The sequence below is a fragment of the Astyanax mexicanus genome, chromosome 22, assembly GCF_023375975.1.
Source record: "Astyanax mexicanus isolate ESR-SI-001 chromosome 22, AstMex3_surface, whole genome shotgun sequence".
Taxonomy (NCBI): Eukaryota; Metazoa; Chordata; class Actinopteri; order Characiformes; family Acestrorhamphidae; genus Astyanax; species Astyanax mexicanus.
Window position 1 is genome coordinate 21,982,283 of NC_064429.1, and position 288,358 is coordinate 22,270,640.

The 288,358-nt window shown below is 38.5% G+C and overlaps 1 protein-coding gene and 1 long non-coding RNA gene across 8 annotated transcripts; both read right to left on the minus strand.

Moving 5' to 3' along the window:
• Window positions 1-5,516: 5,516 nt before the first annotated feature.
• On the minus strand, window positions 5,517-61,762 carry LOC103035257 (uncharacterized). Of its 2 annotated transcripts, none has more exons than XR_001518751.3 (4): window positions 61,464-61,762; window positions 44,548-44,638; window positions 14,601-14,664; window positions 5,517-5,906 (listed from the first exon to the last, which is right to left on the minus strand). It is a non-coding gene; the product is annotated as an uncharacterized LOC103035257 (long non-coding RNA). The 2 variants fall into 2 exon arrangements; XR_455153.4 differs by lacking the exon at window positions 61,464-61,762 and adding an exon at window positions 59,145-59,423.
• A 9,894-nt stretch (window positions 61,763-71,656) lies between these two features.
• On the minus strand, window positions 71,657-171,371 carry mef2cb (myocyte enhancer factor 2cb). 6 transcript variants are annotated; one of them, XM_049470648.1, is made up of 11 exons: window positions 171,155-171,371; window positions 154,723-154,846; window positions 121,788-121,987; window positions 112,145-112,348; window positions 90,337-90,480; window positions 87,141-87,309; window positions 85,850-85,924; window positions 79,709-79,881; window positions 77,336-77,465; window positions 75,948-76,083; window positions 71,657-75,258 (listed from the first exon to the last, which is right to left on the minus strand). In XM_049470648.1, the coding sequence occupies exons 3-11, from the start codon at window positions 121,839-121,841 to the stop codon at window positions 74,892-74,894; spliced, it is 1,452 nt and encodes a 483-aa protein (XP_049326605.1). In that variant the 5' UTR covers window positions 121,842-121,987; window positions 154,723-154,846; window positions 171,155-171,371; the 3' UTR covers window positions 71,657-74,891. The 6 variants fall into 6 exon arrangements, with proteins under 6 accessions (XP_049326605.1, XP_049326604.1, XP_049326607.1 ...); XM_049470647.1 differs by having other exon boundaries at window positions 154,711-154,846; XM_049470650.1 differs by lacking the exons at window positions 154,723-154,846; window positions 171,155-171,371 and adding exons at window positions 90,093-90,230; window positions 151,649-152,250 and having other exon boundaries at window positions 85,877-85,924; window positions 90,421-90,480.
• Window positions 171,372-288,358: the final 116,987 nt, after the last annotated feature.

Genomic DNA, 288,358 nt, shown 5'->3' on the forward strand with positions numbered 1-288,358 from the left:
TTCTGCTACAAGGCTTCCTGGGCTCTTTGTGGTTTCACATGCTCTCGGCCCAATCCAATTGTGCAGGAGCTGACCACCACCAGTTCTGGGAAGATCTGCTCTAATCCTGTGATTCATAACTGAAGATAGAACATCAGTCATTATAGATCCGCAGTAGACATCAGTCAATCACCGGGCCTAACGCGATTAGACTGCTGCCAGTCATGTTAAAGTTGTTCTTTTTTCCATTTACAGGATTGTAGATTGAGGGGAAGACAACATTTATCTGGCTAAAGCAGCTGGCTCATAAGGTAATTATTGTCATTAGTCACGTACAGGACATTTAGTGGTGTGGTGGATGGGCATCATTTGTTACTAGTTAAACCATTAAACCATACAGAAGGAGACACATACACAGGTCAGTGCTAGTACCCTTTGTTCCACCAGAACAAATTTGACCAGTCGAAGCTTAGACTTCACAAGGTTCTCAAGTTCTGATGGCATCCCGAAGTATCTGGCACCAAGATGTTGAAAAGTGGGGTTCCATTAATCAATTTTCTGTCACTGGTTCACCAGTTGTGCTTTCTTGAAGCACTTAGTAAAGGTAAAGGTAAAGCCCCACAAGACATGTCTGATGTTGTGGAAATGTTCTGACCCAGTCATCTGAACATTCAGACCTTTTTTTTGTCCATTTTCTGCTTTTAATACATCACCTTCAAGAACAGACTGTTCAATTGCTGCTTAATATATGCGATAAATACATGTTTGACGTGTATCATGATACAGCATGGTGGGCGGCACGCTGATTTGATGGCTCAGTGGTTAGCACGTTCGCCTTCAGCTCTGGGGTCTTGGGTTCAAATCCCTATCTGGGTGGATTCTCATGTTCTTCCTGTGTCTGTGTGGGTTTCCTATAGAGACACAGTTTCCTCCCAAATTCCAAAAACATGGAGATAATGGATGTCCTTGGTAAAATGCTGTAGTGACCGATGCAGTCCTCCAGGTGGACGGTTGTTTCCGGTTGAGAGTACACTGTGCGCTATTGGCAACCATTTCCCATCATTGTGTGGATGAGTGCTGTGCGTAAAAATGTGATTGTAATGCGTCCTTTGGTTTCTAGAAAGGTGCTTTATGAGTGTAACCTTTTTCATTCATTCATAAAAAAGTCACAATGATTTAAGATAATTTGATCAATTTTCTAACACCCCTAGTGTAAAGTAAGTTGGCCATCATGGCATATTTGTCCTTAATTAAATGAATTTAACTACTTACACCCACTGACCCATTTCTGCCTGGAGAACTTCTTTAAGGTACTGTGTATTTAAACAGTGTTTTTAATAAAGTATCTGTGTACTATCAAAGCTCTCAGGGTCTTGAGGTAAGGACCCTCAGAATTCTACAAATGAAGGTTGTAGCTACTTTGAGCTTGTTTCTTTGAATTGGCAAAGCTATACCTCTATTGCTGGCAATATAAGCCTTTTGGAAGCATCAGCTAAAAGCACTGTATTTTGAAATGCTTGGGGGCATATGGTGGTGGGCTATTATACAAAAGGTTCACCCGGATTTCTCCTTTAAGACGTTTGGAGTCTTCTTTATACATCATACATCTTGCAGTCTGCTCTTAGGCTGGACTTGCTCTTAGGATGACCTGGTCTTGCCATGCTAGCAGTTGCCTTCAACGTTTATTCATTTGTAAATGAATTAGGGGATAGTGGAATTGTTGATTTTAAATGGTTTTGAGATCTTTTTAATTAAAATACCATAACATATGTATTACAGTATGTATCAACAGCCTGCTTTCTAGGACTCGTGAACAAGCTCTTTGTAACTGGCCATAGTGTTTCAACAATCGAGAGCAAATCCAACTTATTATCTGTGGTTTAATTTGCTAAGAGGACAGACTCCTCCAAAGTCCTCTCTTAAAGAGGGTTAATATTCTGCATCTGATGTGCTGCAGCTGAATTTAGACAATTTAGTTACAGTATTAATAAATGTGGGGTGTACCTACATTTTTCCTCACAAGGAAATTATTCTATTATTTCTCATAATGATTACATTTTACAAATAACTTCAGCTTTATTTGTTTAGTTTTATTACCTTCACTCCTTAATATTTTTCAACTTAAAGTTCAAATTAAGTTTAAAAATAGAGTTTTAAAACATCTAAGTGTTTTTTTTTTTCATTAGCTGCTGATTCTGTTCTGTTTGCGTAGATCATAATAATTAAGTGCAGGCTTTGTAGCATATGATTAGGTTGATTGTATAAAAAACTGTATAAACAGAACAAAAAATATTAAAAAAATCACATGGCATTGCAATGGTGCTTATTTAATAATAATAATTAATAGAAATGTGCTATTCTTTTAATATGTACTATTGATAGAACAGTGCCTCTATGTAATGAGATATCTCAATTAAACCAGCTGGTTCTGATATTGCAGCCTGATGTTCTGTAGGTCCACTCACTCTTATATATGCACCTTCTAGTAACTCTGAGTACATTATCATGTCCCTTACATCTCTTTGTCTCTTTTAGTCCTGAGAACGAAGCCCTCCACTGCTCCAGATACAGGCAACACCTGGCCATAGAATGGTCACGTGACTCGGAGGTCAGGCCCACAGCCCCTGCCACACAATGGCTGGCTTTGTCCTCAGGTGTACCACCAGACTCCCATGCGATACACACTGCGATCCACACCGGGATAGGCTATGATTTAGGTGTTCATAAGCAAGACACACCACTTTATGCATCTAGACCCCTTCCTGATGCAATTCTGTGCAAATAGCATTCCCACATTACACTCAAATTGCGGATCTTGACTTTCCCCTCGGCTAAGGGTGAGCTTATTCTCACCGTTATTTGTCAAAAGTGTCAATGGCTTGTGAACGCAAATTAGAGCTTGACAATAACATTCCATCATTGCCTCAACTCCTATTGCCTGCCATGTCATATGTGAAATGCCTGTGTCAATCAAATTGTGGGAGTGCGTTTTGGGTGTCATAGTAAGTGGGCAGTGTTGGCATTCTTTTTTTAATTTATATATTTTTGCAAATTCAGTTTTTTTCTTTTCCCCATTTTTTTTTCGGTGACCTCTTTGACCGTTTTAGAATGAAAAGAGTTAGAGATAGAGGGCCCTATTTTACCAATCTATAGAGAGAACTGATCAATTGCGCATTGCGCAGCTTGATTTAGGCCGTACACAATTAGTATGCACAAAAGGCATGTACTAATTCCATGATTAATTAATCATGGGTGTGTTTTGGGCGTAAGGTGAAATCAGTGTGCCAGTCGTCATTCCCTTTAAGAGGCAGGTGAGCTCTGACTTTGGTGCATTCGTATCTTAACAGTACAGCACTTTTGTGCATCTCAGCAGAGTAAACTGACCTGTGCTTTCACGCTGGGTAGATGCACCAGCAGCTCATTTAATGAAACAGCAATGTTATTTTATTCTTTATTCTGTTCATTGTTGATGTAAAAGCTGGATTTGTGCACTGCGCTCCTGCATCAATAAGATAGGATTGGGGGGCTGACTGTTGACTGTTGTCAGGGTTTTAATCAGTCAGTATCGCACCTGTATTTTTCCCGCCACAAAGATAGAAACACCAGAAATTTTCCTGAACACACCTCACTTCCAGACCACCACACCCGTCAGTGTACATATTTTCATAAACTCTGATGCCGTTTTAACTGTGGCTTGACTGTGGCTTGAAAATAGATTGTCGAAGGGGTGTGAGATAGCAATGAGCATCGTGATGCACCTTGTGCAAGGTGTACCAAAGGGCCTAGTAATGGTTCCAAATCTGTGATGCCATCACCCCCTTACCAGGGATGTTGGGGACAGGTCAAATAATTATGACTTTATTTAATTACATTTATTTTTTATTAAACCGTACATGTTATACACACTCACACATCTCTATTATAAATATGGCTTTATTTAACTGAACTAGAAGTGGTTCTTCTATGGTATTCTTGAAGTGATTTTCATGATCATTCTTTGTTCAATTTCAAGAAACATACCTGTTGTATTTTTAAGAAAATACTTTTTAATCAAAATAAAACACAAATAAAATTAGTGTTTGTTTGTTTTTTTCTTACTGTTTCTGATTTTTTTAAAAGTAAAATGGATTTAAAAATAATAATATTTATTTTATTACTTGGAATTATAATTGTTGGGCAAATGAATTGGTATAACACAAAAAAAAGTTAAATCAACTTCCTTTTTAGTTGTAATAACTTGATGGTTTAAGTTATGCTAACTTAAGTTTGACATTACATTACATTACACTTGGCAGATGCTTTTGCCCAAAGCGACTTACAATAGTGATGTACAAAAGTAATAGAAGTTAAAGGTAAAAACATTCTTTAGACAGGGCCTAAAGGAGGTCAAAGGGAAATAATAGGATAGAGGAGTGAAGGAGGGGAAGAAAGAAATGAGGTTATAAGTAGTATGAAGTTTGTTAGAGGTGTTAAGAGAGTAAGTGCTTTTTGAAGAGCTCTGTCTTCTTAAAGTTTCTTAAAGATAGCGAGGATAGCGATATTGCCCATTACTTAACCCCTTTACAGGCCAGAATTTTTGTCAACTGTCTGCCTGACATTACACCACTAAATCTTGAGGATTTCTATTCAAGCATTGCATGAAAAGCTTTTGTGTGATAAGGAACATCACTGAAAAGCATAATTGTAATTGTAATAGAAAATAGAAAATAACAGTAAGTAAGTAAATCTCATATTTAAAAACTACATTTTAAAAAAATCTATATTTTCCTGAATACAAATGAAACAGTTGATGTCCTCCACACTTTTAGTTTTGTTATGTTTGTCTAGTTTTTACATCTATTTTCAAACATGCAGATTTTGGGTTGAATGCTGTTACTGATCTGAAATTATTAAGTAAAGTAGAGAGAGAACAGGCAGCTTCTCCATGTGTCCTGTATAGGATATTTCAAAGCCCTCAAACTTTTTAGAGTGTAAATAAGTTATTTTACTGCAGAAGAAAAGGGTTTTGTATCACCTACACCTGTAGCCTGTATATGAAACAAAGCATGTTAAGGAGTTATTCAAGTAAATTCAACTTATCCAGCCTTACAGTGTATAAGCAACAAACAGCACTTACAGTGAACCACAGAATCATCCTTAGTCTTAGTTATTAATTTATTATTGCTGTTCTGGTAAACACTTACTACATTTTTGTTAAATAATGATCTGCTATTTTTCTGGCATTACATAATGAATACATTTCATATAGTATAAGGGTTCGTACCCTTATAACAAATTTATCACAGTATGAACAGCGATAACTTTTGACTGCAATCTTGCTTGTCTTTAAACCGTCACGAATCGTCCTCCAGTAATATTAAAGCCACTATGTTACAGGAATATATATGGCAATAATGCCAAGTGCAGCACTCCTTCAGTGAGGTGATGATTGAGCCATGTCACCTATTTCAGTAGACCCAAGACTGATCATTGCAATATCCACAGTATTAGAAATTCCATCAAGCTAAATTCATAAACAAATCACTCAGAAAACGTGCTACTCGAAAAATAAGCAATTTATTGGACAAATAAAAACTCGCACAGTTTAAACATATCGGCGGAATTTTTGATTCAACATTAAACGGTTAATAAATAAAAACACAAACAAGAGAAAGTAAAATCATCCTCGTACACTCCAGTCCTCAATCTTTTGTCAGTCTACTTTCCCCATTGTGCACGTGGATTGTGCTTTGTGCTGCAAGAATGTGAGACGTGGACACATAATCCTGAGGAACTCTGACAAAGGTGATGCTATCAGTCCGTCCAGATAAAGGCGAATAAATGGCTGATGTGTAGTCTGGCTCTCGGCTCTTGATCTCGTGTCCTCAGATACTGGACTCTAACAGTCTGGAACGAGGTTAGAGTGGTCATCTCTGGATGCCCTTCACCTGCGGAAGAGAAGCACACATTAGCTCAAATTGTTGGGTAATTTAAGGAGCCTTCAGACTTGATATTCAAATGGATTTGGCTGAAAATGCTAGCTGCCCTTATTATATCATGGTTCATGGGAACTTCTTGGGAAGTGCTTTTTATTCCAGTTCATATGGTTCAGTTTTGGAGCCTGTGTTATTGAGATCTGCACTGACACGCCAAACGTGGTACCAAGGTCAAATCGGCTTGGGAGCACCTTCAGGTGTTTAAGTAGTGAGGTAGTGAGGTATTAGTAGGGCATTTAACATTTAATCTTGATCCACAGTATCATGTGTGTACTGGGAAAAGAAGGCCATAAAAAGGGCTGGGAAAAAAAGGCATTAAAACCCACAGTGGACAGTGCTGTGGGTTGTAATGATCGCATTTAATGTAAGAGAGCCTGTACACATATCCTGCACATATTCTATCAGACGTGGCATAGCTACTGCCACAGGTGACATATGGAAAGTAATGGATGTGAAAGAATGGATGAAATCTTAGCCAGATAATTCCTTTTAAATTTAGTTTAAATATCGTAATTGTCTCATTTTTTGCATTGTTGTCAGAAAAAAACTATTTTTTTGTGTTTTTAGAAAACTAAAAGTGTGTCGTTACATTTGCAGATATTATCGCTTGTTTTAAGCATTATTTCTTGACAAAAACTGAATGACTTTAGATTGATTAAATCACCTAAATCACATAAAAGGAAGTTTGAAATAAGTTATTTATTCATACAGTATTACTGTAATAAACTTGAGTGAGATATTATATATTTAGACTAGATTTAAGAGGATTTCACTTGCTAAGATATAATTGTTTGCAGTGTGAAGTGCTGACTGAACCATTTCACCATTGTATTCTTTGAAGTTGGGTCATGAAAAATATTGTAGATATTCAATGTTCAACATATATGAACTACAGAAACTCAGCCACCAATTGTCCAAGAATTGCCAAATGAAATGGGCCCAATCCTATTTCTCATTTGTACTCCTACCCTAGGGGAAGTGGTTGAAATCCTCCCCTAGAACCCTTCAAGAACCTGATACCAGAATCTCAGAATGCAAACTGATGCTCCATTTACAGAAGAAAGGGTGGGATAGTGGGGTAGTTACCTACCAAGACCATTACTACTACTAAGAATGATTTATTTTGTGCTTGTTATAATGAGAAAATAAGCCATGATGCAATGAAACTGCTTTAAACGAAAACAATGCAATGAAGATCATATTTTTTTTATTTTAAAGATTTAATTCTAATTTACTGCCATTTTTTGCTCCCCAATTTAGCTAGGCTGATTGTCACACTCATTCAGTTGCTACTTAGCTGTATATCCCCTATCACTAGTGATGCCACAACACAAGAAGGGTGAATCTTAGCACATGCCTCCTCCAACACATGTGAAGTTATCCACCGTCTCTTTTCGAACTTCTGTTGATGCAGCATCACAGCACATTTGGAGGAAAGTGCAGTGACTCGGTTTTGATACATCAGCTCACAGACACCTTGTGCTGATCAACATCACCCTAGGAGTGATGAGCTAAAAGAGCGGCCTCTACCACCTAGAGAAAACAAGTTCACTTGTGCTCTCTCGAGGCTCTGGCAGCTGATGGCGAGCTGCATGGCTGGGATTCGAACCCACAATCTCCCGATCATAGTAAAAGCGTTTAGGCTGCTGGACCACTTGGTACCCCTGAGGTTAATAATTTTAACAAAGGGAATACTATGCTTGTGGGTTTATTTGGTCACTTACACCACCTTCTCGCTTGGTTGATTTCTCATAACCCTCTGTTTAGAATGTTTCTTCACCCTACACCTCTATCCAAACATGAATTCGGACACTCTACCTCTAGGTGCTCTTCTTCAATGTGTGTATTGATGTTACTTTGTAGGAGGTATGATTGTGCTCTAGTGAACTGAGATGTTAATTTCTGTATTTTCAAAACTATTGCTGGTATTAACAAAGATGTTATAAAACCACAGACAAAAAACTTTTGTTTAAAAAAAATCTGGATTTTTGTGGACGGTGCCTTAGAATGGGATTTCATAGAAACTCCTGTAAATGTAATATGTAGGCTTCCCAGTACATTCATGTGCATGAAATGTATGTTCAGATCTATGGATATGTTCTTCAATTCTTTAGTTCAATAGATAGTCTGCCTGATCCCAGTCTGCAGTCCTTTTTTATCATGTCTGTCACACTTTAGAAACTATGCATTTATTCATATCATGGGTCATAGATGTATGAATATGCATATATTGTCTGACAGTACAAAAAGTAGGCTATTCATTAAAACATGAATGGCAAGAATTGATTCTGAATCAACACTTTTCTTCTCATTTATTCCAGCAGTACAGATTATTTACGCTTTTGTTTGCAGACTATTTATCATACAGATTCCAGGATTGTGCAGAGGTTCGCAAGACGTGACGTTCTTATTGTGTGTGTACGCTTTGGGCATGCATAGAAACACGGCCTTGGGTCTATAATTCCGGCAGGTCAAGTGTATGGAGTACATGTGGTTAGCATTCTTCTCTTTCCAAGATCCTTTCCATCCTACTAGAAAAGAGTGCAGAGTTCACATAATACTGTCTCATGTGACTTTGTCTCTTATGCATGCAAAACTTCTTCAAAGCAATGTATACAGTGCGTCCACCTATATAGACAGGAAATATGCAACACTGAAAGAGTAACTGTGAATCCTAGAGTTTATTATATCAGACACTTTCAGAAACTGACTCTACTTCATCGAGGAACAAAAAAAAAAGGATCCCAGTGTTCTTAAGATAGCCGTGTATTCAACAACAACAATGACAACAATAATGGCTGACAGGCGTCCTCCCTATTTCAGGTTGCACCTTTGTTTCGTTGCATCCCGAGTCCTCTCACGTGGATTTTCTTACCTTCCCTATAACTTGATAAGACGTTTCATATTTTTTGCCCATTTCTTTGTTATGCCTCTTAGCCTTTTCTTAATTTCGATCACCGTGTATTCTCATTTGTGTCTAGATAAGAGAATAGCTGATCAGGTTTCACCTGTTCTCTAAACTCTACGAGTTATTGTATTATGTTTCCACATAACTTGAGGATGATGGCAAATTAGGGAGGAAGACAGCTTAACAAGATCCTGGTGGGAGCCAGTAGTACAATCTGTGGACCCTATTTTAGTGTTTAGCTCTATAGCTGAGCCACCAACCACACACTGTTCTCTGGTGCCAAGATAGCAATACGGCAGAAATTTACCTGAACGCACCAAACTTCCAGACCACCACGCCCATCAGCGTAGATGTATTCGTAAGCTCAGTTGGTATCTAAACTAGACTGTTGACGGGGTGTAAGGTGGCAATGAGCATCATGACACACCTTTTCACAGGGCCCTATGCGTCCAAGTTCACATTACCAGGCTGAAGTGACTCAAATCTGTTTTTCTTTTGCTTAATGTGGCTCAGATCAGATTTTTTTTTCATAGCTGTGTAAACGTGCCAAATCCATTTTTTTAAATCAGATTTGAGTCATTTTCAAATGTAGTTCTAAATCAGATACGTATCCGATCCATGGACATGTGACATGAATGTGAACGATCAAATCGGAATCCATGCGTCTATTTGCTTTAAAGCATGCAAAAAAAGCAAAAACTGGCCTTTTATCACCTCCTTGACCTGAGCATGAACTTCAGACCAGCTGTTTACTCTCCACTCCAGCAAAAGATGCTCCACATATGAGTTGCTAACAAACGCATCCATTTGCCCTTATGAAGCTACGATTCAACTCTTAAATATGGCGTTTTTTGTTGTTGGTGACGTTTATACATGTATTAATGTGTGCATGTGAAGCGTTTTAGTGACAGATTTGTTCACATTATGCACAGATACAGGTCACTTACATTTGTGAATGTGAACCATCAAGAGAAAAAGCCAGATCTGATCAGAGCAAAAAATCCAACTTGAGCAATGTTGTTTGTTATGTGAATATAGCCCAAGTGCCAAAACCTTGCTATAGAATGCATATCATGATACAGATGATGCAAGTCGATATATTGAACATTTGGGAAAACTGTATAAACACACCAGTATAACATGAATAACTGCCTGCCACCAGTCTTTGTACGTAAAGAATTTATTTAGACCACTGGACCACTTAGCACCTAGTTTACAGAATCAAAATACTGCAGAAGGTATAAAAGGTGACAGGTCAACTGTACTGGGATCCAGTTTGTTTTTTTCAGTGTGAAAAGATGACTTTTACTAATTGTTTGTTTTGTGTTTTTCAGGCCAATTACCTGAAGGTGAGGCAGGTTATTGTCACTCATTAAACAATAGAAGAAGAAAAAGTATTGGTTTTGACTCTTTAGCATCCTTTTATATGCTTGTATGGGTGCAAACTCTTACGTGTATGACTCCTGTATCTACTGTTACGGTAGATTAACTTTTTAAATCTGTTTATAGACAGAAATTAAATTAATCCATAGTAAATAGTAATCACCTGCCTAGTCTCTGTAGAGATATGCTACAAGACACAGTAGAGCAGATAAATATGAACCAGCACTAAACTCTCCGTTCCTCATTTTGCAATGAGATGAGTTGGGGAGATATATTTGATGGATTTGGGCTGGTGATCATCCAACATCCAATTTATCATGTATCACCAAAACAGCACTAACTACCTGAACAAAGCTTTAAACCAGCTACCAACAGCACTACATGACGTACCATGACACAAATTATACATAAGGATTTTTCCAAATTTCCCTCTATAGTTCACAGTAAAAAAGACATTTGTGACCACAATGCCTAATCTTGCCACCAAAACAGCTCTGATCCACAGAGACATGAACTACACAAGACCTCTGAAGGTGGTCTGTGGTATCTGGCACCAAGATGTTATCAGCAGGAGATCCTTGAAGTTCTGTCCAGATGGGCTAACCTTCCAGCTCCCCACTCACCATTATTAAAACGTTGAAACCCATTAACCTGTTGCCTCTTCAGTGAATGCCCTACTTTGGACTACTTCTGGTAGGTACTGACCATTGCATATCAGACCTATTCAACTAGCCATGTTTTGGCTTAGATTCTTACACTTTAAGAACTGTTCACTGTTCACTTGCTGTGTAGTAGGGACACTTTGGCCCAATCCTATTTATCTTTTGTACTTTTACCTGTTTCTTTTAGGTGTAACCCTTGAAGGGGTAAAATCCTTCCCCTAAGAATTAGGACAACCCTTCAAGCACCGGATACAGATATAGCTATAGTACCAGAGCGTTAAAGTTCAACAACCTAGCTGCATTTTGACTGATTAATTTAAGGGTATTATATTGTATCACAAATATTGTGTCTTAACAAAGGGGGCAGGGGTGCAACAATTAGTTATTATTGTCCATTCCTTATTCCTTCTGTGAAGAGGAGCTGAAATTAGCTTTTGTTTACTTTAATTTATTTTATTTTTCCATTCTGCCTTAAATTCTGCAGCATCTGCTGTCTGTTGCACTCTTTAAGGTGGAACAGGAAAGTTAGCTTGCTAGCTAAGGTCATGTAGCCCTAAAATTTCACCCACCCCCTCCAGCCTAAAAAGAATTGGGATGCCCTACCTTTACATTTACATTTATGTCATTTACCTGATGCTCTTATCCAGAGGGACTTACAAGTTTACAGTATGTGTTAGGAGTCTTGCCCAAGGACTCTTATTGGTGTAGTGCAGAATAGTCACCAAAACTGGAATTGAACCCCAATCTCCCACATGATGTGGTAGCGAAGTGGCAGGTAGTGGTGTTATCCACTGCACCACACCAACCACCCCTAGGTGTGAATGAGCAAAACTGAGAGGTTAGGGCTAAAAGGTTAAACTGAGGGGTAAAATGTTAATTTATTGCTTTTGTTTTTTAAACTAAGGGATTTAAATTGTCTCTACTATCCAGAGAAGACTTTCTGCTAGATTTTGGATCATCTATGTAAGGATTTAAAGAGCATTAGAACAGACAAAGCACCATGATTTCATCATTCCACCACTGCTTCCACAGTTCAACTGCTCCACAGCTCAATTCTGGGGCATATTCTAACCCCTCTAGCCCACAGTTATATGTAGGTATGGTATGTTCATCCATGGTTTGTTCAGGTTGCAGAGTAAGGTGATAAAAAAAATTATGAGCAGCAGCTGGAATATTACAGAAACCTCTCTACAGAGACTTTTATGAGACCTTCCCCTTTTTCATTTCATGTTTCATGATGACAGGGTTGTACGGCTATTTCATCATTTCTTCTTCTGGATCTATTCTCTGACTGTTTCCACGTTTGCTCCTTGAACTGGTTCCAGACCCAACCTCTTTAATGTTTCAGTTGATGCTGCAGAATCAGCTTTGTGAATACAGTTATGCCCAACTTTAGCACTTCACCCACTGGCTAGTTGCATTCTACAAGATGTCGTTCGATGAAGACCCAATAACAAAAAGCACTTCGGTCCGATGGGATGAATTAAAAGCTCCAGCTGCACACTGTTCAACGCCTCGGGAGAGAGAAACGCGTTTGAAGTCTGATCCAAGATCAGCGCAGATGTGCTGTGTTTCAGCATCGTACTCGATGGTGCTGACTCAGCACAATCCGATGCCCTATCTGTGTCAAACTCCCCTCATACTCTCTATTATCTCTCCGAGAAATGGAAGTGGCGCTTGATCCACACTTACCCAAACTGAACCTCCTGACTCGACAGAGTAGCCATGCTGAGATTGCTCGTGCTAGCGTTCTCACTTATCAAGTAGGAGCTTCTACTTGCCGTTGAGTGCTTCCATTAAGCTAAGCAGTTCCCTCCATTTAGCTAACATGGCTGTTTCGTCAAGTAGCCACTAATAAATAGCCAACTAAGCCACACAGTGTATTACTGGCCTTCAACAAACAGATACATTATCCTGTAAAACAATGCAACAGTGTGACCCATAGGATTATAACAATCATAAGGACAATTATCAGATGGCGTTCTGATGTAATCTGTCTGCAATAGCAAGTCATGGGGGCAAGTATGTAAGAGGAGCTCTCCGCAAAAAGCAAACTGCAGTAAAATAGGAAAAAATATTTATGTATATATATATATACTGGCTTGACTGAATTTACTGTATTGTCGTTGGCATATCAAAACTTTCAATTTTATCTGGAGATGCTAGTTACTCATTATGTGGAATGTTAATGAAACACTGTATATATATATATATTGATCAATGCAAATAAAATCGGAATATTATGTATAGAAACAATAAAATAATGTGTATATTTAAAGCTAATGTCCCTAAGTTTTGGAATTCAGGGCCCTCTCTGGTAAGAATGGGTAATTGCACCAAGCATGCGAAAGAGTCATTTTAAACTGGGCAGGTGTGATGCGGTCTTCTTTTAAAGCGAATTAATCTGATTTCAGGTTATGTTCAGTCAGAGAGAGAGAAAGAGAGAAAGAGAGAGAGAGAGAGAGAGAGAGAACACGCTCAGTCAGAAAGTTCACTCCTTCGTTTCTTTGTTTTTACTATGAGTGAATGAGCTACTGAGCTCTGAGTTTCCCCTTCTGAAGTCTCCATTGCTCCACCAGCTGATCGCTTTCAGTAAAACTGAGCCGGATCCTCTTTTAGAGGCTGTACATGTGGTACATAAAGACACGTGACGTGGCCAGAAAAAAAACCCCACGAAAAGCCACACGACACCCCAGTTTTTAGAATAAATATATTAGGCTTAGCAGAAATGCTTTTGCTTTCAGTTGAGAAACAAAATCACTGTCACTTTAAGTCACTTTATGTGACTAGTATCTTTTTGATAAAATTTTAATCACATGCATTCACAGTGATCTAGATATAATATAATATACAGACAGGCATGTCTGAAGTGTTGCCATCAGGACAGGATCGCTTGGGAATGCCTCTACACAATCTGCATATGTTGTGAGGTGTTATCTTCTGAGTGAGGTTTAACACAAGCTTGCATGTTTCAGACAAGGCATTGTGAATTACCAGAGTTTGAGCGAGGCCTGATAGTGGGTGCCATATGGATGGAGCATTAGATTTTGAAGTTGTTTGGGTATTTAATGTTTCTTGGGCTAGTCTCTAGTATTATGTGTGGTCTGGGAGTATGTCAAGGAAGAATAGCATTACCACCCAGATAGCGCTTTTCCACCAAAAGAACCATTTTTAGTGGAACCGTCAAATCGCCACATCATACGTCATCAACAGAGGGCGTTGCACAGCGGCACTGTTCGCGCCCAATAACCTGATTTTCTTCGTTGGTTCCCAGTGCAAACAAACGTTCCTGATTCTGGAACCTACTTTTGTTAGTGGAAATGCCGTGATTGGTTCAAAATTAGGTTCGCAAACCAAAACAGTGCCGGTTTCATATCAGTGGAAAAGGGTTAAAGAGTGGACACCACAGTGGTGGTAATGATGACTGTGTCCAGCAGCATCTGGTTGGAAATGTACTTTTTTGGAATTCCTTCACTTATATTTATGCTAAAATAGGTTATTCTCTGAAAATTAATTTGAATGAATAGATTTTGTAACTAAAATAGCTTGTCACTAAGTGTCTGCTCATGACAACATAAACAATTCAGCACACGAGTGATAGTGATGCCTAACATTCCTATAAGTGTTGTAGACTTTGGTGGTAAAGCACCAAAGGAATGAATAAAGAAATAAGAAAAAATATCTCATACTAACCTTTTCTTCTGACAGTAGGAAGCAATCCTTCACGTCCTTGATGCCATTTCACATCTTTTCTCACCTAGAAGAACAAACAATAACATGTCAGGTGAAGGAACTGCAGATGGCTCCATGTGACTAGTTAAATCAGATATAACCTCCTGACTTTGGTTTATCTTGACCTACTTTTCCCCCCACCTACTCTCTCCTTTTGTTGAGGTAGATAAACCCCTGCTCTCCCCACATATCTGAGGATATATAAGAAAAGTGTGGAGCAGTGTGTATTCCGCATCCCCCCCCCCCCCCCCCACCACCACACAGCCGAAGTACACTGAAACAGTTTCAGCGATTATAAATCATTTACCACACATTCCATTCCCTCTTTTAACCCCTCAGCAGAAACGCATTGGGCTTGGGTTAATAATATGTCCTCTGAGGAGTGTGTGTGTGTGTGTATGTGTGTGTGTGTGTGGTGACAGGAAGCCTTCACTAGTGGTGACCTGTGACCCAGTTGTGTCCTGGATTGAGTAAGTGCTTTTGTATTGATGTGGATATTAATGATTTAATGTGTTCTGCTGACTGACCTGCACAATATACTTATACTCAAAATAATACACTCAGAGAACCAGCCAGCAAGAGATGGAGCTTAGATATAGCTTGCTTGATTAGAAAGTATTGATTTGGTTCACTCCTTTTTAAATAATAAAAAAATAATTCTCTCCCCAATTTAGCTAGGCTGATTATCCCACTTATTCAGCTGATGGTCAGCTGTTTATCCCCATCACTAGTGATGCCATAACACCAGAAAGGTGAAAACTACCACATGCCTCCTCCAACACATGTGAAGTCAGCCACTGCCTATTTTCGAACTGATGCTGATGCAGCATTGCTGAGTAGCATCAAAGCGCGCTCGGAGGAAAGTGCATCGACTCGGTTCCGATACATCAGCTCACAGATGCCTTGTGCTAATCGACATCATCCTAAGGGTGATGAGGAATAAGGGGAAAGAGTGCCATCTACACACCCAGAGAAAGCAAGGCAAATTGTGCTCTCTCAGGACTCTAGCAGCTAACGGCAAGCTGCATGACCAGGATTCGAAACAGCGATCTCTCGATCACAGTGGCTTAATGCTTAGCCAGCTGAACTCAGTGCCCCTCTGTTTGATTCACTCTTAACCCACTTATGCCTTCTTTAGTTGCCTCTGTTGGGCCGTTTGATTTCAAAATCAAGGAATTTTGGCAAGAAAACATTATAATGGATGTTTTTTTTTTAAAAAAGAACCCCACCCCAAAGTTTAGGACATAAGTGAACCATGGATTAATTGCTAAAGTTTAACCATAACACTGGTCCTGTTAATTTTTTACACAAAGCTGCAGTAAAAACTAACAGACTGAGCAGCTTTCCATTAAACATGATATGGTGACATTTAGCCACATTTAGCCACAACAGCCCAATAGCAACATATTGAACAAACAGACAATATCAAAATAAATGTGCCTAAAAAGCATAATCAAACAAACAGATCACTCATACAATTATAAAAAAGTCACTAATACAGACATGCTGTGTCAAAATAAAATAAAGTAAAAATCCCATCAAAAAATATGAATGGGAAAAAAATATATAACCTAAACTATAACCTAAATTTGCTGATTAACGGATTATTAATCATTACAACATACAGCAATTTACGAAATGTATGTTTGACTGGTCATCTGTGGCTGTGCATTGAAAATCACACTGGCATCTTTTATGCCACCATGTGGCACAGCTGTGCTCACTAAAAAATTACAAATTCACAAATTTTACAGACTTGTTCCAGTGATTGTAGTACGAGAGTGAACTAGGACTATAGATACAGAGCACCAGCAACCGGAAATTTAGTACAGTTAACCTAAACTAAACCTCATTCATACCTTGTTACTTGAATTTACTGTAATAGTGCTTCTTTAGTAGCAGTGCTACTCAAATGGCATTGAATTGTCTCTTTTCCACAAAAAGATTTCGGTAAACAAACTCTAAGGTGCTAAGTTACCTCAGCTTTACTCAACTTTATTATCCAAGCTCTGTACATCTCTCAGCTACAGTTTCTCTTTAGATTTAATGGGATTTGCTGGATACCAACAGCCTATAAACCGTGTCCAACTTTAAAACAGTTGCAATAAAACAGAAAAATTTTGGCTGGCGCATTGACTGGTCATGGTAATCTTTGTAAGTTAAAAGCTTGGCAATAGAACTGTATCAGACAATGGAATTACAAGGTGAACACTGGCCTGAGAGCTGTAAAAATGGTCTGTCAGCTTTTATAGTCATTCATGAATATGAAAATTTTATTTTTATGTAATGAAGGTGCAGTATAAATGATTTCTTTGGAGCAAATGTTTGTGAAACAGTGAAAAACAACCTCATTGTCCGTTGTTTTACTGTTTCCTTGTTATGTTCTGCACTTTAACAAGACATCTGAGCTGCTGTAGATATGCACAGAGCCCCCTTCACCCCTCTCTCTCTCTCTATTTCTCGTTCTCTCCTTTTCCTTGGCACCAATGGATTGGTATCGCATTGGCATGCTGGATTGTTGCCATGGAAACCTGAATAAACCTCTGCTCCACCACCCTTCATGATGGGTGAGGCCATGCATTTGGACATGCATTTACACACACACACACACACGAACACACCATGGTCTTTCACCCTGAGAGCGTATATCCTGGGCCTATATGCCAGGGGCTCAATTCTTTGCTAAAGTGTGCAATGAATTCATGGCTGTCCCGAGAAGGTGAAAATTGCCCCCCTCCTATTGGTCACTCACTGGGGAAGGGGTTGCCTATTAAAACCCAGAGCTGTAAAAAAAAAAAAAAAAAAAATAGAAAGAAAAAAAAGTTTAATGGTGACTTGCTGTAAAATCGAATTAAAACTTTAGTAATTGATTAAAAACCAATGTCCCAACTATTTTTGGGGTTTTGGCTTAAAAATAAAGGTGCTTTATATGGCGATTTCTTTAATGATGCCATTGAAGTAGAACCATTTTTGGTTCCATAATGAACCATGATTATAATAGACATACACTACCGATCAAAAGTTTTAGAACACCCCTGTTTTTACTAGTCTAGTAACAATGCTTCATGACACAAGACTTAGTTCATTGCTTAGCTAAGCTAAAGGTGTTGCCATGTGAGTCAGCCAGACCTCTTTCTGTACCAGTTTTGAAGCTTTACTCTGGCTTAGTTCATAATTCCTAATTGAGTCAAATTAAGATTATCTGTGTTTCTGTGTCCTTTTCTAGTTATTATAACATTTTAAAAAATTTGTTCATGTTCATGTTCATGCCCTTCCAGTTTCCTGCTAACGTTTGTATCAATCGAGTTTACTGACATTTTTTTATTTATTTTATAAAGTAATAAATGCAAAATCCTTTAACTGGTAGTGTATGTAGAGTGTTATGTGCCTTTTAAAGTTCTAAAGATACTTCACTTGATCTAAAGGTTCTTTACTGATTAAAACTTCAATATTAATCCTCATAAAAATAATATATATAAGCGAAATAAAGATATTGGCAAGATACAAATATTGGCATATTTTAATAATTAATGCCATTAATCTATTGGTTGTATACATATAGTTGACATTACGCATTTTTCTAAAGGAAAAACTCTACAAAAAAAAAACAACAATAACAAAAAAACGTGTGTGTGTGAGTGTGCGAGCATAGACATGCCTTTCTATCCAGGGACATGTGAAGCTAAAACCACAGTTCATCCAGAAGTGATTCTTTTCATTAGCTCCTATCAATAATTAAATGTTGCGGTTGCTCTGCCAGCTCTTCTCTCTTCTAAAACCAACCAGATGCAACTAAGCACTTAAATATAGGCCATACAGGCAACGACTCTCAGATGTAGGGCGTTATGATTTCCACAGAATTGAGTCATAAAAAAAAAAACAGATTTCAGGAATAAAGAGGGAAATGTGCTAAATTTAAACAAAAAACATTGAACCTCTTTTATTAAGCATCTCAGAGTAAAAGTACTGATCTAAAATAATCTCAACATGTTTAATAAATATGGCCATTTGTGTGTTATCAAAAACTAACTTCTTTTTCTACCTGATCTTATTTCACATGCTGAGAAGCGTTTGTCTTTTTGCATCTACATTATGGTATTGTGGGTGGGAAAATGTTGTAACTAGCTTTGGTTATGTCAACAGAATGCAAAAAAAATGAATGCAAAAACTTTAAATTGCAATCAAATAGTATTAGGGTACCACCCTTTACTGCACCTTTAAAAAAAATTCATAGAGTATTTCATACTTCATTATGTGGCTGAAAACATGCACTTGTTCCTCACAGGTGTATTTCACTGGTGAAAAATGATGCGCATCCTTATCTATGACTGGTACTGTACATACATTAAAACAAAATCATTTTAATGAATATAGTGGCATTTTGGTATGGTTTGCATAATTGTACAGGACACAGATCTCCTTAAGGGAAAAAAACCCTGAAACTGTAGTTTTAAAAAAATCTGAATGTGGAAAAAAAAGAAAAGAAAAGAATAATGCTACATGTCTCAATACTTACAGTGCTAAGCTGAGTTAAAGGTTTTGCCATGTGGATCAGCCAACCTTTTTCTTGTACCAGTTTTGAAGTCTCAATCTGGCTTCATTTTTTATTTCTCTAAAGAAAATAGTTAAACAATAGTTATCTTTTCATAGTCAGCCTTGTTTTTTGTGTATTTTTCTATTTATTATATGAAAATCTGAATGTTCTTTGTATAAGTGTGTAAATGCTGCAGTAAAAAAGTGCATTAAAACTGCTTTACTACAAGATGCAAATCTGCTTAAAGGAAAAACTAAAACTGTAATTTAAAAAATCTGATGGTGAAAATACTTTTTTGTAAATGAAGAGATTTTTAATTATTTTTTTAGCATCTCCTAATAAACTCAAGGAAATATAATTCCTAGCCTAACCATTACCATTGTTTCTTTAATGTGAATAGAAGAGAAATAGGAATGTGCGTGATTAATATAAAAGCTTAAATCATCCTCTCCTCTCTTTACCTCTCTCTTTTCTTTTCTTTTTTATAATTCCAAGATGGCAGCTCTCTCACATGCACTAAAATTAATCCTCTGTGATTGGACGGCTAATTTGAAGTGTCAATTATTCTTATGCAAATGTGCACAGTTTCTCATGTTTCAAAAGAGGAAGAGCACAGATGGCTGCACTAAAATCTCCCCGCCAAGGCAAAGCAAAGCAAAGCAAAGCAGGCTGCCAGACGACAAGAAAAAAAAAAGCTTGCATAATGTGAAGCCGCTATTTGCATGTCTGTCGTCCTCTGCGATAGAACATCAAGCGTACTTAAAGCGTAGCAGCTACGGCTAATGCTAAAAGGGCTTTACAAATGGTCTAAATGGATGTCGAAAGATTCATTAAAAAAAATAGAAAGAGGGAATAGCTAGCTTACATAGTACATAGTGCTAACATAATAGATAACACATAATATACATAATATGTCTGAGTGACCTCACTTTTTTTTCTATGGGTAGTGGACAGAAAAGAAATATTACCACAAAGAAGGGGGATTTTATTATTTCCTTCATAGCATCGCATTGATGTAGTGGTGGTAGTGTATGCACTGTATGCACTGTATGTTACGTGGATCTTGGAAATATGCAGCCGTACTATAATTTCCATCTTTCAAATAACCACTACATTCAATACATGACACATTCTCTTATGCACTGGGTAATGGGCAGACCACTCTGAGCTTATTACAAATCAGAAGCATCCCGTGTTATTAGCAGCGAACCTCCCACACCTGCCAATCAAGGAATTTCATCTCTGCCTGAGTCAAAAAGCAAACACTGGTTTGGCAAAATGATTGCAAAAAAGGAAGAATTTGAAAGGGGAAAAGCCAGACAGACAGAGGGGGAAAAAGACAGCGAGAGACGGAGAGAGAACAAGAAGCTGCTCTTCCAGCGTGACCTGAACAAGCCACTAAAACGTGATTCCTGACAGTTTGCTCACGCTCAGGCTAAGAAACAGCGGCCTCTTTGCTTTCACACTAAAGACCATGATTTTGCCTCAGACAAGTCCGCCACCTGACACACCTGCTGTGAAACCTGGCAGCTCCCAAACAAATATGCGGATAAGCTTCAATAGGCTAACATGGAAATGGTGGACAGCTCAAGCTTTAAGCTTCGAGAAGAAGAAAGGGGATGTTTGCATGTCAAAAAAAATGAGACAGAAAAGCCGACTGTTAAACGGGAAAGAATTGGAACGTTTAAACACCCCACGCAGTATATAAAACCTTTAAGGACAAAATGCAGAAAAGCCAAAAGAAAAGTCCACGTTCCTTGACCTTCTCAGCTGATGCTGTAGCTGGAGAAGAAAAAGGAAAAGAGAGTTTAAAAAAAAAAAAGCTTTTCAGACTCAAAACAGTGGATCAAGCAACCTGCTGTGGCATCCTGTTACATCATGACAATGGAGCCCTTTCAAAGTGGGTCTCAACATGGCAGCCAGGTCCTCAAGTTCTGTTGATTGTCTCACACAGGGTCAAGAGCGAGAGGAAAAAAGGGGAGTGTTGAGTCATCTTAGACGATAATGGCAGTCTCTGAAACTGGATGGACCGGCTGTGTTAATTTTGTTTTGACCTTCTACCTCTTAAGCTAACTTTGTTAGCCAGGAATGTCCAAGTTGTGACAACTGTCTGAACCTTTGTGCATTGGACCCATATGGAGTCAAACAGAGTCATGTTACTAACTTTGGAGGGACTTTGACTGTACTCCTGTTAACAGCATTGGTAGATAGTTGAAGGTCTAACAATCTACCTGAAGATCGTCTTCATGGCCAAAGCTGTTGTTTAATGGGATTAAAGTTCAGTTTATTTGGTTTATTTAGAACCAAATCTTTCAGGTATCTTTATAGAGTGATGTTACCTCAGGGGACAGGTGGCTTCTTGGGAACGCTCACACCTGAAGGCCTACATGTATACGTTGTGAGGTATTGTCTTGTGAGTATGGTTAACCACTGATCAGTTTTTTTGAGTTGAGTCTGAGCGAAGCTTGAGTTTGAGTAAGTGCTAGATTAAATGGACATAAAATTTCCATTGTGAAGTTCTGAAGTGCATCCATTTAGCATTCCTTCATTGTCGGTGTCACTGTGTATGTACTAGGAATATGAGGCATTAGGAGGCATTGCCACTCACAGTGACTGACCATGCGAACAGACAAGCGATTCTGGCAGCCTCACTGGTCAGATCATTACTGCATCCTTTAATTTCTATTGAACATGGCAGAAGCGTTGGAATATGATACTAGTTCCTGATTTTTTTTCAACTAGGTGGGCTTACCTAGATTTATCTAAAAAGCATAAAAAGTATAATAGTCTTGCTTTCTTAAGATGACCAGCCTGTAATATTATGTAATTTGACTGACAGCTTTAACACGGTGACTTGCTTGCTTCCTATTAGCTTAACATGGCTTTTGGATCTCGCCCCAGATGGAGGAGGAATTGATGCACATTTCCAGAGCACTGATAAAAAGTGGCATCTTCTTGGATCGTCCTCCTTTTTTGTGACTCTGGCCATGGTGCTGATATAACTTCTGAAATCTCAGACTTAAAAATTCAAGAAAGTCTCAAGTGTGCCAACTCTCAAGTTTAAAAAATTAGAAAAAAAGCCAACAGTTGTGTTTGAGACCAGTGCTGACCTTTAAGGTCAAAAACTGAATTTTGTTTTGATTACAGGAAGACTGAAGAGTGCGCTGGCTCGTCTACCAGATGGATCCTTAGCCCAGATACTGTCACTGTCATCGTGGACAAGGCTATTCACACAGCTAGGAGTTCCATATGCCTAGTGCCTTTTCTTTTCACCTGCCTTCCCTGCGAAAAAAATGTGTGTCTGTCTATGTATGTGTGTGTGTGTGTGTGTGTGTTTGTGTGTGTCATACACATCAAAAACCGTAAGGTGAATCCTTTTGAGCTGGCGGCACGGTCGGCCACAGAATGAATAAACATCCATGTCAGGAGAAACTGATACACTCCCTTTTCAGCCAGACGGGCCTCTCGTGGGAAAAACAGCTCGCACACAATGGACAGAGACGGCCTTTTGTTGAGACTCTCAGAGCTGTGGGCTAGCTCTTCTCTCCAGCCTGTGCCCTGAACAAACCACTCCCCTCAGGTCCCACACCAACACGGACACAGACATGGACGCAAAGTTCTCTTCCTTCTCCTGTAGCTGAACTTAGTGTACGGTAAATGTAAGGGATTTTTGTTGTGTGAGGGAACAGACAGTTCCCGAAGAAATTTCAGCGATAAGAAAAGAGGAAAAAGAGAGAGAGAGAGATAGAGAGAGAGAAAGCGAGAAAGAGTGGGAGAGAGAGTATCTTAGCCTGTAGTTAAACCACCCCCCAGAGGGGGTTTTAATACAGGCCCTAAATCCTTGGGATAGTGGCTCGCCGTGAAGCTGCTCCAAAACAAACCCACAAGGAAGGCCCCACAGCAGGTCAACCCAGGGGAATTTATGCACTCTTTTGTCCGAGATTCAAAGGTTTCAGCATTAGACAGCCTGGGCTTTGGGGGAGTTTCTTGTAGGTGGGTCTCTCAGTCTTCATACTCAACTTGAACTTGACATTGATGATTCTTTCTTGCTTTCTTTGTCGCGAGAAGCTGTGGTCTTGTCAAGGTTTGTCTCAATAAGACCAGTAAAAGCACATGTATGCCAGACATTTTTACAAATGTCTGAGTTTATTAAATGAAAAAATCTGATAGAATTTTACTGTTGCTGTCACATAAAAATACTTTTGTCTTTTAAAAGGCAACTTTACAGAAGATAAAAAGAAACATTTTATCTGTCAATAGAAGTCAATGTAAAAAGCCGTAATTCTGGAGCATTTCTATTGGTTCAATCATTAAACTTTTTTAACACAATATCCAAAAAAGAAAGACAAGAACAAATGTCAGATGCAAATGATGTCAAAACTTGAAGGAGACGATATACCTTGACGATACGCTGCTATTCACCATTCAGATCCATTCAAGCCAGTCGATATGCCATTGTCAGCACATTACATGCAGTGTTGGTGTCTTAATTGATCTGAACTACTTTTTCAAGGCCCTGAGAAAAGCCGGCACCCTCTTTCTCCAGTGCTGCTTGACCGAGGCTCGTTCTCACGGACGCCTTCCACCGCCTCTCCCTCGCCCCCATTCTTTGCTTTCAGCTCCAATTTGGGCCACAATAAAGTTGTTATGCATGACAGTTTGGGGAGCAGAATGGATGCGGCTCAAGCCTGCTGTGTGGCTACAAAGTGGGCCCATTCTCCAGACCCCAGCTCAGTTACGGGGGCCCGGCCGGAGGGAGCCGCACACCGTTGCTGGGACGTTCTCAGACTGACGGAAACAATTAGACTCAAATGGTTCAGAGCAGCAGACTTGGGACGCTCCCAGACCTGTGTGCATCTTCTGCGAAGAATGAAGAATGGCTTGGGCACCAGTCATGTATACTGAAGCACTGAGAATGAGGGGGACATCACTGTAGACCTCTAAAGACCAGTGAATTCTTGAATTAGGAAAATTTATGTGAACAAATCTTTATAGTTTAATGTTGTTTAAAAGAACGACCACTGGAAGTCTTTAATGGAAGACCCCAGTAACATATAGCCCAAAGGAAAAGATTTGAACCATTGGATTTAAATCCACTTAGCTGATTAGTTGTCAAAGTAAATGCATGGTCAAACAGCAAGTAGGTTGTGGATGCTTAGATGCATGTTTGCATCAGCAGACAGAGTCAGAGAGAGCATTGAAATTACCATGCTGTTTCTGGGTGTGTAGATGGCACTCTCTCTAGTAACCAAGATAATCATTTTGATGAGCAGAGCTGGTGATTCAGCTATTTCCTCTAAATGCATCATTGGCATTAGTCTGAAAAGAGGCTGGTTCTTGTCCTTGTCCTCCTAGTGTTGGGAACATTGCAAGTAATAAGATAAATCTTGGTGAGTGGGTGGGTTAATTGGCTCAGTGAAATTGTAGAGAAAATAAATAATATGAAAAATTGACAAATTTGCACGGTACAATGTACACATTCAACCACTTATCTAGAGAAAATGCTTTGTAACATCAATTAGAATACATGTATTTGTTAATATGTATGACACAGCCCATGTGTGTGTCCTTCCATGTGTCTCCTCCCCCTTTGCTCTTTTGAGCCTTCACAAAAACAAGCACATAAGAAAGTACTTTTCTACAGGGTCCTGAAATCGGGCGACCATATGTGCGAGCGTTCTGTATCATTCTACTATACTGCCCCGCACAAGGGGGACCACCATAACTTAGTTTGTCTTCTATACAAAGTTTCGGCCAAGCTTGGGTGGACTCATTAGACGGCTTTTCTTTGGAGCCAATGAAGCTCAAAAGACCTCCAACAAAGGAGCTAATCATGGCCTCCTTCCTCGGCCCAAGTCGGAGTTTCTCTTTTCACTGGCTGGGTCTTAGATCATTTCTCACAGCTAGCTGGCCAGCTAGCTAGCTAACAGCCTGTGGCCTTCCTGAGGAAGACAGGCGTGAGGTATTTTTCCAACATTTGCTTCTGTTTGTGAAACATGAGGCGGCTATAGGAGGTAGCCACATGCATGTGTCTGTGTGTGTCTTCGCTTGTAAGGTCATGTTCAAGTCAAAGCTGTGTAACAAAGGAGAATTCCCTATCCCACAAACACACACACACACACACACACCAAAATACACACAACACGACTAGATCCTAAGGTGTACCTTAGGCTATGCTGAGGAAGGAGGTGTCAGTTTGTGTATGGTGGCAATGTCTTGAAGAGTGCGGGTAAGCGGATGGCTGGATGGTGAATGTGTGTGTTTGTGTGTGTGTGTTTGTGTGTGTGTGTGTGTGCTCAGTGCTGGGTGCGGGGCTAAAGCAGACAATGCAGCCCCAGGCGCCTCTATTCTGGCATTGACCTTGAACCTCAGCAGCCTTCATTCCCATGGTTTCAGAGGCTGTTTGTGAGGCGCTGCCCTCAGTTCTGCCTACATCTCTGAAGTGTGTGATAAGCCGCTCTCTCTTTCTCCATCACTTTCAAACACAAACTCCTAAAAGAACATCTAACACAACCTATGACGCACCTATGAAGAGCTGGGTAGCTCATGCGGTATGGCTTAGCTTAGCTAGCAATTCTAATATTCTAATATTCAACATTTGATCAGAAAGTTCTGAGAAGTATGATGTGAAAAAGATGGATGTGCCACTGAAAATGTGAAGACGTGACATTAGGGAATGGGGTTGTAGAGGGAGAGGGCAGAAGACCAGTGTTATAACAGAACTAGCTTAGCATGGTGTTAGCATAGAAGAATGAAACACAAATCACAAATGGCATTCAGATGCATTGAAGAAAAAAAAAAAACTGAAAACTACATTGAAACAAGTCTTAGCCTTTGAGAGTATCCCTCTTCTAACCCTTTCATCCCAAATACTAGCACTGCAAATGGCAAGTGCATTAAAAATGGAAAAAGAAAATGGATTTAAAAAAAAAAAACGAAAAAGCATAGAAATGTAGCGCTTTTGCTCAGACTTGTTTTTACCCAGCATTAGAAAAAAACTAAAAACAGCACTGAAACAAAGCACTACTGCTCAGCTATACCCTTAGCCTTTGAGATTCTCCCTCTTTTTCCTCATTCATCCCAAATACTAGCACTGCAAATGCATTAAAAATGAAATAAAAGTGCATTGAAAAGTGCATTGCAAAAAAAAAAAACGGAAAATGCATAGAAGCATAGTGCTTCTGCTCAGTTTTAGTGTTAGCCTTGGTCATTTTCCCTAATCTCATTTTCTGTTCATATCCCAAATACTAGAACTGCAAATGCATTGAAAATGGAAAAAGTGCTTTAAGAAATGAATTGATTTTAGTGTTAGACTTAAAAAAAGTCCCTTAAAAATGGAAAAAACTGCATTAGAAAAACGTTAAACTGCACTGAAACAAAGCGCTACTGCTCAGCTTTACCCTTAGCCTTTGAGATTCTCCCTCTTCTCCCTCACTCATCCCAAATACTAGCACTGCAAATCCGTTAAAAATTGACAAAAGTGCATTAAAAAAAAAACGGAAAATGCACTGAAACATAGTGCTTCCACTTAGTTTTAGTGTTAGCCTTAAAAAAATTCCCTCGTCTTATTTTCTGTCCATATCACACATACTAGAAGTGCAAATGCATAAAAAACGGAAAAACTGCATTTCAAAAACAGAAAACTTGAACTGAAACAAAGCACTACTGCTCAACTATACCCTTAGCCTTTGAGATTATCCTTCTTTTCCCTCATTCATCCCAAATACTAGCACTGCAAATGGGTTAAAAATGGACAAACGTGCATTGAAAAGTGCATTGAAAAAAAATAAAAGGGAAATACTCTAGAAAATACATAGAAACATAGTTTCTTAGCCTTAGCCTTCAAAATTTTCCCTTATATAATTTTCAGTCCATATCTCACAAACTAGAACTGCAAATGCATTTTAAACTATAAAAAACTGCATTAAAAAAACGGAAAACTTGCACTGAAACAAAGCACTACTGCTCAGCTATACCCTTAGCCTTTGAGATTCTCCCTCTTCTCATATGTCAGCAGTGAAGCTCCCTCACACTGCCCTACATTCAGCTGACTGATCCAAGACACACAGGCTTCTGTCACAAATAATCATTACAGCACCCCCCCCCCCTCCCTTCTTCTCCGGGCTCCATGCTCGCTCTACCACTGTATTAAATATTGAAGATTTGCAACTTTCAACTGGGTGAGCGTTAAAGCACCCCGCCATCAAGACGCACATACACACACATACAGTACACACACATACACACACCCCCAACAGCCCACAAGCATGCAAGTGCAAGTGCAAGTGCACACTCTTATACATACATGCCTGTATGTACTGTAGCTTATAATATTGTTTAAGCTACCATAGACAGTAAAACAGAACCCCCCCCCCCCCTCACCACTTTGGATGATGACGATGACTGGCATCGCCTCATGCACCAGAACGCAACTCCTCCCCACCCGTCCACACCTCCACCTCTCTTTTTTACCCGTTCCCTCTCTTTCTCTCTTTCCCCCATCCCTTTGTTCTGCTCTACCCCTCGCATTCCAAGCAAAGCATCAAGGTGCGGCAGTTTCCTTGAGCGTTGGCCCGAGCCGCCAGTTGCTTTCTTGAAAGAGTCGCACATGCCGCTCAAGCCCTGATCACTAGCTGCCAGCTAGGTGCGGCACGGTGTCACCAGGTCGACGTTAATTACTCACTCGTTCACGGGTGCGTCGTCGTCATGGTGACACGCCATTAATGGAGGAGAGACCCGGCGGATGAAAATGAGTGCAAATGAGGCCCGGACACCCAGCGTGGATTTTGGAGATTGGCCAAGCGCCACGGCATACACATTCCTTATTAGAATTTAATAACAGGGCCCTGATAATGTACCTGCGCGTCTCTCCTTTTAAATGCAACAATGGAGTGGAATATGCACGCAGGCGAATGGCGCCGGGAGGGGTGGCGCGGTGTGGAGTGGGGTAGCGGGAGGAGGGCTGAATCCAGTGGCTTGATGGAAGAAAAAAAAAACGTGAAGACGTGAATCTATCTGTTTGATATATGAGGTGAAGGGGGGTTGGTTGAGATTGTTAGGTAAAAGGGTGTTTGCATGTATGTGTGTGTGTGTGTGTGTAAATGGCACATTTAATGTGTGGACATTTATGTTTCTGACGAATGGAACAAGCTCAAAGGAAGCTTCCATAATTAGCATGTTGAGAATGCAGCTCCAGTGCACCAAGAAATGTGAGGTGCAGCATCAGAGCATAATTAGCACTCAGCAATTGTTAGAAGCAATGCCTACAAACGGGATCGTGAAATCGGAACACGAAATATAGGAAATAAAGACATTTTAGTAAGGGGTTTGTGTCTCCATGAGAGGTCCAGTGAGGTCCAGTGATGAAATTAAAACCTTAACCCTGACCTGAACCAATATTGGTACTCAGAAGAGCTGTTACATAAAAAAAGTATTATAAAAGCAATTATGAAAGTACTCTAATTGTTACACACATAATATGATACAAGCACCAATTATAATTGGTGTCCACGTCCAATGTCCATGTTTTACCTTTCATCATACAGTACTCTACTACCAAATACCTTTAGGCCTACTTTCTGATGAAAATCAAACAAGGCCAAACTATTTCACCAGCCAAGCACCGTCCCAGCCGGCATCTTACCCACCTACATGCCAACCTAAAAGTAGCCACATCGCTGGGATGGAGTACAATTAGAAAGCATCCAGACTGAAGTCATCAGGCACACATCAGGGTTTTGTTTTTTTTTTCCAGAGAAATGCCACCCCCCTTCCACTCCGCCATTTTGGGTACAGATTGCAGCCATTATCAGGCCTATTTCCCAGGTACAGAAAAGCATCAGAAGAACAGAGGAGCCGGCGGCTAGCGGCGTGCAAGAATCGCCGACGGGGATAGGGGGTGACAATTTCGTATGCAATTGCCATTGTCACTCACAGACTCTCTGTGTCTGCGACTTTCATTTCGTCAAAGCAAGAGCTATTTCTAGTCGCAACAGTGGTTGGTTGGTTCGTACGTGGGGGGTGTAGCACAGTCTAGAGCCTTGCGTCTAAGTGATTCCAAGGTTCCTGAGAGCATTCCTGTGTGTTAGCCATTAACAAAATGGCATCCTAAAATGCCATATATGATTTAACGTATCTGCGGATGAGAACAGATACTGGGTTTCAGCTGCGGGGCTGCAGATTTGAAAGGAGTTGACAGGCCTCGCAGCGAAAAAAAACGGAGAGAATGCTGTACTGTAGTCTGCTTTCTTTTTTTCGTGTTTTCCTGATTCAGTCTTTCCCTCCCATCGAGCTCTTCAATATTTTCGACCGGACTAAATATTCAGAGCATCGTCATCATAAGCTGCCAGCTTAAGCTCCCATTACAGAATAACAAATTTAATCTAACTAAGGTCCTCCAGCATTTGATACAATTATAGAAATTATGGAAAACTGTAAACTACTGTAAATCGTGCGTTTTTTGAGTCGACACACGTTTTTTTGTCTTTTTTTGTTGCCGTGAAAGTGATTGTCTGTATTAATCAATCACAAGCTACAGATGTGACCAAGATCAGGTCGAACAACTCTGCAAAGATTGGTGGATGGAGATTCTGTTTAATTTGTATAATATGCATGAGCACGTCCATGCAAACCAGTGGGAAAAAAAGGGAGTCCTCATTTGCGGACGGAAATCTAATCAAGCCTTTGTGCTCATCCCAAAATCCAGGGCGGGGAAAGTAAAAGTGGCAGCATGTGAACGCTCGCTTGGTCGCCCGCTAAAAAAGAGAGGAACCTCAGTTAGAATGGCTTGGTGCCAGGCTAGCCACGCTAGCCCGCTAATTGATTGCTTCTTGCTAACAAGGATGTAATGTATTCCATTGTGTTTTCCCTCTTCGCCTATGTTAATGAGGTCCAAAGCAGAACAAGCTCTTTCTCTTTTTTTCTCTCTTTTTTCCCTCCCCCCACTTTTCTTTCTCTCTCTCTCTTTTTCTCCCTCTCTCAGATAGAGGATTTGATGTGAAGATGCTATGACAGGCTCTCTCTCTCTCTGTGCAGCTGGCATGGAGGATGCAGTAGGGGTACGGTAATGGGATCATGGGAGAGTGGCCTATATGCCTCTCTCTCTCTCTTTTTCTTTTTTTCTCTCGCTTTCACCCTCTCTCTTGCACGCCCACGCACGTACACACACACGCACACACACACACACATAAGTCCCGTTTCCCCCCCCATTACCACTACCACCACCCCAACAAGCTGCTCCCCCTAATGAGGGGTGGCGGGACAATGGCACCATTGTTGCCCCCCTTGTTTTGAAACCTTGGGCCCAAGAACAATCGCTGTTTACCAAAGCAGCGGTGGGGGCCCCCCGGGCCCCGGACGTTAATTAATTGGAGGAGTCCTCTGATTGAGTCTGCATCTCGCACCCCTGGCACAAAGCCGGCCATTCAGGGCCCCCGGGCCACCAGAAGAAGAGGCGAGCGCTCTCACGGCAAAATAGCACGCCTCTCCTTCCTTTCTCTTTTTCTCTCTCTCTTTCATTCTTTCTATCTCTCTCTCTCTTTATTTCTTTCTCTCTTCTCCTCCTTCCTTTCATTTTCCTGTCCAGATTTCGGCCTCCTCTCTCTTCTGTGTCCCGTTCTCGCTCTCTCCTCTCTCAGTCTCCTATCCCCTCGTTTTCTCTCTCGCTTCTCTCAGTATACAGCCACCCCCTTCACCTCCCTCTCGGTATCTGCATGCTCATTGCCTATGCGAGAGAGAGAGCCCGCCCCCCTGTCTCATTTGCACACCTGCCAGGCTCCACACACACACACACACACACACTGAATAAAAATCTGACTGACTGTATGGGGAAGAAGGCGTAAACAAGCTAAGCTGTGTTTTTTTTATTATTATGTTTTTTTTTTTTTTGAATTTGTTATTTTAATATGTATTTTAGAAATAATAAGAAAAAATTCACAAAAAAAAAATTAAACTCAAAGTTAAAATTTCCAATATGTCAATATGTAAAATTTAACAGTGGCTGATGTAACAAAGCAATGTAATAAGAATATAAAAAGAACAATACAGTAAAATGTAAGAATAGATCATTTTTGACCATACTTGGATGATTTATAAAATTTAAATTAAAAAAATTAATTGTATAAATTATTAAAGAATGTGACTGTCTTAGTATGAATTAAAATAAACCAATATTTTAATGAAATGTAACAGTGTAATAACAATGCTATTGTAATGCAGCCATGCATTTTAATGTAATTTTTCCAAATGTAACTGTAAATATTACAGTACTTACCAACATGTCAATGCAACAGTGTAACAATGGGCATTGTGATGCAACAGTGACAACAATGACATCTACTAATGTTACACTGTAAAATAGTCTCACAATAGCTATTGTGATGCAACAATGCAATGCAATGCAGCGTAACAATGTAACAGTGTAACGTTCCAATTACTATATCATGTAGTAAAATGATAGAATGAGTCATTGCTTCATGCAGATGATTTATTTTTCCGCACGGCACGGCGATACGGAAGCAATTCTAGAAAAATCCGGAGCTTTGAAATGCGTTTTCACATCAGGTTAAAAAAGCAAAAACGAAAAAAAGGCGCTAAGAAAAGGCGCCATGTCTTTAGTGGTGCGGATTTGCATCTGTAAATTTCCACTCCCACACTCTGTCAGATATCTGCATCTCTCTCCCCCCTCGCCGAACGCCGCCCAGTCGGCCGGCAGCAGTATGCAAAGCGGCTTCATGAATATGCTTAATTAGGTGGGGCCGGTGTAATTTTTTCGGAGCTTATGGGATGTGACATTTGTAGGGCAGAGGCATAGATCAGCGTAAGCAAGAGTGACAAATACATTATCCTTTTCTCCACATTATAACATTTTACGGCTCTTTTCGGAACGCGTCCGCGCATACGCCGACCCACCACCCTCAGTATATGCGCACACCTTTACTATTTACATATTTACTGAATTTGCTACCGAATCTCCCAACACACACACCAAACACACCTGCACACCCCTCAGTGATGGGCATATGGAATTATGTATATGCACACAATACCGGCACTGAACTGAACAAGGGGAGACATCTCACAGAAGGGAGAAAAAAAAAGAAAAGAAAAAAAAAACACTTTTCACAGAGCTTTTTATGTATAATAGGAGGTTGTGCTAGGTAGATTTATTTTTGCTCGGAAATGGCACCTCGAGGTCGTTCGATATGGAAATCAAAATTATGTTTTTGGTATTTTTTTATTTATTTTTATGGTAAGCCGGTCTCAAGGATGATGAGTTATTGAGTTATTGTAGCGAAAAAAAAAAATCAAAACACAATTTGAATCAGCATACCAGTGTATTCACAACCTTGACTCTTAAGTGTGTGTCGTTGTTCATTCAGCTCAACCCATTGGCAGGCTTGTATGATGTCGTGCAGTGTGGGCTATTTTTAACGAATCAGTATTTAGCATAAACAGCCTATTGTGCCTGAAGCTTTTAGCTATATAACTACACTCAAAAACTGACAAAGCTCAATACTTTGAGCGGGAAACCTCCTCATCTTTTATTTATTTACTTTTTTTTATAAATGTATTGCTTTAATTTATACATATTTGGAACATAATAAAACATAATGCTGCCAATCCGTGCTGTAGATTTGATTGTATGCGCACATTGTGCATAGTGACACAACCCCCACAATAATGAGTAAGAATAAAACCTATAATAAATAAATAAATCTGAAATAACAGCAATGTATTTTGAAACGTAACCAATCAAATCAAGCAGTATTTGAGCGCCTACACATACATACATACATACATACATGTATGCCAAGCTATATTAACATAGTGCATGCATTATCATATTCCTCAGCACACACACACACACACACAGACAGACACACATATATACTGAGAGTATAAGCAGTAAGGCTGCTGTTATCAGTGAGTGGGCCTAAGTTAGCAGGAGGAGGTGTGTGAACCCTGTAATGCGTTTCAGCTCTGAATCCCCTCAGAAAATCAGCCCCCTATAATCCCCTACATTGTGTTGCATGCAAAAAAGATCCTGCATATCCGTGTGGCAGAGGCGGCCAACACACACACACACACACACGCAGACACACACACACGAATATTGTAAGCAAGCCCATTGCACATTAAATCATATATTAATGTACATTCCCCCCTACAGACAGACTGATATAATAAGACCAGTTTCCACCTACGCACACATGCATACACGCATACATATGAAAGCATGTCCTTGCATACACACACACACACACACGTATATACCATCACTTAAGCCTTATGAAAAGCTGTATTGTTTATATATACACACACATACATGTACACATAAATTGTATAAATAAATGAATAAATACTCCCCCTATAATGAGACCAATATATACATGTGACAGTATGCACACATTTATACACACACATACATATTAAAAAAAACACCACTATTAAGTCTTATGAATAGCTGTATTGTTTATATATACACACACATATACAATAAACTGTATAAATAAATGAATATACTTCCACCTATAATAAGACCTATATAAACATATAACAGTATGCACACATTTATACATACATACACATATAAGCAAAAAGCTCTTCGCTTAATCCTTATTGTGCATACTATACACATGCATTCTCTCACATCACACACACACACACACATATATACACACCTTTTTATTTTATGTTAATTGTATGTTTATAAGAAGCTACGCACATACTCACGCCCTTGTGTGTTAATGCTTAAGTAGTGCATCCTGTCGCTTAAGTCACAAATAACATGCGAACATATAAAACACACACAAACACACACACACACACACACACACACACACACACACACACACACACACTCACACACATACGCACATACATATTCCGCCGTTCATGCATACACACTGGCCTGCTCTTCTTATTCCTACCTCTATTTTGTTTCCCCTCCCCCACGCTCTGTGTATCGTGCATACACACACAAACACACTCATACTCACACACTCACACTCACATATATGTGCACGCATACACACCGACCTCACACACGCACACATGCACACACACATGATGGCGCATGGCAAGGTGTAGCTCATACCACCCAGGAAATTAACTTGACATTTTATGGAGACCAGAAGAAGAGGGGGCCAAAATATATATTTAAATATATAAATATATGAGGGGGAAAAAAAAAAGGGAGAAAAAAAAGAGCAGCCGCGGTGCAGATAGCATAAAGCTGCTCCTGAGTCGGCCAAGGCTTTCTGCGGATCTGCAATGCAGACGGGCGCCAGGGTGGCCGCGGAAAATGAGCTTTTCCGTTTTTTTGCGCCCACCTTCCTCTGGAGACGATGCCTGTCGCTTTCTTACCCTCTCTCTCTCTCTCTCTCTCTTTCCCTCCCTCTCTCTCTCTCTCACACACTTTCTTTCTCGCGCCATCCCTTGACAAACGCTTCCCTTCTATTTTCATATCCAATTCAGCCCGTCCCGTTGGCGGGGGGTTCCGCTTGATGTGAGGTTAACGAAATGATAGAGACGATGGGAAGGGGACAAAATCTCACCTCAGTCTAAGCTCCCAATTAGAACGATAGGCAGAGCCCGCGCGAGGCGAGGGGGCGAGGGAGGGATTGAAATTGGGGATGGGCCACTGCTGCCTGGCAGGCGCCATTTATTTCATGTATGCATGCGCAGAGGAGTAGAGAGAGAGAGAGAGATGCGTTTTCATATTGTCGGTGTCCTCACACACCAGTGCACACACAGCAAAAAAACGCCAAATGCCCAGTTTTGAGTTTACATTCCTGTGTTCGTTCGTGTTTGGCAACTCATTTTCAGCTGCTAATTCAGCACTGGGAAGTTGGACCGTATGGTTATAATCCATCTATTACATCTACAACTATTAGTCAGATAGTATTTTAAGACTATTTATTCACAAACACATACTTTTGGCTACTTAGTCTTTCAAATTGTGTAGTTATTGTACAGACAATAACCCTGGTATTAACACATGAAATAATCAATACATGTTTATAACAGTTTAACATTTTTAGGAGTCCCACAGGGCTCTATTTTAGGATCAATAATAATTATGGTAGTTGTTAGGTGCTTATTCAGGACTGTGAAGTTGGAATACTTTACCTTTCCAACCGTATGGTTATTATCCATCTATTTATTCTACATCTACTAGTCATATACATGTTTATAACAGTTTAACATTTTTGTGGAGTCTATTTTAGGATCAATAATAATTATGGTAGTTGTTAGGTGCTAATGCAGCACTGTGAAGCTGGACTACTTAGCTTTTTAATCCTTATGGTTACTATCCATCTATTAATTCTACATTGACTAGTTAGATAGTATTTTAGGACTATTTCTTCACAAACACATACTTTTGGCTACTTAGCCTTTCAAATTGTATAGTTATTATACAGTTAATAACCCTGTCATTAATATATGAAACAATCAATACATGTTTATAACAGTTTGACATTTTTGAGAAGTCCCACAGGGCTCTATTTTCGGATCAATAAGATGCTAATTCAGAACTGTGAAGTTGGAATACTTAGCCTATCAAACCGTATGGTTATAATCCATCTATTAGTTCTACACCTACTAGTCAAATAGTATATTAAGTCTATTTGTTCACAAACTACTTTTGGCAATGTTTGGCTACTTAATCATTCAAATTGAATGGTTATTATGCTGTTATTAACACATGAAATACTCAATACATGTTTAAAACAGTTTAACATTTTTGAGGAGTCCCACAGGGCTCTATTTTTGGATCAATAATACTTTTGGTGGGAATGCCTACATTACAGGGCTTAAAGAGTTGCAGAGTACACTACACCTATTTCTATTCAGATCTATTAAGATCTTAAGGCTTATTATAATTATTATTCTACTGTACACTTACAATCTTCACTGAAGTACCTGAGGACTAATTATGAGGTATTAATTCAGAACTATAGGGTGTTTAATACTTATGCTTTTGATCCGAACATTTATTATCTTGTCATAACCATGTTATTAACACAGAAACTAGTATGGATAATAGTTTAGCATTTTCCCACAGGGCTCTAGGTTAGGGTCAAGAAAAAATATTGTTAATGTAGTTAATTGTGGGTAGGCCTACGTAAGTACAGGGTTTAAGGAATAAGGAATGTAAACCTACTTTTCATTATCTTGAGGCTTATTTATTACTATGCACTGTGCCACTATGTATGACTTCAGACTATGGTGCTGAATTAATCCTTACAGTGTTCATTTGTGTCTGGAGAATAATCTGTAGGTGGTAACTGAGTAATGTAGGTGTTGACTACATATGCTATTAAACTCTACGGTGATTATTTTGTTATTTATCATGTTATTATTACAACAAACTAATATGGATTATTTGGGAATAGTAATAGTTATGCACAGGGCTCTAATTTAAAGACTATTAAAATAGTATCTTAAGACTTATTATTCACAAAATACTGGACAACTCTGTGCCACTAAAATCTTCGGCTCTGTCTGAATATGTTTTTTTGCAGGAAACTAAATTGTAGGTCTATATACAGGGTGTGAGCATTCACGAGACTACACTTACTGTACTACTCTGTACCACTTAATACCACAGTGTTGGTTGAATGAACCCTTACAGTTTCTACTTATGACTGGAGCTTTTAAACCCTAGGATCATGATTTTGTTGTTATCCATTGGAAATGATGCAGAAACGGATATGGTATACAAAGACATCAAGTTAACTATGACATTAATGCAGGTTTGAGCTTGAACATTGGAAGTGTAGGCTTATGTACAGGGTTTATTATGTGTTAATTAAGCAATGTAGGGTTTGACCACCTATTGTTGTGTTATATATCCTGTTATTAACACAAAAACTATGTGGATTATTTTGTAAAACATATTTTATAGAGACTGAAAGGGATCTATTTTAAGGCCTGAAATCGAAAGTTATGAGGGTGAAAAGCTGAATGATAGGTCTGCCAAAAAGTTTTAAAGAGTTATGGGCTCTGCACTTAATATGCTGTTAGTATTTTAAGGCTGTACTATTGTACTATTTATTGTACTACTGTACTATTCAGCACTATTTAATACCAATACCAATGAACCCTTACAGTGTTCCATTTGCCTCGTTTAGGTTTATTATTATGTTTTAAATCCTGTTAAGAATGCAGAAACTAGAATGGATTGTTTGGTAGCAGTTTAGCATATTTTGTGGTGTCCCACGGGGTTCTATTTTAAGGTCTATGAAAATGTTTCACTATTATTCACTACTGTATGACTCTGTACTATTAAACCCTAGTGGTTTCTTTGTTTTCAGGCTCGACTTATAGGTTAACAAGTTAACACAGTAGCTGTATACCCATAGAATTCCAATTATTTAATTAATGTCCAGCTAACTACAGTGAATAATTCAGTAAAAGAGAGTGTTAAAGGGAAAGTCTTGCTGTGACCAATGTTCTCATACAGTAGAACAAAGGGGATCGTTGGTCATAAGCAGGTCTTGTATGTGTAACATGTGTATATACTTCTGTGTAACAAACAGAATACAGAAGCTTAACCCAAACATCCCAACTCTAACCCAATCAAATGCAAACCCATATATATATATATCATAGTAAGAATACTGGACAAAAAGATCATTAGTCACAAAACATGCTAACTTTATTAATCTTTCAATTATTCAAAAAGAGAGTATTATTGTCAATTTTAGAATTTTAAATTTTAGAATTTGAGAAGAAACCTTAAAAATCTGTCCATTTTCTTCTCAAAATGTCTAAAAATACACAGAAGCAGACTGTTCTCCTTGCTGCTCGGTGCTCCAAAAGCACCCAAATGCAGTCTGTCATATCTGAGATGGACGTGATGATTTTAGGTCAGTGTTTCTTACTGACCCTATCTTTATGCTTCCATTTGCTCTTTGCACAGCGAAGCCGAACCGAGTGTGTGTGTGTGTCTTGGGCGTTTGCGATTTCGCTCTGAATGACCACATTCAAATGGAGCCACGGCTAAGGAGCATGAATTAATTTATCATCTTAACCCCCTCCCCTTCTCCCCCTCCCTCTCTTTCTGTCTCTCTCTCTCTCTGAAACATACACACACACACACACACACAGTCGTCTGTCTGGAGCATCTCCATGCTCCTGCTCTATTAGACATGCAGGAATGTTAACATCATTATGCATTATTGTAAGTGTCTGTCTATGCTTTCACACCCCAGCCCCCTCTTTTTTTCACACTATATTGTGTCTGAGGAGAGGCCCAGATGAGAGCCTGTGTTTGTGTGTGTGTGTGTGTGTGTGTGTGCGCACGCACACTCACACGCATACACGTGTGCCCCCCACACATCACAAATGTAGCATTGTGCCTTCTGTCTGGGGAAGGGCATTATTTTAACAGGCTTTCATGTGCTGCCGCACACAAATCACTGATCTTTCTGGATATGGAAGAAGTCCCAAACACACACTCACACACACACACACACACACACACACACACACACACACACACACACACACACACACACACATACACCTACCAATGTAACAATGAACTGCACTTTCCCCACAAAAAGCAAAGCAAAGACTAGCAGATCACTACTAGACAACTACGACAACGAGACACATTATTCGCTAATCGCTAAAAATAGCACAAATGAAAATATTTCTCCACTCCAGTGTTAGTCAAACCAGACCTTCCTAAAAAACCCAATCTACTACAATCTACCACAAGTGCCATCACCGGTAGGATTTTCATATTGTTCATCAGTGACGGAGGTCACAAGGTCTAGAGCTGCTTATTCGGTATCATAAAAAGTCATTAGCGTGCATACGCAAAGTCCTACTCCAAATATTTCAAACATCGAGGTATGAATTGGTCTGCAGATTGGACACCAACCCTTAACTGGACTTGTGAATTTAATAATACACAGGGTACATTATTTTAACTTGCTATGTGAACCAGAAACATCTCACCATGGAATTAGCTATAATTTTGTAAGCTGGTCCTCATATAAATGTTTTGAGCTTATTTTACAATAATAGTTCCAAGAGTCTTAAAATAGGAAAACCATCATCACCATCACAATATGCACACATTTTATTTCATTACATTCATGTGCAGTGTCAATTTGTTTTGTTGCTTATACAAAAGGGAAAAATGTTCTCAGATTGAATTCCAGACGTACAAGAGGCTAATTATATTGCTAAGATTTACAAAGAGGTTTACTAATATCATGATATCTTTTTCGATCCTTGATTTTTTCAATTATATTTTTCTTGTAATATCTTGTAGGCCTAGGCTTGGAACACTACATTATATTATTTTGCATCTAATAATATCTGAATAATACACATTGTTCTCATGTGTACCAAAGCTCCTATAGAATTAGCTACAATTTTCAGAACATTGTATCAATATTTTGGTATTATTTCACAATTTCACACTCCTAAATATAGAGTTTCTATATTTGATTCCCCATAGAACCATTAAAATGACTCGACTTAATTCAATTTCACAAAAATAGGTAGCAGCATATCTAGTGCAGTATGTGTTTGCTTTATTAAGCGACCTATCAAAGGATGGCCTTTTTAGAAGCTTTTTAAGCAGTTATTTTTTGTAGGTTTTTTGAGATGTGTGAATGTGAACAGCACATCCAAGGCAAGAACACAAGACCTAATATATATATATATATATATATATATATATATATATATATATATATATATATATATATATATATATATATATATATATATATTAAGGGTGGTTCACTTTTGGTTCCTGAAGCCACATTTCTTTTATATTATTATTTACGTTTCTTCTATATATGTAAAGCATATTTAGTGGAATATACCCAACCCGTAACATGTGCCAGTGTAATTGGTTTCGTAATATTTGAGTAATCCAAAATTGTATATTCTCATGTGAACCAAACATCATACAGGATTAGCTGAAATATATATATTTTTAAATTTATTTCACAGTAATAGTTACCCAACCCTATATCGAGCACACTATACTCGTTTGGTTCCCTAAGGATTCCATCTAAGAAGACTCTATCTTTAGGTAAGCTTTTTCTTAATAATGTAAGAGATCTGTAAATGTGTCCAAGACAAGAAAACAAAGGCAACACCTGATTACGAACCAAGAATATATGTATAATATATGTGTTTTTGTGTAAAATTGCTAAACGAAAATAGAGAAAATAGAGAAGAAGGTGATGTGAGTCATTTGTAAATCATGTAAATCATGAATCTCAGGTGCCACGGCTTTTGCATTGTCTTGGGCAAGGACCATCTCTGCCGGCTAGAGGGAGGACGATTATATTAGCATGCTAGCGGCTCCCTCGTTTCGCTAGTGAGGGGTGGGAGGGGCCTGATGCAAAGCAGGCGAAATTAACATGACCTCTTACAGCTTTAAACTTCATCCCCGGCATTTTTCGGGGTGGGGATATTTAAAAACGGCACGGCGATGGAAATGACCGTTTTCTAAAGGTAAACAGCGAACCCCTTTGCTGTGCGATCCTCCCTTCTTCTCGGCGTCATCCGCCGCTGCCTCGCCTTCCTGTTCCCTCTAGCTGCTGGCGATTTGCATACATTTGCATGCATTTTTGCTATGCGCACAGCCTTTGTTCTCGGCATAAAATGATGATGCGGGTTAAACTGGCGCAGAGCAGGTTGCGTCGTTACACAGCCCGCAGTGCGCGGCGCCGCTTGCGTACTTGGATATTTAATGAACGCAATGAATGAGTGCCGCTCTATCATCTTTAATTATATATTTATATCTTACTAACCGTATTTCTTTATTTTCGAGAAGAAAGACAAAAATGGGGGAAATGAAACATGAATAAGGATCAAAAGCTGATGATCCTCCCCCTCCCCTCACCTCTTTTTTTTTCTTCTTTTTTCTTTTGGAGAGTGCTCAGAATTAGGCAGCAGGGAGGGAAATATGCTGGGGCAGGACTGAATCCAGGCATGAAATGCGAAATTATTCAGCGAATATGAAAAATTGATATTACCAATGAAATTTGAATCATTTATACAAAACACCACAAGACATAGATGGGCAAGCTTTACACACTGTTATATTCACCCCCATCCAAAGCATCCAGCTCTAATTACAGCATGTATTACAACCACTATTCTAGCTTGTTTTTTTTTTTTATTTATTTAAATACATTGAGAAACGTGAACACTCCACCTAAACCAGGAGTGTCTAGAGCTCTGTGCCGGGCAGGGCGTGGGCAGATATGTGGCACACTGGATCTATTGTCCTCGTGGGTGCTTTTTCCTGCACCCATGGCTTACTGTAATCACGCAGTCGCAGACACAGACACAGGCGGGCCTTCATTAGCTCCTCGAGGCTAATGCTAATCACACCCAAGTGAGAAGCGAACAGAGAAGGAGGTGCACGCTATGCATAAACGCAGCCACGGCTGAGGCTGTGCATGGCCGATAGACTGGTGGGGTGATATCGGCGGGCTGGCTGATAGCATGCATGCTAGTAGTGCTAGCGAGATGAATTTGTGAAATGCATGCGAGAGATGTGAGGACTGTTAATAATAGGGTGAGTCAGAATTGATTGGAGACATGCTAACGCCTATAATTTTTTTATATCGTGATATAGCTCTGGAAAAAATAAAAGACTTCTTCAGTTTCTGAAACGGTATCTCTGATTTTGCTATTAATAAGGACATTTCTCCAAATAAATGTCTAAATAAAAATATTGTCATTTAGAGCATTTATTTGCAGAAAATGAAAAATAACAAAAAAGATGCAGAGCTTTCAGGCCTCAAATAATGCAAAGAAAACAAATTCATATTCATAAAGTTTTAAGAGTTCAGAAATCAATTTTTGGTGGAATAACCCTGGTTTTTAATCACAGTTTTCATGCATCTTGGTATGTTCTCCTCCACCAGTCTTACACACTGCTTTTGGATAACTTTATGCCACTCCTGGTGCAAAACTACAATCAGTTCAGCTTGGTTTGATGCCTTGTGATCATCCATCTTCCTCTTGATTATAATCCAGAGGTTTTCAATTTGGTAAAATCAAAGAATCTCATCATTTTTAAGTGGTCTCTAATTTTTTCCAGAGCTATATATTTCAGCTGTATTTTTATTAGATTTTTTAAGAAGCCATTACTTCTAATGGATTTTGTCTGCATATGGGAAAATGAAAATTGTGAAAATTAGTCATTATTAGGTTATTACAATGTTTTTTTACAGTAATAAATTTTCAGTTTAGTATCTTGCATATCTAATATCTATAGCCACATCTATAAATGTCCTGTATATGGGGGGATGTGTAGGCGTGTGTGGGGAATATAGAATAGCAAAAATATCATTCACCATCATCATTGGATCTTTTATAACAAATGTTTTGGAGCAGTGCATCATTATTGTGAACATTTCTGTAAATATCGTGATACAGTATTTTTTTTGTACCATATCGCCCAGTCCTAATTATACAGGTATATCTCCATTTTTTACTTTTTGACAGATGCCGTTTATATCACATTCTATCCAAATTTCACAACGGATGAACTAATAGAAATAAATAAAGTCTGGATTTACAGAACCCAGTTTCAAAAAAGTTGGGATGCTGTGTAAAATGCTGATCTTTGCTAAAATATACTAAAATGCTACTAAAATTTGTCCCCAGTAATGTGAGATGTTTGCTGACAACAATTTTGAATATTCTTTATTAAATGTTAAAATGTTAAAAATGTTTCATCTTTTTACTGAAATCTAAAATCTGATGTGTGTTCTATGTTGTAATGTGAATAAAATGTAAGACTAGGAGATTTTACATTTACATTTATTTACATTTTACACATTTTACGTCCCAACTTATTTGGAATTAGGGTCGTACATTGACTTCCATTAAAAGTTATTACAAAGTTTTGCTTTTTTTTTTCATAAGAGAAACGATATACTAATCAGGCCACAATTCTTGTAGGAGTTCTTAATTTTTCCCTTCATTTTTTTTCACATGGAAGTATTTTGCTTCTTACATACTTTCCACAGTTTCTACTGTGTTACATCTAACAACTTGTATTTGAACAAGAGTTGACTTCTACTGTAAAAACATAACCCAGTCTCAGAGCTGCAGGCAGGAGGGCTTGTGGTTTTCAAAGCTTGACTGAGCTTCACATTCTCACTTTAATTGGCTTTAAAAGCACATGTCCGACCAGCAGCGTTAGTAATTAACATGCAGTGTTGCTGTCTGCTGAGCTGAGTTCACTAACTGAACCACACGCTCTTACAGTTCCTCAGAATAACATCATATACTGGACTACTCACTGTACATAATGTTAAATTCATTCACACACTCATAAAAACTAAAAAATATATGCATATTAGCTGCAGTAATGATTCTGAATGCTGCTGGTTGTTAAAAAAAACTGATGTTAATCTCTTAAATTGCAGGACTTTTAATACACATTTAGAGTACAAATTTAGAGTGTTGAGTTATTTTTAAGTTTTAAGAGCGAGAAAGACTGAATGCTGAGCTTTCATTGTGTTTTTTATTTATATAGATTTTTTATCAAACAGTTAATTTTTTTAGTTTAGTATCTTGCATATCAATAATCCCATCCACAAATGTCCTGTATATATATAGGGGGATGTGTATGCAGGAGAAAAATATTTTGTCTCCTAGGCAGCAACTTTATTTTGAGGGGAAAAAAACGTCTTTTAATCTTTTAATAGTGGTTTTGGAGCATTTCTATCAAACCCTTTGCCAAAAAAATGAATTCACATTACCAGATGCAGTTTTTTTTAAGTAGAAATCTAAGAAATGGAGAATTATAAGTGTTAAATTTGCTGTGTAGTTTGTTAACTAGCTGCAGGCATTAGTAGCATAGCTCCCAGCACACCCACACACAAAATGTTTTTTGGGTTAAAACTGTTTTAATGTTTCCCTTTTAGCCTTTTTTGATAATACATTGGTTAATAGTTTAACTCTGCACATTGCAATTGGCTCTTCCACTTGTTTTTTTATAAAGACGACAATAGTTATACATATTGTCAATACCAATTTCCTGTATTTCCCCAACTATAAAGTGAATCACGTTGAATCGGTTATGTCACAGAATTGTGCATTAATTAATATCTAATTGTGTCAAAACTGTAACATATAGTTGATCAAATTCCTTTAAGTGTAGGAGAACTAATTTGATGGAGATTTTTGGCAACAATAAAAGGATACCAAATCATCTATGTGTTTGAATTCTCATAGTAGGATAGTTAACTAAAATAACCATAAACTAAAACTAATATATGGATTTTTGTGAAGCATTCCTTTTCACAAGGCAATAGATTTCTTTTCTTTTCTATTTTCCATTTCTTTTTCTTTTTTTATTGAACTCACCTTATACTGGTTTTATTGGGAGATAAAGTTGCCAGCTCCATTTAGCCTCCCCTCTCCTCCAGTGGTAAGCTATGGTCATATTCCCCAGCTCCTGCAATATAAAGGAAAAATAGAATTCATAAATATTTTGCATTTCAAAGCTATAGCCTAAACATATTTCTGGTTTAGGATGATCCGTCCTTCTCAGCTTTCAGGCTGATGAAGGAAAAATGGAGAAAATAGAAGACTTCAGATCTTTCTTTGCTTTCTGATTGTGTACAGGTCCAGATTTGAAGTTCTGAAGCTGCAATAGTTATTTTATACTATAAATATACTATATATGAGATGTCAGTTGTGTGGAGCATGCTTGCGTGACTGTCACCTCTAAACATCTCCCTGGCTGATAGCTCCCCAGAGCTCTACAGCTGTGCATTCTCTGGAGTCATCAGCCAGAACACACACACACACACACACACTGTCCATAGAGTGCTTCCGTCTGAATATACAGTTACAGTTGTCACATGCCCTTAAAGGTTAATTGAAGGTTATGTTTACATTTAACATGTGGATGATTTTTAAATGTTGAAACACTTCTTTCAAAAATCATCAGTTTCAAGAACTATAAAGGTCCCTAAAGTTTTAGGCCTCTAAAAGTGTATAACCTTAAAAAGTATGTAATATTTTAAAATATTAGACATTGATTTAAATGGGCTTTGACATAAAAACGGTTTATAATGTTTTATAAAAAAAAAATCTAATTTGGCATAGACATTGAAAATTCATTGAAACCGACATTGACACCCAATTAACAGCAATTATCTTTATTTTTATCCTGTTAATATTTTAGCCACTTTTCATATTTATGTCTTATCACCTTAAAAAAAATCATGCACATGCATGTGAAGTCACATGACTTATCCCTATCCCCATCACATGGATACAATAGGGGTCAATGAGCCAACTATACAAATTGAGCAACTTTGAGAAAATTGAGAAAAAATCTGATTTGATATCTCATAGCCCTTTTATTTCAGCTTTTAATAAAATATATTATTTATTTATTTGTTTCAAAACAGTTTTTAGATGTAATATATAAATTATATACCGCTCTTAGCAGCCACACATACATTTGAACCTATACAGCTGCCCGTCCTCTGTGAACTTTTTTTTAACGCATACATTATTCTGAGCCATACTTTGTCTTATATGTCTTTTTTTTTGCTTGTCTTCACAGCGCAGTTTGATCTCGAAACAGGCTTAAAAATAGCGCATGCTAAGTCCATGTGATGCTGGCTTTCTCCTAGCAGATGTCAAAGGAAGAATGACAGCTGTCAGGTTTTATTAAGCCACCAGGACAGGCTGGGCGCTGGTTAAACTTGCTCAGTTTTTGGGGCCAGTGAATACTGGTCTGATATAAAGCCATTTTAGAAGTTAATGCTTGTTTTCTTTTCATTTATTTCATGATTAAGCCATTAGAAGTGGTTGTAAATGTGGAGATTTGCTTAAACAAACATGCTGCAGCTCATTTGAAAGCCATTGTGCTTTATTACATGTTAATTACATAGTAATAGTGTGTTAATAAGCACTGTATTAAGCTATTTGGTGTTTGATTTTATGTTATTCAGTAGTAGGATTTATAAAAAGTTCTGAAAAAAGTGGTGTATGTCTGTGGTATAGAGGAAGAAAAATAATGCAACTAAAAAGGTCACAAGGTCAAATGGTTAGATGGTAAATTCACTTTAATTAAATCCATTAATGCATACAAAAGCAATACAAGAGATGCAGTTTTTCATTTGGCACAAACATGACATGATAGACGAATGGATTCTTTTTTTTCCTCATGCTGTGTTATGAGACACTGCTGATAGAATAACTATTTACCAATAAAACCTCAAATAAATTGAAGGGTTTTGCACTGTGACGTCAAACGCCAGGCCAAGAGAGAGCCTGGCATCGTTGTTTACACCGGACCCTGGCTATATTCAGAGAAGCTGTACCCACATTAGTCACAACAGCTACGATGCACTTCCTCTCTCATGACATATTTCCTGTCCCTACTTATAATTGGATGATGCTGAGCCCCAGTTTCTGGAGAAAAAAAAATAAAGCAGTGACAGTTCCTCTGCAAACTGATGAGGGGAAGAGCTCCAGTACCGAATCAGCTAAGCAGGTCCGAGTGTGTCTAGCCTGCAGAATCTGTTTTTCAGGGCAAAAGCAAGCTGCTTTTATTTTATTTTCTTCCCCCCGCTCACAGCGTTGGCAGCCTGTGAGACCACCCATCCCCTCCCCCCCAACGGTTCCACAGCCTGGGTGTCTGGAGTTATTGCGTCTCCCTGCCAGCAGCCCAGCCCTGACAATCAGCAGCTACTGGGCTGTACGAGGGGCGACTGGTCTAGCATGGAACCAGGTATGATTCCCCTACTGACAGTCTGCATCTCGTCTGCTGGATGAAAAACGAGAGCCCCACACACACATACACACACACACACACACAGAAGCACACACAATACACATACATATATTCACGAACACACTGATTATGGATCTGGATGTCCAGATACAAACAAAAGCACTCTGTTATCCTTATTTAATAAAACATGTCCAAATGTCGAATCTGTAATCACAAATACACAAATACATCTACGGGGAATAGCTTTGTATAATAAATAAGCAGTAAAATTAGCCCTGTACATTCCACTCACTGCTTTAAGCAGAAAAACAAACCTTATATATCATTACATCATCAAAGTAGAACCAAAAAGCTTGTTCTATGATCCTATTTTCATTGGACAAACTGCATCCATATTGGACGACAAATCAAACCCCGCATTTGCCCTTGCATCATATTAAAACCTAAAAGTAACTGCAGCCTAAATTGCAGAGCTTTACGATTTCAGCCGTTCTGCAAACACCAGACTGACCAAACTACATTAAGCTCTGATGTCTATTCTATTCAGAAAGGCGTGAAAATAATTATGGCGCTGTGGTGTGCGTATGATTGTGTCTGGTCCGTTCCCCTTTGGCCACCCTCCATGCCCCGCCGACTTATTTCCGTGACGTGCCGAGTGCAGGAGACTCCCTCATCTGCCTTTATTAGCCGCTGACAGGCCTGGTCTAACTCATGCAGGAATTTAATTACACTCTTCTCATCTCTCCGTCTGGGGGTGTTCCACACATATGAGGTGTGTGAGTGAGTGAGAGAGAGAGAGAGAGAGAGAGAGAGCATGTACATGTGGGTGTGTGCGAGGGGCAAGGAGGTAGAGAGGGAGGAAAGGAGGGAGGGAGTTTCGCAAACACCCCGGTAGCACACTTTCACACTAATTAACACTATTCAGACTTCCTGGGAGTGCAACTGCAAGATGTAGTGAAGAGGATATTTACACGCATGCAATCCCCACAGCCGAACGGAGATGGAAAGAGCGCATTTGAAGGCAAATGTGAAAATGCATAAACATACGTAGGTGTTGCAAACATATAGGCTTTTCTTGAGCATAAAAAAGCCTCTCTTGATTACGGAAAATGGTACGCCTACCAGCGATCCTGTTATTAACCCCCTAAACTGCCGGCTTATTCACACATATAACCCTACATTTATAACATGCACCAAGAAGAAATTCATATTGATGAATCTAATACATAAGTAAACTGAAAGGTCGAACCACATCCAGGAACTGGCCCTTTAAAGTTTAAGGCGTAAAGCTTTTAAAGGGTTAACGTCATCACTGATCCCCACTTGCAGCAGCCCATGCGATCAAAAGCCTGGCTCTGTCGAAAAGGTGAATTACACCACCCCACTCAGGCTGGATAGCATGTTCAGGAGCTGTCTGGCCAATGTGTCCATGCCTCGCTGCCACTTCCCCCATGTGAGACCTTGTCTTCTCCGTGGCTCCCTTCAATGCTGAATTCAGAGGCCTCCAAAGAAGCCCATTACCGCATGACTGTAGGTGTGAACGCCGGTGGTAAAACCACGCAGCGCACATCCTGGGAAGAGAAGCAGAAAATGAAGCCCATGCTTTGTCTGCACTTCCCTGCTCCTGTTCACCTCTGGCAATTACCTGGGAGAGCTACAATAGTGCCTGGCCTTGGTCTTTACATCTCCATGCATAGGAGGTATGCTTCTATCCTTTTTCGCTTCCACCTCCCCCCCCTTTCCTTTTTGCCACCTAACTCCACTTAGGGATGCTCTTGGTACATGCACGTCCCCTTTTGTTGTACGCCTGCATTTTGCACAATTGAAAGCGAGCACCACAAATCCGCATTTTGCAGAAGAGTGGATGCACGGGTGGATGCGGGAGTCGAGCATTAGGGCTCATTTCCTGCACGCTTGCCACAGCAGTGCCACAAGGGCTTGTGGAGATGAAAGCGAAATGCAAATGGCACTGGCGCTTGCCGCGGCCCCCCATTCTAAGCAGACACCTTTTGAAATAATTAAGACACTGTAGTGGATGGGTCCCAGGGGAATGAGCGAGACGCTTCTCGGCTTCGGCTTCAAATGGCCCAAGGTGGAAAGAGAAAAAGCCACAATTGTCTGTCGCCGGAAAAGAGAAGAAGATACTGAGTGTGCAAACCACTTGCACCACCCTAAGGATCCTCAAGTAGGCCTGGATAGTTCTAGGCCTCACTTTCATAACTGCATGACTTGCGGCTTGGCTTATTATTAATGTCAGTGTTAATAATAAGCAGATGATTCGCAGCAGTGATACGATTGGTATACAAAGCATAAGTAGAGTAAGAGTCAAGAGCCAATCAGTTGCAACAAAGCACCTTACATTGTCCAGTAGCAAGCGCCATCTATTAGCGATATATATTATATATATATGGGTGTGCCAGCGTCATCTTTAGCATAAGTCAGATTAGAACCATGTGGATTTGAATATAGATGTAATGGCTTACCCGGGTCCTAGCCACAGGCCACGGCTCGGCACAGGGCGAATAAATATTCATTCAGAATTTCCAGAGATCGCACGGAGCCGTAGATGAATACGGAGTGGCGATAAAACGCATTGGATTCCACCCTGTGTTGGAGGATGGCACGAGTGTTGCTCCGGATAAGGTGCGGCCACCGCTCGCCATGAGCCATTCGCATATGTAGCTGAAAGTAATAGAGGGGAGGGCAGGTCTGTGCATGCAAATCAGCCTCTCAGCATGCACGGCGTCATGCGACAGAGGCTAATTTTGTAATTGTAACGCGAGGCTGCGCCAGCGGACATTTTAGGTCTACCCTCTTCTGCGTGCTCACCACTGCCTAAGCCCTTTAAGATGGTGGCACCTTGAAAGAAGCAGTGCTGCTGAACTCAGGCAGCCCCAGCCTTCTCCTCTGCCCTGGATCATGGGCAGATTGAGGGGGTACCCTCTACCTACCCTCAGCTCCACCATCAATTTTTAATCCCCCGTCCTTCTAATAAGGATATTAAGCGGGCAGCTCTGGGCACCCGGGCCCCCACCTCCCGCATATATGCATGAAGTGGCGCTCATCAAATCTGCATAAAAGTCAGTGATTCGAAGGTAAGCACAGTGATGTGGAGCACTTGCTGTTTTTCGGCGCGTGGCGTGACGTGACAGGTGCAGGCCCTTAAATCATTTAATTGCGGCCCAGTGCGTTTGCATATGGCGTGCATTCACAAACAGCATGGAGCCATTTTCCATTTTTTGCACCTTATGAGATGCTTCGCCTGCTTCGCCTGCCTCCTCAAGCTGCCTCGCCAGCATTCAAATCAGCTCTTGTTCACTCGGTTCCACCTGAATTTATCACCAAAGCTAATCAGGCCTGTGGTATGGTTGCCTTTTCTGCTGTATAAAAAAATAAACTTTAAAAGAACAGTCCCACAAATTCATTCAGCATTTATAATATGGACAAAAATATACATATTTTCAGGATTTTAAAAATTGATTTTTGCTGCATAAGAATAGTGTGATTCCTTTTTTCTATGCTGATGGTTATTTGTAATTAATACAGCTAAATAATTCATCAACACAAAATATATTATTTAGACTCTTTCATCTGACAGGTTTGAGGGGTATTTCGGGGCAATTATAGTAATTTATTTATAACACTGGGGCATTTGCATAATCTGAATTCAGCAGACCGCAGCAGAATTCAAATGGACAGTCTGCCAGCCAGCTAGCCAGTTAACCAACCAGCCAGTCAGCCAGTCAGCCAGCCAGCCATCCGGGTTCACTTGCACAATGTAAAATCAGCACTAATATTTGTACAGCCTTGCTTTTTGAGCTGTGCTTTTGAAATTCATGCTTCAAGGCAATATTCATTCTGAAATTTAAGTGAATACATGACTGCAAGCTTAAATAATGCCTATTTAGCTCAGAACATTGCTGTAAAATTACTGTACGCACTTAAAAAAAAAGACCTAAATCATTCATCTGGCCTTCCGCAAGTTTGACTCACCTACTCAGACTGTGTTGAGCGTTAGAGCCAATTTAAAGCTCTTTTTAAAGCATGAGTTTCCTTTATCTCTTTCTAAGCAGTGCTTCCAGGGAGTGTAATTAATACTGAAACACTGAAAAGAACAGGACTGAAGGCTCAACTATCAGCTATCTGAGCTATCTGGTGGGTGGGGGTCTTCTTTACACTCGGAAAACTGTATTTTCTAGTCTAGAATTAAAGTGCCTGCAGTTCTCTGGTGTGATGAACCAAGATCTGACCACAGGAAGATGTTGTACGGACCATTGTGTAACACATGTTGAGGCGGCGGGTGACACACATGGTTGTTATTATTATACGCATGTGTGCTCTCTCTCTCTTTTTCACTCTTTTCTCACATATAAACACACACACACACACACACACACATATATGCACATGCTACACACAATCTTGCATTCTCATCTAGCACCATCTCGCTCATTCATACGGAATCAGGGCCTAACTGGGATACACATACACACATGCTCATATGCACATGTGTACACACTCTCACCCACCGCTAGCATACACTCTGTGAGCTCACCTCCTGTTGCCACAGCGACACCAACCAATAGGAGAAGCAAGATACATGTGACAAGGACCTACGGAAGGAGGAGGGGGAGCCTATACACAGCTTCTCACCAAATTCCGCTTGTTTAAGGCGTCTATTCCAGACCACCGAACCAAACACTCACTTATCTCAGAAACTTACAGCACAGAACCCAGTTTACCCAGTCCTAACTCAATTTCTGAGCTAAGGTGGTATTGAGTAGTCTGGAGTTGGGCATTTTACACCAGACATAAATCAGTTGTACCACTAGACTTCCAACACACAGACTATATTATATGTAAACAGCCCAAAGCTCAGTGCCATTTACTTACACATTATAACATGCATTTACCATGCATTTACATGTGACTTCTGAAGTTATGTTACATGCTATATATGATACATGATCACAAGGAAGCCTGGTTCAGGTTTCGGCCACTAGTCACTTTTTAAAAGCTGAGAATGCAAAAAAAAAAGTAGGACTCAGACCACAAACAGCAGCTTAGCAGGACTTTAAGGCAATAGAAATGTATTACCTTACTGCTAGAAGACTCTTAAATATAAAGGCACTACCAAAGGCAATGCCATAGAAGAATGTATATATATAAATATAATAAATTCTTCTATGGCATTGCCTTTTGTAGTGCCTTTATATATATATATATATATATATATATATATATAATATTCTTCTTATATATATATATATATATATTCTTAGGGAGTTGGATGGACAGACAGTGATTAAACCTAGTCTTATACTGTGTTTCTTCCAATGAAAAATCTAAATAAATTTAAAATGCTGTGTAGTCTAGTCCAAGATTAGACTTAGTCACTGTCTGGGAAACAAATTGGGAAAAGTCACTGTAAATGTTCTTTATGAATTTGTAGACTCCAAAAATAATTGTACTTCTGTTCCTTACAATTTTTTTTTTTTTTTTTTTTTTATGATTCTTCTATGTTATCACTAAAAAGACCCTGTTGTAGGACTTTTTCTGTATTAAAAAAAAAATATGCAGTTTTTACTCAAATAATTCTCTATAATCTTAACGTCCATAGCATATATATTATATAAACATAAATTTAAACATACATCCAGTTTCTTTATGATTATGTAGAAGAAATAAGGCACAAAACATGCAAGATTTTTTTGGTCATTAAATAATATTTGCACTAAAATTCTCCATCATCAGCTGATTTTTAAATCACATCGCCCACACTTAGCGCAGGCCTAAATGCTTATTACAGTCTAGTGGAGACCCCCCAGTATCAAAGCCAGCACAGCACAGCATCCCAGACTGTAGGTCTGGCAGCAGAGTAGTCCAAAATATGAAGATTGCTCACCCAATGAATACTGATAAGCTGCCTCGGTCGCCATGGTTATACAACTCAACCAATCAAAAGCCAGGATTTTTTTCCCCTGCACTGTAAATGTGCCCAAGACACACACTTTCACACATACACACACACACACAATCATGCAAACCTTTCACACACAATAGCCTATGGAGTGAATATTCATACACTTACAAACCTACAGGCTATCCTGAGCTTTGTAAGCCACATATATATAACACAGACTCCATATTCACATCAACTGAGCACCAGAAGATGACAATCTTTATCTCATTTCTTGCCCTAAAAAAATTCAGGGCGAACCCAAGTGAAATTAAATCTCAGCGGAATCTTATATGACAGCTATGAAAAGCACCTGGCAGGAGTAGATCCTCATAAACCTGAACTGGAATCCCAGCATGCATTTTTTTTCTTTTTTTTTATCCTAAGGAGCATGTCACACCAGCAGCTCTTCCACACAGGCCACATACTGTCTTTGCAGAATGCCGATATCCTTGAGAAACGTGACCCATTTCTATCACTCAAAGCATGTGGCACTGCAATAATGAAAGACTACTTCAAATATGATTTGCAGAGATTCCAGACCACTCACAACCTTTCTGCAGTACATCCCTGCATTAAATTGCAGCGCTGACATTTTGAATAGATTGAGTGACTTTCTCACCCCTGTGAAAGGCTTGCTTTGAATGGGAGAAAAGGGAAGGGCCAGTCAACATATAGGCTGTGAGAAATATAGGTAGGTAGGTAGGTAGGTAGATAGATAGATAGATAGATAGATAGATAGATAGATAGATAGATAGATAGATAGATAGATAGATAGATAGATAGATAGATAGATAGATAGACATACACCTACATAAAAAACTCAGGTAAATGATTATTATAAACGTGTATAAAAAATTGAATGTCTGATTTGTGGGAATCTAATGCTACTAGATATTTCCTACACAAATTTCCAACACAAACCGAAATTAGAAGGAAAATAACACGTTAGATTTTTTTTTCTAAAAGAAAAAAAAATCAGGAAAAAGGCCACCCTCCTTCACTCTTTCTTCACAAGTGCAACACAGCGAGGAAATTTAGCTCCACCACTTAACTCGGTTCAAGTTCTTAACACGACGCTGACATGTGAAGTCCTGAAAACAATGCCATTCATTCAAAAGACTTGCAGAGGATTTTTTTTATTCTGGGCAGTGAATCGCGCTTATTCAGGGCTGTTCTCCGAGGTATTGACTAATGGCGCAATACTGAAGGCTTTTCTGAATAAAAGACACTAGCGTTTGTCTTCGTTGGGACAAAAGTAGACAAATACTAAAAAAATTCGTGTTTAATGAAGCCTAAAGTGAAGTTCAGAATTTTTGAATGGTGTGCTAGTAATCCTACAAACGCTGTTAAAATTTATAATAGTTATACAATGTTGATACGTTTAAACAATAATTATTTTTACTAGAATATTATTTTTTAAAAAATAACGTTTTATTTATACGGCTTATAGATGTATGAATATAATTTAACATTATTTATTACAAATACAATTAAAATGTTTTAATAAACGTAATAATACTCAAACACGAATGCTATAAATGCGTTTTAAATAATTAAATTTTTTCACCTACACAATTTCGTTATATTAAAAAACGCAAAATAAATATTTTGTCCTAAGAAGCGTGACCTACTGTATAAACAATCTCTGAATTCATCTTCTCTTTCGAGCAGATTATATTTTAAGCGCCACGCAGTTGTGATAAAAGGGCAATATAAAAAGAGTGACGGCCAAATAAAAGAAAATAAAAGCGAGGGAAAAAAAGAAAAGAAACTCTCACACTTCTCAAGTTCATATACAAATGCCAGCACAATGGTGGGTGATGTCATCTTTTCACCCCGGCCTGCTTTAGTCTGCAGCCTCCAAATGGAAACAATAAAACGGCCCGCTTTAATACAGAATTAAAATACGCAAAACATAATAACACACACTCACACACATACACACACACAGGCCTCGTGGGAGAAAAGCTGTGCGCGAGGCCTGCAGCACAGCATCACCGACTCGGCTCGAGCCCATGTGATGTGCGCGCGGTGCTGCTGCTCGTCCACGGGCCCAGTCTCGCCAGTCTCCTAAAGGGATGCAGATGAGTCTGGTGCACTTGACGTATTTTCATGACCTGTGTGTCGCCCCACTCTGCCCCCCCCAAACACACCCCACCCTCCTCCTTCTCCCCACACTACCCCCTCCCCCGCCCCCCGGCCCCTCCAGCTCTGTCTGTCATATCCGCGTTGGCCTATGGCGCCGAGCGTGGGAACGGCAGCGGCCGCCCGTTCACAGCTCCTGCGCTCCGTTTAACGGAATCCATTAAAGAAGAAGCGACCCCCTCCAACACAACACCCCCCCCCCCCCCCCCACCGCCACCAAACACACACCCCTCTTCAATTTTTGTCAGCTCTGTATATGTCCTAATTATACGAGTTTGAGACGCAAGTGGCTTGGTCTGCACTAAAGACTAAAGAGCGCAAGACGAGATTAAATGAAATGATGGGGAGAGAAAAAAAGGGCACGAGCGCACGTGACTTAGACTTCACTAAAATTAGAGATTAACTGATGTATAAATAAAATAAATAAATAAACAAACAAACGTGAGAGAGGCAGCAATTTGTGAAGAAAATGTAAAAATCTAAATATCAGTACAATATCAAACTAAAAACAAATAGAAATTGTAAAACTTTTCTCTTCTGTTCTAATGTGCATGTTTGATGGCAATATATATATATATATATATATATATATATATATATATATATATATATATATATATATATATATATATATATATATATTGGTGTAATATGTACACCAATATATGGACCTATATTTCTTTCCCTCCCTATCCTATATAACATCTTTCCATCACTTTACGCACACTCCGTAGTGCCGAACTTTTCAGTCATATCAATCACTCAGTCACACATTTTTTTTCTTTCATAACGTCACGCCACTGCATTGTAAATTATGAAGGATCCAGAGAGACGTTCCGATGAGTCTGGAGGCAGTTTTTACTTTCGGTTATCTAGCTTTATGACGACCAACACACTCATACAGCTAGATAACCAAAGATAACAACTCGCTTCCAAAAGTCTGCGCCATGCAGTAATCCAGTAATCTTCTCCTTGAAAAGTTGAAAAGTGGAAAAATCCACACAAGGGTCAAGTTTTTTTTAGTTGTACCAGTCATGGTAATCCTTCATTGAAATCACTTTGTCCATCGTTGTCCTCGTTAATAAAAAAAAGCAGCCCAATTAAAAAGTCCAGCAAAGTGCCGCTAAGTAGACACTTATCACATTTCACGTGATGGGTTTTCCTCAAAAATGTGAAAATTACAAAAACAACAAAAAACACCCAGATATTATAGATTTGTAATTCCTCGGCCAACGGTTCCCTTTTAGCGGCATATACAGCAATATCACAGTAGAGTTGGAGTTGAGGAGTCGCAGTCCTTGCTCATACACTCTCTCTCACACACACACACTTACACACTCATTCACACACACACTCGCGCACACACACACTCGCGCACGCACGCTCGCTCGCTCTCTCGCACTCACTCACTCACTCACTCACGCACGCACGCGCGCTCAGGCCTTCATTAGCATTGCAGATTGGCCCTCAGTCTCTCAGTCCCACCAAAGGCTCCTCTGGTGCTGTTAGAGAGCCGGCGGTTAGAGATCCATCAGCGGCGAGGATTCGACAGGACGAGCTGCCTCCCTCCTCCCCGCTATTAAAACAACAACAACCGCTAATAGTGATGATAATCACAACAACTTAACACACAGAACTGTGGACGGAGGAATAGGCTAACAGAGGCTCGGCGCTCAGCTCCAGGCCGCTGGAGAGCTGAGAGGAGGAGCGGGAGAGGAGGAAGAAGCGGTGGTGGAAGAATGAGAAGAAGAGGCAGAAGCAGCAGACGATGAGAGAGATTCCGCCGCGCGCTGCGCTCTGCCTCGGCTGCTATAGCGGTGTGTGTGTATAGGAGTGTGTGTGTGTGCGCGCATGATGTGAGTGTGTGAGAGAGAGGGAAAGAAAGAAAGAGAAAGAGAGAGAGGGGAGGAAACAGAAGCACGCACGGGGGCCATCTCGGGGAGCGAGAAGAGGAGGAAGAAGAAGAAGAGGAGGACAAGAAGGAGGAGGAGGAGGGTGGTATTAGTGGTAGTGGTGATGGTGATGGTAATGCTGGGAGAAGGAGGAGGGGAGGGGTAGGTAGTAGCGGCCACCAAAAACGTGGACCAACCAGGAGAAGGTCAAAGGTCTTGGACCGCTGGAGAGCGTTCAAGGTAATGATGATGATGATGATGATATTGTCGATGAGGAGGATGAGCTACCGTCGCTTTCGTTTTTTTCTTTTTTTTTCCCGCCATCGCGACAGAGCTGCTGCTGTGGAGGCATGTGTTTGCCAGCGTTGTGAAGGAGAACAACAGATCACCAGAGAGCTGATTTAGCCGGTTAGCCGGCTCTGAGTATAGAAATATCGTCGAGTAAAACGACACTTTTTATAAAAAGAAGCGATTTTGTGAGGATTTGTAGCATCCGAGGACGCATCTAAGGAAAATGGAGGTAACACGAGATCTGCGGGCAGGTTTTCTAAGAGGAAAATGATGCTGTGAGGAGAAACACAGCCAACATATAGCTGCTCCTGGCCTGGTCGTGTCCTGATGTAAAGAATGAATTTTAAAGATGTGCTAAGAGTGGTGCTAGTGGTGATGGAAGGATAGGGTGAAAACGTCTCAAAACGTCAAGGTTTAGGTCAGTTATGTTTCCTTTCAGGCAGATTCTCTTCTCATAGATATTTACTGTTATGTTCAGCGATTGGTTTGAGGGCTAGCCGTTTAAGCAACCATATTTACAGCTGCTCTGATTTTAGGTTATATTTAAGCTGATCTCCTACAAAATGTCTAGAAAAATAACGTTTATTTTGCCAGTAGACTGTAAAATCTATAATGGCGTGTGATGGGATTTGCTAATGGTGGGAAAACAATAAAAACATCCCTTCAATCATCACTTGTGTTCTCAATTCATTTTCCTGCCACAGTTCATTTGAAATTACCTGAACGCCTGTCTCTGACCAGAGGCCTCGCCAGTATAGCGCTACCACAGCAAGAGCAGATCTCATTTTCAGCTATTTGTGCCATTATCCTCAACTCAAACATATCCCCTGAAGCATTTAGCTCAATTAAACGCACCGTGTCCACATAGCCAGTGTCAGAGCTGAAGTAGGCTAACATAACTGCCATCAATTTCCCACTCTCGACCCTGAGAAGATAACCTATAATTTCAGAGCCCTAATTTTTTCTCACCCACTACTCATTTTTTTCTGGAGGGAAAAAGCCAAAATAGATTTAATTAGTTAGTTGATATGATGGATCTGTGACTGAATTGGCTCATGAGAGCGATATAAATATGATGGCCTCGTCACACACTTACAGGCTGAAGGCCTTGCAGCTCAGTCACATTCAGGCTTGACAGAAAACTCCATCAGCCAGAACTGGGAACTGGACAATAGTCCATCAGATCAAATTCACTCATCCATACATGAATTTGCTTGGATTCGCTATATTTTATGTGTACCACAAAAGGGCTATTATTTGTATAGAGAAAATTACCTAACTCTTACAACCACCATCCAAGGATGCTGCTTTTGCACAATTCTCATTAAATTTGTGTGAATGAGCAATTTTAATACCATCACATATATTTTAGAATTTATACAGAATGCAAAATCAGAATAGAGAGAGACCCTCTGATACAGTATATGGAATCAAACTCTGGCTTGGTTACACCCTATAGTGAGTGCATCAGAGCAGCATCACCAATACTGTGCCATAGTATCCTATTACTGAGCACAGCCCAGAAGGCCTGTTAAGCACAAAATGTATGGACATGACATTGACCATCATAAGTGTAAACCGTAAAAAGTGTGATTATTATCCAAAATTTAAAAACTTGACCCAGTCAGGTCAGACTGGTTCAAAGTGGCTCCAGGAGCTTTAGGGAATGAGAGGGCATGCAGATATTCTGAAATTCAACTGTTCAGTCAGAAGATTTTGCCCTCAGTTCGTCGTCACACATATATTCTCACATCATATCGACACCAGCGTTGCTGCAGACACTGCAGATACACACAAGCACAGTTAAAACAGACAACGTGAACTAACAAACTTCATGACTGAAAGCAGTAGAAGACCTAAACCCATCGGTCTCACCGGGGAACAGAATGGGCGAACTAGCATCTCAATATGTACTCACTCTGTTTTTTCTCCAGACGGAGGAGGCTGGCGTCGGGGTCGGTGATTAAACACGGCAAGCGGTGGTCCCACATTGCGCGCGTGATTTCCGTTCATTCCGTTTAAACTTTGCCGCTGCCGCTCAGCTCTAGTCCGGGCTGCGCGCGGAGAGGCGCAGAGTCCAGGCGCAAGAGCGAATAAGCGAGAGAGAGGGAGAGAGAGAGGAAGACAGAAAGAGAGAGAGGAGGGGTCGAGAAGTTTCCCATAACCTATTTGTCTACAGCGCCGAATGGAAAAAGTGCACTGTGGAGCGCAGAGGGTCGGTGATTTTTTTTTTTGTGGGGGTGTTCTGGGGTGGGGAGGTTGGGGGGGGGGGGTAAAATCTCTCTCTCTCGTTTTCTCTCTCTCCTCTCTCTCTTCTGTGCATGAGAGAGAGAGAAAAAGGACGTGCTCTGAAATTCAAACAAGTTGGCCAGCTCTTTTGTTGGCCTTGAACTGAGGAGCCATTGTTGGTGTATTGGCGTGGCCAAGCCCCCCGGTTCCCACACCGGGTTACGGACTGACTGACTGCGGTAATGAATTTGCTCCGAGCTTTTCTCCTCAACACGATGTGACTGACGGAACGCATTTATCGTCTTTAACACGGAGAGGACATTATTAACACAGAGGGGGAAAAGGGCTTGGGATCAAGACAAGGGTTCCTCACCTTAAAGGAACCAGACCAAATCAAACTTAGGGTAAAATAAACCGCAGTCCTTTCACACTCATTAAAACTCTGTAGGTATATGAATTCACACGCCCATAAAATACACCCATACATACAGCGGCCTACACAAAAATAAAAATAAGGTGATGTAAAGGTGTTATTGAGCTACGCCATAGAACAAGCTTCGTTTATGTTTAGTTTATATGTAATAGAAATGTAGACTAAATGAGCTTTTACTCAATGTTTATTTATATAATATATTTTTTAATTTATTGGAACTTTTCAATCACATTACCGTAGCAAATTTTGTTCTTCTATTGCATTGAACCGTTTGAAGCTCTTTTACGTTTTAAAAAGTGTGTAATCAGTGATAACCTGTTACCTTGCACAATATTTGCAATAATTATTAATTTAGAGATTGATTTAGGAAATTTTACAGATATACACAAATGTAATAAAATTTCTACCAAAATAATGCCAAGTTCAAAAGTATTTTACCGGATGAAAAAAAATCAAAGATTAGGTTAATGACGATGCATTCTCCCCACTACCCCCACCCCTGTTTTAATCCTCGTTTATTGCACTGAAGCGCGCTCCCGTTCGCTCTCAGCGGCGCGAGGTCACGTCCAGTGACGTAGGCGGGCAGATCCGCCGCGCGCAGCCATATTTAAATACATCAAGACAAATTAGCGCATCAAATATGCAAATCCTGCTTTCCGGAGGAGGCTCTCTGTGTCTCTCTCCCCCTTTGCCTGCACCCCCCAGCCCGTTCTCCATCCCCGCGAGGAGCCGAGACCCAGCGCACCTGAAGCCTTGCAGTGTACCAAACGAAGAAGGCGCTAAGAAAGAGGAGGAGGAAGATGAGGAAGCGAGCGGCCGGGGCTGCGTAATGAGGCGCCGCTCGGCCATTCTCATGGCTCCCTAGTTTTAATACTGATGCATATGTAAAAGGTAGATTTGCATCTCTTTTGCATTCGCGTTGTCCGCGCGCTCATTCACTCTCTATGTGTATGTTGTTTACTATTTATTTATTTATTTATTTATCTATCTATGCAGAAGCCACGGGCAAGCGGTAGGTAGCTCGTATTTTAATCTTATCAAAATACTTCGTTTTATTTTTATTGCTGTAGGCCTATTAATTGCATTGGGAAGCCATATAAGAGCAGTTATTGTGCTTATGTAATACTGCTGCTAATATTACAGTTTAGTACTGTACAGTAATTATTCAAATGTAGCCACTCTGAACAAAGCCGGCTAGTCAAACAAAAGAAACAACGATCTACATCAATTTCATCAGCAGTTTAAAAGTAAAATATCAAAAAACACACAAGCAAATCTCCGTAACAGGGCCACATTCGAAAAAAATGCATATTTAAAATAAAATAGCTTATAAATAGGGAAATAACGTAAATAAATCAAAACCGAAGTCGTGAACGCTCCTATTGGGCTGCTACTGTAACTGATCAAACGAACCACCGTTTGCAATTCAAGCTTAATCTCTTAATTCAATTAGACCTCAAAACTGGGATAAAAGCTTCAATAAATCAGGGAATCCATCTTTGATCTAAATGCTTATGTGGTCATTAACTGTTTTAAAACTTTTTATTTTGCTCCGTCACTCAGTGTTAAACTTACCTTTGCTGTCATCTGTTAATGTCCGTTTTTCTCTGTCATCCGAGTCAGCTTACATTTTCACAAGTTTTTTTAGGTGCTGTCATGGCCATCCCTTCTTCTTTGTAACATGTTCCTCTCTGTAACATGTTCTTCTCTCCTCTGTTGCTTTTCTTGTCTTCATCTCTTTATCCTTTGCCTTTCTCGGGTTCAAGCTCCCAGCAATTTTGTGACTTTCGTCGGTCCGTTCGTCCGGTTCTCTCGCCTTTAAACCCGTAGATCTGTGTCCGCGGTGCAGACTGAATTTCTGAATTTGCCCCTGTGCGCTTCTTCTGCCCCCCACCCCCCCACCCCACCCTCGGACCCCCCCTCCCTATCCAACCCAGAGCAGCAGGACACCACTACCATTACCATAGTCATGCATATTCACAACGCAATTAGAATAGAAGGATAACTTTTAATTAAAACTATAATAAACAACAAGAAATAAACGTTAATAATTAAATGCATTTTAACGTTTTAAAGCAGAGTGAGATTTTTCGCTTTTTTTAGCTTCACACTTACTGCGATTGCATCTGTTTTGTTAACCGTGTCAAATTCATTCGAATACATCACAATGATTATTGCTCCGTTTGCCCGCTTCTGTGAGTGACGGTTTTTGCTCACATAAACCCAAACTATACGAATTTTCGTTCATTGAAATGTAAGAGTAGCGTGTATCAACCAGTAATGAGCCTTAATCCGTTCAAACTAATTCAAAATCGTTCTGAATCATTTAAATGCGTTTAGACAGTGAATCAGTCAGTCAGACCTCTAATACTTACTGTTTTTTAAAGAGAAGAATGTTCCATTTCTTAGTGAACTAAGCTAAAAGTAAATGTCTAATAATTCAGAAAATCCCTTTCTCGACATTTCACCTGCTCGTTTCATTTGATTCACTACACTACATAGTTTATGGATGATATAAGCTGAGTTTAATATTCTGGTAGTTATGGTCTGTTCGGAACGTTACTTCAGTCGTTTTTAACAATAACGCTGTTTAATTTTAATCTTTTGTTTGAGAAGATTGAATCAGTGTGCTGATTAGGAGCTTTAGAGGAGCTGTAAGGGAGAAATCGATTTATAAATCCGAACAGGTGAAAGGAGACTTTAACATTACCTGTTAGAATCATTAAGCCGGTTATAAAGGACGGATGGGATGGTGCAGAATCGTGTGTTTGTTTGTGTGTGTGTGTGTGTGTGTGTTTGGTTGCCCAACTGTACATCATTATTTCAATATTCCATGTATTCCACGTAATATTTAATTTTCAAAAACAGTAGTCTGTTTTACTATTTTGTATTTTTTAATTTTATTATTATTATTTTATGCTGTTTATGTATTTTTGCTAGCAATATATATATATATATATATATATATATATATATATATATATATATATATATATATATATATATATATATATATGTGTGTGTGTGTGTGTGTGTGTGTTTGTAACAGAAGTCTTGTAATTCACAAAATCAAATGTTATGTCTGTCACTGTCTAATTTTATAGTGTGTAAAACACTGCTACTTTCCTGACAATCAGCGTTAAATGTGCACTATTTATATCTAAACACGTCTTTAAAATTAACACTTATCAAATCTGCAGTTGGGGCTGTTTCTTGGCTCGGAATTGATCTTAGTGTTGTTGAAATAAAAATCTGGGTCACTGGAAGGCGTTTATGTGACTTTCTGCGCCCCCTTGCGGACAACCTAAGAATAGCTTGGAAAAAAATAGACCGGGGAAAAAAGGAGAAAGCGGAGACGTTTGACAAGCGGGATGAGGAAAATATGAATTTCTGATTTACACTGATTCCTACAGGCAGGTTAAAAACGAATTCGACAAAATTGCGATTTTAACCAAGCGAGCTGCCAATCATCCTGAATAACCCCTCCCCCAAACAGTTGTGTATTAATTAGATGGTAGCACTTCTGAACCAACGCCGGCTTTCATTTTCATCAAGTGTATGTAAATACGGTAACGACGTGTCAGAGTCTGTGTTACAGGCTGAACCATGTTTTCTAGCAGACCGTCCACCCCTCACACACACATACACACCTGTATAAAAACGCCTGGCTGAGCTTTTCGTTAAGGCGTTTTTTTGACAGTGAGAAAATCGTTCTGCGGGTTTAGACCTCAAACTAGTCATTATTCGAATTATTCGTAGCACTGATTAAATATTCGTTTATGTAAAATAACAGACCCCATTTCAGCTGACGGGAAATGCAAATCTGCACAGCCTTTGTGGCCTTTATTTCGTTTTTTCCCCCGAAGATTTATATTTTAATTTTTAGACGTAGTGAGTAGACGGGGTTTAAATGACGGGCGATGACTGGCGATGTTAATTATTAGTCCATATCTGTTTAATTTACCCTTCCATTTCCATATAAACAAAACACATCAACGATTGGTAGATTCAATTGAACATTAACTAAGGTTAGGCAAAACCTATCTATGTTCTCACATCAACTTTTTTGTAAATGTAAGTACATATCGCACCATTAATAATGTAGAACTCATCGATAATATTAAAGAGAAATGTTAGTGTCTGCGCTTATATAAAATAACACCCTGGCAGTATACTGATAACGGGGATAAGATAATGAGAGCATTCCGTCAATATGATTTAGTTTGAGTTAGATTTAGAATTAGATTAAGACTTTTCTGGATTATGTAGGTGTGTTTTTTTGTTGTTTGTTTGTGTTTATGAATCATTTATTTAGATAATTTATTAAACAATTTCTTTAGTCGACAGACTAAACAGTAACGCATAAATCCTTGGGTGGGTGTAGGAGTGTTTTACGCTGTAATAGAATGAATAATGTAAATTTAAATTTAGGGCACACATTCACTGTTTTGTTAAGTCTTGTTGAGAAGATGACGAAGGAAATTGCTTGATAATGAATTTGCCTCTATGCTTGCTATTTTGTTTATATCTAATGTATGTTAGTGTTTTTTTTTACGATTTTGCATTTTCTAACTGGTTGTTAACGAGTTGTACATCTTTAAACTAAATAAAAAACAGAAAAAAAGAAAAGATTGGTTTGTGTTTTTTATTTTTAATCGTTTTGACTGCGTTTTTAGTGGAGACTATTGTGAAATTAATAGATTTAGCCGGCTTCACTGATTACTTTTATTCCTTTTGTCCGATGTTTCCCAGGTGGCACACAACCGAAATTCATGGTTGAAATAATATTGAAGCAATGTCTGTTGTTGTTTCAACGTTGAAACAACATTTATTATTAAATGGTTGTGCATTTGGATGGAGGGATACAAAAAAAGTGTTTTTACTTAAATTTGCAGTAACTGCTATTTAATTTGGCACCAATTCTTCACCATACCTGGGGTAATATTCATGTTATACTTGTTTTACTGTTGTGTTTTTGAGATCAAATGTTCAGTGGTGGGTAACTTTCTTTATAATCAGCTTTACTGCAGAGACGTAGGTTTATTGTTAACACTGTTAAACATAGGATTTTCTCATTTTAGTGAGCTACGGTTTGTTAAAGGATAAACGTACAACGCTGAAACGACGTTGGGATATCAACGTTGATTCGTTTTTTTTAAATCAACACGAAATGCAACGTAAATTCAACCATAACATCAACGTTGATTCAGCGTTAAAATGTGTTTTCCCGATGTTTTTATTCTTTCTTTCTTTCTTTCTTTCTTTCTTTCTTTCTTTCTTTCTTTCTTTCTTTTCTTGTGTGGTCTACTAATCTACATGTGGTGGTTTAATGTAAATCAGCTCTCTGCGCCTGGAACTTGTAAATAAAAAAGACTACGTATTTGTAAAACTATTATGAACTTTTTTTTTTTAATTATTTGAGAATACCTGTCTAGTCTGATATTGGAAATTTTATTATTAGAGATATATTGAATATTATGAACCTCTATGACACAACAGAACAATACAAAAATAAAGAAATATATATATATATATATATATATATATATAAATCAGGAATCTGTTCGCAGCGTGTTCACCTATGTTCAGTTTGTTTCCTCATCTTTCACACAACTGTCAGCTTTCTGAAGCACCACTTTCGTTCTCAGTAACGATTCTTCCTAAATGCCCACTATTATTCCCAGCAGCGAGTCAGTGGGGAGACAGAGTAATAAACAGTTCACCAACTCAGAACACATGGGTAAAAAAACACATCATTTCATTTTTGAAGATAGAAAAAAATACAGATTTGTGGTTTAATATTTGCATAAAAAGTACACCCTGATTCTCTTTTTAAAATATTAAATTATTTTCTATGGTAGAGGATTGATTTTATACAAACAAAAACACTCTTCATTTAATAGTAATTATTCTCTTTAATCGTTTTAATATCTCTGTTGAACTGATTGCTGTTGAAATGGTGTGTTACTGAGCGATTCAGAGAGAGAGATATGTTAGATCCACACTGCCCCCCTGTGGCCAACACGCAACTGAACACAAAGCGATGGAGGGAAATTAAAAAAGAAGCTTTGGCGTCATCTAGTGGCACTCTAACTACAGCGCATTGTTACCACCATACTGCTTTTGTAAATTCAAGTACTTAAAATAAAATAACCTAGAAATTGTGTTTTAGTCCTGTTGTTTGAGGTGTATAAAGTTAAATGGTGAAGTTATACCTTATATAAAGTGAAACATTTCATTTGTTTTGTAAGAATGGTCTCAAGTTAAGTTTTTTAATGTAGATGTAAAGTTACAGGACTAATATGTAGTGTTTTAGTATAAAGTTTAATGTTAAATGGTTAATTTAGTGTAAGGTATAGAGTGAACTGGTTAATCTGTGTTGTAAGGTGTCAAGTTAAATGGTTAATGTTTAGTGTGAGGCATAAAGTTAAAGAGTTAATATCTAGTGTAAGAGTGTAAAGTTAAAGGGTTAGTATGTAGTTTGAGGTGTAAAGGTAAGGCATTCATGCTTGATGTAAGTATAAAGTTAATAGTTTAATATACAATTTGACGTGTATTAAGGTAAATGGTTACGTTATACCTTATATAAAGTGAATCAGTTACTTTGTTTTGTAAAAATGGTGTTAAGTTAAGTTTTGTAATTTAAGGTGTAAAGTTAATCAGTTCATTTGTAGTGTAAGTTGTAAAGTTAAAGGGTTAACACGTAGTTTTTTAGGATAAAGTTAGATGGTCAATTCAGAGTGTAAGGGATAAAATGAAGTGGTTCATTTGTATTGTTAGGTGTCAAGTTTAATTTTTAATGTTAAGTGTATGGTGTTAAGTTAAAGGCTTAATATCTAGTATAATGCACAAAGTTGAAGAGTTACAATTTAGCTTGAGGTGTAAAGTTGAAAGGTTAATATCTAGTTAAAGTTAAATTGTTACTATTTTGCTAAATGATTCATGTTTAGTGTATGGGATATAGTTAAAGGGTTAATGTTTAGCTTGAATTGTAAAGTTACAGGATTTATTAATTTATTTTAAGGGGAAAAGTTAAAGGGTTAATATCTAGTTTAAGCTTTAAGGTAAAGCATTCATCATAATGTTAATGGGTTAATGTATAATTTGAGGTGTATAAAGTATAAAGTTAAATGTTTTTTTCTATACCTTTTTATACCTTATTTAAAAGTAGTTTTGTAAGAATGGTGCTGAGCTAAGTTTTGTAATGTTAATCCGTTTATTTGTAGTGTAAGTTGTAGATTTAAAGGGTTAATATGCATTTTTTGTATAAAGTTTTATGTTAAATTGTTAATTCATAGAGTAAGGTTTAAAGTGAACTGGTTCATATGTATTGTAAGGTGTAAAGTTAAAGGGTTAATATCTAGCTTTAGATGTAAAGTTGAAGGATTCATGTTTAGGTGAACGTTTAAGGGTTACTATGTAGTTTGAGGTGTAAAGGAAAAACATTCATGTTTGACGTAAAGTATGAAGTTAATGGGTTAATATTTAATTTGATGTGTATTAGGGTTCATTTGTATTGTAAGATTGGTGCTGTGTTAATTTGTTTTTAAATGTAAGGTGTAAAGTTGCAGATTTAAAGGGTTAATTTGTAGTTTTTTGTATAAAGTTTTATGTTAAATTGTTAATTCATAGAGTAAGGTTTAAAGTGAACTGGTTCATATGTATTATAAGATTGTAAAGAGTTAATATCTAGCTTTAGCAGTAAAGTTGAAGGATTCATGTTTAGGTGAACGGCCAAGGGTTAATATGTAGTTTGAGGTGTAAAGGTAAAGCATTCATGTTTGATGTAAAGTATGAAGTTAATGGGTTAATATATAATTTGATGTGTATTAGGGTTCTTTTGTATTGTAAGAATGGTGCTGTGTTCAGTTTTTTTATGTAAGGTGTAAAGTTAATTAGTTAATTTGTAGTGTAAGTTGTAGATTTAAAGGGTTAATATGCAGTTTTTTGTATAAAGTTTTATGTTAAATTATTAATTCATTGAGTAAGGTTTAAAATTAACTGGTTCATATGTATTGTAAGGTGTAAAGTTAAAGGGATAATATCTAGCTTTTGGAGTAAATGTTAAGGATTCGTGTTTAGGTGAAAGTGTAAGGGTTAATATGTAGTTTGGGGTGTAAATGTAAAGCACTCATGTTTGATGTAAAGTATGAAGTTAATGGGTTAATATATAATTTGATGTGTATTTGGCTTGATTTGTATTGTAAGAATAGTGTTGTGTATACTTAATCAGTTCTTTTGTAGTGTAAGTTGTAAAGTTAAAGGGTTAATACACAAAAATTATTTGAGGTGTAGTTTAGAAGGATTTTTTTTTTTTTTACTTTTAGGCCACCACAGACATTTACTGTAGCTTTGATTGAGTCTAAAAACTCATAATAATCATATAATGTGACGTAGAATCACAATTCTGTTGTTTTGTTTCTTCATCTCACCACAGCCTACTACTGTAACATTCTTTCAAACCTCTTTTTAACCTGTTTGGGTCAAAAATCACATACAGTAGGCATTTCCCTGTCCAGCCTGGCCTACCACCGCTCGCGCCCACACACATGGCAGAGTGTGGGTGGGCCTGCAGTGGGGCTGGAGTGGGCTGACGGCCGGCGGTTTAGCTCCGCACAGTCGCTGTGTGGTCCCGGGCCGCAGCTTTAGGTTGAAGCTGCACAGCTGCACCACTCTGCTCTGGCTTCTATCTGTCCAGATCACTCATTAACACTTGAGGACTTGAAGTGAATCAGATTTTTGTGTTTTTTCTCTGATGCTGATTAAAGTTAGCGCTACAGCGCAGGACTGCTGGAGTGGTCCTCAGTCAGTAGAGAAAGCTAACTGCTAGCGCCGGCCCGAGGCTTTTCCGCTCGCTGCGCTACATCCTGCGCTACTCGCAGAGCAAGTGAGAACACACCAGCTCCCGGAGCTGATGAGTGAAAATTAGAGGAGCATGTGTTAATATGCGTGTTTTTCCTGCTCTCGGAGCGACTTTGAGGTTATTTGAGAGATATTAAAAGCAATGGCGCTCCGCCAGAAGAAACCCAGAGTGGAATGCCAAGCCACAAGTGTTCACACACATCAGCAATTGTAGGTAAAGTACACATCCACCGTGAATGAACATTGTTATTTTGGAGGGCAGGACGCTTTTAGAGCATTTCGGTCAACTTTATTTTGGAAATGAAGTTTATGAATTTAAGTATTGTTCATATAAAGCACAAATCTTATACGTGCTATTTTCAGCACTTGGTCAACCGCCTGGTGCCAAATGAGTGGTTTCTTGTATGTTTTTCTACGCCTAGTGGCTAAACTTAGACGAGAAACATATTTATATACCTATATTTCTATCTGGATAGTTAGATTATAGTATAATACACCATGTGGGCAAAAAAAAGTACAAAACCAAAAGTTAAGTCTAAAACCAAGAGTATTAAAAAAAGTTATTCTGCTTTTGTTGGAGTAACTGTTTCTACTATCCTGGAAATAATTTTACTACAATTCATTTTGAGATCTGATTGCGACATTCAGTCACAATAGCAATGATGCGTAATCATCCAAACTGTAGCATTGAGCACCAATTATTATTCTAGAATAGTAGAATTATTTTACTGTCAGTTCCACTGCTCAGCAGCGGATATAGTGCTGCTATAGGGTTAATACCTTATCTTCAGAGTGTCTTATTCTATTGGCAATACAAATTATTGTATTGAGTAAAATGAACATTGTTTTTTTTATTCTATAAACTACGGACAACATTTCTCCCAAATTCCAAATAATAATATTATCATATTCTAATATTTTCAGACCTCAAATAATGCAAAAAAAAAAAAAACAAGATCATATTCATAACATCTTAAGAGTTCAGAAATCAGTATTTGGTGGAATAACCCTGATTTTTAATCACAGTTTTCATGCATTTCGGCATGTTCTCCTCCACCAGTTTTTCACACTGCTTTTGGATAACTTTATGTCTTTACTCCTGGTGCAAAGTAGTTCAAGCAGTTCAGTTTGGTTTGATGGCCTGTGATCATCCATCTTCCTTCTACCTTTCAATTTGGTTAAATAATTTTTACGTGGTCCCTTATTTGTTTTCAGAGCTGTATATGTACATGTGTGTGCATTTGAATGTATATATATTTGAATATTATATCTGTCTCAGCAATGGGTGCAACTCAAAGTAGCTGAATGTATTTATTAATGACTAGAAGAGATTGTCTATTAGGGTCTGAGGTGTATATCCCAAATTACACTATATTTAAACCTATTTTATACAAGATTTAAAAAAAAGTATATAATATCATAATACAGTATCACACCTTAACAGCTGAACAGGTCACTGTGTGTTTGTATACAGTTGCTACAGTCATTTGTATAGCAATGGCTTGGTTTCTGGAGGGAGGATACTTAACAATTGCAGATTTAAGCAAATCATGCTGTAGAAATATTCATTAAATGCAATTAAATTTCAAATTGACCCATTTTTCACCATTTATTAAACATGTTAAAGTTCAGTTTTTTTGTGGCAATGAGCCAATCAAATAAGACGAAGAGAGCAAGGTTTTCTTTTAAATGTCTCAAACTTAAAGGTGGTTTCTGCTCCAAGACTCTGGAACAGTCTACTGACCAATAATCACCAAGCCACTTCAATCTCAGTTTTTGAATCAGGTCTAAAACTTATTTGTAAACATTTGTAGGCATTTATATAGTGAGAGACTGTGTTAATATTATATTATTATGATGTTTGTAATGTCTGTTTTCTTTCTTGCTGTTTAGTTTATTGGTTTTACTTGTTTTTTTCTTGCATGCACAGCACCCAGAGATGTCAATACTGGCGTGCACTATAGGACCCTGTGGCGCAACATAATCTTTGTTTTTAATGATATTTTTACTTGCATTGCTTTTATTAATATACATTAAGTAGTTTTAACCCTTACTTTTACACTTTTATCTGAAGAGTAAAAAGCTTGGGTTGATACTTTAACCTCTACAGAAGTATTTAAAACCCTAGTATCTATATGTGCACCTGAGAAATGTGTATTCTTTTGACACCTTTGACAACACCTTGGTCAACCATGGCAAGTTATTTAAAGAGTGTTTTATAAATAAATCTTTTTTACTTACTTTCTTACATATTTTATTTAAACATGTATATGAATGCATTTGCAGTAACATATATGTATATATGTATATCTGGGTGTTACATATGTTACAGTTTTGTTTTTGTATCGAGAAATCACCTTTTCTCTTAAGCATACCGAGAGCCAACTTTTGTTTCCATATTTTGACCTAATGCTAATATCATGTCACTGTCTAATGAAAATCAAGTATATCAGTTTTAATCGATTTTTAGTTTACTACATAATTTAAACTTAAAAACTGTCTCTTACACTGATTTCTTACAAATTTCCTCTTGAATGGATTAATGGATCAACAGAAATTCTACTAAAGTACCTGAAATAAACTTTTTTTTTTACATTGACTTCCCTTAAAAGTTAAAATTTTATTTATCTCCTATGAAGTTGCTGTTTTTGTGATGATATGGCAGTTGTTGTTCATATTTTGACAAAATTCCATGGTGGACAGAGCAAAAGAAATTCTCCAAATTGACTTAAAATAAAAGTCGTTTTAAAATATTTTTATATATATATATATATATATATATATATATATTTTTTTTTTTTTTTGTATTTTTACATGATCAGTGTGTGTGTGAACGAGACTGAAGTGAATTCTTTAGAATTCTAAAACACATCAAACACAATAAAAACACACTTGGGCACCAGTGGTAACTAAGAAAGCCAGTAACTTTACTGAATTCTCTGCAAAATACAAATACCTTTTTTGAATCCCAGCAGGAGAAACGATTTTTTTTAATCCATACATTAATTTTTCACTACATACAGCTGAATCAAGTCCCTTGAGATACAGAGATGTGTTTTTTTAATTTAATGACATCTTGTCTTCAAGTGGCGACAAAGTCCAGCTTATGCCGCTGAAAGCCTCTTTCTCCTGGTTTCAAAAAAAAAAAAAAAGAAAAAAGGAAAGAAGAAAGAAAAAGACAAAGAAACAGAAAAACAGAAAACACATTTTCCTTTCAACCTTACACGTGGTAGGTTTATACAAGCTACATTTGTTACTACAGAATTTTTCTTTTTATTCTTTTTTTTTTGTATTTTTTAAAATGGAAACAAACAATATTTTGAAGGAAAACAACAGCAAACCAAAAAAGAATGAACCAGGATGGACAGACGTGGACATGTTGTGTGAGATTTAGAGAACAAACAATGATGTAATATTTTAATTCACAATACTGTACACTTTTTCACCGGTTGGGTTTCTTTGCTTTTTGCTTTAAATATCCCATTTCGTTTTCATGTCTTTCATGTCATGATTGATTGATGATGGTTCTGATTATTTTGAGGTACTGGGAGGGTGAATATGAGGTACCAGTATTATTCTGAAAAAAGAAGTCCCCAAACTTCAATAATAAGAACAAATGAAGAAATACTAGAAGAGACTAGAACAAAGCCAAAAGAACACTGCTCCACGTCTTTGGTTAAAAAATATATCAAATGTCCAATCACATCAAGATATGAATCGTATCAAGCGTATTGATATCATTGTGAACGTGACTGTTAGTGATGGTAATGGGTATGTTTAGAAGAAATGGGCCTTGTGTACATTTGTGTTACTGAAATGGACAAAAAGTAATGGCACAAATGAGCTAAATATACACAAGCAAGGGTTCACAAAATCAGCCTAGTTAAAATGAGTTAGAAATCCAGGACAGCACGACAAACTCATCTCTCATGCTTTCAAAAATCTTTCAGTGCAACGTCAATTCAAGAGAAACTACTCTCAGTATTTGTTGGGAGTTGGAATTCCGTCCGCTTTGGTGTTCACACACTTATAAATAATCTAAGATCAGAAAGGTTGTGCTTGTTCCTAACCAAAGCACACATTAGGATAAATATCTTGTGCTCACTGAAAGTTACGTTAATATAAATGCAAGCAGGTGAACCACTGGTACACAAACTATATAGTTATAGTAAGAAACCAAAAGAAAATTGTTAATTTTTGCTCTCAATGAGCATTACCCGATTGGACGTGTGCTTTCTCCACAGAGGAGTATTTCACACTCGTCACCTGAGTCTCTAGACCATTGCTTTCTGAAGAGGTGTGTCTTTTTCTGTTGGCATTGCTGGATGAATTATTGAATTTTTGAAAAGTCTAGAATCTGAAATCCTGGCTGGGTTTGCCCCTGAAAGATTCTGTGTATGGAGCAATAAGAAGAACAAAAAAAAAAAAAAAAAAAAAGAAGAATAAAAGACAAAACAAACATGTGCAACTGTACTTATGTAACCTCACACTGAAAGAAAAAAAATGCTATGACCATAATTATTATCATATATATTTATATATTAGAAAGCTATACACAAGCATGTTAATTTCACAGATTTTTTAAAAAGAATCTTAATATTATTATTCAATATAATTAGAAATACACGTTTAAAAACAAACAAAAAAAAACTCTACAAAATGAAAACAAGAAAACTGTTGAGCAAAGCAAGGGTTCTCAGATGTCATCATGATGGCTTAGGTTCGAAAAGCCCAAGGTTACTCCTTCTTGTACGACTATCATTTTTTTTAGATAAGCAAAGCTATCAAAACACATTCTGGCTTATATAAACTACAAAAAGCCACAAAAATGCTTTGCATTGTATTTCCTTTTTATATGAAAATATAAGCAAGTGTATCATACAATTGTTTCTTTTTTTTCATTTCTTTCGTTTTTTTTTTTTTAATACTGAACATTTAAAGCAAGTCCTAGGTTTTTTTTTTATTTCATCAGAATAAACTAACATGGCTCTTAATTTTAAGGTATGGTCCTTCGTCTACTGACTGACTGACTGACTCACTGACTGCCGTTCTTCAATCTAGCTGTTGAAGCTTCTCGACAGAAGAGCTCGATTCATCAAAAGTTCAGAAAAATTCCTTCTCCCTGACTAAAACCTAGCGGGCTGTATACCTGTACAATCCTTCAGAGAACAAAAAAAAAATCTTGCATAAAAGCTTTCATTTGCGTTCAATCGGCAACGCCTGGCAACCTCGACCCTTTTCCCCCTTGTCCCTGCTCCCGCTCTCTATGTACAATACGTTGAACCTGCAACATGACATTGTCGATCATAACATACATTTAGCGAGGGAACACACTCTGAAGAGAGTGGCAAAGAAAACTGAATCTGTACACATGGTGTTGGTAGGGCAACTCAAGTGCTTGCTCGCTTGCCACTGTCTCAACTCCACTCTACAGCCCTCAGCTGAGCTTTCTCCCATGGCTGAATATCGCTGAGGAAAGGTTTGTAAGTACTTTTACAAAAAGATCATCAAGAGAGTACCTGACATATATATATATTTGTGTTGTTGTTGTTGCTGTTGCTTTTCGTTACTATGCATATATGTACACCTACATACACACATATGTAAATATATATATATATATATATATATATATATATATATACATGCATATGTGTGCATATATACATATATATATATATATATATACGGTAAATTCTCCAAAAGTTAAATCCACGCACGGCACAAGTTATGCATAGTAACCCTGCCCACTAAAAACTATGTTCTCAACCCACGTATGCTAGCACCTCCTGCCCTTTTCCCCTACCGACACCCATCGATCGATTACGTCAATATGTACTGTATATTGGACACACCCTTTTAAAAAAGACAACAAAAACCTTGCACAGCTAATTTCGAGAAGTTTCGAGAAAAAAACACCTCCTCCCTGTTTACATAGTGACCGACAGGACGGGGAGGCCGACAACTCGTCAGAAAAAGACAGCAGAAGTTGAGAAAAGAGAGAGTGTGTATTTGTGTGTGTATGTGTGTTTGTGTGAGAACGTTGTAACAACTGCACATCATGTGGCGCGGGTGGGCCAAAGTCAAGGTCGGGGGGGACGTGAAGGTGTTGAGGCGTCTGGGTTTGCTGGGCGGGGCTTATCATGTGGCCCAGCCTTCGGACAGGCGCACTCGTTTGATAGAAGGACTGTCGCGCTCGTCCAGGCCGGGCCGTCCCATTCCCAGGGGTGAGTGGAAGTCGGGCCGGTGCTCGTCCCGTTCGCTGCCATCGTGCGAGCTGCCGCAGCTGCTGAGGCTATCGGCTGGCGAGCGGCCCGAGTCCTGCCGCGCCTGAGGGGGCGGGGCCCCGTGCTGCTGCTGGTGGGGAGGAGGCGGGGCGTATCCAGCGGGCGTGGCGCTGCTGGAGCGATCTCTAGGAGGAGAAACAGGTTCGGACTTGATGTGCAGGCTTTGAGTAGAGGGCAGGGAGAGATTTGAACCCTGACATAAGTGAGAGCTAGTGCAATTTCTGTAGGAAGGAAAGGAAACGGAGGGGGGTTACAGAACGTGACGAGTGCCCAGGCACTCATATATATATAGTGCATACATAGTGAAACACAAATTATTATTATAAACATATTATTATTGTTAAAATTATAATTAGAATTAACTTCATAAAATCATTCTAGAGCATTTTTAAGGACTACCTCTATAAAGTTAATATATCAATGATACATGGCTTTATTCTGAACAGAGGATTTAATCTATGACTGGTTCATAAACTAAAGACAATACAAAAAGAACTACAAAAATGCAAACAAAAAGTGAAACAAAAATGGGTGCCACTTTAAAATAAGACTACCTTTATAAAGGGTGTATAAATTAGTTTATTAATGGTTACTAATTAGGTTGTAAATGCCTTAAAAGTCATTAATAATCAGTTATAACACATACGTAGAAAAGGCAACAATATAGATGGCTGTGGGTTCACTGTTTGGCAAACAACAGGTCACTGTTGCCCTTTCTAAGTACATGTCATAACTGATTATTAATGATTTTTAAGGCATTTACAACCTAATTAGTAACCATTAATAAACTAATTGTAAACCATTTATAAACCCTTTATAAAGGTAGTCTTATTATAAAGTGGTACCCAAAAGTGAGTGAAAGAGACATGTTAAAGCTACCAGTGAGAACCAGTACTCAAAAGTGTCTTACCCCAGCTGTCCCAGAGCAGAGTGCTGCATGTTCTGGAGGTGCTGCTGTTGCCATCCACTCATTGAGCCCAGGTGCAGGGTGTTGGCACTGTTGAAACCAGATATAGACGAAAGGTCTGCACTGCTCAGAGAGTATTCTAGAGCGGAGAACAGAACAGAGGAACAGCGTTAGAGGTAAACTTTTTACAAACTAAGATGAATGACCTGAAATGGCTTCCATTAGGAGTCAAATAAGCCAAATAACAATACATCAATACATAGTTCGGACAGTGACGGAGATTTTGTTGTTTTTGGCTCTGCACTTAAAACACTCTGTGGCTTTTAACCTTCAGTAAGTGGTATGAATGCTTCTGGTTGGGTGATTGATTTACATCAGATTTAGAGTATTTCTATTTATTTTATGCCTTTAGCTGCTAGAGTTGCATGGGGATCCATTATGATAAGACCAGAGATAAAGATTTTTTTTAAGAACTAATTGTAAAAAAAAAATCAAATGACACTCATAGCGGATTTGTGCTGACCCAAAATGAAAATTAGAGTTATGGGGCCTTTAGACTTTTAGAAAGATGAGACCCTTTACATTTTTAACATTTGCTTGTAAATGAGAGTTTCACTCCTGGGCTTTTTAAAGCAGTGGTTTGTATTTTTTTAATAAAATCTATGAGGCCATGCAGATGTGTTGTTCTTACTGTATAATGTTCATCTTATTAATAGACTATTTATTAATGGTATTCTTTAGCGATATTACACAGCAATGCTTATTCTTGAGTTCAGATAATAGATTACCTTTTATTCATTTTAAAGTTTATGCTATCTTTCTCACTCTATAACCACCATCTCTTTCTCTCTCTATATATCTCTTTCTCACATTTGCATGGTCATGCTGTTGAAGGTGTGGAATATGGAGCTACACTAGCATTTATTTTTTTTACATTAAAATGCTCAGGTAAACTTTGTTACTCAGAACAATATTTTACTTAAAAAAGCATCAAAACCACCCTGAGATATTATAATACAGTAAAAAAAAACTTAGTCTTAAGGATAAAAAAGTGAGATTAATCATGAATAATCCCTCAACTCATTAAACTGTATGTAAACCTCCAAATAATAGATAGAAGTGTTTTAATTGCATAAAAATAGACTTTTCTTTTACTCATTTTTTAGGACTTTGATTATTTCTGTCATTATATTTAAACAATTGCATTATATTGTGTTACACTGAATCGCAACTCCTGTATAGTGATAAATATTGTATCGCCAACTTCTTGCCAATACTAACATATTATAGGTGTGAAATCCTTAAACACAGTTTGCATACTGAGTTGAGTTTAGAACAACAACCACCACAAAAAAAAAAAAAAAAAAAAAAAAAACTTCAGTTCTACCTACCGGTACCATATGAGGTGGAGATGGCTGAAGGATAGCCGCCCATTCCCTGTCCTGGTAGGGTGGGAGTTGCGACAGAAACCACCGGGGTAGCCAATGACTGAGCAGACTGGGAGTTGTTTATTCTCTGGTTCTGTGAGAGAAAAAAAAGTACGAAGAGGAAGAGAAGCATTAAGACGGAAGACGTCAGTCATGTAAACTCTCTTTGTTCCGCACAGACGGCAAGAGAACAAGCAAACTTGTGAAAAGAAATTAATCACTTCACGGAGCGCAGCACCACTGAACTCTCCCAACCTATCATTTACAACCCCGTGCAGGGTGCTTGGTCGCTATAGTAACCCATACGGTCTCCAAGGCAACTAAATCAGCAACAACAGGGGGGCGGGGCTGTTTTTTCTGTAATTTTTTTTTACTGGAATGATGACTGATGAGGTAGAAATGCACTCATGTCCTTCATTCGGAGGGTTGAGAAAAGCTCGTATGGGAAGCAGAGATGGAGTGGGTTGCTCAGAGAGATTTGTTGGCTGGCAGCAGGAGGAACGAGGGTGTGCTGACCTAAAGCAACCACTAGGAGTCGCTGCAGCTCCTTCTTAATGTTGTTTTTTTGTCTCGCAGACCTAGGCATTGTTTACTAGTAAGCCCAGTAAGCAGAAGGTACTGCTTACTAACCCATTAAGTTTTGCTTATGCTAAGCAGTAATGAGAGTAAAATAAAGGTGAGTGGATTCTGGCTTGTAAAGCATGTAAGAACGCATTATAAATGATCGTCTAAAATCTACAAGACTAAAAGACTAAAGGGTCTAATCTCAGACAATGACTGCAGGAAGATGAATGAAGGCCTTTATGTCTGTTGGTCTATGTCACCAGTTTGAGTTTCAGTCCCACTTACCAAGAGAAGGTCAACATCCTCAGACTGACGGCAGTAAAGAGGGGAGGGCAGTAAATTCAGAATTAGTGTCATTGGCTGTGGGATGTGTGGGTTATGCTAAATGATGAGTCTGTTCTATGGGTAAGAGGACTACTAAAGTCCAGGACTACCTACACAGTAGCTCGACTAGTGTGGAAGAGAAAGTGTCTAAGGGCTCCTCTAGGTAAAGCTTACTAGGAAAATTCATGAGAAGAGAAGAGAAGGAAAGAGAATAGAAGAGAAGAGAAGAGAAAATGTGAGGAACGGAAGAAGAGGGAGGAAGGAGAGAAAGGAAGTGGAGTAGGAAAGGAAAGAGAATAATGTAAGGGAAGAGGTGAGAGAAGGAAAGAGCAGGGTGAATGGAAAAAGAGAAATTAAGAAAATAGGACAAAATTTGAAGGGAAATGTAGAAGAAAATAAAAGAGAGAAGAAGAAAGGGTAGGTAAGGAGAGAAGAGTAGGGTAAGATGAGAAGAGGAAAAAATTAGAAGACAAGGATGGAAGGGAAAGGTAGAAGGGAAGAAAAGAGGAGAAGAAGAAGAGTATGTAAGGAGAGAAGAGAAAAGAACAGGAAGAGAAGAAGGAAGAAAATAGAAAACAGAAAAAGAGAGGACAAAATAAGAGAAGATGATAATGAGGAGAGAGAATAAAAGGGAAAGGGAATAAATAAAGATACAGGGAAAGTGTATGGGCAGAGGACAGGAGAAGAAAATGATAGGGAAGAAGAGAAGTAAAGAATAGAAGTTATGGCAAGAAGAAAGGAAGAAATGAAGGAAGAGTAGAAGAAGGTAGAAGAGAAAAGTGTAAAGGCAGAGGAGAGGAGAGGAGAGGAAAAGGATATGGAGGAAGAGAAGAAAAGAAGAGAAGGTTTGGTAGGAGAAGAAGGGAAGAAATTAAAGAAGAGTAGAAAAGAGTAGGAGAAAAAGTGATGAAAAGTTATAAGGAGAGAAGGAGAGGAAAAGAGGAGAAAAGTAGGATAAATAAGAAAGGAGTGAAGAAGATAATGGGAGGGAAGAGAAGGAAATAGAATGATAGGAGAAGATGTGAGAAAGGGATAGGAAAAGGAAATGTGTAGAAGGAGAGAGAACAGAAAAGATTAGGAAAGTATAGAAAAGGTTTGAAAGAAGTGGAGAAGGGGAAAGAATGAAGAAATAATGAGAAGGGATGGGATTACAGTAGAAAAGAAGAGGACATAAGCAAATTGAATGGAATACACAAGGAACAGGAAGGAAAAAGAAGTGAAGAGGACAGTGGAAGAGAAGAGAGGTGAAGATAAGAGAAGAGAAGAGCAGGGATAAAAAAAGGATGGAGTACAGTATGGAGAGGAATAGGGATGGGAATATAGAAGAGAACAGAAAGGAAGAGAAGGGAAGGAAACACAAGGGAAAAGAGGTGAAGAGAGGAGGACAGTTGAGGAGAAGAAAGGTCATGTTGTTCTAAGTCAGAAACTAAATTGATGAGGGTCACTTACAATAGAGGGCATGTTGTTCTTGGCTCCAGGTGGGATGAGCACGCGCAGGTCAGGTTTGCGGCTGTTCATGCCCAGGTTCATGGGCGGAGGAGACTTGGCCTGCATGTTCTTGTTCATGCCTCCAGAGGACCCCAGCAATCCAGGAGAGTTACGGTGGTTTCCGTAACCATTTCCTAACGAGGAGAGAGAAATAGAGAGAGAGAGAGTCAGGCACTCCAGAATACTGCCAAGTACGGCACATCAAGCTTTCACCATGCCACAACTTTTAACTAAGCTTCATTTGACCCGCTGCCTTCCAACCCAAATGCGCCAATTTCCAGGTCATCTACTATAAAGCAGCCATTCAGACTTGTCTTCGACACGTCTCTTTACTCCAGGTTCCTTTCACCACGCGTGGCCATTAAAGCTAAGTCTTGACGCGTTCCGCCGCATTACCACCGTCTTCGATCGTCTTTCAGCAGAAACGTGAGCTTTCGGCTCGACAGCGCCTCATGATTTCATGTAGTCTTAGCCACAGCTAAGCAGTCATTCATGTGCAGCAAGTCCTCACCGAAACACACCCTCTCATTCAGCTCTCAGGAAACCACAGAGAATTAGCTGTCTCTCATAGCACATAGCCCATTTCAGCCAGTCTGCTCTCTAGGTCTCATAAGTCAAACACTCTGGAGAAAGGAGAGACGCTCGGTATGGCTTTAAATAGACGTTCTTCTTAAGTTCTTATGGTTTTCTTTGTTCCTTTGTCTATCGCTTATACGTTTTTTTTTTTTGGAATCTGTGGTCAAATCTCAGAAGGACCTTATGTGGAGATGAGGGGGAAGTGTTACAATTACAAAGTGTCCCTGCTGGAATGACTAAAAGACCCCTTTTTTCACCAAGTTTTTGCAATTTCGGAAAATGTTCAAATGGAAAGACACCAACATTTTAATTTTAAGTGAAAATATTCATAAAAATGATTTGTATGCTAGGATAAGATAAAGAGAAGTTAAACTGAGAAATATAGTGAGGAAAAAGTTTTTTTTTTTTTTAAATAAATAAACAATGACCTAACAAGCTGTATTTAAATGCAGAATGTCTGGTATTATCATAGTGAAATGGTTATCAACTGGTAAAGATGGATGGTGAATGGAAATGACTGGCCCTTCAAATAATCCAATCATGGCTTAAAGTTCTTAAAAATGTTCCTTTAAAAAATTCTGAAATGGCAAGCTCAAATCTTGTCTATAAATGAAACTGTCTGGTGGGTTGGCACTCCCAGATGTGTGGTTGAAGCTGTTGAGTTTGCTGTTGAGCGATTTCTTCTATTGATGCTCCTCATAATCAAAAATGGTGTCTACCATCGTCTACCGTTTCTTTGTTAAGCCATACTTTAGCCAGAATTTTAGAAATGCCTACAACATTTGCAAAATGTTTGCTTGGAAACCCAGCTATTGAAAATGTTCCTTTTTTTAGATACAACAACAGTGCAATTCTAATCTGTCTGTAATAACTACAAGAGCAACAGCACTTTTTTCCTTCGTCACTTCATAGCTTTATTTATTTCAACAGGGGAAAGAAACGCTATTAAGTTCTGGAACCATCTACTATGTTCTACTCTAAGACTGTGATGTCTGCCTGACGCCTATCGGAACATTTCCCTTCCGTATAAAGCGAGTCACCTCACCTCAGCAGGCAAAGACTTCCCATCAGCTATCTTTAGAGAAGTCAAGAGACGAGAGCATGTGTTTGGGAGAGAGAGAGAGATGAGTCTCACTTGTTCCTGCTGTGGTTTTGCAGTAAAGAGGCAGGTGTTTGGTGAATAGAGGAGACAGGAAACTCACCGATGTGCTTTTTCTATTTCTATTAAATATTACAGATTTCACGTTGCAGGGCACTGATATCAACAATATCAAGATTAAAGGTTTGTGAGAATGTACCAAACACCTTTGTGAATAGTATATAGTATAGGCCTTTTTTAAGGCTGCCAGTGAATTGTATGTCCTGTTGCCATGAAAGGCAGCAGCCCCAAAAATGACAAAAACGGTTAACTCTTAAACACAGGCAATCAGGGATAAGTACATGTGCATCCATGTGGCTTTGACCAGCAAAGACCAAAGAATGAATCAGGCTGGTAATCGACATTCCTAATCCAAGACTGCTCTGCCCTGACTCCACCGACTCCACCAAACCCAGAGGGGTACATTACAGTGGGAAAGAGCGAGAAGAGCGAGAGAAGTATGGTGTCTTTGTTTCTTTCCACAGCCCTCGTTCTTTCTTTGAGGGTTAAAACATGAAGCGCCATACACTCGCTGCCACTTAAAAGAGGGGCAGGAATTATACGTTAGACATAAATGAACTTCCTAATCATATGCTGAAGGGGCAAACGAGACGCAGATGTTGTCCTCGGCAATTTCTCCCCGGTGATCTTTCTTTAATTTGAAGGCAACGGTTTTTGTTGTTTTGAAATGAAAAGTCTTGAAAGCGCAATTTGTATGATTCGAGGAAAATGAGGGGGGAGAGGCAGGGTGGGAACCAGGAGATTGTGAGGGAGAAGAGTGTATGTGTGCTTCCATGCGCATGTATGTATGTGTGTGTGTATGTGTGAGTAAGCGTGTGTGTTAGTGTGTGTGTGTGTGTGAGCGCTATTTGCAATGATGTATTTCCTGCCTCCTCTTCATACACAGTGAAGTATAGGCTGCAAACAGCTGGCTCCGGTACTTTTCAGAACACTTGACGGCTCAACAACCACACATCATTGTTGAGGGTTCAGAGAGTGCGAGGGAGAAGAAAACACATCCCCCTTTTCCCCTCAAAGCCAGATTTATTCATCCTGATACTTTCTCTATCAAGAAACTAGGCCGATGCTTTAGGTTTCAAAGCCTACCTCCCCGATTTCAAATATTTTGGCTTTAAAGAGCTGCATTGTGGGTTAGCACCCACCTTAAGAACCTGAGCGTCTGAAGGCTGAGACTTACTAAAAACCTAAAAAGTCATGTAGTTTCTCTACCTAACTACCTAACTAACTAACTTATTAACTAACTTACTGTCTGAGGAACAGTTCAAGCACTCTCCAGTGTTTGTTCCTTCTGTTCTGCTCTGGCAGTCGTAAAGACAAGATAAGATTTCATAACGCAAAAGAAGAAACATTACGGACAACTGTTACTAGAAGCAATTATGAAATATATTAACTGCTCTATTTAGATGTTGATTCACAGTGTAGTGAGTGTAGTAAATAAACCTGTGTCTGATGAAGCTTTTCTTACAGCTCTTTCAGCTTTATTGACACTTGATGACTAAAGAATACAATTACCACACATGCCAGACAGCACAGCACAGTTATATGAAAAACAGTGAAAACCTATTGAAATATTCAGACTTCAAATCTGTGCTGAGAGATATAGGTAATATAAGCAACCAAATTAAACTGGTTGGTCCTGGTTTAGTCTGTGTCTAGGCAGGAAGACTTGAAGCAGTGCTGTATATTGGCATAGAACCAATTCACCACTTCCTGTCAGTACGATTTGGGATAGAATATATTGTTTTGTGTACTAACCTGCCAAACCGGGAATATTACGATTTATTTATATACAGTCTATTCTAATATACATTCGAATAGACACTATTCTAATTATCTTTTTTTGCTGTATTTGATTATTTGTGTCACTTTAAGTAGTAATCAATGTGGTGGTGTCATAACTTTTGCCTCAAATGCTTTTTATGAGACTTCTTATAATAAATAATTAAATTGTACATGTTATTTTTTACAATTTAAGCCATTGTTAAAGCATTTTCTAATTTTCTAAAGTTTAAAATGTCATTTACATGTCATGTATTGGTATCGGCCTGTGTTTATGTGTTAAGTCTAAAAGTTAGATTATGCAGGCTTCTCTTTCTCTCTTTTCTATCTCTTTGTTTTTCTCTCTCACACACATACACATACACACACACACACATCAGCATGTGCCCAAGGGCCTCCCATTTTACTCACAATGGGGAAGTGCTAAAATTACAGCTGGCCATGTACCAGTGGCCCCCTCCACCCGCACAAAAAGGCCTGATGTGTACATTTGATAAAGAAGCCAAGGCTATTTCTGGACCTTCGCAGAAGAAGAAGCCTAACTGTAAATGTGCCGGGCCTGAGTTTCCGTGCGAGGGCCACATAAGGGCCAGCGGATGTTGCCAGCACGGTTAAGCGCACGCTGGACAGTTGTCTTCAATTCCTTGTCATGGTTTAACGGCCGTGCTGGATCCTGTTCTCCATAGGCATTGTTGGGCTTGAGGTTTTGGGCCGTGGCCCGGGTTTGTCAACCGAAATAACGCGCGGGGAGCTAATCGAATGAACAGCATTCAGGCAGCCATGAGTTGGCCTGTTGTGTTCGTGACGTATGACGCGGAGTCTTCTCCAAATTCTGGAACATACGCAGCATGCTGCATGTCTAATTGCCATGTGACACATAGTGTAGTGTGTACACTAACGCATACGCTGCTTTTGAGAGAAGTTGCGGTTGTCTGAGAACGCTGCGGGTAAATAAGCATCTGAATGGAAATTATTGACTATTTGGCAAAGTTTGCTGGCGCGTGAGGTATTGTCCTATTTTCCAAATGAAGTCTGGTTATTCATCATTTACTGTAATGCCATTTCGACTGTGAGGGGAGCTTTTTTGAAACCTCAGTCATGACTAAGAGCAAATTTGAGTAAAATGTGAAATGCGTGAATATTCATCTCAAGACACTCTTAAGTTTGGGACGTCAATCTTGGATGTTCGGATGCTTGAAAGAGACGTCTTTGAGCACCCCATGACTCTTGGAGGCCGTTGTTTCCAATGGGACGGCCTGAGTTTGAGCCACACTGCGGCCTCTGTTCGGCCTGGGCTTGATACAATGGCCGCATTGGATGGCTGCACGCTTTGAGTACGGAGCTTGGACGGAAGGGTCGCTGCCATAAGTGGCACTTTTGTGTGCGATGGACAGTAAAGACTGGGGGTTAGACAGAGGGACCTCGGCCTCACCCCTCAGCAGTGGCCCTGGGGGCACTGCAGGGCCAGACAAGGTTAGCCAGCTGTGCTAGACTGAGCCCCTTGCCAGTTTCCAAGAAGCTACTGTCCTGCTTTTTATATAGAAGCCATGGTTCTGTGGTGACCACTGCTAGCTGAGTAGTTCAGACAGACGCACACAGACACATATGCAGGAGCATACGCATATGCATACATAAGCTGTCTCTGAGGCGACCACAAGTCAAAGCCCCAGTCTGTGTCCGCGTGCACTATAACTTTCCCTTTCAAGTGGATTAAACATACACACACACGCACACACACACACACACTTTCAATCCGCATACACATTCCGAAAGCTATTTACAGGCTAGTCTAGGAAAAAAAAAAATCAAACACACACACACACACACACACACACACACACACACACACACACACACACACAAACACACACAGGGACACACACTGCCCTGCAAGCCAAACATATGCTAGCATTTATGCTATACGAGAAGAAGAATTAAAGCAGCCAAACACAAACAAAAGGCCTGATGCAGCGAATGCTATGTGTGTTGCCGTGTTCCGCGTGAATCAGATGTTTGGAGGTAAGGCAAACAAACACTGGCGAGAGGTCAAACAAAGGCAATGCCAAGCCGTAATGCTGTTTACCCCTTTTACAAAAGACTACCGGCATTTACAACCCTCGCTACCAAGACTAAATGTTCTTTGAGCGCTTTTGAGTGAAAAACACGGTGCATACGCAAGGCTAAGCCAAACCTCAGGCAAAAAAAAATGTTTTCGTTGTGCTTGCACCCATCCAGCTTCATGCATTGCAATCGCCGGTAATTGTTATTTGTCGGAATAAAACGGCTCAAACATTGAAAATAGTTCATTTTCAGTCATTAACTTGTCATCTATTACATTGTCATTGCTAATTATAACGCAAACGAGAGGTATAGCGTATTTTGGACGCTGTTCTGCTGTTTATTCTGCATTTGCGTTGGTTCTAGCCTTCACACTGAAAAGTTAACGTAAGCGCTAATGGCAGCAGTCTGCAAGAAAATGGATGTTTGCTTAGCTCTGGCTTTTGCCTTTGGCGTTTTGTGGTCTGTTTAGGCTGGAAGAGAAAAAACGTGAATAAAAGTGTAAAAGATGTGAACAAGAGAGAACATACTGTAGTAGGTGGGGATGCCATCCTTACCAGCGCTGGTGCCAGGGCCTGTGGACAAATCGGCCCCCATAAGACCACCTGGGACAGAGAAAGCGAGAGCAAAAGAGAGAGAGGGGGAAAAAAGAAAGAGAGAGAAAGAGAAGGAGTGAGGAGATGTTTCGATCACCTCATTGCACTTGACGTCCATATCCTACCGCAAAAACCCTCTTTCAAACCTGTCACATCATTTATTTAGCTTCTTCCAACCGCGACCTTCTCCCACCTCCCACCTCCCACCTTCCACCTCCTCGGCCCAACTTCTATTAAAGTACATGTGTGTGTGTGTGTGTTTGTGAAAGAGAGAGAGAAAAAGTGTGCAACAGGCCAAGAAGATCAACTGAGGTGACAAATAGGAGTGTGTGTGTGTGTATGAGACAGCATCCTTTTCCTTTTCGCTTTTCTACAGGAGAGGTAGTGGTTGAGGGGGTGGGGAGGTACGGAGGAGCTGTGGCCACAGAGGCTGGGTTTCGGCGTTCCAAGAAAAATGACACATTTTTATTTTTAAGCCGGGAGTGCAGCGGTTGCGGTCGGGCAGTATGCGCGGGGCTGGGCCAAAGCTCATATTTAGCCAGCGCTCCTGTAATGGGCGGCTGATTGCATGGGGAGAGCATGGCTGCTAATGACAGGGCTGAGGGGGAGAGCCCCTAGCTTACCAAGCCGGAGACTATGGACAACAATAACAAACTGGGGGACGGGGGTGAAGCGTACGACCGCATGCCAACGGTGGCTATCTGTAACATATAGGTGGGATATGGTGAGGCAGGGCTGGGGGAAAGTGATTTGTAATGTCTGTAGCTTTGGATGTGGTGTAAGCATGCTTTATTTTTTTAGTTTTAATAATTGTGCCTCATGTTCTTATATTTGAAACCTTTGTAGTCTTATTAAAATGTTTAGGAAACTTTGGTTGTCCAAATGACACCATGATTCATTAATTTGTCTTTTCAGATTGCTGCTTTTACAGTATGAACTGCTACTAGAAAAGCTGTTCAGGGGAACTGTGGAAGTCAAGATGAGATTGAGAAAACTCATGTGGCAAGAAAGGCAAATCCAAAAAGCTAAATCATATATCTGCAAAGAACATTGGTTTTGTGTTTCCAGTTCCAGTTTACCCTTTTTACACTCACTACAGTCAAATAGTTTTCAAGAAATGACAGTTCAGGGGAGGTGTGGAAGTCAAGCTGAAACAAGAAGGGTGGTGCACCGCTCTACTGTGCAGTCAATTCTGTTGTGCATGGAAGCAAGTGAGTGTGTTTACCTGCACTGGGGGGCCTGTGTGTGACTCCAGGAGACATGCTGTTCCTCTGTAGGCTGTGGTGGGCCAATGGGACCAGGTTATGGTTGCCTAGGGAGCCACCAGGGTGACTGTAGATCTGGTTGCTCACTGGGATGGACACAGGCATATCATAGTTGGAGGGGGGCACGGCCTGATGGAGAAAGGGGATGCAACTCTTAGTGCAAGAATAGAAACAGAAATAGAAATAGGAAAAGTACCACTAGAACATTTTTGTGTATTGTGGAAGAAAGTAGTGAAAAAACACAGAGAGAGAGAAAGAGAGAGAGAGAGAGAGAGAGAGAGAGAGAGAAAGGGAGAGAGAACAGAGAAGTCCAGCTTTTTTAAAAGGAGTGTTTATCCTATTTTTGTTGTGACTGTGACTGTGACTGACTCTACTGTCCAGGAAAGAAAAAAACTTTCTAGTAGATTTTAAAACTTTGCTATGAGGATTTGACTGCATTTATCCCCATCTTATTCCCAAAGTATTGGATGGAGCACCATCACTCTAGAGAACGCAGTTCCACTGCTCCATAGCTCCATGCCAAGGTGTTTTATACCCCTATTAGTCCATGTGGAATCATCTGTTCCAGAGGGCCCTATTCTATTTGAAGTAACTTAAAGTACTAACGAAGGCTGAATGCATTCATTACAAAAGGTGTCCAATTGATCAATTTCTTTTAACATGCAGTAAATCAATATAGTGACAGACACGACATGAAAAACTAAAGACAGATAGATGGAAAGAAGGATAAAGAGAGATCTTCCGCGATCTTCCCTCATTCAGCATGTCAGTCTAGGAGAGAGAGGCTTAACCTTGAAGAGCAGTGGCAAGTGAGCTCTTCCTCCCCCATGTTGTTTCATAAGGAGAAAATAGCCCCCTAATTGCAGCCATGTGTCCTAAGGGTCCGTAAGTGCTCATCTGGGGGAGCATCAGCCGGCAGAAACCGGAGACGAGTCCCTCCCTCTCTCTCTTTCTTTCTCGTTCTGTCAGTCTATCTCTCTCTCTCGTTCTCTCCCTCTCTCTCTCAGTCTGCCCGCAAGGCCGTAGCAGCAATCACTTGCTCAGAGCTAGGCAAATATTTTTGTTCAGTGTTGAAGGTCTCTGAGAACGAGTGTTCCTCTTTCCCCTCGTGGCTTCGCTTTTTGCTTTCTTTCTTCTTCCCCTCCTTCCTCTGCCTGTAAGTTGTGCCCTATCCTATCTTTCCACAAAAATCCCAAACAAAGTCCTCACATTTTACGATCCTGAACAAACCCTTTGTTTCCGTACTAAATTTATCCACTGCTTCGCCCAGAATCCTATCATTTCTCCTCTTCTGTGCTTTCTAGATCATGCGTAGGGTCGGCTTTCTTCCTCCCTCCCTCTCTCTCTCTCTCTTTCTTTCTCTACATCTCTTCTGCAGGCTATTATTTGCGTGGTGCCATCCTTCCTGTTCTGCTCTGTAACTCGAAGAGCGCGGCCCAGCCACGGTGACCGCAAGCCAAACTGCCACCATGGCCGACACAATGGCCGACTCATCCCTGACCCGAACCCCGCCCTAGACCAGTCTCTTTCTGTGGGTTCTGCAATATTTTTCCACGTTTTTCTGTATTTGTGTTGCGATTCGTTGTTCCATTTGACTCAGCATTGACCACCTGGCGTGGACAGGTTTGGGATTACACTATAAACCAAAAAGACTTCTACATGGCACTGAAAAAAAAAAACTTCTACAGAAGGTTTTTTTTTACTGATTTGAAGAAAGCAAGCAAACAATTCTATTAATCTATTATTAAAACAGCACAATGTTACTTTGGTGAAGCGGCAGGAGTATACTGTCATGCTGCATAACCTAAATAAAGTCATATCTGTGTCAAATTCTTATTATAAATTACTCTACCCTGTCAGTGCACATGCTTACTTAACTTTCAATAACTAAATAGTTTTGCAACTCTCATCTCTTATCTCTCATTGTAAAATGCATGTGAAAAGAGTGTCCTTTAAGGGTTGCAAATTGTGCAAATTTTAAGTGCAAATTGCACTTTCCAATTGTAGGGAGAGCTTAGGCACAGCAAGAAATGCCAATTCTTGCATGATGATTTGTTGGGATGAAAACCTTTCTAACCTACATTTTCGAAAACATTTTTACAGTAAGTCTTCCACTGTGTAGATTTTAAACTTGATGCATGTTATACATCTCTATCAAAATGAAGAAAAAATTTTTTTAAACAGTTTAGTTTAAGTTTAAAATCTTTATATCATTTCCAAATGAATTACATATATGCTTTATATATTGAAACACATGAAATAATAATTATGAGTCAATGTGCAATAATACACAAAACTGTGTAGATGCATAATATAAAGTATATTTTATATTATGTTGAAGTGGAACACAACGGTATTCAGTATTTGAAACTTCTTTAGTCACTGCCTTCTGGTGTATCTTCTTGTTTGTGTGTGTCTGTGTGTGTGTGTTTGCAGGAGTGTTTGCACTGTGCTGTTTCATTTTATTTTTATATCGCGTTATTTAAGACACACTGATTAGCATGCGCTTTTTCACCTTGCATGCTCTGCGGAGACGGCAAAAGAAACCCATGCAAACCTATTAGTGACTCTATAGTGACTTTAGCTTAGGTTACAGCTAATTAATGTTACTTTTTACCATAAAGCACTCGTGATTAGTGTATTTGGTTAGAAGCATCTTTATAGCCAGAATAATTATACTTTTCGCTTTGATAGTTTTAGTTTAGTTAGCGGCATGCTAGCTTATGAAAGCAAGCACTCTCGTAAACCTACTCCAAGCTGTCAATCAAGCCACTAGCATTTAGCTTGTATTTTATTTGTGTTTTAGCTGACGCTAACCTCCCAGTTAGCACTGTTGTTTAGCACTGTGCTAGCAGATGTGCGTAGCTGTTAGCTCTGCGGTGTCCGCCCTCCTCTACAGCTGCTGTACTTACAGAGATCTTATGAGTCTTGATCATATGATCAAACTCTTCGTTAATCTGTTTGTATTTCTCCTCAGTGCTCGGAGTGAGAGCGAGAGCAGACTCGAGCTCCGGACTCTCGCCGCCTTTGTTCTCCTTCTTGCTCAACGCCTGAAGGCCATGTAGAACAAAGAGAGAGAGACAGAAAGAGAGAGAGAGAGAGAAAGAGAGAGAAAGAAGGCGAGTGAGAGTGATGTTCATGAGTGAAGGTACTTACACACAGTCTCTGTCTGCTGATCATTAGGTCAATGTCCTCGTTGATTTTGCGGTACTTGTCTTCAGACTCAGGGCTGTGGCCAGCTGAGTCGTCTGCGTCGGGGTCTGGGCTGTCACACCCGTTTAGGCCCTTCTTTCGCAACGTCTGCAAACACAGTTGACGGGCATGTGTAAGACATTTGCAAAAATAGATTCAAAATCAGGGATGTAAATGTAGATCTGCACTGTTTTAGGTCTATATTAGCCATTTATCTATTTTTATATTACAGCAAATGACAACAGTGTGTTTTTAGTTTGCTCATAAACTTATATCCATTCAAATTTCATACGCTTTTTGTAAGTTTAGTGTCTTACTAATAATTATAACTGCTTTTTGAAAGTTCTGAATAATCTTAGCTGATCTCTCTAGCCATCACAATTCGGTTCTTCTCAAAATGCCACAGTTTTTTTTTGTTTCCCCATTTTCTCGGTGCCCAATATATGTATATTCCACCACTTGACAGATGCCACTGACACTAACAGAGGTACTAATGTTATGGCTGTTATGATTGGTGTATGTGCAGGTCTATAGAGGTATGGGCCTCTATACGACCACAGTTCACTTTATTACTTCACTCTTTTAGGTCTTAAACTACATTACTGTCATAATTAGTATCAATTTCATAGGCCTTAAAATAGAACCCTGGTGGACTCCGCTATATATGCTTTTTCAAAAATCTGCCAGTTTACTTTATTAATTTATTTTAGTACAATAGAAGTAACATAACTGAACAATAAACCTAAAAATCTAAGGATGATTAAAACAAGTTGACTTAAGACAATATGATAATATGATAGACTTAAAATATTAAAATATTCTTCTTAATAATAAACACAAGCTCCATTTTTGTTGAACGAAGCTGGTAGAATAGATGTGCCAGTGAACGGATCACTCTGTTATATTATGTTATCATATTGAAACAGTTCTGTATCTCTCAGCTTGTGAAATGCAAGTGAAAAGTGTGTCCTTTAAGGGTTGTTCAAAAGCTCAAAAGCACAAGAATAGTCAATTCTTATATAATGCTGCTTTAAAGAGGTTGCAAATACATGGAGAGTGGGAGCTGTTGAAGATATTTTGGGTTAAAATCTCAAAATACATCTTTACAGTAAGGGTTCCGTTGTGTAGCATTTTAGCTTGGTGTAGGATGTGTTCAAAATAAAAGTTCTTTAACAGGTTCAATAATATATTATATTTACCAACAATTACATAACAGATTATATCATAGAAAGAAATACAAATATAACTAAGAAATAAGATACATGAACTGAATCATAAAACCTCCAATACATTTTATTAAATAAAGAGATTTTTTTTTTTTATTATGATTACTTTTACACTCAATAAAATGCACTCTCTGCATCAGTTTCTCCTGAATCCAGAACCAGCAATATCTTTCCTAGCCACCTGATGGCCACCTTCTAGTAGAAATGACACAGTCCTCGTATGGGGGGGTTTCAAACCAACAGCGCTGTTTGAGGAACGTGCACATGTCTGTACTGTACCTTATTGTGATTGTTCAGCACAAAGTGAATGCGGCACGTTCTGCCTCTCTCCGTGGAGATTTCACAAACATTTTTTCCCCTAAATGAGCTTGTTGGAGGCTTCTGCATACATCAGGTACATAAATAACCGTGTCCTCTCATGACTTCATTAAAGAAGCCTCAACTCTCACAATGCGTAACTAGAACGGGAGCTCGCCGAGCGAGATGCCTCATCAAAGCAAAGCGCGACTGGCTATAATAAAGAGAGATTAGTGTATATGGGGGGACGCAGCAGCTCGCTAACGACGCGACCAGCTAGCGCACTCGCTCTCTCTCTCTCTCTCTCTCTCACACACACACATCTCTTTCATCTGCCTGTCTGCATCACACACCCCGTAATTAAATTTACTCTGCCGACGCCAAGATTTGATGAAGACTGACGAACAGAGTGAGATGAGGCAGGTTAGACTCATTTTCTGTCTTCAACGTGACGCACAGATAACAATCAGGTGGTATAGAAGGGATTGAAGATATTCTGTTCGTCGTGTGTATTAAGGGGGGGTAGCCTATGTGAGGGTAACCTGTTTTTTATTTTTTTTATATAATTCCTCAATTTGTCCTGCCATTATGAGCTAATCAAACATTTTAAACAACACAAAACTTTAGGTTTCATTTACCCTGCAATTTTAAATCAAACATTTTTTTTCATTATACGCTATGAGTGGAAAAAAATTATAGCAATATTGACCTGATGAAAAGATACTGTATACTATATACTATATACAATGAACTTGAAAACTCAGAAATTGGGAGAAATTATTTTTGCTATTCTATTCATAAAATATATTTATTATTACACATTTAATCATAAAACAAGTTGCACAATGAATTACTTTTATACTTACATTTATTATATATATATATATATATATATATATATATATATATATATATATATATATATATATATATATATATATAAATAATCTGGCAGTTGGTTTAAAATATATAATACAAATGCACTAAAATTACTCAAAAACGGATTCAAACCTTTTTTTTTTTTACCATTGACTTCCGTGAAAAGGTAAGAAGGGTTTTATAATCTACTGATACCATTTTTACCAAGAAATTACTTAAATTTGAAGATACAAACTTTTGCACAACTGTGATTATTTGCATTAGCAAACATTGACAATAAATTTTTTTCCCTCCCAATTTAACCACATTTTATGATTATTTATTTAAAACCAATTGGTTCTACTGTGGCATTAATCAAAAAATAATTTGCGGCACCTTTTTTGCTTTTACAAAAATGTGGCAAAATTATTTTTTAAATATATATTTTATAATATATTGTTCCAGAAATTTTTGCAACAAATGATATTATTAGTATCATTTTAAAACCATTTTTGTTGCTGATATAGCTTTACATTGCACTAACAAAGAACAACTAAAGAACAAAGTAAAAAAGAACAATTAACTTTAAATAAGAATAAGAATATTTAGCCTTTGGAATTCGTCTATAAAAAGTTACAAAATTTAAACTAAATCAACACAATTTCTTATTTTTTTAGGTTAATTAGCCTTTTTTACACATTAAAAAGAGTTAAAAGTAAAAAAAAAACTATGGGCAATATTAAGGTTATGTTTACTGTATATATTCATATATAACGATATGTCAGTATTTTATTTATGGTGAGGGGACTGCTGCTTACAAATGTGGTATAAACTAGAAAAGGTGGTATAAAAAGTTCTCCAATAGTTTTAACATATTACAGCGAATGAAAAATAAAGATATTACACAGTTATTTACTTAATTTTCAGTTCATTTTCTTTTTTTTTAATTACAATAAATTTATATGAGCTGTCCTATATAATATTATACATTTCCAGTAATATTTTTGTATACATTTCAAGACAAAAATTGTATTCAAACACAAATTGGAAAATCACTTCATCTCTATTCAGCAAACAGTCTTCCTGCTCAGTTTATGACTCCTGGCTTTCCTGGCTCTGGGTGGTCTTCAAATGAACTCTGATAGCTCTTGTGATATTTAGGTTCTCCACGGCGCTAACAGTAGTCAGGTAGTGTGGCGGGGGGTGGTGTTTAGTGCTGGGGCGAGGGGAAGTGGGGGGTGGGGGGTTTGATTGCGCTGGCTGTAAGGCGCTGAAGGGTAAAGAGGCAGTGTTGGACTGATGGGAGGCCATGCTGGCACAGCGAGCTTTCAAGCAGGGCCCGGCAGTTTAAGAGCCAGCGTGGGGCCGCCATGGGGGCCCCCTGGGGGCCGGCAGCTATGTCACTCATTCCCGACATGTGCACCTGTCAGAGCGCCCACACCTGTCACTAGCCCTCACACATACACACACACACAGACACTCACACGTATACACATGCAACACATGCACACTGTTCTGCAGGGGGGCTAGGGATAGAAGAGCCAATCACGAGTGTGTATACAGAGGATGGCCATAGATGGCTCAGTGCCTCTTGATTCATCTCTCACTTTAAGTCTCTCTCTCTCTCTCTCTCTCTCTCTCTATTTCTTCCTTCCATGCTATATCAGTTTCTTCATTGCTAATGATCTAATCCTTTTTGCATGGCATTGAAGTTATGGGCATAAAAACATTTTCTTTATATAAACTATAAAACATATCACAGTGTTTATTTTTAGATTAACCTTAGATTAACATTGCTTTATTCCTGCCGTAAAAGTAAAATGTTCATTGTTCTTAAATACTGTTACATTTGCTGAAAGCCCTAACAAAAAGTCTTTGTGTTTATATTTATTATATGTTTTAAATTACAAAATTGTTCATTAAATTGTTCTGCTTATAATAATAAATCCTGTTCTCCTCATAAATGTATATTTTATATATTTTTTATATTTAAGCTCTTATAAATAGATTTTTGTTTGGTAATCTAACTTTGTTACTATTTATGCATTGTCACCACCACCCCGTATGTACAATAAAAATATCATTCAAATATCATTCAAATATCATAAAATCATTCACCTGGAAATCCTCTATTGGTGCATTTTTATTAATATCAATATTATTATTTGTCTTTGTTTACACTTTATGCATTATTAGCTACAATTATACAAACAACAGCTAAACAACAGCTAAGTAATGTATTTATTGAAATATATTTAATTGACCAATAAAATAGAACTAAAAACCTTCATGTAGAAAATGCACATATATATACATATACATACATCTATAGTTTGTTTAGTATAATTTAGTTTGATGGTGCACACCATTGTAAAATATTCCTTGTAAAATATGCAGTATTATTTGTTCAGTTTGGGAAAAACGCTTGATTTTACTTAATAATGGAATAAACAACCAGACTGTACTTAACCTTATGGATCTTATTTTGTGATACTCTTGTATATCCTATGTAATATTCCTATGTAATGCATGCAGGCAGGGGTTGTCATCTCATCTCATGCTAAAAAAAATACATTCAGTGTTTTTTTTATCTAATTTTGCACAATTCCATCTGTGTATATATAATATCCGTCTTTTAATACTACTCAGTTCCGCGGTTCTGTTCATGTTCTCTGCATTGTGGGAAATCACAGTGCCCTAAGTGTCACACATAAACAGTTTAAATTAAAGAGAAACATACTAGAAACTTAATTTACCTGTGAAAAAAACACTCCTGTCTGACAATTAAATCAATTTCCCAACACACCACTCTACATCTTTAATGTTTCCAGTTTGTGTGACTAAAAATAAGCCACTGTAGAGAACAAACCTGCTACGTACTTGCAGCGAGCAGAGAAATCATTTCCTAGGCTGACATCTTAATAGCTTCAGTAGATGAAAGCTGCATGATCCACCGTCCAAAACATTATTGATGAGGAGTAATCAATCTAACAAAGCGGAAAATGGCTTGGCAAAGGGAGCAGGGGGAGAGCGGGAGAGATGTTGGGTGGGGGAGGAGGGAGGGGAGGCCATACAGTAGAGAGCAAGAGAGAGAGAGGGATCGAGAGTGGAGAAGAAAAAGAGAAAGAGAGAGAGAGAGTGCAGGTGTGAGCGAAGCAGAGAGAGATATAGAGCTAGAGCTTGAGCTAGAAACATCAAGGGAGTGAGAGGAGGAACGAGGAAAGGAGAAGAGGAAGGTGAATGAGATGGAAGAGAGAGAATGGGCAGCAGTAGATAGAACTAAAAAGGAAGGAGAGAAAGAAAAAGAAGAGGGAATAACCCCTTCAGAGGCACTCTCCTAATTAAACGCCTTCCTCCCACTGTTCCCTACTGGCTTCTTCATGTCGGAGAAGAGTGGAGATACAGTGGCCTATATACACTCATCTTCTGTAACCTTCAGCCCAACACACGTTCCTCTTCAAACTAGACATCACGCCAGAGATCTGCTGGGAACAGTCTGTGCCGCAGTCCCTTGCCATGAGCCCCCTGAACTGCAGGCTTATTATTCAGATATTAATTATTAGTATGAAAGTAAAATATAATTGTAAATGTATTTTTAAATTGAGAAATTGCGTTCATCGCTATGTTGTAACCTGTTGCAACCTGATGTCATTGGTGAAACAATACAGTACTAACGAGTACTACTGTTTGACTGACTGTCAGTCGATGAAGTCAGTCAAATCTGTCAGAGTAGGCCGGTGGTCTCAATTAGACCACCCAGTGCCCAGACTCTCACACCGATGTATCGGGCAGCTGTAGCAAAGCCCTGGCAAGCCTCCCAGGTGTCTTCTTTGACCTCATTCTGCCGCATAACCAGTCTCCAGTCGCTCAGGCCCGATCGGCAGACGACTCTGGAACAGTGCCCGAGGGGCTCGGGTCCAGACAGACACCGCAGACACCGAGTTTTGGGGGTGTATTTTCAGGAGGCGTTAAAAAAGGATCCCTCCAACCCAGTCGGAGCCTCATTCCGGGGGCCACGCTGGCAGGACAGCAGGCCGAGGGCTGGAGGAGAGCCCACATTCAGCGGCGTGTTTATGGAGGCCAGGAGACGAGCAGGGCGACAGTGTTTATGCAATGTGTCCCAGCCGGCCGACAAAACAAATTCAGCCCGTTTCCTTATTGGAAACAGCGGCTGAGTCCAGCGACCTGCGACCCTGTTGAAACTAGGCAGGGCACTAAAGTGCAAATTTGGAAAACCAGTGACCCTGTCAGGTTTGGAACCAAATAAAAATGCAGGCTAAGCTCCAATATGTACTTTTAAAAAAACACAATCAGTGTTTTTATTAATATGATAATTGAAAGTGTTTAATTAAATTTTGTTGAGGAACAAAATGTTGTTAACTCTTTACAGCTACACAATAAAGTGTATATATTTACAATTCCTATCTATCACATATACAGTAAAGCCTCTAAATATGCACAGAATTAACATTTCTTGCACATTTCAGAAGGATTCCTTTTAAATTTGTCCACAATCAAAACTCCTCTCTACTTAATTCCATTTTGTCTGTGTTTTAGTAGAAATGTATGCTACACTAGAAAATACTAAATACATAATTAAAACTAGACAACTTAATTTTAGCTGCCAATTGATGAGGCAGATGTGATGCAATTAGATTTTTTAAAACTTTATAAAAAGTCACAATGCATCTAATTATAAAAGAAGCATCATGCATATTTTACAAGGTAATTAGTTATTAGGGAATTATTATGTGAATAATAATTTACTTATTGATATTATTTACAACCAGTAAAGCACTAGCAGTATTTAGAATTTTACACATTTTTACATGTGTACGAAACTACAGGATTGCCTTTATATTACTAATGGTACAGTAATATAAAGAGACATACAACAGGGATACCAAACTGTATTTTAAAAGTTCGTCATTCCAAACTTTTTAACAGTAGTGTGTATGCATGCTCAGGTACAGCTTTGATAGATTTGTGTTGGGGAAAAAAATCTCACTAGTGTTGCCTGGGACTCTGGCAAGGCAATAAGCCCCAGAGTGTCTTACTTTGATAAATCATGTTAGCAGGTTGTATGAAAAAGGGGGTGTTTTCATATGAAGTCCATATTTCAGCAGTTGGGTGGTTTACCTTATTCAGCATGTAGTGGACCAGGAGCTTTTTCCACTCTGTGCTGGAGAACTGTAGACACATGCACAAAGCCGCCGACTCTGAGGTGGTCCCATTAGGGCAGCAAAAAATGACTTCATACCTCTCCGCGGCCCCGCCTCCACCATGTGCGCGACTGCGTGTGGGGTGTGTGAGAGTGTGTGAGGGTGCTGGGGGTGTTGGGGTACTAGAGTGTCCCACAAGAGGGCAGAGGATTACACACACACTCTTACATAAAATAAGGAAATAAGTGTCTTAAATAAAAGTCTATGGTCAGACAAAAAAATAGCTGAAGACTATTTATCTGGTAGTGAATGTGTCTGTGGTTGAGAAAACACTGTATAACATTAGAAGACATAGAACTGAAGATACACTTAATTGCCATTTTATTAGGAACACTCTACTGAGTCAAGATAAGGGCTAAATTTGCTCTCAAATCCGCTGCACTCAATTTTGGGTAATTTTGACATTTTCTACTTTTTTAGGAGCACTTTGATGCTGTGAATCTCCTGTTCTACTGAAGACAGATTTGGTTCTTTTTTATGTTCAATAAAGCAGCTGAGGTGACTTTTGTGTCTGGGATGGTGCTGGAAGTAGTGGACATGATGGTGAACAACAATACTCAAATTGTAATGTGGGATTTAAATGATAATTGACGAGTATTTCTGGGCTCAAAATGTGCCAAGAAAACTTTTCCCACACCACCACACACCCCTCCACCAACCTGAACTGTTCACACAGGCAGGTTGGGTCCATAAATGCATGCTTTTGATGCTAAACTCTGACCTTACCACCTGCTCTGTTTAAGTGCCGACTGCAGCCTCAGCTTTCTGTTCTTAACAGAAGTCAGAAGTGGAACCTGACATGGTCTACTGCTGTCGTAGCTCATGTTTCTTTGTCAAGGTTGGACGTGTTGTGTTTTTACGCTTTCTGAGTGGTGGATAACTGTAGCTTTTCTGCCAGTTCTAACCAGTGTAGATTAGTGTAGGACTAGACTGCATACTTTAAAATATATAAAGATAAATTTAAAGGACTTCTAAATACACTTAAATCAGCCTGGCCTGAGGTCAAATTGTTCCCATTCTGGCGGTTGGTGTGAATATTACCTGCAGCTGCTGCTAGATAACTGCATGGATGAGTAGGAATGAAGTATGCATCTGTTCCTAATAAAGCACATGGTGCGTTTACACAGGAAATATGAATACAGATTTTTTTGTTTTCTTGTAGTAAAAATCTAATCACTAACCTAATGAGGTCTTAATTAGCTCAAGCATGCTTGAAACACTTCAGTTGAATGCATGCATCATTTAAATCAAATACAAATATGTGACATCAGCATCATTTTTTTGGGCTTTGGATTACTTATTTTTGACGAGAACTTTGATGAGATTATATATTATATAATAAAGTAAGATAAACAAATGTAAAAATATTGCTTTAAATGGTTGTGCATAATTTTATATATACTAATATAAAAAGCTTGGTATACAAACTACAATACAAAGTACTAGTCGTATGTTTTTATTGTTGCTTAATGTGAATGTAATACGTTTTGCATTATATTAAAACTCATTTGTGAATCATAAGGGGTTTGATATATACATACACTAACATGCCATAAGTTTTAGATTGGCCTTCAGTATTTTACGAACAATAATAAGTATAAAGATAAGTATGTATGAACATAGAAGCACACACACATGAAGCACACACACTTTTACAGACAGACTGACCACAAATTCAGTAATGCAGGGCAACACAGCATCTTCTACTTCTACTTGAGTGAACAAGATTCCATCAGAGAGGAAAAGAGAAAGAGAGAATGAGAGAGAGAGAGAGAGAGAGAGAGAGAGAAAGAATGAGAGTCAGGCTGTAGATTATTGGAAGCAGGTGGCCAAGCAAGAGCAGGGGAAGCCGCCACTTTATTAAGTGCGGTTTGAACACACTGTGATCCGCTAGCCGGGCACGAACAGAGACGACAAGGGGCAGGGACGCCACATGTGTGCGAGTGTTTGTGTGCCTCTATATGAGTGTGTGTGTCAAGCTTAGTCTATTTGGTTCTTCTGGTGGTTCGTCGCAGACAACCACTTTCTGTCTGACTCTCCTTACGTACAATTACAGCCTGAGCTTCTTCCACTTTCTCTTTAAACGTGGGGGTCTTTTTTTTTTTTTTTAATTTCTCGAACCCAGCCGATCGGCTACTTTACCATAATTGTAATACTGTTAAAAAGAAAGATGAGGAAGAAGAGTAAGGAGAAGAAGAGGACGAACGAAGAAAAACAACCACCTCCCTGTGCACTGTAATCAAGTATCAAAGAGACAAGCTTAAGACCCATCAGCCCACAGTTAAAGCAATACCGCACTTTAAGGATGTAATTACAGCTGTCTGTGGTTCATATTGGGTGGGGAGTGGGGAGTTGAGGGGGGGGGGCGGATTGCGAGGGTGAGGGTATGCAAGGAAAATCCGTGCACACAGATAAGTACTGTAGTTTGGGGGGCTGTTGAATATGGGCTAATCCCAGTACAAAGACGTACAGTGTAGGAACCGCACAGGCAAACGGCACAATAGCGAAAAGCGAGTGGCGCTCTATTCAAGAACACAGCTGCTCCTCATAGGAACATTCATATGCATGAAGATGATAAAAAAATTGGGGTGGGGGGGGTGTTTAGCTTAGTCGTACAGGGTTTAAACGTATCTTAGGGGTATGGATTGGATCTGGGGCTTATTTGGGGCTTGTTGTAGTTTTTTTAGTACAGTCATTTTCTAGAGCCATAGACATAAACATAAACAGTTAGTGGAATACTACTTTTTTTTAGAGGATTAGTATTATGATTATTCTTTAAATGACTTGAATGGAAAAGATTTTCAGTTTGATTTTTAAGTAGTTTCAATTTTCAATACAGATTCACATTCACTGTTTGAGCAAGATTCAGTAAATAAATGTAATAATTTCTGTACGAAAAAAAGGTAAAAAATGCTTGCACGTTTACAAGATACAAAATATGAAAATATTTTAGTTAAAATATTTAGTTAAAATAGTGTAAATACCTAAAAAAAGAAGCTACAAAAATGTACGTTAACAAAGATGTTTACAAATTTTGTTTTTAAAAGCATGGCTCAAAAGCATGCAAGCAAATCTGTATTTTTTTTATTACTGTAAAAAAAAAGTAAGGAAAAAAAAAAGCAGAAAATCTCATCTCTTACTGTGTCTGTATTAATGAGGACACTGTCGGCATTCATATTTTATGACCCATCCCATATCCGCACAATGGCAGCCCAGTCAGGCTCAATAAAGGGGCGCTTATGCCATGGTTATCTTTCTATTTGCTTATTAACAATTTCAGAGGGTCTCTATTTCTATTTAGTTTTTACACACACCAACACACGCACACAAATACACACACAAAAAATACACACACACACATATACAAGCTATAATCTGAGATTCTTTTTTGAGCAGCGACAAGTTTAATTTCCCGGCCTTAAGTGTGAAAACATTCACATTTATATACACGCACTTTCATATATCACACACACACACACACACGCACACACACACACACACGCACATCAGTTATCAGCTTTTGTCTGCTGCGGGTCTGCCGGCTTATCGTGCAGCTGCATTACAGGAAGGGGCCGAGGGCTTTGAGGAACAATGATCAGGCACCTGACCTCTCTGGCATGACCTTGTGTTTCCACACCCGGCAGGCCCGAAGGGAGCCCGCCAAGGGCCGCCGAATGCCATCTACACCCACAGCCCAAAATAGAAAGCTTGTTTTTTTTTTCCACCCACACAACCAGGGAGAAAAGGAAGAATCACAAGGATTGGGAGGGCCGTCGTTTTTATGTAACTTTGAAACAATGATATACAAAAAGCAACAATATAATAAAGTTTGATTAGTGGTAGAGTTGAAATTTTGACTGTTTGACTGTCCGAACCATTGTAATCCATGCAAGTAGTGCTGATTGACTGCTGGCTGATTGTATAATAAAAGTGAATGACTGGATACCTTTATTCCACTTTAAAGAACCAATCATTTAGATATGAGATCGTCCACTTTTTCCACACTTCTTCTACACTTATATTATTAGTCTCCCTAGAACAGTGGTTCTCAAACCTTTAAGACCACGTACCACCAATGACCAAACTAGTTCTGGTTAATAAAATATTCCTACTGAGATATCTCAGAAGGATTCAGACAAAAGAAAACAAGAACCATGCCAGGCAGAGAACTACAGGGTTTACTGCCTAATTAAGAGATTAATCATAATGTAAAAACTGTAGTGAGTTGTTGGTGACTGTTGTTGGTTCATGTATCTTATATCTTGTGGCACTCCATAGGGTTTTACACTCGGGCCATTGAAAATGTTGTTAATCATTATAAAACTGTAGTTTACAGGTTCTAATCAGCAAAGCACTAAACACAAACAAATTTAATGTTAGCAAATTAAAAATATTATAGGTGAAAGCTTTATAGATTTCAGTCCATAACGTTTTAATGCAAGCTGATTTTCTTCTGAGGCCATCTACTCTACCACCTTGGGTTTCCTCGAGTACCAACAGTGGTACCTGTACCACAGTTTGAAAACCACTGCCCTAGAAGATATAGAAGATTTATGGCCTTTTCTTTTGCCTTGTTAATCTCGTTCTTCTTCAAGCAACAAAAACCGATGCAAAAAAAAGCCATTTGTGGAGTCTCTTCTTTCTCTTCCTGACGAAATCAAACAAGGCTTTGTCTTCTCTGTTGGGCAGTAAAAAAAAAAGAAAACTCAGGCCGACGTTCGGAAAAAAAAAGAAAAAAAAAAGGAAAAAAAGAGAAGAAATAAATAATAAAGAACCTTTATCCAGAGGATCAAATGTTTATTGGCACCCGAGGTCTGGGAGGGTGGCGGTTAGGGGGGGCTCGAGTCTTGTGCCTTAGCTGGCCAAGGGCAGCGGTTCATCGGGTGCTGAATGAATAGAGGCTTGCTTACTCACCCTGTCTCTCCACGCCTATTCTTCTCCATTCGCTTCGCCAGCGCAGTAAGCCAAGCGCTAAATTTAGCATCGGCGGGTGCTATTTTTAGGCCACTACCGTTTTTTTTGAGGCATTTATTAGGGGCAGAATACTAAAAAAAACACACACACACGCACACACACACTCACTCTCACGCACACACATGGAGAGAGAGTGGGAGGGAGGGAGAAAAAGAGAGAAAGAGGGAGGGAGGGAGGGAGGGAGAGAGAGAGAGAGGGAGGAAGGCAGGGAGGGAGGGGGCTCCCACTTTGGACATCTGAAATGCACTCGTTTTTTAAGTGTTGCTGCGAGTGCTCTGCAGCTGTTTCCAATCAGAGGACGGGGAGAGAAAACACTACAGAGAGAGAGAAGGAGAGAAAGAAAGAGAGAAAAAAAGAGCACATGCAAATGATCTTGTTTTTCCCCCCCAAGAACCCATCAGCCACGAGGCACAAGTACAACAAGTTGTTTTGTGGCCATCCGTCCAAAAAGCTTCAGCTAGCTGAGGACAGCTTGAAGGCACTGAGAGCACAAAGAGGCTCCTCACCCGCTCACTGATTGATCAGCTCTGTTCTGGGTGCTGGAAAAAGCCTTACAAATGTAGAAAATCAGCTATTTTTCAGTTCATCTGGGGAGATAAGTACAAGTGGCAGGAACTGCTGAAGAGATGTTTGGAACCTTTCAGCAAGAATAAATCAACAAATAAATAAAACCAATAAAAACAGAAGTATCTAAAGTCGCAAGTTAACAGATATCGGTATGTGATTTCAAGTGATAGCGAAGTGTAAACCTCAGGGGATGGCTTGGGAATGGCCACACCTGTATGTTGTATGTTGTGAGCTGTTATCTTGTGAGGTTGTGAACTCTGTTGAACGCACTGGCCAGAATGCTAAAGGTAAAGTGACGTGAATTATTGAGCAAGTTAAGATCAGTAAAGAATGATGAAGAAGTGGGCACCAGATGGATGTAACATGCCATTTCTGCAACTGATCGTGAATGGCGACTTTTGGCAAAAATAGTTTGTGGCAACATTTGCAGCATTTCCTAATGTCCTAACTTGGCACATAACACTCCTTCTAGTTCCATGACTTTCCCATGGCATGTCAGTGTAGATTTTTGTATGGTCCCAAAAGTGGCATCGCCCAAAAAACAAATTAAGTATCAGATATCTGGGGACATATTTGTTAAAAAAATAAAGTGTACTCCGCTGGCAACTATACTGTTGTTTGCTCTAATCCGTTCACTGTTGACATCCCCATGCCACAAGGTTAATTTGCTTATGTGGACAAAGCCTTCTCACACCTTTATCCCAGATATGCTGGTGAAAACCTCGAGAAGTGACAGACTACACACACATACCATACGCTAATTACCATAAACTCATACAACACGTCTTGCGATAAAAACAGGTGGAGCGCTTATTGCTCAATTGCGATAACCACAAACACCTCGGCCTAGCTGACCGCGGCTGAAAGAAGCTATCTGATGAACTATCTTGTCAGGGCAGTTTATCATATAGCTGCTCTTTATGCAAAGAATGAAGAGTCCCTCAGCTTTGCTGCTTCGAGAAAGAGAGAAAGAAAGAAAGAAAGAAATAAAGAAAGAAAAACGCTTTGGGCTAATGTTCCTTCAGATGCCGGCGCCACAAATAAGCAAGAAAACAGTTATTTTCGCGAGACAAGCACTCTGCGCTAGCAGGCTGTTGACGTGCGAGCACCCACACAAGCAAAATATCTTTTAATTAAGTCATAACGGCTACTTTGAGGAGAAATTAAACTGAAATCAGTCCAATTAATTAGCGTTCCTTGGCAACATTAAGCGTTCCGCAAGACGTTTAATGAACCTGAGTTGACGCGTCTCTGTATATTTTTTTTTACCCTCTTTTTTTTCTCTCTCTCTCTCTCCCTCCCTCTCTCTTTCTCTCTTTCAGACAGGCGACAGCAGCAGAGGGGAGGCGATTGCCCTGCTTGCTTCCTCTCACACATCTCAGCACATGGAGACCCATACGAGGGCAAAACATTGTGAGGGAGCTTTGCAGAATCTCATTAGCCAAGCAGGTAGTCATTAACAGAATGACCTTTGGAAATAATTACCAACCTCTCTCTTTCTTGCTCACTGTTCCCTCAACGCCTCCTCCTCCTCCCCTCTCCCTCTCTCTCTCTCTCTCTCCCTCCTCCTACCCTTCCACTCGTGGCTCGCTCACCCATTCAGAAGTTGCAGCTAGGTGAGAGCGGAGGACCTAGCTGAGATTAAAAGGTGAATGTTCAGATTAGGCTAATCTTCCGGGGGGAATGGGATTGGCCGGGGTTGTCTCCAGTGCTCGAGCCACACTACCTGATTCCATGTGGATGGGCATGTGAGAAGAGTTGACTGGAGGTGACCGTGGGCTTCCCCTGTGCTTAAGCTCAGGGACTTCTTGTTTATTTTCTATGGTGCGCTTACATTCAGCTTCTTCAGAGTCTTTCAGTATTAAACATCTAAGCTAGGAATATTTCTTAATATTTTGCAATGTTTGTATGAATATTTTACAAATATTACAGTTCGGAAATACAGTTTGAACATTTCCTTAATTTCTGTAGAGTCTGCTCTTTTAATAACAGCTCATCGCAAGATTTTCTGTGACTTATAACCGAAGTTGCGAGGTTTTGAAAAAAGGGTTAAGCAATTTCTCTCTCAGCCCACGTCTGATTCTTTGCCTTTGTTTAATTAGAAGGCTGGATTTAAAATTATTCCACAATTATACAATAAAGTTAGTTCATTTAGATTTTGTTGTCCAAGTGTTTATTGGTCAGAATCACACTAACATAAGAATTATGAATCCACCAATCACAGGCGAGAGGTAGATTATGAAAACACTATTCCATTAGCTAAACACAGCGAGACGAAGGAGACGAGTTTCTCAGCTGTGCCGTACTATCACAAAGATATCAATATAGAAACACTGGGCAACATCGGATTTGTCTTGTCAATGTGTTTTGACACCCCATAGGGTTAATAATAAAGTGTTACAAAAGCATTCTGTTCAGAAGCATTTCCTAATCTGAACAATGGCACCATAACACTTAGCGTTGAATAATACAGAATTGCCGCCTTATAAACAGTATTACTAACACAACCATAATACTATTTTTCGCTAGTGCCTATATTTTGTATATATTTCCGGTGTTATCACTAGTTTTGCCACTTTTGCATACTCCGCATTACTATTTTAGTGTAATACTATTTAAAGCAGTTGTGCAGAAAACAGTGATTTGAAACTTTTCATATTGCAGTTTTATAGTGACTCCTTTGGTGACCACTTTTTTCCAATAGTGAAATGTTCCCTTGACTCTTATATGGACATATGGATTTTGGGACACACTGAATCCCATGTGTTTTATTTAGTCCCATTTAAACAGTAGTACAAAATCAAACACCTAGTCCAGCAGTTAGCCTTTAAACAAACATTTGTAAAAAAAAAAAATGGTTAAAGTAGTTAACGTATATAGTCAATATACTATTTGGAGTAATAAGTAACCTAAAATGGCTTTAAATGCAACAAAAACCCTAAACACCCATTCCCTATTCTCTATAAAGTACGTAACACCCCTACACCCGCGAAATGCTGTAGTATATGTACGTTCAGACAGTCTTTCGATATCCAGCCTTTTCAGAACGTTGGCACCTTCAGTGTGACAAGGTCAATCTTCAGTATCACTGACTGTTCACTGGTTTCCCAAGCCTGGCTGCCTCGACATTGCTCTAATGTGCCTCACATGTCGGGCAGGCCTGCCTGGCACTCGTCGTTATAGGAAATCTATCTGCCTGTTTGAGTTTTTCATCTGCTGCCAAACAAACCATGCACTGTATCCGTGCCAGAGGAACACTCAACAGCCTACTCCACCGAAGACGCTGTTTTCTTCCTGCTCGTCAAAAACGACCTAATTCTACATTACGTAAGCACTCGTAATTTGGTCTTTAGTTGAGCAACTGAATGTTTAATTACTTAGACCTGCCCATTTCTCGGTGGGCCTGAAATCCTGGGCTGTAGGAGGCTTTAAATGAGTTTGTAAAACTAATAAAATTAAGGCTATTTGCTGTTTGGCCATGCTGTTTGCGTAGACAACTGGCTGCATTGTGAAGGTAGCTGTTCACATCCTTGCTTATGCACTACATGTATTACTGGAGGCTTTCAACAGAGGGCAGACCAGAGTACACCGACCACAGTAACTTCAGCAGATCTCAGCTGTCAGAAATCAGATGCAGGTATTTAAAGATTTGATCACATCACACTGCCTTTCTTCAAAACATTCGGCCATGTTGTCGATGTTGAGTGCCTATACAGCCCCTACCATCTCTTGTATTTGTGTGTTCAGTGTATCTTGCGTTTGTGTCGCATTTATTTCTAAGGATGCGCACAACATATGTTACCCAAAACATGCAGGATGAAGAATATGCAAGAAGGCCATTGCTCTAGTGCTTTATAGAGCTGCAGTGCAGTGATATACTGTGCAATATCTGCTACACTCTGAAATGTCCAACTGAAATACCCTAGTAAGTGTGGAACACCCATTTGAAGATGAAGCACCTTTTCTAAAAGGTCACCTCAGTGTGAATTAATATGTATAAATTACATTCTAGCTAATAGACTAATTACTATCTATAGTCTTAAAGGTTGTCAAGACTGATGTGGTCCTTGTTCAGAATAACTACCCTTTTCCGAATGATTCTGAAAACTAGTACTTGAGAACATGTCAATGCCATTGCTCTGCCAGATACTGTTTGTAATTGAGCATATGTAGACTACTTGATTAAATGTAATTAGTTACCACTCCTGTATCTGACATACTTGAAAGGTCTTAGACCTCCAGTGATCTAAGGCGCTGGATGGTGTGAAATGGTGTTTACGCAATTAAAACGTGATGACAGACGCGGAATGACGAGCAATCCGTTCACTGTAACAAAAAAAGGTTCTCTCGGATCATGATAAATTTCTTTCCCTGTGTTTAGGTTCTATATTTTTCCGGTTTAGGGAATAGTGAGTAATGTACCATTTCAAGCACTGGGATCGATTTGTTGAGAGCGTTTTCTGGGTTGGCACCGTTCTTATAGATTCAGGTCAGAATGGGTTCGACGCAGGATTATCACATTTAGCACGGGTGTCTACCGTTCCTCCTGAGCGATAAACTACACTTAACAGGATTGCAGAGAAAAGATGGTGTGGTATTTATGCATTTTTGTATAAATTGTCCACGTCTGGGCTGGCTTTCTCTGAGCTAAGTATTACTCTATCTTTTTCTCATTTTCTATATCCTGTTTGTCTTACACATCCTCTGTACATACTGTGTACATATATATATATATATATATATATATATGTATATATATATACCCAGGCTCATGCGACAGCCTGCGAGGTTGGCAGACGGTTCTGGGTTAAAAGAGGAAAGGGCCTGACCCCGGAGAGCGGAGATAAAAATTGAGCGAAAGGAAGGGGAGAGCGGAAAAGAAAGTGAGCTGATGAGAGCCGGGGCGAGGGAGTAGGGCCTCCAGCCCCTCGTAAACACAGCTAAAGAGGCCGGGCTGAGCCTGGCGCTGCCACTCTCCCAGCGACGCTAATTATCAACCAAAGACATGCTAATTACACGGAGCTTTATTGCTAATGTAGCAGGCCGCTCTTCAAGACGCCCACACGCTGCGCCCGGCTCCCCTGCCTCTCCTTATCCTCCCACTGCACCCCCTGAGGCACGCCAGGCGAAGACAGGAAAGACTGCCTGCAAGTGTGTATTTTATCCTTGTGCTAGTACAAGTGTGTGTGTGTTTTATCCTGTTGTGCGCCTCTAATTTCATGTATGTATGTGCGTTCATTTACACAGCGCACAGTACATCTCTATCAGTGGACACAGAGCAGTAAGTAAGTAGATGTATGTCTGTAGATGATCGTACGTATGCTTGTTGCACATACATTGATGTGTATCTACCATACATCCCAATATCACAATATCGTCTTCATACACATTTTTCATGGTACACGCAAAATAATGCTCCCCCACCGAAGCTCAAAGCTGCTCTGTGGTTCTGGCACCCCCAATACCCTCCGGGCTCAGCTCCAGCTCCAACTCTAGCTCCAGCCCCGGCTCCATCTCCAACACCTCACCCCCCTCCTCCTCCCCCTAGCCCACCCTGAGGCCTCATCCCCATCCTGCCATCACAACAGGAAGTCTGCTTTGTTCCTCCTTACCTCCTACCGCCCACGTCCCCCGGCCGTGATGTAACCTAGCAGCGGAGAAAACGAGGGCCCTGCTGGAGCCCGCCTGCTCTGTTACATGCAAATCCAGTTAGCTTTGCCACCTTAGCATTGCTCCCAATCGATTTCTCCTCGCCCAGTTCTGCCAGCATAGAGAGGAGAGCTGGAGAGCTTGAGAGCCTGAGAGCTTCAGAACTAGGGAGCTAGTTTTAAGTGCTGGTTCTTCCTGAAGTGCGGGAAGATTCTGACGAAGATACACTTTTTTACACACCCTTTCGCCGCAGATGCTTGTGCCAATTCCCTTTGGGACCTTTGAGTTACAGCGCTTTTTTTTTAGCGTTCAGAATTATCAGTTTGTTTTGGACTGTTTATTCCGCAGCTTCAGTAGAGCCCAGCTCTCCGAACATCTGCTCTAGCATTCTGAAAATTGGGCCAATTTGGAAGTCACTCCCAACCATTATAATGACATGAAGGTAACTGACCGCTGCATTAGATGTTATCTAAATAACATCTGAGATAGCTTACCTTTCCCTCTTGCTTCACATGTATGGTATTTATTACATTTACATTTAAAAATAGTCCACAAATAATAGTCTCATGCTACCAGACGTTCTGTTATCTCAGCACTTAGTGGATGGTAATGCACTTCCGTACTTCAGTTTCTTGGAAATTCCAAAGTGAAGCGAAGTGAAGAATTTATAAATCACTCCCTGGCCAAAGATAAGGTCTAGACAAGGTTAAAAGTGTATATCTATACAAACGTCTTTAATGCATTAATGGACTGTAGTCTGTGGTCTACTGGCCATTCTTGGAGAGCATCTCTGCTGGAAATACAATGCAGACAAAGACTTTTATCTTCTGAGGGTCTGTCATTTAGTCTGGGATGGATAGGAAGACAAAACCATCAAGCAAGATCCTTTTTGTTGTTCTTGAGAGTTGATGGTTTCAGAGTCATGGTTAGTTTCATTGGGTTGCATTTGCTTTACAGGCCATCACTGCACAAAAGACCAGCAGGAGGCTGTTCTACTAGATTCCACAAAGGGCTTACTGTGCGTGTATGCGTGTCTTAACATTATGAATATACAATATTCATAAAAAAGTCTCAATTTATGGCAATATTGAGCAAATGAAAAAAAAGTCTGTGTATACACGAGCTTGTGTGAAATGGAGATGAGAGAAGGGACTGAGGGAAAGCTTGCTGAGACTCTGGAGAGTTCATGCAATATTTCAGAGAGGGTGAAAAAAAATGTTGACAGAAAAAAAAATGTGGTTTAAACACAGCCTGAATCAGTCTGAATCAATGACAAAGTAGAAAATGATTTCACTGCCATTTAACAGCAGTGGAGGTACATCTGTCAGGTCTAGTTAATCGCTTCTTCTACTCTAAGTACAATACTTGACTGTCAGTAGAAGAAGGATCTCATTTACATTCGTTCAGTGGGGTTGTAATTCTGGAATATGAAAAAAAAAACAAGAACGTCACATACTGTAGAAGGTTTAGCCCCATCTCAAGGAGAAAGTGGCATCAAAACATCAAAGAAAAAAAAAGAAACCATAATCTGAAGTTTTTCAGAAACTTGGATTTCCATTCTTGTGGGAGGACACAGCAGTAGAACACAAAAAAAGGACTACATTTCACAACAAGGTGATTCAGGGAGAACACTAATCTGAAGCTGTCCATGGTTTAGGGACAAGATCCTTGATCTGCCTGTTTGAAAAAAGGGACAGGTGAGGGAGCTACTTGACTAGGATTGGCATGGGGCATGGTCCAGAAGGAACAATGTATGTCTCCTTTCTATAAGCCTTTAAGTTCCTCAGTAGTCCACCTTTGCCTGTGGAGAAAGCCTGTTGCATAACCGGCTCAAGCAGGGCTTAAGGTTAGCCTCTGGATGTCTGCCTCATGACTGGCCGCTGTCATGGCCATTTAGTGTAGAACTGAACCCGGCTTTGGTTTCAGGAGCGAAGCCAGTGATCACGCGGCCAACAGACAACATGTCAGTGAGGCCTGAGAGCCTTTGGAGGCTTTGCCGGGGGTTTGGGTCACTGTTTTGGACACGAGATGGGCAGAGACTGGCTGAATGACAGGGAGCTTGTGGCATACACACTGGCTACTGTCTACTGTTTGCTAAAAACAGTAGCAGAAGTAAGGGCTCTAGTCATAGTCTATAATTTTCTCTTCCCCGCAATACACCTGCAAATGTCTAGTGCTGTCTAGTGTCCACGTGAGTTTTATGGTTCTGGAAGGAACCGACACTGACTGACTACATTGGGATAGTAGTATGTACTGTTAATTGATCATGGAGTGTTACCTCAGGGGACAGCTTGGGAACTGGATAAGTTGTATGGTGTCTTGTGAATGTCTTGTGAGTGGATAGGGCATTCCATTTGTAAAAATGTGTGGGGTTTTTTCTTGATTCACAACGGCTTACCAGGAATACATCACAGAAGGTATTACCACTCACTGTGAACAATTCATTGCAGAGATCATGGGTGGCAGTGTCTGGCTAGAACTGTCCATGCAAACACACACATTTAAAGCAGGAGAGACCCCACAAGGATACTGTGACCATTGGTCAGAGTAGAGTTCTTCAGTTTCCATGGGATATAAAGATATAAAATTAATGGGACAAGATATTAGTGCCTATCTCATGGCATGTGGAATGTCAGCGTACTCTTTACTCTCAGTGTGGGTGGCCTGTTTGAAAAAGAATTGTTAGGGATTGTTACTGAATTTTTTCAAATGATGTTGAATTGTTGGAGTTCCTGCATTTAGTGGAAAAAACTGTTCTGACTACTCTAGTAGTTTCTATCCCTGGTCCTGGACTTCCCCATCTTGCATGTTTTAGTGATGTTCCTGATCTCACTTAAGAATAATCTGTTTTTTTTTTTTCAAAACTGGCGATCATTGCTTACTGCTCCATTCATTACCATTTAAGGTATCCTATAAAAGTTAAGCATGCCTACATATATGTTTCAGTTAGCTAGCTATAACCTGGAATGGGTTGCTCACCTCCACAATGTCAGAGTTGGTCCTGCTCTCATGGGGCTCGTTGTACTCGGTGTACTTGAGCAGCACTTTGTCCATGTCGGTGCTGGCGTACTGGAAAAGCTTGTTGGTACTGTTGAAGATGATGAGGGCAATCTCGCAGTCACACAGCACGCTCAGCTCATAAGCTTTCTTCATCAGGCCAAACTTTCTCTTGGTGAATGTTACCTGCAAAGGGGCGAGAGCAAAGAAAAAGACAGAGAAAAAAAAGAGAGCGGTTAAAAGATGTGTAAAGGAATATAAAACATGGTTGGAAAGGTTTCAGAGGATGAATGATGTGTGCGTGTTTTGATTTGCAGGAATACTGTCTTGAATCTTCCTGGCTTGTGAGTTGCCCCGTATATAATACTACTGTTGGAAAATCAATGCCTTCCTTTTTCTTTTGTGTTCGTCCAAAAAGTCTGGGAAAACAGACGCTGGCGTAATAGGACTTTTTCCACCCATAAATCAAACCAAGGTTAGAGAAAGAATTTTAAATCTGCTCTAACAATGAAGGTCAACCCCCCTGTGTTATCATTATATACTTAAACAACAGAAATGCATTAAAGGCTGACAACTGACAATGAAACGAAATATTTACTGCAAGCCTCTGATTAACCTAACATGTCCACCTAATTACAAGAAGAATGTGAAACCGTTTAATTGTACGTCCATTAAGCAATTTTTTACTTTAATGCAAGAAAAAAAGGCTTTCCCACCACTCTGTTTAAACAAATTTTTTTGTTCTGTTCAATTATTTACTCAAAAATATGAAACATATTGGTTTCTTCTCAAATCATGGTATTATAAAGAGTTTATCCTGGTTTGTTGGAATTACTGTATCTTCTGTGTAACTAAAGCTTTCTAACAGACTTCTACTGGAGCACTGCTGTGAGGATTTGATTGCATTAAGCTACAAAAGCATTAGTGAGACCAGATGTTAAAACATCACCTTATCGCTAGGTCAACCCAAATATACTGGAGACCTCTATCATTCCAGTTACTTAACAGTCAGAAAAGTGCATTGTGACATAATTTATCACCTTAAAAGTTAACATCAAAGCAAACCCCTCACACAGAAACATTACAACATTTCACCTTTCTGAAATGATTTCGTTTATCAAATTAGAAATATTAAAAATAGAAGCGCTTACACCCTTGGACACTTGTTAACATGCATAGCACACAAATGAAGACCTGGAGAAACCACACGGTTTCTGATGTAATTTGCAGCATCTGAGCTCATAGGGACCTCATGGCTCATCGAAGCCTCAGTTCAATAGTGAACATGGAACTACGACTGAGCAAGATTAAACTCAGAAAACCGTTCGTGTTCAGTTTATGGTTCCGAGCGTTGCGGTGAAGCAGTTAGCCAAGCACATTTTCTGAAGGCCAAAAATAACGAATCGGTCAAAGAAGAACAGTTGCAGTCAAGGGTTGTGATATATTGCCTGATGGAGTCTGGGTTCCACACCAAAAGCACTGTGACCACTGTTACTTTTTGCTGGTAAAAATGAACATATTGCAAAATAGGCCGCACAGCTGTGCATCAGATGAAGGAAAAACCTCTCAGGTGGTATTTCAGACATTTATAAGTTCACTGGTTCAAGAACATGTGAACAATCTACATAATTAAAAGGGCAGGAGGGAATAGGAATGTCTGCATTTATTCTGCACACATACAGTACATACACACTCTCTCTCTCTCACACACATACACACACACACACACACACACACACACACATAGACTAATCATGCACATGTGTGCCAAAAATGAAGCTTCGCAATTTAATCTCTCATTACCCCTTTTTTCTCCTGCCGTGACACTCTTCAAGTGCAAAACAAAGAAGATTCGCTGCAAAGCCAATTACCTGGAAACATTTAATGGGAGGGTAAACATGCAAGCTGTGCGACACCACCCTACCTTTCATTTAAGACTGAAGCACAAAGCCTTTTTTTGACCTAACACCTGGCTGCAGATAAACTCACTCCTATTGCATTATTTTGGATTGGATGTAACGCGCACCTCGTCCAAGGAACTTAGGTGACAAAAATCTTAACAAAGTCTGACATTAATTAAGTCAACACTTAGAGGGACGCCTGACATCCACCGAGTTTCAAATACGGAAGATTTCAAGACTGTGCATAGCACCCACACAGAATGCGCACTCGCGTGCTTTCACGCACCCACACCTGCCTCCACCTTCAGATGAATGGCATCCAATTGGTGACAGTAGCACACGGCAGAGGATACCAGCGGCCTCTCCTGACAGCTACGGTAAAATACGGAAATAAAATCTTGTCAGTGGCCCTCTGCCATTTCTCTCCGCTGAGCCATAAGGGAAGTGATTATGTTTTGATTACATCTCATCAGCGAGGTTCGTTAGGGAAAGCTCAGAGAACACCATTGATTGTTTTGACAGTTCTTCTTCTATTTAAGAAAAAGGCCAGGGTGGCAACGGGAGCTTTCTGCAGAAAGTTGTCGCCCCTGAGCCCGCTGGCTGTGTGAAGTTTCCTCACGATGCTGCCGCTGACTCATCCTGTAGACGGTGATAAGAATGTGAAACCGAAGTTTTGCATTTTTTGGCTTTCCTGTCATGTCAGGGCGCTCATGGTGCTCAGTTCTCACATTTGAAGGCAATATGTGTTGAATTTGCCTATGGAGAACTGTAAGCTGCATATGGTCGTTATCAAAATAGGTGGTGTGTAAAAAAGTCTTGGCTGGGCAAGCCTGCAGTATTTTAGCTGGCCTACAAATCCACTACTGAACACCGTGTTAGAAAATAGGACTTTTGACCCATGGTTTGAGATATAGGGCAACTGCATTGTTTTTAGGTTCACTGGTATTGTCCTATGGTTTAAAACAGGTAATGATGCATAAGCTTGGATACGATCCATCCATAGACCTATCTATGTACGCAAGACTAAGTAATACATGACAAGAAAAGTGATGCCTCCTTTTTGTAACAAGTCATGTTTTCGTTCAGGGTTGAAATATTAGTCCATTTTGTTTCGCACAGCAAAACAAATGGTATTGTTGGTATTGCTAGACCCCAACAAGGCCCCACCTGCAGTGTACAAAGTCTGCTGTAAATCTTACTCACTCATTCTAACAATAGAATCTCAAGAAGTGAGTTATAGACATTGGACATCGGCTATTCTGGGTCAGTTCAGAGACAATGACGTCAAATTTGACGACTTCAGAGTCCCTCTCTAAAAAAATCGACCTCATTCTGCCACCACTATTGTGTACCTCATGGCGACATCACTTCTGTTTAATGTTTAAGAATTATGTGGGCAGTGACAGTTACATCAGTTGAAATAATGTTTTACAATTGTTTGTATTTAAAGGGGGATAAATGCGCCTTTAGCAATGTGCCGTATTCTATTCTATATGTTGTTTATACTGTTTATAATCTATACAACAAAAAAATCTTTCTTTTTTTTAGATTACTTTGGTCAACAACTGTGGCTTGGCCTCCTTTACTCATCCACAGTCCAGAAAAGATCCGACACAGATGGAGCTAATCTGGTCAAAACGTTGGTCATCATTTGCCACTGGTCAAAACAAAAAGAGACAAAGTAAAGCAAAGGAAACCTCAACCAGGGGTCACCTTATGTTAACACTTTTCTCAAGATGACCTTGCTCTATAAACTGACCAGCAATGACCTAGAGTCACTGTGCAGTTTAAACAAATGACATCAACTTAAGCCTAAAGTCCTTTCATCCTGAGTAAAGAAGAAGATTCACTTATTTTTGTCCAATTTCCCATTGAACCTGCCACCACATTGTCATGCCTCATTCTTTCCTGTGCTCTGGTGCTTTCAGCAAGCCATGGTGTTAATTGCTGAAAATGCCACTTATGGCACCTTCTATGTAGTGAGCTGGTGAGAAGAACAGTGAGGAGAAAATCAACTGTGAGTAGGATCACTGCTCTGCTAATCCTGGTCAGAAGACTTTATGGGGAATATACACTCCAACGCAAGCTGGAGGCTAGGAGGTTTTCAAAATAAGGTCAGGACATTTTTTGTGTGTCTTAAAACACAAAACGAACCACTTCTGACACCAATCCTTTTTTTAAAAAGTCTTAAAAAAGTCTTAAAGTCCCTTAAAAAAATCAAGGGACAGAGCAAGCAATCAGGAGAAATGAGGTCAGCAACAGTCTAACTCCCTGCCCTGCATGCGAGAGGGTTGGAGACAGGGGGTCAGGAAGCACATTTGTGTGCATTTCCTCTCATAACAGGAAGTGCCTGACGGCTTCCCCTTCACAATGGCTTCGCTTCTGCTTCCCGCCTCCCGGGCTCGCTGTTTTCCCCGGGGGAGTTCCTCCGGAGAACAGAGACAGAGAGGACGAGCAGTCATTTGTCACCAGGCCTTCCCCCACCAACGCTCCCACCCTTGCCCTCTCCCCAAATCGCCCACATGCTGCACCCATACCCCTGAGGCCTGGTCCCCTGAACTGCCTCCTCACAGACGTCTTAATTGGAGTTGTGCGTGCATAAGTTTGGCAAAGAAGCCTTTGTATGATTTTTGCATCTTTATTATGCTAACTTCAACACCATCTCCACACACTCCTGGTGCCACAGCCTAGTTCTACCAAGGCTGAGAGACCTATGTTGAAACAGAATAGACAAAACAACTAGAAAACAAAGGTGCAAAAATAAATCTTTAGAATGAATAAGAACTGGGTTTAACAGTCTGTACTGTTAATGGGTGGGACATGTATTAATGTAGCTGTTTAAACAACAACCTGGATAATCAATCCAGACCATTAATGCACCTATATTTTTGAGTGCATAAAATGAATGGCAAAGCAAATAAAAGCAGTCTGGACAGAAAAAAGAGGAAGAGACGCAGTAATGACAAATAAGAAAGAATGACACTTAATGCAAGAGGAAGAAAATTTGTAAAAGACAAATTCAAAGAAGAGGAATTTGGAGAAGACAAGGGTTTGTTGAAACTAGGGAAGTTTGATGAATTGATGAAAGATGAAGAAGAAGAAGAAGAGGAAGAAGAAGAAGAAACAAGGAACGTAGAATGGTGCTCTTTCTGAGGAGACAGACGCAGAGGAAGCGATCAGAGGAGCAAGGTGGGAATCGGAGGAAAGTGAGTAGGGGTGATGGGATACCCAGAGGGCCTCATTATTTTCCTGCTGTTAATTTCACTCAAACTGTTTCACACCTCACCGCTGTTGATTGGAGAGACGCCTGTGTTGTCACAGGTGCCGGAATCCAGCTCTTTTCTCAATGCCATCACTCCAGCAAGCACAGATGAAGAGAAAAGTTACGGAACCCTACAGTATGTAGAGCCGAACGTCTTAGCCGAGTCATTTACTGAAGGTAGCACCACATCAAGTGCCTACCAATTTCAATAGAATAAGAACAAATAGTTTCAAATGAGACTTGTTTGATTTCTGGCCTAGGCGTATACTGCACCCAGCAAGTCTGCGCTGTCTAGAAGAGATAGGGCTTTTGATCAAGGTGTGATGCCTTAGGGATACCACAATATTCCTTTCTTTATGCAAATGTTGTAACTATGGGAGCACTTCTGTAAATGGCACCAGTATCCACCAAGTACAGAATGCCCCTCCCAATGCGCATTCTGTTCATTGCATTAATTAAGCTTATGACCATGCAATAACTGCCACTGCTTCTGTACTAACATGCTAAATAGGGTCTTCTCCTTGAAGCACAATGGGTCAGCTGCAAACCATTTATCCTTCCTATGACTAATGACTACATCCCCCATCCTGCCATGCTGCCATCAGGGGCCACTTCCTCCTGGCCTCTTCTGACCTGGCCCAAGTCTGGCTCACCACCCGGCCAGATGGATCACAACTCGGCATTAGCCACCCTCCATTATGCCCAATTACAGACAACTCCAATGTGGCTGCATTGAGACTGGCAGTAAGACACCATGCTGTGCATGCATATACTGCCTGTGATATGACTGGATTGTATATATATATAAATACAGTCTTCAATCCTTTTGCATCTTTTGATCCCACTCTACCTATTTTTCCTAGTATTGCAAGCAGATTGGGAACAGACTAACAAGCCAGGCAGCAGCTATGGGAAAGTGACATTGTAGACACTTAAAACTGTGATGGGAACTCTGATGGGGACACATAAAATATTTTTTTTTGTTCCATTGCCCCATAGCTATCAACTAATTACTTTATTCCTGTGTGTGACTTGACAAGCAAAATAGCCGTCATGTGATTAAAGTGAATGGCATGAGACAAACGGAGCCAAAGTGTGTTGGTGCTAGCAAGGGAGATGCAGGCGAGGAGCAGGCGCTAGCTACCACTGTGGCTAACGTGTTTTATGGCACAGGGGGTCCTTTCATGTGATGCGCCCGGGAAAAGTGCTTGAGTGGCCGGGGGGCACAGAGCCAGGCCTCGCACACTGATGCCCTCTGTCTGACCATCTGGGCAGGCAGTCAACACCGGGGAGGCCTGTTGGAGGTGCCTTTGCTCTGGGGAAGTGTTTTCGGGGGGGCTAGGGACCGGGGGCCGAAGTGGCCGCCCAGGGCGAGGGGGGCCTGGTGCCCACAAGCATGGCGCCACAGGCAGGGTGGCCGGATGAAGGCCTGCCACTCCGATGAGGGTGATAAAAGAAGCAGAATGATGAGAAAGAACATAAGGTGCACAGATTTCAAAGTATTTTTCAGCGTCTTTTTTTTTTTGAGCACATGCCAGCTTCAGGCAATGCTGAGATAAGTAGTCCTTTCTGTATTCTAACTCTTTTGATGTTGCCTCATATTCTAACATATCAAATAAACTAGCCTCTTATTACATCTTAAAGCTGTGACACTGCAATAGAATCTCTGTGCATGCATTTTTAATATGAGATAGTGGTTTGAATTCATCCCTTGTTGCAAATGAAACAAAATGTCTAACTTTTTAGCTCGCTGCAAAAAATCTAGTCATGGAATTATCAGGTCAGCTGCAGGACCTAATTGCATTTGCATGCAAGCCATGCAAACATCTCGAGAATGTTGTGCTAAAGGTAACACCATTGAAGAAGGCAGTTATTTATTTTGCTTTGGTATGGAAAGATTTCCTTAAAGAGGAAGTGAAAATATGCAAAGGCCTGGCCACGACTTCTACAAACCGAGAACGGAGGGGAGGGAAGGGGAAAAAGAAGTTTGTGAGTCAAAGGTCCCCCATTCTTGTCTTGTGATGTCCGTCTTCATGGTTTTCTTGCATCACACAGACCCTGGCTGTTTGCTGCAGTCAGTCAAATAAGTTGATGTAGGAGGACCTCTGTCTTTAAAGATCTGTTGTGGCTGTCATATTTTAAACCAAACCAAAACACCCAAAAGTAGTATAAGGTTCTTCTGTCTAGAAATGGATTCTTGTTTTTGGCATAAAAACAGTTTAAAGAACAACAGATTGGTATAGGAACTTTATATCATATGAAAGTTCTCTGAGAGCTTGTCATTGTGATATATTGTTTTTAAAAATGTAAAATAAATTATCAGTAATAACTGAACTGACATATCAGAAGCATATCAGTAGACTGATAGAGTTTATTATTTTATTAATGATGGTGCATATGTTCATCTTCTTATCTAAACAAAATGTGGTTAAATGCAAAGAAATCCATATCCCTCCTAATCTCTTATTGCCTTGTCCTGCCTTCCCTCTGGATTCCAAGTCCCGGAAAGCTGTGGCATTGACTCTCATCAGGTGTCCTTCCTGTATCAATCTCTGATCTTGCGAGAGGGAGACAGAGCAAGAGAGCAGGAGAGGGAGAAAGAAAGAGAGCGAGAGCGATAACACTGGGACAGGATGCTCTCTGTGCAATATGATAGCCTCCCCAAAAACATCCTGACCTAGACCGGACTCCCTGCATCCTTCTCACTCTCCTTCAACTTTCTTGCTTTATCTTTCTCTCCTCATCACAGTGGCTCTTCATAAATGCAAAATTAAACATATGCTCTGATCACTGTCATATCACCTTGACAATCATCTAAAAGAGGGCAGATTTAATTTGTGAATTTCTTAAAAGTCATTAACCTAACCTAACCAGTAGGTGGTGTTCACTAAACAACCCCCTGAAGAAGAAAGTACTGGTATTGGACTCAGTCATGCAGATCTTTGGCAGGGATCACTGTATGCATGTGAGAAGCTGGTTTCCTCTGGGGGGAGAGCTCACTCAACCCACGAGTGCCGAATGACTAATGTCACCATCCCCCTGCCGTCTGTGCTGCCTGACACACCCATTACTTTCCCCACTCTTCTTCCTCTCCTCTCCCTCTCTCCTCCTCCTCAACCCCTTGTGCCACCTTCAATAATTGATCAACTTCTTCCTAAAGTCCAGACAGCAGCCATTAACTGGATTGTGGACCCCTCCCATGTCATCGAAAAACATTGGCTAGAGTAAATCCTTTCTTCTAAAGCAAAAGAATAATGCATCAACGAATAGTGTACGATTGTGGGATCAGTGGTGGATAGGAAAGCTGAAAGCTGAGAGAAAATGACTAATAATTTATCTAATTGTGGTTACAAAGAACCAACAAAAACAAAATAGTCTCACTAAAATCCCTAGAAATACTAATTTAGAGTGGTCGGAGTCAGCCACTGAATGAAGCTTTATCACAACGGTTAAGGTCAAATCAAGTCAAATTGGGAGTGACTCAAAGTCATGCCTCGTCTCAGCTCTTTGCCCTCTGAAGGCACCTTTAAACTCCTATTTCTCTGGCAGCGGGCGAACAAAAACACCAGATCCAGAGAAGAGCTCATTGATCTTGCTGTAAAACAAGTACCTATGTTACTGGCACCACCATAATCAATACTAGTACAGAATTTGTTAGGTGTGATATCTGTCTGTGTTTGCTGCCCTGACTGGTACGAGTCTCATGCCCTGAGCAGGTCATGAATGAACCATATGAACACGTTTTTTAATTTCAAAAGTCCTAATTGTATTAAATATGTAGGCGATACTAAATAACCCAAAAGAGGACTACAGTTGTAGTAGTGCAATGTCTGGATGAGAAATGGCAAAACTCAGCTACAACCATATTTCATCCATGCATGGATAAAAAGATTAGATTCATTCTATTGTGCTTGAATAAGATTACATCATCTAGGTGCAAGAATCTAAGGATGTGTGGAAAAATACCAGGTTCCCAAGATAAAAACAATAACTGTGGAAAGGCAACTACAGGCTACTCTACATAGCACATTGTGGTGATGTCATTTAGGAGTGCTCATATCTCATTGGCTTCCACCAACATGCTGATTCGAAAAGGAAAACTACTGGCCCTAGTTGTACGCCTCTGAAAATCAACTCACACCGGCTCCACCCATCTCTCCCACCACTGAGTGCCTTAGCTTCTGTTTGCCTGTTTGTTTGCACTCACCTCCCACCCGGTATCCACCCCTGCTAAAGAAATCTTCCACTGCTATTAGCTAGACTTTGTGGCACGTTGGGCATGAACCATTTGAAGGGTGCTGAGAATTACTGCCACTGGTGATTATATTATAGGACAGTGTGAGTTTGAAAGCAAGCTGTTTGGTGTAATGCATTGTCCTGAAGAAGATTAACTTCTGTGGTTAAGGGTTTAGGGTTGTGAGCTTGATTCAGTATACTGTCATCCTCAGTCAGTGTGTCTTACCTGTCTGTTGCGTTCGTCCATAATCCGCGTGATCTGAATCTTTTTTCTCCCCATTGTCCCCTTTCTTTATTCTCTCTTCTTTCACCAGATAACTTTTTTGCTTTTGTTCCCGTTTCTTTTTGGGTTTTTTTGCGTTTCCTCAAACCAGGCTTTCTTCTCTGTACTTGCTCCACTCAATTCAAAGATTCCAGCAGCTGTACCTGTGTGAAATTGAGAGAGAGAGAGAGGCATTATGTCAGATGAAAAATGGCAAAAACCACAGCAAGGAAAAAAGAAAAAGCAGAGTCTGAACCACATGGGACAGTGAATAAAGACAAAAGAATCTGTCAACATTTTGCGCGAGTGCTGTTTTTCGCTGTCGATATCATGCAAATCAGAGCCAGCTCTTCGGCTCTCCGACTACGAGGAGAGACAGCACTGTCACGCTCTCTCCACAGTTGCCCAGATTTTGACAGGGTTTTTTGGAAGTGCCACTAACTTAACGGCTCTAATCACCCACAATGTGGTGTTTACACCATCCTGAACAGCGAGGCGAATCTCGTTTTCCTAAGGAAAAAAAAAATTGCGACTGTGTCAAAAAAAGCGATGCTGCTTGTGTAACGACTAATGCATGTTTCTTGTAAAACACAAACTCGAGTAACGGGCTGGTTCTGCACAGGTATTTTCCCTGCTGTAAAATGTAGGATCTACTTGGGAAGATGAAGAAAAAAAAAAAATGACAGTCGATGGGATACATCAGTTGACGCCTTGTGTAAGCATGACTGATTCATAAAAGCAATGTGGATATCATAGATATGAAAGGGAAGCTTGATGCCAACCTAGACTGTTCTGGTTTGTTCTGCAAAACACACTCGGCGAGCCTATCTCTGACACGATCCTGTAATCACTTTACAGCCTGTTCTCTCTTTCTCTCTGCCTGTCTCTCTCTCGCTCTCTCTCTCTCTTTCTCTCTCAGTGTAAAAGATGTGTGAGGCCTTCATCAGGCCTCCTGCTGAGAACTCCTCAGTTTGAAGGGGCTGCCCTCACTCGAGAAGCTAACCTTTGAGATCCGCGTAGTGTGAGAGCTAGCGATCACAAACGATGTGAGCTATCTCATGTGTGTATGTGCTGTGTGCTATGTGCATGTGAGCGTGTGTGTGTGTGTGTGTGTGTGTGCACACTGAGTGCACCTCCCTGGTGCCATAAAGTAGGCCAACCCGATTCATCTCGGGGAGGAGCGGCAGAAGTGTTGTTGTGTTTTCTTCTGACAGTAGAGGTGATAACGTCCCTCGTTATGCAAATGAGCATCCCATTATTTAGGCTGGGTGTAATGCAGTGGAGCTGTCAGCACTGTCGCATTAAAACCCCTCCATCGCTCTCTTTCTTCTTGTTTTTTTCTTCTTCTCCCTCTTCCTTCTTCTTCTTCGTCTTCCTCCCTTCTCTTCTACCTGCCTGTTTCTGAACCGCGTTTCCCCGGCACCTGCCAGAACAAGTCGCAGACGTTGATGTCGCTACATCTGAAAGATGTGTCACTCTGTCTTCCCCTCCACCGATCCACCTATCTGTCCTCCTCTGGCTCTTTGATAAGCAGATTTCAGAAAACTCGAGTTTGCGACATTCGCACAGGCAAGCCCCACGCACCTTCCTTGGTGTTATAATGTTGCACCTGTTTTACCTAAGTGAGAGTTTGCAGGAAGACAGATTATGCAGCACTATAAGCAGCGAAAGTGAATGGAATGATGCTTCCATTTCATAGTTGAAAAAAAAGCAAGTGTAGTCAAATTCTCCTGGCTCTTCGTCCTGCACTGCTACTCCATAACATTCTACACAGAGATGTTAAATTCCCTCGTTATCATGTTAAAACCGATTTGTCAAATACACACATTCTGCAAGACAAAGAAAAAATGCATGTCATTATTAATATAATAGCCCACCACTGCTTGGGTGTCGTGGTCTCTATTTATAATGGACCTAATGGTATGCTTTATTAGCATCCAAACAACACCAGTCACACTTCATGAGAGCTGTTAAAAAGACTGTTAGTGAGCGTGTCTTAGCACCTGGATGGTGAAACTGAAGCAAGCGTGATGATTGTTTGAAGGACTACTGTTGAACAAGGAGCAAAACAACTCGGTGACAAGCAAGTGATAATGACTAGATTGCTGAGTAAATATTTACAGAGATGCAGTCACAAAGCTGATATGAGCCACCTTCACCTTGCAGTCCTAAAAAGACGATGCTGAGGAAAACCCTTTTTTGAATGTTTAAAGAAGTTCTATAATCTATACTAATTTACAGGTTCTTTACACATCTCATTTGCAAAAGTGTTTTTAATATGGAACCAATAATGGTTACTTTCACTCATCACTCAAAGTAACCATTGTACCATCTGGTAGATTGATATGCAACGTAATCAGAAATTTTGCCACGTCCCATGGAAGCTAAAGAATGCTTAATTGACCTAAAGAGCATGCATGTTCAGCCTTCTGCATTGAAAGTGGATGGGATTTCTGCCAAAGCTGCTTTTTTTGTTTGTTTGCTACCCAGACCCCACCATTTACAATCATTACCACTCACTGCCATGTCCACTGTTGATTATAATGGCTTCTATGTTGACATTACATTAATTGCCTATTAAGTCATGTTCAAACTTCTTTGTATTTACATACTACTGCTCTATGACTACTGAAATATCAATGTTCAGTCTGCCAATTAGTGTAGCTGTATCATCTAAACTCTTCAAAACTGTGTACTTTATTAAAAGCAATTGCTTAATATTGGACCATGACAACCCAATGAACAAAGTATTCCTGTTAAATTGTTCCCTTAAGGAAAACAATGAACCTTTTGTAGATTATCATTTCAAAAGGGTTCTATGTAGCACCGAAACGGTTCCTCCACCACTGTTGAAAACCCTTTTTTATGTATTTTATATATTTTTTTGTCTAGATATGCTGCAGATTTGTCAGCCAAACACACGAACACACACACTCAGAAAAACATAGGGAAGACAGATCTTCCCACAAAAGTGCGATTGACTTGCTTCTATGAGAACAAACAGTGCTATTTGTGTGTAGATGCTGGAGAGTATGCATGTGTGTGTGTGGGTACACTATGTGTCAGTGTTTCAGAGAGAGAAAAATACAGCTAACAGGCTTTCTCTGCCATGTTAGGCCAATTCACTAATCCACAGCCAAGGCATATGCGAAGGGTGAGAGAGAGAGAGAGAGAGAGAGAGAGAGAGAGAGAGAGAGAGAGAGTGTGCGAGTGAGAGAGCGCAAGAGAGAGAAAGAGATTCCTTGCTTCTCAAAGAGGACCTAAAGACTTGGCTTACTGTTTTTGCCAGAGGAAAGCCTGGTTCAGGGGTCACGACTAAGGGCTGCAGGGTCATAGCAGGATGCCTTAAGAGACGCCGAAAAAGGAGGGAAAAGAGTGAGAGAAGATTTTTTTTCCCAACATTTGCCAAGTCTGTGTCCATATGCGAGCTCGAGCACAAGGAGAGCAAAGAAAACATGGAGAGAACATGTTAGAAAGAGAGGGAATGAGTGAAAAAGAGAGAGAGATCTGAGGAGGTCTCTTGTGAGGAGACGGAGAGAGGAGCTGCCGCCGACCCTTCCATCTGTTAACCATGCTTCTTCTGCCACAAACGTGAGTGAGGAGGGGGTGAGAGAAAGAGTGTGTGAGAGGGTGCACACACACGCATGCACGAGAGAGAAAGGAGAAATAAAGAAAGAAGAAATACAGTGGAGGTGGGGGGGGGGATTATTGGGGTTGAGAGCCAGTACTGGGATGTAATAAGCTGCTCCCTCTCTTATTCTGTTTCTCTCACTTTCTTTCTCTCCCTCTCTATCTCTGTCTTTCTTTCCATCTCTCTCTCTCTCTTTCAATGAGAACTAGAGCTGAGAGGGCAATGGGTACGAACAAAACCAGGCACAATTCTGGGTCGTTTCATTCCCAAGTGTTCCACTTAGGGAGAAAAAAATCATTTACACTCAATTGTATTGTCAAAGTCTTAATAGAGTGAATATGACTTCCTGTACTTGCTTATCAGACAGGCTGCCACAAAAGGGAAGGGGAGGGGGAGGGAAAAAAGGGAAAAAAATGAAAAAACAATTTTGTGAAGTTCTCATTTCAAGGTTATATACTGAATATTTAATTTCATTAAGTATGGAATTACGAAAATATAAAATAATGAAAGATTAAAGGTTGCAATAGCTAGCACAACTTGGTAAGAATCTGGCGATACAATACCATGATACAGGGGTCACAATTCTATATTTTGTGATATATTGTAATACAAAAACACATCATCATATTCATAGAATATGAGTTAAAGAAAAGTTTACTTTTTATTTAAACAAAACAATGGGATCTGAATATCTATAGAGTACTACAAAACAAATTGAACCACTGTCTGACTCTAATCTATACAGTTAATCTAATTAATTAAAAATCTAATAAAAAATTAAGAACTAATGCATTTTTACAAAACATAATGTCGCAATACAAAGACAAATGTATACATCCCTACTCAGACCTCTAACAGTTAAAATCAAAATCTCATGTTGGGTTGACAGGTAAAACATAAAACATATGAACATCCTATAATCAAATAAATATTTAACTAACTAAATATTTTTCCCACAGTTTCAGAATCCAACAGAAATCCAACAGAAAGTTTGATTTTTATATGAAATGTGCAAGGAGCACATTTCTGTCCAAAAAAGAGCCAAGGTGCAACTGTCCAAAGTACTTCTGTTCCAGATGTTCAGGTCATTGCAACTCTGTCTAGGTCTTTTTTTGGGAAACTTCAGTTTTGGCCTGAAGTTGAAAGATGAAGTCACTTTATGATAGTATATGCATGACAAGAGCTACCTTAGAGGCATCCTTTGAGGATAATTTAGAATTGTTGGAAACTTCTTTACACATCTTGCGGTTTGCCCTGGGGTTGAACTTACTAAGTTCACCTGTTCTTTATATTTTGCGGACAGTGGAACGACTGATTTTTTCTGAGATCTTTTAAAATTTTACAAATTACTTAAGTTGTAAATGTCGACTTTTATTACTTTCATCTCCCAAAATAGCTCACATGAATATCACATTTTTCCATGGGGTGTCCTCATTTGGTCCATTTGCTGCATAAGAATACAGGGGTATTCTTATGCTGTTAACCAAGTCCGCGGCCATATGACCTTGTAACATCTCCAATGTTTTAACCAGCCGTGTGGCCGAGGACTTAGTTCTTCCTAGAACTTCACCTAAGTTCACACTGTCCCCATCATATTCTTCTCCCCTCTCTTTCTCTCTCTCTCTCTACTCTTCTGCACATCTGCAACACATTTGGTAATAGCATGTGCTTGAAAAGAGCCTGTATCCTCTATCCGCGCAGGGAAATGTGGTCGCAGGGATTTGAAATAACATATTACAGAGCAGTAAGTAAACCTTTTAGGAGGTGCACGATACATTAAATAAACCCTCACTCTTTTCAAATAAACTCCCGTTTCCTTGAAGAGACAGCGTGAAAAAAATGTAGCTTCAATCTATCTTCCGAACAATTCCAGTATGAGGATGAACTCTAGCGCAAACCTGCTCTTGGAAGCTTTATTCCCCCCTTCTCCTGCTTAATCCCGCCAAAACACTTTTTCTTCCTCCCCTAACAGCGTTTATTTTGTCAGAGCCGGTTTGTTTAATACACTTATTTGCAGACGGGCAGCTGTTTATCAGCGATAGTTAATGGCATGCAGGGATGCAGAGGGGGCGTACCGAGGGTATCCAGGGAAGCTCATTGTCTCTGTAATGTCATTACAAGCAGAGACTCTTGAGTGAGACGAAGGCTGCCAGGGGAAGATAGTATGTTCTGACATGAACAGCCAGTGTGGGTCAACCATGAAATGTGACAAGTGACCGAAATTAGAGACCTGGCTTCTTGGAGGTGAGATGTTGGGAAAGCAGTGCTTACAATAGTTTAAGGTGACTGAGGAAGCCATGAAAGTTCTTCCAATTTGAAACAATAATAAGCCCATTGGTCCATTTTGCGCATGTTAAAATGCATATAATGACTGTCCCTCACACAGCTAGCATGAACGTTTGCCCTTGTTCTTTGTAAGTAATGAAAAGAAGGCTAACTTTTAAAGCAGCATTCTAAGGACACACACCAACATTCTCACCCCTCAAGACCCCCAACACCACTGGACAGCAAGACAGGAAACACACACACACATTCTTTCACTCACACAAACACAGAGCCTGACGGAAGGATGTGACATCAGCAACCACAGACAATCAAAGGTGTAAAGGTGCTTCCTTTCCTAAACTGTTCCAGAATGCACAAAATGGGAACCAAAACTCCTGCGCTTCCTTCTCCCAGCCAGAAACACGAAAGAAAAGAAGAGAAGAACAGAAAGAAAGAGAGCTGCGGCTGCCGCCACCACCACTGACCGTAAACAGACGGCCACTTTCTGATGCAAGCGCTGGTAGCAAAGGTTTCTGGGCCAAGAGGGCAAAAGGGGCAGGGTATTGTTGTCAGTTTTTATTTACTTTTTTTTTATTGAAGACAGTATGAACGCAAAATATTTTATGTTTTTTTTTTTGGTCAACTTCTTTTATTTTTTAAAAATAAATTTTCATCATTATTGAAAAATTAATTTTCAATAATGATGCATTGAAAGACCATTTTACTGGTTTTGCATTGTCTTTGCATTGAAAAATGCACAGACATTCCCTGAAAAGAGATCCCTTAAAAGGGCAGCATGTACTGTCATTTGATTTAATTGTACAATGTGCTGCCATCACAGAAATGTACTGACACCATGCACCTATACTATGACAGAAGACAGACACTTGCTCATTACTAGCCCTAAATTGCCCCTATACCAACTTTCTTTGGAATATACTGTAGGTCTGAAATGCAGGAATGGATATATATTAACAATATAAATGAAGTTAATCAAACAAAACATGGAATTTTTGGGTTGATGCTGTCTAAAAATAAATACAAGTTGACACAGATGTAATAACCCAACTATGACTAATTCTGGGTTCAAAAACCTTTTATACAATACACTGCAATAATGATTCTCACGCTCCAATTGAGGCCCCTACTCAATACATCTCAGATTCAGCCACTCTCTTTGATGGGGAACTCACAATGATGCCTCATTCTTTTAAAGTTTCCAAGTATTCAAATATTTTTGGGTAGCACAGTCCCAAAAAGACCTTTACTTTTACCTCAAGTCATAAAAAAGACAAGCAGAAAAATAGCAAAATGTTACAATGAGAGACTTTATTAGCAAATGTGTGAAATTATGGATGTACTGCATTTCTGCTGGGCGGCGTCTGGTGAATAGCGCTTTTCAGGTGCTATGTGAGATTAGGGTATTTGATGGAAAAGGAGAGGTTTCATTTACGTTGCACAGAGTGCTCTTTCAGGGACCTTCCACAGCAATGCTTCACCCCTGTCTCTCCCTGCAATCAGCTGTAAATTTCTTTAAAATAACGCTGAGCTTCGTTGCCAGCCTTACACAGTTTTCCTGAAGAGAACCCTCTTTTTACACTTAAATAGCATCAGGCCTGGATATGTCATGAAATGAACTGTGTTATTTTTTTTGCTTTCCCTGTGCTTTTGACTGTTTATGTATAGAACTACTTGAGGGTAAATGGATTTTAGAATGCTTCTAAAGGGTAATGTGGGGTCTTTTGTATTGAATGCGTCAAAATCATTACCACCCACTGCACTGTCCACTGTGGATAGTAATGCCTTCTATGACATATTCCTGGTACATATTATTGGTGAAACAGAGGATTGAGGAATTTTAAACGAGTGTTTTAGAAACTGATTTTGGAACGTCCCATCCATCAGGCACCGACCATCAAGCCTTGTCCAAACTTGCTCGATAAATTCATGTCACTTTGTCATGAGCATGCTGGCCAGTGTTTAACCTCACTCACAAGAAAACACCTCACAGCTTATACAGCCTTTTTCTGAGGTAACTTTTCAAGATCATATGGTATATTGTTATCGTCTGACTTTTGGCATGTCAGTGTATAATTAATCTCACTAGTAAAGGTGTGTGTTTTTTTGTACCAGAAACAAATATCAAAATAAAGTAATCTTAATCTTAAAAACAAAAGTAAAGAACCAATGTTCTTTCTGAAATATGGCCTTGCATTAGTGACTACATTACCACACGTCCAAAGGAAAGGAGTGGAAAAGGGGATGAAGGGGTGCTGACAGCATTCTCGTCCCTCACTCAGTTGGTAAACAGCGACTGCGGCCCACCAGAGCCAAAACGGGGGCAGGTGAAAGCCGTCTGTCAATTAGCTATTGCGAAGCGGGCCAAGGACAACGTAGCTCGACACACCACGTCAACCAGAGAGAGAGGTAGGAAGGAGGCAGCTGCTCAGCTTCACGAGATATGAATGAGTGAGCTCAGCAGTGACTGATAACTGTCCTCTTCAGAACAGGTGTTCGGCTGAAGTGTACGAGCACAGAAACCGGGGCCACAGAACCTTCAGAACAGCTTGATGAAGTGGTCTCTGTAAAATGAGCTGAGCGTATGGATAGTTCTCAGAAACTGCAGCTGGTCGAGAGGACCTAACAGGCTATGGACTCCAGTACCAAGAAGACTCCAAGTGCACATTTCCTGACGAGTTGCTGGTACAGTGGAAGCAGAGTATACGAAGAAAGGAGAACTGAAATGAACAATAAACCCATGACACTTTGAGGGTGGGGATGGAAAAAGAGAAAGCAAGGAAATCATAGGCTCTAAGGTTGAGATCACTGATGTCCTGATCACGTGTTTTTTTTTTTCCATTACCATTATAGAGTCATAACAATGCTTGGGTCTTCAGACACACTGATTTGAATATACAACCATAATCGGGTGTTCAGGATCTCCTGCTCGCACATCTGCAAGAAGAGAGCTGTGTTTATCAGCTAACCAGTCTAACCACTGCCACGTCATACATAGAAGCCAAGGTCCAGGTGCAACCACAGCACCGCTTGAGTCCTGCCTGAAAATTAAGACTGATGAGAAGTTTATACCTCTTGTTTATGTTTCACTCATCTAACACATTAAACATTTTAGCCAAACCTTAACCACTGGCCACAACAGCATGGAGAAATTAAATTTTAATTGCTGGAAATGGGTGCTGAATCATGTTGCCATTTTTAAACAAAAGCAAATTATATATTTGTGTGTTTTTTTTTTTACATTTTATGTGTCATAACCAATAGGAAAATCTACTTGATTGGGATGATACTCTTTATCATTTTATTAACAAGCAGAGAAAGTCTGTTAAATATGAATTTTAAACTTTGTTTTAATTTAACAGGAGAAGAGGTGATATTTAATTATTGTTTAAATTACTAATAATGTTCAATAAAATGTTTACTTTTTGCTGATCACACCAGATCAATCCTGTCAGTAAATAACAATACAATACTTCAAGAAGTTTTGAGAAATCTGTTTTTATTATGTTCCAAATTATTTTTTTTTCCAAATATATATTCATTTAGTCTTAGCTTTATATTTTTTAGATCTTTCAATTCTGCGATTCTGCTTGCGTTCTCCAAATTGCAAGTGTTAGTTTGTCAATCAAAATAATTGTGTTTGTTTTGTTTTTAAAAATCAGAAAGTTGAAATCTTCTCATCTAGTTTGAACAAAAAAGCTTGATTGCGGATATTATGGATGGTAGCTTTAAATAATAACTGAGTTTAATATACAAGCTTATTTTTATGAATGTTATTTGTACTTATTCCAATATTAATGTTTTGCTGAGCAAATAAACATTTACTTTCCAGAAAGGAGATTGTTTATTCCAATGTTTATTTTTACAGGTGCCTTGAACGTTTGCACAGTACTGTACATCAAATGCAAATAATTACGTAAGTACTCCCTTCTGTAACTATGCCATTATGCCACTAAGTAAATGTTTAATTACCGTTTTACAGCACAGACAAATGCCAACTACTAAAGGAATCTACAGGTTAAGCAAATCTGTGTGAAGAGAAAGCAAATAAATGAGAAAAAAAAAAAAAAAACACAAGCAGCGCACGTCTTTGGTCGGTGAGTAATCACCTCCCTATGCTCACGGCCCAGAGCTATGTCACTTGGAACAGACAAAGGCCTGACATCTTCGCCCAATTATGTTCTCCACGGAGGATGACAGCGTCTAGCGGTGTTAGCCGTGTTCAGAGGTTGCGGCGTGTCTGCAGGGCCAGGTCACGTGCTCGCCTCGCTACACCAGCCGGCAGCACGCTTAGATGGCCTTCTGATTATTTCATCGCACATTCCCCCCCTCCCTCCCTTTCTCTTCTGCCCCCTCTCTACCTTGGCATTCTAATCAGACTAATTAAAAGCTTTGTTCATTTGGAAATCTCCAATGACAATTTGTTTCACCCTACCCTACAGCGGTCCTGTGAAAAAGAGAATTAAATTTGATCTTCTGACAGCAATTATTAAACGCTCCCTCCTGGCTTCAATTAAGCCCAGAGGCTAACGTGGCTTGTAGAGCGAGTGCGGGTGCCAACACACTTCCATCTTGATCCTGCCTCTTCTTTTTCTCCCTTTTTTCTTTCCCCATTTCTTACCTTTTTTTTTTTTTTTGCTTTTACCGTATGTGGTAACTAAGTACAGTAGGCTACTCAGGCAATCAGATACTTAAGTGTTTTACAGAAATCGTGTAACAGACCCCCCCTTCCCTATTCTGATGACTGCTTGAAAGAATAGCAAAAAAGATAAAGAAGGAGAGAGAAGGAGAGAAAGAGACTGTGGGGGGGCAAACGGAAGTTGAGCAACCTCTTCTTTTTGTGACTCGGATCAATCAGCATATTCTCTCATTCTTGAGTAACGTTTCAGTTAACATGTAAAAAATTGTGCCGGGCAATTTGGCCTCAAATCATGATCTCATGATTAACTGAAGATTGGTCAGTGTCTTCGTGCTAACAATACAGACTAGAAAAACATCAATAAGAGGTTCTGCCTAGCTCTAGTAAAATATTTTAAAATTTGTCATTTTAAAACTTGGAAAATCATTACTAACAAAAAACTCCATACCTGAAACTTTACAACTTTGCATGTCAGGATACAAACCACAGCACTTTAAAGTGTTTATTATTTTTTTTCAAGATATGGAGGTGTTGTTTGGTGATTTAGCGTTAAGGCCATTTGTGGTTAGTTATTCGAGACTGCAAATGGATGGAGGCTTCCTGTTGACCCTCGGCTTGTTTTGCCAGGAAATGACATGCCTTACAGATCTGTTGATGCAATGGTTCAAATGGACCATACAATATTTCAAAATGAGTATACAGAGCAGCCTCAATGACCAGAGATAGTGATCAGTAACCCCAGACTAAATTTCCTTTTGCAAATTCTAAAAATGTTTCTTGCCCACATTTTTAAGGTTCACATGAATCATACTTTTAGGATAAGTGTGGGTAATAATAACAGTAAACTTTTTATTAGGATATGTATTATGGAGAATTATGAAAGCAGTAGGGGTTTAAATTGCTCCACTCAACCATCTGGTCTAACGGATGGAGTAATACACAAAATTTGAAAACACAAAGGCACAGCACTTCCATCCCAGAATGTCCTTCATAAGTTCGAACTGAGCTTTGTTTTTTTCATTCTCCCTTTCTCTCTATCTCTCTCTCTCTTTCTTTGGTCCCAAAGCTCTGTTCAAAAAACTGAGTAACCCAGATTGAGGAGAGAAAAAGAAAGGAGAGCGTGGTTGCTTTAGCCCAGACACCCTTTCCATCTCTACTGCTGCAAAAGCTGTACAGTCATTCCCCTCCAAAGTCTCCAGCCTTCCAAAATGATGTCACACTCATTCAGGTTTACCGCAAGCTGATTGGGCTGATTGGTGGAACTACTGCTGCACTGTTGACGTCTCGGGCCATTAAGCAACAATTGGTGCAGTTGATGTTTGTCTAAGCAAAAGGGCCACGATTTTCCAAGCCTTCCTCTTCGTGTCTTTTTCTCTAATCTTTCAATTTTGCTCACGCATTATCTCTATCTCAGGCCCCTGCCTTGTCACTTTCCTGTTTAAGTAGCGAGGTGTTATCTTGTGAGTGTGGCCAGAATGCTTAAGGACGGTGGCATGAATGATCAAGATTATCAATTGTGTGGGCATTTAACATTTCTCTAGCCACAGTGTCACATGTGTATTAGTGAAAAACACAGAGCCATGTTCATGTCAAAGGAAAAGTGACTTTATCCAAATCCAATGCACACAGCCCCACATGCTTATTCCACAGGTCAGTGCAGTGTTTTTTCTTTAACTTCCATAAGACATAAAACTAGTACCATGTCCCATGGCATTTGGCAAGCTAGTGTACTTTCCCCACCCAAAATATAAATAAATGAATTAAACTAGCCTAAATATTTAGAATTGAGCAATAAGACTTGCAATGTGAGCGTCGTCTGAGATACCTCAAATCCCACCTCAAAGTCTCTAGCCTCATGCACAGTACTAGGAATCTCTCAAGGGGCCAATCCCATCACGGGTCTGTCATTACAAGACCAGCACATCCACGTTCCCTCCTCTTTTCTTTCCCTCTACCCCCAAACCCCCAGCCCTCGTTTGTAGTGGTGAGAGGAACCGGCAAGGGCTGGCAAAAGCCTGGCGTGCTCCACTCAGGCAATGGCTCAGGCCGACCTCATCAAAGCAAGTCCTCATAATTTGTCACAGAAAGCAACCAATTAAGATGCGTTAAGGGGAGAAGGAGGCCTGGGTACGGGGGGAGGGAGGTGACAGAGGGAAAAATGAAGGGTGGTGGGGGGAAACCAGTAAGAAGATAGCGTTTGATTAAAGAGTCCGCTGCAGCTGCAGCGAATCAAACTGGCCCGAAGTTTCAAAGAAAGGGGGAAAGGGAAAAAACTAAAAGCCTAAAGATGGAGGCGAGTAGAGGAGTAGCACTCACCATTTCTGATAAACCTGTGTCACTTTTTAACCCTTGAGACTGAGACGGAGGAGGGTAAGGAAGGAGGAATATGGGGTGGCTGAGCATGTGGAAGAGGCTTTCTGGAGATCACTGGTGTTCAGGCACACACACTTGTCACGCACACACACACTCACATACATATAAATACACTCAACGTGACTCCTTCTCAAGCTTGTGGATCACAAGCAAATGACCCCACTGCCAGTCCTGGCTGCTATTTTAAGGCAGCACCAAACAACGTGGGGCTTGACTTAGCTGGTACGAGAGAACCTGTCAAGGTGTGTTTCCCTGTTTTTTTCAGGGCACAGTTAATTCCCAGACATCTTTCACCTTCCACACTGACACCGAAGACACCGTGCCATGCGTCACTGCAATTAAACTCAACCTCTCCTCTCTTTTTTTTTCCTTTTTTTCCTCCACTCTGGAAAAATAAAAAAAACTTATACAGCTTGCATTTTATCTCCCTTTCCTTTCAAATCTTTTTCTGGTAGTAGTAGCTTGTGAAGTGTGATGTGTGTATGTATGAGTGTGTGTGTGTGGCTTTTTTTCCCCTTGTTGTTGGATACGGTAGCGGGCCTTCGCGCATTTGCATAGCTTCCTTTGCTGCGTGTTTCTCGTGTCTCGCAGCTGTGGCGGGCCTTCTTTTTTCTTTTTCCTTTTTTTTTTTCTTTTCTCGCATGTGATCACAAAAGGGTGACAGGCAAAGTTTGGGTCTTTTAGTCAGTCTGATGCACGAGCTCTGGATTAAACCGGCTCGTGCTTCTCTTTCGCTTGCTTTGCGATAGCTCAACATGGAGGAAAAAAAAAATAGACAACAAGACAAATAAACAAACTATGTAATTCAGAATTCAGCTTGGAGGAAGAATTGAAAAAGGAAAGGTGGCATTAGTACAGTTGAAAATGTGAGTAGGGAGGGTGTGGTATCAAGGGTTATCAAAAATAATCACCCTTCTAATTACTGTTATTTCACCACTAAACAGCTTAATCAGCTCTCGCGGAATAAAGCCTGTTTTTCGATGGGGCCGATAAAGACGGGAAGAAAGAAAACAGGGAGAAGCGAGTGCCTACAGCCAAAAGGGTGTATAAATCAACAGAGTGCTTATAAGTGTGCGCGAATGTGTGTGTGTGTGTTTTTTCTGATTCTTGCTGCAGAAGCAGAAGCTTATCCACACCATCTTTGCTACTTTTATTTTTTGTGGGTGGGGGCTGATGGGTGTGGGGGGGTTGCTTTGGGAAAATGCAGGCTGCTCTGCTCTGCTCTTGGTAGGGAGGGGGGCTGGTTCACAAGCAGCCCAGCAGTTCGCCCTCTCTAATTCCCTCAGCTCCTTCTCCAGCTGCACCGTTCACATAACCTCGCTTGTCCCCTTTGGCTAATGATAGCAGAGCCCGTCTCTCTCTCTCTCTCTCTCTCTCTCTCTTGCATGCTTTCTCTCTCTTTGCCTCTATATCTCTCTCTCCCCTGTCTCTCTCTATCTCTCTCCTTTTTACTCCACTGCCGGGCACATATCCTTTCCTTCCCTTCCTTTCCCTTCTTCCCTCCTGTGCGAACTTTGCTTTCCCTCCTTTTTTGTGTGTTTTCCAAGATATCAGGCAGATTTTCTCCACCCTGAGAAAAATCCTGAGGCCGTTTGACCCTGAGGCCGTTGAGAAAACATATCTACTCCGTTCTCTTCCCCAAACTCTGTTCTCGATCCTCCTTTTCCCTGGTTCCAAGCCCACATTGACAGCTCTTTCCCTAACTCCTCTCTTTACCTTTATCTCTCTCTTTCCTCTTTATTCATCCTCCCCTCCATCTCATCCCTCGCTCTTACTGCCGGGTCTGCTCCGGGCTCCGGCGCTTGGCCCCGACGCTCCTGCTGCGCATTATCCCAAATAAACAACTCATTACACGTGTAATTAAGCGAGGAGGCTATTGCGGAAGCCTAATCCATGCTCACGTTCCCAGCGCCTCTCTCTTCCTCTCTTTTGAGTTCTGCTGAATGGAGAGAGATGGTTGAGAGAGGTGGGGTGGGGTGTGTTATGTTATGTTATGCTGTGAAGGGGGTGGGAGGTGTTCTGTGGTCTCTCTAAAAAAGAGAGGAAGGGTGATTAATAGGAATAAAAGAATAAAAAAAACACAATTTTCACAACCACTTCCCATGAACAATGATCCCCTCGTCCTTATCTCTGGCGTGTTCTTTCTGCTTCGTATGTGCTCCTCAGCGTAGGCTACTCCCAGTGGATTTCTCTGCTGCTCTTCCTTGTTTTCTCGACCATCTCGGAAATGGGTCATCGACAGGCTGCGTGGCAGCATTTTGAAGAACAGTGAGTTTAAAAAAAACAACACTCTGTTCTGTGAGAACAATCCGGTGGCTTTCTGCATGTGGCCTGCTTATCATATTAAGCTGTCATGAGCACATTAATAACAGGGAAAGCGGCTGAGAGGGAGATAGACAGATACGCTATATGATACACTATAGATAGATACACTACACTACATTCAGTTGTGATGTAGTGGAACACTGTGTTTCTCAGAGCTCCATCTAATACTTTTAGGAATCCAACATCCTGACCTCACTAATGATCTTGGTGCTGAATGCACTCAAATCCTCACAGCAATGCTCCAATAAATAGTAAAAAGCCTTTCCTGGACAGTCGACACAGTTACTGGAGCCAAATATCAAAGTTTATCAAACTGTATTACCAATACCATACCAGACAAGTGTTTGTGGTTTGTGTAGGGTAGTGGTAAATGTGCTGATACCCAATGATAAGGTACATCACAATATTCACCTCACACATTAATATACTGATACTGTGTACTTTTTAAAACAGTCACTGCGTTTTTACCAGAGATTTATTCTGGTAGACCAAAGCAGCTCTGGTTTCACTACACTATAACATTGTGATCCTGTGGTTTATTTGATGTTTGTACAGCTGTTTTAGTGTGTTTCTGAACTGAGCACCTTTGGTGTTCACAAGTTCACAGACTGTCAAAAAATAAATAAAATAGAGAAAATTATTCCAGACACAAAAGACTTCTGTGCTGCTACAGTGAGTACTTTTCCGAGATTATTTATGCTTTTGGAAGGACAAACTTTCCTAAAATGTGTAACATTAAAACCAAGACAGTACCTTTAGAACAATACATGTACATGTACATGAATGTATACATTTATATATACTATATATATTTATAAAATGTGATGGCAGGCAAATACTGAAAAATGTATCTGAGACAGAAACTTAATAAAACACTTAATTAAGGGCTTGACATTCATTGTTAACATAGGAACAAATGAACTGCATCTTGGCCTTAAGAACTGAAAGTAGCGTAGGCATGCTGCAACCATTAACATATTATTTGGGGGCGTATTTATTCAGACTGCGGCCAAGGGGAACTCTGGGTAGAGGCTAAGCGGGGGTTTCATGGCTAATTACGTGTGCTGGACCAGCATTTTGGCTCCAAAAATGTGTGCCTTAATGGCAAGATAGGCATACGTTTTTAGTTAGTTTTGATTTGGTTAGTTGTCAAGCTTTCATATCTATGGGCTTTGCCCAGCGTGGGAGTGTGGAGTGTGAGTGTTTTTTAAGCAAGCTCAAGTGAGTCACTATTCGATGAATCGATTGCATTTAAGTGAGACATTGCACAGCACTTCACAATAAAAAAATCGGAAAGGACAACCGTTTTGTATTTATTGTAATTAATTTGTATTTGCTACTAAAATACAACTAAATTTATACATCTGTAGATTAATTTTGCAATTTCTCCACAAAATGCTAGAAGTAGCACTTCTAGTTTTGGTGCGCACCATTTGAAATGAGTGACATACACCTGCTAAGAACTATTGCTCGAACTGTTTTGTGCTGTTACAACCTAAAGACTGTCAGGTATATCAACAGAAAAAATGTAAATGTATACTTATATGTTACTAGGTTTAAATTTACTGTTTAAATTAGCATGACGAAAGCAACACCTTCTGGCTTAAGATGCACTAGATAAAAAGATCAGACCTTTTCCATTAAGCAGACCACACATCACACCTATTCTTTCAACAAAAGCAGTGGTAACCACAGGTAACCACAGGTATGACACTTACTCCACTTCACTTCAGTTGTTTGTGGCCTTTATCCTAGAAATGTTGGCCACCTTTATGTCCTGCAAATGCAATGCAGACCAGCCTTGGCTTCACCCCAGACAATGTTCTCTTAAAGCAAAGGGTCAAGCAGAAATTGATTCTCAATTCCAGGTGGCACGGCTTTGGCTGAGAATTTAGGAGGACTTTCATGAAGGTCCTGAATTTTTAGGTTTGTCTCAGATTTCTGAACTTTCTTCACCTCAAAATTGGCACTAGGGCTTTAAACAGTACAGCAAATGTTTGTCCCTGATGTCAAGAACAGTTAAGTGGAGTCATCCTACCTATAGAATGGATTTCAAAGCTGGCCTAGTTTAACAGAATGCAGAAAGTGTGTCTGTCCAGCCTGTTTGTTGTTCTTTCGTTCAAACGTTCTGTCTTTTGATTTTTCTTTCTAGTTCTCTTTGTCTACAGGTACAGGTTACTTACAGTCTGCAGGGCAAATGTCCGAGCCTGCCGGAGGCACAGACTTGATCACGAGGATATGTGTGAAGATGTTTTTCCGGTGTTTATGACCCAACTCCTACACAGGCCTTTTTCCTATTTGCTATTTTTTAGACGGCTTCTCCTTCCTGCACCACTCTCAATACAAAAGACAAAAGTTTGGGTAGGTTCACATCTTGGTTTAAACCTGATGGTTTGGTACAAGTTTAGTAAAAAGGTAAAAACAAAATAACAATAAGTAAGACTAAACTAATCTTTATTACTGTTTGTTCTATCTGGCGCCATATATCCCCCCCGAGGTACAGCCTATAGCGGGTTAATTAAGTTTGTTATGTGTAAAAGAATCCATGTCTCTTCCAATCCAATGTTATATTAAAATTTTACTTGTCAAATTGGTCAAATAATAGATTTTTTTTGTTGTTTCAGATGAGAACATTAAGAGATAAAAAGGAGCATAGAAGTCACTCTCTACACATGACAACAAGAGGGAGAAAGACAAGTGAGAGAATAGTCCTAGCGATAGTCCTAAACCACTTCAGTTCTCACAATGCCATGCAAATCTAATGGCTTACAGATGTGCTTACTGTTACCATTTGGTACACATAAATACATTTGTTTTTCAGTGTGTGCCAAATGTACCTGTCTGGAAAAACAAACTACATCAAAGGAAGGAAGAGAGGAAGAGTGTGTGTGTGAGAGAGAGAGGGAGAGAGAGTTGCATGGATGCTGGGCGTCAGTGGGACTGCTAAGCTAGCCAGAGTCTCGGCAGGTATCTTCCCTCACTTCCTTTGCTATTTATAAACCCGCGAGGCGCTCCAGTCCAAAAATAAGACAGCAGCCATTTTTAACTCAAACAATACTCCAAGCTCACACACGTAGTCACCGTTTCTCACACACACACACTCACTCAAACACACACGGGACGAGCAAACATGAGGCGAAAAGTCAATCTCATGGCCGAGTTATTTCTGTCAGGACAGAACCGTTTAGGAAGCACGGGCTATGAGCCAGAAAAAAAAAGTACTATCACGTCTGTGTCACCCAAACTACTGACACAAGAGCTTCCCCCATTGTTAGGGTTGAACGGACACTACACACATACATGCACACACACCCGCACAAAGTTATTTGTTTTTCCACTGAGGCCTGGAGGAGCAGCTGCAGGTGAATGTAGCCACCTCCGCAAGTCCACTCATTCGAAGCAAGCAAAAGCAAGGTCCCCCTATTTTCTCTCGTGCTCTGTCTTTCTCTCTCTCGCTCTCTCTCTCGACTATCTTCTCTTCCTCTTCCTTTCACATTCCTCCACCTTTCTCCTTTCTTTTATTTTTCTTCCTTTCTCTCTCCTTTCTATCCATTTTCCTCTAACCCATCTCTTTCTCATCTCTTCTCCCAGCAAACCTTGAAGTTTCAAATGAAGTGCTGCTCTCATTCATTATGCATACAACTCTGCGCTGCACATTTCCTCCTTCTTCTCTCTCTCTCTTTGCCTCTCTCTTTCTCTCTCGTTCTTTCTCTTGCTCTCTCTCTCTCTCTCTCTATCCCTCCCCCTTCTCCTTCTCTCCTTTTCCAGACAGTGCATCTGTAATAAAATTAATGACATCATTGGCTACACTTTGGAGGAACTACTGGAAGAAAAGTCATACATCAAAGTAAACATACTGCACCGTGGAGAACGAAGAGAAAATGAACGAACATAAGAAAGAAAGAGAAAAAAAAATAAGACTTTAAGAAACATGGAAGGAAGGAGACAGACATCTTTAATATGCCATTTGCCCACTCTTTTTCCATTGCTTGGTGTTAGACAAAGCAAAGGAAGAAATGACACAGACAAGAAAGTGGGCACTAAGAGTTTAAAGAAGTGGTTTTGAAGGATGGAGCGAGAGTTAGCCTTGATGGAGTCAAATCCACGCTGAGAAAGGCCCCTCTCTTTTCGTCTGTGTATTTTGAATGCAAAATAAAAAGAAAAAAGTGAAAATCCAAATGAAGAATGTTTAATGTAATGGCAGCCTTTAGATGTCTTTCTGTTTGGTCACAGAAGTCCCACTGTGTTCCCCCAGTTATTTTAGCTTGGCAACAACAAAAAAATTACTTGTGAAACTGACAAAAAGTAAAACAATTTAACATAAATTTTTGAAACACATTGAAACACAAAAAGAAATGTCTTTAAGCATGACCATCTCTATATACACTGGCAAAGGTTTTGGACAGGAATTCGTATATGTGTGTGGGGACCGTTCTAGCCAGATGCCACCAGTCACAAACATTGCAAACCACTGTTCTGCACTGCCCACTGTGGGTGGTTATGACACACAACTTTACAAAAGTGTGTCCCATCCATCTGCCAGGCCTCACTCAATAGTTCATGTCACCTTGCTTTGAGGATGCTGGCCAGTGTTCAAACTCACTCTTAAGATAACGTCTTACAGCTTACACAGTTGTGGGTGTTGTTTGAAATTCGGCCTTCAGGAATTGGGTGTCCCCAAGCCATTCATTGAGGTAACACTGTGCTGCACCTAATTCTAATTGTAGACATTTCAAGTAGCAACAAATGTTTAGTGTACTAAACTTTTCCTCACATTAAAAGTGCACTTCCAAAAATGCAGTTTTAAAAGGTCTTCATTTGTATTTGCTTTATGTTACTCTCATTTCTTAACATTGTTCAAACTTGAAAGTCTATACTTCAAGTACATTTATTTAATACCCTCTAAAAATAATGTGTTTCTTCACAACACATTTTTTGTGTTAGCAGTTTTTGAGCACTTTTTTTAACCAAGCCACAAGAGCACAAAATATCTGAGATGTGGGCCTACTTTGAACACATCTTTAAGTTCAGTATCTAAACTCAAACACCCTACTTGTGTTAAAACAAGATCACATGTGTTGTCCTCAAAAATGTGTGAGAAAATAAACCATATAATCAACCGTAAAATTTAGAACAGCATAGTGAATCTAGAGTTTAAAGTTTAAGCCTCAGTTATCGCTGGCATTGTGTTTATCTTTATTAATTATCAGACTTCTTACTCAGAGCTCATTAAAACATGCAATCTATTCTGGAAAGTGCAGATTCTAAATTGAATTTGATCAATACCACGTGTGTGAATGTGAGTAGACTTAAACATGATTAAAGTTAATGATGTGTGTACAAGCTTTTTTTAGTCCTACGGGTTTGTGGGGAAAAAAATCTTTGCATTTTTAACATGTTGTTTTATGTTGTCATTTTATGACATAAAAGGTCTGTAGTGCAGATTCAGAGCTTCAGGCTTACAGAATTAAATAATGTAAATCAAATACAAATGTAAATCAGTGTGTTTAGTACATTTCATTTTTTAAATTAAGAATTTTTTGTTTTTTAAATTAAAAAACACTATAACAGTATAAAAACAGTATAATCCTATTTTTTACAGAAATTAACAGAAAAAACGTGTGAGTAAAAAGTTAGTATTTCTCACATTTACTAATACTTTCAATTATTTTTGAGTGGAGGGGCTTTTTTTATTTTGTAATTACACACATTACAAACTTTTCACCTTCTAAAGCTTACAGATATAATCAGACAGCGCTGCTTTCTGTCTCTGTGCCGATGTAAGAGTACAGCAGCCTGAAGGGGAAAAGCTAGAAGCTAGCGCTGAAGCGGTTTCATTTTGATGGGGCTGGGAGGTGACAGCCTGTTGAAGGGGCCTGTACAGCAGCCACCCCAAACACAAAGGCACCAAGTGTCATAACGCCAGCCCCTCACACACCTTCTCCTCTCCTTTTCTCTCCTCTACCCTCAGATTTTTTTTTCTATTTTCCTTTTTTCTTTCTCTCCCTCGCACCTCGCTCTTCTTTTTCTCACTGACTGTGCCCACTGCCTCACATCTCTCTCTATCTCTCTCGTTCGTATTTTTTTTTTTTGTTGCGCCGCTCCGGACCCCCCTCTGTGCTGACAGGAAGGGCCGCTGAGAAAGGCACAGATGACTGTGGAAAGACACACACAACCACACACACGTGTGTGTGCACTTTGGCAGTACGGTAGTGCTCCGAGAGACAGGGGAGAAATGCCAAAGCTCCAAATCCACTCTAGAAGTTACGTGAACTCCAGCGGATGATGCAGTTGTCCTGAAGGAAAGCTGTCCAGCACTTTCTGTACCTTCGCTTCTCAAAAAACACCTGATTTAAACTTTGTTTCATAAAAAATATTAGGAATGTTTCAGCCTGCATAATGAGGTACAACACAAGAATGGAAGTAAATTGTAAAACAACATTTGAGTCCAAGTCATGTTGGAGCACTTATATTAGCCAATTCACCATTAAATTTTACATTTTACAAGTTCCAGATTTGTGTCACAATAGGAATGGTTAAACTTCCAAAAATAAATTAATAAATTCATGTAACATGCTCTTAAATAAACTTTAGTGAATTTAATATTTAGATATATTGACTGATATTGGATTATTGCTTAGCTCTATGTTTAACAGTGAAAAACATCAAAGATAGATCTGCAAGATTTTTATACGACAGGGATGATATATCAGTATATCTGAAATGTGTTTGGCAGTCATATTACTAAAACATTTTCTGTCAAGGTATATTCATTTAATAATATTATGTCAGAAAGTGAAAAACATTTTCTTTTTTGACAGTGCCAATATATAACAAAATATCAGAAAGGTGTTTATGAATTATATAACCATTACTGATACAAAACAAAAGCTTATTGCTATTGCCAAGGATATACATTTTTTTTGTTTGATAGTGGTGATGGATCAGTTTTAAAAGCACAACATAACATAAGCAAGAACTATGTAAAAATGACATATCCCACAAATGATAAACAAAATATGATAAAATAAAAATAGAATGTACACCTTGGCCCCAACAATTGCCAGCCTTATTATCTACAACTACTACAATACAATAGCTTATTAGTTTTAAAAATGACAAATTAAAGTATGCACCCGCTGACGGGCCCTTAGAGTTTAAGGGGTTTTACCAAGCTCCTACTGGACCTGGACCTGCTGTGTGGATGTGCTAGAGAAGTCGGGAAACTAAATGTGCACATATGCAGGGCAGGAGTACTCTAGGAATTACTGCACTAATGGAGTGAACTTCAGCATTCTATTCTTTAGTTTGTATACAGAAAGCGGCCCAGATCAGATTTAGGCTTGTCATTTTTTAAATGTATTAATTTTTTTCTTTTTGTCCCAGTGGAGCTACTGTAGTGTTTACAGCGCAGGCAAACGAGTAGGCATACGGTACGTGATAAAAACACTACGTCACAACCCCTTTTCTGCGAGGAAGAAAAAAAGCAAAGCAAGGACCTCCACCACCTCTGAGCCTATTGTGGAGACAGGATCTACTAAAAATATACCCCTCTACTAAAAACACTGCACGAGTCTAACAGAACAGCAGCTCTGACTTTTCAGATGGATGCTGCTCCAGGCCGGGACACAGAGGGCCTTCTGTCCCACCCAGCCGCCACCAAACCCACCCAACCCCCACCCTTACCCCTTCAGAGGATGTTACAGAATGACAGGGCTATGCTGCCCCCACTGACAAAGATAAATTACATTTGCTGGAAAATATTTCAGCATCCCCCCCTTCTTTCCCTTTTCCCTTTGCGCCTTATTTTTTTTAGACTTTTTTTATTCTTTTTTTTTTGTACATTTTTTGGGCAGCAGCCAGTGCCGTGCTATGGTGCATGTCATGCTCAGGAAGGCCACTGCGCTGTCATGAGACGTGGCCACTGGTATCCCCCATTCAGGCGCGTAAACGCAGCCTGTAACAGAGAAGTCAGTAAGTAGAAGTCAGTAAGTGGTGAAGTCTGTGCTGGGTGGATTCTGCTAAGCGGTGGGAATCGCCTTGTTGAAATAGCAGCGTGTAGAAAAAAAAAATCAGGCCACTATTTAAGAGCTATATTTGGTGCACGGACAGTACTTGAAAGTCTCTGGACTTTATCTGCTTTTAAGTGAGCGGCCGTGTTTTTTCCTTAGCAGCGGCCTCTTGCAGGGGCGGCTACTGAAAATAAAACAAACAAACATGTACGGCCTCGAATTGCAGCCTGGCACGGTTAATTACTAAATGCTGACACTGATACTAAACACATATACTCTTAAAAATGAAAAAAGATTGCTTAATGGCTCTTGGCTTAGATGTACCAAGAGAAAACCTAGGAAAAAACCCTGTATGTAAAGCTTTTTACATATTATGGAGTCACAGCTCAAGTGAAAAAGATATCCTTAAGAGATTAAAAATTACAACATTTTATATTTGTAACATATTCCTCCCAATATCCTACGTATCTGGCACCTTAGTTTTTAGTTTTTCATTACATGCCTTAAGGACAGCCTTCTTCTGAAGAAAATGTAGAAGAAGAAAAATCAGTCATACTTCCCGTGGGCTTTCCATGTAGGGACGAGTGATCCTGTTCTTAAACAAATGAATGTTTCTCATTCTTCACTCAAAAAGAGTGTTTCTTTCTATCTTATCTCTTCTTTCTAGCTTCTGTGCTTGTCCCCCCTCCCTTCCTACCGCAGGCCTGCTATTTCATTTCTATGTGAATCTAAATGGGACGTGCTTAAACATGGTTTTGGTTCTAGTGGATGTGATAGCAGGTTGTGGGGAAGAAGTCCAAGAGGGTGTCTGTGCCAGACCACCCAGAACAGTAGGCATGAGTTTATAGTATATGCATGACTGAGAAAAGGTCTAATGGGGAAACAGGGGGGTCAGTCTATCGTCATGTAATTCATGTTAGATTGAAACATCTCACAGTAAAATGATTTATTTAAGTTTGTTGTGGGTTGTAGAGACAAGCACATTGGATTTGCGATGTCTTCACTCATACAAAATTGGAAGACAACAATTTAGGAAAATCGAACACGAAATTGGTCATTTTCAGGAACAACTGACAGAACATTGATTCTGAACCTGTGTTGCTTCTGGGTGAGTTTTATTGCCACTCCAGAAGTGTTAAATTAGGAGTTGATTAATTTTGCCTTTTTTACTTTTTGACACAGTGTAAATCTGGCAGTTCTTCTTTACATTGTGTGTAAATTATGTTCAATGGGCCAGTAGATATGCTTTAAAATAAGAAAAGCAAAAATGTTTTTACATTGACTCCCAACATAAGTTTAAAAGATTTTCCCTTCTCCTGTAAAGTTGTAGTTTTGGAGTTTACAATTTTTTGCTAATAACAGGGACAATAAATTATAATTATAATTTGATCAAGAATAAGGGTACACCTTGCAACCCAACTGAACATTTCTAATAGCAACCCAATTGAAAATTATCTCAAATGGATTGACTTGTAAAATCTCTAAATCTTCATACATCGTTGCTTGCTTCCATGTTTCTGGTCTGCCGTGTACACACATATATTTATATACACAACAAACACACCTCTTGTATCAAACATCCTCTTTCAAGTCGACTTGAGTTGCCTTCACGGCTCTTTGACGCTCACGCATACACAAACACATACGAAAATGCAACAAACTCCCCCACAAACCCTCACACATATATTTTCATGCACACATACACATACACAGACACCTCGAAGGATCCCACCCAAGTGCGTGCCCATAGATCTCGCAGCAGACGCGCTGGTACCACTCGAGCCCTCAGCGCAGCACAGCAGGCCTCCTCTTAGCCCCACCAGCTTCACGTTATGCAGAAATATTCTAAAATGTGCTTTACAATACAATTAAACATCAAAGGAGGATCTATTCCTCTGTGATCTCACAAAAACACTCCAGCAAAAGCAAAAAAAGGAAAAAAAGAAAAAAAAAAAGAATACAAACCCCACATCTCCTCCCAAAGAACCCTTTCCACTTAGCGCAGAAGGAAAAGTTGCCAGGCGTCACTCTAATTACTAGATAGAGACAGAGAGATGCAGAGGCGGCGAAAGTTGTTGCTCAAAACCAGGACACCAGATACGTTCCCCTAACGCAGATCCCTCACAGCCACCATTCAAGGGCACAAATTTGCTAATTTCTTTGTGTGGGTGTGTTTTAAACTGATTTAAAACCAGTTTCTTTGCTTTATTAAACAGTACTTTTAAGGGCCTAATAAATGAAGCAAGGGAGTGAGCAATGAGACTAAAGGGAGAAACAAATTCAAATGTTGAAGACGACTTTATTGTCAGACCTTCAGCTTGTGAAAGCAATGAAACTGTTAAGCTCAGTGTCTCTGAAGAACACTGTAAGAGCTTTAATAAAAAATACAATTCATTCATTTTAAAAATTTAGCATCTTCTTAACATGCCTCTCAACTCCAAACACCTGCTTGCACTTAAAAACTTACTGAGACTTCTCCAGACTGAGGAGTCAGCCTCAAAGTTTGAACATTTAAAAATAAACACTCGCCATCCTCGAAGGCAGAGATCATACAGCAGAGGCGAGTCAAGACGACGCGAGGCACGACAGTTCCACTAAAGTGACGGAGAAAGATGCTTTTTCTGTTTTTGCGCTTTAACAGATGCATTTACACATTTATTCACACATACATTTACCACAAAATATTCAATATGAGGGGCCTCTGCCTTTGTGTGAAAAATAAATAAGCAGTTGTGAAACTGCAAAACACACTGTTTTCCTTACCTGCAGGCAAGAAAAGTGCAATTTACTTTAGTAAGCTATCTACTGACAGATCTAGCCAGTCTGCAATTTGCAAATGAAAACATTTAAATTACGTTTAACTGTGTAAACCCTGCAAAAAGAAGTACAAATATTTAGTACTCGGTTTTTTAAGCTGTAAATAACACTCCAAAGCAGAGTAATGCAGGCAATTAAACTGCTTAGCTGTGAAGTTTACTTCATAGAAATGTACTTATCGTAAAGTTGCTTATCATTCTTTATCATGCACAATTGCAATTTTTTTTCTTCAACATTTTAAAGGCATTGCCTTTGTGTACAATTACAGGATTTTGTTCACTTGTTGAAGCGCTTTCATGTGGGCTGGAAAGTCTTAGTTTTGTCTAAATGAAGCGTGTAATATTGCACTCACACCTTTTTCCTTTTCTTCACCTTAAAATACTATAATTTGACAACAGCATTTATTGCAGAATTGATCTAGAGAATAAGTCCTAACTATGGGATTTTTTTTTTACGGTAACAGTACTGTTATCAGCCCTTGTTATATGAGGGTTCGGCAGCTGTCTTTAGGGATGGGAAAACACACACTAAGTGTGCCACTACATGCCCCTGACAATCGGTTTAGCTTCTCTAGCCAATCAGAGTGACACGTGTGGAGCTAATCCCGCTCTTTGGGGGAAGCGTAGGAACGTGTTGTCACTGTTGGTTTTGTGAATCGGCAGAGGCCAAATCCCCAGTGATTTCCCAGAGACGACAGGACTGAGGAGGACTGGTGTGTGTGTGTGTATGCACACACGCGTGTATGTGTACATGTGTCTGTGTGTGTGTGCGTGTGTGCATGCACGGTTGGGCCCCTTCAGTGTACCTTACTTAGTCCTCACATGTGAGTGTTCACCTTCCTCTTAGGCAGATTAGCCAAACACTAAATCCCAAGAGAGCAACAGGTGAGACACACACACACATGCACAAAGAGACACAGTGTGAGAGAGCAAGAGAGAGAGAGAGAGAGGACAGCTTCATTGATTGCATTTAGATGGGACAGAACAGTTAAACAGAGTGCGTGTCCGAGGTCACTTTTCTCTTGTAGACAGACAGAAATACAATACCTGCCGGACCCCGTGCTCTAAAAGGATTACAGCCCCCCACCCACCGTTTAACAGGCCTATTAAAAACCGTAAAAACAAATAAAATAATCAAACACAGCTCTACACAGTTACACAGTCTATTACACACTGTACTCCAACTGGAGAAGGACAATAAAGAGCGTCTCCTATGAGTGTTCCCAAAATATCCCACTTTGGATCATTACTTAGTTAGTCATTATTTCCAAAAAATCTCTCTTTATAAACACACTTTATGGCAACTATTACCAAATTAATTGGCTGATATTGCAGTTTACTGATTAATAAGGTACATAAAAAGCAATGCGTTTTACTGCTGGCCTTACTAAAACGAACAAAGCAAAAAAATAAATAAAACTGACACAGAATTCCATATATCCATACAGTAATATTGCCTGCATCAACCCCTAATCCCTCACAGCAATACTATATTTTGTTTATATTATATTTAGCATTTGCTGATATTAATTTTATTAAGTAAAACCTTTAACTTTTGACACACTCTAAATTTCTTAGGCACTTTTTAAATGACTACAAATCTGCTTCCTCTGTCTTGTGAGTGAAAAGGCACAAGAATATGAAAGTAATAATTAGCCATAAAATTAGCAAATAATTAGCAATTAAAAATATAAGATTTTTTTTTACCTGTATAAACACTAGATTTACTTGTAAATGTTGTTGTTAAAGGTGGACATTAAATATACTATTTTATATAAGTTAAAATGTGTTCAAACTAAGTAGTAATTAGCAGTTGAACACTATTTACATTACATGATAGAATTTACAGAACAATAAATATATACATTTAATTTTATTTTATTTAATTCAGAAAACCAGTAGCCCCTTTTTATTTATTAGGTGTAGTTGATTCCCCTGGAAGCTGCTGTGTGTGAGACTCCACGCCTAAAGACCTATAAAGTGGTGTATAGCTGTTTGTTTTTTTCATGATTAACGTGAAATGCCAATATGAACGGTGATATCAGTCAGCTATTGTAGAAATATGTAAAAGATAAATGTAGATAAAAAAAATTAAGAACGTTTGCCTGAGCTGAAAATACTGAGTCTGTGAAGTTCTCTGTTAGAACTGGTGAGCTGCAGTAACACCGGAATATTAATACTGGTTAACAGTTTGAGGCGTTTTGAGGCGAGAGCTGAAGAGATTAGGGCGCTTAGATACTTTTACTTCTGTTTTTGGGGTGAAGCAGATATACAGTCCTTAACAGCTGATAAACATATAAAAAAACATAGTGTAACTGAGAAGTAAAGCCTCTGGGTGAAAACATCAACAAGACCATGAAGTTAGCAAGAAAAAACGTGTGTCTGATAAACTGACGGCAGTTAAATTGGAAAGCGTTAACTGTTAACTAGCTAGCGCTAACTAGTTACTAACTAACGTTAATGATGGCGATGGTTATGGCTAATTAAATTACTTTAAATAAATAGGGTGGGCACAACAAGCGTTAATTGTCACACTGAGGACAGCCGTGTCAACGGTGCTGGGACAGAACACACGAGCCTAGCAAGTTTTTGTACTGTGTTGAAAAAAAATATTTTTTTCAGAATAAACCTGATAAAAGTCCTGACTGTATTAAATGTAACTACCTGGATTAACTAATTTACTATCTTGCTTTAAATACAGATAGTACTCAAGACACTCAGGAGTCTGGTAACTTCTTATTAGTGTTCTGAAAACATTTTACCACAGTTTTCCTCAAATAAAGCGAAACTTCTGTATTTTATTAATTATAGCTAGTTCGTTTAGCTAAGTAGCGTTAACTATCTGTGTTCACTTAATTTGTAGTTAACGTTAGTTAACGTTAGTTAGATACGACCTGGAGCTTGAGACAAGAGCCTGGCAACTTTTTTTTACTGTTTTAAAAACAATTTACCTCAGTTTTGCTTAAATAAAGCGATAAATGTCTGGATTTTATTCATTTTATTCATTATAGTTAACTTAGCTAAGTTAGCTAGTTAAGTAACGTTAGCGTTTACTAGCTGGGTTCACTCAATTTATAGTTCAGGTTAGTTAGATACGACCTAGTGCTTAAGACAAGAGCCTGGCAACTTTTTTGTACTGTAACGTCACTGAAATTATTTTACCTCAGTTTGTCTCAAAATAAACCGTTTAAGGTGCTTATTTTATTAAACGTGTACGTAGCTAGGTAGCTAATCTAGCGTTAACTAGCTAACTAGTTAGCGTAACTAAGTTAGCTAACGTAACTAACAACGCGCTTGAGACATGAGCCTAACAACTTTTAACTACTTTTTTGTAGTGTGTTGATTTTTTAAAAACTTTTTTCTTTAGTTTTGTTCAAAATAAATCGTTAAAAGTGCGGAATATATTAAATATACGTAGATATTAGTAAGATACACGAACTGACAGAGAGAAATTAGCGTCCAGAAAGTCTGTTAGGTTACGTTTAAGCCGTTTTTACTGAAGAAAACCAGCGAAAACGCTGTCTTCATTAGAGATGATATTAGCTGGCGTTAACACGATAAAAATCGGTTTAAAAGTGGTTTATAAAACGGGTTGAACAGTGGTTTAAACTCCATATCTTCGGGAGTGACTGAATGACTGGAAACGATGTCAGAATGTTTCTCCTCACCTGACAGACACACACACACACACAGCTAAACAGAAAAAGAAAGCACAGCACCGGTTTGTGTCAGTGCTCGCCACTTACTTCATTCTGCGCGGAAAAAGCGTGCGTCCAGCGGGGTGACCTGCGTCCTGCCGAGTGACAGGAGTGACAGCGCGGGCGGGCGGGCACACCGGAGCCGTCAGAGGGTCAGAGAGAGAGCCGCGGGGTGGTGGACTGACTTCACAGCAGCCTGGGACTTTAGCTACAATCCACCACGGCGAGGAACGGAGAGACAAACAGCGAGATGAGAAGGAGGAGGAGGAGCAGGAGGAGAAGCACACCAGAGGACAGAAAAAAAGAGTTCGTTCTCTGTGTTCTTCTTCTTCTAGTTCTTGTTCTTCTAGTTCTTGTTGTTGTTCTTCAGGAGGCGTGCAGGCTGAGAGCTTCGTGCTCCGCGGACTCGCGAGCTGGCTCTGCGCGTGCTTGAGTGAGCGAGAGAGCGGGCGAGCGAGCCAGCGAGTGAGTGAGGGAGTGAGTGAGTGAGAGAGTGAGAGAGAGAGAGAGAGAGAGAGAGAGAGAGACGGTGAGAGCGTGGCGCGAGGCTGCCGTTAAAGCTCGTGAGCTCTGCTCCACTTCTCTCCTCTCTCACAATCCGCGCGCGCGTGTATGTGCGTGTGCGTGCGCTTGTGTGTGTGTGCGTGTGTTTGTGTATGTGTATCTCTCTCTTTTTTCTCCTTCTCTCTGTATCTCTGAGGGGACAAATAGTGGAGGGTTTAGTGGAGAAGTGAAAAGGGGAAAAAGGGGCAGTGCTAAAATCTCCTTATCAGGCCCATATCAGAGATAAAGGGAGGTACTGAGACCTGGAATCCCTCAAAAACCAAGAAAATAACATTTTAGTTTGCATATAAAAAAGTTTCAGTTCAGTTGCAGAACAGTGTTATTAATTAAAGAGCTATTTTACTAATAAATTGCAATTAAACAGCTCCACCACTATATCGACAGGACTTCTTACTGTATGTACCCTCATATACAGTATCACTTATAATACTACTCGAAACAGCACTTTATATGGTACAGTGTATACCCTTATATACATTATCAGTCATTTTAGTATCAATAATGATTCAAACCCTACAGTAAATATCCTTATATACAGTCTCACTCTTAACACTCTCACTCACAGCACTTTATACTGTATGTACCCTCAAACAGTATCATTAATCGCGCTATCAGCAATCCTTAATACTGTAGAGTATATACCCTCGTGTCATTCATAACATAAACATCAGCTACAGTATATACAGTATATACCCTCATATATATATATATATATATATATATATATATATATATATATATATTATATATATTATATAACTCATCACACAATAGACAGCCCTTCACACAGTACAATAAATTCCTTCATATACAGAACTCATAACTCATAAAACTAGCAACAGCACTTCAGATGTACCCTTTCACACAGTATACGTGTGTACTCTGTACATATAATTAAAATAAAGATTTAAAGTTAAAAGTATAATTTGCTTTGAGACGACAAATACAGGAAGGTTTAGTGGAGAAGCTGAAGAGCAAGGGGAGAAAGGGGGCAGTGCTAAAAGCATCTTATCAGGTCCAAATCAGAGCTAAAGGGGGTGGGAAGACCTGGGACCCCTCAAAAATCGAGGGGACTTAAATCCTTGTTTGTTTGTTGGTTTTGTTCATCTCAAATGTAATTCTGTGTATGCTTTAGTTGAGAACAGTTTCAGATTAGTTCTGAGACAGTTTAATACATTCTAATAAATATAATAAATTATTGTAATAATAAATTGCAATACATTAGAATTTCAATTTAACTACCAAACAATAAACAATTATAGTGCATCCAAAAGCTCACTACCAACAGTTCACTCAGCTCATGCCACTATACAAACAGCACTTCATACTGTATGTACAGTATCATGGTAATATACAGTACTCTATGGTCCCTCATACACACTATTACGCATGATACTACTTAAAACAACAGTTCATACAGTACAGTGTATACCCTTATATACATTAGCAGTGAGGATGTTATTAATAATGTTTCAAAGTATATATCCTTATATACAGTCTCACTCATAAAACAGCACTTCTTACAGTACATACATACAGTATCGCTTATAACACTATCAGCAACCCTTCATACTGTACATTATATACCCTCATATACAGCACTGTATCACTCATAACACTACCATCAGCATTTTCTGCTTTCTTTTTTTTTTGTATGTGTGTATGTCATTTAAACTGGTATAGTGTCTGTATCTGTTCCTTGTTTACAACATACATGCGAGCGTGTCTGGTGTTTGTTCGAGCCGCCCGCCCCCTTGTCTGTCTCTCAACAGGTTCTCTTGTTTCTTTTGACTACACACTACATGTCAGTGAATGTCACCCTGCGATTGCAGACATCCATTCAGATGAGCATGTACACCACGAGTCATGCTGACTTTAATTAAGAGCCTGTACAACTGCATATGGGCCCACTCCGAGAAGGTTTAGCAACACCAATTCAACGAATCTTCATTTGAAAGATGTTGGGGGAACAGAAACTATCATTATAGTAGTTCTTTCAGTTCCCTCTTGCATCCCACCACCGTGCTGACGTCTGTTTCTATATTTCTTCATAGAAATATTGCATTACTACACGCAGCTTCTTCTCCATGCTTTTCACGCTTTTACTTTGGAGCAGTGACAGACACGCCAGGGTCAGAGGGAAAAGCATCAAATCAATTAATGAATTAATCAAACCTGCTAATCTGCCTGGCAGACTGCAACCGGACCTGCGGGTGTCACTTTACACGGGATACCACCTCAGGGTCATGAGGCATGGCAATATAGAATAGCATTTCCTCCCGTTCCGCTGGCATTCACAGCGGCAGGCCTCGGATCCAGCAGCCACAGCATGGCTCCAGGCCTTACAGTCCTGACATCAGTCCTGACATCATCCTTGCTGAACCAGTGCATGCTCAGAGAGATTTCAGTGCAAATTTGAGACTGACCCACTCACTGTAGACGGGCCTAATGAAATTGCTTTCAGCGCCATGCCTCATAAAGCCAAGCTGGTGATTTAAAGCAGTTGTTAGTTGACTTCCAAATTCCAAGACAAAATGACTTTATACCTCCTCACCCACCACGTTCACAACTTCTTTCACTAACTCAAAAAATCCAGATCCGCCCTCATCCAGATCCACACACTTTGGTGTAGTGTAGTCACATTAGGTTTTGCCAGGAAAACCCACTTGAGTTGCTTGGCACCTGGTAGGAGAGGACAGAGAAAAACAGAGAGGAGTAAGTCTGGAGAAAAGATAGAAAGAGAATCGAGAACCTGGTTTACACCTGAACAAGTAATGTGTTTTAAGTATCCAGATTATATCAGGTCACAAGCCAGGTCACATTAGAATGCAAGTGTGATATAATTCTGTTTTTAATCACTCAAATTACTTCAGGAAGAGGTCTAACACACATTTTAGAGCAACACTCTTATTTGTTTCAGATAAAATAGAGTTGTGTGCAAAAGTTGGACAAATGTCATGAATTATTGCTTTTCTAAGTTATAATACGTCAACAAGATCTAAAACTAATTTAGACCTCTGCACATTTTAATATGTAATTTATTTATTTATTGATTTTTGCTGCATAACTTTTAACTACAGATTGTCTGGCAATTCAGATTTGTATACATTTGATTTTGCTTTAGATATAAAATGAATAGGGGGAGTCCCACAGAAACCACCTGTGACACCAACCACAGTAACAGTCTGGGATACAATAGCAATTGGATAGGGAGAACTAGGCAACTCAAAAAGCAACTACCTAGCAACACCATAGCAACTACTTAACACCATGGCAACCGCATAGGATATCATAGCAACAACCCAGCAACACCATTGCAACCACCTGAAATATCATAGCACTTAACGCATCATTATGTAGCATTTTACCATAAAATACTTCAAAATAAAAGTATTTCTATTGTTGCCTCTATGGGCTCGGATCGCTGCAAACTGTGCTATGTAACTCTGATGAAGCAAGAAAGAAAATGTTTGCGAAAATTACTCAAAAAATTACTGTACAATTACTGTAACATTTGTGTAATATTGCTCTAGCACATAAATACACACGCTTTTTAGTTCAGATGCCAAAATGCATGGGTGTCTCAAAGCACGAATTACACCTTCTGACTGTAGGGGGAGCACAGGAGCAAGAAATACCAATCCTCACATATTGCTACTTTAAGCTGCACACCCATTATTTTTTCATTTTTCTTAAGGAAATTAATTTTGTTTAGTTTATGTTTAGGGTTTTGTCTTCCCTATACATAAAATATCATCAAATAAATACAATTATGAATATAATTTGAATTTGAACTGAGCTAAAATTTTACACATTGTATGTGTATCAGGGATTTTGCCCAATTACTCCAGGTGCTTGTACATGCAAAAACATAAGTAACTTTTACAATTTTTACATCATTATTACGCAACAGATGTTAGATGTTTGCCTAAAACTATGCCACAGTGCAGTAAGATAACTATGATGCATTAAGGGTATTCCGGTAAAGTATCCAAATAACATCCCAGCACATGACTGTGTATTATCATATTGTATTATTATTACATTACTTTAGGTTAAAGCTCCAGCTTCAGCCAGTTCAACCAAAGAAATTCTAGTTCACAGATGTTCAGATTCATACTGGCTTAATATTGCTTAAATTAATTGCAACTAATTTATCTTCAAAGCTCTGTAATCCTAGCGAGGTATGATGTTCAGGACGCTCAGCGTGGAGGAGAGCTCTGCAAAAGGAATAATCAAATATGTAAACACGGATACAGAGCCGTCTCGTGCATATGTATGAGGTTAGCAGCATTCAGAAGGGAGTTATAGGAAACATACAATAAGAACAACTCATTGTGCATTGTTTCTTTTTTTTTTTTTTTGCAAAGCCCGGGACTACAGACCACGGTTTCACCCATGCTTGTAATAGACCTCCTCAGATCAAAGTTAACCATCAGCAAAGTCCTCTTCTTAGAGCGTTATTATCTGCGGACACAGCACTGTTCTTATGCAGCTTCAATTCTTTCCACTTGACATATAAATACACTCCTACCTTTCAGCCCAGATAGCACTTTGCCTGCTGCTTCTCTCTCTATACTCTAGACCTTTTGGCTTTTTTAAACCCTATAAATCCCTGGCTTGTGATTTAAGTATTAGAGCAACTTTGTGTAGCATCTGTACCATAACTTATTAAAGCTTCAAAGTCATCATGTTTATGTTCCACTGACTTTATGAAAGAGAGAATATCAGCAGTATCATTGCTTATTTGATGAGTATGAGGTGTGGTCGGATTAGATATTGGATCTTGCCACAAGAGGGCCTAAAACAATGTAAAATGTATTTCCTCCTTCTGCTCTAGAAAAAAAGGAACCTTTTAGATAGGTAGAGTACCTCTTGGTGAGAGATTGTTGACTGCTAGACAATGCATTCAAACACATTTTGCCTAGTTGACCTATACGTATAAGTCTGCAGGATCTACAGGCCCATCTGCAACATTTGTGGGCAAATGTTTTTTAAGAATATGCCATGTGTATTATCTATATACCACAATTCCCAAACATCTCATCTTGTATTTAGTTTAGAGATAGTAGAGCATCCTTTCAGTTGTAGGGTTTTCCTAAATATGTGTATCCTTTCTAATCATTTACATAGAGCATTGTTATATTCACACCTATAAAGTTTCACTTGATTCCAACAACTAATTCTTGATATGTTAATTTTGTCAATTTTTTAGAGCTAAATTATTAAAATTTTGCCTATTTTAAAGAAATCATGTTAATATAGGCTCAGATTTGCAATCAGTCATTTTACACAAAGGAAAGGGGCCTGATCTGTTCTGTTTACACATGTCCTGATGGTTCCTCTTCCCTTTCCTGGCCACATCTTGAGTCTGAAAAGATTATTGTGGTCAGGCCCACGGGCTTCTGTTTACACGGTGGTTTCCTGGGCACCCTGTTGACGTATTTAGTATGTGTGACTCACAGGCCAGCATGGCATGTTGCATTACCACCCTACGGAATGTAGGGTTCGGTAAACTAGTGTACTAACTGTATTAGGTCCCTGATCTAATTTGCAGCGTGGTACATCAGATGTCTTAATTCAGGAGGGGTCAAAGAATGTGGCAGACAATAGACGGCTGTGTTATTCCAGGCCTAAGAATACTCACTGTGTGCAGGGTTGCTGAGAATCAGCTGATTAGGTGTTGAGATGCAAGCTTGTCTAATGTGGAAAGACAAGTTTATGATTTGTGATTTGCATGGCGATATTTCATACGCAGAATTTTTTCAATGGATTTGTGTATATTATTACTGTCAGGGAAAAAATTTGAGTTTTTTTGACATAATGTAATACTGACAATTCTTCTGACATTGTGTCAGAATGGTATGATAAATGGGCCAATAGAAATGCCCAAAAAGGACTTTTAATAAAAGGTTTTTAGCTTTTTTTCCCCAATTTTTACGTTCTTAAGAGAGACACAATGCAATGTGATTTTTGGAATTGTTGCTGAATAAAATAAATTGTTTAAAAATCTTAGCTAAAAAGAGTGTTTTCATTGATTTTACATTATTGAAGGATACAAACCTCAGGAGTGCAATTTTAATCACAAATTTACTTCAGCAGGGCTTTTCCAGTCATGAATGTACCTCAGCAATGCTACTCAGGCTATATGTGTGTGGAATCTAAACAAAGAAATGCTGCCAGCCTTTTTGTAATCAAACAAAGTCTTATATCAAATGTGTTTAGTTTAGTATTATTATTTTATATCAGCAGAGTGTAAAATGAGCTTAAACCTGTCGTTTGCTGTTGTAAGCTGCTGCTTACAAATCCTTTATTAGAGGAAACATTGAATTAGATCTTCAAATGAATGATTCATTGTATGGTATAAACTATACAATTTTTCACTAATTTGGTTAAACATATAATTTTTTATTTGCATAAATTTTGCCATTTTTGTCAGAATAATGTTGATTGCCAAATTTAAATTTTAACTTTACTTAAGACTGTACTTATATTGTATTTTTAACAATAAATTGACATATTGGCATATTTATAATTTGTATTCCACTTAGTCTACATTTTTTACTACTTCCTGTTAAAAAAATCTAAAATCAATTTGTTTTTATTGCTCTGAATATCTACAGGATATGAACATATGGAAGATAACCCTGAATTATTATCTGCCATCGATGCTCCCTTTATGTTTTTTTTTTTTCTCCAGTAAGCCGGTAGCACTACATAACGTGTCTTATTAGCATCAGTTTTCTAAATGGGTTTTGTTAGCAGAAGATAGAAGGACAAGGCTCTTATTTCCTTGGAGCATGATAAACATCAGCCCATTTTTCTTGGCAAACACAAATCGTCGAGCGTGTGTTTGTACTCCTTGTGCGTGCGTGTGTTTATGAGTGTGTTTGTGTGTTTGTGTCGGCTCACGTGAAAAGCAATCTGGCTGTCATAGCTGATAATGTTGTCACGAGCTCAAACCCTACCACAGAGCCTTCAAGCCTTCACACCGAGCAGAGCTGCTGCGCTGAGGATGGATCTGTCTCTAGAGCCTGGCCAGATCACACATATATATCTCTCTTTTTTTTCTCGCCTTTTCCCCTCCCCACTGATCCTTATATCATCTCTCGTCTCCTCCCCCCTCGCATTATCCATTTCTCCTCCCCCTCAACTCATTTTTCCTGTTTTTCTCATTTACATCCGTGACATAGATAGACCGTGCATAATATCATTAAACAATTCATAAGGAATTTCAGTGCATAAAGGTTAAGGGTGCAAGCCTAAGCTGAACACCTATGATCTCTATTTGTTAAGTGGCATTGAATTCTTTGTGCTCAGAGGCATCTGGAATGGACTATTAAACAGTGAACATGTGTGTTTTGGTCAGATAAATCAGTCTTCCAGAGCTTTTTTGAAAAAAATAATTAATTAAGACTCTAAATATGATATATATAATAAGAAACTAAATATGAAAATGACCATCATCCAGACTGTTATCAGCAACAAATACAAAAGCTAAAGTCTCTAATAATGTATTAGGTTGTATTAAAGACTTTGTTAAAGGTCTTACAGCAGAACCATACGTTTCGGACTATAAATCCTTACATTTTTTATCAAAAATCGACAGTGCATCTTAAAGTCCAGTGCGTCCTATGTATGAATTCTACCAGTCAGGTATTAAAAGCAGTAAAGCCACTCAGTTAAAGTAGAGCATTATAAGCATTAGCATTAGCCGCTAACTGCAGGGCTAGCTCTTTCGCCATTCATAGGTGAGTATATTGGACTGTAGTCTGTGTGTTTGCCATGTTAAAACAAGCTACGTTGGACAAACCGCTAGCTGATTATGACACTCTGCTAGCGCTGCAGTTAGCGGCTAATGCTAATCCCTCAGCACCAAGCTTTAGTACTGAAGAAATTTTACTGAAAACTTATTGTTAAACAAAATATTGGAAATCTAAGCTTACTGTAAATAAACGAAAGCGCTTAACTCACTGAAATAAATGGTTGTCAGGAGAGAAATCTGTGTCAATTAATATCCAGCACTTGTTTTTTTTTTTTGTTTTTTTTAAGAATTACAGTTTTTTTTAACTTAGGCACTTCCCAAGCTTCCCCATTAGAAGGTAAACATAGTGGCACTCTCTCTCACTTCAATGTAGCCATCCTTACTAGTGTAAAATATATGTTAATTACATTTTTTTTTTCCAAAAGGGTATGGGTACTAGACTGGCCTGTCCCTAACAGAAGATGTGAAGTTGTAAACTATGTACAGTACCAGTTAAAAGCTTGGACATACCTTAAATTCAGTGGGGTTTTTTTTCTTGATAATGTTTTTTTTCTGCATTGTAGATTAATACTAAAGTCATACAACATGTGGGGAAAAACATATGGAGTTATTTAGTAAAATAAAAAAGTGTTAAACAAGCCAGAATAGGTTTTATATGTTAGATTATTCAAATCTAAGGCACTTCTTGCTTAGATGATAGTTTGGTAATCCATATTATGACAACAACTACTCAACTAAGTAAAGAAAAAAATGACTTTATAAAATGAAGGACAGTATATCCGAAAAATGTCAAGATCTTTGTAAGTATCCTTAAGTGCAGTCCCAAAGAGCATCAAAAATGTTGTGATAGAACTGGCTCTCATCAGGACCGGCCCAGGAAAGTAAGAACAAGAGTTACCTTTGTTGCACAAGATATGTTATCAGCCTCTGACACTGCAAGTTAATAGCACCTCAGATAAAAGCCAACTAATTGCTTCACAAAAAGCTTCATTTTTAAATTACTACATGATTCCATATATGTTCCTTTATAGTCAGGATGACTTCAGTACATGTAGAATGTAGAAAAAAGGAAATAAATAATTAGAGGATAAATATTTATTAATCATGCAGTAAATCTGAGAATATTTGTATTCTTAAAATTCTATACACACACAGTAGAGAATAGAGAGGCATAAAATAAAAATCAGTCTATCTGCACTGATGCAATTAATTTCAAAAGAATACATTTATCAGTGTAAATATAAAACGCACACTTATAGAAGGTCAGGCCTCACAAGGGGTCAGCAGATGAACTTCAACCTCACGCCCACATAACCGCTGCTTCAGAGGAGCTTTAGAAAAACTAAAAAGATTATATTAACAATGAATGTGGGCTTAGTTTCTTACAGAGTTTCTGAAGTGCGACTTATTTCTTTCAGTTTTTTCACGGTTAACAATTGAAGCCCTCACTTAATTTAAGCATTTTTTTAGGGCATTAGCTCGATGCTGTACTGAATCTCGGCTAGGCTGAGAGCTGAAAACCACAGCTTATCTGCGATAAACACAAAAACTTCACCAGTTAAAGTGCGGATGCTCATAAGCAATGCTATCTCTTGGTTTGAGGCTCCCTTACACTTCTGTCGGAAGAGTTGCAAACTGCTTTCAGCGCTGTGGTTGTCTCCAGCTTGCCGTGTGGTTGGAGGAACACCGGTAGCAGAGTGTTGACTCGTGTGGGACAAATTTGGTAATTTGCATGTTCTGTTGGGCAAACAGCACGTCAACGTTACACCTTTGATTCATTATAGATGAACCACGAGCAGCGCAATGCCGGTTGTGCCTTTGTTCAGGTCGCCGCTCTCGTTTCAGCAGTGAAGCCAGGCACTGGAAAAAGCATCGCGGTGTTCTAGTTAACGGAACAATGCTGAAGTCTTTATCTCCCTTGTCAATGCACCTGCGCTTTGTCCCACTCACCCTAAGACCCTGCCTCTATGAAGATGTTGGAAAAAAAAAATCAAGAAAAAAAAACCCTCTCACACACACACACACACACATACATACATGCTTGCACGTCCACATTGTGCAATTCAAAAGAAAGAAAGAAAGAAAGAAAAAAGAAAAAGAAGTTTCTTATTAGACTTCTTATTATTAGGCTGCTTATGTAGGTGCTACACATGTTTTTTCTTGTGGGCTTTGTCTTATAAAACTTGTTAAGTAACTTTAGACAAATAAAAAAAGGCTGTTGTATTCTACTATAACCAGCAGGGGCACTTTAGAGCTTTTTACTACTATTACTACAACACTGCTGCCCATCACAGAAATCAGACAACAACTACAAATACATTCTAGAACAGATAAACTGTCAAATAAGTTAAATATCTACAGAAGAGATCGACCTGGTTCATGCTGGTAATGCTGCAAACTCGCTGTAGGCAGGCAGATGGTGAAAAGAACGGTAGGCGTCCCAGACATAGACGTTCAACATTCATCGCTTAGAAATGTAGGGCAGTCTGGGTAAGATTCATTAAAGTCAGAAAGAACATAAACATGAAGCTTTAAAGAAATGAATGTGCAGTAATTTAAGGAATACAAATGAGAATAATATATAGTAATATACGGTTTTTATAACTGCACATTCAGACTTTCATTGTATTAACTAGAAAAAGACAAAGAAACTTCTGAAACTATTGAAAAGTATATTTTAAAAGTCTTTTCTTTAGAGAAATTACAGATAAAGTCAGAGAGCAGTGTTTACTGTTTTATCTGAAATGCCATCAAAAGACTCTTGGAAACTGGAAAAAAATGGTACAGGAAGAGTCACGTCTGGCTGACCCACATGGCAACAGCTTTAGCCGTTAGCTCAGTTTAACATGATTGGACTAAGTCTAAGTTTCAGCAGTGAATGGTAGAATTAGAGATAGGTCTGACATGGGAAATACAGTATTAAAGTCAATGCTTAAATGAGAAAATAAAAACCATACAGCAATGATACTAGACTACATATTCATACTTGTTTCTGTTTCTTTTTTTTTCCAGATTTTAGCTTGATCCAATCTGTGTTTTTATCCAAATATTTGTCTGTATTTGTCTTTTTGGACTTTTATTCTGGTTCTCTGAAGCAATTACCAGCTTCACCTTTGTAGGACACTTTTCGGCAATCATCTTACAATCAAACTGAAGCTTCAGATACACTTGAAATGGATTACTGATGAACTAACTGCAGCAGCTTCATATGGGACTGAAAAAGTATGAAATATCTGAAATGGACATCCTAGAAAACGGTGAGGATCAGGATTGGCAGACAGACTGGATTAAATTTTTTATATATTTTATATATTTTTTTTATATTTTAAACTATACTTTATTTATTTTACTAAACCTTGGTGCATTTTTACATAATTAAAATCTGCTTATGGTGGTTGGTCTGGTGCAGTGGATAACACCGCTGCCTGCCAGTGAATTACCATGTGGGAGACTGGGGTTCAATTTCAGGTCTGGGTGAATATGCTGTGCTACACCAATAAGCGTCCCTGGGCAAGACTCCTAACACTACAGCGGCTCAGCTCTGTAATAGGAATTAACTAATTTGCTCTGATAAATAGTGTCAGCTAAATACATTCATTTATGCTCAAATTATGGGATATTTGGTGCAAATTATGGGTAAATTTTAATAATTGTTTTCTATGAGGAAATTCCAATACACCTTTTTTTAATTGTGTTAATTTTTTAAATTGATCAAAATGAACCCAGTGAATGTTAAATTGAACTGAGTTTAGTCCTTTTGAACAACTCTATATGAAAACACCTGAAGTCAAAGTTCAGACGTGTTAGGTTTTAAGGTTCTCATCTACCTCATTTTTTTTATTATTATTATTTGGTCCTACATAAAGCAGAGACACCTAGACACCCAAACAGAGCTCACGGAGAGAGTAAGTTTCTGCTGCTTCCTGAGCGCCTCCCCTTCTCTTTAGTGTGGTACGAGGGTTTCTTTGTATACTTTAGCCTAAGGCTCAAAGTTCCTTTTGTCTGTCTGTTGCTTCACACGAGAAGGAAGAGAAAAACGCGTCTAATGGCTTTTCCTCTTTTCAATGGTTGGAAAGTAATTCGCTCATAACCTTGACGAAATCTGCACAATTATTTTATTGTTTCGCCATTTTTTTTCCTGCATAATGGCAGCACTAAAAAAGATGCCAACGTGCCACATTTTTCTGTCTCTAGACTCTGGGTGCCAACCGGTGTTTCCTGAGCTAGTGCAGGGGCAGTTCCCCTGACAGATGTTGTGTATTATGGACACGCAGTGGAAAAACCTACATGTCCTGACAAATAGACTAAACTGCCCATATGCTTGTTACTGAAGCAGACAGTATATACTGTACTGTACAGTATTCATATTGTACGTTTGGACCACAGTATGGACAGGGCATGTTAAATAATTGATGTGTTACACTATTTTCATTAGAATAAATGGACAAGTTAATGCACAAAAATGCATTTTTAAGGGGTCCAAGCACAATTTGAAATTTGGGCACCACTTTAAAACAAGACTACCTTTATAAAGGGGTTATGAATGGTTTGTAAAGGAGATTATTAATGGTTATTAATTAGGCAGCAAATACTTTAAAACTCATTAATAAGCAGTTAAAAAATAAATAACAACATAGACAGAAGTTAAAAAAAATGGCACAGTAGTGATTCCACACTCATTTCTACTGTCAAACCTCAGATTTTTCTAGATACTGATCTTACTTTGTGTTTTCCATCAATCAGCATTAAACTTGTAAGTATGTTTTACTATTTACTATGAATTAAATGACTAAGCAAACAACGGATCACTGTTGCCTTTTCAATTAATGTGTTGTAACTGCTTATCAATGGTTTTAAGGCATTTACAACCTAATCAACAAGACTTAATAATCTAATTTATAAACCATTTACAAACCCTTTATAAGGGTAATCTTATTTTATAGTGGTACCGAAATTTGTAACACTCAATGTCCAAAAAAACCCCAAAAACAGTTGCACACAGAAGAAATCATCAGACAGCGATTGACCTTGGAGGAAAGTTGTGGCAGAATGGTAGTGGGTCATCTTCATGATGACTGATGGGTCCTGCGTTTGTCTTGGTGGAGACGACCATCAAATCTGTGCATGGAGGCGTAGATCAATGGTTTGTTGTCAGGTGTGTGTGGGCTGCAGTTTAATTACTGTATGTATGATGCCTGATCACCTTTGGTCCTCATTACAATCACTCTGACAGCCCAACGTTATTTTAATAAGGTCCTGCAACCAATGGCTCTACCTTTTATGAAAGCATGCTATGCCCTATTTCAGCAGGACAATGCTCATCCAAAAACTGCTGCTGTCTCAAGTGCGCATCGAGCTGGCTTCTGAGATCCTAATGAAGTACTTTGTTCATTTTATTTTTCACTAATAGCTTCCTACATCAGTGCTGCGGTTATTATTATATATGCTGCTCATACAGTCGTGCACATTTTTTAGTGAGGCTTTTTCATTTTCTTTACATTCCAACCAAATTTTCAAACTCCCAGAACATACCTTCCCCTCCCCTTGTTCCTATTCACCTGACTAATAAGTTAGTAAAACTTACAGGTGTATAATGAATATACCTGTCTGTTTGCACTCTATCTTTGCGAAGTATTGCCAACCTTTTTGTTGCATGCCAAAAGTTATTATCAGGCCTATACTCCTCTTGACTGAAAATGTGTGCTATCAACACCCCACCCAAACTGCAAAATCTACAGGAACTGTGTGAGAAACTTATATTGTTTCTGGTAACAACTATTGTTCCATCTTTATTTCGAATAGCATTGCAATCCGATGGAACGTCCGTTTTTTTTCCTTTGTTAACTTTTTCTCTCACGCTTTATTTTCACCTCTTTGCGTTTATTTGTCTTGTTCCTTTTCTCTCTCTCTCTCTCTCTCTCTCTCTCTCTCTCTTTCTCTTTCTTCCATTTTTTTCCACAGTGTTTCTTTTTCTCTGTCTGGCCACAGTAGCACAGCCGTGAAATACTGTACAGTATCGAAGGGTGAAGGCTCTTGACTGGAGCTATTGTGCTGCTTTAACCCAGCTGCTCCCAATACCCTTCAGGTGGTAAAGAAAACTGAAAACTCTCTCTGTATTTCTGTCTCTCCCTCTCTCTCTCTCCCTCTTTCTCTCTCTCCCTACTGAATAATTCAGGCCGCAGTGGAGAGTGGGTGTCTGGGTTGACATGTAGCTGCTCTCACCCTGAGCCCTGTAAGCCCTGACCGGGCCTGACACTGTACTTCAGAGAGCAGCACTAATTCAGCCTCACTGCCCACAGTGAATCCCTCAGGCTAAAACATATGTACTACAGTGCCTTCATGGCACTGCATAGTATAGCACACAGCTTCCTCATATGTAGCATGCAGTGGAGTGTTTATTTCATGTGCATTCATTTAATGAACAGATCGAGCTGGCTTCTGAGATCCAAATGAAGTCCTTTGTCCATCTTTATTTTATTTTCACTCATAGCTCCCACACCAGAGTGATTGTTATTAGTGGACAAGAATTTATTGATATATGTTGCACTTCTTTGCATCCAAATCAGTCCAGACTTTCAAACTCCCATAATACACCCTTCCTGTTCACAGTCAGGGAGAGTTTCCACATTCCCACTCATTTACTGACTATAACATTTTAATCACCTGTTACTTAGAAAGTATATACCTGTATGTTTGCACTCTAACTTTGCGAAGTATTGCCAACCCTTCTGTTACATGCCAAGCGATATCTCCTCAGTTTGGCTGTTAGTTACTGATCATTGTCTGTTTTGGAACATGCCCTCTAAAGTGTACAATGTTGCTCATAGATGGGACTTGCCTTGTTGCAGAGTAAATCGTCGCTGTCCAATGAAAAACACGTATCTCCATTTTTGTCGATTTTTAGTTTACGACATAATTTGAACAGACAAACTGTCCCTTACACTGTGCCAAAATTTCTTGATGAATGGACCAATAGAAAATCTTCAAAATGATCTGCAATTAACTCTTTTTACATTGACTTCTATTGAAAGTTTACAAGGTTTTTTCTCTCTCCTGTAAAGTTGCTGTTTTGGAGATAAGTGTTTTTCATTGGGCAGCGACGAAATACAGCATTAACTTAAATAAATGGTGCATGGCAAAAGAGAATTAAACATATACTGTGGATCATTTAGATTTATGAATGTATTGCTATTTGAGTACTTTAGTAAAAACATGGTAGCACACAGAAGGCTTTGATTCTTCAGACTGATCTAAAGTATTTTACTATATACATGTACAGTATATGATTTATATACAGTATTACAATCTCAGTGGAATTTATGAATTCTGAACATAACAAGCTAATTTCCTAGATCCAAATTAAATCTTCGGTGATTAGGACTTTCATATTTGATATTCAGCAGACACGATATTTAGATATATTAATGACAGTTGGTATCATTTTGCTAATCATCCTAGGGTGGTTATATTGTTCACTGGTAGAAATCTCTTGCGAACTCTATTAAGTCATATCACTTGCAATCTAAACAACTGTGAGTTACATCCGCGGCGAGATCCACTCAGCCCCGATTGATGATAAGAACCTAAAGCCATTTGAGGCCTGTTCGCTCCTAGGAATATTCAACTCCCCCTCCCAGCCCAGCCACTACAGAAGCACTGCGATTGTGAATATAGATGTATAGGAACTCATCCTGACACTGCAGTCAGCAGCGCAACTCCACGGAACAGGGCGCCGCCTAAACCTCTTTGTGCCAGCAGAATCACCCCAGACTCATTCTTATTCAAACAGGATCAGACGGGAGGCAGGCAACAGAGATTAGCCCGAGATCAAAAGGCGGCGAAGCGCTCATGTTTTGTAGATTTATGGCGGAGCTGAGGAGGAAACTGAACACTGCGTGGTGGTGGCATCCTCTCCAAGGGGCACAGCGAGGAAGACGAAGAAAATTATGAAAAAGAGAAAAAAAAAAAGAATTAGAAAGGAGAGAGGATATTGAGAATCTGTATAAGAGACACAGAGAGAGAGAGAGAGAGAGAGAACGATAGAAAGAGAGACAGAGAGAGAGAGCAAGAAAAAATGGGGAAAAGACCGGGCCGACGCTGCAAGCAATTACAATGATTACAACAAATTCTTCTTTTTCATGCTAGGGGATAAAACTGCTTCCATGTGTTTAATATGTCACGGCTCACCAAGAATTTGTTTTAAATATGAAATACTCCTTCGACAGACAATAATACGGCCCGTGTAACCCAAGATCGTGGCATCTGGATCTGCAATATGCAACATTACGATGGTAACTACTGCACAAGCCACACGCCAACTGCCATTAATATAAATAGACTGTTCCAGGGTGCACAATTCAACTGCAGAATTTAATTAGCGAAGGCTTAATTGTAAATATATATATATATATATCTGTGTAAACAGACCCTGCAGAGTTTGCCACATGATTATGGTGCATCGATTCAAGTGACGTATTGTTTCTACATTGTCCAATTTGGTTGGGGGGATGTTCCAAAAATAATGCTTAGCATGCAACAAAAAGGTTGGCAATACTTCGCAAAAAAGTGCAAACAAGCAGGTAATTTTTTTTTTTACTGAAAATAAAATCCTTCTTGTTCCTTTAATCTTTGTGTCTATGCAAACTGACCCTATTTGTGGTATGATTAACATAATGCATTCAATCGATGCAATGACACAGTGCTCCTACTACACTGACTTAAACATCGATGTCCTTGAACTATGTTCATGTATGTTGTATAACATGAAGGTAATGAAATGGGTGCCTTGCAAACAATTGCAGAAGTTGTCGATTTTGCAAAGCACTTGCACTTGGATGATTGTTCCTTGTTGTAGGTGGATTTCAAGTTGTTCAAGGCCCACAGCGTACAAATTCATGAAGGTGCTAGAAGAAGGTAAGAACACGAACACAAACAAAAAAATCAAAAAAAAAAAAACGCCGCTGCTCTCTAGGCGCCAGACGGGGACTCAAAAGGGCGAGAGCGGATCGGTGGAGAAGCGCGCACCCCTTTTTCGCCGTAAGAAAACAACGCTCTTCCCCAGCCGCAACTGTGATCAAAGATTTCTGTGAAGGGGTTGGGGTTTGTTGGGGGGGGGGGTTAGTGAGTTTTCAAATGAGGAGCAGGGGAGCTTTTGTAAACTGGGTCATAGTTGCCTTGGCTCGGTCTCCTAGGGGTGCATCGGAGGGGGGTGCGACATGGCACCGCCTGAACACCCAGGAAGAGAGGGATTAGATGACAGAGAGCTTGTCAGCGAGCGCTTCCTCCGAAAATGCTGCCTCAGAAATATAGTTCTGCGAATGTAAATAAAGCCCACGCATGTTCGCGGAGGGCGGAGTGTGGGCTTGATTTACATGTTTGTTTTTCGGTCGATTCGTTTCTATCACAATTCATTGCCGTCAACTTTAATTCTGCCTGATTGCAGCGTTTATTTTGCGTCAGGGTTCCCCGACCCTACATTTTTATCTCCGTTTTTGAGGAAAAAATTAGAACTGCTGACTAACGAATGTATGAATCATTCCGCCTAAATGATTAAATGATGGCAAACGTGTTAATCTCTGTAAGCTCCAGAACCTCTCAGACCATTGGCGTATTTGTTGTGTAATGTTTATTTTAGTTTGGCTAGTTGAGCCTATTCTGAAGGAGTTTGCACCTTGTGAAACTTGTAACTTTTGCACAAAGAAATTAATATTTTTACGATTCATATTACAAAACAATTGTAGCCAAAAAAAAAAAAACTTCCAAAACACCTTTTAAAGAACCCAGAATGGATTTCTTTTTATTTTCTAAAATGTTGGTCACACAGACAAGTGGTCATCAAATGCTGCCTGGATGCATAGAAAGGTTTTAAAAAATGTTTAGACTGAGCATCTTGGTAAACATTACAGCTGCAATTAAAATTTTCATGCAACAAAATCTCAGAATCTCAGAAAATCCATTACTAAAATACTAATATAAGGGTTTTATAACTTTATGTGCACAATATGTTCAAGATATTTGGTGTGCATAACTATTCACAATTCAGTTCTCGTCCACTGGAGGTGCTGATATGCCAGATACATGGATACATCTGTGTGCCATGTACTCGAAAAAGAATTGAGAAAACAGTGTCACTATAACTATAAACTTATTGATTTTCTCCACAATTAAAATATTGGAAAAAACGTAATCAGAAACAGTAACAGTTTAATAATCTTCTATGGTTACATTTAGGTTTGGGTTTAGCATGATCAGTAGGTTACGTTTTGGAATTGGTTAGAAATGAAATTGATTTATATTTACTTTTCTTTTTGTTGTAGTGCCACTTTTGACCCACATTGATATATTTAATTGAAAATGTTTCCCAAATTACTCACTCTATTATTTATTTACTTATTTATTTATATTACCAGAAGTAACAGTACGTTTTTAGAATTTACTAAAATCTATTCTAGAATTTTAAGAACACTGAAAAAAGAAATAGCTGAAAATATTTAACAAATTTTGATAGATACACAAGATTTATTCCACCAGTTCATTTTGTCTGTTGATATTAAGTGAAAAACACATGACTTGCAATAATTGTTTTTACATTACAGAAATTGCTTACTTTTTGGAAAGGATAAACACTTTATTTGCTTTTAATGGAAATTACCATTAATTCAATGGTCATATAACCTTTTTAAAAGGTGCTTCAATTAATGTATTGTAAAACCTAGACACAGATATCTATAAAGCAATTACATTTTCTCTGAAGACACTTAACCTCTGTCAGTAAACAGAAGTTGGATATTAGTCTCACTTTACTTCAAAATATTCGTTACACGCCAAACCAGTGTAAAAATGAGAATATGTGAAATGACTCTAAATTACTTAAAAAAATCAAAAATAAAATGTATATGTTTTAGAACAGTAAATACATGTATTTCTTTTGATATTTTATTTTGAACACTATTCTATTAGAAAGATGTGAGATGTCTCAGAAAAGGCATTTCGATTTCTCAATTAAAAAAAACTCATCACTGCCTGCATAATACAATCGTAACCACGAAGAAAAAGAAAAAAATGAAACTGCAGAAAACCAATAATTGAACTCTGTGTAACAGCTCCAGACAGAACGCTCCGTTCTGAAGAGCACCGCAGTCCAATAAGTTTCCATGGACACAAGTTCTCGACTCATCACCGAAGGGGAAAAAGGAAGGGAAGAGCAGGGAGGAAAAAAAACTCACCCGTGCTGTTTTTCACGCTTCCCCAGGAAGTCACACCCTCCAGTTCCTGCTGTGGGCCAGGTTAATCAAACCTTCTCTGGTCTACGGAGAAAAAAAACGCTATGTGACACATACATGAACGAAAAAATGCCCTGCATTAATTAAGCCAGACCAGCTGGCTTCCAACAGTAACCCCCGATTTGGGTTGTTGCGTCCCCCCGATCCTTTTCGCCTCTGAACAGGGTGCTCTGTGCACACTTACACATCACCCACATACACCCACTCCCCACCCCCGACTCATAAAACACACACACACACACACACACACACTACGCCAAAAAAAGTGACCCATAAGATTTGGGGACCTGAGGGGCAAATATTTGGCAGTACCCGTTCTCCACCTGCTCCCGTCACTCCAGGACACAGGGTATATTTAGGCCTTCTGAGGTATCACTGACACCCAGACCTTTGTCATTGCAGGAATGTGTTCCATAGAATTCAGCGGCCTGAAATGGAACCAACAAAACAGCTTACTAAATAGGTACAGTAAGGTCTAGGCTTGATGCTAATGCTCCGTTCACACAGCAAGGAAAAAGTTGCCCAAATCTGAATCTTTTTTGTCATTTTGTCATACTGTATTAAACAGATGTGTCGTTTATGTGGCTGAGTGAACAGAAAAAAAATTGAAACTAACATTTTTAATTCCGGTTTTGACCACTTTAGTATGCGGTACTGAAATCTAAAACATATTCAATTTGTAGAAATGGATTTAGACCCTACCTGAAGGAGCAGATCAGAATTCAGGCAAGAAAAAAAGTCTATAATGGAAAAGGAAAATTAACGCAAGTAGACTAAATATACAGACGACAGCAGTAAATGAAGATTTCATAGGTGAGACAATGAGATAAGTGATCATAAATATTTGGAATGATGTCTCTGTTCCAATAGTATAAGAAGACTTGGATCACAACAAGACAGTGTTTCTAATGAAATGGCAGAAAATAAAAAGTGTAAAAACAAACATTAAGGAGAGAGGACCCTTCTTTTAAAGACAATTAAAGAATTTTCTACAAGTACGAAGATGAAATAACTGGAATTAGCACCACACATTATTAATTCATTACTACACTATTTGTACATCACTATTCAAATTTAAACTACTTTATATTTTAAATGTAAGCATTAAATTTCCACTCATCAGTATGGGATACAGCATAACTGAACACTATCATTAAAGCTGCATGAGCACAGAACAAATTATTGTAGAAAAAATGCTGAAAGATTCTATTTTAGATTTTAAATTAAATTGACATTAAAAATTTAAAGACATTAAATTGTTAAGCTGATAAAATACTTTTTTAATATTGTTTATTTGTGGTCTCAGATTTTGGACCTCACTATATACCAACTATATTTACATATTATTTTATATTTACATAAAATATATTAATTGTAACATGTGCATAAAACTTACACTACCAAGAATACCAATAATGTTTAATATTATTAAGGGTGTAAAATGATTTAAAAGGCTTTTCTTAATAAAACACAGATTTTTTGGGAATAAAGCTGGGAATAATATCTAACTGGGAAAAGGACACATTGTTTCCTCACCCCTGTCAAACAAGTAACAGCATTCTGATTGATAGACACTGCTGGTCCATTTCAATTACATCCTTTTACAGTACGGAAAAGATGAAGTTATTTTCGCCTGTTTTCGGTATCTAAGCGCTGTAAACCACAATATATTGACGTATTGATCGGTCAATGCTCGTTTACCCTCAAAAATGTACTTTAACTACAGCTTTAACACTCGTTTTTCCTGTCACTGGTTTTACGCGTGCGTTTTTCTGAAGGAATATTTATTAGTTTCCAGTTTTCCCCGAAATAGAAGAACTGCGCGGAAATCACCCTTTCCCGCATCAAAAGAGAATTCCCAGTGGGTACGGGAAATCCCATTCTCTTTGTAGCATCCCATTTGTATTGACCCTGTAATGGTATTTACAGTATCCAAGGGATTTCGGCCCATCGGTGGGTTTGTTTTACTATGACGGAATCGTTGTTGTTATAGGTGGCTAATGTTACGCGAGTGTAATGGGGATGTAATTGGTGTGAAGTGTATGACAAAAAACAGTGAAAGTGCATGGTTACTGTAAAAACAGCAGGGACAGAGTGCAGCTGTGGTCGGTGAAAGGATGACAGGAGAAACCTGTGGACGGTAAAAAATAAAAAGGTCCATTAAATTTGCTTGAAAAGTGCAGCCTGTTGATAGAAACCAGCAAAATCACTGCAAATACACAACGTATTATCGCTACCTCTTATTTTTTGGCTTCTCTACTCCTGCCCTGCAAAGGGTCATAAAAATTTAGCAATAGATGTTCATGACTGGGAGGTAATAAAATATAAGTATTTGCAATATACACTATTTTTAGAATAAAAATACACACAATAAGTGATTTTTTATTATTAAAATGACCTAAAAATTACAATTTAACTAGTAGAATAATGTTTTATTTTTATCTCAGTGTACCTGAACTCTACTAAAGCACGAGTAGACTACAAAATCCCTGTACTAAACTGTTCTAAAGCACGAGTAGCCTGATAAATCACTATGCTGGTCAGTTATGTATCTCAGTGTTAATGAACTCTACTAAAGCATGAGTAGACTGAAAAATCACTGTACTGAACTTTACTATAGCATGAGTAGACTGATAAATCACTGTACTGAACTTTACTAAAGCATGAGTAGACTAATAAATCACTGTACTGAACATTACTGAAGCATGAGTATACTGATAAATCTCTGTAGTAAACTGTACTAAAGCATGAGTAGACTGATAAATCACTGTACTGAAGTTTACTATAGCATGAATAGACTGTTAAATCATTGTACTGAACTTTACTAAAGCACGAGTAGACTGATAAATCACTGTACTAAACTTTACTAAAGCATGAGTAGACTGATAAATCCCTGTAGTTAACTGTACTAAAGCACAAGTAGACTGATAAATCACTGTACTGAACTTTACTAAAGCATGAGTAGACTGATAAATCACTGTACTGACCTCTACTAAAGCACGAGTAGACTGATAAATCACTGTACTGAACTCTACTGAAGCATGAGTAGACTGATAAATCCCTGTACTAAACTGTACTAAAGCACGAGTAGACTGATAAATCCCTGTACTAAACTGTATTAAAGCACGAGTAGACTGACAAATCCCTGTACTAAACTGTACTAAAGCACGAGTAGACTGATAAATCCCTGTACTAAACTGTACTAAAGCACGAGTAGACTGATAAATCACTATGCTGTTCAGTTATGTATCTCACTGTTAATGAACTCTACTAAAGCATGAGTAGACTGATAAATCACTGTACTAAACTCTACTAAAGCATAATTAAACTGATAAATCACTGTACTTAAATCTACCAAAACATGAGTAGACCGAAAATCACTTCACTGATAAGTTTTCAATTTATCTCAGTGAACTAACTGAACTTTACTAAAGCATGAGTAGACTGATAAATAACATGACGCTCTGCCAGTGGTGCGATAGCAATCGGATTCCGGCGTAGCAGACGCGCAGGGTCATATAATATAAAGTTCTAACGATATAAACGTTTCTACGCAGTGCTGTAAGGACTTCCAGAGTGGCCAATCACACAGCAGATAACATAGCCAGTACATACACATGCTGACACTCCCTCAGGAGCACCTCCCACATTTGCGCCCAACCGGCAAGAGCCACACGTACCTACAAGTGGTGTTGACAGCAGCTTACGCAGACACATATCAAGTGCAGGTACTGGTCTGCTAGGAACTACCTCTCTCTAAGGAGGGTCTGCAGACCACTAATTGGGAAACCCTGGTGTAGTACATGAGTTTCCATTACTTCTTTAATATCTATTACCTATCCATTACTTTTAGGGCAAAAACTACAGAATGTTCTGGTTGACTGTAAGGGAAAATTTCTAAAGTGTCATTTTTCTCTTAGCTACTCTCTCTCTCTCTCTCTTTCTCTCTCTTTTTTTTACTCTCTTGTTCTTGGCCGGGGCAGTGGACAGTGGGAGAGGTCCAGGCGTTGTTAGTCCAGCACTGGCTGAACTGTGTTCCACTCAGGGGGGGACAGCGGCAGTAGCAGTGGCACACACTCAGACACACACACACACACACACACACACACAGGAGTCTGGCTGTCTGCACGGCTCCGGTAGAGCGAGAGCGAGTGTGGCAGGGCACAAACGGCCGAGACGCCCCAACCATCGACCGCAGGAGCCAGCCCGGCTCCCCAACACAGCACACTGACTGGACCTGTGTGTGTGTGAGTGTGTGTGTATGTGTGTGTATGTGAGAGTAAGAGAGAGAGAGAGAGAGGACAGAGAGTGAGAATGAGAGCAGGTTTTGTTTTAAGCGTGGGGGCGTCATGCGTGATTTTTATGTGTGCATGTGTGTGAGGAGAGAGAAAGTGTGTAAATGTGGGGGTGCACGCGTGATTTTTATGTGTTTTGTATATGTGTGTGTGTGTGTGTGTGTGTGTGTGCGTACATGTGTGATTCAGGACACAGAGAGGAGAATGAGGTTTTGTTTTGTTCAAGTGAAAGATGCTCATGAATAGATAGATAGATAGATAGATAGATAGATAGATAGATAGATAGATAGATAGATAGATAGATAGATAGATAGATAGATAGATAGATAGATAGATAGATAGATAGATGCACTATATTATAAATAATAAATAATTTTTACTACATAACTTGAACACACAACCTGTCCCTCACACTGTGTCGAAATTTATTGAGGAATGGACCAATGGAATTTGTCCAAAATGTTACCTGTTCTAGGCATTCTGGTTTTTCATTGGACAGTGAAGATATGTCCAAATATTTTTGGGCACCCCTTCAAATGAAAACACAGTAACTGCTGACCCAGATATGCAAATATGCACACACAGCCTGTTACTGTAAGTCCCTGTAAAGAAGTATTGCCAAAAGAATAGGACCTTCTGGAGCAGATACATATAATATAAAGCAAATTGCCACAGTCACAAGAATACCAGACATGGGCTAAAGCCCCCCAGCATTGAGTTGTGGAGCATTAACATGAGGATGCTCCATCTGATACTTTTGGAATGAGTTGTGGAATGGTGGAGTTGGTGTTGAATAAGGTGGCGTGGTGATCATCTAACATCTCAACCCTTTAATTAAACTCTAAATCTAGTAGAAAGCCTTACCTGCCACCTTAAACAAAAGCAGTATTAAACTATGTTTTAATACCTTTGATTTCAGAAGAAATAATGAATAAAGTGTTCCAAGATTCTTGTCCATGAAGATAGATAGATAGATAGATAGATAGATAGATAGATAGATAGCCAGGCAGCCAGACAGACAGACAGACAGACAGACAGACAGACAGATAGAGACAGGCACATTGGAAGAGAGACAGGTCGACAGAAAGAAGTACAAATAAAGGGACAGATATACAAGCAGGGAGAAAGATAGACAGACAGGGAGACAGACAGACAGGTAGCTAGACAGACTGAGAGAAAGACAGATAGATGGACACATAAATACAGACAAAGAGAGACAGATCTATAAGTACATAAATAAAAATATTTGTATATATATATATGTGTGTGTATGCACGCTTGTAACAGCCTCATTGACTCCACTTTATGGTGCCACAAAGTTCACTGCCATTATGTTAGCGACCTCAGAGCAACAGGAAGTCCAGGACGGCGTCCCCTGTGAGAACGCCACACACCGTTTCTTTTAGCCTCTCGTGCAATTAGGACTTGAGTTAAATCATCAACAGCAAATTAGGACTAATTATCCTGATGAAGCCACTGACAGATTTATGCGGAGTGTAGCGTGATTTACAACTGTTTTTACAACAGCGCAGCCAGTGCCAAGCTAATGTGGTGTAACGCAATATAACCTGGCGCTGACTTTTTCTACTGAGAATAACATCTGAAAAATTCACTGATTCTACTTGTTCGGGAGTTCCTGTATATGTCTGAAGACTGATTGGAACACTGCGCTCTACTATGACCATTATATTGGAGAGCAATATTTAAAATAGTACATTTAATAGTTCTGTGACGTTCTGTGGATATAACATATACATTCATTTCTAAGCATATAACATGAAACGTTATGGTTTGGGGTTGCTTTGCTATAGAATGACCTGACAGGCTTTCCACCAAACAGTGGAATCCACCATGGGTTCTTATATCAAATTTATAGCTGAGGGAGCTTAAAGGAGAACGTCGGTGTACAACAGACTTTTGGTGTAGACAGACTTTTTTTTGGTGTAAAAAGTACTGAAGCTAGCAGTACGGGATGTAAACAGTGGTTTTTAATAAGCTACTTGTGCACTTTTTAAGTTATTAATGCCTCATCTAAAATGTCAGGGCTCCCCGGATTCTAGCAAGGAGCTACTTTGAGCTACTTTGAGCTGGATAACGGTGGAAAAAGCCATTTATCGGGGCAAATTATGCCCCGTGTCACCCAGTTTGAAGGATGTTTGGACAAACTGTTCAAATTTCTGGATCTCGGAACGCTGTGGGAGAACGGAGGTGTGCTCTTCATCAAAGGTAAGTACTTTTTATCATGTTTTACTACACCAAAAGTCCATTTTACACCAGAGTTCTCCTTTAAAGAAAATGTGATCTGTCCAAAAACTGAATTCTAAGTGGAGGTGGACCATGCAACATTACGATGACCAAATTGTTTCAGTAAATCAACTAAGGAATGGCTCAAGCCAAAGCCTCGAACTTAGCCCTATTAAACATCACATAGCTGAGAGAATTCTGCATGGAGGAGTGGGAAAAAAAGTTCTTCTGGCTAATGTCAGAGACTGGAATACTGGAAGTTAAAAGAAATGTCTGGCTGAGGTAATTGTCAACACTGCAGTGACACTGACATGTTGGTAGTGTGTTAGTGTGATTTGTATTCAGTGGATCAGGAACAGCACAGCTGCTGGAGTTTTTAAACCCTATGTACATTCTAATAGACACTCCTAACTAGCTGCTTGACCTTGTAGATGTAAAGTCAGAGACAGAAGCTCTGAATCGGTTGCTGCACGGTTTGTATTGGTCATCTTTTAGTCCTACATCAGTGCCCATAGGACACCACTGGTTGGATATTTCTGGTTGTTGGACATTTCTTAGTCTAGTAGTGACACTGAGGTGTTTAAAAACTCCAGCAGCACTGCTGTGTCTGATCCACTCATATCAATGCTAATGCTAATGTTATGCCTGATTGTTGTGTGTTTTGACCTCATCTTCAAGCACACACACACACACGCACATGCCCATACACACGCATGCCCATGGAGGGCCCTTTATCAATGGCGCTGAGGTACGTTGAGGTACATGAGCAGTGCCTCGGCCCTCTCCTCCACACAGAGCCGTTCTGTGTGTGTCCAGTCTGGGAGACTGCGAGGAGCCCACATCCCCCACCACACACACACACACACACACACACACACATATGCTCACAAACCATCCTCACCAAGCACATTATACATGTCCACGACCCTCGCTCAAACCCCAAACTGCTCCGGAACATTCTGATGAGTAGTGTTTGTTTTCCAGGAGGGCCCCAAGATCTGATAAAGCCCAGCAGGAGAGAGAGAGAGTGTGTGTAAGAGAGAGAGACAGAGAGAGAGAGAGAGAGAGAGACAGAGAGAGAGTGTGTAAGAGAGAGAGAGACAGAGAGAGAGAGAGAGAGGTGGGATTCTGAACACCTCCCTCCAAAAACAATATTTTGACTGAAAGGTTAGCCATCTGGATCTTTTGAAGGCAGGATTATTGCTGGTGCCTCGGCCTATTTTTTTCCCTCATTACTGCTCCCGCTGCCAGCATCCACACACACACCCACACACACACACACACACACACACACACACACACACACACACACATACAACTACACACGACCACAGACTGGCACCAAGTTCCTCTCTCTTTCTTCTGACAACCATCCTGCTGCTACATGAATGGAACTGTTCCTACCATCTCTATCTGTCTCTATCTCTCTCTCTGTGTTTTTCTTCTATGACTCTCTCTCTCTCTCTCTCTCTCTCTCTCTCTCTCTCTCTCTCTCTCTCTCTCGCTCCCTGACCCTTAGAATATTATCACCACAGTTACAGAAGCCGAGGGTAATTCAGTGTTAAATAAACAGAGTGGAGAAATACTGGAGAAAGATTCTGAAGTCTCTCAACTCTTCAAATGACCCCATACTGTACTGTAGATTCTAGAAGAACCATTTTTGGTTCCTTGAAAAATATATATTTTTCAAGTTTCTTTTAAACCACTTTCAATGTTCTCACCAAGAAAAAAAGCAATGGATATTTCTTGGTGTTTTATATTTGTATGGTGCAATAATGAAAATATAAAATGGGAAGTTTTAAAGAACCCTCAGTTTTTGAAATGTACAATTTATCTAATGTTTAACTCTTTTTAACTTTTTTGACTTTTTAAACACGTTTGCTCTCAGCATTTGATTCAGTTTATTTCTTGACATCTAGGCAGAATAAAACAGATTTTATCAAATCTAACATACCTCTCTTGATTGGTAGATAGGGCAAAATCAAGTTAAGTTGAGTTAAGTTGCGTTAACACTTTTTTTAGTAAGACACTGAAGGTGTGGTTATCTCCAGTCGGTGTGATTGGAGATAACCACACCTTCCACACACAGCTCCTCAAATTGTGCCAGACTGTTTAAGAAGGTTTAAGAAGTCAATACTTTTTACAGCCCAATATCCTGAGATAGATATTGAGATGTATATTATCACAGGACATCATTAGGATCCTCTACAACTCTTGGCATGTTGTGTTACACATGCATTACACATTCGTTACACATTACTTCTGTATGTGTACCTCAATAAATATTGCCTATATCACATGATGAATGTGGAAACCTTGTTTTTTTTTTCAAATTAATCATTTGATCAAGTTTGACCTCAACTTCCTCCCATAACTTACATATGACATATTAGGTCTCTTAGTTAGCAATGTAATCACAGAAACACAGTGCTGTCAATGTCGAGTTCAGAAAAAATATTATTAGAGAAATGAAGGTCAGTCAATCTGAGACATTTTAAGAACTATAAAAAAGTGTCCTAAAGTTGAGTTGGAAAGACCATTAAAAATTATGATGAAACTGGATCTCTCTGGATCAGGACTGACACAGGAAAGGAAGAGCAGGAGTTACTTCTAATGCACATAATAAGTTAATCAAAGTTTCCAGCCTTGTGGAATGCTGATCGGGAGAATGCTGGTTCGAATCCCACTCATGCAGCTTGCCATCAGCTACTGGAGCCCTAAGAGAGCATGTCAATGCTCTCTTAGAGTGATGTCAATCAGCACAAGGCGTCTGTGAGCTGATGCTAGTCTTCACATTCCTTGTGTTGTGGCATCACTAGAGATGGGGGATATACAGCTGAGTAGCAGCTGAGAAAATGAGCAAAAATGTAAATATTAAAAAAAAAAAAAAAAAGTAACCAGCCTCAGAACTTGCAAGTCAACAAAAACACCAAATTAGAGCCCACCTAAATGCTTCACACAATATATTGGTTTGTTTATAGTATATATACAGCTGTGGGAAAAAAATGAGAGACCACTTAATGATGATAGTATTTCTTGATTTTACCAAATTGAAAACCTCTGGAATATAATCAAGAGGAAGATGGATGACCACAAGTCATCAAACCAAACTGAACTGCTTTAGTTTTTGCACCAGGAGTGCAGGCATAAAGTTATCCAAAATCAGTGTGTAAGACTGGTGGAGGGGAACATGCCAAGATACATGAACGCTGTGATTAAAAACCAGGGTTATTCCACCTAATATTGATTTCTGAACACGTAAAACCTAAAACCAACAGTATGAACTTGTTTTCTTTGTATTATTTGAGGTCTGAAAGCAAATAAATGCTGTAAATGACACTATCTTTATTTGGAATTTGGAAGAAATGTTGTCTGTAGCTTATAGAATAAAACAACAATAAAACAAAATCAGAGAAACTGATTCAGAAACTGAAGTGGTCTCTTAATTTTTTTCCAGACCTTTATATATATATATATATATATATATATATATATATATATATATATATATATATATATATATATATATATATATATATATTATGGCTAACACAACAACATTGTTATGCTATAGCGTTCTAACACAGTTTATCACCTCTAATAGGGCTTTCCATTACTTCCATTCTGCTAACACCCATTTTGTACAAAGTACCTGAAGTGGCAAGGGAGAAAAACACAACATGTTCTAAAAATACAGCCTTTCTCTGGCTGCGTATTGCTGCCAGGCAGATGCAGTTCCTTCGCTGCTGATAGAGATGCACCGTGAGCCGGACGCGCTGGCAGGTGTCCATGGTAACCTGAGTGCACACTCAGCCTCCCCTCTCGTCTCTCTCTCTCTCTCTCTCTCTCTCTCTCTCTCTCAGAGCGAGCCCTAAAGCCTGTGGTAAGTGGCAGCTTTTATCTCCTAATTAGATGGGAGGCACTCACCTCTAGGCAAGGGGAACCAATGGAGGGCCAGCACTCAGGTCATCACCGCACTGTAGATTTGATGCGTTTCTTGAGGTGCGTTTCACAGTCCGAATGTAATGAGGTTGGAACGATTGTGTACGTGGAGCTGCGTTTGTCACAAAGGGCCGGCCATGAAGGAGAACAAAGGCACTGTGTCTATGTGTTACATTCCTATAAATAACATCACACGTGTTTTGTTAAACCATATAAACTGTGGGTTCTTACTTGTGTTGTGTGTTGCCGGGCTGTTAAAATGAAGTGACAATCTCAAATCAGAAAAAAAAAAAATTACATGGAGTACATGGAATGTGAAATGCAAAATTCAAAATGCCAAATAACCCAAACAAACAAAGAACAAAAAAACTGAATAAATAACCTACACGTCTTTGTTTAAGTAAAAGTGTGAGTAAGAACTTAATATATTTCAAGTTTTCATTTAATTTGTTAATATACATATATTCTTGCACTTTAGACCTGCTACACATCCCAAAAAAAGTTGGGACTTTACCACTTTGCTCCACACTTTGCTCTAACAGGGTGGACACATGCATGCCATGAAAGAAACAGTGAAAAAAACTGTGAAAAAAGTGATTAAGTTTTGAAGTATGATATATTTTAAGTATGACACATAGTGAGAAAAGCATGTGCTATACTCGCTATACAAAATGTAATGAGCCAAAACAATGAACAATAAATGAACACCAAACAAAATGACTCCAAGAAGGAGCCCAAGATCTTGTTCCTTGCTGCTAAAACTATATGTTGGTAAATGCATACAACCATTGATTAACCACCTGATTAATCCCACTATCGATATGATTCATCCGCCACTAAAACTACATCCGAAGTTGCTTTAACTGCGGCTGAACTTTCCCTTTAACTCATTTAGTTTCATTATCCACAGTAAGTACTCTCGGCTAAGTATGGTATATTACATCTTCACATATGTAAAGCCTTCAGTTTCTCTGCAGCTTGGACTCTTGGCAAGTCCGTCTCCTCCCGCAGAAGATGGCATGGCAGGGAGCACAGATGGGGTGTGAAGAGGGAGGTCTTCTCAGGTCCATTTCATGGTGCATTTGGCAGCGCTTAGCATCTGACGACTGAGGTGTCATAATAAATGTTCCCATAATAGCTCTTAATCCAGTGGACACTTCCAGACAGACGTCCCTCGCAAAGCTCACCACCACCCCCCACCCTCCACCCCTCCCCCTCCGCCCGCCATTCTCCTCTTCATCCTCGGCGAGCAAATCGCGGGCCCCAGGCGTCCTCTTTAAAGTGACGGGGCCGGCCAATCAGGCGGCTCTGCTGGTATCATTGATTTAAAAGAGCCGTCAAACATATTAGCTAGTTAAGTACGGCGCGCGACCGGCAAACTGGGTTTGATTAAGTGAGTCCTGTAGCCTTCTCGAGTAAATTAGGCTGAAATTTCAGCGTTCGTCAATTAATATCCGCGCTGCGAGCCCTGCCGATTGTGGCTGGAAACAGCCGTGGCATGAAATTAAAAATGGGTTTGAACCTCGGGGCTCGTTCTATTCGTTCTATTGGCTCTATTGGCGATTTGCTGTCCTTGACTAAATCAGGGTGGCAGATTGTTTGGCTTGAAAGCCAGCGAAACAACCTACATGGAGATCAACCCCTGATTTCAATGGCACTTAGCCTCTTGTGTACAGATTTGGCTCCTGTAATCGCGTAGAAAGAACAACAGATCGAGTGAATCGCGCGTTGCTTAGATTCGCAATGGTGGGTCTGCTTAGCATATTTTTAAGCTTCAGAGTGGCGTTGAATCAAATGGGACACAGTTGTGGTCTAAATATGGTGCTGTACGTATGTGGCTAGCCTTAAAAGCCCGTTATTATTTTATGCGGGGAAGTTAATTTAATTATTTTCTTTTTTTTCCTTCATAGAGACATAAAGAACATAGTTAACTATGGCAGTGATGAAACTAACATAAATAAAAGTGACACGTGAGCACAAATCATAGACGATACAAAATCTTAATCCTTAATCACTTCAGACTCAAGTACAAACTTATGTACAAACAATAAATAGTGTGCTATAAATTACGTCAGCTTTAAGTAAATGTTCTTCGACTAATGAGGAGGTACATAGCCTACTTACTGCCATACCAAATGTGTGGCCTGTTTGACTGATGATTTTGTTATCCCTTTTCCCGTTTCCCTTTTCCTCCAGATTATTCTACACTCTAAATGATAGAGAATCCAATAACCTCAACTGCCTTGGACAGCTCTCGGACAGAAAATAAATGAATAGATGAGAAAACCCAATATTTAGTGGTTTCCACCAACAGAGCGCCCTTAAATGAATGTCCCACAACACAAAGAAACAACTCGTGCTTCAGATGGAAAACTCAATGAAGCTCATTGAAACTCAATGAAACGGTGGACTGGTGGAAAAGCTGCCGAGCTGAAAGTTGAACGATCTGTAAGAGAAAATTCAAAGAAAATTAGGAAAAAGAATAGAAACTAGGAAAGCGGAAAAAATTCATTCAATAGGAAATAAATTCCACATTGATTTTTTTACATTGTAAATTTTATATTGAAGACTATATTAAATATATGCAGGAACACATAAATTAAACATAAAAAGTGTTAAACAAACCAGAACATGCTTTATACTTTAGATTCTTCTAAATATGCTTAGAGGACATTTAGCTTTGAGGACAGATCTGCACACTCTTGGTATTTTAATCTCAGTGTCTTTATCATGAGGTAGAGTTGCCTGGAATAGTTTTCTCAGCATTTTGAAGGAGTTCCTACAGGTGCTGAACAATAGCTGCTGCTTTTCCTTTACACTGTGAAGCTCCAGCTCATCCCAAATCCATCACTCGTATCACCACAGTCCATTTTTTTCTTTAAAAATGCTTTAGATTAAAGTGACAGTGATTCCCATAAAACAAGGTTTTTAAATATAGCATTTGAAGACCATATTTTTAAACACTTTGTGTCCAGGAACAAACTTTTTCCACAAAGGTGTTCCACAGATATACGTTTTCCTCTCCAGCCTAACAAAAAAAGGGACACCCCACCCCTAAACATGCACTCGCAAAACAAGAGCGTAGGGCTAAGGGCAGGGTCAAGGAGAGAAATGGGATTAGGCCTTATCAAATTAGACATTGGTGACATTACAAAACTTCATACTATTTAATTTCTACGGGAATGAAGACCTGTACTGCATGTTCAGCAATTAATAATATTAGTTAAATAATGAATGATAGATCGTCCAATAACCTCCATTGTGTTAAACAATTCAAATAAATGAACAGATGAGGAAACCCAATATTTAGTTGATTAATTTGTTGGTTTCCACCAACAGAGCATCTATAAATAATTGTCCCACAACACAGAGAAACAACTATTTCACTTAATAAACTTAATAAAGCTAAGTGAAACTCAATGAGACTCAAAGGAACTCAAAGATTTAGATTTGGGAAAAGCTGCTAAACTGAAACTCTTTGCCGAAACTCTTTGCATTCAATCAGTTTTAATAGGAAATTCACTTTCACATTTCTGCACTGCTCCACTTACAAGTATAACTATATTACGAGCAACACAAGCAATATGAGAACTTAATGAAGTTGCACATTACTTTGCATTGCACTATCTGTATAAACTGTGGTAAAACAGTCAAATATGCACAAATTAAGTTGTTTAGGAGGGTATTAAAGGGTCTGGCAGGGCGAGAAAATGATGCCAGCCCAAGCTCTGACATATTTCCAGTCCAAAACAGCTCAGTGTTATCCCAATTAGGAAGACGAAACCACTAAAGTGACAGTTAGAGAACCCCACGCATCTTTAACATATGTCTTCAGAGTGGGCGCTGTTATGTCCACCTTCTGCAGCTCGAAAATAAATGGGCAGCAGTGTCAACCGTGTTAGCCCAAAAATCTCCTTCACACTGTAATGTTTCCTAATAATGTTGTCACATGCCCTGGCTGAGAAGGGTCATTTTCTGATGCAATTCAGATGTTCCCGCTGGCTCTGGCGTTGACGGGATGTATGTGAGAAAAAAATCCAACTTAAACCCACTTTTTTCAGGTCACGTTCTCAGCCCCTGCCAGGCTGCGGGACGTGTCAGTCAAAGACAGTAATGATGAGGAAGCTCGCTCGAGGACACTGTATCCGAGAGGCGCGCCAACAGAACACCATGTGATAAGACCACTGGTCAGTCGTTGGCCCCGGTTTACGCGGGTCTGAGTGGGCTGAGAGTACGAGGTCATTGTAAGAGGCCAGTAATCACAGCGAGCAGGCGGCGGCTAATGAAACTCATTGACTTTTCCTGTTGTTATTGCTGCTGCTAAATCTGGGCAGACCTTTTGACGAGCAGGTGCTCAAGGTTCAGAACTAGGCACTTGTTATGTATGTATGTATGTATGTAGGCTTATGTACAGTATAGTGTAGAGTAAATGAAATACAATAAAACCAAGCAGTTGGTTAAGTATTGCACTGATGCATTAATGCTGATAACAACATCTTAACTTTTATCAACTTTTATCCTTTGCATTATTAGCAGAGGGACTACAGTAAAATACTGTACTAATAAAAGTTATAAGAAGCTAACAGAGTTCACAGAGTTCATACAGACTTTCAAATAATTTATGGGAAAGTAAGCTAATGAGAATAAGATCTATTTTTTTTTTTGCTTTTTTAACCATGTGAAGCACAGTAGTCACTAGACTTTATTGTTCATTTTTCACTTTGCAATTGGATTTAAAAGGGACATTTAACATTTCCTTAAAATTCGGAATATGTTCTAGGGACAGTTAAACAGGTGGCACACAGGAAGTGATGCAAGAACTGTAGTTGTTCTGTAAAACTGGGTGTTGCCCTGCTAACAATGATGCTGTTTTTTATTTCATGATACTTAGTATCGAGCACTAAGGAGCCCCTAAAGGGACATGGTGTATTTCTTTTTTACGTAAAAGGTGCACCATGTACTAAGTGGTGAGCACCAGATAACTCTTATTAGAAGAGCACAAGGCAGGAGGTATCTCCTGCCCTTCAGGGGCTCTGTAGAGCACACAAATCAACCTATATTAAATAGCAAATACAAGTGATGTAGTCAACACCAGTAATGCACTGAGGTTACTCAAAGAAACAAATTTAAAATTATAAATAAATATAAATATAATAAATCAATTATACTTTGACCCTGTTAATCTGCTTTAATTTAAAGATTTGTAATTTGTCCATATCAGTAAATCTGACATTTTGAAAAACTAAAAAACTTATTTTTACCAGTATTTTTAAATATCTTTAACATATAAACCATGCATTAAAATGTAATTACAATGGGATTTGTACAGATTGGTCTCAGCTTAGGTGCTCTGGACACCCATATCAGATTTTAATGTGAAATAAAAAACAATAATCTGTGAAAGTAGACTTATGGGAGAAAAAAATGATGGGTGGAAGCTGGAGACAAACTTAATTGACTGAATAAAAATTACAAAAATATAATATGTTAGAATAAGTTTCCAGATTAATCACATGCCTTTATGCATTAACGTTAACAGTACTCATTTAAACTACTTATCTATAAGGGTGTATTGAATTGTATTGAGTCAAATACAGTCAAAGAAACGTTATTTTTAAGAACGTCCTCAACAGAAAACTTCTCAGAAATCAGACTGTATGGAACACAAGCAGAAAGAAAGCTGCAGTCATCAGAACGCCTTCCTCTGAAAACAAAGAAACTGTACCAACATCACTGACTAAAATCATATTGGGGCACTTTTGGACCACCACCATTCAGAACCGCGTGATCCAAAATAAACAGTGCACATTCATTTAGGGTTTGGGTTTTGTGTTTGGGTAATTATGGTACAGTTACAGTATATTTTTTGAAGTTTAGGGTAAAATGCATACGTTAAAGGTTTTTGCCAGAGCCTAACAGAGACCTGCACTGGAGCTGAAACACCAGAAGACTCATTTGAGGGTAGGGTAGGGTGTTGCCCTACTGTCAAGTCTATTTAGAATGATATTAGACAAATCATTATGGAAACGCCAATAGTCTGCAGTGTTGGAGTAGAAAAAAGTGGAAAAAGTTATACATCAGATGTTTAAATGAGATTTTTTTTTTAAGTGTTGACTTTTCAACTTGCATGAGAATCAAAGAAACAGCTCTTTTCAGTCTGTACAGTCACCAAGAACAAATGCAGCCACCATTCCACCAGTGCAGCATTGTTTGTACATCATCTCAGCATGCATCATGGTTGTCTGAAGCTTAAAGCAGCAGTCCTTAAGATTTCTTAAGATTTTTTATTATGAATTTAAAGCAGCAGTATTCCTTAGAGTGGAGGACAAAATAGTGTAAAAAAAAAAAAAAGCAGCCAGGCTATTAAAACATTTGCTGGTTTCCTGAGTAACCGTGGCACTGCTAATGATGCTGATACAAGAGCTACTGCGAACATGGGTATATCAGAATAACAAATTCTGATAAAATGTCTTCATCTGTCCATTCACTCATTGTTGAACAAAAAAAACAAACAAAGAATTAAAACTAAAGAGAGCTGGAAAGTTAAAAGTGAGTGCAATAAACTTCTTACTAAAACTGTAATCCACCACAATGCACATTTTAAAAGTACAGAGAACTCTAAACTCTACATCCTCAAAATTTAAGTAAATTAAAGTATGTTTTAATATAGTAAAGTAACGTATGTTTTATAGTCTTTATTATTACAGTAAAAAATGATTTCAAATTGAAAAATCTGGAAATTGGAAAAAGGAAAAATCAGCTCAGTTTCATATTTTCTCAAATGTTAAAGGAGAAATCTGGGGTAAAACAGACTTGGCTTGTGGTGAAACAGTACAATAAGTACAAACTTTTTGCTGAATAGGCCACCTTCATTCATCCTCAGCTTTCTGAAATACAGTGTTTTTAGCTGATGCTCCCAACAGACTTACAATGCTAGTGATGCATAGATGCATAGTGTTACTCAATCAAAGAATTTGCTATTTTTAAAGCAGCACTAGGTAGGATTTTCTTGATTTTTTATATTTTTAAAGAAGTAAAATTACAGCTTGAAACTCACTGCAGCGCTGCATTGAGGTGTAATAGGAGGAATAACGGTTCTCTCGTGTCTGTGCCGGAGCTCCTCTGAGCTCAAACCAGACTCTGTAAGTTTTCTGAGGCTGCCGCGACCAACGCTCGCGAGAACTGCGACCTGCTTTCCAACCTTTAGTTCTAACAGTTCTACAAGAACTACTGGTTCATTCTTTACAAACTAACATACAGACACTGAAAGCTGGAAAGAGACCGAATATGTCTGTGAAAGCCAGAAAACGAGAAAGAGAAACTAATCCGCCTGAAACATTTATTACACTCTACATCTGTAGGGGGAGCCCACGAGCACAAAATCTCAATCCTACCTAGGTGGAGCTTGAAGTAGCTCCACTCTTCATTGGTAGATTTCTGAGGGCCCTGACATTTAAAACGAGGCACTGAGAACTTTAAACTACAATTAAACTGGTAGTTTAATAAAAATAAAATAAAAACACAACTAAAAACATCTTACAGTACTTTATGGTAGTTCTCTGGGTGCTGTCATCTTGAAATTAAGTTGCAATAAGTGGTCAACTGATAAACACAAAAGAAAAGGTAGGATAGCGGAACTGATTGCAAAATGAATTCAGTGAAAATGCATGAATATTATAGATATATTTTGAGCAACAGCTGGAATTCATGCATTTTCACACAATTAATTATGCCCCTATCGCTAACATTGTAAGCCTGTTGGTAGCATCGGCTAATAGCGCTGTATTTTGGAATGCTGGTGGCTAACGGAGGTGGGCTGTTTGATTAAAGTTGATACTCGTTCTGATGTTTCACTACAATGCAAGCACATCTCACACCAGAATTCTCCTTTAAAAAAAAAAAGAAAAATGAAAATACACTGACACTTTTAACAGATAAACAGAGAATTAATCCAGAAAGAAGAGAAAACAGCAGAGCAGCAACTCTGTTTGTGTGTTAAATAGAGAGAATAATAAGAAGAGAAGTGCAGGGAAGAGTCATAGAGTGAGAGTTATTTATGAGATTTATTCCACATTTCAGCATATATAAAAAGTGATCTACCTTCTGACGTCTTGTTCACATTGCAAAATACAATCGATAATATGTCAATATTTTCTGTAAATGAGTGAAATATAGGTGGAAGCTCAGATTAAACTTTTACTTGGTAAAATGATTCATTCGTGCAAAAATTGCAGCATCTTTCGTTTCGTCCATCATCTCATTACTGCCGTCTTAATCTCTAAGTCAATAAATGGCAAGAAAAGAAAAACTCTTGTTGCTTAAGTAAGTAAGTAAGTAAGTTCTTCAAGTTCTTTCTTGTGGAACATGGTGCTGGTTTAATTAGATGTTCATTAGAAGGTGTCTCGTGTTGCTTCAATTAGTCCCTGTCATGGCAGCAGTGGCGGCACAGTAATCTCCATGATTAAGCTCCGTTCTTGTTTGTCTTGTGCGCGACGTGCCAGCCTTGCTCAGACTGGCGTTGTCCTAGAGTCCTGTCACATGGCATAATCGTTTCTGCGCTGTAGCCCTCCGAGGCCCACCCGAGAACTTTGTGCTGTAGAACACTCATTTTAAACGTCTCCCCCATTCATCCCCTTTGCCATCTTCAATTATACCTTTGCACCCTACCATTTGGGCAATTTTCTAATCTCGCCACGGCTGGCGTGACGCTGGCTCGGCAGCCCCGTCGACTGACAGTTGAAGGCATGGGGACGAGGAGCGGCGGAGTTGCGGAAAACACAAGCAGGACTGGAGGGTCACAGCTGCAGAGCTTCAAACCAAGACCAGGAGGAGCTTCTGGGTGGCCTCTGATGGATTACAGATCGAGAGGTAGTGAGGTTGTAAGCCTCGGAATTTCAGAGTTATTACTGTAGTTATTTTAGCATTCATTTTAAATTTGTTGGGTAATTATAATTAATTGCTTACGACAGGTGTGAGTCTGAGTTTCCAGCTTTTTTCTATTTCTTAGATTTTTTTTTTTATTTCAAGGCAAAACTGAAAGTCCAAAGCATTTACAACATTTTGGTGAAGTCAAATCATTTTTTATCTACAGTGGAAAAAACATACCCAGCACTGAGTAATAGGGATGATGATGATGATGATGATGATGATGCTACACTTACAGTATGTAACGCCTTTTAAGACACCCAGGGAGGCTTTAAAATCAACACTCTACTTATGTTAGCCTAGGGAACGACTACACACTGTTGGTAGGTAAAGGGGAAAAATTGCTCACGACAGGTGTGAGTCTGAGTTTCCAGCTTTTTTCTATTTATTAGTTTTTTTTTTCAAGGCAAAACTATAAGCACAAAGCATTTACAACATTTTGGTGAAGTCAAATCGTTATAATTTATAGCTTTTTTTATCTACAGTGAAAAAGAAACATACCCAGCACTGAGAAATGATGATGATGATGATAATGATGATAGTACACTTACAGTAGTGTAACGCCTTTTAAGACACCCAGGGAGGCTTTAAAATCAACACTACTTACAATCCTTCACACTCAACACATTCAAACAACACACACATCAGCAAGAAGCGGCAGCCAACTGTGCACAGCATACACTCAACTGGAAGCGACCGTCCACCTGGAGGACAATCAATATCTGAACAAACTTACTTAATCAGCTTAAGTGAACCCAAATTCCTGTAGAATTTTAGTTATGTCAGCCTGGGGAATGACTACACACTGATGGTGAGTGTGAGTCTGAGATTCCAGATTTTTTTTTCTATTTGTTTAATTTTTGTCAAGGCAAAACTGTATTTACCATATTTTTCGAACTTTAAGGCACATTTAAAATAATCATCAGTGTGTCTTATAATCCTGTGCACCTTGTGTATGAATTTTACCAGTCAGGTTGTAAAGAGCATTAAAACCACTTTGCTAAAGTGTAGAATTATAGAGGAGTTTCCCTTTCTCCATCACAGAGACTTGAGCAGTATTAGCATTACCTGCTAACCCAGCTAAGCGCTAGCTCTTTTTGCCGTTTAGAGGTGAGTGTTTTCGGCCCGTAGTCTGATGCTAATCCCTGCTAGTACTGCTGGAGCAGCATTAGCTTTAGCGTCTCACCATGCTATGCGCTAGTTCTCTTTCGCTGTTCAGAGGTGAGTATTATCGGACTCTAGTCTGCTGCTAATCCATGCTAGTACTGCTGGAAAAGCATTAGCATTAGCTGCAAACCACACTAAGCGCTAACTCTTTCACTGTTCAGAAAATAGATGATGATGATGATAGTACACTTACAGTATGTAACACCTTTTAAGACACCCAGCAAGGCTTAACAATCAACACTCTACTTACAATCCTTCACACTCAACACTTAAACAACGCACACACATCAGCACGAAGTGGAGGCCAATCAATATCTGAGCAAACAGAAACACATATAAGGTCGATTTAGAGTAAGCAGTTCATCAGTTTCAATGTTTTTGGACTGTGTGAGAAAACCATAGTCCACACATAGTCCAAAACAACATTAGCTAATGCCATCATTTCCACGTTAGCAGCCAAAAAAAACACTTCTTTGAGGTTTTTACTGTAAAAATGTATTTTTTTTTATTGAATCAACTTAGAATAATTAAGTTTAGTCTGTGTCCTTTGGCTTTTGCATGTTAAGTCAACGCATAATTTTATGAGCTCTTGAATTTGGATTGGATGTGTGCTATACTGTTTACTCTTCAGCAATTTCTTTCTTTATCTATTTCAAATCTACAGTATTTATTTAATGTTTCAAATTGAATTAACTCAAGTTATCGATTTTACAATGCAGATAAGTTGTTTTTAAGTTAATACCTGTGAAGAGAAAAGTTAGGACCCATGAAAGTTACCAATAATATCTTGTTTTTTGATCATATTTGATTATATGTGGAAAAAATTTTGAAATTTATGTGGAATACATACAGTATATGTGAATCTATATGTGATTTTTTTTTTTCAATAGATTTCTTAAAGAATGCCTAGAAATGTCACCCAGTACTGACTTATATATCAAATTACCTACACTGTAAAAAGTGTAGCCCTGCTCAAATTAAAAAAATTGATGTCCATTTGTTGCATCTAAACTATTTGACTTCACTCAATCTAAATAAAGTCAATTGTTACAACCTGATTATTTTATTTTGACATAAACCATATTACTTCACTCGACCCAATATTAATTATTCACCTTGATCCAAGTTAAATTCTTTACATTTCAGTTTCGGAACCAAACTAATAAATTTAAATTGAAACGAACTTAAAAAAAAAAAACATGGCAGCATATTCAGAAGTTCCAGAAGTTACTGTGGCGTGGAAGAGGACGGATTACCAGCGAGATTCGTTTCCGTGCTCTCTTGCTCTTTTTATTTTGCTCTCAGGAGGACACTAAGAGCTGGATTTACATGGGATTCCATTTTTGAAAGTGAAACTAACTACAGCTCCAACGCAGCTAACCCCACTCCCACACACAGAAAACACACAAAGGGTGAGGCACAAAACAACCACATAACTGATAACTACATGAATAATACTAGAACAGTGATAATAAAACATGACATGAAACTCTGGGATAAACAGTAACATAAACACGCAGAAAAACACCCACTTCCCCCAACAGGGTGAGCTCCCATAATTCCTTCCGCCCCCCCTCCAGTCCCGACGCCACAATACCATAAGCATGCGTTGCTATCTCGCGAGCGCGTTCAGGCACTTTCTCCCTCTCTCATTCTCTCTCTCGCGAGCGCGTTCAGGCACTTTCTCCCTCTCTCCCTCAGTGCTCTGAAGCACTTCTCTACAACTTCTCCCGTGCTCCACAGTGCGCATGCGCAATTCATGTTTGATTCAAATTAAAAATATTACATCCTTATCTCTTTTCTTCGAGTATGATTTCAGTGGAACCAAAACATTTGGTTTATTTCCTTCAGAATTGTAATTAATTTAGTCTGAATCAAAATTGACACATCAAAATTCAAAAAGGTTGAGTTTCACAATAAAGTCAATAATTGTACTATGTGTTCAATCATATTTATTAGCTTGAATGAACAGCTCCATGCTTCACTTTTTACAGTGTATGTTTTGTCTATTGTTGAGTAGCTAAAAATTAACATATTATAGTAAACTATAGTGACTCATTCCAGTTGTGGTTTGAAAACTGACCTATTGTCAGATTTGTTTTTATGGCAGTCATTACCCCATTATCCAAAACTACCCAGCATCCATCGAAATTACCCATCAAAAATTGATCTATCTAACAGGCTCAAGCCAGCATTTGAGTAGAAAAGGCAACCCCAGTAAGAACTCTAATGTAGTGTCAATTTCCAGTTAAAAACTCCAGTTTTGACAGAACATCCCTGCTCGTATTGAACGACTCTGAGTAAAAAAAAAATAATGAAACAAAATGCAATAAGAGGCGTTTCATGACCCTGATAGGTTAACAGCTTTGTTAAATTTGTCCATCATGTGAGTTGATTTTCTGGCCTCATTTCTTGGAAATGAATGGCGTGCTTGTTTGAATCCTGTTGAAGTGACAGAGATGTGCCTATAATAGCACCATAGTGAAGGAATCTCAAGGGAGATTCTTAAAGAAACCTATTTTCAACATCCTTACAGAATAAGGAACAAAAACAACTCATTTGCAACTTTTAATTAAATGTAAAACTTTAAATACTATAGGTTTTAAATAATCTTAGTTAATTAGTTGCTGAAAGAACATGCTATAGAGTGAACAGTATAGCATACATCCAAACTAAAGTCAACAGTTTAGGAAACAATGCTTGATTTTACAGCCAACAACTTCAAGAGCAGGTAGTTAATCATAGTATAAGATCCGCAAGTTTACCTAAAGTAGCCTGGGGGAATGACTACACACTGACCACAGATTAAACTCAATTATTCTAAGTTGATTAAATTCAAAAGTCTTATTTAAATGTATATATGGCCACAAATATTCATCTAAAACTAACGTAAAGTAGTTGAGTAAACTGGAAATATTCAATTTAATAAAAAAGAAAACACTCACCATATTTTTCACACTATAAGATGCACATAAAATCTTTTATTTTCCCAAAAATCGTCACTGCGCTTTATAATCCGGTGCGCCTTATGTATGAATTCTGCCATTTAAGTTGTAAAAAGCAGTAGCCACTCCAATGAAGTTCAGCATTATACAGGAGTTTTAGTTTAGTTTTCCAGCACCAAGACTCAAAACTGGAGCAGTATTAGCATTACCTGCTAAAGGCATTAAGCACTAGCTTTTTCACCGTTCAGAGGTGTGTATATATCGGACTGTATCCTGTGTGTTTGCCATGTTAAAACAAGTTACATGGGACAATCCGCTAGCTAATATCACCCTGGCTTACCGGAACAATCAGGGTTCCGCAGTGTAGCTCTGTCGAGCGGCATTAGCCGCTAACCGCAGCTAGCATTAGTGGAAATCTGCAAATCTAAGTTTCAGGTCTGAATAAGAAGGAAAACAATGAGACACCCCTGTTCGTTACTAGTGTTGCATAATGCGCCTCATAATCTGGTGCGCCTTATAGTGCAAAAAAAAAAAAAAAAAAAAATTAGTAATTAATTTGAGTACAAGTAAATTGTGGGTTAACAGTGAAATGGGTCTAGTTTATTCATTCATTTAAGGTGTACCCAAATTAGTCCAATTTACTTAATGTTTACAGCAATGCTTTAATGCTTAAATAATGTACGTAATAATTATATTACACAATTACTACATGACTTATTTAAGCATTAAAGCATTGCTGTAAACATTTAGTAAATTGGACTAATTTGGGCACATTATTTGACATAAGACATATAACTAGACATAAATTAGCCATATAAACCAGACTAACAGTGTAATCATGTCAAATTAAAATGTACCAATAAGTTAGCTGGATAACCTAAATAAAAGTTTTTTTATTGCTGCACCAAAAAGTCAGTAAGTTAACAGTACCATTTGCGTTTGCATTTTGTTTTTCATGTAGTTACCGAATAGAAATCCTTGGGGTGTAATAATAAAAGTCACAGAGCATAAGGAGTTAATTGGAAAATTGAACCCACACATGCTGCATGGTCCTCAGAGATTCTGATCATACAATATATATATATACTGTAAAACATGATGAGTTAAGTGAACTCATATGCATTGAAGAAACCAATTTCTTGAATCTATTTATGTTTTGATAATTTAAATCATTTTTAATAACATTAAACTACAAACAATACATTGAGTACAAACAATACGTGTGTTCAGTAAATTAAATGAATTGTTCTTATTCTATATAAGACATTACTCAAACATTGGTCTTTAAATCTGGACCTTAAATCCTATAGAGTAGATCTTGGAGTTGAACCAACTTCTAATAGTTGAGTTTAGTCTGTTGCCATTGGCAACTTCTTTTTTTATTGGCTTCTGGCACAATCTATGTGCTTTCTGGGTGTGTCCTCATTTTGTGACACTTACCATCAGTGTGTGGTCATTCCCTCCTGGCTACCTTAAACTTGTAGATCACATATTGTGATTAACTGTCTGACCTCTGTGTTGTAGGCTGTAAGAACAAGCATCATTCATTTTCTAAGCTGCAGTGCCCACATCCGAACAAATAGTTGATCTCAATGATCCCACAGATGAGTCAATGTTAAAGGCATCTTACTCATTAATATTGCACTAAGTATAACTAAGTTTAAGGCACACAAAACTGATAATTCAACTGAATCAATCAATTCACAAAGGTACTACATTCCAAAGAGATGACCTTACTCTAAATAATTGAGTGTGTATCTTATCTATTCCTTTATGGTTTAGTTTGACTTAATCAGCTTAAGTGACCCCAAATTTCTGTACAATTTAAGTTAGATTTTACAGTGTATGAGTATACACCAGTACAGTACTGCTTCAACTGGTGTAGCTCTGGTTCTGTTTGCCCGTAGCATTCTGTTAGCGTCTCGGTCCACCAGCCGTGCTCTTGGTGGAGATCAGCATGGGTGAAAGGGGTCAGGGCAGATGGATGTAGAGTGCAATTACCTCCCCTGAGGGGCACCAGCATTAAGGTCTGTTCGGTTAAAGTGTCCGCCACTCAACATCAGGGGAAAAAAAGGACGCTAAAAATTGCACAATAGCTAAAAACATGTTACAAGGGCCGGCTATTACACTCTGAATGTGACAGCCAATGATTCCGGAGCCAGAGAGTGGACACAAAAGGCTGTTTAGCCGAGCCGAGCCGAGCCGAGCGGCCAGCGGGAGCATGCTTTCTGGCCCTCGAAAAGCCACCGCCGGCCTGGTTTGGAAAAGATAATGTCTTGTTTTACTGAGAAATGTCCTCGTTTAGCTTTTTATCCCCCCCTCCTCCCTCCTCCCACAGCCAACAGTGAAACCCTGCGCGCTGTAGTCATCTGTGTGCTGAGGAGTGTATATGTTAGCGCATAACCACATTAGCTCTTTCGCCCAAGCGCATCATGAGATCAAAAGCAGATATGGGGGTGGAGGGACGTGTGTTACTTGTTCGGTAATGCATCTCTCGGCACAATAACCGAGCCGTGAAAACATGTAGCGCCGTGGGAAGAGCAGACTGTAATTTCTTGACCAAGGCTTACACAAATGGAAAGAAATCTACCTTAATTATCCACGCCACCACACACAAAAAAGAGAGAAAAATAAAATGTAAAAAAAAAAAACTTCGGCACACAGAGCTCTGGAGGCTGCATCAGCCTCTCTTTCATTTTCACCAACACGACCCCCCCTCCACCAGCCCCCCAAAACAATTATCATCTCTCACTGTCAATTTTAAAACCCGCAGTGGCAACACTCAGGGGTCAGCAAGTCAATTGAGGGCTGAGAGACTGAGGAAAAAGTTTATTTTCTAAAATTATATCATGTGCTCTTCTTCCACTCTAAGCCTTGAGAATGATTTTCTCTCTGTTTTTTTTCTCCTTTTTTTTCCAAGCTGGAGAGCGATGAGGCCATAATTACTGCTCCCACTGCTGTTGTGATGACCAACTCGTGGCTTAAGGTAATGTTTGTTAATGTGCAGCCCTGTGAAATTTTAATCTCACCAAATTAATATTTACTAAGCTGGTTTCATTCCATTCGTCTTCATTTAAACAATCAAAAAATATATGTATTAATCTTTACAATTACAATTTAAACTTTTTTTTTATAGAGAAACATTTACATTACCTAGTGACTGTACCTTATTTAAAAAGGTATTGAAATTAACCCATCAGCAGAGGGATGTTTGGTCAACATTTTATGGATCTAGCCATCAGCTGTGCACAGCTTGATTTAGGGCATGCAGCAAGTGTGTCTTTACTATCGTAATGATGGGAAAAGTACACAGTGCATGGCTCAAAATGTGCAAAAGGCATGTATTAAATTCTTTTTATTTATTCAATCATGGGTGTGATTTGGGTGTAATGTGATGCAAAATTTGAATCTCATTACTGATGCATGAATTGTGCAGTGTGTAAAAAGGTGGTGATTTGGGGGGGGGGGGGGATGGTGTTCAACATGTGGCACATCTGCAATGCCAAGATAGCAATGAACTTCTGACGTTGACTGTTCTGTTGTAGGTTGTTTTCAAACACACGTGGTGCACCTGTGTTTTCTGTTGCCAAGATAGCAATACTCCAGACATTTAGGTGAACACCTGTTACTTCCAGACCACCGCATTCATTGGCGTTAATATATTCACAAGCACTGTAGCTATTTAAATGACAGAGGCATAAGGCATGAAAATATGCTGTTGGCGGTGTGTAAGATTATGTTTTTCAATTTTATGTCCAAAAGTAATTATCAGCATATTACAATTTCAGAGGCTTGGATAAAAATGGAATTATGAAACTTTGCATAGTATATGTTAATTCATATTTTTATATTTTAATTAATTAATTTAAATTAATTAATTACATTTGAGTTGTGGTGTTATTCAAACATTTTTATTATTGCCCTAAACAAACAGACAACCCCCAATTAAACTGAATATTCCAGTGCTTATTCCTTGATGATAATGTTAAAGGGTGAAAATAAGCCTACCCTTATAAAAGGTTTATAAATTGGTTATAAAGGAATTTACTAATGATTAGTAATTAGGTTGTGAATAGTTTAAAAATCAATAATAACCAGTTAAAGCACAAAACAAAGAAGGTCAGTAGTGACTGAAACTGTCATGTTGTTATCAGTATTACTAATTTATAATAGGTTTAATTATTAAACTACGTAAATGATTTAGAATCTTTTTTAATCAGTATTGATAATGTGGTGTATATTTGCATGTTATTATAACATACCTCTCCATGATTTTAATAGGTATTGATATTAAACAGCATTTATAACCTAATAAATAAGTAATAACCATTAATAATCTTTAGGAAGGTAGTTTAGTTTTAAAGATGGACCATATTCTTTTTTTCTATGAGACCATATTGAGTGATTTTTTTGTACACTATATATATATATATATATATATATATATATATATATATATATATATATATATATATATATATATATATATATATCACAATTATAACAAAAAAATGAATTGTCACAAATTAAAATTTTAAAGATGAACCATTTTGTGCTGCATGATAAATTGGGTTAAACATTAAGTATCACACCCAGCACTATGTTGTTTAAAAGACGTTGAAAACCCAACAGTGCTTCACATTGAAACTATGTTCCATTTGGTTTGAAAGGCATCTTTCTGACGTGGTTGAAAAGACGTTCATGTGAGAACTTATTTTCTATGTATAGATTTGGTTGAGTGTGAAAGGTAAAGACACATTTTTGAAGTGGTTAAATACATGTCTATAACATAATGCGTCCTCATATAAGGGTCTTTTCAACCACTTTCAGTTTCAAATGAAATGGAACACAGTTTCACCACACAGCTTTGACTTTTTCAATGGTTTTATAACGACATTGTGCTGGGTGGGATACACTGTAACTCTTTATCATTACCACATTTGTGTTTATAAGTACTGTAGAATAACGTGGGGAAAAAAAACGATTAATGAGGAAATTCACTAACATCTGCAAAGAAAAATAATCTATATCAATCTGTATATCCCCCATCACTAGTGATGCCACAACACACCAGAAGGGTGAAGACTAGCACATGCCTCCTCTGATACATGTGAAGTCAGCCACCGCCTCATTTTGACCTCTGCTGCTGATTACAGTGCACTCGGAGGATAGCGCAGCGACTTGGTTCTGTTACATAATTGTGCCGATCGACATCACCCTAGGAGTAATGAGGGGAAAGAGCACCATCTACCCACCCAGAGAGAGCAATGCCAATTGTGCTCTCTCAGGGCTCCGGCAGCTGATGGCAAGCTGCATAACTGGGATTCGAACCAGCAATCTCTCATAGCAATCATAGTGGCAGCGCTTTAGACCACTGGACCACTCTGAAACTTTTCTCATGAACTAGAATGGCTCTGTATCTCTAAATCTTCTATTCATTGCTGAAACTGAGACTTAGTTCACTGTTAAGCTGAGCTAAAAGCGTAAGCTGTTGCCATGTGGGTCAGCCAGACGTGACTCTTTCTGTACCAGTTTTCTCCAGTTTCCAATTTTGAAGGTGTAGGAAGCTGCTAATGTACTTGCTCCTTACAGATCTTCATCTGTAATTAATTGAAATAAAAGACTTAGACTGACGGATTTTTCTAGGTTTTATGATAAAAAATCTGAATATGTTTAAAATATACTAAAATATACTGCAACATTTTGTACACTGGATTTTGTACCATTTCCAGTTTTTGACTGTACCTGGATAGACTAGATGGCAAAAAATAAAGGGGCAAATGTTTGTGTGGTGTTTTAATGTAATCAATACGTAATTAGACAACAGTTCCGGTATTTATTTGATTAACAAACTATAGAAAGACACAAAAAAAAATTACAGAAACTTTTCTAAAGGTCATTTAGCCTCTTAGAATTTACCAAAATTATTTGAAGCTAAATTAATATATATTAAATATATATTAAAAAATATATGTTAAAATATATAAAAATTATATTGGTTTTAAATATGGTAATTAGGTCAAATCTAATTATCTGTCAAATGCTGATCATTCATTTGAGCAAATATAAATGCTGATATGAATAACATAATGCATTCTACAGCAAAGCATCGCCACTTCTTTCAAAAAATATTAATTCATTATTTATTTGCTTTACAAAAATGAATCTAGTTATGTACCTTCATACACACACACACACACACACACGTCTTCACAAACACAGTTATTCACACTATTCACTGCCACAGCCTTGCATAAGCCACTCACTATTACACGGCCATGCTAAGCTGAATGTAGGTCTCTCTGCTTTTCTTCCAGGTCTTTCTGATTGCAGTGCTCTCCACATCCCCATGATATAAGGGAAATGAGTTGTCCACTGGGCTTCACGACTGACACACACACACCCTCAGACACACACACACACACACACACTCAGCGCCAGTGATTCATTCTTCATGTTTAGCAGGTCTCGGAGGAGCTCAGTTCCCCTGCCTCCTTCTCCTCGACACCCAGAGCTCGGCGTAGCAGGATACACGGCTTTCGCGATTAGGTAACGGCACTCTTCGGGAACGTGATGCCCCATTTCTGCTGGCAAATCACACCGGCTCCGGATCAGCAGCCCTTAACTTTCAGAGTCATTAGACATCTAAGTGGGGGGGTTCAGAAGGCGACATCTGCTTCGGATTTCTCAGTAAGGCTACCTGCCCTGAGCAGGGGTGCGCCGAGACTGTGCAAACACCCAGACGAGGTGATACCCCTATGAATCTTTAAGGTACATTAGATCATACTGTGAGGGGTCTTGCTCTATTAGCATGGTTCTACTGAACCGTTGAAAATAGATAAACTACCAGTACTTTGACTTTTACAGCCTATTTAATACAATATCACTATGTTTTATTCATGTACCTAATGTATAAATATTGATACAGTCCTCTGCCAATCCGTGACTTCATACATTTTAGACACTTCACAGTCTTAGTTCACAGTTTTTTGTAGTATAGTGTCCCCTGACTTTTGCCATTTCCTATGGAAGCTAAAGAACACCTCACTGATCTGCAGGAAATCGTGATTTCTGCTAGATTCGCATCTAAAAAAAAAGGTTGAAAAGACAATTATGGCCAGACACCGCCAGTCATGATTATAACCACACACTATGTGCTGTCCAACGGGGGTGGTAATGCCTTCTAATACCAAATGTTTTTTAATCACAAGTTTAATGCATCTTGGCATGTTCTCCTCCACCAGTCTTACCCACTGCTTTTGGATAAGTTTATGCCACTCCTGGTGCAAAATTCAAACAATACAAACTCCCTTAAAAAGTTAGTTTTTTTAAAGAATGTAGTATTAAATCACAGAATTAAATAAAATTGAAGTAAAATATTTTTAATACCCATAAGTTGTTAGACCTATTTGAAAGGCCTAGCTGGAAATCTTGGAAGTTCAGCTTTATTTTGACTTTTTTTATTCAGATATATACATATACAGAAATTTATATTTAATTGCATAGCCACTAAGACAGTCAACAGCTTTTTTAAAGCTTCAATGTTTTTGTTTTTTGGTATTCTAAAAACAAGAACATAAACATAACATTACTACAGTTTTTTTGCACATTTTAATCATAGTAAAATCTTTGTGATTTTTGTACTTAAAAATAAAATTAGAATTTACACTTTTTCTGCAATCCACAAATTTCTCAGCTAAGTAAATAATTGTTAAATAATTTAGATTATGAAGTTTTTGCCAGAGATACAATATCTGTGATGTCTAATAATAAAAAAGGTCTATTACATCCCAATAACCAATGCTTAGAAAACTACAAACTCAGAATTTTGAGCAAGAATGTTCTAGTAAAGTATCTAAAGCTTTTCTATTCTCTTTGTGGTTCTGATACAGGTACAGATGAGTGAGAATATTGATGGGGACGGAACTACAGATGAACTCGAGGCATCGTCGGCACATTTAGATACTGTCAACCCTTCAGAAGTGGCAGTTCTAGACAAACGCTTACCTCACTGCCTTCCCTAGCGGGAGCGCGCTCTCTAATGCTGTCATTTTCCACGCTCTCTTCTTCTGGCGAAAAGCTCTGTGTTTGATTTTGGCCCTAGCAGCTTGAGAACTTGGGAAATGTGCGATTCGACGCAGATGTGACAACTTAATAACGTAAGCCAAGGCCTTACCTCAAACAAACACAGCCCTACTCTCATAACCATCTGTTATTTGTCCTTTACCCAGCGCCTCAAATTATATTTAGTGTCACTCTACCTGGGCACTAAACAGTACCGTGATCCTCATTGTTTTTTTCTTATCTTGCACTGTGAATTTTTCAGGTCTAAACCATGCAAAACATTGACAGGTCGTCTGCTACTTAGTTGCTTTCTCTTTCCTGTGTTTTCGGCGGGGGTCCTATCAGTGAAAGTGTCAGATCATATTGTTTTTATGAATGACTGAATGATTTGGATCTTTCATTAAAAAACATCTGCCTGCTACAAAACATTATGTAATTGCATCGTAAAAACGACTGCTTGCATTTAATGCGATTGCCTGGTAACTGCAGTGAACATGAGGTGAGCTGCACTTGAAGCTGATGATGAAAGTTTTTTTTTTTTTTTTTTAGAAAAGATACTTTGAAAAAACTTTTTACAATTAAAGAAACAAATATTTACTGTTTAAAAACTTTTTTCAAGCTTAATTACTTTTATTTTTTATTTTTACGACAGGCATGTGTCCAACCTGTCATGGCAAGCTGCATGACCGGGTGAACAATTTTCGTAAAATGTTAAAGTAATTGATAAAAAAAAAGTTCCAAAGATTCAGTTTGCTTTTTGAAAATTATTTTCATTTTAACTGTAATATTTTACCACAACGGTGTGGTCAGCCTAAGCTTTACATCAGTTAAATATGGAGACAATATGATTAATATTATGTGACATAAATATCAATAACTTCTAAACATGCAGGATTGTATCATTTTTATAATTTAAGGTTTGGATTTCTTTTATGTTAAAGGCTTCGTTCTTAAAGAGGTGGAGTTATCCTAAGATTAGTAAGTGGGCAGGGAACGCTTAAATAGGGTCATGTTCAAGTAGCTTGATATTTTTTGAAAATACATGAAAAAATGTTATTTCACCTTTTTAAAAAATCTTTTGTCTAACCAGAATGTTATATTGACATTGTCCCTATTATATATGAACTTTCATATTTAAACTGATTTTCTTCTTTGGCAGCCGTAAGCAGAAGATTGCTGTTTCATTCCCCCAGACCCAGGAAGTGAGGGGGAGGAGTGGGGGTGTAAAAACTGCATTTTCTCCTTCTCCTTCCTCACTATTATTCATTGTTAAAGAGCCCTTCATTCAAGACACTGACCCCTAATTGCTCCAAAGGTGATGAGGTGGTTGCCCACCACTCTGAGTGTATTATTATTATTCAGTATTGTGCATCAAATCTCAGTTAAATGTAGGTTAAATGTGGGTTAAATGAGGGTAAGTCTGTACTGATGTGCAAAGGTTATAAAATCTCATGTTTTTACTATAAATAATGATGTAAATGCCCCTGTAAACAGGATTTAATGATATGATTTGATAGCATGAATAGTAAACAGCTCCTGCAATTTGTAATCATTAGACATAGGTCTTCAGTATAGACCACAAAGGACACTTTGAAAGGACATTTGAAAACTTTAAGAGAGAAATAAAGCAAAAATAACTTTTTTCAAAGACTGTAAAAAAGCGAGTGATAATGTTTTATATGTATATTACCACCTAATGCTAATTTAGTCTAAAATTATTTAAAATTCCAAGCTTTTTTTGGACATTAAAATGTTTTGTATTTATTTTAATATCATATATATCGTTTTATATTAGAAATTATATTATATGCCCACAAAAATCCACAGTTTAACAAGAGCAAATATGAAAAAAAAACTAAACAAACAAACAATAAAACGACACATCAGAAATATAAAAAAATCTAAAACTAGGCATAAATACCTTAATAATTTTTGTTTAAAAAAATGGAAGCTGACAGGGTATTATATTACATTTTATCCTTACATTTTTTTGTGGTGATGTAAGTTTCTGATTGAGCACATATGCCAATTTCAGGCAATTTAAAATTATTTTTTTTCTTGGCATTAATAGTATACAAAAAATAATAATAAAAAAAAATCATCCTATCTGCATCAATAAATAATGCATAAACAAACTCACAGCATTTGCATTTTTTGGCTCATTGGGATTCCTGACTTTTTCAAAGGCTCAAATTTTGTCTCTTCTTTTTTGTGACATCATCAAGAGCACAAATATATATTTTATTAAAAAACAAAATAGTCAGTGTCACAGGGTAGTAAAACAATTGCACTTTATATTTTTAATCAAGTGTTTTTATTTTGATGAAATAAAATGTAATTGTTTTATGCAAGCAGAGACAAACATACAGAATAACTGTGCAATAATGTATACAGCTGTAAGTAGAGAGAATAACTGAGTACAACAACTGCACATACGCATTACTATACTCAGATTAATAAGAATTAAACACAAGGTCAGATGTGGATGTCGACAGGGTTTGGAAGCTGCTTGTACTTTGCTGCGAAGATTTCCAGGGCGTGTTTGTTACGCAGTCAAACATACAAACAAAAATGCAGCACTACCTCCTCACATTCCTCACTGTGGTTGCAGGACATGAGCGAGCGGGGGGATATATCTAGGCATGGAAGTTATTTTAAGGTGTATTGAGATGGATGTAGCTACTTTACTTCTGTACTTTTTCTTGTCATCTTTTTTTGTGCAAAGATGCTCTCTTATAGCTTAATAAGAGCTTATAACTTAAATCCTTTCGTAATACTTTCTGTAGGTTTCACTGATTTACTATGCATTATAAGTGTAAAATGAACAAATTATTTCTGTGGAACCTGTTTGCGAAGCATCATGATCAAAATTTAGTCACAGTATGGTAATTTTAGAGCAGATTCTTTTGTTTTAACAAGAACCTGGCTTTGCTTATTCTATATTTTCCATGATTTCCAACTCAGATATCTGTTTTTTTTTTTCATATCATGCAGAAAAAAAATTTAATCTTTATTTTGTCTCTACCTGAATATAGACAAAGAAAGCATCAAAAATACAGGTTCAGGCAAGTTTAGGTTTAGGCACATGTCTTCTCAATCATGTGATTTTTAACATTGTACATTTTAGATTGAACACTCTATGATACTGCATTTAAAAAGGGCTTTTGGATAATGTCATGTTCTGCTAACAGACTAGGAGGGTTTGGGTTATCTAACGTTTATATTAATTGCTGCCAATAATCTCTATGAAACATTACATACAGTTAACATTCTTTTGATTAAAAGGACACACTCGTGCTTTTAGTGGAAAAATTAAAAACACAGGACTCAACGCTACTGAGTTTTGTAAAAAGAGGGTAGAAAATATAAACATACAACAGAATTGACATGTCAATACATTAATAATAATAATAATAATAATAATAATAATAATAATAATAATAATAATAATAATAATTATAATTATAATAATAATAATAATAATAATAATAATAATAATAATAATAATAATAAAATCTGTTGTTTTATTATTTTAAATATTAGGTGAAAACTAATATATATATTTTTTTGTCATATGTGTATTTAATTTTTTTTTTATCCGATTTTCGATTTAAATTGATTTTTTCCCCTACTAAAATCAAATTAAAGATGCTAAAGAAATGTTTAAAAACTAGTTCTTATGTATTTAGTTTTCACTTAAATGTCCCATTTGTGGTTAAATTGCAACCAGAAACAAGCAGAAAAGCTTTCTCCAACATAGCTTAGGTATTGACACAATGCACTCTCAAACTTAAAAAATAAATAAACAAAAAACAAATAGAAATAAATAAAATGGTGCCCTTTTTGACAAAACTTACAAAATAGAAAACAAGAATAATTTAATATGCTATTAAGAAAATTCTTTCCCCATTTGCAATTGCAAATCAAGGGGCGGGGCTAAGCTCACTCTAAAGTACAGGAGTAAAACTCAGAGAAAATCGATTTTCATAAAAACACATCGTCCTTAACTGTAAATTCGAATTAATCGATAAAATCGATAAAATCGATTAATCGCCCAGCTCTAATGTGTATATAATTCAGACATTGCAGGCATAAAAGTCACCTATTGTTAAATTTAACTAATAATGAACAGAAGTACAAAAAAAGTTGATTAACTGTAATTCCGCAAATGTCACTATATTGTGGGCTTTGATTAATTTTAGCTAATGTGCTGCCCCCAATGTCAAACCCGCTCCTAGACCTTTGGCTACTGAAGCTAAGGTGTACAGAGAAAGGCAGCCAGTCTTGTTTTGCTTAGCAGATATATGCTAGTGGTAGATTACCTCAGCCTGCTAACGCTAACCGAGCCTTTTTAAACTTGTATTTTTCAAGTGGTAAACAGCCAGTCTGTGTCTGTGCAGACCTTGTAACTAAAACCAAGTGTGGATATATAAATAAGCTTTGTTGAAAGCTTTAGTTATTCCCTTTAGTTTATTTGTGAAGAGTGTTTTAATAAGCTTTAACTTGGTGTTTATTGGCTCCCTCTCTCACTATTCTAGCTATGGTAACCTACAGCAGAAGCTAGTTACACAGCTAACGCTAGCTACACTGCACTGGGAGAGAGAAACACTTCAGAGGAGCACTTTTCTTAGCTAGTAAGTAAATAATTCAACAAATTATTCAATTTTACGTGATATTTATAAAGATTAGTTTTTCCAGTGACTCGCGTTTATCAATGGCTAGTTAGCTAGCTAGCTGTTAATTGGTAAACTAAGCTAAGCTAGCTTACTAGTTAGGTTAGCTAGTAAGCTTCATTTGCTAAAGCTCATCACTCCTTTTTCTTTTTTCTAGCTTAGCTAGCTAATTATATTGCTGAACTATTTCTTTATATGAATGTTGTTGTTACAGATAAAATATATAAAAGATTTATAAGTTGAAAACAAAAAATAAAATGTATTGAGCACCTAATGTAATAAATAAGTTAAATGTTTATAACGTAAATACTGATACATTTGTGACAAAAACAGTCAAAACTTTACAGTATATAATTTATTTTTACAACTTAAACCCTAAAAATATTTTAAAATGAATGCAGTAATGCCTTTTAAAGTAGTCTAATACCTTTCTTAGCTTAGATTATAGCTAAGCTTATACTTAAGAAAATAAACATTTTTAAACTACATTTTTGAAAGATTTTGTGATCCAGTGGCATTAAAAATGATTTAATTGTTGTAGTAAATTTACCCAATCAATGATTTTGTGTTTTTCCAGTATATCACTGTCCAGCTAGCAAGTTACATTGTATGTTGGTGCACTAAGCTAGCTAACTAATTAGCTAGTTAGCTCCATTTGGTAAAGCTTGTCACTCATTTTCTTCCTTTTTCTAACTTAGCTAGCTAGCTATATTATTCTTTTTTTTGTGCTGAAATATTTCTTTATATCGTCGCTGTCCAATGAAAAAAACTTATCTCCAAAACAGCAACTTTACAGGAGAGAGAAAAAAACTTGTAAACTTTCAATGGAAGTCAACGTAAAAAGAGTTTATTTCAGGTCATTTTGAAGAGTTTCTATTGGTCCGATCATCAAGAAATTTTGGCACAGTGTAAGGGACAGTTTGTTCAAATTACGTAGTAAACTAAAAATCTGCAAAAATGGAGATAAGTGTTTTTCATAGGACAGCGATGATATGAGTGTTGTAGCTAAGAAAAAAGAAAGGTTTACAAAATGAAACCAGAAAATAAAAATATATTTAGTATATAAATAGTGGATTTCTTCTACGGTATATAATTATTTTATCATTTGTAATTTTATTTATTTTTTAAACTGAAATAATGTTATGTTAACAGTAATGTTAAAGGTAAAACCTTTTAAAGTAATCTAATATTTGATGTATTGAACATACAGCAGCCTATTACTGTGATAATAATTACATGATTTTTTTTCTGTACATATAATTCTGTGTACTATATTATTTAGGCCTATACTGTAAATTTTACTTACTAACTTACTAGCCAATTGCTGCCATAAAAAATACTGTTCATTTCAGACTACTCTTTTTACATTTTCAGTTAAGTTAAATTAATTGTATGTGTACAACTCATATTAGTCTTGTACATATTAGTCGTTGTCACGATGGCTGCTTCCCTGCTGAATCCGTGATCCTAATGCAGAAAAAGAGAGAATGTTTTTTTTTCAGCTGGGTGGGAAAATTGGAACCCCGTCAAGCAGCTAATAATCCGCACAAAAATTAGCCTTACAATATAATAACACAACAATTATTCATAAACAGAGAAAGAATATTGTGCAACATGAAGCTCTGGCTTGATTGCTCACTGTGTAATTTGTGCGAATTAAGGAAGAAAAAAAAAACAACAACAACAACTATTGACTGGAGTAGCGAAAGCTCCAGCTTGGACCTTCACAGCTGCAGATAAGCAAGAGAGTAGTTATTGATTCAAATTAATTAATCCACTTACGGAAGGGGGGGATTCGCAGGCTCGACTGTGACTTAAATAGTGCACCCAATTTAAACTGTAAATTTCTTGCATTTAATGATACTCCTAAGTAATTCAATTGCAGGAGCGTGTGAAAACATGGGGCATTAGTATGCGGAATATACAGTATTAAGGACGGATAACCTAAATAGAATTTGGCATTAATTATTTTTTTTGATGTGGTTAAAGCCTCTAGAAAAGCAAATGCTTGTAATTACATGGCAAGGGCAGCCGATCAGTTTATAAACACGAAAATACATATTAAAAGGTATAATTCAACTATAATTTAAGAAGAACTTAAGCTGCACTTAAGTAAAGATGTACCGGCTTATTACCACACATAAAAAAAAAAAAACCCTTAATGTTGCTACTTAAAGTACTTAAAGTTGCTTTTCCCAAGGTTGCTTCTAACACGTATACGTGCAAATGCACACAAATAGCCTGTCTAGTCCCTGTTGGCACCAAGCCCAATGTCAGGCTATTGGGCTAGGGTGTACAGTATAACCCCCCCCCAGCTTTGAAACTGGAGACTGTGCTCTGGAATGATGGTGTCAGGGACTTGGGGATTGAGGTGGGGTGGTGATCGTCCAACAACATGCTATTATTAACGTATTAATAATAGCATTTTGTGGCTGAATGCAATCAAATTCTCACAGCAATCCTCCATTTTCAAGTTTTTCAAGCTTTTTTTCTTTTTAGTTTTAGAAAAAGCAGTGAATAAATAAGTAGATGTCCCAAAAATGATGTATATGACATATTTAGGTTTAGTTTTTCTTAAATGTTCAATTTATCATGTGTTCCTATATTTTATATAGTTCACATATTTCTTACCATGTTAGATTAATAATAGATAAACAAAGTATTAAATTTCTATTACATTTTATTCAATATTATACAAATTCTGTGAACAAGACATGAATTACAGTAGAAAATCTGATGGATTGTAAGTATAGATTTTTATCGTAACTTTATTGTTGGCTTTTCGTAGCTTTTGAAAATCATCTACAGGTATGTTAATCATCTGGACATCATCTGATACTTCTCCACTTCTACAGTATAAACACCATAGTCAGCATAGTGCCCTACTAATGAAGTTTCACGGGACACGAACAATGAATTTTACAATCATTTAATTTACATAGGTTTTATATAGTTTATATAGTTAACAACTGTTTAAACAGCAGTTAAAAACTTTTGGGTGCACTCATTTACCACTACACCAGAAACCTGAAATGAATTTGACTGGGATGGTGGTTACTTAACTGGGATAGTTTTTGGAAGTCATGTTTAAATATATAAATAAATCAACCCATCAAAATATTACAGGGCTGAATGTTATTGAAATGGCTGCAAAAGAAACCATATCCTTATTACCTCTTTGTCTTATTAATTTTAATCACCGGTGACAACCATGCCACGACATCCAGTGCTAATCTGAGGAGAGTATGTAAAGATAATCCTGCTAACACCTGTCTCTGTGAATTGAAACGCTCGCCGCTCAAACCGCACAGCGAACGCCAAGACACAGAAGTGACAGAGGGAAGGGGAATGGATTTTTAACCCTCTCTTAAATATCCCACACTGCAGCTTTAATGATCATTTTTGTCATCTTTAGAGTTGTGTGTGCTAACACTGGAGCCTAGACTCTGAAGTTTAGAGAGCGAAACTTGAGGTTACTGCAGTGATCAGGTAGAGTTGTAGCCTTGTAGCTACAGCTTAACCCTTCCGTTTGCAGTGGTTTTTAAAAATTTTAGTTTATGATTTTAGAACTCAAGTTGACACTGGGTGTACAGTGTATGGGTATATAGGGGGTCAGTAAGGAGAATGTTAACACGTTAATAATACTTTGGATTTTTAAGTATATTGATGTGTTCATTCTGTTAATTTATTAAATACATCTAGTAAATTTACCAGACCACACTGTTTTTAGACTGAATATGCTAGATGGTGCAAGTGTGGTCATGCCAGGACAGTTATACCATTAATTAGAATAGTTTGTCTCTTCCCAAGTCAGGAGTACTACAGCTTTTAATCTAAAGGAAAGTGTGTAAAGGACTGCTGCTTTAAAGATACAAGCTCTGAGTTTCACTTGGAGAGAGAATCCTAGTGAGTGAGAGAGTGAGAGATTAAACTAGGAGATTAAATGGGTGGGATGGAGAAAAAGAAGGTCTTTCTGGAGATCTCTCTCTCTCTCCCCTTCCCAATCTGCATATTTATCAGGTATTAATTAGGCTCTATTTACAGTAGATGTAGTATTTGCCTAATTAACTACATACAATCTTGCTTCAAGGGCTTTAAAATTTGTTTGAGTGATGGCATAAAAGATCAACATGTGGTTCTATAAAGAACTATGTTTGTAACAGAGAAGCATGGTTGTATTATGGTATAAGCAAATTTTAATTTTATTATTATTTATTATTCTGCAAAAAACATGTAACTAAGGTAATGTATATTTACATTATTAAATCCATCTACAGTATGTTTCCTTAAGACTTTGTAAATCATATAAATTGGTTATTCTCTGTATGTAGGCCCACACTTCTTAAGTGTCACAATGTACCTTCATTTCATAGGCCCCACAATAGAACTGTTTGGGCCCTATCTTAGCGATATATACGCGAGCCATCAACAACACACCGCACAGCTTGATTTAAGGCATGTCAGTGTGTTTTTGCTATTGCAACTTCGGGAAAAGTACACCTTGTGCATCAAAGTGCACAAAAGGCATGCACTAATTCTCTTTATTAATAATAGGTGTGTTTTGGGCATAATGTGAAATAAACTAATCAGTGTTTCATTTCTCACATTCCCTTTAAGAGCCAGGGGTGCTCTGATTTTGGCGGATTGTTATTTTAATGGTGCAGAACTTCTGCGCTTCTCAGTAAAGGACACTGACTCTGATTGTCTTAAACTTCAATGTTATTGTACTTTAAAAAACATTTAAAAAATTTAAATGTTGAAAATATAGCTTGTTGCTTAATAATGCCATGTATTATAAACAAAATGGTTTTCAATTTAATAACATTATATATCTGTCATGATCTGAATAAAAAAGAAAAAAACAATACATCATTTAATTTAATATCCTGAACATCTCAGTTTTATTTTTGCCACTTATGTACATTTAAAGGTAGACATACACGTAAATAAAATATAAGACTTTCTGTATAACATGTACAGTAAGTTACGCACATAAGAGAGTGAAGAAGTGAAGGGAAGGTTACCCTGTTAAATCTGAGTGAGCGTAGAAAAATTCAGCAGTCAGTTTTCCCCCTAAGAAAAATCTTCTCAGTGAGCAAAATCCAATAGTAGAATCTCTTCTGACAGAGAAATAAATCTCTGACATCTCCATCCTGAGTGGCTGAGAGAGATTTCAGCGCAGAGAGAAGCCTCGGCATGACAAGTTGTAACATTCCATGCCTGCTTGACGACATACCTGCCTGCTTTCATCCTGACAGCCAGCAGCAGCTTCTCCAGACACAGCGCCGCGCCGGACTCTCCTGGGGGCAGCTCGGACATGAGCGGCGCGTTCAAGGGCCATGTTCTTTAAAGGAGTCTCCCTGACAGCTCACAAAGAGGTTTCTTGGCCTTTTGGGGGAAGCATGGTGGGCAACATGTGCCCTGTCGCTTCTGGGCATGCCGTCGGCCACGGGCAGGTACGACAAGACCGGACAACACACCAGAGACCTTCTGTGAGATGTCACAGAGAAAACAGCTACACTTGTGCAACCAAAGGGCAGTGGAGCACAACACGGACAAGTCCTGCAGGAAGGGTTGTAAACAAGACAAGGTACAGCAGCCAAGCATGAATTATGTTCCTCAGTTTTTTAGGCTTACAGGGCCCAGTTCAAAATTATGGTATAAAACGTAAAAATATATAAATATTAGAATTTTTATTAGCTTTCATTAGTGCAAAACATTTGTATTTTTTTTTTAGTTTTTTAGAGGTTTGAAATTTGCGAAAATTGTTTTTGCAAAAAAATATTCTTTAAAGCAGCAGTCCTTAAGATTCTTACGTTTTAAATTAAACATGGCATCAACGTACTTCTGTAATAATTACTGCAAAGTCAAAAGTATTAATTGCAAAAACATGTTTTATACAGTTTTTTTTTTCTGGCCACCTTAGCTTTCTGTGGTGCTGCTAGTTGTACTGATACGACGACTGCGAACATTGAGATACAGTTATCCACTCTGAAAGGAGACAGCACCACAATGCATGCTTTAAAAGTACTCAGTGCAATTACACACTCTCACCAGAGAGGTCACTGATTCCCCCAAAGTTACGAACTGTCACTTTAAAGAACAATTAATTGACACACTCTGAAATGTAATTTCAAAATCTCTATATTTAGTGTGCAGTGCTTACGTTCACCATAAATGTGGCTAGTGCAATGTTGTGCGAGTTTGGAGTGAGGCCTAATAGTGGGACATAACATTTCCGAAGATGTGTACCAGGAATACATCAATACATCAGAAATACAAGGCATTACCACCCACAGTGGACAGTGCAGCACATTACAGTGAGTTGCAATCATTGTGACTGATGGCGTCTTGTTAAAATTGTGTATGCATACCCCTTAGGTCAATGCTGTGTATTTTACAGCATTAGTGAGATATGGCAAAATTATTGGGATATGATACTATAATCCTCTGACTGACCAGTGTTCAACCTTATTCACAAGATAACACCTTTCAACTTCCAATGTAGCTCAAGTTGTCTTCTGAGGTTACACTTTATTGCAAACTTACATACTTCTATCTCATGACTTTTGGCATGTGAGTGTAATCATTTGCTGAAGCCATATCTGCAAGTAAACACTTTTTCAGTGTAAGATTTGACTGACTGTGCATTTTAAAAACAGTATGAAATGAGATGCATGTCTGTTTTTCTCTTTTTTTTTCTTTTACTTTTTTTTTTTTTACTTTTGAAGGACACTACACTCTTGTCTGCATCTAAATACACCAATTAGAACAATGGCAGCACAGCAGGCCTCATTCAATCATCTCTAGACTCCATAATGCAACTTAACCTGTGTCCTTCTCCCAGCATGACAGAAAACTAAATCTCAATTTTGTCTTTTTGTCCTCCTTGTAAGATGCCTTAAACTGAGTGTATATGTTGGCCCACACTTCCGTTTCTTACTTTCATGCTAATTTGGGATTCTGTGCAAATAGTGAAATTTAGTAGTTACTGAAATAAAACATTATTTTTTAATTGCTAGGTATTGCTAGTATCCTCTCATTTTCAAAGGGAGTGTTGGATTGCAATGCTACTAAAAAGGAAGATGACAATTACCAGGAGTGATCAGTAATAATCATGTAGACAGATATGGACAACTTTTGGTAATATTTATTGAGCTTCACATACAGAAGTAGTGTGATTTTTGAAACATGTGATTTTTGAAACACGCCAGACATTTAGGCATTGTGGAGGAGCTGTAGAGGTTCCTAATGGTGCTCAGGAATAATTCATTTTATGCAGCTTGAATATGCTCATGCAGTTCCTGTAGTTTTTCTTACAGTAGTGATTGAGAGTTAACCCTTGAGATGGCAGCAGTATGTGGACGAGCATTGTTCTGTTGGAAAAGTGCACAGCAGTGTGAAGCAGGACTCATCACTGAAGATAATTACAGAATTGCATATAGTACATTTAACATACAGGGGTTGGACAACTGAAACACCTTTTCAGCCTGGTGGCCAATCTTCATTAATTGCACATTGCACCAGTAAGAGCAGAGTGTGAAGAGTGTTCAATTAGCAGTGTAAGAGTTTAAAAGAGGACAAATTGTTGGTGCACATCTTGCTGGGCATCTGTGACCAAGACAGCAAGTCCTTGTGATGTATCAAGAGCCACGGTATCTAGGGTAATGTCAGCATACCACCAAGAAGGACCAACCACATCCAACAGGATTAACTGTGGATGCAGTCTGAAAGGAGGAAGCTGACTGAAAGGGATGTTCGGGTGCTAACCCAGATTGTGTCCAAAAAACATTAAAACACGGCTGCCCAAATCACAGCAGAATTCAATTCTCAACACCTCAACTCTCCTGTTTCCATGATAACTGTCCGTCGGAACAATACATTATTGTTGTCTAAAACCAGGTGTTTTAGTTTCATTTTCCAACCCCTGTACATGTGGAACTGATTGAAATTACCGTTTCTGAGGCATCAACAAAATTAATTAGCTTGTTTCAGTGATCTATATGTGATAAATAATAAATCCAAATGTTTTAATCCAGTTTTTGTTGTTGTCAGCTTCTGATAGTTAAGATTAATAACTCTATCATGAGTAAGCCTGCAGTTTAAAGGGTTCCTCTTGAATCAAATCTCTTCTTCCTTTGCTTTGGAGTCCATCCTAGCTTCACACAGCGTGAAAAAAGCACTCCCGAGTGGCTTAGCGAGAGGAAGAAGCTTCAAGAACTGAAGCTTAGACGTTCTTGAACATCTGCTGGAGAGATGGCGGGAGCTTTGCAGGGGTTGAAGAGGGAATCATAGCACAGCCCGAGGCAAACAATCGTAAGAACACATGGAACATTTTGCCCCCTGCTCTCTGCACCCCTAGAAAGAGTGATGGTGCGCTCCAGGGCAAGGATGGATCTGCGCGAGATAAAGTGTAAGTGTAGGGCAACGTTGAAGAGTTCCTGTCTTGTTCTTGTTCTTCTATACCTCCATTTCTTTTGCCTCGTCTCTCCGTGACCCTCTTGACCTCTGAAAGATCCCTCTGGCTGTCTCTGGCTGAGTTTTTCCTCCCAGACTACAGCTTTTAGGTGAGGCTGCATTGAGTCCCATTGAGTCCCAATCCATAAGAACAACCATGAAGCCTTAGTCTTAACGAAGTTGTAGATGCTCGTTGGTGTGTGATAATGAGGTGGTGAGGTGACGCGAATAGGAGGAAGTGCTATATAGACGGGGAGATATAACCTGTTTATAGTTTCCTGACAGTACGCGTTTCACCTAGCCGGAAACATCGCAACCCCTGACTGATGCGCACCTGCGTAACCCAAGCATCGCAGGTAATGAGGCTGTATTTGTTTTTAACGAGGACGTGGCTGCATAAATAGAGGCAAGGACGGCAGCCTTTTGAGTCACGAAACAACAGGGGATAAAGCGTAGCTCGGCGCAGACTACGGAGCCCAGTGGGATTCACACACTGACACGCTCACACTTCCACACACACATATATACACACACAGGCGCGTTCAAGAGTGGGAGCGCTTAAAACTGTGCAGAAGGAGCCACAGTGCAAACTCGCCCGCGGGTGCCTGCTAAAGATGTAGTTTAATGCTCCCGATGCCAAATAAGACAAGACCCTATCGCGTTGCTTCTCAACACATACACATATATATATACATATATACATTGTTTTCCAACAGTACATATATATATATATATATATTTATATTATAAGCTACACCTAAAAAAAAGGAGTGAGGGGTGTGTAACACATGTGTAATAGATACAGCAAGACAGACACCTTGGATTGGGGTTGTAGAGGTTCCTAATGGTTTTCACAATAATCAATCCTATACACCTTAAATAATTTTACAGGTTTTGCGGTAGGGTTGGCGTGTTGATTAGGGCTGTTTCAAGGCATTGAGGAACCCAAGCAAAAATCACACCATTTGTAAAAAAAAAAAAAGGCCTAGTTTATAGTTTTCTTTTCTTCCTTTTCTGTGTTCCTGATGGATCACTCTGCTTTGTGCTTGCTGAAGTTTTATACTTGGCTTGTCGGCTACTGTCAGCAACTAGTGGAAAGGACCCCTTTGAAGGGGATTCGGATAATAGCACCACATCTCAATAAAGTTGATTCAAAGTTAGACAAGGCTGGAAAAGAAAGTGGTACTAGTAGCTGCAATAAGTACAATTTGCAAAAAGGCAAAAAATCATTTTAGAGAAGCAGAGTTTTAAATAAAAAATTGGCAAAGCTTCAACTAAAAATAGTGAAAACATTTCATAACATAAAATTGTGAAGGCTTTGGATATCCCACCCTTTGCCATACATAATATTATCAAAATATTCAGAGAATGTAGAGAAATCCCTGTGTGAAAGGGAACAAGTATTAAATATCAAATGCTGGTGATCTTTGGGCCCTCAGGCAGCACTGCATTAAACACTTGGTTCTGAAAATGGGCCACAGCATGAGCTTAGGAACACTTTTACAAAACACTGTTTGTGAACTTAGTTCACTGTGCAATCCTTAAATGTGAATTAAAACCGTGGTCTAGAAACTGCTTATTTTGATTCATCTGTAACTACAGAACAATTTTATATTTTAATAGAACACTCTATACTATTTTAATCCGGCTAATAGCTTTTTGTTTGCATGATATGGCTTTAATCTGCGGTTACATTATTGTTGAATAGAACAGTAATAGTTAATATATTTATTTAAACACATTTATTTTTATGTAAATTTGTCTGTGTAAATATAATACTATAATATAAATAATAAGTGCTCATATAATAATTCAGTAAAATTCTTTATTCAGAAATGACATTTAATACAACATTCATATTTCTGTATATATTTAAAAGCAGATTTCATTATGATTATTAAATAGAATGAAATGTGAAAAGTTTTTTTTATTAGTCTTATTTTGTTTGTTTCTTGACAAAAAACAAACAAACAAAAAAGAAAAATATAGAATACAAATCCTAATTATGTAATTAATCAAGTAGTCACATAACTACAATTAAAAGCAAAGCAAAACGAGTCTCTTCTCTCTTCCACTGTGAGTTTCAGACTTCTACCACCAGGGATTTCAAACTTTTGAATGCGACTAGCGCACATATGTTCTCAAAAACAACAAGTCGAAGTGTGGCTTTGCTTCCCCTGTGAAAAGTGCCCTGTTTGGTTGCTGTGGAGCGTTGCGGCACCCCTCCTGAAGCCCTGCTTCCATCACTCAACACTGCAGCGCACCTGGAGGGTTCAGAGACCCCGCTCGCCTCCGCCACGACCCGGCTCCCTCACCAGCGCTTTGACTCGCTCCTTCTGTCACACCTCTGAGAGCACGCACCTGGTACCAAGCACATTTTTACGCTTAAATAATCAGTTCGTTCGCACCAATTTAGGCCCCCGAATGCCTGGCCAGGGGCCAGATGACCTGGTCAGCTTTTTGAGGACATGCTTTTGCTGGTTTTAAGTAAGGATTTGCTTTTTTGCTGCACTACTTTTCTCACAAACTTTGCAGGTTTGGGACATACACTTCGGGACATATAGGCCATATGGGACATGAAAAGTATGAGTTCTGTGAGCAAGTGCACGCAAGCAGTTTGGAGCTTGCAGCATATGCTCATCACGGCTGCAAAACGGGGTCAAAAAAGCTTGCATAAATGTTTTATTAAATTGCATTTTTTTTTTACAAATGAACAAATATTAAATAAAGTTGTTGGGATAAAAAAAAAATCATAATAAAATGGAATGCTTAATTTAAAATGCTTCTTTGTATAAGGGGTTCTTAGACTGTCTTCACACTTTAGGTCAAATAAGATTTCCTCAAGTGCTTAGATCTTCCATGATCACTGTAGGCGCTTTTTGTAACAACATCTCAGTTAACAGAGAATGTTATAAGATGTTTAACAATGTTTTAAAAGATTCCAGGAAGGTTAGTCTGTAATGTTACAGAAAATAAATTGTAAAAATGTGTGACATAATAACATTAGAACATTTCTCACATGACAAATGTTCCCAGATAGACAAATACTTTAACTAATATTAATTATTGAAATCTCAAAAAGTAACATCCCCAAAGGTAAAAAAAATGAAAAAAGTGAAATTGCAGTGATGTTACTAGGACATTTAAAGACATTAAATGAAAATGTTCAAAGAACATGAAAAAAAAAAACATGGTAGATTAAACTTTTTAAAAAATGTTAATTGATCAGAAAACGCTCTATTAACCAGAAATTATTAATCCACTCAGCAACATATTCCTACCTTTACATTTCCACCTTTGCAGTTTAGCAGCAGAGCAACAGACACACACTAATGCACAAGTATAAATGTTCACAATTGCATGGGTCACTTGTGTAAGTTACACCATAGGCTCTGAGTTGACTCAGCAGAAAAGTATAAATTGGCCTATAGAGATGATACACTATCTTGGGAATGGCAAGCATAAATTAATTTAAATGCTGCTGAGGACATTCTTTACAAAAAATAATTTGTTTAAATTCATTTGTAAAGGTTTCTTTAATTAATAACTGTTCATGTAAAAAAACCCAACCATCTTTGTATGACCATTTTCCTACCAGTCCAAAAGGAACAATTTAAAACTTATTATAGTCCTCTTGTGGCCAAAAGCTTATAAACCCTCATCATATTAGACATAAATGTCATGGCAACACTGGACTTTCAGCTGAATTATAAACTGCATTTTACGCATTTTACATCCTAAATCTTTAACAGAAACAAATTAATATTAGAGAAATCTGCAAAACATCCTTCATATTTCTCTAGTCAGCACTGTGCTTCAATCAAATAAGTTCTATCAAACTAATTTTAGAGTATGTATATAGTTTTATTTTTTTTTTATCCCTCCCCACATAAATTTGTGCACCAAATTCTTTATTGATTTCTTAATTAAAAAAGAAAAATAAAGATGTATGTAGTATATTTATTCCAGACAGTACAGTTTGCCAGCAAAAAAAAAAAACTTGTATAGAAGTCTGTTTAAAGTAATAAAGTACTTAGATGTTGATGTGAGGATACTTGTGTGTAGGACGATATTGTCAGAAGAATAGAAGCTAACAAGTTAGCAGTTTATTTCAGTGATGTTTAAGCACAATTTTAAATGATTGAGTTTTCCATATCATTTTTTTGCACAGTGAAATGTAAATAAAAATAAATACATTTGAAAAAAGGGGGAAAAAAAATAAACTAAAGCAAGATGGGAAATCAAAAAATTGCTTAAACCAAAATCTGAAAAAAAGATCAACAGAAAAAAAGTTGTTTTTTCTGAATAAACAATGATGTATCAAGTATAACGCAATGATGATTCACTTACCACTTACCAGTTACCAATTGTAATTGTAACAGTACTGGAATTATAAGTAATTGAAGTGGGGCTTATTTACAGGGTTTAAGCGGTTAGATGGGGGCAATCACGGAGGACACATTTATTGGTACCTTCTGTAACCTCCTGAAATATTGGCCAGTCTTTGCAGAGCAGCACAAAATGGGTTATTAAAACTAATAGACAGTAGGCTATTAAAGGACATATCAATTAATGGAAGCCATCTGCCCACCAAATGAGGTTGAGTCTGTTTAAAGTGATAATATATAAATACACAACCATATATATATATACAGCTCTGTGTAGGAAAAAATAAGAGAGCACTTCAGTTTCTGAATCAGTTTCTCTGATTTTGCTATTTATAGGTTTATGTTTGAGTAAAATGAACATTGTTGTTTTATTCTATAAACTACAGACAACATTTCTACCAATTTTCAAATTTGAAGTTTCAAACCTCAAATAATGCAAAGAAAGTTTTAATAGTTCATAAATCAATATTTGGTGTTTTTTTTATCACAGTTTTCATGCATCTTGGCATGTTCTCCTCCACCAGTCTTACACACTGCTTTTGGATCATTTTATTTCACTCCTGGTGCAAAAATCAAAGCAGTTCAGTTTGGTTTGATGGCTTGTGATCATCCATCTTCCTCTTGATTATATTCCAAAGGTTTTTCAATTTGGTAAAATCAAAGAAACACATCATTTTTAAGTGGTCTCTCTCTTTTTTTTCCAGAGCTGTATACATGCATATACATATAAACTTGTGTGAAATATGCGTCACATGATTATAGGAACCACTGTATCACAGGGCTACCTAACGACATCACTGGAAATGCACTGAGATTACAATAAACTCCAACGAAAACAGAAACGGCTGGTATTTTTTTAGCCTGGCTCGGGCCCGAAATACTCGTGTCGCCAGCTGAGGCTCGCTACTGGTCCTCGCAGAAAAAGGTCAGAGTCAAAAATATGGTGTGGCAATTTGCCAAGACAGTTCCTTGTGGCGAGGGTTTAGGTGGCCCCCAGGCCTCCGGGCTAAATTTACACGCTGTACGATTAATTACGGCTTGTTTACTTGAGGGTGGGAAGGAGAGGTGCTGCCACAGGATCTCTAGCATTGCAGAACGCCTCACGCAGCACTGCGGAGGGGCTATGCCTTTGAGTTTAACGGGGCTGCAATAACTACTAGCAAGCGGACATGTATTACACACTATATCATTATACAGACCATTGATTCTGCCCTTGCTTCGCCAGACAAGCAATATTATATGTCCAAAATGACCTTGCGTTGCAAAGCAAGCAATGGTGGAGGTCCTGCAAAGGCTTGCCATGGTGTTCTGTTTAGGCTGTCCCCAAATGAAATGTCTTTATACATATTGTAGGGTCTGAGGAATAGACTAGTACAATAGTACCCTTAGTTCATAAGCTTAAATGGTGGATTTTTTAGTTTTTTAATTTTTAAGTTTCTTACTTTTAAACAGTCTTAAAAGCAAAGATTTTAAATAGTTCTCAGCCTGAAATAAAATGGGTAAGGCACTTTACAGCAGACATGCCAGTTTCTTTGATCTTACCAAATTGAAAACCTCTGGAATATAATCAAGAGGAAGATGGATGATCAGAAGCCATCAAACCAAACTGAACTGCTTGATTTTTTGCACCAGGAGTGGCATAAAGTTATCCAAAAGCAGCGTGTAAGACTGGTGGAGGAGAACATGCCAAGATGTATGAAAACTGTGATTAAAAACCAGGGTTATTCCACCAAATATTGATTTCTGAACTCTTTAAACTTTATGAATATGAACTTGTTTTCTTTGCATTATTTTGCAAATAATTACTCTAAATGAGCAAAAAACTGTTGTGTATGTGTGGAGGTTCTAAAGAGTAGGTTTCTGAAGGTTCTCCTTACTGAAACACATTATTTACACGTAAAGTTAAAGTTATTTAAAGGACCACCCACTGAAAGATTCTTTGGGAAACCCAACTGTGGTTCTTTTGTGGCATTATTCCAAAGAAAAACAGCTTACCATGTTTATTTATAAGATATACTGTAACAGGTTTCACTTGTCATAGTAGCTGTTCTTGGCGGTTCTTTTATTCATCAGCAGCTTCATTACTTTATACAATGTTTTTACAGGTTAGGTTTAGGCCCTGTCCACATGTTTTCAGCAGAAAAGTATAAATTGGCCTATAGAGATGATACGCTATCTTGGGAATGGCAAGCATAAATTAATGTAAATGTTGCTTAATTTAATTTACCAAATTAAAAACCTTTAATCAAGAGGAAGATGGATGATCACAAGTCATCAAACCAAGCTGAACTGCTTGAATTGTTGCAGCAGGAGTTGAATAAAGTTATCTAAAAGCAGTGTGTAAGACTGGTGGAGGAATACATGCTAAGATGCATGAGAACTGTGATTAAAAACCAGGGTTATTCCACCAAATATTGATTTCTGAACTCTGAGCCCGGCATCTTTTTTTCTTATTTCAGCCATTTCTAATTTTCTGCTAAAAAAACTGTAAATGACAATATTTTTATGTGGCATTTGGGAGAAATGTTGTCCATAGTTCATAAAATAAAACAACACATTTCACTCAAACATATACCTATAAATATCTCTAGTCTAGTCTTAGACTAAACTACAAAGCTAGTCTTAGACCAAACTAAAAATAAAATGTTTTAACCGCACTGTCTGAGGAACCAGCTCCTAGCTTTCTCCAAGAAATGAACCAGGGGATTTTTTTTTTAATATTACACATATGTAATGAGCCAAACAGGAAATATTGAAATGAGACATTTGTCATTTAAAAAGGAGGACAAAGAAGAGCCCACTGTGTCCGCGGAACAACCAGCCTTCTTTCCAGGAATAGGACAGCCTTTGTGTGGAGGGCTACTCAGAAATGGATGCTTGCGGTGGAACTTCCCTCTGCTTGTATTTTCCATAGACTACATGAAACTGTTCATTGACTCCAAATCCTGTAGCACAAACTGCAATTAATTGACTGACAGGATGCTAAATAGATGCACAGAGAAAAAAACAGTGATTACAGCTCAGTGGTTACCGTGTCTGGCAGTGAACATGAGTCTATTGACCGTAAATGTAGCGGTTAAAGCAACGGCGCAGTTGTTTAAAAAAGTTGCTGTCTCATCTGCACTGGGACCTCTCTGACATCGCTTGGGTTGGAGCCAGCTACTACTGGGCTTTATTGATCTCTCCAGCCAGGACAGTATTGAGTGCAGCAACACGCTTGTGTCCTTTTTACTGCGGGATAAAAGGCAACCAGACAGTGACTGTGTAGTTCCGGGGCTGCTCCCTTACACAACATTGTGTTAAAATAGAATTACGTGTAATGGAACTAGTGAAACTAGTGTTGAGTCTGTAGAGACTTTTGGCATCGTCCAACGGAAGCTAAAGAATGCTGAACTTGCACAATGTTTTGCAAGGAGGAACATGCATGAAGCACCTCCTCCTCCCAATCTGACATGCTATAAATAAATTGCACTTTGCTTGCATGTCATGACTAGTCTTTGCGATCCTCCCACTCTCTATTTTCTCTCATTAATTCTGTTATCTCTCTTTCCTAACTCTCTCTTTCCTAACTCTACTATACTATATAGGAGATGTGGGACTGGCTTCCTACTACAAGTAGTCTGAAGCTGCCAAAACTTAGTAAGCCCAACCCAGAGTTCTCTCCACTCTTGTCTTTCTCTTGCTGAACAGTCATAAGCTGATTTATAAGCTGTTTTAAACCAGGGCTGCAATGATTAGTTGATATAATCGACAATGTCGATTATTTAAATTTGTAGACTACAAATTTCATTGTCGACTAATCGTTAATTTGTAACAGTACCACATTACAAAAGTTGCTTTTGTGTATCTTGTTTGTTTTATTAAATTAAATATACCTGCAGTTCCATCCTCTTGTCCGCCTATGTACGTGACACTAACAATAAAGTTTTATGACTTATGTAGTTCAGTAGTCGAGATTTAGCTAGAAACATGCATATTTTGTTACATTTGTGTCTTCATAAAGCTTTTCTCAACATTTGCATGGACAATTTTAGCCAGATGCAGCCGATCACAATCATTTCCACCAACTGTGTAGTTTACGTGTCACAGGGGATGGACAATCAAACTGAAACACCTGGTTTTAGACCACAATAATGGTTTTCTGGTTAGCACCCGAACATCCCTTTTAGACAGCTTCCTTTTGCGTCCACAGTTAATCCTGTTGGATGTGGCTCGCCCTTCTTGGTGGTATGCTGACATTTCCCTGGATACTTTCTTGGTCACAGATGCGCCAGCAAGACGTGCACCAACAATCTGTCCTCTTTTGAACTCTGGTATGTCACCCATAATGCTGTGTGCATTGCAATATTTTGAGCAAAACTGTGCTCTTACCCTGCTAATTGAACCTTCACAGTCTGCTCTTACTGGTGTAATGTGCAATTAATAAAGATTGGCCACCAGGCTGCTCCACTTTAGCCATGAAACCTCCCACACTAAAATGACAGGCGTTTCAGTTTCATTGTCCAACCCCTGTACCTTGTGGTTCAAGGAATGTTTATTGCAAACACCAAAGTTTGGGAATTGAATTCCGTCCTTTCCTAATGACACCCCTTATCAGGCCTTGCTCAAACTCTTGCTTGATAAGTCACGTACACTGGCAAGTAGTCAACATCACTTACAAGATAACACCTCACAACTTCCCTAGCCGTCTTTGTTGGGACCCATGTGACTGGACCCCTTATGTTTACAGTAAAAAGTATCACGCGGAGTTTTAGGGCTAGGTGTAGGCATACCTGTAAGCATACAGACAAACATCCCACAATGACACAAGCAAGAGACTAGTGTGTGTGTATGTTGTGTGATGATTGTGATGATGATGGTGGTGGTGAGTAAGATGGTGGTGGTGGTGGGGGTTGTGCAGTGCTCTAAACTCATTTTGAAAAACCAGAACTTCTTTTACTTAAGTCAGCATTTCGAATCGGAGCGTGTCCGCGCTCAATTAAACGCGGCGTTTTGCAAAACGCTAAATTTACAAATTCGACATACGGCCCTTTTTCTCTCGCCAGAGATAGGGCGCAGCAAAAAAAAAAGAAGAGGAAAAAGAGAGATGGAAAGAGAGAGAATGAGAGAGTAAGAAAAAAAGAGAGAGAGAGAAGGGAGCGAGGAGGATTTAAGAGCATTTCGCAGTGTCAAACATCTAAAACCCACAGGGAACCTCGGCACAATTAGAGCGGGGGTGAAGAGGGAGGGAGGGCGCCCTTATTTCTCTCTTACAGTAACGTGGTTATCTGTCGCGGGTGATCCTTTTAAACGCTTCGTTTGCGGGGATAAAAGCGCAGGGGGGAGGGAGGGAGGGGTGTGTGTGTGTGGAGGGGGGGAATAAACTTAGTTCTGGCTTAAATCTGCAAAATCCTTGGTGGTCATGGAAGATGATCCCAATTTGCTTCTGAGCACTGCTGTCAGATCTCACAATAATAAATAATTTAAGACTTTAAGCACCAATTATGTTCGATTAATGTTGGAGAGCGAGCACTGTTTGGCTGCCGTTTAGCTTTCTTCTGATCGGCTCCTTCACCTGATGAAGTCGGCACCCCCCACGCAAAAGAGACACAAAATAGTGCTTAATCCCTCCCAGTGCTTACATGTATCTCTGGCGCAATCAGAGCGTAAAGTGATTAGCGAACAGACGTAATTGCCGTCAAATTGAAACGTCGAGACTTGGTCGACGCTTGCTCTCGTTGGAGCCTCTTTTGACGGAATTTGATGTGACCTAACAATGTAGGTCACATCAAAACTAAGAGTAAAAGTGGACGAAATACTTATCATTTACGGTATTTAGCAGACGCCCTTATCCAGAGCGACTTACAACAACAGTGCTTCGTTGTTTACTTTAAAATATCCAATAGCTAGTTTGTAGGGACTTGTAGGGATCAAGAGATACACCAAGCTTGATAATGTTTAGAACCCTAACAGATTTTTTAAAATATTTTTTTTATCGTAACATTTTACTTGGATGGTCCATTTGATGGCCTCATTGATGCTCAACTGACATTCAACTAACATTCAACTGAATGTCTATTAACTGCAACTTAACCATGTTGAATGTAAATGATTCAAAATACCTTAACCCTTAATCAGCCCTAAAATCTAACCCTACATCTAACCCTAACCATTAATCAATCCTAAAATCTAACCCTACACCTAACCTTAACCTTAACCCTTAATCAACCCTAAAATCTAACCCTACACTTAACCCTAACCTTAACCCTAACCAAACTTTAAATCTAACTCTAAACCCAATGCTAAAATGTTAAGATTAGAATTTGGGATAGAGTTGGATGTAGGGTTACATTCAATAGAGAATCGTTTACTTTTACCTTTCAGTTCAATTGCATTTATTAGACATGCAGTTGAATGTTAGTTGAGCATCATCAAATAGACCATCCAAGTAAAATGTTACCTTATTTATGTATTCAATCTTTCTTATTATAAGATTAGTTCAAGAACTATTTGAAAAGATGAGTCTTCAGTCAGCGCTTGAAGACCATGAGTCACTCTGCTGTTCTGACATCCAGTGGAAGTTCGTTCCACCACCTTGGTCCTCCAGCACAGAAAAGAGTCGGGATGTTTGTTTTCTGTGGGTTTTGAGTGATGGTGGTTCAAGCCGAGCCATACTGAAAGCTCTAAGAGCTCTTGGTATAGATCTGGCTTTGACCATCATTGCCATTAAGTATAAACAGGAAACCAGTTTAGGAAGGAAAGCAGCAAAGGAGTCACATGATGACTGAACTTTGGAAGATTGAAGACAAGTTTTGCTGCTGCTGATTTTAAACTAGTTGCAGGGTTTTGGTGTCTCGCAGTGAAAGACAAGACCAGCCCGTGGACGTTGCAGTACTCAAGTCTTGAGATGACAAGAGAGAGACTGCACAAGCACCTGAGTGGCTTCCTGAGAGAGAAACAGACAAATTCTTTGAATGTTACACAGGAGAAATCTGCATGACCGAGTCAGATTTGCAACGTGGCTTGAGAACGATAATTGGTCATCCATTACTACCCCAAGGCTTCATATTGGTCTGGTTGAACATGCCCAGAGTTCATGCCTAGTTCTAGTTCTAGTCTACAGACTGTTGTTTCCCAAGAATAGACTCCTTAATATAAAATGAGGTATTGAAGTATTTGGAATGTGCACCATGTGGCCATAATTTTATGTGAAGTCTATGTGAAGTCATTTACTTGTACACTCAATTCAGCAATTTCATTCCACTTTTTAATGATCCAAAGAATAATAAATCTAAAAAATAAAACTGCCAACAGTGTTAAAGTCTCATATTAGAAAAAAAATAAATCATACAATGCCATCATACGATCACGTGCCCTTATTGAGGCCTGCACTGTGCCTGGAGGCCACCGGTCAGGATCAACAGGTCTGCACTGATGAGTTTGAGTGGTTATGGCAACGTGTAAGAACGCCCCACAGGCTGCTTGTAGGTTCATGCGTCGTACATATGGGCAGAGCATTCTGTCACTCCACCCTCACGCTGAGCCCAGCTATCCGCAACGACAGCTGTGAGAGAGAGCTCCTCAGCATCAGAGCCGTCCTGCAAGGAGCCAATCACACGGCTTTGTTATGTTAATCCCAAATAGCACTGTGAGCAATCGGACTTTATTCGCCAAGCTGTGAAATATCATCTGCTTCTCGTCCTCAACCGCGCGAAGCAACTCAGCGCTAAAATATGTAGAGGAATAAAAGTACCAAAGACCGAGGAGCAAGAAGAAAAAAATAAAAAATGTCAAATTTTTGTTTCCAATTTGATTATCCAAACAGAACATAGTGTCTTCATTGCGCAGTAACAAGGGTGCGCTAGACAGCATCTCACCTATCATTTCGCAGCGTTTTACCCGCCCGCAACCCTCTGATCAGCAGAACAAACAAACAGGAACACATGGAGATAAAGCCGGCCAGCCCGAGCACAATGTGGTCTTGTTTGTTTTTCCCAGCCCGTGTTTGTCTTCTCCATAGCCTCGTGTTGATCTTTTGTTTATGCCAAAGTATGCCTCAAATCACAGTGTTGGTGCTAGTTTTTCCTCAATGTCACGATGAAGAGCGCATATTTTACTCGCGTCCCGTACGACAATTTCACGGTCATGGAAATAAGCTGGTGATGTGCACTAAGTGGCAAATGATATGCTTATTTTTCTGGGAATCATCCATGATTGACGGTGCGGCGGCAACGGAAATATAAATAATCACGAGCGTCTGCGCATACACAGCAGCTTATAATAACACTATAACTCTGTAACACGTTTTGTAGTTTTTAAAACATAACTACTGTATAATGTATGTAACAAATTCATACTGTAGAACATATATACAGCTCTGGAAAAAAATAAGAGACCAGTTAAAAATGATGAGGTAATTGAAAACCTTTAAAAATAATCAAGAGGAAGATGAATGATCACAAGTCATCAAGCCAAGCTGAACTGATTGATTTTTTGCACCAGGAGTTGCATTAAGTTATCCAAAAGCAGTGTGTAAGACTGGTGGAGGAGAACATGCCAAGATGCATGAAAACTGTGATTTCTGAACTCTTAAAACTTTAGGAATATGAACTTGTTTTCTTTGTATTATTTAAGGTCTGAATGCTTTTTTGTTATTTCAGCCATTTCTCATTTTCTGCAAATAAATTCTCTACATGACAGTATTTTAATTTGGAATTTGAGAGAAATGTTGTCTGTAGTTTATAGAATAAAACAACAATGTTCATTTTACTCAAACGTATATCTATAAATAGCAAAATCATAGAAACTGATTCAGAAACTGAAGTGGTCTCTTTCATTTTTTTCCAGAGCTTTATGTACACATGTACGCAGCATTTTACTGTAGATTTGCACAACTTTTCCAGTTTAGTGAAGTGGGTGGATTCTAGAGTCGGATCCCAGTCAGGAAAAGACCAGGACATGTCAAATCACAGAAACATTCACAAATTTTATAGTTTTCCCTTATATAAAAAAATAAAAATAATAAAATGTTAAGAAATAGAAATATTGAAGTAGTTATTATATAGTTATATTCTAAAACATAACATTGAATAATATATAGAACAAAAATATAAGTTTCTTATGAACGTTACCCTAGGTTGAGACCAAGATGAGGCAGAGACCACCCGTTTATGGTTATCGGCACGTATCTCAACACTGTAAAACCACAATTTGGGTTTACAAACTCTAATAAATAAAGTCTGCTCCACATATAAAGAAAATATTTCTATTAACTATTTTTTCAATTATTTTGAGTTTGGAGAACATTTGTGGCCATATGTGCATTCTAACCGATTCTATTTGCATACTGGGTGTGTCCTTTATTTTCTGACATTCACCATCAGTGTGTAGTCCTTCCCCCCTAGACTAGCAGGTAAAATTGTAGATCATATATTACGACTGACTGCTTGGCCTCTATGTTGTAGGCTGTAGGAGCAAGCATCATTTTCTGAGCTGCTACTGTAACTCTGTGTTAGCTGGGTGCTATACTGTTCACTCTATAGTATTTTCTTTCTACATCAAATGTTCTATGTAATGATTTTTCTCTTCGTAATTTACAGTCTTAGAATTTAGGCAGTAATAACAGTACTGTAATAATTGTTACTGTAATAGAAATGACATGAGTATTTTGAAAGTACTGTGAATAAATGTACAGTGTGCGTACTGTTAAATCTAATGAGCTAAGTGCTGCCAGACAATGACTGTACAGTATTCTTTTGACTGGTAGAAAACTGGTAGCAGAAGAAGAAGAAGAAGAAGAAGAAGAAGCAGAAGCGTACTTACTGAGTTAAAGCTCACTGGATGATGATGATGATGATTTGGTATTGGCAGCTATCTAAAGCTCGTAATTATGATTTACATTTGAGGCAATAATGTGAGTCAAATGCCCAGGAAAGCAGTGGTATTAATGAGAGGCAGCCCTTCGAGAGGAAATGTGACTTAAGCAATCTGGCGTAGGAGAGCATAATTTCCTTCTAGAGCGAAGCCATTAGAATCAAGACGTCAATGTCAGCATGGAGCTCCAGAAGGGGAATGCTAGAAATACTGCGCAGCATGCATTCTTAAGTTTTTCAAGTTTTTCTGGCAGTGGTTCGTGTTTGCCTTGAAGAGCCCCTGGTGCTGTTGAAACTGCAGCGGGGATGCTGGACCCACTGGAATCCTCCACTGAATACCTGCATTCAAGCGGCAAGCGGCCGTCACCTGGCATCGCAGGCGGCCACGGCCAGTCACACGTCTGCCGGATCCACGGGAGACAGCTGCTGTCTTGTGTGGTCTCCCACGGACGATGGCATCCGCATTTAGCCGTGCCCGTCCAAACCGCTGGGATACTAACACTAAAGAAACTGTTGGCGGGCTCAGAGCGACTCCTGCGCCAATCAGATATCCTCTTGTTTTGGGTGGCAGTGAACCAGGCCATCGTGTGATAATTTTTTTCAGGTTTTAGAAGATGTGTTGAAATTCGCATGGGTCTGTAATCAGATCGTGGTCCCAAATTTAATCACGGGCCCTACGAAGAAGTTCTAAATATTTACCCTGCGCGCGGGATCCGATCGAGCTAAGTGGTTTTGACAATAATTTGGACCGAGTTTCTGTGAGCCTTCAGTTATTTTCAGTTATTTTAACAAACTATGAACTGAAGGTTTCCTGGATCTCGTTGAATTTTTGGAGAAGCGTAAACTTTTTAAGTGCCTGGTTATGCAGCAAATTTCCCTGAAAATTACTGGCTGCAAAGCTAAGAAACTAGGAAAAAATTGACACCAACACCAAATGAGGTGGGTGGGCATTTCTAGGATTTAAGGATACATTTTGCATCCTCCAGATAAACCTTTAATTTAAAAAAATAAAAATGCTTTTTGCATTAATTTTTAATTATGAATAATGCTTTCTTGTATATTTTAGGCATTTTACAATTTTAACTATTTACAGTTACAAAATTAATGGCAGATGATGTCATTGTCATTTTCTGTGTAATATGTAATTTCAGTATTGAGGAAAATTTATATTGACCAAATCTGTTGTTGTAATAATAATTAAATCGTCCATTCTATTTTTTATGAACAATCATGTGTTGAGAATCCATACAATTCAGTCTTCATATGTGTTGTGTTGATTGCAGGTTATTTAATATATATAACTTGAAAATTATATGGAACGATTAGGTCTAATTTTCAGAGTTTTTTTATGCTTACTTTATAACATTTACATATAATTAGCATTTATAGAATTAATAGCAGATGATGCCTATTTTCTGTATAATATGTCATTTCAGCATTAAGTGTTAATTTCATTGCTCAAATCTGTTATTATAGCGATATTAAATGAATCTTCCATTTATTTTTTTTATTTAAAAAAAGTGTTGAAAATCTTTAAAATTCAGTTTTAGGATGTTTTGTGTTGTTTATTTAGTTTGAGGTTAGTTCAAATTGAATTTTAGATGGAAAGATTAGGTCTAATTGTCTTGTTTCTGTTTTTTTTTTTACTATATAACATTTACATAGCATTAACATTTATAAAAATAATGACAGATGAGAATTTTTTTGTGTGTCATTTTAGTAATTAAAAAAAATATATATTTATGTCTGTCCCCTTCTTTTTGTCACATTTTGTTACATTTAACATAAGTGAGCAAAAACTCTGCAAACAGTATTAAAACACTGTTCATAGAAATAATAGAAACTTGTGGCCTGCAGCCAGTTATGTCACTTTCTCTGGACAAAAAAAAAAACAGTATTTGTAGTGAGATCGACAGTTTGACTTTGACAGTTTTGTTAATGTGATATTGAGTGAATCCTCCATCATTTTTTCGAACAGGGTAACGTGTTGAAAATCTATAAAATTCTGTTTTTAGACGCGTCATGTGTGGAGTCTAGTTTGAGGTTAGACCATGGAGTTATGGCACATGAAATATGGTGAAAAATGTCAACTCTGTTTCCATGCTTGAAATGTAGCCACAAGTTTTCAAAGACATGGCAGATAGTTGAAGGACTGTCCATAGAGATTCTGTTCCATCTCTTCCTCCCGTTCGCAGTAGTCTCAGTGCAGAGCTCTGTAGTGTTGAAAGCAAGGAGAAAAAGGCTTTCAGACATGTCTCCGAGCCATATAGATGGGTGCAAAGTTAACGTAGCACATAATTCCACCACCACTCCCCCTCTCTTCTCTCCTTCCCTGCGGGTGCACGGAGAAAATAAGCGTATTATCAAATTCGCCTCTCGAGCTGCATAATTTCTTGGATGCGTGAAATGGCCGCCCCTTCTGGGATCGCGGGGCGTAATGCGGAGTGGCAGCCTCTCCGGCTTCTGTGGCGTGGCGAGGCCCAGGCCCGAGCCGAAGGGGTACGACATACACCAGGCCTAGATGCCGCTAAGATTTCCACCAATTAAAGGCAGAGGGTCTCGCCAGAAAAGTACACAGAGGAAAAGCGAAAGGGGGGAAAAAGGAAACAGTGTGCTCGTCAAACAGGATTTCTTTTGAGAAAGCCTCTTGAGGGACACCGGAGTGTGATGAAGAAGCGAGTACGGGGGGAAATTACAGGGCCTCGTTGCTTGGTTACTTGGCAATTTAGGAACTTCATCAACTTCCAAGAAAGAGAGAAAAGACACGAGAGGAGAAAAAAAAAGAGAGGGGAAAAAAAACAAAAAAAACGGATTACTCCCAATTGCCTCGCTCGCGCAAGCCGGGCACATGGCACCGACGCTTGAAACACAGTAGCCTTTGTGCGACACTGTAATATGTCCCTCCTATTTCCTGTGCTGAAGCCACTGACGCGTGTCCCTGCTCTTGCTGCCTCTTCCAGTCTGCTGGAAGTACTTATTTGTCATTTCCTTTCAGGACTGGAGGAGGGGGAGTCTTCGTTCCTTTCCATTCCGTTCCGTTCCGTTCCTCCTGACGCTTCAGCAAGTGAAGGGTAAAATGACCAGTGAGGTCTAAAGTAAACACATTTACTGACTTTTCGTATGAGAAGGAGACCCTAAATAAACTGCCTCCGTCCTCCCTGCGCATAGTGAGAATGAGTCCCTCGAGAGACACCGCTATCTGTACGAGGGAGCAATTCATTTTCACTGTAAAAACATGGCCGCTGCTTCGCCAACATTTTCCGATACGTCGCTACAGTTTTAACTCTACATTTTTTTCTAGGCAAAATTTGTTGAGGAAACTACAGTATACGAAGCCCAGGATTTGTGTATATTCAGAATTGCCTTTATTGTCACATGGTCAACCAGCGAAATTAGCCATCAACCCATCCATATTGTTAGTCAATAAGCCCCAGGAAGAACTGCGTGCACTCAACCCGCACGAGAGGCGTCTTGTGGCGGGGGAGCCGACGCCACGGTTGGCTCTCCCCCATGCGCTGAGGCGACGCCACCACAACAGCAAAATCTAGACACTGTATTATCTAACTGTACCACTGCAGCACTAAAAATCAGCAGGGTATAAATGTAGATAACTGATTATCATCACAGCAGCCCTGTAAAAAGTCTAGAGCGCCAAATGCTCCTTTCCCTCTGAGCTTCTTTTCCTAGTGTGCATAAAAATCGTGAGCACGAGTTAAAGAAATTGTGAGCACAAATTACAGAAATCGTGAGCACAAATTGAAGAAATCGTGAGCACGAATTACAGAAATCGTGAGCACGAATTTCAGAAATCGTGAGCACGAATTACAGAAATCGTGAGCACGAATTACAGAAATCGTGAGCAAGAATTACAGAAATCGTGAGCATGAATGAAAGAAAATATGAGTATGGGAGTATGCGATCTTATAATGCTCAAGATAAAGACTTTAAAGTCTTTACAGATAAAGTCCTGCCCTTTAACAAAAAGTGCCAATCCATTTCCTGGTTGTGCCAAGGTAGGGGTGTCTGTTTGCTAATAGGGGGAAGGAAGTCCCCCTCGATGTGGAGATCTGTGCAAGTGCAGCAGTCATACCAAGCCAAAGGTAAATAGAAATTAGACCTTCAGTTTCCAGTATTTTGGCCTCTTCATTCTCCTCATCCGAAAAGATAGGAGTTTCCTCTTGCATGGCCTTAGATTACTGCTAGCTGGTTTGCAAAAATGGCAGCCGTGAGAACTGACTTCATTAGGTAGCAGATAAGAAGGTGCCAGAAAGGATTATTCATAGCATTATATTATAGAGTTCTATAGAAGAACGATATTATATTGTATTATACCCATTACGTCAAACATCATGGGATAGCGGTATGTAATTTAATCATGAAGTGTTACCTCCGGAGAAGGGAATGGATTGGGGATGCCCATACCTGCCTAAAGTTGTTGTAAGGTGTTATCTTGTAAGTGAGGTTGAGCACTGGCCAATGTGCTCATGGCAAGGCAATATAAGTTATCAGAGTTTAAGCATCGGAGTCTGATAGTGGGTGACAGAAGGACGTAACGGACAATTCAAGTTATGTGGTCATTTAATATTTCTTAATCCATATGTGTGAAGTACCATTACCATCCAAAGTGGACAGTGCATTGTGTGGTAGTGATCATGAATAGCAGCATCTGGCTATAATTGTCCATTGTCCGTGCAATAAGACAAGTGACTCTGGCATAAATCACACATTCACATTAAATGCTCATTCAATCTTAAATTGCAAGACAATTTCTCTGTAACTTTAACCAAAAGTCATGGGACTTGATGCTGGCATAACAATGAATGATCCCAGAGCCATTTATAACCTGTTTTTTTCAAGCCAATAGTTAGATAATATTCTCTTTCCACCACTTTGACTCAATATCTTAAAACTGACACTTAGTGTTCTCCTCCAAGCGTGTTGAGCTGTCTAGTAAGCAGTTAATATATATGATTAATTAATAATATAGTGGTGGTGGTGGTGGTGATTTGGTTGTAGTTGTGGTCTCAAATGAAGCAAATTGTCCATCACTCAGCTAACCTAGTATTCTGGTGGTGTAATGTAACAGGAATAGGAGCCCTAGCCAATAAAATCTGGATTAAAAAAATGTGTTAATATGCAAAAAAGGAAACCAACTAACTTTTCAAGAAGTTCTCCAAAGATTCAATCTCTTCCCTTTTTTTTTCAACAGGTGCAAAAGTCTTTTCTCTTCCCTTCCGATACTTCTGAACATTCCAGGCACTTTTTTCCAAAAGCCAACAAACAACAGCAAGAAAAAAAACGAAAAAAAAAGACTCTTATTGTTCAGTCCAGTCTTTGTTTTTGCAGACTGACAGACAGACATTGTTTGAGTTGTGAAATGCACTGTGGTCTCACCGAGGCCTCCTCCTCTCCACCATCCTCATTAGGACTGCGGGGCAGGGTTTGGGATAATGAGAAAGCAGAGGCGAGGGTGGCGGCCCGGGGTTTGGCGGCCGCTGCACGGTAGCTCCGGCATCCACATCCCGCCGGCTCTTTCTGGCCGAGGGGCCGAGCGCAAATTCGCCGTCCTTGTGTATAAGTACACCATATTGTTTGGGAATTAAGTGCAGCGTCGAGGCCTGTAATTACATGCTTACAATAACGGGTTTTCAGAGACGCTGGAAATAGCTCGGAGGGTTCCGGCCTGTGTTCCAGCCACCGGCGAACTTCATAGCAATGGGCTGTGCTGACTTTCAAATGTCAAACAGTTCTTATTTTAGAAACAAAGAGCGCTCTTTTACCGCTTGCTGATCTGGGAGGGCTGAGGCCTATTGTTTAAGTGCTTCCTGATTACATTTACATTGAAGGACACAATGTGTGATCATTGCCACGGCTCGTTAAATAATATTCTGCACACAAGTCTTAATGGGAGCTTCGGTGGTCCTTTCTAAGGGGTTGGGTACTGGCACTGCGGAAGGAAAAACAGCAGGAAAAAATAGTGGAATGATTGCTCTGTATTCACATATTCAGCAACTGTGTATTAGGGAGCAGATCTGACTCTAAGATTTGATTGGCTGAGCCCTTTTTGAAGGCATGGTAATATAACGTACACATGTATTATGATACACATCAATTGTTTTTTTTATATTATGTAAAAATGCATTGAGTTGGGCTATTTGTGGATCATGAGGCGTTTTGTTGCTTGGCAACCATGACCTATTGTAGCCAAACTACTATTGTTTGGTGGGTAATCTGTTATAATCTCAAATAAAAATCCTTAATATTGCGTAATGCATTATCTTTAGTTAAATTATATGTCTAAGCATAAGTCTTCATATATTTTACCTTTTTTCACCATTGTCTAAATTAAATATCCTTTTTATCTTGATTTTCGAAGAAAAAACTATTACAAAACGGCTCATTTATTATTTATTAATAAATACATTATAATACAGGATTTATTTTATGTATATACAGTATTTTGCAATGGTGGCTCAAAACACCTTTACAAACCCTGCAGAGGACTTTTAAATTGAAACATGGGATTCTTGACACTGCAGCCCTAATGCCACACAAGGCTGGATCTGCTTATCCATGAGTGCTAACAGCCAGGCTAAAACTACGATGCTAACACACACACCGTAGCCACCTATGCCTGGACTGGAGCAGTTCAGCTGCAATTGCTAACAGCCAGGATAAAACTGAGTGCTAGTTAACAAACACAACAGCATGCCTTGGCTGGGCTGGAGCAGTGTAACTCTGATACATGATGATGATCTGTTTTTTTTTCTGAGCTGGATTACTCACTGAGTTGATGAGAGACACAATCAATATTTTTTTCTTTTATTGTTTTTAGTTATTGCTTATTTGTATTTTTGATTTGGCCTTTTGAATGATGACCATATGTATGTATTACCTTATTACTCTTTATAATCTTTGTCGTATTTGTTTTATATTGAAATTCACTAAAGCTGAACAAAAATCTTAAAGGATATGATATAATATGATCTGTTTTTTGCTTATTTGTATTTTTGATTTGGCCTTTTGAATGATGATCATATGTATGTATTACTTTATTACACTTTATAATCATTTTTGTTTTATATCTTATTTTATAAAATATGATGCATCTTATTAATATGCTCTTTTTTGTTTATTTATTCATTTATTCTTTTTCTTGCTCAATCCCTTCCTTATGTATTGGCTCAGCTAGATTGTAAATGTGGGCAACCGACAGTGTACTTTGAGTTTAAAATAAAGGTTGATGGATTGATTGATTCATTCATTGATAAACCTGTTTGAGGTAATATAAGTCTTCACGCTGCCCTGTAAGGAGCTATAGTATAGGGAGCCCTCCTTTTTGCTGTTTTGTGTCTTGAAATTCACTAAAGTGTCACTGCTGCTGAACAAAAATCTTAAAGGATATGATATAATATGATCTAGATCAAATTAGTGATTGTACATTGTAAGTAAGTCTTTTCACACAGAAACAATAACATTTTATTGTTGTTTTTAAAATAAAATAAAATAACAATCATTTTGGTTGCTACAAGGTGCATTCCTTCGCCGGATTTCACCATGGTTCGCTTTGCACCGAACAGCACCAAGGCCTAGACCTCACAGCTCTGGCTAAACAGAGCTGACATCTGCCAGACGGATGGATTCTGGTAGCTCTAGCAAGGTGATGGAAAGGGGTGAAGATGCACTGTGGCAGTCCAGGTGTGTCGTCTGTCTGCGTTGTCATTGACTCCAGTGTTTCTAATAGGCTCCCCGGGCTCTACTTTTCCCACAGACCTAATCAGTCAGTGAGCGGCCCTCTCCTCTCAGCCCGGCCCAGCGCAGCTCCAGGCCAGAGAGAGGCAAGATCCGTCCAGTCAAACGGCCTGCTGGGACCCTCCACGCCGCCCCCTTTTTAACAGGCCGCCTACGGCTCTCAATGACTGGCCATATTCAAGGACACCTAGCCGTGCACACAGCACACACCGCCGCCTGCGCACACTTAATACGACCGCGTGCTCCGTTTGACTTCATTGTGTACGGGGGGATACGTAAAGGTTAACATAAAGAACAAGAACATCTGAGAAACTGAGAGAGAAAGACAGAAAGAAAGAAAAAAGAAGAAAAAAAAAATCAACACACTTGTCCTCATTCCAGGCATCATATTCAGTGTTAAAGCCTTTCATTCCTGCTGTGAATGAGATCTGTTTCCTTCTAATGGGAGGCAAGCTGAGAGGCCAGAGAACCTGCTGGGCTAATCTAGCTCTGTTATTCTCCATAATATTCCTTACGTAACACAACAAAAGCACGCATCCACACACATTTCCTCCGATTCGACTCAAATGACGTCCAACCACCCACACGCTCATTACCCTGCGATGGTGTGAAAGCATCAGAAATCAACTGATATTGTCAATGTATAATAAAAAAAACATGAAAACAACTTTATAAGAGAAATTAAAGTTTAAAAAGGGCTCCTGGCTGTTTGGGGTATGAAAACACACAGAGTTCATGTAGTTGCATCAACCTGTTATCAGCTCTAAGGGAGTAATCCAGCTCAGAAAAAAAAAAACATGTAGCATTGCGACTATCCCAGGCGAGACTGGCTAATATCATTGCGGCTAATCTGCTGCGCTATTCTAGGATTTCAAGTCATGAATCTTAAAGAGAGATAATAATCTCTCTATCTATCTATCTATCTATCTATCTATCTATCTATCTATCTATCTATCTATCTATCTATCTATCTATCTATCTATCTATCTATCTATCAAAACAACTAAAACTCATAATTATATTACAACCACTTGTAAAGTATCATAGGCACAAAGACCTGATGACTCAAAACATCTAGCACATTTAATAGCTAGGCTAGACAGTGACTGTGTCACCAAGACAGTCGGGTCAAAATGTTGTGTAGTGTGAATCAGGCATTATATCGCTTGATGCACATGAAGGACGGTTCTTTTTCTTCTTCTATTGTATAACAAGTGACAATAGCCTGCCTCAACTTCGTGTACTTGGTCTGAAAGGGTCAAAATTTTTTCACACTATAAGGCGCACTTAAAATCCTTTAATTTTCCCAAAAATCATCAGGGCGCCTCATAATCTGGTGTGGCTTATGTATGAATTGTACCAGAAGCAGTAAAGTCACTCTGAAGTACAGCGTTATACAGGAGTTTCAGTGAAGTTTCTCAAGCACTGAGTCTGGAGCAGTATTAGGGTTAGCTGCTAACCACAGCGCTAGCTCTTTCACCATTCAGAGTTGAATATTTTTCTGCAGCTTGCGTGTTTACTGTGTTAAAACAAACAAGCTACGTGGGACAAACTGCTAGCTAATAGTGCCCTGGCTTACCAGAACACTCAGGGTTTGTCGGTGTAGCGCTGTCAGGAGGCATTTACTAGCGCTAAGCCCTGCTAACCGCAGCTAACCGCAGCTAGTGCTGCTGCTAACCGAGCTAAAATATTGGAAATCTAAGGCGCTTTACTCACCCAAATAAACAATTTTCAGTAAAGAAATCTGTGTAGACTAACATCCAGCGCTCGTTTTGTCACAGTTTTCTTTACTTAGGCCCCCAGCAATAAATTACGCTTTATAATCCAGTGCAGCTTATGTATGAAAATAGATGTTCATTCATAGTGTGCCTTATAAAACGGTGTGCCTTAAAATCTGTGAAATACGATAAATATTGGTTCTTTGGTCTGAACCATGGTTCGTAAGACCCTTAAAGCCTGCTTTTATGATTCAGACCAAACTGAAAAGTCCAAAAGTCCAGATTAAACAAGATTTCAAGAATATTCCCTCTCAAAAACTCGTTTTAGGCATCTATAATGTATTATTATAAAGAGTTTTCAGGAACAAAGTAAAGGTGAGTCCGTCCACTTTTTGGGGAAAATCTTGGTGAGTATAGGGTCTTTCACCATCTCCACCAGAGGAGGTACAGTATGGATGACTGGCCTTTTAGCCTGCAGAGCTCGGATCTTAGCAGGCTGCAGTCTTTAACCTGAGCAGACAGGAAGACCACCTGTGGCACGGCAGACTGTGACCCAAATAATTTTAATGGTAGGGCGCTCATCCATTCAGTGCGCATTTGTGTGGATGTCTTTGTGGCCGCGATTGCATAACCTGAACGGGGAGGTCGGCGCGCCCTATTCTTCCTTCAGCAGGGGTGCAGAAAAGAAGCAGGGTCATATACAGGGGTTGGACAATGAAACTGAAACACTTATCATTGTAGTGTGGGAGTTTTCATGGCTAAATTGGAGCAGCCTGGTGGCCAATCTTCATTAATTGCACATTGCATTGTCTGTGCACGTCTTGCTGGCGCATCTGTGACCAGGACAGCAAGTCTTTGTGATGTATCAAGAGCCACGGTATCTAGGGTAATGTCAGCATACCACAAGAAGGACCAACCACATCCAACAGGATTAACTGTGGACGCACGAGGAAGCTGTCTGAAAGGGATGTTCGGGTGCTAACCAGGATTGTATCCAAAAAACATAAAACCACGGCTGCCCAAATCACGGCAGAATTCAATGTGCCCCTCAACTCTGCTGTTTCCACCAGAACTGTCCGTCGAGACAATAAATGATTGTGGTCTAAAACCAGGTGTTTCAGTTTCATTGTCCAACCCCTGTATATTCAACTCTATTATCGTACACATAATCTGAAAGGTTAGCAGTGAATAACATTCTATCTTTTTTTATTTAGGCATCAGTGTTATGTGATGGAGTAATTGCTTAACTGCCTCTACATGAAAGGTCAGTTTTGCTCGGTTTGGGGTTCTGCTAATAACACAGGGAACGGGAGTCATTTACTAAAAGCACACTAAAAAGCTGTAGGCCAGTTCTTGTCTTCCAGAGTAAACGTAAAAACACGAAGCCGAGAGGAGGCCAAGGGTAGCACGGATCACTTGTGGTTTCTTCAGCGCTGAAGGAATCGGGGGACTATCGATTGAATGTGGTGAGCCTTCCAGCAAACCCTTCTCTGTTCTGGAAACACTCCTGTACATACAGAATGCTCGGTCTCTCATGTCTGTTATGTATGGTTGCATGTGTCTGAGGGTATATAGCATCATTATTTCTCCATTTCGTCACTGTCCAATGAAGAACATGTACTGTATCTCCAAAACAGCTTTTACAAACTTTACAAGAAAGAGATAAAACCTTCTTAGAGTCATTTTGGACCATTTCTATTCATCCATTCATCAGGAAGTGTTGACACAGTGTGACAACTGTGTCAAATCACGTAGTAAAGTAAAAATCACCTATTCGAATGCATGAGCAGCTTGTAGAATCTCTTTTAATAAAGCTTTGCTTTACAATACAATGGGACTCTCTGGAGCATCTTCTAAACATACAGTATGCCTAGAAAATGTTTTCAAAATAATAAAAAAAATCCTGATCTGGATGTACTTAATCCATGAGTTCGGTATATTAGGTCAAGTGTTAAAGCTGTTCTGGAGCCTGTGAGCAGTTTAAAGTATCAATGTCTGGTCAACCTGACGGTTTGATAGTTTGAGCAGAACCTGCTGCAGGTTCGGAAGCTATGCACTCCCTGTGCTGTGTGTGGGGTTGCGTGGTTGGTTCATTTTGTACTGTGACTCTTCAATTTACCGTCATTTTATAACTTCTTTCCATCATTATATTCTAATAAAAACACTTCAGAATCATGATAGCACGATGATAAACTCTCATGCTCTAGTGTACATATAAAATTCTTCTCATACTAAAACAGTTTCTTTTGTGGAGAAGCTTTTGCAAATGGATGAAGGCTGAAAAATGTAAGACAGAACCCAATTTTACAAGTTCCATTTGGAAACTATTAGAATGTAAAATTATAGTTGAACCAACACATTTTGTTTTGTTTTTTGGACATCAGCTTCCCTTTAAATTGCTTGTAGACCTTGTTGACCTACTGACAAATGTCTCTAAAAAGGTACAAAACTTTTTACATAAATATACATTATGGTGACAAACAAAAATTTTGTTCCAGTTTCTTATGACAACAACAATATAAAGGACTATTCTTTTATAATTTTGTACAGTACCCACTTATGTACAGTAAATATGGAATTTGGGGGATATTAGGCTGTTGAGAAAATAGGTCCATTTGCATGTGCTACTTATTATGCAGTTAAACTTAAATCCATCCCGGCTCTCTTCAGCGGCTACCGGAGTGACTCATGAGCTCGACTGTAGAGAGGACACAGCCATGTCCTTCTGGGAGCGAGGTCTCCATGCCCGAAAAGTGGGTCAGGAGTGAAATATTCATGTCCGGGATGGTCGGGGACCAAACCTCCAGACCAAAAAGCGTCTGATCCCGAAGCCAGGGAGTCCGCTCGCTCGCGAGGCTCAGCTGGTCATATGATTGCGTTGTCATGGGATCAGGTGACAACAACTGGACACACATCATCTTTTGCTTGTTTTTCATGAGACGAAGGGCCTCTCGCCCAAACCGCAATCGGAATGAAACTGTCACAAACAATTAAGGCCTGGACTCCAACTGCCGTCTGCCGGAGAGGAACTCGTGATAATGAACCGTATTTTTAAAGGTCTTGTTAAGTAATCGTTTCCATGTTTGGTTACAAACTACAGAAGTGGAGTTTATTTTTATAGTCTTCCTATTAATCACCCTTCAGTTTTTTGTGACCAGACCATTAGAGCAACAAAACTTTTAGGAACACATTTATATCCTATAGGAGGATATAGCCTAAAGTCTGTAGGCTAAAAACTAGGCTAAATTGTTCTATTATAGAATATTTATACATTTATTATTTTAACTACTAAATGATTAATTGGTTGAGAAATGAAAAGAAATTATTCAGAATGATCTGGTGTAAAAAAAAAATAAAAACAATAATGATGATTATTGCTTTGCAGTGGTGGGGATTCAATCAGGGATCACTATGTATATCATATGGATTTTATTTACTGTCAAAATTTACTTCGAGAGGTTATAGTATGTAAAGCTGCTAATGCAGCTGAAAAACAATGGTAATAGAGGAAGTGTTTTGTGGCTACTCTTTCAATTACTGCAGGATTTTTATTTATTACTGTTGTCAACCAATTAACAAATGATCAAATTCCGATTCATAAGAACATTCTTCAAAATTAATCACACTTTTTTAAAATCACAGTTTTAATGTGCTGAGTAAACGTTTAATGAAGAGCTTTAGCATCTAACAGGAGCAGCTGTGTATGTGTGTATGAGAGTTTACTCATGATATTTCAATAGAAATAAATAGCATTTTACCTTCTAAACTCTGAAGTAGCAACACAGTGTTTACATTACTAAATAAAACCACTAATACGCTAATCACCAGGCTCTGTAAAAAGCATTAGATTCACAGAAGGAAGTCACTAGTGTGATGAATAGCATCCCACACAGTTTTGATTAGGGATAAGTCTGGGAATGCATCTGGTCATGGCATGGAATCTGTGTCTTGAAGCCGAGCTCTTGAGATGGCAGCAGTATTTGGATATATGAGTGTGCAGTCAGAAAAGGTAGGCACACTGATTGAAGGGCGTTATTAATGTAAAGTTGGGTTGACAAATTGCCAGTAATGAAGGCCAAAGGTGATCTTGTACCAGACCTTCACCATTCACCATTTTGGCGTTGACCACAGTGCCTGGCGCTCTGAGTTTGTTGCTCTAGAGGACACAAGAATCCCTTTAGTCACCTTTATTTAAAAAAAAAAATGTAGACTATAAGCACTAAAGCCCTATTCAGGTCTATAGCCTTCGCTGGGTGCTTCCATCGCCTTGCAGGAAGCGCCTGCCTGGAGGCAAGTTTGGCTCGGCTGGTGAAAGTTTGCACTAAACCTACTTTTCCTCCCCAAGCTTGTGGAACACCCATCCTCAAACCTGTTTACAGGAAAACGCCACATCACACAACCCGCTGAGGGGTAATTTTGGAAGCGACCAAAGGCGTGCCATCAGCGCGGTGTTCCCAGCCGCTTTCTGAAACACTCATAATGAGAAGCGAAGAAAGCTCGTATTTTTTTGTTGTATTTTTCCCCTCTCTCTCTCTTTCTTTCCCTTCTCTCTGACTCTCCTCCCTCCCTACAGCGCCGTGAAGTGAAAACGCTGAGGACTTCGCCTTCAACAGTGCAACGGTGGCGGCGGCGGAGTTGCTGCGCGAAGCCCGCATCCCCTCGCAACTCCCTCTCTTTCTCTTTCACTCTCTTTCCACGGCGAGAACACAGGATGCGTAAAACAAACAAACGTACTAAAAATACTAACTTCGCCTATGCAAACATTCCCCCCTTAATGAGACGCCGGCTTTAGAGGGAGCAGTGGAAAAGCAAGCTCGCTTGTTGGGACTCCATAGTCTTACCACAGTGAGACCTAGAGGAGAGCCGAGATCAGAGAGGGAGGGGAAGAAGAAGAAGAAAAAAAAAAAACAGAAGCCGATGAATGAAAGGAAGAGTGGAGGAAAGTAGCGAGAGGAGGAATCAAGCAGGGAAAGAAGAGCAAGAGCAGGAGCGAGAGCAGGTTCTTCACATCTCGGAGGGGAGCTGGCGGGGAGGGAGTTTGGAGGGTAGGGAAGTTCAGCAGCTGGGGGTGCGTTTTGGAGGGAGGTATTGGGAGCGAGAGAAGGAGGGGGGGTTGTTTTGGGTTTGGTATGGTTGGGTTGGGTGGAGTTGGGTTGGGTTGAGGTGGATAAGCTTGGGGTCCTGAGTGCTCTGGAGCACCCCATCCTCTTTTAGCCACACCTAGAGGCCTAGCATTCCCTCCGCACAAGGAAGTGCCGCTGCCAAGCCGTGATCCAACGTCTTCTTCCAAAGCTGCTGTCCGGGGTGAGATGTGCTCAAGGCTTTATTTGGCTCAGTCTTGGCAGGGCTTTTCTTTTTCAAGACTGAGCCGATCGCTACCGTTTTTAGAGGTATCGTATTGTTTGAGAAGCGTTTTTTTTAGCTTTCCCGCCGCTTTGCCACTCAGTCGACCCAGCCATTAAGTCCAGATGAAGTGAGCTTATTTACATGTTGATGAGTTTTCTACAAACCAACTGATACAACTCAAGCTCAAAGCTCAACGAATTTTACTACAGAATGCTGTACCATCGGTTTCATGGCACAACTCTCGCCAACTTGATTTGGCATCTGTATTTCACAGTCTTCGGAAAAAAGAGTAAAGGATGACTGTAAAGGCAGTTGGATCTTCAGGGTTGGATTCACAGGACCCTCAATAAAAATAACATATCAAACTTCAACTTGTGAAGCTTTATTGAGTCATTAAACAGCTCGTCACACCCATAATTCCCATTTACAGTGGAGCACTCATCTTTTTTACACTTTAGTCATAGTTTTGCAACCAATGGGGGCACCGAGGGAGGGGGCAGTTGCCCCCAGACACCCCTTTGAGTCTGTCCACCAGTAAGTGCTCTGAATTCATTATTGTTCATAACATTCTTAAGCATTTAAATTTAGTAGTGTCAATTAATATTTAGTTAATTAATCATCTAGAAAGATCTGAGGTGTGACAGCACACATTAATGTGAAATATGGATTTGGTAAATATGTTGCTCTTTCTATTAATGTGTTAAAACTTCTTATTAACAGTTTATAAAATATTTACAACCTTTCATTCATAAACTTTTTCTTTAGAAGCTATTCTTTAAAACACTTTATAAAGGCAAATTTCGAATTAATTATTATTCATTACATTCTTAAGTTTTAAAATTTAGTAGTGTCAATTAATAATTACTTGGGGCATTACTATAACATATATGGTTATTAGTGTCATATGTATTGTTATTTGCACCCTTTACAGTAAAATGTAACCACCTTTTAATGTTTATTAATTTATGTATTTATTTTTAATCATTGCAATTGAATATGCTTTTTTTATGCAAATATCATATTTATATAAGAAATTATTAACCATTTAAAAAAGTTCATTGTTTAAACCTTTTTAAAAAGGTAAAATTCACACACAAAAAAATCTATTCTAGGTTTTGAATATATGCTCCACTTGTGATTCTTGGAAAATGTTAAATGTTTAATAACACAATCATTTAATATTACTTATCAGAGTGATATCATTGTGATTATGTATCAGTTTCTTTACTTTTGTATTGTATTACATTTTATGTATTATATGATCCTATTGGGAAAGTTATTACAGATTTTTCCATAATAATTTTGCAGTTTTGTCTACTGTGAAAAGTATGCAAGAAACATACAGATAAAACATAATGAATAATGTTTAGATGCAAACCTTTATTATGCCTTACATTTACAGAACCTTCCTGGAAGTTCTATTAATAAACTTGTCGTTAAAGTCTTTCAGAACGTTGATAAAATGTCAGTGCATTTGTTTAAAAGACATTTTCCCCTCATGGCCTGTTTTGTGTAGCGCTCGACTGGGATTTTCTCTCAGGAGAAAAACGTCCCTTTCAAACATATAAAGGTTGACATAAAGGCCGGCGTATTCCCGCAACCGCATGTCATGAACACGGTCTGAAAGTTTATTTACCTGGACGTTGTTCACGTACTGCGAGCTCCGACATATCCGGAGCCACAGCGACCATAAAAGACACATTGAGCAAAATCTCCCATCTCTCATTCAGACATAAACAGACAGCACTGTATATTGCGGCCATATACTATACCATCCCTGCCAGCTCTCCTGGCAAAGACAGACATCCACCATCATCATACTGAGCCTCCTCCACTCCTCTCGGCCATATGGCTGCACTGTAATGCACAGGAAGTCTGCTGCAAGAAATACTCAGTAACATACAGAACATTAGTTTATGTATTTGAAGCATTTGGAATTTTTAAATATTAACAAACAGTTAACAAAAAAACAAACAAACATTATTTGTTACCGTAAATTGTTCTTTTGAAAACACAGAATATTTAAGTGTCTAAATGTCATGTACATAGAGTTAAGAAAAAGCTACAAATCTGGATTGAAATGCCAAGATGTGCAAAGCTGTCATCTAAGCAAAAGGTGCCACTTTGAGGAATCTAAAATATAAAACATATTCTGTTTTTTTATTTACTAACTAATTCTGTATGTTTTTCCTCATAGTTCGGATGACTTTAGTATTAATCTACAGAAATGTAATTATATACAGCTCTGAAAAAAATAAAAAAAAATAAAAAGAGACCTCTTCAGTTGATTTTTATAGGTTTTTTATAGGTACAGTTTTTATGTGTGAGTAAAATAAACATTGTTGTTTTATTCTATAACCTACTGACATGATTTCTCCAAAAAATCCCAAAAATATTATTGTCATGTACTTGGAGAAAATGAGAAATGTCTGAAAGTTCATATTCATAAAGTTTTAAGAGTTCAAAAATCAATATTTGGTGGAATAACCCTGGTTTTTACTCACAGTTTACATGAATCTTGGCATGTTCCCCTCCACCAGTCTTACACACTGCTTTTGGATAACTGTATGCCACTCCTGGTGCAACAATTAATCAGTTCAGCTTGGTTTGATGGCTTGTGATCATCCATCTTCCTCTTGAATTTCGTGAAATCATAGAAAGTCATAATTTTTAAGTGGTTTTAATTTGTGTTTTTTTCCAGAGCTGTATATATTGCCTAATATAAATTTTGTCTAGTATTTAGGTTTCTCTTATCTGGTGTTTTTGTTATTTTTTTTTAGATTGACTGACCTTCATTTCATTCTACTTAGTTGAGTAGTTCTTGCCATAATATGGATTAGAACTGATGCTCTCAAACACATTTAAGAAATTATAAAAAATAAATTTACAATGCAGAACATTTTAAACTAATGGAAAACCACTGAATTGCATTGAGTCTTATAAATGAGAAAAAATGTTACTATGAATTTGTAGGTATTCTTTTATATATATATATATATATATATATATATATATATATATATATATATATATATATATATATATATAGCAGATCTAGAAGATTTAGTAGCTGCAGGGTGAAGCCAGTTCATAGAGTAGAGCAACAGTAAATAAAGCTCAGTATTGTTTTTTTTTTTTTTTTTGCGGAGCTGTTTAGTCCTTGTTTAAGTTCTGCTGTGGCTTTTGCCTTCATTGCTGTGCGGAGAAAAAGGCTGAGTAAGCACTTCAGAACTTCACCAGCCCAACCCAACCCAACCCAGTCTAGCACAGTCCAGCCCAGCCCAGCCCATCACAGTCACAGTAGGAGAGCTTCAGACTGAGCTGAGATGGAACATTTAGTTCATTTAGCTGTGCAGAAAGGTAGATGCTTTAAGGAGTGTGGCAAGTAATCAAAGCTGATATGACTTTGTGGTGGGAAAAACAGATTAAAAAAAATTATAAGAAGCAATTTAGGTATATTTTACATTACTGCTCTGCACAAGTTCTCTGTCACAAAAGATGAAAAGAGAAAGAAGGAAAACGAGCGGAAATTACGGGAGAAACGCGCGAAACTTGCTGCTTTCTGTACGCGGATTACGTGTCGAGCTGGATACATCAAAGCAATTGTGAGGATATAAACAATTAACCATTGGACTGGGAATATGTTCATAAATAATGCATTTGGCGCCTTTTCTTTTTCTCTTAGAACAGAAGTTCTGCTACGAATAACCTTATATAGATCTAAAAAGTTTTCACGCTGTGAATTGACACACAAGATATTAGCCTTTCCCCCAAAGGCCACCCGAAGAAAGGAAAAAAGGAATGGCAATGACATTTTTTGTGCCGAACCAAACAGACAGACAATTACTGTGAGGGGAAAAAAAAAAAAGCAGCGCACACCAAAGCACTGAAATGTATAATCACCAAATTATTGGTAACCAGCTGCTCAGATATAAAATTAAAAGCGAAACTTCAAAAAGAAATACAAACGAAATAAAAAAAAATAAATAAAAAATAGACCACCACAAGGCCCAAAAACTATTATAGATGCATTTTTACGTATTTAGAAACTTAGAAACAAACTTCCACTCCACCACCACTACTTTTAACTCTAACAGCATTACAGCATGCATTAATTCCCTCCTTCATTAATCTGTAGGCCTGTGTGTGCTAAAAAACATAAGCAATATAAATACATTTCATCATTTAATGTTTAATTACTCAGCAGCACAAGACCCTATCATTGTTTTATTTATTTATTTAATTTTTTTCCTCTCATCTCTAAAAATGTCCGCGTGAGTCATTAGATCGTAAAGCCTTACAGCACGCTACGACTGATTTCATGTAAGCATTAAAACGGATGTATTAGGCCACTTTTAAAGATTGACTGCAGTGCAGAAAAAAAAAAAGAAATTACAGATAATACAGATAAGTACAGAATAGCGTTTCTCCTCCAAGCTGAGCGGGTGGATCTTCCTCCTCCCCCTCCCGAAGCCAGCGTAGGTGGAGCCACCTTGCAGTGAAGTCGCACGCAGGGAATCGAGCTTGTTAGCCGGCGCACCTGGCAGTGATTAGCCAGGCTTTGAAAAAAACCCACTGCGTTTTACTGTGATTCATGCTAGCAGGCTGTTAAACGCTGAAATTCTAAGTTCAGTTTCAAAGAAAGGCTGTAAAGAACTTAAGGCAAGTTCTGTAGGTTTAGGCCAGCGCACGGAACGACAACACGCGCTGCGGTTCCCTCGCTTTTCCACAATGTCAGTCGTCTCCCCCAAATATGAAGCAGTATTCCATCTGCTCCATAAGCTTCACAAGAGTCCATGCATCTACGTATATACAGCAAGAAGCTATACTATAAGATATATTAAAAATGTAGATATATTATTCTTAGAGTTAATTCAGTTTCTGAATCAGTTTCTCTGATTTTGCGATTTATAGGTATATGTTTGAGTAAAATGAACATTGTTGTTCTATTCTATAAACTACAGACAACATATCTCTCAAATTCCAAATAACAATATTGTCATTTAGATCATTTATTTGCAGAAAATGAAAAATGGCTGAAATAACAAAAAAAAGATGCAGAGCTTTCAGACCTCAAATATTGCAAAAAAAAAACCCAAGTTCATATTCATAAAGTTTTAAGAGTTCAGAAATCAATATTTGGTGGTTAATCACAGGTTTTATGCCATTTTGGCCATGTTCTCCTCCACCAGTCTTACACACTGCTTTTGAATAACTTTATGCCACTCCTGCTGCAAAAATTCAAGCAGTTCAGCTTGGTTTGATGGCTTGTGATCATCCATCTTCCTCTTGATTATATTCCAGAGGTTTTTAATGTGGTAAAATCAAAGAAACTCTACATTTTTAAGTTGTCTCTTATTTTTTTTTTTATAGAGCTGTATATATTTGGTTCAAAAACTCAAAACAGGAAGAAGCATCAGATTCTTCACAATGTTAATAAATGTTTAAACTTAAATAAACTCAAATATTCTTATTTCTGCAGATTTTCTTTGATGGATATACTTTTCCATCACAGTAAATAAAGTTTCTGATGATCAATGTGTTTGAAGAAGTTTCGCTACGCTTTTTTTTTTTTGTGATGTCCATGTGGAAAAGGTCCCTGTCCTACAGCATGACAGTCAATGAATGAATGAATGAATGTTCTGAGCTCCTTTACCTGAAAGCCTCCATCTCTCTCTCTCCCTCTCTCTCTCTCTCTCTCTCTCTCTCTTTTGCTCTGATGAGTCAGCCCATTCTCCCGCTCTTCAGCGCTCCTGTTTGTTTGGGATCTGCGGGCTCGGCCAGAAACAGAAAAAAACACAGCGGCTGGGAGGGAGGGGGAAAAAGGTACGGAAGGAGGGAGAGAGGGAGGGAGGAAAAAAAGAAATGTTGTTCAATATTTGGAAGTCTTCTGCCTGTCTGCTTAAATATTGCCCCGCGGCTGTCGGGACGTGGCCGAGAACAAGGGCTTCAGTAAGGCTGACAGGGAGATCTCTGTGGCGACGAGGCCGAGTGTTTATCTGTCTGTCTGATGGTTTATCGGACTGTCAAATTATCCTTCTCGGCAAACACCGTGGCGCTCGGCGAATGTAAATCATACGGGCCACCTCGGTCATGTGATTTCGGGAACGGCCGGTGGCTACGGTTAGGTTACTTAATTAGACTGTGAGGCTTTAAACTATTTTCATACACAGCCTACATGTAGCTTTCAGTGCAGGCTCTAAATTACTGTACATACATCTCACTGTACACACCATCAAACATTCAGAGAGGTTTAGTCTGATATGAAAAGTGCTTAATAAGAACAAAGTTTTATATTATATATCCTCCAATTTAGTAACACCCTTTATTCTCTGGGCCAATATGATCCCAGCAATTTAAAATGATTATAATTCCAGATAATTAAACATGTTAGCAGAGTTTACTTACAAGTTTTTTACATTTATTTTACAAATTATTAGTGGTTGTGGTATTATTATAAGTGGTTTATTACTGTTATATAAGTATTATAAGTAGTGTGTTGTTAGGTCAGGGCCTAAACTGAAGGTAATTTTAGAGAAAGATAATAAAACTGAATGTAATAGTGAACTCGACATTATTAACAAACAAAAATATGTGTAAAATATTGACATTTCTTATGTTTTACGCCGAAAAAACAGCCTTATAAAACAGACATTAAAGTTGATATATTTGAAACATCTTATGTTTTACTTGCTGTCTTTATCAAATTATGAGAAGGCGGTAAATATGAGTCACAAAACTAATGTCGACCTTTTTTTCAGAGGCTTTAAACATTAAATGGGGTCAAATTGACCCCAAAGATAATAGGAGGGTTAAGGGTTAAGTTTGCCATGTGCTCTGTTCTGCTCAGATATAAATTAATAAATTGTTTTGGCAGAAAATCTAGTGTCATGTCCCGTGACTTTTGCCATGTTCCATAAAAGCTAAAGAACGCTGACCTGCAGGATATAAGTGTGGGGTGATTTTTCTGCCAGAGAGTGGCTTTCAAATATAGCATCATATAAAAAAAAAAAAATATGATAATGGTTGGCCATGACTTTTCAACGCGTGGCAACAAGATCCTAAGGCAAGGCCATAACTAATTATGTCATGAAAATGCTTTAATAAGTCGTCCCCACAACTTAACTGCCTTATTCCCATGCTTTAATAAGTCTTTCCCACAACTTAATTATCTTGTTCCCATGCATGCTTCAATAAGTCATCCCCACAGGTAAATGATCTCATTCCCACACCTTCATAAGCTGTCCCTACAATTAAATAATCTCGTTCCTACGTACACTTCAATAAGTCGTCCCCACAACTTGATTGTCTTGTTCCCATGCTTTAATAAGTCGCTCCCCACAACTTAATTCTCTCATTCCCACACTTTAATAAGTCGTCCCTACAACTTAAAAACTCATCTCGTTTCCACGCATAATTAAGTTGTCCCCACAACTTAATTATCTTGTTACCACACATTAATAAGCTGTGCGATACGAAATTGGCCGGTGCTCTATAGGTTGCTTAAATAGGGCCCTAATTTTAAAATCCCATGTTAAAAATAGCCTACCCTCCTGGTGTTGGGACATCTCTAGTGATAGGCAGAGTCCTAATGAGGGGGTTGCGTAATTGGCTGAGCAAAATTGGGGAGAAATTGGGGAAAAAAATAGGAATAAATGTATTTTTAAAAAAGTCTACTGATGAGTACCTATGAAAAATGGTATTGTATGTATAAATAGTTTAAAACTGCACATATGTCGAATTTAGTCAAATTTATTTAGTTTTTTTTTTTTTTTAAGGGAGTCATAGGTTCTACACTGTTACATGCGCATGCGCAGCGCAGGTCTGCAGTTATACGAGCCGGTAATGTCGCTAGAAGAAATATAAGAAGCGTGAAGCGCAGTGACAGAGGCGCATTATTTTTAACAGACACATCACAGTCACAACATCAAAAAGCCCCGGCCCTGAGCTGCTGCGTTTTGAGCAGAGAGAGAGAGAGAGAGAGAGAGAGAGAGAGAGAGAGCGGCTCGCCGGGCCAAAACCAACAGCGGCGGGTCGGCTGTCAGCGCAGCGACTCGCTCCAACATTATGAGCTTGTTCGACTCGCACCTTTTCACTGAGGCTGCACTTCATAAACCAGATCCTACAGGTTCCATCGCAGATTGACAGAAACTTTCATTAAAATCAGATCACGGCACATGAAAATATCCTCTGTTGAAAATCTCAATTCCACGCGGGTTTAGCCCTGCAAATAACCTGCGAGCACAAATAAATCGTCTATCAGTGGGATGATTCATAAGCTCGCAAATCGCTGTCGTAAAGCGTCAGGCCGGATCTCGGGGTTGTCGATGGAGTCGAGCGCCGATAGCTCTGTCGTAAATCACCGCGACGGCCTACGTGGCACCGAAAGAGGAGCATCGTAAATATTTTACGCAAAATTCAAAAGGAGTATAAAATATAACCCGTATTGAAAGTCCTTTACGGCGATTAAACGATTTGGCAAAATAGCCCAACCAGAATAAATTATTTTTATACTCGCCGCAATGAAGCCGTGCCCGGCTGTGTGTCTTGGGCCGCGGCCAGGGTATAAAATTCACTTCCATTTAGCCTCAGAAATGGTTGCTAAGGAGTCGCTGTATTGACCAAACAGCGCGTTCGCCGCATGCCATTCAGACGAGCGTCTCAGATTGTCACAACTGTGTTATTCATCGCTCCTGACGTGCCCGGGAAAGAATATATAAGCACTGACTTTGACAAGTGTAAACAGACACCCTAACGTGCTACCCCAATGAAACCCGTTTCAGTCACTTTCACAGCGAGAAAAGAAGAAGAAGAAGAAGAAAAAAAATCTCCAGACTTTCCGGTCTGCTCCTTCTTCGTCTGCGCTCTTACTCACTTTGCTTTATCGTCCGTGTCACTCATACAGTCCACGTTTGCAATGGTGCATCCAAGTGTGCTGGTTCTAATGCTTTCATCTGCATATGGCTCTTTGATGTTTGACTACTGATTAGAATATGGAAAAGAGCTTCCTATAGTAATTCTTTGTGTTATTGAGTTGAGTTGTTTGGAGTCTATGCCCTCATTCTTGTGTTATTGTTACATGGAGCTGCCATACATACTGTATGATATAATAGTCAGTTTAGAGAAAGCTAAAGAGAAGAATGGTTTGCTGCTGGAGTTCTTAAACACTGTGTTCACTTACTGCTCACTTCATTAGACACCCCTAACAAGATGCTCCACCATGTAGATGTAAAATCAGAGACATAAGCTCTCTTCCAGTTCTATATCAGTGGTCACATGACGCTGTCCACAGGACGCTGCCCACAGGATGCTGCTCACAGGATGTTTCTTACAGGATGTTACTCACAGGACACTGCTCACAGGATACTACTCATAGTGTGCTTCTCATAGGATGCTACTTATAGAATAGTATTCATAGGACAATACTCACAGGATGCTGCCCACAGGACAATGCTCACAGGACACAGGACGCTGCTCACAGGACACTGCTCACAGGACGCTGCTCACAGGATGATGCCCACAGAATGCTGCTCACATGAAGCTGCCCACAGGATGCTGCTCACAGGATGCTACTTACAGGATGCTGCTGACAGGATGCTACTTACAGGACGTTACTCACAGGATGCTACTCACAGTGTGCTGCCTACATGAAGCTACCCACAGTATGCTGCCTACAGGATACTTCTCACAAGACACTGCCCACAGGATGCTGCCCACAGAATGATACTTATAGGATGTTACTTACAGGGTGTTACTCACAGGATGCTACTCACAGTGTGCTGCCTACAGGACACTACTCACAGGACACTACTCGGTGGATGCTGCCCACAGGATGCTGCTCAAAGGATGCTAGTCACAAGGTATTACTCATAGAATGCTATTCACAGGATGCTACTGACAGGACTTAAGATGCCCACAGTGTACTGCCTAAAGGCCAATACCCACAGGATGCTACTCACAGGATACTTCTCACAGGACACTACTTACAGGATGCTTCTCACAGGATGCTACTTACAAGACGTTACTTACAGGATGTTACTCAAAGGACGCTACTCATAGGATGCTGCCCACAGGACACTACTATATGAATATTTCAGACTGGTGAACTTTTCTTAGTCCAGCAGTGTCTCTGAGGTGTTTAAAAACTTCAGCAGCACTGCTGCATACCAGTACAACACACACACTGCCACCATGTCAGTGTGTAACTGCAGTGCTGAGAATGACCCACCACCCAAACAATAGCTATATTTGCGCTGTAGACATTGTGACACCTTGTTTCTATTAGTACCTTTTAAAAAAAGTCAATTTCTCTCCAATGAAAAATCTCTTCATAAACTGGTAGAATACCGTATTTTAGAACTCTGCGTTCAGCCATGTTGAAACCTTTATTTTAAATGAGTCTGCTCACCCACAAAACTTAAAAGAGGTATCTTAGCGTTTATTTTGGCACAAGTGTCTCCGACCAGGTTTTAGTGCCACAATTGTGTTATAAAAGCAAGAGAAAACCATTTCAGCATGTTCCTCGGAAAATTTCCACACCGGCCCATTTTGATGACACATTGGGCCTTGATGTGTGTCTGGATGTGTCCTACTGGTCAGACCGTTTTTTTCCCCTCGGGCCTCGTCCTTAGATACACACACAACATCTACTGAGATGGGAAATCTCCTTTTTAATTATGTAAAAATAAAAAAAAATGGAATGGGAAAAAGGGAGAAGTCAGAGCTCAGAGCCACCCATGATTCCTGGAGGAGGCGACGGGCACCGAACACCCCGCCGACATCCCACCACTTCATATGACTGGACCGGGATGTGTGGACACTGTTCTTCAATATGTATGATTCATCCATTTATTCTCTTGTATTATTCTTTATCATATATATATATATATATATATATATATATATATATATATATATATATATATATATATATATATATACATAAATTGAAAATGAAAACATTGTTTTATTCTATAAACTATGGACAACATTTCTCCCAAAAACCCTCCTAAAAATATTGTCATTCAGAGCATTTATTTGCAGAAAATGAGAAATGGCTGAAATAACAAAAAAGATGCAGAGCTTTCAGACCTCAATTAATACAAAGAAAACAAGTTCCCATTTTTTATAAAGTTTTAAGACCTCAGAAATCAACATTTGGTTGAATAACCCTCGTTTTTTAAATGCACCTTGGCATGTTCTCCTCCACCAGTCTTACACACTGCTTTTGGATAACTTTATGCCACTCCTGGTGCAAAAATTCAAGCAGTTCAGCGTGTTTTGGTCTTCCTCAATTTATTTATAGAGCTCTGGAAAAAAAATAATCTTCATTGATGCAAAACAGCACAAATATATATATATATTAGAGAGAGAGAGAGAGAGAGAGATGGAGGTTCTAAAGCATAGCCATTAGTTCAGACACCAGCAGTAATCCAGCAGATGGATGCTGTGACAGCATGAGTGTTTATTGTGTATGTGTTGTGAAAGTCTGTCAGGAGCAGACATTATTGCATTATATAGTTCAATAGGTTACTTTTCTATTAAGCATGTACACATGTATTTTGATATAGCATATAGTTTGCCCTTAAGTGGCCCTAAATTTCCACACTGGAAAGTCCACAGTGCGGTATTTCAGCAGGACAATGCTCGTCCACATACTGCTGCCATCTCAGGAGCTTGCCATTAAGATACACATGCTATGCTTCCATTGAAAAAAATAAATAAAAATAAAACAAATAATTCACAAAAGTGATTATTGTATGTAAAGTCACTCACTGGAAATTAAGAGAAACACATGTGGTTCTTCTGTGGTGTGCAAAGAAGTGGCACTATTCATTTCATGCTTTACATAAAGAGCAGCTGGCATAATTCTATAATATGATTTAAATAGTAGACATGAAAGCTGTTTTGTCAGATGTTTTTGATGTCTTAGTTCTAACTTGGTAAAACATGACCCTAAATTCCTGAACGCACAGTGTGATATTTCAACAGGACAATGCACATCCAGATACTGCTGCCTCTCCGTAGCTTGTCATCAAGATGCATACAGCTCTGGAAAAAAAAATAAGAGACCACTTAAAATGATGAGTTTCTTTGATTTTACCAAATTTAAATTCTCTGGAATATAATCAAGAGGAAGATTGATGATCACAAGCCATCAAACCAAACTGAACTGAACTGCTTGAGTTTTTGCACCAGGAGTAAAGGCAAAAAGTTATCCAAAAGCAGTGTGTAAGACTGGTGGAGGAGAACATGCCAAGATGCATGAAAACTGATAAAAAACCAGGGTTATTCCACCAAATATTGATTTCTGAACTCTTAAACTTTATGAATATGAACTTGTTTTCTTTGCATTATTTGAGGTCTGGAAGCTCTTTTTTTAGTCTTTTAGTCTTTTAGTCTTTTTTTTGTTGTTATTTCAGCCATTTCTCATTTTCTGCAATTACATGCTCTAAATTACATTATTTTTATTTAGAATTTGGACGAAATGTTGTCTGTAGTTTATAGAATAAAATAGCAATATTTATTTTGCTCAAACATACAACTATAAATATAAAATAGCAAAATCAGAGAAAATGATTCTGAAACTGAAGTGGTCTCTTAATTTTTTACAGAGCTGAATGCCATGCTATTGGCAGATGGATTGCCAGACAGACTGTATATGTCCCATTGAAAACGTGTGGGAGGCTTTTTTGACGTGATATCAAAAGCCCACCCCTACCGAAAAATTTTGTAGGAACTGCATGAGAATATTCTGCATGAGCTGCATGAGCTGGATGGATTATAGCAGGACATCATTAGGAACCTCTACAACTCCATGCTGAGATGTCTGGCAATTTATTTTTTTTCAGATACTTTCTTCTGATTGTAACTATTTGTTTGTTGTTTTGTGTATAATCTTTAATACATAGTATATTATCTTCAAGATTGAAGGTCAAATAATCACAAATATATTATAAAGACAAACATCTATTTATACAATGCTTTATACATATTTATCTTGATTTATATTAGTAGTCAGAATCTTATAATAGGTCCAATGTAAGGTTTCAGAAGAAGAAGTAATATATTCAGTTCAAAATTAATCAAACATTCCTTTTTTTAGTTTTTTGAACTATTTAAACATTCTATTTATCTTATAGCAACTGCAGCTGGAACAAGCAACAACTTCACTCTTAAAATAATTTATATATATGCAAGGTATGTGTATATGTGAGGATGTGAGATGATACACGAGGAGTTAAGTTTGTGTGTGTGTGAGTCTTTTGCATGTCTTAGGTATATGTGTGTGTGTGCACATGTGTGTGTGTGGAAAAGCAGCGCATCCTGCGTGGAGCGCCAGCGCCTGCCGGCCCTGCCAAAGAAAACTGTGGTCGGAAGAGTGCGCTAATAGAGCATGATGCACGTCACCTGAAACTAGAATCATCTGCAACCGAGAAACCGCAGCAGGCTGCCGTCCTCCATGCCTCCCCTGAACCCCGGCCAGGAGCTGCAGGGATGGACCTGAGACCCCCTGAACCCCCTCACTCACTCTCTGCACCTCTCTTCTCTACCGGGAACTCCATTAGCTTGACCGCTTCTTCTTCAATGACTGCTGGAGGGGCTGAGAAATGCTGCTATTTGGATTTCTTTTTGGTCAACAGACAAAATTATTAGTATTGGTATTAGTGATGTCACGATACCAACATTATACCAACAGTCGATACAATACCTGCTTAAATATCTCAATACTGATACTGAAACTACACCACGGCAAAAATCTTAGGGTGTTTTCACACCTGTAGTTGGTTTCTATGGTCCAGATCAGTTGATGAGTTTGCTTATACATAGTAAACACATAGTAAACAGAGTCGCGCAGCTGCGTGTAGTGAACGCTGCACAGACCGAGCGTGTAAACAGCATCAAACAGCTGTACAGAATTTGTTCATAGCTGTGGTAATTAGTTAATTAGTGTTAATTTTCTAATATATCAGATTAAACTGCACCTTATCAGCAGTTTAGCTCATATTAAAGGAGTATATTTGATATCTGGGTCTGGGGTCGGATCAAGACCGGATCACGTTCTCACCACAAGTGTGAACTGCTTGTTTGGGACTGGACCGAACGTTCGTTTGGCACTGGACTGAGACCACTTCTTCTAGCTGGTCTCGGTTTGGTTGTTTTGATCCACATTTGATATTTGATTACTGTTTTCCAGTGGCGTGCAGTGAACGTAGTGGGTACCCCTTCTGCAACCACCCCCCATACCGCCCCACCCCGCCGTCGGCCGTCCGACACATAGATAAATATTACAATAACTACATATTCTCTGTCTTAACTTTACTGGTTATATTAACTTAATACACATCAACAGCCCACAAATACAGCTACAAACTACAATAGTATACAACAGACCCAATAATAAAGCCTTAATTTGCCGTTCAACAAATATCACTCATTTGTATATCTACAGTACACCAGAGCAGCCAAAACATTAAGTACACACAAAAACTCACCAGTAAGGCGGCCTATTATTGTGAATTAGTTTCACATGTAAAGAAAAGCTTTTAAAAAGGCTTTTTAATATAATATGACACAATATCTGTCTGATTTGCAGCCGCAATTCCATGATAGTTCGCTAACTATTGAACTAATCCAGCATGAGCTCCGTTTATGACTAAGCAACCCATAACACCTTCAGCAGAACGCTGAGAAGGAGTTAGACAGCCATGGCCCCGCCCCCGTAGTGAAAATCATGAATCTGATTGGTTAGACTGTCCTTCGCCTTTGCTAATAGACTCATTACTACACCCTTCTCAAAATCAGGAGAAGGGGCACGCAGACACGAGCGGCAGAAGCCATTTTAAAAAGCTTTGATTGGTTAAAAACCGCTTTCAGTCAGATAAGAGTCCTGTAGCAACTAAAAAACACAGACTAATGCTTTGAATTAGTAGCTGTTTTTTTTAGTTAATTTATAAAATAAATTCTAACACTTACAATAGCTTTGATATATATTTCCTGAATAAAAATGATGTACTTTTTGTTTACATGCATTTAGTTTCACCCTTTCTCTGAAGGGTTAGAAGGGCCTCACTGCACACCACTGCTGTTTTCAATCCTGATAAATCGAACCACACTAAGGGTACAATCGAACCAGAGTCCATTTTAACTGTACTAAAAGGTGCTGGAATGATTAATGGAATATCAGAAGATCGAACATGGAACTAAATATTATTAGTTATTTTATTAATAATAAAAAATGAAACTATGTGATGAACAATGTGATGATTATTCTTCATTTCAATTCTTCCTTTCATTGGAAGGAGATTCCCTCTAAGAAAATCTCAGAAAAAAAAATAGAAAAAATGTCAGTGACATCATCAGCCCTGCTCCCAAACGTAATCGAATCAAACGTAAAAGAAAATCAAGAATCATTGTTCAGTCTTTTGATTCACTTTAATCAACACTGGAAAATAAGGCATTTAAAAGCTGGAAGACATTTAAACTTAAATATACTGAATCAGAGTCGAATCACTGAGTAAATTGGTTCACAAATTGAGTGCAAATTTGAATCAATGATTCAGAACATTGTTTACAAGGCTTTAGGCTACTGACACACTAAAAATCTTGTAGGATATCTGAGCTGTATAAAATGGATTAGATTATCACAGGACACTATTAGGAACCTCTACAACTCCATGCTGAGACATCTGGCATGTTGTGTTACACATTTAATAATTTATTGTTCTTGGTAACTTTTAACTTCTTTTTCCTAACTAGGTGCAACTTTTTTATGATTCGTGTATATACTGTATATATTGTTATATACTGTATAAATATTGTTTTTTAATATGTTTTTACATGACACACTCAGCGGAAACACATTAAAACACATATTAAACACATTATTTCATCTCTTCCCTGGTGTTTATCCTTCCCCCGTCCGTTCGGAGATGGGCTATTAACACTTTCCTCTGACTTTACCTCTCTTTGAATTTCCAGCAGATGTGCCAAATCCCGTCTGCAGCACAGAATCATACTGGCCTGCAGTCAGAGGCGTTGGTGCGTATCTCCACAGACCTCCTCGTGCTCTAAAGACACTTTTGACTGGGGCCAGCTGAACAGAGCCAGTCGTCTCTGTGCCAAAAGTCACGGCTTTTATGGAAGGCACACGGGCCTTTCAAACTGCTTCATGGGTTCCCCTACTGTCCGGACCTTCTGGGTCCTCTCAAAGTCACAGGCTTTGCTCTCATAATGGACCTGGAACACAAGACACTCTGTGGGCAGAATGTCCTGGAAGATGTTTCTTTCTGTTTTAGGGGAAAGTGAGCAAAAGTGACCAGAGACGTACAGTTCAGTAGATGTTTATTACACCTTTATTAACTCTGAAACAGATCCTTTGAAAACTACAGCAGCACTGAGGATCACAGCATACAGTTTACAGTAGATTAAAACTTGCTTTTAGGTTGAGAGAGGAGCATGTATGAAGCTGTAATACCTAAAACCAATCCTATCATCATTTCTGTCGCTACCATTAAATTTTCTGCTGTTCACCAAGGTCATAACCACTATATATACAGCTCTGGAAAAAATTAAGAGACCAATTCAGTTTCTGAATCAGTTTCTCTGATTTTGCTGTTTATAGAAATATGTTTGAGTAAAATGATCATTGATGTTTTATTCTATAAATTACAGACAACATTTCTCCAAAATAATTCCAAATAAAAATATTGTCATTTAGAGCATTTATTTGCAGAAAATGAGAAATGGCTGAAATAACAAAAAAGATGCAGAGCTTTCAGACCTCGAATAATGCAAAAAAACAAGTTCATATTCATAAAGTTTTAAGAGTTCAGAAATCAATATTTGGTTTTCATGCACCTTGGCATGTTCTCCTCCACCATTCTTACACACTGATTTTGAATAACTTTATGCCAAACCTGGTGCAAAAATTCAAGCAGTTCAGTTTGGTTTGATGGCTTGTGATCCTCCATCTTCCTCTTGATTATATGTCAGAGGTTTTCAATTTGATAAAATCAAAGAAACTCATAATTTTTAAGTGATTTCTTATTGTCTTTTCAGAGCTGTATACTGGAGTGGGATGGGGGACCCCCTCCCAGGTCCCCTCCAGTATTCAGATATGTTGAAAATGTTCCCCCCAAATATTCAGAGGTCAAAAAAAAAAAAAGAAATACTGTTCCTTGGGCTGGGCATTATCACTATTTAAAAACATATGAAATGTACATAAAAAGGGCTGGATTTAGGCTTGAGGTTTAAATAAAGTTAAAAAGTTTTGGGGTCCTATTTTAGCAACCTATTTTTAGGCAACCTGTTAACTCTGCACCATGTTTTAGTGTGTCTTTGCTATCGTAACAACGGAAAAAGTACATCTCACCTTGCATGGCTTGAAATGCACAAACAAATTAATTCATCATGAGTTTATTTTAGGCATAACATGCAATAAACCAATCAGTGTGTTACTTGACACACATTCTCTTTAAGAGCCAGGTGCGTTCTGACGTTGGCAGATTTTTATTTCAATAACCAGCCAAGATAGCAATGATTGCTGACTGTTGACGTCTGCCTAGGTTGTTGTCAGTAAGTGGCGCACGTGTGTTTTTACGCTGCCAAGCTAGTAATACACCAGAAATTTACCCAAATACACCTTATTTCGAGACCACCACACTCATATTGCTGCCAAAGGAGGGTCAACCAGTTATTAAATTCAAAGATTTGCATACTCCCCCCCCCCCCTCACTGTGAATGTTAACATGTATTTAATAAAATCATGCAAACATATATATTTTTTTGTATGGTATTAGTTTAAGCAGACTGAGTCTAATTTATGATTTTGTTCATTTTGATTGGTTAATTTATGGCTAATGTGGACTTTATGTGCAATCCGAGCCACTAAAGACAAAAACCATCCAGACTTTTATCGGTCAGCAACAGAAAGTCAAAAATGGAAGGTCTGTCATGGCATTGTATCAGCATTAATTCAGAAAATAGCATTGCAAAAACAAACAAGTGCGACCTTGGGGACGATCCCCAAAACTTATTTATTCCCTAAAAATGTAATTTATTATTGAATCAGAATAAAGGTGAGAAACATGGAATGAACTTTACAGGCATCATATTCTATCCTTAATACATAACTAAAGAATATAGTTGTAAAAGTTAAAGTCAATTGAAAGATCCTTCATGTAACGTAAAGGTGTTATGCTGATTAAAGTGTTCTCTAGCCAATTAGAGCATCTCCTAGCAGAAGACACCTACTGGTCAGGTGTTAAAGAGAGACAAAATGGCAATAAAGATCTTCAACATTCTGAAAAACTTTTATTTCAGTGTAATTACCAACTTTCTTGAAAGTCTGGAGCTGGTGGTAAACAGCAGTGATGTTCCATTAATAGCTTCATGAGCTAGCTGGCATAGCACCACCCCCAACATCTCTGTACTGGTGTGACTATGCAGGCTGGATATTCCACTTCCACTCGTCTCTCTCTCTCTCTCTCTCTCTCTCTCTTTCTCTCTCTGTCCCTGTCCGCCACACACACACACACACACACACACAAAACACTTCAGTTCTCCTGGTGACAGGCCGTAGGAGGGGGAAGAGACGAATAGTGTCAATAGTGTCTGTCCATTAAAAAGACCACGCAGTCTGCGGTCACTGCCTGCCCATGATGGATGATTATCTCAAAGTGTGACAGGTGTGGGGATCGTGGGGGAGCGCGCCCTCTCTCTCTGTCAGCTTGTGTCTGTGTGTGTGTGTCTCAGTGTGTGTGTGTGTGTGTGTGTGTGTGTGTTCTGCTGTCTCTCTGCCAGCCTCTCTTGTGTTTCTGTGTTTATCTGTCACCCCCTCCATTCCACCAGCCTCTCTCTCTTCCCATCTCTCTCTCTCTCCATCTTTGTCTTTCTTTCTCTCTCTCTCTCTTGCTCTCCTCAACTCTTTCTCTTTCTCTCTCTATCCATCTCAATCTGTTGCTCGCTGTATCTCTTCCTCTCTTTTCTCTCACTTATTTTATTTTTGCTTTCTCTGTCTCAATCTCTGTTCATCTCTCTCTTTCTCTCTCTCTACCAATCTCTATCCATCTCTCTCCCTCTATCGCTATGCATCTCTCTCTTATGCCCGCTGTATCTCATCCTCTCTTTCCTTTCTCTCTCTCACATACTATTTCTCTCTCTCTATCATCTATATCCAGTTCTCTCTCTTGCTCATGATATCCTTCTCTCTTTTTTCACTTCTACTTTACTCACTCTCTCTCACACTATCTGTCTCTCCTCAAGGGTCTCTCTCACTCTCCCCATCTCTATCTATCTCTCTTTTGCTCGCTGTATCCCTTCCTCTCTTTTCTCTCACTTCTTCTCTCTTTGCTCTCTTTCCCTCTCCCCATATCTTTCTCTCTCTCTCTCTCTCTCTCTCTCTCTCCCTCTCCCCATCTCTATCCATGTCTCACTCTCTCTCTCTCTTGCTGGCTTTATCTCTTCCTCTCTTTTCTCTCACTTCTTCTTATCTCTTCGCTCTGTCTCTCCCACACTATCTTTCTCTCTTTCCTTAAGTCTTTCTCTCTCTTTCCCTATCATTATCCATCTCTCTCTCTCTCTCTCTCTCACTTTTCCTCTCTTTTCTCTCACTTCTTCTCTTCGCTCTCTCTCTCTTTCTCTCTCTTCTCAACTCTCTTTGTCTCCCCATCTCTATCTTTCTTTCTCTCTCTTGCTCGCTGTATCTCTTCCTTCTTTTATTCTCTTACTTCTTTTCTCTTTGATCTCTCTATCTCACTCTCTCTCTGATTCTCTTTTCTCTCACTTTCACATTTTTCTTTCTCTCTCTCTCTGCCTCTTTTTTTCTCTCTCTTAATCCCTTTCTCTCTCTATCATTCTCTCTGTATCATTCTCTCTCTTTTCTCTCTCCTTCTTTTTGTCTGTTTTTCTATTTCTTTTTTTATCTCTCTCTTTCTCAAATAATTCTCATAGAGACGTACTGAGAAAAAAATAAAATAAAATTAGCATTAGCTATTAGCATGGTTATAAATACTGAACACAAATTTATTTCTAAACCTGCTTAGAAAAAGGTATTAATTATTCGTGAATAACTAATTAATAATAAAGCAAGTTGCAGGACAGGGTTAGTAAAAATATTAGCAATGGTTTTAGTGAAAACCGGCTTTAAATAAAAAAACATGGTTGCAGAAATTTTAAATAGTTAATGGTGAACTTCTGTTGTTTTTGGTTTTCTAAAAATATCACAATTACCTTCATAATTTACCACGACAGTGTGACCAGCTTTAGCTTTAGATAAATATAGAGACAGTATGAAAATAAATATTAAGTGTCTAAATGTTATAACATCTTCAACACTTCAGACAACATATACAGTATATTTCAAAATCCCACCCACACATCAGAAAAAATGTATTATTTAAATCTAAACAGCTGTGCTGCATGCACGAAAGACACATTATACTGATATTGACCAATTATTATAGAAAAAAACCATAATGCAATGAAATGAGGACCTTTCATATTAGTCCAGCCAAAATGACATTTTCACACAATGTAAAGGTCAGCTAATGTATTAAAATAATGTTCATGGTTTACATCTGGCATCATGACATTTCGTGTTCAAGTTAAATAATTAATTTCACACAGTTATCAGTAATTTGTCATTAACTCATTATCACCCTTTTTTAATCTGCATTCTGCTTTCACATTTTCACATCTGCACTCTGCACTTTTTTACTGTTAAAAGAAATCACTGTAGACAATGCTGATTTTTTTCTTTTGTACTTTAAAGCAAACATATTATCACATTAAATATTAAAACCTTGCTTCTCCATAAGAGTAACATTAAAGGTGAACAGTTTCAATGGAGTTAAAAAATATATATATTTTATTTGTTAATTTATTAATCATTTTAGAGCATTTCTATCAGTTCTTTCACCTTGAACTAGTTTGACACAGTTTGACACAATATAAAAAAAATAAATGTCAGATTCACATTGTGTTAATATTTTTTTTATTTATTTTCATTTTCATACAGAACCATTTTTATAAAAGATTTCTGAGCGTGTTAAAGCTTTAGATTGGTAAATGGTAACTGGTAAACTGGTAAACTGCTTTGCAACATCAATTACTCTGTAATATAATATATAATGCATTGACAGTTACACAGTTAAAGTTTGGTCACACCTTCTCATGCAATGTTTTTTTCTTTATTTCTTAATTTAATTTCTTTTCCATATAATTGATTCATATTAAAGACATGCAAACAATTAAGTGACACTTATAGAATTATATAGAAAACAAAAAAAAAGATGATTTAGGTGATTTTAGGTGATTTGGGATGAGCTGGAGCTTCACAGCGTGAAGAAAAAGCAGCAACTATTGTTCAGCACCTCCAGGAACTCCTTCAAGACACTGAGAAAACCAGAAATTCCAGGTGACTCTTCCTCATCAAGACACTGAGATTAAAATACCAAGAGTGTGCAGATCTGTCCTCAAAGATACATGTGCGACTTAGAAGAATCTATAAAGTATAAAACATATTCTGTTTTGTCTAATGCTTGTTTCCTGTATAGCTTTAATATAGTCTTTAATATTAAATTTACAATGTAAAAAAACCTAAAATGAAAGTCCAAACTTTTTACTAAATGTAATTTCCAAGAAGATCTGTCTATCCTCAACTCCAAAGAAATGCTAAAGACCAATGTTTTAAGGAGAGTTTGATGGTCTTATTTTAATGATATTCCAATAGCTTGAGCTGCTACGGGGAGAAAACATAGCTTTAACCCTTTCAGACTCTGCGTCCATTGCAATGGACATCATGTATTTTCTTATTTATTTATTTTTTTTTTGGTTGCACATAACACTAATTGTGACCTGTTTTTAATCAGAAAAGACTATAAACGAACCAATTAAAATCAATTAAAACAATAGATTAGCCCCGCCCACTACACTGGAAAATAAACACTAGTTTAAGTCAGAGAGGCAAATTAAATTAGTGTATTTTTTTACTAATTGTATGTAAGACTTTTTAGAACTTTTTTTTTTCATGTTTATTTTAGTGAGTAGTGTTCAGTGTTTAACTTCCAATCCAATTGTCATAAAAAACTTACTTATTTTGGTAAATAGGATTTCATTTTAATATAGATTTTATGCTATATAGAGTATATAGAGTGTGTGCGTTGCAGACAGAAAACAGCTTTGTTATTATTATTATATTTTTTTTTTAAAGTGGCACATAATTCAGGTCTAAAATGGTTAAATAAGTCCACAGAGAGCAGACATGATCAGAGGAAAATAATATTTTAACCAGATAAAAAGGTTGAGTCTGTATGTGTTAATATTAGATTTAATATTATAGAAATATTAGATTTAAGTATAATTGAAAGAATTAAATATATCATCCATTTCTCTCCTTTGGGAGGAATCATTATTCTGTTATTATTTCTATTTGTTTTAATTTGGATTTTTTTGTTACACAGCAAAAAAAAAAAAAAGTGCTTTATTAAGACATATTTCTTATTTCTTATTAATAACCTCTGTCTGTCTTTTTATTTAGACATTTCCTCATTCATAAAGGCAATCGTATATATGGTGATACAGTATGTTGGAAGGGTTCAAAAGTCCAGTTGTGCCAGTCATATCTGCAACTTTGGACATTTGCAAACTTTTCGCATCACGTTTGTGTTTGTTCACTTCCCTCTCTCAGTCCTTCACTCCTTCAGTGACTCTTTGAGGGTGTATTACATCATTACTGCTCTCTCTCTCTCTCTCTCTCTCTCTCTCTCTCTCTTTCCGTGTATGTGTGTGTGTATTGACACTAGGCAGATAACTGTATGGCTAATGAGGCTGAGTGTGTGTCCTGCTGCCTGCACTGTGTCTCCTCACGGCCCAATCTCGCTGTCACTGTATGGAGAGCGGCCTATCTGAACCATTACAAGAGCCATCCAGTCTGCAGAACCTGCTCCTGAGAGTTTCTCTCTCTTTCTCTCTTTCTCTCTCTCTTTCTCCTTCTCTTTCTCTTTCTGACTCTCACTCATCTTCTCACTTTCTACTGCACTGCTTTTTTTTCTGCTTCCACTCTTTATGATAAGTCACCTCTAACTTTAAATAAAAGCTGGTCTGTTTTCTTTACTATTACAGTTCTAGAAAAAAAGACCACTTCAGTTTCTGAATCAGTTTCTCTGATTTTGCTATTTATAGGTTTATGTTTGAGTAAAAAGAACATTGTTGTTTTATTCTATAAACTACGGACAACATTTCTCCCAAATTCCAATTAAAAATATTGTCATTAAGAGAATTCATTTGCAGACAATTGTTGTATGCTAAGAAGAGCACTGCTGAAGTAAATGCACGATTAGAATAGCACTGTTCAGGTAAATGTCTGATTAGAGTAGCACTGCTGGGGTAAATTGATGATTAGAGTAGCACTACTGAGGTATATTCATGATTAGATTAGGACTGCTAAGGTAAAGTGAGGATTAGTAAAGCATTACTGAGTTAAAGGTATTATTAGAAGAACACTGCTGAAGAAAATTCACGATTAGAATAGCACTGTTCAGGTAAATGTATGAGTAGAGTAGCACTGCTGAGGTAAATTCATGATTAGAATAGCATTGCTGAGGTAAATTAATGATTAGATTAGGACTGCTAAGGTAACGTGAGGATTAGTATAGCATTACTGAGGTAAATTTATTATTAGAAGAGCACTGTTGAGGTAAATGTATGCTAAGAAGGTAAATTCATGATTAGAATTGCATTGCTGAGGTAAATTAATGATTAGATTAGGACTGCTAAGGTAACGTGAGGATTAGTATAGCATTACTGAGGTAAATTTATTATTAGAAGAGCACTGCTGAAGTAAATATGTGCTAAGAAGAGCACTGCTGAAGTAAATTCACGATTAGAATATCACTGCTGAGGTAAATATATGATTAGAAGAGCACTGCTGAAGTAAATGTGTGCTAAGAAGAGCACTGCTGAAGTAAATTTACGATTAGAATATGACTGCTGAGGTAAATATATGATTAGAATAGCACTGCTGAGGTAAATCCATGATTACAGTAGCACTGTTGAGGTAAACGTATGATTAGAGTACTACTAAGGTAAATGCATGCTTTTAATACATTTTTCCTTCATTTTTTCCATCATAGGAAACCTTTCATCAGGACCTTCAAGTTACGCAGTAGTTTTATAGAAAGTTAATGCATAGAACACTGCTGAGTACATCAATGATTAGATTAGCGATGCTGAAGTAAATTTATGATTAGAATATCACTGGAAAAAAAATTATGATTAGACGAGCACTGCTTAGGTACATTTATGATTAGAATAACACTGCTGAGGTAATTTTATTATTAGAAGAGCACTGCTGAGGTAAATATATGATTAGAATAGCACTGCTGGGGTAAATGCATGATTAGAGTAGCACTGTTGAGGTAATTGAATGATTAGAATAACACTGCTGAGGTAAATTCATGATTAGAATAGCACTGCGGAGGTAAATATATGATTAGAATAGCACTGCTGAGGTAAACGTATGATTAGAGTAGCACTACTGAGGTAAATTCATGATTTAAACACATTTTTCCATCATTTTTTTCCATCATAGGAAACTTTCATCAGGACCTTCAAGTGATGCTGTAGTTTTATAGAAACGGTAGTTACACTGTACACCAATATATGACCTAAAACTGAATGTGTGTTTCCTCATCTATAGAGATGCCCGGAAAGCCGGTGTGTAGTTGATGAACATACCAGCAGCTTAGTTTATTCATTACTAATGCAACATCTCACAAGACAACACCAGCTCATTAACAAAGATGCGCCACAGCCCTATATAGTAGTCCCAGGGGATTGTGGGTGTTGTATTTTATAGTGTTGAATAGTTCAGTACGTGAGGAACAGCTGTTTCTAATAGAGAAATGTATTTATGTCTGGAAGACCTCAGGCAGAGAAAACTGTTTGTTTTAATCAGATTTATGATGTTAATGTTAGTTACTCAAGGGCATGTAGTGAGCCATATATTTTACCATTTATTTTTGCTTTTTTTTTTTTATGTGTCCATTAGTCACATTGTGTAATTTTACACAAAGCATACAGTACCAGTCTAAGGTTTGGGCACATGTTCATTAATATTTGTTCTATATTTGTGTTATTTACTACTTTGTAGAGTAATGTTTAAGAAGATACACATATGCAATTAGGTACTAAACAAGTAGTAGTTTGGAGACTGAAAGAAATAAAGTATAAAACCCTTGTAAAAAAAGAAGTATACTTAAGAGTATTAAAAGTATTTTCGAATTAGGTAAACAATACCAAAAGTGCATTTTCAATTAACTTCAAATATACTTTCCCTCTACTTCCATAAAATGCATTTTCAAGCAATATTCTCAAAATAAGAAATTATATGTTGTGTTGATAGAAAATATATGTAATGGCATGAAATACTGCTTAAAGTGCACTTAAAGTGCAGTGTATTTTTTCTAGTAGCATTGAGATGTACATAATATGTGCATCAATATGCAAAGTAGTACATTTACAATATACTTCAAGTGTATTAAAAATTATGTTTAAAAAAAAACATACTTAAATCTACTTAAGTTCGCAGAAGTTGTACAAAGAAGCACTTTATGTTAAATATAGCTTAATTACAACTGAAAAATACTTAAGTTGCCATAAGTTATTGGAAAACAGTACATTTAGTATGTATTTAGGTATATAATTTAACTTAAAAAATATGTACTTTTTCATGTTAAATATACTTTAAAAATATATACTTAATACACTTTTCTTTTACAAGGGTTGCTTTACATATTTTTTTTTACCTCATGATCGTAGGTGTTACTCCATAGTTTAAATGTTTTCAGTATTAATCTACAAAGTAGAAAATAAAGAATGAAGAAAATAACATTAAGTGTGAGGAGGTGTGTCCAAAATGTTGACTGGTACTGTATATGGAAACATGAATCACCCAAGTACAGATGAGAGGCAGATGATGGACACACACATCTACCAATGACACACAGGGAGATGCAGAAATCAGAATCTCAACCTCACTGCATTATATGTATTATTTATAAATGGATATTGTTGAATATGTCTGAAATGTATGCTCTCTCTTTCTTTGTTAGTTTCTTTTTTTATCTTACTTAACAGACGTAACAAATAATACAAGCTCAACATCTGGAATCAACTTCAGATTAGTTTTATCTCCTTAAAGTAATATATCAATGAATTACACCGGGCCATAAAGCTTATTATCAATTTACTGTCCAGTTACTTTAGAGTCAGTAAAAATGGAGAAACTAAAAATTAACATTTAATTATTTTTTCTTAATGTTAAATATTATAAAACTAATGCTAAAAAAACTACATTTATTGTAACTCAATTATTACAACTGCATAGTTATCCAAATACTTTCAGACCAGAATATATATATATATAATTGAATAATTGTGTCTCTGTACGTGTAGACCAGTCCAGTGTCTGTGTGTTTGTGAAGAAAAAAAATGTTAAAAACTGAAAACAGCAACAAAAAAAGACTAAATTAAAGAAGAGAGCCTAATTATTTAATATTAAGTCTTGTGCATCAATATTGCATCAAATTTCCTCTTGATTAAGTCGTGGCCTTTCTTGAACCATGCAAAGTAAGTTAGTTGCTCAGAAAAAAAAAAATAAATAATCCGCTCGAGTTATGCAGCAAAAGCGAATAGTAATTACATTGCCCTATTTTGGCGAGAAATAAAGAAAGGAACGGAAGAATAGAAATGAAAGCAGCCAATTAGCACGAGGAAATGCCTAAAAATAACAAAAAAATAAAGAGTACAATACATTCATTAGACAACGTCGAATAATGGCTTTTAAGAAAGAAAAACTAAGAATCCCAAGATATTAAGATCCTTCAGATACCTTCATTAAAAGACGGCTGCGGCGCATGCTAATGAGATGTCTTAGTCATAACAGCGCTCTGAACGATGCATATTAATGTTTGTTTTCTGTTCGTCGTACACAGAAGGGTAGCGGGCAAAAGATACGTGCGGCTTGGGGAGAAGCAGCACATGGGAAAAACGCGTCGAGGTGGCGTTAAAGTCGCAGCCGAACGCCGCAAGGCCGGGAAAACGGCGTAGCCTATTTAGCGCACGGAGAAATAGGCTTCACAACCCAAAACTATCTGGCTCATCAAATGATTCCATATATAATGCATCATAAAAAAACGATCAATAGCAACTTTTAAGGGAGAGACGTGTTGTTCCTGAGTCGCTCCTGAGTCGCTCCTTTCAATTCCCAAGGTAGCAATCCAATACGCTTCTATGATGGCCTGATTTTGGGGGCGCTTTAACTATGTCAGAGATATAAAGGAGATTAAATAAAGCTCCCGTTGGATCCCCTAAATGATGATTCATCACTTCTCCTCTCAGTTTGGGAGAAAAGCCGATTTTGTTTGCTGGACATTTTTTTTCCCCGCCTGGAAACTTTTTTTTAAGTATCACGAGATCCCTTATGTCGGATGTATAATAACTATGAGGCTAAAAGATGAGGCTGGAGTCATTTTAGAGACACTTTTTTATCAGAGAAAGTGTCGAGAGGGCGCTAAACGGAAAGAACAACTGCCTTTTTCTTCTTTTTTCTTTGGTCCAGTTCGTCTGTGCAACGTGCAGCTACTTGAAAGGGAGTAATAGTGCACGGCCCATCAATTTATCCTGTCATTAGAGCTAAAGCATGAGGACAGGGTGTGAAATGACTTGTCCACCCCCCTCCCCATGGGCAGATGGTATCCTCCAAGCCCTCCGTATCACCCACCCCTCCGCAAAAACGGAACTGGCGCTCGGGCGCTGTGAAATAACACTAAAAAGCATTACAAATGATGAAAGATAGAGGAGTAAAATAATTGAGAGCACATTACTGTAAAAAGGGGATACTATTTTACTCTCATTCCGTAATGAAAATGAACTTCAATTGAAATTGATAAAGCCCTTTTCTCATTATTTTAAGAGAACGCTGCTAATGATACCATGCTAAAGATTTAAAAGCGAAGAAATCGACTGGAAAATGGATGTGTCTTCTTGTCTGCTTCAAAGACTAACATTTCTGGAACTTATTGAAACCGCTATCTGGAACTAGAACTGAAGCACTTAATGTAAAGCACATTTATACACTGGCTTTTAAGATGTGGAGAGATTTAAGGCACTTTTGAGGTGCTGTTGGACATGCTGGACATGTGCATCAGCACCTCAACCTTGTTGAGCATCATGAGAATAAATTGGAATTAAAATGTTTAATGTTTGAATGCGCAAAATCTTGGAATAATATTATATTGCAATTATATTTCCAGTTAAACTGTAGTCATCAACTGTAGTGCTATTAACGTTAACACAGTGGATCTGCAATTTTTTTGTACGCAAGTTAATCTTTAACAAATTTGGCCACAACTTCTTACTATAATACACTTTTGATACAGAGCTTGGTGTATTATTATTATTATTATTATTATTATTACTATTATTATTATTTTTATTATTATTATTATTTTTTTTTATTCAGACATGTGACTCTCTCCCATGTGTCTCTCTAACACTCAGTTCTACCTGTGATCTCCAGCCTCCGGACTACAATACCCAGAATGCACGTCACACTGACTCCCATCACTCCCTCACACAGCCACCTGCATTGCACATGGCACTTTGAGGAAGTCAATCACCTGAATATTGATTTCCCCTGTTCACCTCTTTTTCCGTTCACTATTCTGTTCAGCCATGACATGTTTATTAATTAAATCAATTTTAGCCTTAAAAGGTAAACTTATTAATGAGTAATTGTGATAAATCACAGCAAACTGTGTGATTAATTACATATTTTTTATTGGGCAGTCCCGTGAAAAGCACAAATCTCTTACAGAAAATCTGACCATCATTCTTATGATTGATTTTTTTTTTTTTTTTGCTGTAGTGTAAACTAAGCTTCTTATCTTACAGTAAGCTCTATTTGCATGTTGCCGCAGTTGAGCTCGCTGTTTATAGCATGTCTTTAAGAAGGGAGTAGAGAAAGCACGGAGGAGGAAAAGGAAAATGTGAGTGATTGATTGTGAAGGAACATTACACTGATTATTTACATCCAGTTTGGAGAGACGGCAAGAGTCTGAAGCCGTAAAGCAAACAAAGAGCGGAGAGAGCCCACGCTGTAGAGCGGCCCCTTTTCACAGGCCTACGTAACACAGGGCGAAAATCCATTATGTCAAATCTCATTTCCTCCCTAGCAAAAAACGAATGGGCCTTTCTAAAGACAAGGCAGAAAATGGCAGAAATTGCACTTTTTTTTCAAAGCGAAAAAAAAAGAGAAACGAACTGGCTTCTTGGTAAGACCACCTGGGAGAGGAAAAGAGAGAGAGAGCGAGTTAAAGGGGAGGGAGTGGAGGGGGGGTGCTTTTGCTTTTTGTTTTCATTAGTCCCAGCAGGTACAACTCCACTGCTGTCTTTTCTAATGTTGGAGAGAGAAAAAACAAGTGTGATGATTATCCTCTCTTAAGTCCTGAGGGGGACGTTTTCACTCTTACTCTTACATATTGTCGGATTTTTCACACTCTGTATACACACACACACAAATGCACACAAAAATGCATACTGTATACAGACTATGTATTATAATAGATCGTAACAGTATGCTATGTAAAGAAAACGTAGACAGAATTCTATTGCCTTCTTTATATTGTATGCATTAAGTAGTAGTTTTGTCACAATAAAAAAATTGATGACCTTCAATACAATACATGAATAAATAAAGCTCTGAACAAAATAAGTGACCACTTGAAAATGATGAGTTTCTTTGATTTTACCAAATTAAAAACCTCTGTAATATAATCAAGAGGAAGATGGATGATCACAAGCCGCCATCAAACCAAGCTGAACTGCTTGAATTTTTGCACCAGAAGTGGCATGAAGTTATCCAAAAGCAGTGTGTAAGACTGGTGGAGGAGAACATGCCAAGATGCATGAAAACTGTGATTAAAATGTCTGAAAGCTCTGCATCTTTTTTTGTTATTTCAGCCAGCTCATTTTCTGCAAATAAATGCTCTAAATTAAAATATTTTTATTTGGAATTTGGGAAAAATGTTGGCAGTAGTTCATAGAATTAATGAACAATGTTAATTTTACTCAAACATATACATATAAATGGCAAAATCAAAGAAACCGATTCAGCTGTATAAATACAGATATTGGAATGATATCAAGTCAAAAACCTAAAAAAAAAAAAACATCAGACATTAATAGATTAATGAAATATCAAACACAGAAATGAGATATTGTTATTTTCTATTATTAATAAAAGAAAAAAAAAAAGATAAACAAAGTAATAACAAAACTAAATTCATGGAATTTCCTTAATAGATAACTTCATCTGTTAGCTGTGAGATGTCTAATATGAGAGAGAGCCCATCCAGAGCCAGAAAATGTCAGAAAAATTAGAAACAAATACACTTACATCATCAGCCCCACCCCCACATATGCTCCTGTTTGAATCAAAGTTTGAGAAAAGAACCAGTCACTGTGCGCTGTTTTGTTTCACTCATTCGCTGAAAAGTAAAGGAAACTATAAAATAAGGCATTAAAATGCGCTGATATTTTATGAATTATTATGTGATCCACTTTGAGGAACTTACACAGTTTTGAATTTTGAATGAATTGGTTCGCAAATCAAGTGCAAATTCAAATCAATGATCCAAGCCCTTGCATTGAGGTCATGGTCTGATATTGTATATATAAGCAGAATTAGAGAATTGGGGGCTCATCCGGGATTTTTTCCTTCATGGGTTTCTACTATTGTAGACAATCTGCTTTATGGTTGGAGGTATGCATTCTGAGAGAATGTTCTGCTCACCAAATTATACAGAGTTGTTATAGTTACTGTAGCCTTTTTGTCAGCTTGAACAATTTACTGTCGAACTTCATCATGAATGAGGTCTTTCCATCTGCACAAATAAAGTTATAGTGAAAGTTCTACCAGGAGACTTAGCTGCTACATCACTTTATGATGCTCTCAAACAATTATTAGCTTCCACCTACTTTTAAAAGAACTTAACTTACACACTATATTTGCTACTTTCAGATGCAATATTTTGTTTTCCACTTCTTCATCTCTACCACTTCCAGGATGGTCCTCAGTTCCTTGCTATCTACAATAAATACAATGGTATTGGCTTGGGTCTAGTAGACATGACATGACCAGTGCTGATGATGGGACCTTTGATGGGGTCTTTAATAACCAATTGTTAAATTTTATAGTCTCTGAAGTCATTCTGGTAGACTACCTGATTTTTCTTCATTCTAAATATTCTTTCTAAGTATACTTTGGAAACCCTTGTACATAAATTTTTTTAAACATTGTGCATATTTTGCCCATAATTTCATCAAAAACCAAAGTAAATCCTCTTTATTTTCTCAGTACGTTATAACAGAGTGTCAGTTTGAATATAATTTATTGATTTTAATTGGGATGCTGCATTTTATCAGTGTATATTAAACACAGAGTTACATGTCTTGGCCGGAGCTGAGCGCGCCGTCTCTTGGACAATAAATGATGCAAAACAGTTGACCCCCGTGGCCTGAACAAGGGCATCGTTCCGCGCATAAATCTCACCCTGGCCCGAATCAACTTTCTGATAGTTCACCAAATAGAACTAATGACCTTGAAAGAGGAGCAAATTAGCAAACACACAGAGCCATCTGTGTGCCCCGCAGGCAGGCGAATTATTTCATCTTTGCCAAGGTAACCTAATGAATCTCCTACATTTTACATGCAAATCTCAGCCTAATCTCGCTCCTCTCCTCCGCCAAATAAATATATAAAACCCAATTATGATTTAATTAATAGAAATCTCTTGTTCCGTGGAATCTGTGCCTCAGCTGGGGTGAATTAAGCTCCTGCTGCAGACGCGCATTTGAGCTTCATCAGCCCGTGCTGTTCAAACACGCCCCGGGGCCACAGGACAGCATCTCTGAGTCCAGCCAGCTCACCCTGAACCCTCACAGTGAGTGCACACGGATGCGCATGCATGTGTTTGTTTGTTTTCATGCATTTTCAGGACAGCAAAATACATAGTAAATACATATATTCTATAACCCCAATTACAAAAAAGTTGGGACGCTGTGTAAAACAATCATAAATACAATGCAATCATTTGCAATCCTCATACACCCATATTTTATTTATAAATGATGTTGAAAAATGAAAGTGAGATATTTCAAAAAAAATATTTAAAAACTTAATAGCAGCGAAACATCTCCAAAATGTTGGAAGGAGGCAACAAAACGCTGGAAAAGTAAGTGAAAAAAAAAAAACAGCTACAAAAGGAGCAATTTGCCACTAATTCAAATTATTGGGTACAAAAAGAATATTTCAGAGTTTCAGAGTCTCTCAAAAGCAAAGCTAAGTTTCAAAATTGTGTAACAATTTCAGAAACATGTTCCTCAACATAAATCTGTAAAGATCATCTTCAGTACATACTATCATCAAATGATTCAGAGAAGCTGGAGAAAACCCTCTGCACAAATAATGTATTTTTATGCATTTTCAGGACAACAAAATACATACTGAATTCATATATTCTATAATCCCAATTTCAAAAAAGTTGGGACACTGTGTAAAATGTAATCAAGAATAGAATGCAATGAGAAATCCTTGTGCACAAATAATGAGGCAGACGGTCAATACTAATCACAGTGCTGGTGATCTTTGGGCCCTCAGGTGGCACTACAATAAAAACCGGCTGTACTGATTCTGTACTAGAAATCACTGCTCAGATAGCTCAAGAACATCTTCCGAAAACTTTACTGTCTGTATCGTTTTTTTTTTTTTTTTTTTTTTGTGGTCAAATTGTGCTGTATGTCTTAGATACAATAGTATGTATGAATTCTACCAGTAAGGTTGTAAGGAGCAGTAAAGCCACTCCTCTGAAGTACAGCATTATACAGGAGTTTCAGTTTATTTCCCCAGCACAGAGGCTGGAGCACTATTATCATTAGCTACTAACTGTAATGCTAGCTCTTTCGCTGTTCAGAGGTAAGTATATCGAACTGTAGCTTGCGTGTGTTACCGTACTAAAACAAGCTACGAGGAAATAGTGCCCTGTCAGGCGACATTCACTAGCGCATACCAATGCTAACTACAGCTAGCACTGCTGCTAACCACGCTGTTAAAAATACTGAAAATCTAAGCTTACTCTAAATAAACAGAAATGCTATTCTGACCCATATAAACAGTTTTCTGGAGATAACCCTTATTCCTTACTTTTGTTGCTTAATATGCGCATTATAATCCGGTGCGCCTTATATATGAAAATATACCAAAAAATAGACGTTCACTTATAGTGCACCTTATAAAATGGTGCGCCTTATAGTCTGTAAAATACATTAAGTAAAATTGTACAGAGGTAAGTAAACTACACAACTTTGGATAAACTATGGATTAAACACATATTTGTCTTTGGAATGTATACACAAACATGCACTACACAGCTACCCAATAGGGTGCTACTCATGCTGGCTTAGTGGTTAGCATGTTTGCCTCCCAGTGCTGGGGTCTTGGGTTCAAGTCTCTACCTGGGTGGCGTTTCCATCTTCTCCTTGTGTCTGCATGTTTTTTTTTTTTTTTTTTTTTTTTTTTTTTCAAAGTAATAGAAAGCTTCAGTTAAAAAAAGAATAGAAGGCTTAAATTAAAATAAATATAAGAAATATAATGTTATGTATGTACTGTGTATGTACTGTATGCAACAGGACTGTGAACTACCTACTTTATAACACTTCAAATTGATGCTGTTTCTAAACTCATTTTAATGAACCTTTTAATATGCAGCAGTTTTAACATACAGTAGCACGTGTGAATGAAATGTGTGAATGAATAAAAAAAACTGATATGAATATATATATATATATATATATATATATATATATATATATATATATATATATATATATACATATATATGTGTGTATGGTGAGTGTGTGTGTGTGAGAGATAGAGAGAGAGAGAGCAAGAGAGAGTGTGTGATAGAAAAAAATGAATGAGACAAAGACAGAAAAACAGGTAAAATGGAAGAATGATGTGTGTGTGTGTGTGTGTGTGTGTGTGTGCATGCTTCAGTGCGTGGGCGTCTCTGTCTAGCCCCGCTGTCACCCTGTCTGAAGATACACATCATTAGGCACTCAATGACAAGGTGTTCTTGCAGAAAGTTCGTGCCATTACTGTCCATGTCCTCGCGCACTGCTGCAGGCCCACACTACACAATACACACACTCCTATCCAGCCATCAAACACACACACACACACACACACACACACACACACACACACACACACACACACACACACTTATGGGCCTGGAGGATATATCATAAAACAGGAATCTTCAGTCTTAAGCTAAACCTTTGCTTTTTTAAAAAAAAAAACTTCTATTCTTCTCTATTTTCATATCATACATAGCAAGCTATTTAAATGTGTCCACCCTGTCATTTTGGAACGACCCCACCCCTTTAAGAAAGTAGCCTTTGGCATCAGTGACATCACAACCTGTTGTATACTTTTTTTTATTTTCAAGGAACTAAAAAAAAAGACACTTACTGTATTTCTTATATCAGTGATTCATTTAATTTATTTTAACTTCATATTTTTTCTCCAGACACTGCTGAGGTAAAACTTAGGCTTAGGCTGTCCATCCTGTCGTGGTAAAATATCACAGCAATTAAGACATTTTAGGAACTCAAAATATATCTTTGAAACAGAACAAGATCATCATGAGCAATTCCAAATATTTGCAACTATAGATCAACCCCATTTTTAGCAAATGTCAATTTTTGCTAAAATCGTGCACCCCGTCATTATCCCCATCATGTCTCTCACGACAGTGAATGAAATAGTTAAAATAAATAGTGATTACGCTGGAAAAACAATGTAAAATGTATATATAGTGTAAAGTCATACAAATGTAATAAAAGGTCATATATACTTTTTTTTTCCCCTTTATTTTTGCCATTTAAGCTTTTCTGGTCCAGTCAATAACCTGAAATGGTTAAAAATCCAGTGTACTCAAATCAATTAAGTGTTTTAGTAAAAAAAAACTTACAGAATTATGTATTGTTTAAAAAAGAGATGGTTATTTTTAGCAAACAATTATTTAATTATCATCTTACAGCATGTAATTAGTAATGGAAATACTAACTAACTAACTAACTAACTAACTAAGCTTTAGAAATGGATTTTTAAAAAAAATTACAAATAACAAAGCTTAACTGTATTACATCAGTGCTGGAACAAATCATGTGACTGCTCTCTTTACTGCAGCATTTACACACACACAGCACATTCATCATACACACACTTTCCTCATAATAACTCGAAAAAGATACAGATAAAGCACAGGTAACTCAAAGTATTTCCTTTAGAGAAATTACAGATGAAGCCAAAGAACGGTGAGTACTGTTTACTACACCTTCAAAAGACTCTTGGAAACTGGAGAAAACTGCTACAGGAAGAGTCACGTCTGGCTGATCCACATGGAAACAGCTTTAGCCTTTAGCTCAGCTTAACATCGGATTAAGTCAAGTCTCAGTTTCAGCAGTGAAGAGGAGATTTAGAAGTCTGACAAGTAAAGTTCAGTAATAAAGTCATTGATAAGATAAGAAAATGAAACAAACAAACAACAAAAAAAAAAAAAATATATATATATATATATATATATATATATATATATATATATATATATATATATATATATATATATATATATATATATATACACATGTGTGAATCTGTGTGTAAGAAATACAAGTTAAATTCTTCAGGTCTGAAAACTTACATGGCCCAGAATTGAATGCTTGGCATGAAAGTAATCAATACGCTTACTCTTCCCTGAAGTACGGTCACTGGAGTGCTTACACACACAGAGACCCTCACACACACACACACACACACACACACACACACACACACACACACCAGCCAGCCAGCAACTGCCCCCTCCCCCCAACCCCCTTTATTATCATTTTCTGGAAGTCCTCCACTTCCATTCCTGCTGGCGTGAGTCCTGTCTGAGCTGATAGTGGACAGCTGGCTGGACCAGTCCTCTACTGGAGTCAAGTGCTGCTTCCATACATGGATATCCCATTGCACACCTCCATTACACTTCAAGGGCAGCAGACTCATTGGGGTAAAAACACTGACCCCAGCAAAGGCAGCTAACAGTGCTATGCTAGTCAGGCTGTGTGTAGCCTGAAGTTTGAACACACTAGCTTTGTTAAAGTTTACCTGCAAAACTTTCAGCATTACTTAGGTAATCTCCCACGTTTATTTTATTATATACAGGATTATAACTAACTCTTCACATACGTTTATTGTTTTCCAGATTAAAATATAAGAGGTAAAATAAAAGAGAGAGAGAGAGAGAGAGAGAGAGAGTAGAGCTAGCAGCAGAGCTTAATGCTAATCTTGTCTGTTTATCTTAAAAAAAACAAGACATTAGATTGTAATATAATCCACTTGCCAATATTGATAATATATCAGTAGCTGTCTCAACTGTCCAACTCACACTCCAACAAATTTGTAATCTCTGCTTGTGTGTGATTTAGCCATTAGCCATTTAGCCTAGAGCTAATTCGTTCAGAGAAGCTACTGAATAGATTGTGGATTTAGCCAGAAGGGTTTGGGTTTCACATTTTTGCTTTAGATTAACAATAATATAACATACAATAATAGGCAATATAATATAATATAATTCCCCAAAAAGATTTTTGGTCACATAGACATTCATTGATGCTTGGCTACATTAGCCACGTAGCTATTTTATTTTATGGAGCTGTAAATCCTAAAGTCTTGAAAGGTATTAGGAAATAGGTTTATTCAAAACTAAAGTCTTTCATGTGTTTTAAAATGTCTCAAATCTATCTCCCAAAAGGTCTTAAAAATCTGTAAATTTTTATTTTGTAATTATTTTTACCATTTAGTGTACTTTTAAGCCTAATTTCAGGTCCAATTTTTAAGTGTATAAACAGCTGCTGCTTTTGTTTGTGTACATTTAAAATATATTAAACTATAGGTTTCTCAGAAAATACAGGACCACAAATGTACTGTAAAGTCTGTAAGCTTAATATTGATGTTGTGTGCTTTTTACCTTTTCATTATTGTAAAAAGGGGTCTTATTTTAGATTGATCGATTGATCGATAGATACTTTATTTATCCCGAAGGAAATTAAAAGGAAATTTTGTTTTTAAATTGCAGTCTTAAATTTAAATTCCATATACTTGCAAAATACTTCCATGTAACTGTTTTATGTTTGCTGCTCACAGACAATGAAAAAAATGAACAATGTAAAAAAAATAAAAAATACATATATGTGATCAATAGGCTACTAAGAAATTGCCTATATAGAACAGTTCCACCAAGGACCCACCCTACCTCGACACTTTTAAACTACCAAACAATACACTGAAAGTTGGGCAGTATATCAGATTTGGGTCACTTTTATCTGTCGTGTGAATGTAGCCCAAGCATTGTTACCCATTCACCAAACTATTCATTACCTCTAAAAGCACTTCACATCAGAACTGCCCACATGTGATTTCTGCTCCACCCTGGTGAAGACAATAGTGAGCCGACAGCCTGGAATTACTGTGGCTTTAGTCAATCTCTTACATCTTGGCTAGATTGACCATATTTTGGTTTACAAAAAAGAGACCACTTGGGGACACAAAGGCACATGGTTAGAATATAGTGGCCAGGGGACATGGCAGTGTGAATGTGTGAGAGTCAGAGAGAAGTCAATATCTTTAAAATCATTCAACATTGAACATTAATACAAAAGCATTTCAGATTTATTTAATATTTAATATTTACTATCTACGTTTGATTCACAATATACGTAAAATATAGAAATAAAAATGTGTTGTTTTTATTTGCATGCAAATAAAAAAACAAATAAATAAACAAAAAAACTGTCCCAAAAATAGCACATATAGAAAACAAAATAAATGAATGGTTGCCTCATCTCCTCATCAGAAATCATAGTCTTTGAAAAAAAAATGCAGAGCCTTTAGACCTCAAATAATGCAAAGGAATCAAATTCATATAAAAAAATCAGAAATCAATTTTTGGTGGAATAACCCTGATTTTTAATCACAGTTTCCTTGGCATGTTCTCCGCCACCAGTCTTACACACTGCTTTTGGATAACTTTATGCCACTCTTGGTGCAAAATTTCAAGCAGTTCAGCTTGGTTTGATGGCTAGTGATCATCCATCTTCCTCCTGATTATATTCCAGAAGTTTTCAATTAAAAGTTTATTTTAAGTGATCTCTTATCTTGAAGACAGTCCAAAAATTATATAAGTATATAAGGACATTTTTTAGGGTATTGTCAAAACCATTTTTTTTTTATGTAAAATGACAAAATAAAAATGAAACTATTTATGTTACATCAATATTTAACCTTAAATGTTCCTACAATAAGAAAAAAGAACATAAAAGAGCTGCTCACTGGCATCAATATTCAGAATTCAGAATATTCAGAAATGGGTGTGGGCTTTTATGGTTCTAAATTTTAAATAAGTTCATTTGTTTTATGAAACGGACAAATTTTAGTATTCCGTTAACGTTTTTTTTTTTTTTTTTTTTTTTGGAATTGCTGTTGTATTTATACAATTACAATATACTTTATCAAATTGTGTTTTTGGGTGATATTAATATTAAATGACCAATGTGAGACAAATATTTCTTAGTGTAGTAATTTTTTATAGGAGAGGAGACATACTGTTCCTTAACTTGTATATTACTGTCAGTTAATATACAGTAATATCATGCATTCCAAGTTTGAAGCATTTTCAATGACCCACTCATAATAAAAAAAAATAAAAAAATCATTCCAGACTTATTGGCATGCCTTGTTTGGCGTTTGAACAGAATTGTGTCAGTCTACATCCAGGTTTGAGCTAAAAACTCAGACTTGATTAACGCTCTCCTGTGAATTTCCAGACACCTATGCCTGCCTTTGTTCTGTGCGTTGTCGTTTAATGCTGGATTAGCTGTTATACGTAGATGCCTCGGGAGAGTCTGAGGCTGATTATTATTTCATGTAAATTCTCTTTCTCTTTCTCGCGCACTGTCTTTGCTCTTCCTCTTTCTTTCTCTCACACACACTCACACACACACACACACACACTCTTGATGTAATTGATTCTCCCTACTGAGCTGATAGAATTAACAGATAGAGCGAAGTGTCTGAGATAGGAGGAAGGGAGAGCTCTCTCTCTCTTTTTTTCTCTTGTCTATGCTCTCTCTCTCTCCTTCACTTCGCAGGTTGTTAGTTGAGGATCTGATGACTGATAAAGACAAATTTTCCCGAGGCGCTGGGTACAGAGAGGAATCGCCGGCTGCTATCAAACCCCTGTCAATTAGCCTCATGCTAGCACGATAAAAGGCCCTTAATGGGCCCTTCATATCAGCGCTGTGACTCAGACCTGTCCCACGAGCGACAGCGAGGCCATCCCCCCCGACGCCGCCATCTGATAACAGAGGTTCCACCTGTCTAATGATGCAGCCCAGGACTCCTCCACTACTACTTATCACTCATATCATTCAGACAAACGTCTCCCGGTGACCCCCAACCCCTTACATACCCCATACTTACCCTCAGCTTACGTTCTGTCCTCTGATTCTGGAGTCTGATTCTATTCAGTGACGTACACTGTATAGTTCTACACATGTCACTATCATGTCAAAACCTTGTAACTATATAACTATACATGTGAACGTACAGCTCTGGAAAAAATTAAGAGACCACTTCAGTTTCTGAATCAGTTTCTCTGATTTTGCTCTTTATAACTATATGTTTGAGTAAAATAAACATTGCTGTTTTATTCTATAAACTATAAAAATCTTGTAATTTAGGAGCATTTATTTGCAAAAAAAGAGAGAAATCAATATTTGGTGGAATAACACTGGTTTTTAAACACAGTCTTTAATCACAGCATCTTGGCATTTTTTATTCTTCCACCAGTCTTACACACTGCTTTTGGATAACCTTATGCCTGCTCTCCTGATGCAAAAATTCAAGCAGTTCAGCTTAGTTTAATGACTTGTGATCATCCATCTTCCTCTTGATTCTATTCCAGAGGTTCCCAATTTGGTAAAATTAAAGAAATTAATCTTTTTCAAGTGGTCTCTTATTTTTTCCAAAGCTGTATATATAGTCATTTTCATTGTTGAATTTAATTAGTACAGTAAATGATATGGTTCTTGCACCATTTTAAAAGTCGAATTTAATGCTTTTAAAGACCTTTATAAGACCTTAATAAACATAATTTAAGACCCAAAAATGTAGTCATAATTTCTTCGGTAGAAAAGAATTTCTTGTATTGGAAATTGGAACCTAACGTTTCCTATTTGTTATCTTTTTTTTTTTTTCAAATTTGTTTCATTGTGATGCAGAACAGAACCAACGTAACATATGTAAAGTTGCATTACATTAAACAACACACTGAACTGCATGTAGAACCATAAAGAATAATAAAAGAACATAAATAAACTCAGGCTACTGTGTTTCCCCACCGGCATTAAACACGCTGTCTAAAAAAAATAATATCTACAGCAAATTTATATAAAATTTAAGACAAGATTTTTAGGGACCTGCAGGAACCCTGAAGAAGATTTACTGACAAATGGGCTTATATATTGACTTATAAAGGACCCATAATGCTTTAAATTTTCATTAGATTACCATTTCAGCTCTTGATGAACTGGAGGAACTGAACCTCTTCCCTAATGTCTATTATAAGAAAACATTCTTCTGGATTTGATTTGATTTCAATAGTATAGTATAGTATAGTATAGTATAGTATAGTATAGTATAGTATAGTATCAATATTTGGTGGAATAACCCTGGTTTTTAAGCACAGTTTTCATGCATCTTGTCATGTTCTTCTCCACCAGTCTTACACACTGCTTTTGAATAACTTTATGCCTTTACTCCTGGTACAAAGATTCAAGAAGTTTGGTTTGGCTTGATTTGATGGCTTGTGATCATCCATCTTCCTCTTGAATATGTTCCAGAGGTTTTCAATTTGGTAAAAATCAAGGAAAAACATCATAATTTTTAAGTGGTCTCTTAATTTTTTTTTCCAGAGCTGTATATGCGCTCTTGTTAGTGTATCTTCTAGTACAAAACCCCTGCAGTTTTAGGGATAAGAGCATAAAAGCTTCCCCAGTAACATTTGTTAACATCACACTTATCAAACTCATTTACTCTTTCCAATTAAGCTCCAGCACTGGTTACTTAAGAATCAGAATCAACTCTGTTTTTTTTTTCTCTCCCGTTTTCCCACCCCTGCACCACAGAGACAGATAAACACCTTCCACCCACTCGTACTGTTCCCACTTTGCAGCAATTATTAGGAGCTAATAGATTTGCAATGTTGCAATATACTGATCCAATTACAGGATCTACATTAGCAATTAACTTCCAGCTAAAAATAACAATAATGCCAATTACATGCATACATAATCATATAATCAGCATATTCTGTCACTACACAATTATTGTGATTACCCCTCGGTATACGGAATGCTTCGCCAGAGGGATATGTACACAAAGCCATTCTCATTTTCCCTTCTCTCTTATAAATTACCAATTTCCCAGTGAAGAGCGCAGAAAATGAAAAAGCAGGCAGCCCAAATACCCCCCGAAAATGGACATTTGTTAGCGTTAAACTGGCGACTAATGGAACAGGACTTTTTAGCGTATAAAAGTCATTAGCAATCCGGACGTCAGCTTTAGCCAATCAGCCGCTCAACACACCAACAGGTGACATTGATTGTGCCTCAACCTTGGCCTGTACATAATGTGTATTCTATATTTCCAAAGTCTCCTTTTCTTTTCTTTTTTTAAACAGTGAATTAGAACTTTCCCATTGTTACTTTAATATTTATCTACAAAGTTTTGTTACCATATATATATATATATATATATATATATATATATATATATATATATACATATATATATATATATATATATATATATATATGATACATGATAAATTGCTTCTCTCAACTTCAAATCTATCAAAGTGTTGTTTTGTTTTTTTTACTTATGAACGTATTAAGAGCAAGTTGCATCTAATGCAAGGAGTACAATGGTATATTAAACCTCTGAAAGGTAAAAATAAAAGCCTTTAAGTTTCTCCTGTATTTATATGTTGTAATATTAGAAATAATATATAAAATAACACTGAGATCATTGAGATCCATGTTCATGTTGCTGCATTTTTTACCAAGACAATGCAAAACCACATGCTGCACACATTCCATTCCAGGCATGGCTGATGAAAACCCTGTTCTAATAAACCTTTTAAGATATGTTTTCAGGAACATTGGGACAAAATAACATCTAAAACACTTATTTCCTTGCTAAACGTCCTTTAAACATATTTTAAGCATTGTGAGAAGGAATGGCAACAATACAACAGTAGAGTGGTAAATGCTTTACTGTTCCAACTTTTATTTTGGAATGTGTTGCAGGCCTAAAATGCAGTGATGGATGTAAATTAATACATTTTTATAAAAAATATATATTTATTAAAAAGTTGAGAAGGCAAAACTTGATTTATCCAGAATTCATACTGTCTCTCCAACACTCAGCTCTACCTGCAATCTCCAGGCTCCTGACTACCTGATACCCAGAATGCACCTCACACACCTGACAACACTCACGATCACATGGCACTGCACATGGCACTACCAGGAAGTTAATCACCAGAATATTGATCACACCTGTTCACCACCCTATGTACAGCTCTGGAATTTTTTAAGAGACCACTTCAATTTCTGAATCTGTTTCTCTGATTTTGCTATTTATAGGTTTGAGTAAAATTAACATTGTTGTTTTATTCTATAAACTACGGACAACATTTCGGAATTTTCAGACCTCAAATAATGAGCAAAAAAAAAAAGTTCAAATTCATAAAGTTCAGAAATCAATATTTGGTAGAATAACCATGTTTTTTAATCACAGTTTTAATGCATTTTGGCATGTTCTCCTCCACCAGTCTTACACACTGCTTTTGAATAACTTTATGCCGAGTACTGAGTCTCTATTATTAACCCTGCTCATTTAGACTACCCATTGTACTCCTAAAGAATTATCTAGACAAAGGATTTTTCATACTGTCCCATCCTTTTTTCTAATATGGGGTTGTACTGAAAATGCATTTTACATTTATAAAAGATAAGCTTTGGATGAGCAGAATACAGTAATACAGTAATATATATGCACCCTATGTATTCCTGGAACTGTAGAAAAAGATCATGTGACTGAAGAACTGAAAAACCGCAGTCTTATTGCCATTTGGAGAACTCGTCGTC

What these genes read in the sequence shown, in the direction of transcription:
- mef2cb (XM_049470650.1), bottom strand. Translation starts at nt 121,841, where the DNA reads ATGGGGAGAAAAAAGATTCAGATCACGCGGATTATGGACGAACGCAAC. An exon ending in TCAAGACTCATAAGATCTCT is followed by an intron (nt 87,310 to 90,092) that starts GTAAGTACAGCA and finishes TTTCTCCATCAG; the next exon opens with GCCGTGCCCCCCTCCAACTA. An exon ending in AGAACAACATGCCCTCTATT is followed by an intron (nt 77,466 to 79,708) that starts GTAAGTGACCCT and finishes TTTCTCTCACAG; the next exon opens with AACCAGAGAATAAACAACTC.